Source organism: Oryx dammah, unplaced genomic scaffold (assembly GCF_014754425.2).
Source record: "Oryx dammah isolate SB20612 unplaced genomic scaffold, SCBI_Odam_1.1 HiC_scaffold_3, whole genome shotgun sequence".
NCBI lineage: Eukaryota > Metazoa > Chordata > Mammalia > Artiodactyla > Bovidae > Oryx > Oryx dammah.
In genome coordinates this window covers 90,681,540-90,969,897 of record NW_024070187.1, presented here as the reverse complement: position 1 = coordinate 90,969,897, position 288,358 = coordinate 90,681,540, and the positions used below count along the sequence as shown (strand labels likewise).

The following is a 288,358-nucleotide window of genomic DNA, read 5'->3' as shown; positions in this document are numbered from 1 at the left end:
TTTTGGCTCCATCCCTTCATTCTTTCTGGAGTTATTTCTCCACTGATCTCCAGTAGCATATTGGGTACCTACTGACCTGGGGAGTTCCTCTTTCAGTATCCATTCATTTTGCCTTTTCATACTGTTCATGGGGTTCTCAAGGCAAGAATACTGAAGTGGTTTGCCATTCCCTTCTCCAATGGACCACATTCTGTCAGCCCTCTCCACCATGACCGCCCGTCTTGGGTGGCCCCACAGGGCATGGCTTAGTTTCACTGAGTTAGACAAGGCTGTAGTCCTAGTGTGATTAGATTGACTAGTTTTCTGTGATTATGATTTCACTGTGTCTGCCTTCTGATGCCCTCTCGCAACACCTACCGACTTACTTGGATTTCTCTTACCTTGGACGTGGGGTATCTCTTCACAGCTGCTCCAGCAAAGTGCAGCCGCTGCTCCTTACCTTGGACGTGGAGTATCTCCTCACCACCTCCCCTCCTGACCTTGAACATGGAGTAGCTCCTATCGGCCCTCCTGTACTCGCGCAGGCTCTGGCTCATTGCACTGTTCTTTGTGCTTTCCCCACATCCTACCTTTACTTTTGAAATAACCCTTTTATTAAACCCTCTTTGAATTATTCTAATTGGAATGTGTCATCTGTTTCCCTGAGAACACTGACTGGTACCGATGAGAACATCAAAACAGTCTCTTTTTGCTCCTAAACAGCAACCTCAGATGTCTCAGGCATCCAAGGTCCTTATGCTAAGGCACTGATATCCAGAACACCTCCTGCTACAGCCCAGCAACATGGTGGTCTCCAAACCCTATTTCTGCTCCATGTTTTCTTCAACCATGGTGAAAACTTAACTATTCTGTATCCTTTTCCCAAGACCTTGTCTTCCAATGTAACAATTAATGAATTTGCTCATGGGTGCTGATACGTTGATGAAAGAAGGCTAACACAATGTTTGTCTTTCACACACACACACACATACAAATTACATTCACTACTCATCTTCCTAGACAGTGCCCATCAGCCTTCATAATGTGCATTCCATAGCATTCTATTATTGTCCCACATACTATAATTAATCAAACCTAAAGATGTGCCTTAAAAGTATAGTCTCTGCTTCATGTCTTCACTGCAGAAAAGCCTCAGTTCAGTTGAGTTCCATTCAGTTGCTCAGTTGTGTCCAACTCTTTGTGACCCCATAGACTGCAGCACGCCAGGACTCCCTGTCTATCACCAACTCCCGGAATTTACTCAAATTCATGTCCATTGAGTCAGTGATGCCATCCAACAATCTCATCCCCTGTCATCCCCTTCTCTCTTGCCTTCAATCTTTCCCAGCATCAAGGTCTTTTCAAATGAGTCAGCTCTTTGCATCAGGTAGCCAAAGTATTGGAGTTTCAGCTTCAACATCAGTCCTTCCAATGAACATTCAGGACTGATTTCCTTTAGGATGGACTGGTTGGATCTCCTTGCAGTTCAAGTGACTCTCAAGAGTCTTCTCCAACACCACAGTTCAAAAGCATCAATTCTTCAGTGCTCAGCTTTCTTTATAGTCCAACTCTCACATCCATACATGACTACTGGAAAAACCATAGCCTTGACTAGATGGACCTTTGTTGGCAAAGTAATGTCTCTGCTTTTTAATATGCTTTCTTTGGTTGGTCATAACTTTTCTTCCAAGGAGTAAGCAGCTTTTAATTTCATGGCTGCAGTCACCATCTGCAGTGATTTTGGAGCCCCCAAAAATAAAGTCTGCCACTGTTTCCACTGTTTCTCCATCTATTTGCCATGAAATGACAGGACCAGATGCCATGATCTTTGCTTTCTGAATGTTGAGCTTGAAGCCAACTTTTTCACTCTCCTCTTTCACTTTCATCAAGAGGCTCTTTAGTTCTTCTTCACTTTCTGCCATAAGGGTGGTGTCATCTGCATATCTGAGGTGATTGATATTGCTCCTGGCAATCTTGATTCCAGCTTGTGCTTCATCCAGCCCAGTGTTTCTCATGATGTACTCTGCATAGAAGTTAAATAAGCAGGCTGACAATATACAGCCTTGACGTACTCCTTTTCCTATTTGGAACCAGTCTGTTGTTCCATGTCCAGTTCTAACTGTTGCTTCTTGACCTGCAAACAGATTTCTCAAGAGGTAGGTCAGGTGGTCTGCTATTCCCATCTCTTTCAGAATTTTCCACAGTTTATTGTGATCCACACAGTCAAAGGCTTTGGCATAGTCAGTAAAGCAGAAATAGAGATATTTTTCTGGAACTCTCTTGCTTTTTCAATGATCCAGCAGATGTTGGCAATTTGATCTCTGGTTCCTCTGCCTTTTCTAAAACCAGCTTGACCATCTGGAAGTTCACGGTTCATGTATTGTTGAAGCCTGGCTTGGAGAATTTTGAGCATTACTTTACCAGCGTGTGAGATGAGTGCAGAAAAGCCTAGTTGATTGCAAATAGGTTACAGGTTTCAGGCTTTTAATGTTTTTAAAATTATAGCTGACTGGGACACAAAGCATTTGTTTACCCTGGGGCTTGAATAAATACATTTGCTAAGATTGGAAAGCACAAGCTCAGGAAAGACACTGAGTGAATACAGATTGTCACCCTGTCCCAGGTGCAGTCTTTAGCTTTTTCAGGCTTCAAAGCCATTTTCTCAGTGCACTCAGTGGATATTGATTTTTACAGACCAGCTCACTCTATGCAAGAGAATAAGAAATGGATATGTAAAGCAGAATGACAACTTGCTAATTTAAATGGGAATACATACATACATGCATGCTGTAAGTTACAGGAACCAGGCAAGAAGTATATCAGTCAGCTGCAAGTAACAGGAAAAATAAATGGATTAAACCATAAGTACATTATTGTTTAATCAACAAGAAGAGAGACCAGTCTCATCAACGTTGTTGAAGAGCTATACCCTTTAGCATGTTTATTTATGGCCTCATTGTTGTAAGATTGTTGCTACCCCATATATCAATACTGCATGTAAAATCAGAAAACAAATAGCTGGTTGAGGGAGAAGGGGAAATGCTTTCTTTTCATAAGGCTTTACCTTTTTGCCCAATTAACTTCCCTGAAGCCCCATTGGCCAATAGGGTTGCATGGTCACACCAAATGCCACGGAAGCTGGGAAAGCAAGCATATAATGCTCTAGCCACTGTTCTTTATATATATATATATATACATATATATATATACACATAATATTATTTATTTATGTTTGGCTGTGTTAGGTCTTCATTTGCTTTGCGTGGGCTTTTTCTAGTTGCAGCGATCGGGGACTACTCTTGGTTGCCATGAGTAGATTGCGGAGGCTTTTCTTGTTGCAGAGCACAAGCTCTAGACACGAAGGCTTCAGCAGTTGCAACACAGGGGCTCATTAGTTGGTCCACAGCTTGTGAAATCTTCCTGGACCAGAGATCGAACCCGTATCCCCTCATTGGCAGGTGGATTCTTATCCACTGAACCACCAGGGAAGTCCCTTTTTTCTTTTTTTAATTTTTATTTTGTATTGAATATAGTTGATTGACAATGCTGTGTTAGTTTCAGGTGTACAGCAAAATGACTGTTATATATATACATACACGTGTATCTCAAATTCTTTTCCCATTTAGGTTATTAGAGTATCAAGCAGAGTTCCTGTGCTATACAGTAGTACCTTGTTAGTTATCTACTTTAAATACAGTACAGTACTGTGTACCTGTCAATTCCAAACTCCCGATTTATTTGTCCACCCCATCCTTCCCCACTGGTAACCACAAATTCTTTCTCTAGGCCTGTGAGTCTATTTCTGTTTTGTAAATAAGCTCATTAGTATCTTTTTTAAGATTCTGTGTATAAGCAATATAATATGATATTTGTCTTTCTCCCTGTGACTTATCAGCTTCTCAGGTGGTGCCAGTAGTAAAGAAACTGCCTGACAATACAGGAAACGTAAGAGACACTGGTTTGATCCCTGGGTTGGGAAGATCCCCTGGAGAAGAACATGGAAACCCATTCCAGTATTTTTGCCTGGAGAATCCCATGGACAGAGGGGCCTGGTGGGCTACAGTCTATAGGGTTGCAAAGAGTCGGACACGACTGAAGCGACTTAGCACCCACTCCAACTTACTTCACTTAGTATTACAATCTCCAGGTCCATCCACCTTCTAGCAACTGTTCTTGAATGAGGGTTGGCATGGAGTAAGAGATTTGGACATGGCTTTGGAGAGTGTGGCAGCTGTGACAGTGTGCCACACCCATCTCCCTTCAAGGAAGTTTGCTATCCAGCTTCAAGGCAGGCAGTTGACTGGCAGCTTCGAGCTGCAGTGCCTTCCGAGTCTGTCACGTTTGAGCCGAGGCCAGGTTCTCTCCAGGTAGCCCCCAGCCAATACTGTACAAGCTGGGATTACCAGGGTCCATCCGGGTCTGCCCAACACAGGACTCCTCTGATCTCTGTTCCAGAGCTGCCTATTGAGTTGGTAGAGACTTGTTCAGACGTTAATCACAGTCTGAAGTTCTTCCTGCCCAATCCTGCTTCCCCCATACTCCTCCGTACCTTTCATGGCCATTACCGCCCAATCCACCTCTTATACCGCTAACTCCATCTCAGGAGCTGAACTGCCTAGAGGAGCTGAGCTGCCAGCAAAGGGCTGTGTCAGCATTTTTGTTCCCTGTAAGGACATCTCCATGGAAATCAAACAATATTTGTGCTAAGAGAATACAGGATCAGAACAAGGCTACTCTGACTAATCCATTTTCACTGTGAAGACATTCCTAATGTGAGTGCTCTTTCTTTTCTCAGAAAGGATATCCACGCCCCCAGCCTCCCCTGGTGAACACTGGCAACAGCTGGTCTCTGATTCTCTGACTCTCGCCTTCGGTTTCCACTCAGATCATTCCTGTTCGGTTGGCTCATACTTCCTTAGCCATGCTGATTCCAACACAGAATGCTGTAGCCAAGCCCTGTTTTCTCCACCTTGGCACCCAGAAGACCTTGTTTTCCTTGTTAATCCTTTATTAGCTTACTTTGTTCTGCTTTAAGGAGAATTCTCCCCTCCCAGTGTCAGCTCTCTTTCATTATGTGTGGATTTCACAGTTTCAATTTTCAGAGTTCTGAAGGTACATCCCTGCCCCTCCCTTTTGCTTCATATGTAGTCCTGCTGTAGACCTTTAAAATAGTATCAGTTCTAGAGTGTGGTTTCCTCTGAGAACCCTTTGAGTAGTTTCATCTGTTGATTTGTTCATTCGACTTTCATTTCTTAAGCAGCTACTATGTGACAAGCACTCTTGTAGGTGCTGGTCATATAACAATGCAGAAGACACAGGCACTCTCCCAAGAAGCTTCTGGAAACTGTTTCTAAGTTAAGCCAAGCTAGGAAAAAAAAAAAAAATCAGACGATATGAGGTTTAAGCCAAGGGAAGAGTGAATCGCTCATCAGAGCTTTTCTACAACATAAATATTTTAAGCTTTCCAGACTCCACGAGACATAACATCAGAGATTTTTCAGACCAGCCTAGCCTCTCCACACATGATGGATATTAAATATGGATGTGGTTTTATTTTCTGCTGGTCTATGCTGCTCGCCAATATCTGGCACCACCCTCATATCCTCTCTGCTCAGAGCTACCTGCCTGAGATGGCCTTTCTCTCACCAGGGCTTGAAAAATAATGCAGCTACCCAGATGGTGCCTACTTCTACACCAGGCCCACCTGCAGCACAGCCCCAAGGACATCTGTGTTAAGTCTTTATCAGGGTCTTGGTTTCAGATGGTATCTGTGCTGAACCCCATGTACAAATGCTTATCGTTCCATTTCCCACCAGAGATGTTTATGCGATCATGTATCAGTTCTGTCTTTCTAAGTGAAAGTTAACAGAGATCAAGATAAACTGCCCTGGGTGTGATCCAGAGCTTCAAACAGACTCAACTGGATCACAGACCAGAGGTGGCCTTTCAAAAAATGACAACCAGAAGTAATGATAATCCTCCAGCCTAGGATTTAAGAAACTCTTTCCCAGAAGATGAAAGTCTTGAGTTACTCTAGCATTTTCTTCTTGACTTTAGAATGAGGATGACAAAGCTCCACTGGACCTCAGAGAGTTACAGAGCCCCATCCCCTCATTTTATAATCAGGAAAGTCAACTCCAGAGCAATAGAGTAAATAGGTTAGGTCAGACAGCTGTCAACAATCTGGGGCTAAAACCCAAGATTCCTTATTCCCATTCAGGTTCTTTCCAACAGCTGGTCCCCGCTGAACCTGCCTGGGCTTGCTGGCTCTCACAGCAAATTCCTCTCCTTCCATATGTTAATCCTCTTTCTTTCATCTTTTTTAAAAGCCTTTGTTGAATTTGTTACAACATTTCTTCTGTTTTATGTTTTAGTTTTTTGGCTGGAGTATGTGAGATCTTAGCTCTCTGACCAAGGACTGAACCCACGCCCACCCCACCCCACCCCCCACCCCCCGCACTGGAAGGCAAATCGTAACCACTGGACTTCCAGGGAGATCCTTCTTTCTTTCAGTCCTTTGTCATCTGCAGCTTCCCTCTTCTTTCTCTCTCCACAAGAATTTTTACATTCTTTTTAGTCCTGTATTTTTCCCTCTTCCTAAATGCTTTGTTTTTTTTCTGCCTTTGCTATCAGTAAAAGAAGAAAGCCAATGTGCATGTCTATCTTTGTGCCTTCCACATTTAGCACTAAAGAAAAAAAAAAAAAGCTGGATGTATATGAAAATTCTGAACTACCTTTCAAATTATAATTCTATGAGTGTACTATAAAGTCAACTGGAAAAATAATACCAGAAAATTCCCGAGACTTAGTACTAAAGCTCTGCTGAGTGGCAGTATAGGTTTTGAAATGATTGCTTAGGGGTCCTCAAGACTTCAAGAAAAGAAATAAAGTCTTTATAGGGGAATTACAGTCTTCTGTAATATAGTCAGATCAAAATGTAATGCATGATAATAGCTCTCTAGAGTAGCAATAAAAATCAATGACTAAAGGGAATAAACAGAAACAAACCTACAACAAAAACAACTAAGTCCCATCAGGTTAACTGGAGAGGGCTGCTTAGGGACAGGCCAAAGGACCATATTTCATCAGCCCTGGATGAGAGTGATGCTCAGAACCTCCCCAGTGTTTGTTCTCAAATCATGCTCTCCAAGCATGGACTTTCTGATCATTGTCGGTTTCCTATGTATCCTGCTAGCGGGAAGGGCATGCTTTGGATGGCAGGCATTAACATCCTAGATCCAAGGGAAATCATCTAAGACTAATTAATTAGTTGGTACCCCCACTTGCTTTCACTAAAGGCTGTCCTACTCCATGCTTTAGACTCTAGCTCTGGGCCTGCAGAGCTGAGGTACTGACCTTGAACTCTGGTAACCCCATGAAAGTGTTGTCACCATGAGCCCTGCTATGAAGTCCAGCCAGCTTCCCTCTTTAGCATTTGGGGCCCTGTCTAGCTTTTACAGTTGATAAAATAACAAATAGCATAATTGCGTGGGTTTGACTATGGTTCGCTAGTCACCCTCCAAGAGTGGGCAATCTTGTTGATTTAAAGAAACCAGGATTTATGGGTACTAATGATCTGAAGAAGCAGATAATTAGTGCCACCTTCCCTTTGTGCCATCTTCTAATAGCATCAAGAAAGGAAAGGAAAGTAGTCCTAAAAACCTGCTGAGGCCAGCCCGGGGGGTAAGCAAACACACAGTCATTCCTCTCTGCTCCCAGACAAAGGAGAAGTGCTTTTCATAGGATCCTTTCACTTCTTGCTTGAGCAACTCTGACTGTTCCTGGATCTCAAGAGTCCTGGAAACTGCATTAAAGAACTATGTCAGGCCTTTCCTGGTGGTATAGTGAATACGAATCCACTTGCCAATGCAGAGGACTTGGGTTCGATCCCTGGTCTGGAAAGATTCCACATGCCATGGAGCAACAAAGCCCACGAGACACAGCTACTGAAGTCCGTGCACCCAGAGCCTGTGCTCCACAGCAAAAGAAGCTGCTGGAATAAGAGGCCCACACACTGAAACCAGAGAGTAGCCCCCACTCGCCGCAACTGGAGAAAGCCCACGCAGCAATGAAAATCCAGTGCAACCCAAAATTAAATAAATAAATAAGTGAGACACTTTTAAAAAATACTACAGCTCTGTAGTAAACCTTAGTAACTGACATGGGAAATCTCCACGCTATTCTTTAAAAGAAAAAAAAGAACCACGTCATGGAGTCTCAAACAGGGCTCCTGCCCTAAGTCCAGTCGACAGCTGTTAGGCAGCTGCACTATTATGTTCTAAAGCTGCTTGGTGTAAGATGCAAAGGGAAAAGGGGCTAGCTCTCTGATGCTATGTGGACAATACAAACCCCTGTGACAGTAGCTGGCAGGTAACATATATCATGAAGACATCTGTGGCATGAGAAAGGACTCATAATGGATAACCTCTAGAGTTGTGGGGGTTTTTTTCCCCATGAAAGTTATGCATTCATCCTCTCAGTTGTGTCCAACTCTTTGGGACCCCATGGGCTGTAGCCCACCAGGCTCCTCTGTCCATGGGATTCTCCAGGCAAGGATACTGGAGTGGGTAGCCATTCCCTTCTCTAGGGGATCTTCCCAACCCAGAAGTCAAACCCAAGACTCTTGCATTGGGAGCAGATTCTTTACCATCTGAGCCACCAGGGAAGCCCAATACTGTGTTCCCCCTTTGCCTGACAAAGAAATGAAGCCATTCTTTCCTTCTCTTCCATTAAAAAAATAGAAGGGAAAACAGAAAAAAAGGAAAGGGAAGAACCCTGGTAACCTGTACAACAGAGGCATGGAGCCAGGTAAAATGGGACTGCCTGTTATCCCTCACCTCCTTCCCTGCCCAGTTGTACCACCCCAAAGAAAAAAGCATGAATGTCTTCCCTGGAGCAACCAAGATAAATGTCTGATGCTGGAGACAGGCTCCAAGTTCAGGCACAGCACCCCTTCTGAGACTTGGCAGCATGTCTAGCCTTTGATCGCCTTTCCTCTGTGGGACACGTCAACCTTGCTCCTCTTTAATGTACAAGATGGGATGAGAGCTTGGGCCAGGCGAGTGTAGCTGCAGGCAGGTCTTTCTCCAGCAGTGCACAGGGGAGGTTTTTGCCTGCCCAGGCCCAGGGGGAGCAGCTGCAGCTGCTTGCCTGCCATATGCTATGGGAAGACCTTCAGTGTTCTAGTGGCTTAGCAAGCGTGATGCCCAATGGAGGGCAAGCTGGGACCTGGGACCCAGTGGAAGGCAGGCAGCAGGCTTCTTTCTGAGCCCAGATTTTGGTGTCTCTGCCCCTGCTATCCATTTTAGTGACACCTTTCTCTGGGTTGTTTAGGAATCTAATGATCCCATTCACTTTTTCTAAGTTAATCCTACCCCCACCCTCATCAAAATCCTCCAGCGCGAAAGTAAAGAAACTGTCACTCGTGAGCATTATGAGTGGAAGTGGAAACCCATATAACTTTTCAGGAGAGCAGGTCAACAACATATAAATTTTAAATATGTATTCCTTTGGAATAGACCCAGGAATTTCACTTCTAGAAAGGTATCCCAAAGAAATGACTAGATGGGTAAGCAGAAATGTATGTTCAAAAAAGTTTATTGCTGCTTTAATTAAAAATAATAAACGCGGGTCTTTCCTGGCGGTCCAGTGGCTAAGAGTCCATGCTCCCAGTACAGGGGGCCCTGGTTTGATCCCTAGTCAGTGAACTAGCTCCCACAAGCCCCAACTAAGAGTTTGCATACCAAAATGAAAGATCCTGCATGCCACAAGTAAGACCAGATGCAGCCAAACAAATAAATATTTTTTAAAACCACTGAAAACTTGGAAACAATGTAATTATTCACTAGAAGAGGACTTTAAGCAAATTACCACAGGAGCATAAAATGAAACACTCCATACTCATTAAAAATAAGTAGATCCTTATTAATTGACACTGGTATCTGCCTCAATATATTGTTAAGTGAGTAAAGTGGGTTGTAGAAGAGTATATAGAGTAAGAGCCCACCTATGGAAAAAAAAAAAGGTTATGTATTTATCCTTGCCTAAAAAGAACGAAATTATAAATGCCATTCTGTTGACAGCAGTATCTCTGAGGTGCAGCATTGTAGGCATTATCCACTTTCTCTATATCGTTTATATCTACACATGGTTTTACATTTTTAGGGAAGAGATATACAAACAGAAAGAATATTTTGATGTATTTTTCAAAACCTCTCAGGAAAATACATTCAATGCCTTCAAACTGGCAACTTGCACTTGTAAAGAGCTTTGCAGTTTGCAAATGCTTTTTTTCTCCTCCATTAACTTCTTCAGTTCTCACTGCCCTGGGAAGTAGGAAAGTCAAGTCTTCATGTTGTCGATGATAAGCAAAGCTGGACATAAGTGAAAGTGGTGAAAGCTGACTCTAGAAGGAGAAAGAGCTGGGTGCCATCCACTTGGGCCAGAGGTGGTGGGAGGTTTTAAAGGGAGAGAGAAGATGAAGGGAGGGGAAGAAAATTCAAAGTGTTGGTGAGTGTGGATTTGGGCAATGTGTCTATCTGGCCACTGTGGAAGTTAGGATTCTACCCCTGCACTCCTCCCTGGTGGCTCGGATGGTAAAGCGTCTGCCTGCAATGCGGGAGACCTGGGTTCGTTCCCTGGGTTGGGAAGATCTCCTGGAGAAGGAAATGGCAACCCACTCCAGTACTCTTGCCTGGAGAATCCCACAGACGGAGGAGCCTGGTAGGCTACAGTCCACGGGATCACAAAGAGTCGGACACGACTGAGTGACTTCACTTCACTCCAACAGAGACTGGGAGACAGAGGCCCAGTCCTTCCTAATGGCTATGCGTCAGTGTAACGGCTTTCAGATCCTTTAGAAAGACCCTCCTGAGCTGTGGGAGCTACACGTCTCAAACCGACAGAAATAGGATTCACAATTCTAAACCTTTTTAATAAAAAGAAGGAAAGGGAGGTCAGGTGGCAGCTAGAACAAAAAGAAGATTCTGTAGACAGCCCTGAGCTTTCTTTCCAGCATGCGGGGGTGCTACATCGCCTCAGTCGTGGGCAACTCTTTGTGACCCTATGGAGTTGTAGCCCGCGAGGCTCCTCGTCCACAGGATTCTCCAGGCAAGAATGCCGGAGAGGGTTTCCATTTCCTTCTCCAGGGGCTCTTCCTCAGAGGCACTCAAAAGGCAGCAGGGTTGTCCCAGGAACCTGGCCTCGGGCTGCAAGAAGCCAGCTAAACTTTGGCCAAGTCTCTTAGTGTGGGATTTGAATGGAGTGTTCTTGCCAAGAGTTCTTGCAGTTCTGAGTGTCTCTTCTTTGCAGATTAAAAAACTAGTTCTCAGAGAAGTTATGTGGTGAGGGCCTTGGAGACGCACCCCACAGATCTCCCTTCTAGAAAGAACCACACTTTCCGTAGCAAGGACAGCCTCCAGCTGCAGCCCTTTCAGGAAGACCCTCAGCATTCGAGCTGAAGCCACACTCTTCTTGAATAATCCTGTCAGTGACTGACCACTGAGGGTGCTAGACCTGGCCATTTCCACCCAACATGGGGCTCTTCTAATGGGCAACCTGTGTTCCCAAGGCCCAGGTTGGCCAAGTCTTGTCAGATTTGCCAGTTCTAGGCTCTCCCTGCCCAACCCTTCTTCCTCCCCATTTCTCATTCACATTCCCCAATGTATTTATTGCACTTTTTTATTTTTATTTTTTTATTGAAGGATAATTGCTTTGCAGAATTTTGTTGTTTTCTGTCAAACCTCAACATGAATCAGCCATAGGTATACATATATCCCTTCCCTCTTGAACCTCCCTCCCATCTCCCGCCCCATCCCACCCTTCTAGGTTGATACAGAGCCCCTATGTGAGTTTCCTGAGCCATACAGCAAATTCCCATTGGCTATCTATTTTATGTACGCTGCTGCTGCTGCTAAGTCGCTTTAGTCGTGTCCGACTCTGTGCGACCCCATGGACGGCAGCCCACCGGGTTCCCTCGTCCCTGGGATTCTCCAGGCAAGAAAACTGGAGTGGGTTGCCATCTCCTTCTCCAATGCAAGAAAGTGAAAAGTGAAAGTGAAGTCGCTCAGTCGTGTCCGACTCTTAGCGACCGCATGGACTGCAGCCTACCAGGCTCCTCCATCCATGGGATTTTCCAGGCAAGAGTACTGGAGTGGGGTGCCATTGCCTTCTCCATTTTATGTATAGTAATGTAAATTTCCATGTTACTCTTTCCATTCATCTTACCCTCTCCTCCCCTCTCCCTATGTCCATAAGTCTATTCTCTATGTCTGTTTCTCCATTGCTGCCCTGCAAATAAATTCTTCAGTACCATCCTTCTAGATTCCGTATATATGTGTTAGAATATGATATTTATCTTTCCCTTTCTGACTCACTTCACTCTGTATAATAGGTTCTAGGTTCATCCACCTCATCAGAAGTGACTCAGATGCATTCCTTTTTATGGCTGAGTAATATTCCATTGTGTATATGTACCCACATTCTTTATCCATTCATCTGTCGATGGACATCTAGGTTGCTTCCATGTTCTAGCTATTGCAAATAGTGCTGCAATGAACAATGGGATACACGTGTCTTTTTCAGTTTTGGTTTCCTCAAGGTATATGCATAGGAGTGAGATTGCTGGGTCATATGGTGGTTTTATTCCTAGTGTTTTAAGGACTCTCCATACCGTCTTCCATAGTGGCTGTACCAATTTACATTCCCACCAACAGTGCAAGAGGGTTCCCTTTTCTCCACACCCTCTCCAGCATTTATTATTTGTAGGCTTTTTATGATGGCCATTCTGACCCATGTGAGGTGATATCTCATTGCAGTTTTGATTTGCATTTCTCTAATAATGAGTAATATTGAGCACCTTTTCATGTGTTTGTTAGCCATCTGAATGTCTTCTTTGGAAAATGTCTGTTTAGGTCTTTTCTTCTGAACTTCTGACTTCATCTCAGTATCTACTTCCTGGGGTCCCAAAATAATCACACGTGGCTTGTCCAAAACTATACTCACAGCAAATAGGTGCTCAAATCCTGACTCACATCATAGTTTCAGAATCGTATTAAGGTGAAAACCCTGTTGGAGATACTTGCATTTTAACCACTCAAAATCTTTAGCTAAAGGAATGACTTTCTAAAAGTAGAAATGACAGAATGAGCTAGAAGAAAACAGGACTGTGAGGGGCACTGAAGAGAGGATGGATTATCAGGGACCTCCCTGGAATGACTGAAATCATGCCAAATGATCTTTTAGTTCCAACCAGAAGACTAGAGAACCCATGCAGAGGTGATGCCAGCATACTAACCCCATGCCTTGTGTTTCTCACATTGCCTGGTAACTGACATCTGCTTCTCCCATTAGAGGCTGAGCTTCTCAATGGTACGGACTGTGGTTTGATTCTCTGTTGCATCCTCAGTGCTTAGAACAAAACTTAGAACATCATAGTAGCTCAATAATAGTTGGATAAACAATTGAGTCTTATCTCAGCAGGGAAATAAGAGGATAGAGACAGTAGTGGGGTGATAATTTTATAATCAGTGTTCACATAGGTACGTATCAGGCACTGTTCCAAAATTTTTAACATATATCATCATGTCATTCAACCCACACAGGAACCCCACAAGGCAATATTGTAGGCAGTGATATCTGGGAAGCAGACTCTGAGAGAAAGTTTAGGGTGCAGGATATTCATTAGGAAACAGTGCTGTGATCAGCACCTATGGCAGAGAAGGGAAGGAAGAAGCAAGCTTGGGTGGAAGCAATTAAGCGGCAACACAATGGCTCAAACAGTAAAGAGTCTGCCTGCAGTGCCAGGGACCCAGGTTCAAACCCTGAGTTGGGAAAACCCCCTGGCAGAGAGCATGACATCCCACTCCAGTATTCTCGCCTGAAGAATCCCATGGACAGAGGAGCCTGGTGGGCTACAGTCCATACGGTCACAAAGAGTTGGACACGACTGAAGCGACTTAGCACCAGCACCAAACCAGCGGCCCAATAGCAGCCTCAGCTACCCTACATGCAGCTCTGGGACAAGAATGATCCAGCCGAGTTGTCCTGTGTTGAACCAAGGTAACCAAATCTTTATATTGGATTAGCCAAAAAGTTCATTTGGATTTTCCTATAACATTCTACAGAAAAACCCAAACAAACCTTTTGGCCAACTCAATAGGTCCTCCCACCTCAATCAGTCATCCTGCAGGTCGTCCTGGGAGGGTATGACTTTGGGTAAGGGTACTCTCTGGGTCAGTAGTCTCAGAGGAGCCATCAGTTGAAGGCTGTGTGCCAAAAGCCCTCGCAGCAGCTAGGGCATCAAGGCAGTACATTTTTGTGTCTGTCCATCCATTATCAACCCCTTTATCCAGCTGAAAAAGCAGGCACAAACACTTTAATAGGGGCTTCTCTGGTGACTCAGATAGTAAACCAACTGCCTACAATGCAGGAGACACAGTACATTTCTCTCTCTGTCCATCCATCATCAACCCATTTATCCAGATGGAGAAACTGAGGTGCAAACAATTTAGCTAACACTCCATCAGCTTAGACAGTGAGTGGTCAAACAAGGATCAAACCCTGATAGTCCGCTGGGAGCCCGTGTCCTGTTCAGTACTGCTTACTCTTGACTGAGGTATACTTAATGATAGCAGTGGAAGTAGCCCCCCACACGCCGTAATAATGATGTGAAATCCTAACCTGGGAGAGAATGTGACTTCGCTTTTGCCTGCGTGGAGGCTCACCTTTGTCAACTATGAATCGCTGTGATCAGGAATGGAAAGGACACTAGCAGGTGTGGTACATGCAGAAAAACGTTGATACACGCCCTTACCCAGCATTATGCTAGACACCTTGAAGGATATAAAGGTTTACGAGAAGCTTAGGATTTAGGCAAAAGGATAAACCAGACACATGAAGTAATTATTGGGAAAAATAATCCCAGAACAGTAGAAAGTAAGTAGCAGGTGACTGCTATGTTGGATAATGGTAAAACAGGCACAGGGCAAGCAAACCTTTAACAAGACAGTCCTCTACTGTTACAAAGTTCCACCCCCCTTAACACTGAATGACTATGGGCCCTGGAATGCAAGATCATGATAAAGTATAACCTAAGTGTAAGAGGAACTTGATGTACAAGGACTGGGAAGGGCCCATAAACCTGAGTTCAAGTAAGTTTCCAGATTTTGATGAGACTTCCTTTTTTCTGCCACTATACAGCCTTGAACTTTACATCACCCTGTATGATTAAAGACATTTTAACTACAGGGTGATTAAAGACATTTTAATTCTAAGTTTTTAGCCACTTTTCCTTCATATGGGTGAGAGCACTTAAAAACTGAACAACAGAATACTGTGGTTTACTTTACTGATATTATGAGTAGGATTTCCTCTATAAGAACTTTCACTTTTTCTTTCTTTCATTCCAGAACTGTTTATGAGTACCATCAACACTGAGGTAGTAGTTTAGCACACGGTTTGGCAGACAGACGTGGTTTGAATTACAGCCCTGCTACTCACCATACCTGTGTCAAAGTACTTCTTTAATTGTTAGTTTCTTCATATTAAAAAGTGGCACTAAAACAGTACTTGTCTAGTAGCATCGTGGGAAGGACTAAATAATTCACATAAGGTGCCTGGAACATATTAACTAAACAGTGAAATTATTTTTTACCAGTAACAGCAACAGTAGGAGGCATTTGGCCCAAATACTATACTGCGTGCTGGAGCTTCAACAATGACAAGAAAGACAAACATTCCCTGCCTTCCCAGGTCAGACAGGTAAGATAAGCAGACAAATAAGGTATTAACCACTAGGATAAGAAAAATAGAGAGTTTTATAGAACTATGTTGCACTGGCAAGGAGAGGGAAGTAAGTTCCAGAAAGATTCCTTGGAAGAAAACACATCATCAGATCCTTTAAAAATATTATTTGCTGTATATTATGTGGTTCTGGACTAGAAAGTAAGTTACATGAGGGTAGAGACTTTGCACATTGTGTTTGATTTTGTAATATCAAGCCCTTAATGTGATGCCTGACACATAAGAGGCATTCATATAGCTGGTGGTGAATGAGAGAACAAAGCAACTCCTAAGGTGATAAGTAGGAGTTTTCCAGATGAGGAAGACAGGAAAGGTATTCCAGACAGATGAAGGAATGTGCAAGAAGTCACAAGAGGGAGTGAAAGCACAGTGAATGAGAGGAACTGAAACACAACCAGGCTGAAATGTGTGTGGATATGGATGCCATAAGAGATGAGGCTGAGAAGAGACCAAATCAAGTAGGGTCTTGGAAGCTGTGTTAAGGAATCTACACTTGAAACTCAAGAGCAATGGGAAACCAACAAGGATTTTAGTCAAAGAAAGAGTATAATCAGTGTGTGTTTCTTAAGAGTTCCTTGTTTATTCTGTCAATACACTAATAACTCAAATTTGAAGGAAAAAATTAGACACCACACATAAGCATCAGTTCAGTTCAGTTGCTCAGTTGTGTCTGACTCTTTGTGACCCCATGGACTGCAGCACACTAGGCTTCCCTGTCCATTACCAACTCCCAGAGCTTGCTCAAACTCATGTCCATTGAGTCAGTGATGCCATCCAACCATCTCATCCACTGTCGTCCCTTTCTCTTCCTGCTTTCAATCTTTCCCAGCATCAGGGTCTTTTCCAATGAGTCAGTTTTTCACATCAGGTGGCCAAAGTACTGGAGTTTCAGCTTTAGCATCAGTCCTTCCAATGAATATTCAGGACTGATTTCCTTTAGGATTGGCTGGTTTGATCTCCTTGCAGTCCAAGGGACTCTCAAGAGTCTTCTCCAACATCACAGTTCAAAAGCATCAGTTCTTCAGCACTTACTTTTCTTCATGGTCTAACTTTCACATCCATACATGACTACACATAAGCATAAGTAGAGGGAAAAAAAGTCATCTGTAATCTTACCACTCAGAGATAACCACCGTTGGACTCTAAACAACAAGCAACCTGCCGCGGTTATCTACTGCTGTGTGAGAAACCACCACAAAACCTAGTGGCCTAGAATAATGAGTCTGTGGGTTAATTCAGATTAGCTGGGTGGTTCCTCCACTTCCTGTGACTTAGCTGAAGATGCTCACACAAGCTGCTGAGCTGAAACATTCTAAGATGGCCTCTCATTGCCAAGAGCCTCTCTCTGCATGAGCTCTGACATTCAGTAACCCAGTCTGCTTCTTTGCAGCTTGGTGGCTGGCTTCCAAGAGAGATAAAAGGGAATTCTTGAAGCCTAGGCTTGCACATGCATTGAACTTCTTCTACTGCACATTAATAAAGGCAAAGCCAGGCACAAGGCTGGCTGAAGTTCAAAGGGAATGGACTCCAGCATTGATGTGAAGAGAACCATGTCTGCACAGGGATGAGAGGACTCATTGGCTATTGGGAAGCTATCTACCCCACAACCAATTTGCTAATCACAAAGCCAGTAAATCTGTGGACTGTTTCTGGTACAAATTAGAAAAACCCAGTTCAAAAGGGGCAAATGCAAAACACATGGTTTGGCTATATAATAATCTGGTAAGTGGGTTGCTTAAATAAACTGACACTTGGTACGCATGCAAGGGAGAGTGGGAGGCAGGGGAGAACATCATATATTTAGAATCCAGTGTCCTGTACATGGTCAGTCAAGTCTGTCATGTCCAACTCTTTGCAACCCTATGAACTATAGCCCCCCCAAGCTCCTCTGTCTATGGGATTCTCCAAGCAAGAATATTGCAGTGGGTTGCCATGCCCTCCTCCAGGGAATCTTCCCGACCCAAGGATTGAACCTGGGTCTCTTGCATTACAGGCAGATTCTTTACTGGGGAAGCCCAGTGAAAGAAATTGAAGGAAAATGGCAGATCCTAGGCCAAGAAAATGGTTAAAATTGTTGTGAGAAGTATTCTGGAACCAATGCCTCTGTACTTACTGCTACTGCTACTGCTAAGTCACTTCAGTCGTGTCCGACTCTGTGAGACCCCATAGAAGGCAGCCCACCAGGCTCCCCGCTCCCTGGGATTCTCCAGGCAAGAACACTGGCGTGGGTTGCCATTTCCTTCTCCAATGCATGAAAGTGAATGAAAGTGAAGTTGCTCAGTTGTATCCGACTCTTTGTGATCCCATGGACTGCAGCCTACCAGGCTCCTCTGTCCATGGGATTTTCCAGGCAAGAGTACTGGAGTGGGGTGCCATTGCCTTCTCCGCCTCTGTACTTAACCTGAATATTAACTCTTGAGTCTAACAGGTGAATGAAACATGTTATTTGTCCAATCTCGCTTCCCAAGGGTCAGATGGGTGGCAACCACAGGATAAGGGAGAGCCACAGCTAAGCACAGTTCACTGACAGAAGCAGTGAAGTATGTGCACCACATCCTGGGAAATAGAATCAAAACCTGAAAGGCTAAATCTCTTGCCAAATCAAGGGGCAAGGAAGAGACCAAAATGGCAGCCTTTTCCTCACCTCTGCTGTGAATGGGTCAGGAGACTTGATTTTCAATTTTATTCCTATTATGGGAAGCCACCTTGTGAATGGCCCAAGAAGGGCTTAATCACGCTCTTGACCTTGTCTGTGAGTATACTTGATAATGCCTACAAAGGACAGTGCCTCTCAAGTCCCACCTTCATCCCATCACCTTCATCACTTCTTGGGTTTCTGCAGGACTCCTGAGTGGTCTCTTCCTGCTCTACTTCATCTCCCACACAGCTGCCAGTTACTTCTTTTTAATACATATTTTGTAGCTATAGGAAATGGCAAGGAAAAAAAAAAAAGACCAGAGAGAGATGCAATGTTCTGATTAGGAAGAGACTTGTATGTCACAACATGGACTTTACCCTAATTGAGAGGTAGCTTTTCAGGGCAAATTTGCATGTTTGCATAAGATTTGCATATTTTAACAGGCTATCTAGGCAGCGAGGGAATCAAAAGGAAGCCTTGAATCTGAGAGATCAATAAGGTACGGTAGTATTCCTGCTGATAAAGAATACAGGTCTGAACCAAGCTAGAGGAAGAAAAGTGGAAGCAGTAGATACACCGTAAAAATAAATGGTGGCCTCCATGCAGGAGGCAGGAGGCAGGAGGCAGGAGGCACGAGGCAAGAGGAAACAGGGATCAAAAAACCAAAACATCTTACAGAAGCAGCACTGTAACTCAATAAAGACTTAAAAAGAGCTTAAAGTAGAATACATTGTCTACTACTTGCCAAAATTACTTGGTAAGAGGTTGAGGGTTACAGAGATTCTCCACTGGGAGGGTAGGAAACCATTCCCGTCTCCAAGGGAGAAGAGGTTATTACAAGACCACCATATTCAGTATATCTCATTTTCTAACTAAAGAAAACAAAAGTCTACATACCAAACTAGCTGGAGACCCCATTCAGGAAAACAAAAAAAACCTACTACTTGCTTATCAAGCCTAAAGCTTGGAAAAAGAGATCAAAGAGCCAGAAGCTGCCTAGGTCCAATCAGAGTTGACACCCCTAGTGGGCATATTCACCAAGTGACATTCTGAAGACAATCTGGCTTGTCTGCAGAAAAGACTGTACTAACCCGCCAACCTGAGCATTCTGGTCTACTTGACATCTGTTGGCTTTCACTATAAACTAAAAGGCATTCAGGCTAATGTGTCGCTCTTTCATTTAATATGAGTTCACCCCAAAGAGGTCAACTCTCCACAGATTCACTTTCAGTATCTCCAAGGCTCAGGGCCAAACTGCAGTGAGGAAACACTACCTGAGGGACTTGTAGTAACCAAGGGAAAGGGCTCTTCCTGTAGGCACTCCAGGCTTACCTCAAGCCTAACTGAAATACAGCAAGCACTTTTTCACCAAAGTTAAAAATTAAAATGTGACTGCAAACAAGGAATAGCATTTGTTAATATTTTTATTTTCAGTTGTAATCTATTACTTCAAAAAGATTCACTTCAAAAGACATCCAATGGATGTTGACTTACCAGTAAAAAAGTAAGTCATCACTATATGAGTGATAATACAGGATACACAATAAATTATATTTACATGCAATGACTAGACTATCACACACACGGTAAAAAAATACAGTATTTTATGTACATTTTTAAAGATTTACACTTTCATATACAGTTTATAAAGTTTAAAAAAAGTTCTCTGTACAAAATCTCATGTGTACAGAGTTTATAAATCCCTTTTCTTATGGCTGTATCACCACACAAATATGCTTAAAACTATAATACTACAAACACTTAGGTTTCTTTTTTACAGTTCATATTCTTGGCACCCATATACAATACCATTATTTTTGAAATGTGAATTACAAAGGAAATAAAACATAATCATGCAGACTTCTCTAATAGAAGAAAATGAGATAAAATGTGCTACTAGATCAACATTTATCCATTCCACAGTTAACTAGTTCTGTTCAACCTGCTGCACTGCTTTCATACAAATACATGCAAAACTAGCAGATTATGGAGTGCTTTAAAAACATTAAAATAACACTATAGTCTGACAATACTTAAGCATTAGGAATGCAACTATCCAACTACTGTAGTCTGCTGCTTATTCTGCTTTGGCAGAAACCTCAAAGAAATGAAGATACTACACACTAAAATCACAGAAATGTCAATATTCTAACTCCTACTAAATTTCTAAAGTCTGCATCAGAGAGTACATTGATCATTTAAAAGACAAAAACAACCGAAAAGGTGTTTGACAATTAAGAGTATATTCTCTGCTCTGAGAATGGGGGGGAGGGAGAGACCTAAGATAAACCATTAAAGGATCAGCCGTCGTACCTGCTAAGTCAGCACTTTCACACTCCCAATCTGTTTCCATAAAGACACCTGAAAGCTTTATAAAAAGTGGACGCTACACTACTCATCTTTTAAAAATCATCTTGAAAAGTAGTAAATTGAAGGTATCAGCACCTTCCCTCCTCCCCCAAGTAGCTAAAGATCAATGAGAAAAATAAAGTGCCAATGTCTAAAGTATTGTTAATTGTTTAAGAGGCACTAACCCATTTGATGGCTTAGGATTAAATATGAAAATAGGCCAGATCTGATCTGAATAATAAACAGAAGGTAGGTATTCCAGAGTCGATGCAATTCCTGCCTGGATGGGGGTGGACCAGGAAGCTACCTACTCCATTTATTGCTTTGAAACCTGTACACACACTTAAAACCCGGGCCCAGGACAATGGATTTCTAAGACGGAAAGCACAGTGTCTGTGCCACTTTGAAGCTGAAGAAGAACGTGCACTCTTGATCCCTGTGAGGGGAGCTGCTGAGGCTCTCTTCTCCACAACTCATGTCTTCACAAGAGTCCTCGCTGAAAGGAAAAACAGAGAAGAGGATCCCATTATTTAAAACACACTCAAATGTCACACTGGCAAAATTAAACTGCTGAACAAGTAGTTCTAGTCTCAGGATTTTTACATTCAAAATTTAAGCTCTACAGAGACAAAATTTAACTTAGAAGGCCTTCCTAAAGGGAAGTCTATTGTAATCTCCTTAGAAAATACAGATTCGCTTAAGGGGTTTAAACTAATTACCTCTTGCCAAACTAATATTCTTATACCAAGTAATACTAACTAGAATTCTAAAGTATTTTAAGTATTTTAAATCCAATGAAAAGTGAAGTGAAAGTATTAGTGGCTCAGTTGTGTCTGACTCTTTGCGACCCCATGGATTGTAGCCTGCCAGGCTCCTCTGTCCATGGAATTCTCCAGGCAAGAATACTGGAGTGGGTAGCCATTCCCTTCTTCAGGGGATCTTCCCAACCCAGGGATCAAACCCAGGTCTCCTTTACTGCAGGCAGATTCTCTACCATCTGAGCCACCAGGGAAGCCCTTAAATCCAATAAACACAGACTAATGACAAAGTCCTATCACATGTCTTTCTCACATCAATAATTGCATCAATGATCTTCTCAAATATCAAACCAAGAGACCAACAAGCTATTAAAATGGTACTTCTGGTCTTTTCTCCCTACAGCATAAAACGGTCAAATTTAATAAAATTAAGTTCACTTACTAACAAAAATAAATTCTGAACAAGACAAAGGCATCTGACAAAACTAAAAATATCCCCAGAACTCGGCTGCATCAGTGATGGCAGTTCCCTTTAGTTTCCAGTCATTTAACCCACAGCCTCTTCCCACAGTACCATTTTAGGAATTCATACTAATGTTAAAAAGCCCAGAAAGCTATTTGCTTGTTTTCTAACTCAACTGAATTTCAAAGAGCAAGGGAGATGGGAAACAACCAGTTTTTAATAAGGGAGGAATGAAATAAGTCAGAGAACAACAAATACAGCATGATGTCACCTATATGTAGAATCTAAAAACAAAAAACAGAACTCACAGATGCAGAGAACAGATGGGTGGTTGCCGGGGGTGAGGGGAGAGGGTGGTAGGTGACAGTGGCCAAAAGGTACATGCTTTCAGTTATAAGCCCTGGGAGGTAATGGTGTATAGGATGCTGGTTTCTGTTGTTATTTTTTTTTTTTGGGGGGGGGGGGGTGTACACTTCCCACCTATTACCTATAAAAACTACTTCTGGTTAATTTTCTCACCCAAAGAAATGATGCCATTAGAGGTGCGGGCTCTGATATACAAAAATCAGTCTTAGTCTGGGGAAGTCTAATTAGTCAAGGAACCTGCTTACCTTTCACTTTCATCAAAACACCCCCCCTCTGGTATTGTTGGCAGCTCAGGAACACTGTAATAGCTGTTGTGGAGGTTCTGGGCTGTGCGCCTTGAAACGATCCAAACCAGCTTCTTAAGATCTGGTTTGCAACATTCAGGAGAAGAATATTCGGCTAGGCATTTAGAAACTAACTCCCTCCAGTAAACAAATTCGGAGTCATTCACCTGAAAAAAAAAAAAAAAATTTAACTGAAGTAGTTATGACAGTGGTTCCCAAACCTTGTTATACCTTGGACTTACTCCATGATTCTTAAAAAATACTGTGCCTGGCTCCCACCCCCGATACTTTTACTTAATTGGTATGGGGGGGCGGTCATCCAAGATTTTTTTAAAGCTCCTCAGATGATTCTTATATGCAGTCAAAATTTGGTAACCACTGCTTCAGGCGAGGAGCACCACAGGTATAAAATACTTCCAGAGGATTCTACCTATTTTAAGAAAACACACTGCCTATAAACAACAGGTCTGTTAATACACCAATTATCAAGTACATTCTTTGATAGTCACAATGCAAAGGAATTTAACAGAATTTAGGTTTCTGTAACATAGCTTTAATTGGACTGCTAAAATATGCATTTGTATTAAAACACCAGATATATGTGAAAGAAGAAGCTGGAAATAAAAGAGAAGAGGAATTTCCCCAGACGGGCACAGTTCCTCCGCCACTGGGGAGTGCCCCAATTTATTTCAAGGAATCAATTTTCACTGAAGATTGTTTCCAAATAACAATACTATAAAAGGTTTAGATCCAAATTAATAAATTCATCACTAAAACAATGACTGGAAGTCAGCTGTTAAAATGCTTCACGCTGCATGTACCTGACCACAAGCAGATGAGGATTTTGGGTCATCCTGGCTTCCATTTCCACCGAATCCAGCCACATCTTAATCCCCTTGCAACCTGGCTTCTACCTCTCATTCTCCTGACATCACCTCCTACATGCCAACTAAGCTCCTTCAATTCTCATTATACTGGAACTCTCACCAAAATTCAATACTCTTGACCACTTCCTTCTTGAAAACCTCTTTCCCACCTGAATGCTTGTATCTGTGTACTTCACATTCCTTCACTTGGATCCTAACAGGGAAACTGCCAATACCGAAAACCCAGAGTTTTAACTGACCCCTAAGCAAGGGACTCAGGTTTCAACTAATATTCCTCATAAGAAATTCCTAATCTCAAGCTCCAACTATAATTTAGACTGGCAAGAATCTGCTAGACACCTACCTATCAGGCAGGTATGAAAGAAAGTGAAGTCGCTCAGTCGTGTCCGACTCTTTGCGAGCCCATGGACTGTAGCCTACCAGGCTCCTCTGTCCATGGGATTTTCCAAGCAATAGTCCTGGAGTGGATTGCCATTTCCTTCTCCAAGTACCTAAAATCATACTTCTTTGACATTAACTTCTTTGAAATTTCCCTCAATGGGGCCAATATTCGCTACACCACTAGGCCCACATCTTGGTCATCCATGACTCCTTATTTCCATGCTTCTAAAAACTAGTTAGATGCCTTTATTCCTGCTTGTGACTAGCACCTAGACATTCTATCTACAAACCTACCCTGAACTGATTCCCAAACTTTCAGTGTCTAAGATGCTTTTTGGTACAGCCAGGGTCCCAGCCATCATGCCTCTCATGGTCTAGTCCACTTCTCTGCTAACCAAACTTTCAAGCACATCCTCTGTTTAGAGACACAGACCCTGCCTTGTGTTCAGTTCCATACTTCTCCAACCAGACTACCAGTTGAAGAAAAAGGACTGTGACTGTTTGGTTTACACCTCTTTATGATTGAAAAAACTTATTAGGCTGGCCTGACAAAGGAGTTTAAAAGCAAAAACACAGTTGATGTTATTTTGGTAATGCTACTATGGGGGGCAATGTCTCAGTCCTACAGATGTCCTAGGATGCTGTTGGTGTCTTTACTGAGTTGACTTCTTAGTACGCATTTTAGAACAACATGTGCAGGGCGACACAGACCACTGTACTACCAACTGGCAAGAAGACTAGGGAAGGGATGTCTGAATACAGAAAGAGGCTAGGCCAAGTGATCAGATTCCACTCCAGCTTAATACCGTCTGAGTTGAAGCTGCATTTGGAGAAGAACATCAACACTTAAGATACAAAGAAAAAAATGAATAAAAGTTAAGAGCCCCATAAAGTGTTAAAAATGATTAAGTCACCACAGAAAAAATAAAATACCAGTAAGAAATCTGCTATAAAGAACAAGTTCTGAAGATATTTAATTTACCTTGGAATGTTTTTTAACAAGCAGGAGAATTTCCAACAATTCAATGGATTTCAAAGTTTCTACTTCCAAATTGAGAAGGCACAAAGCTAGTATGGATGGCTACAAGAAAAAAAAGTAAGAAAAATAAATATTTTTAATTCAAAATAGAAACTGAGATATAAGTAAGAAATTAACTTACTTTTGCTTTTGAAAATGTAAGTCGGCAGCAGCAAGCTTTCAGCTGAGCTTCTAATTTATCAAGGCTCAGTATTTCTTTCCTATACAATCAAAAAGAAAGAATAAAATGTTTATTAAACTGGAAGGTATAAAAATATTCACTGGCATTCTAATTCTTTACTGTTAGTTACAGCAAAGCTAAAGTACAAAATTTTCATTTTTAATCCCACTGACCTTTCTGAAGTATGACAAAGTACGATAGTATGGTATAAGTGCAAAAAGTTTAAGGCAGTAGTAGCTTCGAATTCATAGTGCAATTTTTCTGAAATTATTTTTTCCATCCGCTTTATGTCAGAAGCAGTACATTTACATTGGCTAATCCGGATCACGTCATGAGTAGATGGAATATTGCATTCTTCTTCAACTATTCTAGCAGCCAGCAAAAAACAACAGACTCCAATGCAAGACAAATGCTTAGGTTTCACCTGAAAAACAAGGAACAAAAGGTTTCTTCCAACAACTGTCACTTTAACTTTGCAAAGTAGACACTTAAAATACTGCAGTGAGCCCCTTCTCTTAAGATAGAACATGATCAAACTGCTTCCTTGTATTTACCCTTACATACAATTATACTTAACCGTTTTTACATTTTAAGCTGTCTTAACCTCCCTTGAAAAAACAGAAAAAACATTTTGAGCATTTAATTTAAACGCAGCTAAAAAAAATATTAATGCAAATTTAAAAGCTAGGTTTCTAAATACACTGTATTTCTAACTTACGAAACTCATAATAGTACAATCTCCCTCAAAATAAATTAAGCCTAACACCAAGAAAATATACTTCTTTGAATATAAAGTAACATATTCATCTTTTGATCTTCTTATCTATTTAAGGACCATCCTATGCCTCAATGCAAATTTGCCCCAAGAGAGCTACTGCATCAGATGCGCAGAGGGGAGCAGATGGAAAAGCCGCCATGGACAGATGGTTGCCCTTTTCCTTTCAGTGCCCTGAAAACTGACCCAGCAGCTGACAAGAATCCTACTGGCAGAAGAAGAACATTTTTCTAACAGTTACTGATCAATGTTTTTTTAAATTTATTTTCAAGTGAAGTATAGTTGAATTACAATGTTATATATATTACCGCTATTCAGCAAAGTAACTCCGTCAATATATACACATATATACGAATATACATTCTTTTTCATATTATTTCCCATTCTGGTTCATCATAGGATAGAGAGTTCCCTGTGCTACACAGTAGGGCCCTGTCATTCATCCATTTTGTAGACACCAGTTCGCATCTGCGAATTCCAAACTCCCAATCCAACCCTCTCCCACCCCTCTGGCACCCCCCAGTCTATTCTCTTTGTCCTTAGTTCTGTTTCTGTTTCATAGACAGGTTCATTTGTGTCATATTTTAGACTCCACAAATAAGTGAAATTTTATGAGTCGCTGGTAACTGTTAATAAGACTGTGGCTCCCTGTTTTGAAAACGTTTCTCATAGGGAAGGCACTAGGTCACCTTTAACATACTGCTATATATATGGCACATTTCAGGTGTTTAAAAATACCTAGGCTTAACAGAAACACACTGGGAAATAAAAATATGAAAACCTTATTTTGAGAGCTGTGTAGATACAAAACACCCAAAAAAAAGTACTCTTCATTGCGTCACATCTTCAAAGAGAAGGTACGTAGGAGATACAGCAAAACCTAAGATACAACAATACACTGACTTTTGTAGTCTCTTAATCTGAACTAAACATCACAACTCCGATCACTAAAAATGCTTATATATAATAACAAATACATTCATTTACCAAATAGTTACTGAATCCTTTACGCTAGGTATTGTGCTGGGCACCGGGTATTAAAAAATGAAGTTGTGTTTACAAAAAGTGATTAAATACCTTCATAAGAGCCAAGAATCTGTCCAAAATATTGACAGCCAAAACAAAAGTTTCAGTGCAAGATCCAAAAAAGTTGGTTAAACTCCTCAAATCTTCGACTTTGGCATTTCTCAATCTTGGACACAAAGTGTTATCCGTCTGCAATAAAAACCAAGAGCCAAAGTTTATGCCTGTCTTAGAACTAAAATGGGTAATACACACAGATTCAAAGAAGGTAATTGTTTCACTTAATCTTCAAGAATATGGGGGGCAGAGTGCTATCACTGAATCAAAGTGCTGCAGTTATTCAGATAGAAAATGTGTATACATCACCAATTTTTAAAAATATACATCACATAATTGGGCAAATCACACAAAAAACATATATACATCATCAGACATTCAGCAACTCAATATAAAGCAAACTGATGCCACACTTTCAGAGGGTTACAGCAAATATAATCCATTTCCCTTGTAATGGACACATAGAAGGTTCCTTGTTTCCTTTTATTAAAAAAAGGAAAACCACTTAGGAGCCTACAATACCGAAGTATTGCATAGGCAAAGGGTATTTCCACAAATGACCTGCTCAATTTCCAGGGACTCTCCCACTCAGAAGATGCAGATTCGGGGTGTCACTTCTGAAGCCACACTTCCCTAGAGTTAGTATCGCTCTCGTTCTTGCTAAGAAACAAAACCAATGACGCGGTATTAAGATTTATCTTAATACTCTAAGAAGATCGATTTTGGTCTTAAGAAACTTTGCAGCCTTTAATCCAGACTCAACTAAAATAAAAATATAAATATGTGTCTATGTGTATGTGTGTATACACACACACACGTATTTTTAAAGTCACCTCCCCAAGCCCAGTCAGCGGCTGCCGCAAGCTATCTTTCCTGTGAACTTACCTCCAGGGTAGCCTCGATCAAGCTCAGCCCTTTTTCTCGAGGTTGGAATCTCTGTTCCTGCTCTAGGTAGAGGTTCAACAATCCGAAGAGCTGGACACCTTCGCGACCGGCCAAGTACTCTGCCCCCAAATCCTTCATCTGCAGCAAAGACACCACACACAATTCAGTGTATCCTGGGGGTGGCAGGGGTGAGCGAGGGAGAGCACAAAAGAGCACGGGTTAATACCTCCAGCGAGGGGCGCACCAGCACACCCCGGCGAGAAGCGGGTGAGGTGACCAGTCACGTCCAGCCGAGCCCGGCGGAATCCTCCCCCGCGGCCAGGGAGGTGTGCAAGGGGGAGGGGCCGTGGGCACGTCCGCCGGCCAGCGCTGGGTCAGGCCGGCCAGCCCGGGCCTCCCGGCCGTTTCACAAACAGGAAACTGTACCCGGGGCTGCGGTGTCCGAATGGCCCGCCCCACCTGAAGTCGTGGGGCCAGGGGGCTTCTGCCCAGTGGAACGCACCCCGGGTTCCGAGAGCAGCGGATCCCTGGAGTAGGGGCTTTGCACAATGCGGGGGGATGGGGGAAGAAAGTCTCGCGACTGAACAAAGAACCGGAGGGAGGAGACTCCCGAGCCCCGCCCCTCCCGCGGAGCCCGGCTCCAGAAGCCCCTCTCGCAGGAGTCCAGCCCCCAAGCCTTTCCCAGGCGCACAGACTGCGCCTCCTCAGAACAAAACCGGAGTGCCGGAGACCTCGGTTCCAGAAAGCGCTGGGGTGGCGCGGCTCAGTCGATCGGGGTCCGGGCAGGGGTGGGGGTCAGAAAATCCAGCCCGTTCAGTGCCCAGACAACACCTGTCCATGCCCGATTCCGCAACTGTGCGGAGACGAGGAGCTGTCAATCCAAAATCCACCCCAAAGAGCCCCCTGTGACAAAATGGGGTGGGGGGCCGCACCAAAGAACTGCCTCCAGCTTCCTTGACACTGCACGCATCCCATCAGCATCTCTCCGCTCCCGGGTGCCCACTGCCCTACGGTTGAGGGCAGGACCGGAACTGCTCCCCAGGCTGAGGGGTGGCCACTCTGACATCAGTCCCCGCAGCCCCGACCAAGAACAAAGAAACTCTGCAATCCCGGCTGAGCCCACTCACCGTGCTGGAACCGCGCCTCCACCGGCCCGCGGCGTCACGGTCGGAGGGGACTGGGTGCGGCGGGGGCGTCCGGACCAGTCTCCGAGGTCAGAGACCTGCCGCCTCAGCGGTGCCCCCGGACCGGCATCCAATCCTTCCCACCTCCGGCCACCGGCGCTTGTGGCCTCACAGCCCCGGCTTCATCCTGCTGCCCGCGCGCCCACCCTCCTGCTGGGGCGCTGCGCCGGCCCCTCTAGCCCAGGCCGACTGCGGGCTCCACCGCCGCCGCTGCGGATGCCGAAGCAAACCCCTTGTTTTTGTTTTGAGTTTCCGACGCCCCCAAGGGGGTGGGGCACGTGACTCCCCGCGGAGGGATCCGCCGCTGCCGCAGCAGTCTTGGAAAAAGAGTCCCGTCCCTAAGCGTCTGTCTCCAGTCAGCTTTGTGGCTTCCTCGACTCGCTATGGCTTTACCGAACCAATCCTCCCTCTCGGTTCCAGGGCGCAAGATGGAATCTGGGCACCGACTTTATTCGTCTATTGATCCCCAGGAGGAAAGAGAGGGAGTGTTAGAAGCGAGGGGCGGAAGGAGATAGGTTCGTGCCGCATCGCACCTTTTAAAGGTCCCCGATTTGTTTTGTTTTCGCTGTTTTGAAAAGTCCGCCCAAAGTAGCCAGTTTCCTGATTGGTTACTGGTGGGGCGAGCAGAATGCTGAAGCTCCGATTCAATCTCGAGTCTCGATTGGCTAACTGATTAGCCCTTGGGCCCTTTGATTGGTTGTTACCATATCTTGCGCCTCTCTCTGCCTTGGGGGCCTTAGCAACTCTGAGGTCTGGATTGCGCATGCCTGAGTGGACCACTTCGGGGGAATTACTGACCTCCCCGCGGGTCTACGCGTTCCTTCCCGCATTTCCGTCAAGCCCCTCGCCTGCACCGGTCTGCGGAGAATCTCACGTTGGGCTGTCACCTCCCCATAGAGATGAAACAGCTAGCCTTTGTGACAACCTCTTCCACCACAGGAGGATTTTTCTCCGTTCCTTCTTTGTTTTGTCCTTCAGGTCCATTTTGCATCAGTAAAATTATTGTAAAAATTTTCAGTATTTACTAGTAAAATGCTATCATCTTTGATTTAAAGTTATCCTACCAAAAGAAAAAAAGAAAAAGATGTGTAAAACACGATTGGCAAAAAGTTGTTGAAACTGGGTGATGGATACAAAAGGGTTTGTTATACTAGTCTTTCTACTTGTGTGTACCTTGAAATTTTCCTGTAATAAAAATAAATATTCAGTGAAAGGACTTAAAAAGTTACCTGTGTACATTGATGGTGGCAGGCAATTGTCTTAATAATAGCACACCTCCTGAGGTTGTACTGTTGTTTTAATGAAGACTCGGAGAGGCTTCTTGGTCCTTGATCACCTGTAAATTATCATTTATTGTCCATTATAATTAGAGTTGTTACTAAGAGGAGACACTTCTCTTAAGGTGGGGCAAAAAGCAAAGCAAAGAATGCCTTAGGCCGGAGAAACTTTCACACGGAGTATCTCTCAGATATGTTAAGATGTTCCCCTCCAACATTTATAGTTACTTTCTTTACCTTCTCTTGCTTCCTCCCTGGCCATCTGCTCAACAGGCAAATCAGTAAATAGCACGTTCTCTTGTTCTACTCTAAATAATAATTAGCCCCTAGGAAGTGATTTTTCTGCCCTTCTGTATGTTTTCTGTGAATTGTTTGGTTACTTGTAAAATATGGGAAGGCATGTGACAGATTTCACAACAGCTTGCTCTTTTTTTCCAGAGCAGCTAAGGAATTTTGGAAAGAGATCCCTTTGCATATAAACCAGGACTAGACATACGTGTCTGCAGCACAGAGCAGCTGCGGGGAGGCCAGCTCCGAGAACTAATCCTGCTATTTCAGAGTTGTGACTTTGTTCACGGTTTTGGAAAATTAATACAATTACATTAAGAGACATAATTTTATTCAATGTGTGTTTCATCTATGAGACTGAAAACTACTACTTTTGTCTGATATAAACTTGCTGGAAATCTATGCTGAAAAACATAAAAGAATGCATGTAACTAACATGGAAAATAGGACTAAGATTAGAATTACATATATATACATGATAGCTTGTTTTACACTGTACAAAGAGACTCAGCAAACAGTTCATAGAGAGACAGAAAAGAGCTGGATGGAAAACATGCACCATGAAAAAGGAGAGTATGATCTCCTTGAACATGATGGAGATCGTGGACTTTTCTTCAAGTAGAAGGGCAAAGATAGAAGAGGAACATAAAATATAGAATAAGTGATATGAAGCAGGAAATGTAAATCTTCTATGTGGTAGAATATTTTTTAAATAATAGAGAAGATATAAGACAAAAAGGAAGTGATGGAGATATTGACTTTTGCCTACATCACTGTTACAAAGGTCTACAAAATGTATAAAAATAGTATAGACAATGTATACTATTTATAATTGTGGTTTTATGTGTCTTCTAACAGGCAGCTTCTTGAATGATAAGCAATTCTCTCCAGAAAGCTTTGTAAATGGTGTTGAATTTCCTGCTCTTTAGAGGCCCTGTTCAGTATAGAAAAGACTGATCCAGTTGTCCGATATGGAGCCTCTTGTCCATTTTAGTCCACTGATCTTTTTAAGATAAAGGAAAGCAATCATTAAAAAACAATTGGTCCAGTATTAAATCTTCCTTTAAAAGAAAACCTTTTTAAAAAATTTTATTTTTAATTGAAGGATAATTGCTTTATAATATTTTGTTGGTTTCTGCAATACGTTAATATGAATCAGTCATAGGTATATATATGCCCCCCTCTTTCTTGAACCTCCCTCCCACCTCCCACCCCATCCTAGCCCTCTAGGTTGTCACAGAGTGCCAGTTGGATTTCCCTGAGTCATACAGCAAATTCCCACTGGCTATAATTTTACATATCGTAGTGTTTATGTTTCCATGTTACTCACTCCATTGGTGCCCCCTCTCCCCCCCCCCCCCCCCCCCCGCCCCACCACAAGTGTCCACAAGTCTGTTCTGTATGTCTGCATCTCCATTGCTGCCCTGCAAAGGGGTTCACCAGTACCATCTTTCTAGATTCCATATATATGTGTTAATATACAATATTTGGGGAAAAAAAAAACAGACTTCTTTTTAACAATGATTATCTTCTGGAATAGAAAATGATGCAAGTCTTCTTTTTTTAACTCTGCTGATTTTTTTAGGTGTTTGTGAATGTTTTTAAATTTTCTTAATGACAGCCTTTGTCCAGGCTCTATCTGGCCTTCCCACATCGACTTACTTTACTGCAGCTTTAAGTTAAGTCACTCAGTTGTGTCCAACTCTTTGTGACCCCATGGACTGTAGCCCACCTACAGTAGCCTCCGTCCATGGGATTCTCCAGGCAAGAATACTGGAGTGGGTTGCCATTTCCTTCTCCAGGGGATCTTCCTGACCCAGGGATCAAACCCAGGTCTCCCGCATTGCGGGCAGATGCTTTAACCTCTGAGCCACCAGGGAAGCCCTGCAGCTTAAGATCTTAGGTATTAAAGACATTCTCCTCTAGGCTAATCGACCTTTATCTATCAGCTGCCTTTCAGACTTTCTTAAGCTTTCTTGAGGGCAACTTTTCTACATTGTGTGCGAATGCAAAATAGGGAATCAGAAATCCAGCAGTCCTCAAGAAGGGTATTGAGGGGATGTATCCCATTACAGGATATGTGGTCTATAGCATAGTGATGGGGGTGCAGTTGGGTTGGGTGATACTCTACGCCCCATGAAGGCCTGACAGGGAATTAGCTGTCCTCAGTGACATCTGAAACTGTAAAAAGAGAAGATGGGCACAGAGCAGGAAGTAAACAGCAGCAACACCCATGTGGAAACAATGCCACCCTTCAGCGAATCCTTGACTCGTGAGGAGTGTCCTTCAAACCTACCTACATTAAAGCTTTCACCTTGAAAAGAAAATAGAACATTCCCAAGCAGCTGCTGCCCTGGCTTCCCCAAATGCCTTAAACGTGACTTCCCTGAGCTTTGTAAGACATCAAAATTCCCACAGAACTATCTAGATAGCATCTTTCTTCTCAGAAATGAGAAGTTTTAGATAATACATCCTACTTTTATAACAGACGTTGAATGACTACACAGTAGATGCCAGACAAGTTACTAGGGTACAAAAACAGATAAATAAAACACAGTCCCAGAATATGCCCTGGTGTATCTAAGATGTAGGGCAGATGCTCTAGCAAGTGATTGGAATGCCTGATTTGAGACCCAACTTTCCTATTCACTGGAGATGGTACCTCGAATGCTTTGAATAATTTGATTTGTCCAGAGTGTCAAAAGGGGGACTACCATCATACATGGGACTTTGCTAATGCTGTGACTTCAGGAAGAAAGCAAAGTGATCATTCCTAACCTCATCAAAGGCATCGGGTAGAAAGCAGCCCTACGAGGGAAAGAAACTCAGGATCAGGATGGGAATGCTGACAAAAGACCCCACTTCCTCTTCCCCTCCACTCACTATGTCTAACTCCCTGCCTAGGCTGTTTTCCGTCCTTGAGGGTGGTTTGCAGTTCCAAATTTCCAATGCTTAGATTAACCTTGCTAGCAGAACCTGTAAAGAAAACAGAAATGCTTGTCAGAGACAGAAGCATTTAGAAAAGCCTAACCTAACTCGGGGTGCCATCTTGAAGTAATTTAGATCTTTTAACCAAGACTTCATTTTTGAATCTGAATTGGAAAGAATGAGACAATGTATAGGCAGACAGGTTGGTTTTTTTTTTTTTTTTTTCCAAGTAATCAGAGACTGAATCAGTGAAGGGCTCATATATTCTGCTTTCTGACTTTCTCATGGACAAGACTTCAAATCTGAAATTAGCAAATCCAACATTCTATTTATCCCATAGTGTTTTGTTGCAGTTGTGTTTTAAAAATAGAAGTATGTTGCATCTTTCCGAGGGAGTGTCTGCTTATCTCTGTAAGGGTTAGGGATATTTATTCACACATGTTGATGTGCTCGGCCTTCCCAGATGGCACTGGTGGTAAAAAAACCTGCCTGCCAACGCAGGAGACATAAGAGACGTGGGTTCAATCCCTGGGTCATGAAGAGCTCCTGGAGGAGGGCATGGCAACCCACTCAAGTATTCTTTCCTGAAGAATACCGTCGACAGAGGAGCCTGGCGGGCCACAGTCCATAGGGTCACAAAGAGTCAGACACGACCAAAGCAACTTAGCACACACTCACGTTGATGTGCTAAGCTTTGGAACTGGGGGATTTATCGACACTGTAGGGGCTTCCCCAGTGTCTCTGTTGGTAAAGACTCTGCCTGCAGTGCAGGAGACCCTGGTTTGATCCCTGGGTCGGGAAGATCCCCTGGAGAAGGAAATGGCAAAGCACTCCAGTATTCTTGCTTGGCAAATCCCATGGACAGAGGAGCCTGGCAAGCTACCTTCAATAGGATCACAAGAGTTGGACACAACTTAGCAACTAAATCACTAAACCACCACCATTCCAGCCAACCAGGTTAGCCTCTGCCAGCCCTGCCAGCTTGCAACTGAGTGGTGCGAATTATCTCTGAAACCAGAGAACTCAAAGCTCACTTGCCGGTGTAGCTGACTCTTGTCTTTAGTATCCAGAGCACCTTTTGTTATGTTGAAAGTCAACTGGGATAAATGGGGTAGCCCTGATAAGCTGTGGAAAGACTAGCTCAGAGCAGGTGCCACTGAGAACACAGCAATTCCTGAAATCAGAGCTGATTATCTCAAAATGGTAGGTCTGTCCCAAAACAAATATATTTGAAGTAGCCCAGGCTACCCTCTGGGACATTGTACATTATTATTTACATAACACATTCCTCTTTTATGATTTGTCCCAAGAACTATAACCTAAATCAGATACTTCCTGTCTTTTCTCGACATCACAGAGCTATGGGAAGTTGACACAGCAAAGAATCATTTCAGAGACATCTGTTGAAAATATCATCTTATTTCTAAAGGAAATCTTTATTTTCTGTGAAAGTAATTATCCCTTATGTTGATCCCAAATGCAGAAGCAGTTGACATTTTAAGTGATATGAACAAGTAACATAAGCTTAAATTTTGCTTTTGTTAAAATTTTTTAAGTGTCTTCAAAATGAAGGTTTTTATTTAACTTCTAAAAAGGAAGATTGCTTTATTTCAAGATTCTCAGGTCTGTTTAATTGCATGTATTATTATGTTTTTTTCAACAGAATTCTAAACAAGAAGTTATGGCTGCATGCAGGAATGGAACTAGATTTTTTTTTTTTTTTTTTTGGTGATGATGGGGGAGGAGGATTGAAGCTTTACAATGTAGAAGGGGGGTCTCCGTAGGAAAAAGAGAAGAATTTAGAAATGCAAATTAGATATGAAAGTGAATATCTACTTTAAATGAGACAAATCCAGAAAAACTACATTTTCAAAATCTGACATAGACTCAGCTATCTGCTGTTGTGTGATGAATCACTCAACACTTAATGACTTAACCAACAATAGATGTACTATCACCTGAGATAGTTCTGGCATTGACTGAGCTCAGCTCCCAGTCCTTGTTCAGGGTCTTTCATGAAGTTACATTCAGATGGTAGCTGGGGTTAGAGTCTCCTTGTGGCTCACTAGTTCTGTGTCTCCAGTTGATACTAACTGTGGGCTGTGACCTCAGCTAAGGATGGTGGCTAAAACTCCTCCTTATATGGCTTCTTCACATAGCCTTGCTACTTCCTCATGCCATGGTGACAAAGCTCAGAGAAAACCAGGTGAACACTGTATCTCCTTTTATGAACCAGACCTGGCAGTCACATAGTTTCTACACTAGTTTTATATTGCTACTGTGACAAGCTACCACAGATATAGCAGCTTAAGACAACATATTTACTATTTTATAGCTCCAGAGCTCAGAAGTTTGAAACTGGTTTCACTGAGCTAAAATCAAGGTGTGGGCAGGACTGTATTCCTGTTAGAGGCTCCATGGAAAATATATTTCCCTGCCTTTTCCAGCTTCTAGAGACCACTGCATTCCTTGGCTTATGGCCCCATCCTTCATCTTCAAAGCCCACATTGTAGTCTCTTCAGATCTTTCTCAATTCTGACTTTCCTGCCTTACTTTTATACATATAAAGATCTTTTAATTACATTGGGCTCACTTGGATAAACTAGGATACTCTCTCCATCTCAAAGTCAGCTGATTGGCAACCTTAATTCCATCTGCAATTCCATCTTGGGCTTCCCTGGTGGCTCAGATGGTAAAGAATCTGCCTGTAATGCAGGAGACCTGGGTTCAGTCCCTGGGTCAGAAAGATCCCCTGGAGAAGGGAATGGCAACCCACTCCAGTGTTCTTGCCTGGAGAATTCCATGCACAGAAGAGCCTGGAGGGCCACAGTCTATGGGATTGCAAAGAGTTGGACATGACTGAGCAATTAACACACACACACCAAATTCCATCTTAATTCCATCCCCCTCCCACCTTGCCATGTAACATGACAAGTTCACATGTTCTGGGAAGAGGACATGGACATCTTGGGCAGGGGGCATTATTTTGCCTTAATCAGCATTCCTTCAGCCACAGCTACAAGTCTGCTCATGTTCAAGTTTCAGGGGGAAAGATATAGACTCCACATCTTAATGAGAGGCATGTTGATCACATGGTACGGAGAGCTTCTGAGACGGGAGATACTGTGGAGATAGTCAATGAAAAGTAAAATATTCCACACTCACAAACATCAAAGATTGAGGAAATTCCATGATAATTTGTATTAATAAATTTCCTGACCTATGGCTATAAAACTTTTGGTCAATATTTTTGACTGCAAATTTTCTGATCACATCTTCATAAGAATATTGTAATATAGTCTTCTATGGAGAAAACAAATTTTAGCATGATGTATCCATTTTTTTCAATCATTGATATATTAACATATTTCTTTCAGGTTTATAGCTCATTATTGATACCATCTTTCAGTGCCATATCTTTTTGCCTTTTCATACTGATATGACACTGAAAGATGATATCAATACTTTGGCCACCTGATGCAAAGAACTGACTCACTGGAAAAGACCCTGATGCTGGGAAAGATTGAAGGCAGGAGGAGAAGGAGACAACAGAGGATGAGATGGTTGGGTGACATCACTGACTCGATGGACATGAGTTTGAACAAGCTCCAGAAGTTGGTGTTGGACAGGGAAGCCTGGCGTGCTGCAGAACATGGGGTTGCAAAGAGTCAGACACAACTCAGCCACTGAACTGAACTGAACTGAATTGATATCATATGATATTTTAGAATTGATATCTGAGAAAAATTTTATCAAAATATTTTCATGTTTAAGCTGTAAAAGTTCAGGTCATCAGTGAAGGCTGGCCACACTCATGATTAGCTTATCTGTTTCCTTATTGAAGAAGCATATTTTGAGCTTTATGTTATCTTTGTCAACCTCAGTATATCAAATCAACAAGAGATTTCAGTATTCTTCAAAACATTATGATTCCTTCCCCTTCATTAATGAGACTATCAACCAATCCAAGAGATCATCTATTACTTTTATTAGAAAGTCCGCTCTTCTTTTTAGGGAAGGACCACCTTTAGAATGATCTGGAAAAAAAAAATTAGTGTCTTGATGTGCAAGCACATTCTGTTTTATCATGCATTTCTATCACTTGTATTTCATATCTCATTAATTTTTTAATCAGAATTTTATGTTAGATCTTAAATAAAAATACAGATGTCAAAAGAAGCATCTTTCTTTTACATTCAAATTAGAGGTTTGTAGTTTCTCAGTTCTTTTATTGGAATATTCCAAAATGTGTTTCCAAATTTCAGTTAAAGTGGTATGTCCCAAACTCAACATCCCTTTAGCCAAATTCCCAAAATACTGGTGGACCCCAAGCACTTCCAAACACAAGGGAAAATGGTACAGGGAAATTTGACATGGAGAGAAGCATCAGTCTTGACTGCAGTTAAAATGTCTTCCTTTTGGAAAACTAAAAAAATGCATATGTAAACACTCTGCTATGGCCCCTCCTGAGATCTCAAAAAGAATATGGGCAAGTGAGGAGCCCAAAACTACATGTCACTAGCTTCACAATAAATCTACACTTGGTAATCAATAATTAGCTACCTAGCACTGTACTGAGTGATTTACACAAAATGACGTAATTGTAATGCCCACAACACACAGAGATGCAGACATAGAAATCCAGAGAGTTTAAGTAGTTCGTCCCCACAGTCAGACAGCAGTGGAGTCAATAGTCAATAGCAGACAGTCTGACTCTAGGACCCACATTCTTAACCATTACTTTACATAGTGATTCTGGTATGCAGGAAGAAGGAGAATAAAACTGCAAATTGGACATAAGCTTGATCCATTTGCCTATACTTTCTATTAAATTGACACAAAATGGTTGTGTCAGTAGTTTACATTAACCTAAACCAAGGCAATTTGGATTTGGATTTTTTATTTATTTTGATTGTCGTGTGCACAGGCTTTCTCTAGTTGTGGTGGGTCAGGTTACTCTCTAGTTGTGGTGCATAGGTTCTCTTGTCGTGGAACATGGACTCTGGGGTGCACGGGCTTCAGTAGTAGGCAGTGCCTGGGCTCAGTAGTTGCCTCACTGGCTCCAGAGCACAGGTTTAGTAGTTGTGGCACATGGGCTTTGTTGCCCCTGGCAGGTAAGATCTTCCCAAACCAGGCATCAAACCAGTATCCCCTGCATTGCAAGGCATATTCTTAATCCTTGACCACCAGGGTAGCCCTGGATTTGGATGTTTTATTAGGATATTTAACCAGTGAACTATACACTTGCCTGCTTTTGTGTGTGTCTTTGCTCTTTTTTTCTTTTATAGCAAGTGAATGTATTTTTGAGAAATTTGATTTCTCTCTACCAAGCAAATCTGCCTATCCAGATAGAGACCAGACTTACCAAGATTAACTGCCCTTGCCCTGGAGTTTTGAATTAACATATTCCTAACAAATCAGGCCAAGTATTTCAGCATGGTTTTACCACTCAAATCCCAAAAAAGCTGGTAGGAGAAGACTAAAAAGAAGTTTTCTTTTCTGCCTTCCTTTAGATATTGCAGGAAGATGTCTAAAGACTTTTGAACGTCACACGAGTATGTCATATGAGTAGTTTGCAAATGTCTAGGCACCAGAGGGAAATTGCTGTTGTGTTCCTATGGGTCCTGCTAGGGGCTATTTTGTGGTTGTTTGAGCTGTTTTCCATCTTATGACATGGAAGGTTTTTTTGTTTTTGTTTTTGTTTTTTTTTTGGTCTTTTTATAACTGAAGATTATAACCAGCAAACATTTTGCCCTATCATGGCTGGTTCTTCTCTTATGTTCTCACCTGCAAACCATCCTTCTAGATGGAAGTCAAGCCCCTGTGATCACTCCCTGCTAAAAATAGGCTTGAGCTTTGCAGCCAGTGCTGGACAGGAGAGTGGAGATGGGAAGGGGTGGAACAAACACAATACCAAGAAGTTACCAGTTTACTTCTGTTTATAGTGCTGTGCAATGTATGTAAGTTTTTATGATGGACATAATAATATTATCTCTAGAGCGTCTATTTAAACATTTTAGAAATGTGTTGACTCTTTCTGCACAAAGATTAGCCTCCTAAATATTCGGATTTCCATAGCCATGTGTTTTATAAAGGCAGACCATGCTGCTTTTCAAAAGTTTTGTTGCTTCTTTTGTTTATTTTCATAAACATTATCTAGGCACCTACTCTGTTGAGGCACAGTGGTGGAAATTGGAGATGCAAAGTCAGTATGTCTGGAAGCTGCCCACAAGGTGCTCAGAGCCCTAGGCGGGGACAGCTGATTTGCAAATAACATTACGATGTGATCTGTGCAATCATATAAGTGTGCAGAAAGCATAGCAGCGAGATAGGGAGAGAATAGTTATCTCAGTCGGGGGAGGAGATTAGATAAGTTTGTTCAGAGGAGGAGATTCTTGGCTGCTTCTAGAAAAATCGTTTCTACTATGTGGCTGTGTCTTCTCCCTTCAAGTCAGAATGTTATATTCATTTTTTAAAAGTTCTGCTCTGAGAACAGATTAGCAGCATCTGAGCCACTCAAGACTACATGTTGTGAGAACTCGCCTCTTCAGAATGTACTTTTAACATGGGCATTTCTCAGCTATTTGTGAACTTCATTATCCTAACTAAAAGCACTTCATGTTATATTTTGTGACTTATTTTGGCTAAGTTGGAACATCGCCATTTCTCTATACGTGGATTATTTAATATATTTTATTAGATTTAATATATTTAAATTATGAAGCAATTAAAACATATTACAGAAAATGTGGAAAAGGGAAACAATTACATATAACCAAACAATCCAATACAACTAACATTATTATGGTGATGTAATATCTTCTGGTCTCTTTTCTGATAGATATTTTAATTATATCGTGAAATATATAAGACAGTGTGTATGTACAGTGTGTGCTTACTTAAAGGCCATTGATGAAACAAGGGATTGTGTATCCACCATCTAAGCTAATTAATAGAATAAAATCTGTACCTTGAACCCTCTGGATGCCTTGCTCAGACCACATCCCCACTCTCTCTCCCTAAAAGTAGCCCTAGGAATATTTCCAGTTAATCATTCCATTAGTTTTAAAAATAGATTACTGGGACATCCCTGGTGGTCCAGAAGTTAAAACTTCCCCTTCCAATGCAGAGGGTGCAGGTTTGATCTCTGGTCAGGGAACTGATCCCACAAGCTTCAGGGTGCAGCCAAAAAATAAATAAATAAAAATAGATTACTTTACATGGATCCCCCAATAATATATTGTTTAGTATTTGAACTTTATATAAGTGGAATCACAGGGAATATATTTTTCTGTGACTCTTTTTCCCCCTTAACATTAAGGTTTTTAATGTTGTTTGTTAGCTTGGGAGAGGACCTGAGTGGGAAACTGCCTGAGAATAACAGGTGCTGTGAGCTTTTGCCACCCTCTCCCACTCCACGTTATGTTTTTGACCTTCATCCATGTTTGCCTATAGCCATAGAAATTGTTCTTGTTATAAAATATTCCATCCTTTTATACCACACTCTATTTATCTGTTCCTACTGTGAGTGGACTTTAGAAATGTTTCCAGTATATCACTTTTATAAAAATTGCTGCCATTCATATTTCCCTTCCATCTCCTTATGCACACATCTAAGAGTTTGACCATAAAAGATAGCCAGAGATGAAAGTTCTGGGTCCCAAGATATGTGCATCTTCAACTGGACTGAGCTGAGTAGCATCAGTTTCCAGCTGTTCTTTGTCAGTTTCTGCTATAACACAGTTTCACCAACATGTGTTAATTATTTTCATAAAACTTAAAAACAAGGGTCAGAGTGACTTATACCTTTGTATCCTCCTCTTTACGTAAAGCCAAGTACGGAAAAGATGCTCAGTAAAAGTTCTTTGGTTTCTTGATTCTGGAAATACATTTTATCAAGTTAAAGACAACTATACTTAAACATAGGATTGCTATTTTCATATATAGGAGAAAGCTTTGCTTTTATTTTTAGATTAATATAGACATATGTAAGGAGTAGGAAATGACAACCCACTCCAGTATTCTTGCTTGGAAAAACTCCATGGACAAAGGAGCCTGGCGGGCTACTGTCCATGGAATTGCAGAGTCAGACACGACTGAGCATTTGTCAGCAGCAGTAGCATACATATATATAAACATATATTCAGACATATGCACATAGAGAAACACAAAAATACATAAACGCTTGTTTAGTAACACAAAACATGGGAGCAAGGAAATAGTATCTCTTCTAAAAAGAAAGAATTCTGAAATTTTTCTGCCTTGCACACACACACACACTTATGAGCCCTGTGTGCAGGCATGCGTTGGTGCACGTGTACATGAGTGTCTGCACCACCTTTGATATTTGCATCTGTGAATAACATGGGTTTTAAAACACTGTCATTTGAACACAGTAATCCATTTCAGAAGCTTATCATTTGGAACCACTGATTAGAGGTTCTTAACTGTCAATTTGTGTAGAAAACCAATTAAAAACACATACTTTAAAGTGAGCTTAAATATACACCTATCCAACAGAAATAAGGATTTGGTGAGTTACTTTAAACTCTAAATTTACTTCTTCCCTATCTATAACAGATTTTCATCCTCCTACCATCCCCAGAAAATGTTTTTTCAAATGTTGAGCTTTTATTTTTAAACCAGTTTTCTTTAGCTTTGGCCATGTTTTGTTTAGCATGGCCATGCCATGCAGCTTGCAGGACCTTAGGTCCCCTACCAGGGATTGAACCCTGGCCATGGCAGCAGAAGCACAGAGTCCTACCACAGAACCACCAGGGAAATCTCAAACCAGTTTTGCTTATATATATATATATATATATATATATACACACACACACATATATACTTTTATTCATTTGTCAAGGCAATCAATTTCAAGATAAACTGAGGTTTTAAAGGTAAAAATTGTGTACTAGTATAATTTCAACATATTTCAAAATCAAAATATAAAAATTAAAATATAAAATCAAAATATAAAAATTTAAATCATAGTTCTAGAAAAGGAATGAAATAAGATCTTTTTTTTTTTTTTTTTTTTTTGGCTGTACCAAGAGGCATGTGGGATCTTAGTTCCCCAAGGAGAAATTAAACCTGGAAGTGTGGAGTTTTAACCACTGGACCACCAGGGAAGTCCCAAGAAGTCATTTCTTACAGTTCAAGTACATAATTTTTATCTAAAGTATAAACAGTTGCTATATGATAATACCTTAAAAAGGGTAAGACAAACATTTATTATGTAATAATATTAAGAATTATTAGAAAAACAATTCTTTTCAGATAACTCAGTTGCATAGAAGTTGCATTCCATCAGTTAGGTCACATAATACAATCAGCAGTAGAGAATATAAGCTTTCTCATTTCACACCTGAGGTATTCTATTGGATCGAATGTTTATAGTATTGTATATGTTTATTTTCATAGGTAACACTTCATGTTTTTAATTTCATTAAGCAAAAATGAAGTGTCTGGACCCTATAGGGCCTGAATAATTTGGATAATTATGAAATCCACATTGCATTTTGTATTGTACAGACTTTAACTTCACTATAAATATACATATGCCTGACCTTAGCTGTCCAAGAGTAGAAAGACCCTGCAATGTGAAATCAGCAGGCTCAGTTTTGAATAGTGTTCCTGATACATACTCACTGAGTGACTTCTCAAAGTCTCCACTCCCACATTTGTAAAATAGGATAATGACACCTACCTATCTCACGGAACTGAGATAGTGACTGTTGTCGTTTAGTCATTAAGTCCTGTCTGACTCTGAGCCAGGCTACTCTGTCCATTGGATTTCCCAGGCAAGGTACTGGAGTGGGTTGCCATTTCCTACTCCAGGGGATCTTCCCGACCCAGGGATGGAACTTGCATTTCCTGCATTGTTGTAGTTCAGTGGCTCAGTCCAACTCTGCAACTCCATGGACTGCAGCATGCCAGGCCTCCCTGTGGCAGGCAGATTCTTTACCACTGAACCACCTGGGAAGCCCATAAATTGCCTTTCGTCATCATCATTCAGTCACTCAGTCATGTCTGACTCTTTGCAACCCCATGGCCTGCTGCATGCCAGGATTTCCTGTCCTTCATCATCTCCCAGACTTTCTCAAACTCATGTCCATTGAGTTGGTGATGCCATCCAACCCTCTCATCCTCTGCATCCCCTTCTCCTCCTGCCTTCAATTTTTCCCAGCATCAGGGTCTTTTCCAACAAGTCTACTGTTCTCATGAGGTGGTATTGGCAGCTTCAGCATCAGTCCTTCCAGTGAATATTCAGAGTTGATTTCCTTTAGCTTTGACTGGTTTGACTTCCTTGCTGTCCAAGGGCCTCTCAAGAGTCTTCTCCAGAACCATAGTTTGAAAGCATCAATTCTCTGCTGCTCAGCCTTTTTTATTGTCCAGCTTTCACATCCGTACATGACCACTGGAAAAACCATAGCTTTGACTATGAGGACCTTTGTAGGCAAAGTAATGTCTCTGCTTTTTAAAATGCTGTCTAGGTTTGTCATTACTTTTCTCCCAAGGAGCAAGTGTCTTTTAATTTCTTAGCTGTAGTCACCATCCACAGTGATTACGAAGCCCAAGAAAACCAGTCTGTCACTGTTTCCATTCTTTCCCCATCCATTTGCCATGAAGTGATGGGACCAGATGCCATGATCTTTGTTTTTTGAATGTTGAGTTTTAAGCCAGCTTTTTCACTCTCCTCTTTCACCTTCATCAAGAGGCTCTTTAGTTCTGCTTCACTTTCTGCCATAAGGGTGGTGTCATCTGCATATCTGAGGTTATTGATATTTTCCCTGGAAATCTTGATTCCAGCTTGTGCATCATCCAGCCCGGCATGTCGCATGATGTACATAAGTTAAATAAGCACAGTGACAATATACAACCTTGACGTACTTCTTTCCCAGTTTGGAACCAGTCCATTGTTCCATGTCCGATTCTAACTGTGGCTTCTTGACCTGCATATAGATTTCTCAGGAGGCAGGTATGGTGGTGCGGTGTTCCTATCTTTTTAAGAATTTTCCTGTTTGTTGTGATCTATACAATAATCTGTGGAAAATTCTGAAAGAGATGGGAATACTTGACTTGCCTCTTGAGAAACCTATATGCAGGTCAGGAAGCAACAGTTAGAATTGGACATGGAGCAACAGACTGGTTCCAAATAGGAAAAGGAGTATGTCAAGGCTGTATATTGTCACCCTGCTTATTTAACTTATATGCAGAGTACATCATGAGAAACGCTGGGCTGGAAGAAGCACAAGCTGGAATCAAGGTTGCCGGGAGAAATATCAATAACCTCAGATATGCAGATGACACCACCTTTATGGCAGAAAGTGAAGAGGAAATGAAAAGCCTCTTGATGAAAGTGAAAGAGGAGAGTAAAAACGTTGGCCTAAAGCTCAACATTCAGAAAACGAAGATCATGGCATCTGGTCCCATCACTTCATGGGAAATAGATGGGGAAACAGTGGAAACAGTGTCAGAGTTTATTTTGGGGGGCTCCAAAATCACTGCAGATGGTGACTGCAGCCATGAAATTAAAAGATGGTTACTCCTTGGAAGGTAAGTTATGATGAACCTAGAAAGCATATTGAAAAGCAGAGACGTTACTTTGCCAACAAAGGTCCATCTAGTCAAGGCTATGGTTTTTCCTGTGGTCATGTATGGATGTGAGAGTTGGACTGTGAAGAAAGCTGAGCGCCGAAGAATTGACAATTTTGAACTGTGGTGTTGGAGAAGACTCTTGAGAGTCCCTTGGACTGCAAGGAGATCCAGCCAGTCCATTCTAAAGGAGATCAGCCCTGGGTGTTCTTTGGAAGGACTGATGCTAAAGCTGAAACTCCAGTACTTTGGCCACCTCATGTGAAGAGTTGACTCACTGGAAAAGACTCTGATGCTGGGAGGGATTGGAGGCAGGAGGAAAAAGGGACGACAGAGGATGAGATGGCTGGATGGCATCACCAACTCAATGGACGTGAGTTTGAGTGAACTCTGGGAGATGGTGATGGACAGGGAGGCCTGGCATGCTGCGATTCATGGGGTTGCAAAGAGTCGGATACGACTGAGCAACTGAACTGAACTGACACAGTCAAAAGCTTTAGTGTAGTCAATGAGACAGAAGTCAATTTTTTTCTGGAATTCTCTTGGTTTTTCTATGATCCAGTGGATGTTGGCGATTTAACCTCTCATTCCTCTGCCTTTTATAAATCCAGCTTGTACATCTGGAAGCTCTTGGTTCACATACTATTGAAGCCTACATTGAAGGATTTTGAGAATTACTTTGCTAGCATGTGAAATGAGTACAATTGTATGGTAGTTTGAACATTCTTTGGCATTGCCTTTCTTTGAGATTGGAATGAAAACTGACCTTTTCCAGTCCTGTAGCCACTGCGGAGTTCTCCAAATTTGCTGGCATATTGAGTGCAGCACTTTAAAAGCATCATCTTTTAGGATTTGAAATAGCTCAGCTGGAATTCCATCACCTCCACTAGCCATTAGTAAACCAAAAAATGGACAGAGGATGAGACAGTTGGATGGCAGCACCAAGTCGATGGACATGAATTTGAGCAAACTCCAGGAGATAGTGAAGAACAGGAAAGCCTGGCATGCTGCAGTCCATGGGGTTGCAAAGAGTCAGACACGACTGAACAACAACAGTGAACCATAAAGTGCTAAACGAATATAAATTATTATTTTTGTGGAGGGGTTCAAATTCCAGCTTTATTGTTTAATATCTGAATGACTTATATGGAAAGCTACTTATCTTTTGTAAAGCCTGTTTCCTCACCTGAAAATGGCAGTTTGGTGAGAATTAAGTGAGACAATAGTTTAAGCACAAGTGTATGTGGTAAAGGGCTCAGTAAGGCTAACTATTATTTCTTATTGTTACTTATTTTGCTACCCATTTCAGGAGAAAAATTGCTTTGAGTTGTTCTCCCAATAATTATAACTAGCCATAAGATCAAAGACCTATGCTTGGGAGAAACCTGAATTTTTTTTTTAAAGAGACCTGAATTTGATAGCTCACAAGCTACTATAGAGAAAGATCATTTCTCTCTATAGAGCTAACTGGCCAATCTGAAAACTAACCTTTGTCTTTATGAGGCAGCTGGGTGAACCAACCTGGACATGAACTGTGTAAACAAATTTCACATGCTGAGAATATTGTCGCAAAGCCCAAGAATCAGCATCAGTATAATGTGACAAATATTACATTCATAAAATGTTTGGATAAGAATTAATTTTGCTTGTTTATTTCATAAAAGGATACTTCAATTATGACCTATTTCTTTCTCTTTGTTTTCATGTCACCTGTTCTTGCAAATCTGTACGCCATCTTTCTGTACCACTCATTTCTACAACCAAATGGCTTTGACTGCCTCCACCCAGTTGCCTTTTTTGCCATGTTTTTCTGAACAAAGATGAACAAAGTGGGTCACCATGGAAAAGAGCCATGTGCTGCTTCTCACAGGCTTAATTCAATTTACTCACTGCCCTAGAGGTCAGACATTTCTAAGATATTTATTTATGACCCCAATACAGAGGAGCAACATGCCAGGGAAACCAGACAGCTGTATGGGACAATTCTGGCTCCAAATGATCCTAGCCCTTTGTTTAATGGTTCCATTAAACAAAACAGAACAAAAAGCTAAAGTGACAGACAACTGAAAAGTATAAAATTTTTGGTGTGCTATAGCGTGTGATACGTGGAACAAGAGAAATGTAAACCAAGTAGTAATCATGTTCTTCCTCCCTAGGTATACAGTAGCACTGTGGGTTCCCAGAAGCCACTGAATCATGGTGACTTCTGATCTTATCCCAACCAGTTGCACAAGTACTAGGAATCAAACACCTGTTTATTTGTTAATGCGACCAAGGGAACTTGATCACTGGGTTCCAATGACTCTAAGCTATACACACGCATTGTATTTCAGACCAAACGTATTTCCTTTCATTTGTGGATTCTTGGTGATCATTTCTTACTTGGAAAAAATCAGCCAGATTCATATGCTGCCAATAATTGCTTTTTTGTTATTGTTCTCAGGAAACAATATAAATTCTGTACAAATGCTATCAGCCGATTTGTAACTTTTACGAATTGTATGCGGTTTCAATAAATGACTTAGCATTCCTTAGGGGTGCAAGATGATCAAATAAATGCATTTACATTACACCATATCCTAATAGAGGAAATACAATATCAGCATGCACATTACGGGCTTCCCAGGTGGCTCAGTGGTAAAGAGTCCTCCGGCCAATGCAGGAGACTCCGGAGACAAGAGCTCAAGTTCTGGGTTTGGAAGGTCCCCAGGAGTAGGAAATAGCAACCCTCTCCAGCAGGAAATGGCAACCCACTCCAGTGTTCTTGCCTGGAGAATCCCAGGGACAGGGGAGCCTGGTGGGCTGCCGCCTATGGAGTCGCACAGAGTCGGACACGACTGAAGCGACTTAGCAGCAGCAGCAGCAGCCAGCATTCTTGCCTGGAGAATTCCATGGACAGAGGAGCCTAGCAGGCTACAGACCGTGGGGTAGCAAAGAGCAGGACATGACTGAGAGGCTGAGTATGCATGGTGCACACTATAAATTACTTATAAATTCTGACCTGTCCAATATGAGGGGAAAGAAGGTTTTCTTTCCTGCCCACAGAGAACTTATTTAAGATCTGCTAGGCATGGGGCTGGAGAAGGCAATGGCACCCCACTCCAGTACTCTTGCCTGGAAAATCCCAGGGATGGAGGAGCCTGGTGGGCTGCAGTCCATGCGGGCTCTAAGAGTCAGACATGACTGAGTGACTTCCCTTTCACTTTTCACTTTCATGCATTGGAGAAGGAAATGGCAACCCACTCCAGTATTCTTGCCTGGAGAATCCCAGGGACAGGGGAGCCTGGTAGGCTGCCGTCTATGGGGTCGCACAGAGTCGGACACGACTGAAGCGACTTAGCAGCAGCAGCAGCAGGCATGGGGCCAGCATTGAAAATATAAGGGCTCCTCTCTGAGTTAGATGTCAGCTCTTACCAGGCCTGATAGCTTAAAAAAAAAAAAAAAAGCACAAAAACATTGGTAAGAAGAAAAACATTCACTTTGGCCCAATAAACACTTGATGAACAACTACTCTGTGCCAACCACAATGAACAATGAAGAAAAGAAAAAAAGACACAGACCTTTACAGGTTGGTCCAAAGCCAAGTACATAAATAGGTCACTCAAATGAAACATAGTAAATACTATGACAGAGGGAAGCACAGGGCCATAGGGGTATAGAGGAGGGGCTAGATCTTCTTTGCTGAATTTCAGACTCACTAATTCAACAGTCTGCTGAATGCCATTATCTTCTCGACACATTCAAAGCAGAACTCAGAAACTTCCATTCAAATTACTTTGTTGCAACACTGCTATATATAAAATAGATAACCAACAAGGACTTAGTGTATAACACTGGGAACTATACTTGATATTTTGTAATAACCTATAAGGGAAAAAAATCTGAAAAAGAATATACATGTGTATATGTATATGTTTATATATTGTTTTACATATATATATATAAAACTAAATCACTTTGCTATACACCTGAAACAAACACAACATTATAACTCAACTAAAATTTTTAGAAAGTAAATCAATTAAATCATTTAAAACAAACAAACAAATAAAATAACTTTGTAGCATACACTGCAGGTGCCCTGTTCATTTTCTCTGGCCTCTAAGGTCAACCCTGCCTGTATGTGAGAACAGCCCTCAACCAATTCCTAAGTGGGTAGATACATAACCCAGCTCTTTCCTAACTCATGTGAAATAACTGCTCTATACTCTACGGTAGTCTCACTGAATCTCTGCCCACTGAGGACTGTCATGGTAAAAACAGGTCAAGTGAAAAGTGTTAGTCGCTCAGAGTCTGACTCTACAGCCCCATGTACTGTATAGCCTGCCTGGTTCGTCTGCCCATGGGACTCTCCAGCCAAGAGTACTGGAGGGGTTTGCCATGCCTTTCTCCAGGGGATCATCCCAAGCCAGGAAACGAACCTGGGCCTCCTGCATGGTAGGCGGATTATTTACTGTCTAAGCCACCAGGGAAGCCCAGGTCAAGTGAAAGGCTCTGGAAATTCTTGTCTTTACCAGGATTGTAAACCAAAGCAATACTTCATATCTGATGGGACCTCAGAGCTGAGCACTACCAGCAACGATTTAACAAAAAACAGGAGTGTGAACCAGAGAATAGATAAAACCTCGGGAAAATTCAGGGACCTATGTCAGATTCCTATGGGTCAAATGGCATGTTGTGACTGTATGGATTGTAGCACACCAGGCTTCCCCGTCCTTCACCATTTCCCAGAGTTTGCTCAAACTCACGTCCATTGAGTCAGTGATGCCATTCAACCATCTCATCCTCTGTCATTCCCTTTTCCTCCTGCTTTCAATCTTTCCCAGCATCAGGGTCTTTATTAATGAGTCAACTCTTTGCATCAGGTGGCCAAAGTATTGGAGCTTCAGCTTCAGCATCAATCCTTCCAATGAATATTCAGGATTGATTTCCTTTAGGATTGACTGATTTAATCTCCTTGCAGTTCAAGGGACTCTCAAGAGCCTTGTCCAACACCACAGCTCAAAAGCATAAATTCTTTGGGACTCAGCTTTCTTTATGGTCCATCTCTCACATCCATGCATGACTCAAAGCTACGGAAAAACCACAGCTTTGACTATATGACCTTTGTCAGCAAAATAATGTTTATGCTTTTTAATATGCTGTCCAAGTTTGTCATAGCTTTTCTCCCAAGGAGCAAGTGTCTTTTAATTTCCTGGCTGCAGTCACTGTCCACAGTGATTTTGGAGCCCAAGAAAATAAAGTCTGTCACTGCTTCTACTGTTTTCCCATCTATTTGCCACACAAATATTATTCAGCCAGAAAAAGGAATGAAATTGGATCAGTTGTAATGAGGTAGATGAACTGAGAGTCTATGATACAGAATGAAGTAAGTCAGAAGGAGAAATACAAATATTGCATATTAACACACATGTAATCTACAAAAATGGTGCTGATGAACCTATTTGCAGGGCAGGAATAGAGGTGCAGACATAAAGAATGAACTTGTGGACACAGAGGGAGAAGAAAAGGGTGGTAAGAACTGAGAGTAGCATCAACATGTATATACTAGCATGTGTAAAATAGATAGCTAATGGGAAGCTGCTGTATAGTACAGGGAGCTCAGCTTGGTGCTCTGTGATGACTTAGAGGGGTAGGATGGGGGGATGAGAGGGAGACTCAAGAGGGAGGGAATATATGTATACATATAGCTGATTCATACTGTTGTAAAGCAGAAACTAACACTACATTGTAAAGCAATTATGTTGTCATTGTTTAGTCTCTAAGTCGTGTCTGACTCTTTGCGACCCCATGGACTGTAGCCCACCAGGCTCCTCTGCCCATGGGATTTCCCAGGCTAGAATATTGGAGTGGGTTTCCACGCCCTCCTCCAGGGTTCCTAATCTAGGGATCGAACCTGTGTCTCCTGCATTGCAGTCAGATTCTTTACCCACTGAGTTTCGAGGAAGGCCTAAGACCAACACTGAGTCCTCAATAAAGCTCCATACTCCAGGGGATGAGTCGGCGACCACACAGCATCACTCTCGTCAAAGTACTCATTTCACAGCCAAAGAGGTGCAGCAGGCAATTCACCTCTCATCATACAGGCCATCACCCAGAAGCGGTCAGCTGAACAGAAGAGTAGAGTAGCCTCCTGGACTCAAAATGCCAGGTGAAGGATGGGGTTCTAGCTTACAAGATGAAAATGCTCTTTGAATCCACAACCAGGTGCTACCCCCCTCTTCAGTAACCAAAATAATGGCTTCAGGAATCAAGGAGAAGTAAATGGATCCCTTCAATATTACACTTAATGACCACTTACAGAGGTTTTTGTCTCCATTCTTGCAATTTTCAGTTCTGTTGATTTGGAGGTTTTGATGCCAAAGGGCAGAATATTTTTGCCAGGACTTACAACATTGGCTCCATTGAATTAGAAGCTGAAACTGATATCTGACCCTTTGGGGCTTTTTGTACTACTGGCTGTGCAATTTATACTACTGAAATGACGGAGCCCGGTTACCGAGGAAAAATTGAGTTGCTGCCATACGCTGAGGGCTGGGAGGACTACATGTTGAACCCAAGGGGGTTCTCTGAGGAGCCTCTTAACGCTTCCATGTACAATAATGAAATACAATGGAAAACTACAGCTGTAAAATAAAGTCAGGACCGCTGAACAGTCAGATGCTTCAGTATTAAAAGTTTAGATTACACTCCCAAGCAAAGAATCCTTATCAGCTGAGGTCCCACCTGAGGACAAATGAAAACTAGAAAGGAACAGAGAAATAATAAATATCAATTATGGCCTTATGACCAGTTATAGAAACAAAAACTATGGCAGCTTTGTAGATTCTCTTCCTTGCTTATTGTGAATTGTGTTTGTGTATGTATACAGTTAAAGACAGGTGATTTTATTCTCTCTCCTTCTCCCCCTTATTATTTCACCTAAGTTTTGCTGGAGGTTAGCTTTACAATTTAGTCTTTAGTAGAAGAATATTCGGGCTTCCCTGGTAGTTCAGCGGTAAACAATCTACCTGCCAATGCAAGAGATGTGGGTTCAAATCTGGGTCGGGAAGATCCTTTGGAGAAGGAAATGACAACCCACCTCAGTACTCTTGCCTGGGAAATCGCATGGACAGAGGAGCCTGGGGGGCCTACAGTCCATGGAGTAGCAAGAGTCAGACATGACTTAGCAACACTAAACCACAACAAAAGACTATTCAGGCAAAGCAATGGCTGAGTTTGACACGGTCCCGAGGTGGGTGGTGTGACTGACTCCTAGAAGTTGTTTCAATGATTGTGAGTGAGAAGGAAAACATGTCTTCATTTATATATAGGAATTGAATCTTTTTGGTAGAAATATAGAATCTTGTTGGGCGGAAATATAGAAGATGTATATGTGTAGTTGGGTCATTATGGATGCCGACTGGCCGGGAAGCACAGTGTATCAGTTACTAAGCCATTATATCATAGCTGCAAGTGCACACTTCTATACTGTGCTTAATGATGCTGGAACAGGAACTCCCCGAATCACATTTGTGCTTTGCAGCTGGATTCCTGTTAGGCACCGCTCTTCGGGTGCTCTAGAAGGACACTGCAAGGCTGGAGGATAATGAACAGACTTTCTGCATGTGTTTTCTGTCTGCTTTCTGTGCCTGTGAACTGTGCCCTAGCATCATTTCTTTACCCTAGGAGCATAATTCTTTTTCCTCCATAGCAGCAACTTAACTCAGCTGGCTGTTTTTCCTGTACTGGTAAAACCATCCTCAGGTTGTTCCACTTTAGAGATAATGGCACTTGTTAGCAGGTACCTCCTTCTCAGAGATCTGGCTCCCAGCCTAAGAGGGCTCCTGTTCCAAACTCAGAGACCCTGGCACCAACTGAGCAGGCCCCAAGCTCTGAATATCTCGATTTCAGCTTCATGGGCCCCCACCCAATTTTCTAAGTTTTAACAGTTCCAACCTCTTCTCTTTATTTCACCAACGTAGTAGCTGTCTCCCATTGCGCTTCCCTAACAGTTTAGCAATTTCCTTTTGCCTTTTCTGTTACCTAGCTAGCAACTTTGTACCTGGTTAACAATTCCTTGGGTTAAATGTTGGTGCAATTTCTATCTCCTGACAGGATACTGACTGATATACACACCTTCCCAGGATTCCTTCACTTGCTCCCATCCTCCACTCCAGGTTGGAAATTTTTCTCCCATTTTACTGTTATTAACAACAAATCATCACAGAATTTTGTGATTGATTTCTAATATCCCAGCTAAATGGAGAACTGGCTACTCATCTTGACCTCTCTCTTTCTCAACATATTGTCTAGAAAATAGAGACAGTCTGTGATTATTTATTGAACAAGAGAAAGAATAATTCAAGAAGATTCCTGCGGAAAGATGACAGAGGAGAGAGAGGGAGGTAGCCACTGGACATGTGGCTCGCCCATTTTTTGATCTCAGGAGTTCTCTACAGAGTAGTGTACTGGTAAATGTTTAATAAACATTTTTTTAATCTCTATGTATTTCCTGATTTCTGTTTATAAATATGTTCCCCGTGTCCAATTTTAAGTCATCAATATGATGCTACTGAACACAGAGTTGAAAAGAGATGCTCACCTCGGCTGCTGGGAGCCAGTGCCAGCCAGCCTGCACACAACTGCTTCACACTCAAACCTCTCTGAGGACCTTGAAGAACTTTAGTTTATGAGGATTATATCGATAAATACTTACAGCGTTAGAAATTAGAACTGAAATAGTCTTTAAATTTTCACTTGTAAATTCTATCAAAAATAACAATAATAATCCTACTACTTTTTAGCCTAAATGCCATTTTTAGAAAGCATTTTTACAAAACAAAAACCAATTAGTGCAAAAAAGGAGGTGGTGTTTTACATTTTGGCAGTTTTCTTAATGTCTAGTTTCCTTGAAGACTTCTCATATCTCCTCAAATATTCATTCTATTATCATATATTATTTTAAGTATATGAAGAAAATCTGGCCCAACACAGATATGTTATTAGAAAAGAGAGGAATATACACATTTTAATAAACCTTTTCGATAGTTGTCAATATTTTTCATTGACGCTACACTAACACTCAATGAGTGGCCATCTCCTAAAGGTTAGTTATAATGTGGAATCTGAAACCACAAAATGAGCTTTTAAACTCAATTGCAATAAAATCCACTGGTCTAGCTTGCATCTTGAGTGGATCTTTTATTGAGCATGAGACATTGGTCATTTGGAAAGGATTGCTTCACTGAGTTAGGCAGATCTTCAAAATGTTAACATAGTTCATTATATAAAAACAAAACTTCTGTTCACTAACATCACCACCAATCTCATTAGTAAAGTCCTTCAGGGTTGGAAAACTATCAGGCTTCAAGTTTCCTCAAATTCTAATTTTCACTCCTATTTTTCTCATTGGCAATAAACACTGTCAATTGTTTTCCATGAAGTGACAGTTTCATTTCATGCATTTGTAATGAAATATCTGCCAAGTGCCCGAGTGTAAATAACCGTAGATTTTCTATCATTTTTTTCCAAGTGAAAATGATGTCCCATAAGAAAAGCAGCTAGTTCAGCTTCAGTCTCAAACAGCCACACAAGAGCTTTTACTCAAGACAACTACTCTATTCTTCTGTGTGCAACAGAAATGCTTCATGCATCTTGGCCATTTTTTAAACATGGAATAAATGTATAACCAAATGTCAAGATTTAATAATATACATTATTTTATTGCTCCATCAAGGACATTCTTAAAGGAAACTGGCTTTGTGTTGGGGTGGGGTGGGGGTAGGAGGTTTGGTTTTCACTGCCTGTGCATGACAATAAGAAAACAATGACTTCTAGTACAATTTGTGACTGCTGCCTTGAGTCACACTGAGATGCCAGCAATTTTAACCACCATTGCTTTCCACTACTGGTGCAAATGTCAACCATAAGACAATAAGATTGTACCATCTTAGCACTATAATAAAAGTAATTTTGACCCCACAGACTCCAGAGAGGATCTGGAGATCTTCCTATAGTCCACTGACCACACTTCAAGAAGTGTTGCACAAAACAATGAAAAAAACCACAAGTCATCTTGCATATATATAAGCCCCCATACCAATATTTCTAGAAAAAGTATCTCCCCAGGTCACTATGCTGAAAGAAAAGCAAAGAAAGAAAGAAAAGACTTATTGAGAGCTGTATTAATCAAGTGAATTCTGTCCACGGTCTCTCCTGAGGAGGTAGCTCTGGGCTGCCATGACCTACCATGAGCCCTTACAGCTCTTCCGTTAACACCCGTCATCCCTATTACCATCCAGCTTGGACTTTGGACTGAGGACACGTAACATAGAGACTCATAAAAAGCAAAGTGCTATGAGGACAGTAATATAAGAGCTCCTCTGAAACCAAGATTAACTAGCTAAATCAGATTCCTTTCTACAATGTAGAAGGGAAAAAAGGAAGAACAATCAGCCAGGTGTAGGTGGGGGGAAAAAAACACCCAGATAAGAAATGGTTCAGTTCAGTTCAGTCGCTCAGTCGTATCCAACTCTTTGCGATCCCATGGACTGCAGCATGCCAGGATTCCCTGCCCTTCACCAACTCCCAGAGTTTACTCAAACTCATGTCCATTAAGTCAGTGATGCCATCCAACCATCTCATCTTCTGTCATCCCCTTCTCCTCCCGCCTTCAATCTTTCCCAGCATCAGGGTCTTTGCAAATGAGTCAGTTCTTCAGATCAGGTGGCCAAAGTATTGGAGTTTCAGCTTCAGCATCAGTCCTTCCAATAAATCGTAGTCAGGGCTATAAAAGGGCGGTCCACCTGTAGTTATGACACCTGGCTTCCACTGCAGGGGGCACAGGGTTTGATTCCTGGTGAGGCAAGTAAGATCCTCAGAGGTGCACGGTGCAGCCAGAAACAAAAAAAAAAAAGGAAAGGCAAAACCAAAACGGAAAAATAAGCAAAAATCTGAAATTCAGGTCAAGTTGGAAAGACAAATAAAATTACCACTAAATTAAAAAAAAAAGGTCACAGACATTCAAAAGTTATAAGCTGAAGCTACAAGAAAGGAGACAAAATGAGTGAAGAGAAACAATGAAGGATGGAGAAGGGGGCTGACTAGACCATGAGCAAGTAGGTCAGCAAAAGCAGTAAATACAAAGAGGAACCAAGTCACCTAATAGTGTAAGGTCAACAAATTTCTGCTACTGAGTGGCTAACAAGAAAATCCAGTTCTTAGAGTTGCCAAGCCAGGCCTCAGCTCTTAGCTGAGATTCCTTCTATTAATATCCTTCCCAAACCCCACTGTTTAAAATAATAATAACTTGACTCTGTTCCTTGTATCCAGTGGAACCTAATTACCACCTAACTACTGGGAAGACATCATTCTAGATGCTTTCACATCATTATCTCAGTTTTAAACCATATTTCTTGACTTAAGCATAAGTACCAACAACACTCCCACACATCAGATGAGTTGGGAATTAGCAAAGTTGATGTGATTTTCATGTTCCATCAGCCATAAAATACAGAGGCCACAAGCCAGAAGAATTTGTTCCTTTTTTCTCCTGGTTCAAAATGAGAAAACAAACTACACAGCATTAAGATGATAAGAGAAAAGGGTGTATCTAGTTGAGATTCCTTTAATTATTTTTTAAATCCAGGTGAATCAAATTAAGCAAACAAGGAGACTATATTATAACACTGCAGAGGGACTCAGAAGCATAATGGGATGCTCAGTCTCAGAAGAGCCACACCTGGATTCTTCTGTGGCTCTCTGTTTCTCTCTGTGTAACCGTCGCATTGTTCTGTTCCTGCACCCTGGCTTTCTTTGTTGCCTGGTCTGTCTGGCAAGAAGTCTACCCACAGCTCCTGAGTTTGCAGGTCACCACTCTACCTCACAGGGAAACTGAATCAATCTTCTCCTCCCTCTCTTTTTTCTTCCCTTTACTCCTCACTCAATTCCATATTCATAGAGAAAGTGCTCTGATTGTTCCAGATTGGGTCAAATAATCATCATGGTACAGTGAACTGCAGCTTAGAGGCAGAGTGAAGGAAGCACCATATATGAAGTGAAAATGATGGTAGAATAGCAAGGGGGTTGGGAGTGCTTGGTCTGGTCTTAACACTGTGGATCCTCAGAATGGGGCAGTTGGGTGGAGGGTGGGTGCTTATTGTTAGTTGATTCCAAGGAATGACCACTACAAAGGCTTAACCATTTATCTCCACTACGTTAAAACAAAACAGCTCTTCAGTGATTCCAAATGGTTTCGGCTACCTCTCATGATGTCCTTGGAAAAGGACATTTGAGATCCACTACCATCAAAAAAAAAAAAAAAAGGCTGCTGATCTCCAGCAAAGTCAAAATGTGTTTTGAGAAATCTCCCCCTTTGCAGATTTCCTCCTACTATGTGCTTTATGATCTCAGCCACTTCATCACTCAACATGGGTACATCATCCCGTACACAATACTCTACATCCCAGACCTGTTCTCTATTTTTTCCTTTCACTCAAGCAAAATCTATCTGTTCCATATTATACAATCTTTTGCTCCATTATAGTAGCTGCAAAAGTTACCTGTGTTAGAGCTTTAATGGTCTAATACTGTTCAGTTCAGTTCAGTTCAGTCGCTCAGTCGTGTCTGACTCTTTGCGACCCCAGGAATCGCAGCACGCCAGGCCTCCTTGTCCATCACCATCTCCCAGAGTTCACTCACACTCACATCCATCGAATCGGTGATGCCATCCAGCTATCTCATCCTCTGTCGTCCCCTTCTCCTCCTGCCCCCAACCCCTCCCAGCATCAAAGTTTTTCCAGTGAGTCAACTCTTCGCATGAGGTGGCCAAAGTACTGGAGTTTCAGCTTTAGCATCATTCCTTCCAAAGAAATTCCAGGGCTGATCTCCTTCAGAATGGACTGGTTGGATCTCCTTGCAGTCCAGGGACTCTCAAGAGTCTTCTCCAACACCACAGTTCAAAAGCATCAATTCTTCAGTGCTCTGCCTTCTTCACAGTCCAACTGTCACATCCATACATGACCACAGGAAAAACCATAGCCTTGACTAGATGAAACTTTGTTGGCAAAGTAATGTCTCTGCTTTTGAATATGCTATCTAGGTTGGTTATAACTTTCCTTCCAAGGAGTAAGCGTCTTTTAATTTCATGGCTGCAGTCACCATCTGCAGTGATTTTGGAGCCCAAAAAATAAACTCTGACACTGTTTCCACTGTTTCGCCATCTATTTCCCATGAAGTGATGGGACCAGATGCCATGATCTTCTTTTTCTGGATGTTGAGCTTTAAGCCAACATTTTAACTCTCCTCTTTCACTTTCATCAAGAGGCTTTTTAGTTCTTCTTCCCTTTCTGCCATAAGGGTGGTGTCATCTGCATATCTGAGGTTATTGATATTTCTCCTGGCAATCTTGATTCCAGCTTGTGCTTCTTCCAGCCCAGCGTTTCTCATGAGGTACTCTGCATATAAGTTAAATAAGCAGGGTGACAATATACAGCCTTGACGTACTCCTTTTCCTATTTGGAACCAGACTGTTGTTCCATGTCCAGTTCTAACTGTTGCTTCCTGACCTGCATACAGATTCCTCAAGAGGCAGGTTAGGTGGTCTGGTATTCCCACCTCTTTCAGAATTCTCCACAGTTTATTCTAATATTGTTAACCATCTCAAATAAAAGAAATGTAATAAACACACAGATATAAATGTAAGAAACATAATTTCTTACTTTAGAGGAGTGGTTCTGATGGTAGCAATGACCTTGGACTAATTTAAGAAAAAAGATACATTGAGAAAGAAGATCCATCATGGGACATATTACTTCCAATACAACCCATTTCGCCTAAACTGTGGGGCTTGATACTGTGTTCTGTTTCCCTTCCAAACTGGTAATCTTATTTTCCAGACCTCCTTTGTAACTGCCATCTCTGTGCTTTCAGATTATAGCCATAATTCTGTGCTTTTTTTTATAATAAATGACATTGTAAACCAGAGACACTAAACACAAAATCCTAATGAGGCTGCATTTGTGCAACAGCTTCTAATGCCCTAAAGAATGAAAAAAAAAATCAGTTTTTAATGAGCCCTTAAGAGAGTCTTCAAAGATGAGCGGTTTCTAAAATTTGCAGTTCCTGTCCTCTTAAATGCAAATATACAAATGTCCAGTAAGAGCTGTTTTTTTAAAGGAAACATTAGTGTTCATCTGCATTTTAATAAGTATTACCCTACTGTTAAAATATTTTCAATTAAAAATTAAGTAGTACCCACCGCTTTCAACTCTTCATTTAAGGGGCTGCAGATCATCTTAGAAATTGACCTACTTAATCTAAAATTCTGCCTGTAATGATGGTACAGTAACCAGCAAGATGAGATGATAAATTATTCTACCAGACCTTCCAGATCACTCTGTCAGCTATAAAACCTACCTCCAGATCTTATGCTTTAATTCTTCTCTCATATACAAAAAGGCCGTGGGTCTCAACGGTTAAAAAATGGACTCAGTAACCAGACTTCCTACTTTCAAATCCTTCAGCCAACAGTTGGGAGATTTGGGAAATTTGCTTGAGTTCTCTGTGTCTCAGTTTCCTCGCCTGTAAAATGAAGGTAATAGTAATTTCTATGGATATATTATTGTGACAATTAAGGCCAGGCCTGGGGCTTCACTCTCTATCCTTGTAGAGGCCATCTGAGCAAGAATCTTGCTGAATCAGTTTAGTGAAAATTCCACACCCTTCAAATTTTATCACTCTGTCCTGCCTTTAGCAAGAATTCTGTCAACTCTTCTCACATGATTCTACTTAACTATGATGATTTCTCCTAGTAATTTTCCATCCACTAACCCCCATCCGCCTGCTTGGTTATAAATCCCCGGTTGTCCTTACTGGAGTGGGAGCTGGGTCAGAACCTCACTGAGTTAGCCTCCCTGGAATGAAATCTGCCTGCCTGTTGTGAATGATTTTTTCTTTAACACTGTCCTGTCTTTGTCTTTAAATAAGCAACCATCTCTTGGGCAGAGTGGGAGAAGAGGCACGTTTTGGAGCTGGCTCCAATATTTTAATCTTGTCTCTAATAACCTAACCTCATTTATTAATATTTAAGGTGTTGGTGGCAGAACATTCATGCCTTAGCTACATAGGAAACTGGAAAATGAGAATGTGTTTGTTTAGAGGAACCAGTCTGTGAGGAGGATTAGGAGAATGGACAGCAGGAGCTACCCTCACCATAAAAGCTGGTATTATAAGAAAAATATGTTTAATTTTAATAAGGGTGGCATTGATGTTGCTCCTTATCATGTCATCACAGTTCATTTGTTGAAATGCATGGATAAGGAATGCAATGGCTGAATCTCCTACCAAACATCTGATTGGAGGTTTGCTCAGGATGATTGCCTCAACAGTGAGATCAACAGTTTCCCCCTTGAGAGTTTTTATTCCACTATTCTATTCTATAATGAGCAAGGGAAACATTTTTTTTTTTTAATTTACAGAAATGGCTGTTAATGATCCCACAATTGTGCTGAAAATGCTAAAACTTACATCATTCATGTAGCTACATACATGTTTATGTTCTATTCTGTCAGTCCATTCCCCATAGAATATCTCTTAACTGCCAAAAAATAGTCACTGAAAGGTCACACTGAAAAACCAGATTGTTCAGTCTTTAGAAGAAAAATGGAGAGAAGGTGAGGTAGCATACTCAGTGTCCTATAGATAGTAGAAAATGCTGGGGTCTTTTGAGTTTGTGCAAACCTATCCAGGTTGTGCTGTGCACTATCACGTCCGGCTTTTTGCAACCCCGTGGACTGTAGCCCACCAGACTCCCCTGTCCATGCAACTTTCCAGGCAAGAATACTGGAGTGATTTGCCATTTCCTCCTCCGGAGGATCTTCCTGACCCAGAGATCAAGAGAGCATCTCTTACGACTCCTGCTTTGGCAGGATTCTTTACCACTGCACCACTGCAGACCTGCATAATATTACTAATCCTATGCGGGACAATGCATCTAGGAGGTTACTCTGTAACCTAAAGAAACACCCATGTTTAAGATTGGGTTTTATAGATGAAGAGCCTGAGAAAGGGGTTCTAGTACATGTACTTCATTGAGTGAATATGTTCTTTAGAAAAAGCTGGAGGGGGTAAGAAGCAGTATGGGGAAGAGCTGAGTGAGGATCTCTTCCTCGGTCGAGTCTGGGAAGGAAGATGAAAGAGAGGAAGTGAGTCAGTCCTGGTTATTCTTGGACTGGGATACTCCAGTGAAGTGGCTCCACTTGGCCAAGGTCAAGACTCTGGAGAAAGTCACAGGGATGAGCCCTCGAAGCTGTGAAGGGTGTCCGGGCTGGGCTGTCATGCATACCACATGGCTGTCCATTGTCCTGTGATGATTTTTACCACATGACGATAGGAAATTCACTTTGTGCATTCTTTGTATCCCTGGCACTTATCAGTGCCTAGCATATGGTAGGTTTTTAATAAGCTGTCTCTGTCACTTAAATCACATGGAGAGCCTGCTATTAAATTTCCACAGTGACTCCTCAAAAGAGCCATCTAAATTCGGGTTTGCTTTTGTACTCCTGCGGGGTACACTGGGTGTTCCCTCGTGCCCTTGTCACCACCCTGGCTGCTTACGTCGGCCAGTCTCCTCTGCAGATCAATGGGAGCGGAAGGAAGTATGGTCTTGTGGTCGAAAGAGTAGCTAGCTTGAGAACCCAGAGAGCTAGCCTCACCTCTTACTGGATGCTTTAGAAGTCACTGAACCTCTCAAATCTTCCCATGTGGGGAAAGGAGACCTACACGGTCTGTCTTACTTCCGTTTAGCTACTTCTGTCTGTTTTACTTCTCTGTTTAGGTTAAAACCTTTAATGTTACACATTGTGAATGAGAAATCACTAAAGCACCTTCCTGCTGGAGAGAGAAATCTGGAAGTTGTGATGTTTAGAGAACAGATTCCTGGAATCCTAGAATCCTGAGATGCTGGGCTTGCATGCTCTGCTGTGGGAAGAAAAGAGCTAAGATTCCCTGGTGGTTCAGCGGTAGAGAATCTGCCTGCCAATGCAGGAGACGTGGATTCGATCTCTGAGTTGGGAAGATCCCCTGGAGAAGGAAATAGCAACCCACTCTAGTATTCTTGCCTGGGAAATGCCATGGGCGGGAAGAGCCTGCTGGGCTACAGTCCATGGGGCCTCAAAAGATTCAGACACAACTTGGCGACTAAACAACAACTAGCTTGTCTTGGCTCATTCACCTTAATGCATCTGTGCTGCTGCTGCTGCTGCTAAGTCGCTTCAGTCACGTCCAACTCTGTGCGACCCCACAGACAGCAGCCCACCAGGCTCCCCCGTCCCTGGGATCCTCCAGGCAAGAACACTGGAGTGGGTTGCCATTTCCTTCTCCAATGCATGAAACTGAAAAGTGAAAGTGAAGTCACTCAGTCGTGTCCAACTCTTAGCGACCCCATGGACTGCAGCCCACCAGGCTCCTCCGCCCATGGGATTTTCCCGGCAAGAGTACTGGAGTGGGGTGCCATTGCCTTCTCCCTAAAGGACCTCATTTGGTAGCTACAGATGTATGAAAGTCATTCAGTTGTGTCTGACTCTGCAACCCCCATGGACTGTAGCCCATCAGGCTCTTCTGTCCATGGAATTTTCCAGGCAAGAATACTGGAGTGGGCTGCCATTTCCTCCTCCAGGGGATCTTCCCGACCCAGGGATTGAACCCATGTCTCCTGCATTGCAGGCAGATTCTTTGCCACTGAGCCACCTAGGAAGCCCAGATGTATAGAAGTGGGCAAAGAGGGACCTGAGGAGTGGAATCTGATGAGGTTACTACCAAAGGGACATCACTCCCTTAATAGAGAGGCTGTTGCACCTCTTCAAATTCCTCTTTAACTGTCCTTTAGATTTCAACCAACATTCTCGTAGATGTGGAGAAACTATCTGGTAACTATTTTCTCCCTGTCTGCACTCATCTAACAATGCACACCCACTGAATAGGGATCTGGCTCATGGTCAAGAAAGTCCAAACTATTCAAAGGACGGAAATAGGTTGCCAAAAATTATGGTATTGAAACTGTAACTGAGGGTATTAAATCATTGAAAACTAGGGAATAAGAACCAATGAGGAAAGTACAAAAATCTTATTGTGGAGGATATATAAATCCAAACACTCTAACGGAATTAATAGCCTAATTAAATTGTTTGCTCACAGATGACATCTAGATTAAATTATGAATTAATGAAGGCTTTTATAACCACAAATTATACCTGTCATTTACCTCATGGATAATCATCTGGCTCAACCAGAGCTGAGGAAAGTTGGACTTGGGGGGAAGAAAAGAGGAACTTTGGAAACTGATTTGGGGAGAGGATTTCTGAAGCTGACTCTGAGTGTGTGTGTACGTGTGTGTGTGTGTTCACTGTGAACACAGCTAACTGTGTGAAGCGGGAGGGAAAGCTGGGGTGGAGAGGCAAAATAAAAGAGGCATAGGATACTTTAGACATAAATAAACAAAGTTCACAGATCTCTACAGATAAATCTTCAGTATTTCAAAAATTCTCCTACATTATTATCTATTGTCTTCTCAAGGGCTAAATAGAAATCAAATACTTCTCTCTAGAAATTGATGCTTACAGGAGAAAACTGCACAACCCCCTTATTATACAGTGGGCGAATCGGATGGAGAACTCTATTAACCTGTCTACTGTACCATGGTAGGGCTGGATGGTAAATAGGTTTGGGGAGAGGAAAGTTGATTTCTGTTGGCTAGTCCCTTCTCATGGATGGTGATCTTACCACTCAAGAGATTTCATTCCTGCCTTATATCACATTCACTATCCAAAATCTTCTCCTTTCTTAGCCTCTAATTTGCCTCAGAGAGCTCACTGCTCAGGAAGGGGTAAAGAGACACCAACAAACAAGTAGGACATTTGAGATCATCATGGCTTAGTGTCAGGGCTCTAGGTTTGAAAAAACATCAAGGAGAGAGGGACTATATAGAAATTTAGCAGTGGCATCATAGTTACTTTTTCTTCTTGTTCCTGAGCACACAGGAAAACTTCCTAGCCTCCCTCAAAGTTCATTGTGGCCATGCACAGGGTCTGGCCAACAAACGGGAAATGGAAGTGATGTGCGTCATTTCCAGCTTTCAACACTTGAGAGCATGTGTGCATTCACTCATTCCTTGCTTTAGTGTCTGAAAGTCTTGTATTCCAGGTAGTGTAGCTGTAAGGTGAAAGCCGCCTGGATTTGCAAGTCATCACTTGGAAGGAAGCTGCCCGAAAAAGCTGCTGAAGCTGCAGTAGGTTCAGCACATGTGAGCTGGGTGAGGTTTGAGGAGCTGTTTATTGCTGCAACAGAACATAGCTTCTAAAAAGAAAAAAAAAGAAGAAGAACATAGCTTCTCCTGACTAATACCGGTAAGGATACAGAAAGAGGTGTGAGGAAGGGCCCAGAGCCATCCCTGCTCTCCTCACCACTTCCCAGAACCACAAAGAAAGGGCCTCTCTTCTGGAAAAGGAGGCATTAAAAAATATCCACAGAAGGTGAACTTGAATATACTTCTGTATTGTCTTTTAAAAAATATTTATTTATTTATCTGGCTGCACTAGGTCTTAATTGTGGCATGTGGGATCCAGTTCCCTGACCAGGGATCAAACCCAGGCCCCCTGCCCTGGGAGCACCAGGGAAGTCCCTCTACATTGCCTTTTACAATAAGAATATACTTCTCGTGTCATTTAAAAAAATTTAAAAAACTAGGAAAAAAAGGTGTGGGGTAGCTTTGAGAAGAAAGCTTTGTGATGAGAAATTTGGAAGACTGCCACCATCCCTCAAAAATGTCTCTCGCATTTATAGAAAGATTTATTTGGGTTACCAAGTGCCCGTTTAAAAAATGACTCAGTGAGGCAGCGTAAACAGTGAATTCCTGCAGTGGTATGATTAAAATCACAAATGCTGGTGGTTGCTGACTGAAGACACTCAGCCTGGGTCAGCTCCACTGGGCAGATTGATGGCATAGAACGCCAACTCACTCTGGGTGGAAAAACCTGACTTTTGTTCCCTTACAGTGATAAGCAACAAGACCCAAGACTCTTTCAGCAAAATGGAATGGTTGGTGTTATGAAGTGTATTTCTTGCAAGTGGCCTGAAGTGCTTCGTAGAAAGAGAATGTAAAATAAGATAGTACCTATTAACTAAGTGCTGCTGACAGAAAAAATGTGGGATGACTACTCTTCTGAATAAATCATAAGAAATCAGAAAAGCTGGTTTGCATGCATCCATTGAAACATCAGTTCCCTGTTCTCTAGGAAAATGAACTTTCTTTATTCATGCTGTTGGTGACACCAGGAACTGAATAAGACAATAATGAAATCAGTTTCATAAATTCTGCTTCATTACCTTGGTAGCACCATGGGGCTTAGGCACTCCCATCAAGTCTGCCACATAAAAATACCTTCACAGTTGAAACATATACACTACCACGTGTAAAATAGCTAGCTAGTGGGAAGTTGCTTATAACACAGGGACCTCACCTGGTGCTCTATGATGACCTAGAGGGGAGGGATGGGTGAGGAAGGGTCAAGAGGGAAATATATGGATGTGTGTATAGGTATAGATGTAGATATAGATATAGCTTCCCTGGTGGCTCAGAGGTTAAAGCATCTGCCTGCAATGTGGGAGACCTGGGTTCAATACCTGGGTCCGGAAGATCCCCTGGAGAAGGAAATGGCAACCCACTCCAGTATTCTTGCCTGGAGAATCCCATGGACGGAGGAGCTACAGTCCATGGGGTCGCAAAGAGTCAGACACGACTGAGCGACTTCACTTCACTTCCCTGGTGGCTCAGATGGTAAAGAATCTGCCTGCAGTGCAGGAGTCCCAGGTTCAATCCCTAGGTCGGGAAGATCCCCCAGAGAAGGGAATGGAAACCCACTTCAGTTTTCTTGCCTGGAGAATTCCATGGACAGAATAGCCTGGCTGGCTACAGTCCATAGAGTTGCAAAGAGTCAGACATGACTGAGCATCTTTCACTTCATAGCTGATTCATGTTGTTATACAGCAGAAACCAACACAACATTGTAAAGCAATTATCCTCCAATTAAAAATAAATTTTAAAAAATCACCATACAAAAGTACCTTCACAGAAACTTCTATTTGTCACCAAATACTCAAGAGAAAGAGGCCCAGATAGAAAAGAGAATCTTGAGTTCTCCTCTCACCCCACTCCTTGACTTCCTCTGGCACCTACACTTTCCTAAACCAGGAAAACCTGTTATCAGTCACCGATTTTCCTCAGTGATCAACTGTTCACACATGGGTAGGAACACGGTGAATTTTCCCTGTAAGCCTTTTATCTCTCATTGTGGGGCCATGGCCATTTGACCCTTTGAGGGGATTTCACACATCAATACTCAGAAAGAATGTTTGGGGGATTAAAGGCCTATGAAATAGCATGAGGATTATTAGCAGGTTGGTCTAGAAATGGAAACTAATCAAGATCATTTCATGCTGTTGGGGTGGGGTAAAACAATCGCAGCTCTGCCAGTTTCTCTTCTTCAAGTCATCTCACTCTCCTAAATGTAGACCTACAAGGCTTCCAGGAGGCCTGTCCCCATGAGACTCTTGGCAGTGGCCACACTTTTTCCCTTCCCTGGACTATGCCTTGCCCTTCATAGATTTCTCTAGAACACCCCTTCTTCTAACTCCAGGCCCTCCCTTTCCTTAGCCTCCTGAGCAGGAGTTTGGGCTCCCTTCCCTACTTCCAAATTTTAACATTTTCCCTTCCTATGCTTTTGGCTCAGACGGTAAAGAATCCTCCTGCAATGCAGAAGACCCGCGTTCAAGCCCTAGGTTGGGAATATCCCCTAGAGAAGGGAATCCCACCCTCTCCAGTATTCTTGCCTGGAGAATTCCATGGAGAGAGGATCCTGGCGGGCTACAGTCCATGGGGTCACAGAGTCAGACATGACTTGAGCAACTAACACATACCCTACTTCCAAATTTTAACATTTGGGGAAAAGTTCCTAGGCCTTTAAAACAGAGTTGGATACTTCACTTTTTCTAGGAAACTTGATTTTATTTTCATTATAGAAATATATTTTCATCCCACCTCTTTTCTGAAATTTTGTAAGGCTCTGATTTAATAAGGAAATGCCCTAGGTCACTCAGCATAAGAACTTGAGTTTGTTATTATTTTTTAATTTTAGGATTCACTCATTATTAAAGGGCCTCAGAGTTCCCAAACTCTCCAATCAAATGTGTACACATACCATCACACTCTTTTCACGTATTGTGAGGACACTTTCATTAAGCCTGAGTAATTATACTGAAGTTAAATTGGTCTGAAAGAACAGAAACTGTGACTCACTCAGTACTTAGACCCAATTCTGACTTACTTTGATAAAACAAGTTTTTGTTTTTGATTCCCCATCTGTTTCTGTGTGACATCTAATTGTCTCCAAAAATGATCTGAAAATTTTAGAAAATTTTTCCTAAGATTTCCATTGAGGAAAATTGATTCATTGCCTATGTTGTAAATTTTTACTAATTGGAGTAACAAATAGCAATTCCTTTAAGTTTTCTAAGTTTCTATTTTTGAAACTAAAATTCCTAAAATTAGATGGACTACTGCTGCTGCTAAGTTGCTTCAGTCATGTCTGACTCTTTGTGACCCCATAGGTGGCAGCCCACCAGGCTCCTCTGTCCCTGGGATTCTCTAGGCAAGAATACTGGAGTGGGTTGCCATTTCCTTCTCCAATGCATGCATGCATGCTAAGTAGCTTCAGTCGTATCCAACTCTGTGCGACCCCATGGTGAGCAGCCCACCAGGCTCCTCTGTCCACGGGATTCTCCAAGCAAGAATACTGGAGTGGGTTGCCATTTCCTTCTCCATTAGATGGACTAATGGGTGGTTTTTAAATTTAAAATATCTTAATGATATAACTATTGAATATAACCATTCCGATGGTTTCTCTGTTGCAATTTTATGTTGTTGATGCTATTTGAGTAGCTTGAAATCTTCATGGGTCTTGAGCAATGCACAATGTATTGTAGGTTGAACATTGATGAATGTAGTATCATTTATAACCAATAAAACAAGAGGCTGTATTATCAAAATATTTAGGGTCATACAGAATAATACATAGAGTTATGCAAAAACTGGACTTAGCCTAAAGTTTCCTCCCCTCCATTATCACTAATAACATGGGATGTTAACTAGGAGGCACAGCAGAAGAACTGGGGTTTTACTGCCTCTATGTTCCTCTCCTGTGAGTGCTGAAAAACCATGAAATGGTCAAACAGGAGACAGGAGGGACTTCCCTGGTGGTCCGATGGTTAAGAATCTGTATTTCCAATGCAGAGGATATAGATCCAATTCCCAGTGAGGGAACTAAGATCCCATATGCCATGTGGCAAGGCCAAAATAAAAAAGAATAAAGAGAAATTACATATTTTAAAAAGGGAGACAGCAAGAGAGGTTAGAAAAAACAGAAGTTGCAAGACATACAAATTGAATAGCGTATCCCTTAATTAACCAAATAAGTGAATGCAGTGGAAAGTGAAGTGAAAGTGTCTCAGTCGTGTAGACTCTTCATAACACCATGGGCTATACAGTCCACGGAATTCTCAGGCAAGGATACTAGAATGGGTACCCATTCCCTTCTCCAAGGGATCTTCTCCACCTAGGGATCGAACCCAGCTCTCCCGCACTGCAGGTGGATTCTTTACCAGCTGAGCCATCAGGGAAGCCCAAAAATACTGGAGTGGGTAACCTATCCCTTCTCCAGCAGATCTTCCCAACCTGGGAATCGAACCACAGTCTCCTACATTGCAGACGGATTCTTTACCAGCTGAGCTACTAGGGAACCACAAATGCTATGTGGGTTTTCTTTATTAGTTTGCTTGGGCTTCATACAGAGTACCTCAGATTGGGTGGCCTAATCAACAGAAAATTATTTTCTCACAGTTTCGGAGGCTAGAAGTCCAGGATCCAAGTGTGGACAGCGCTGGTTTCCCTTGAGGTCTCTCTCCTCGGCTTATAGTCTGCCTTCTTCTCTCTCTGTCTTCATATCATTTTGCCTCTGCACTTCTCTGTGTCCTAATTTCCTCTTCTTAAAAGAACATGTCATATTTGATTAAAGCCCACTCGAACATCCTCATTTTAACTTGATCATCTATCTTTAAATAGGTGACTTTACATCTTTTCTTTGAATATAGTCACATATGAGGTACTGGAGGATAGGACTTCAACACATACATTTTAGGAGGTACCAAAGTTCAGCCCATGACAGGGTCCTGTCCAAGCCATCTGTTGAAAACCACCAAAAATTCCATTTATCCTATGCAAATCATCTTTTTAAACGCATCAAAGAACTGAGAGCTTAAAAAATTATACATATACACACACGGGCCAAAACCCAAACTGAAATGAGAAACTAGGTAAATAAAGCAGTTGAACTGGTTTCACTTTGAGGGCACTTGTCAAAACCTGGTGACTTTAAGCATCTTAAGTTTTTATTTTTCCGTAATTTTCAGGGAGCAAAGAAGAGGAGAATAGAACCTACCCAAAGTGAGGAGTTTAATTAAAGTGCCCCTAAACCGAAGGGATAAACACCCAATGTAAGGTGAACTAGAAATAAGCCTGTCCCCTACTCATGCCACCAAATCATGGGATCACAGGGAGAATTGTCACACTTAAACCATGGCAATGAGTAGAGGGAAAATTATTCCTTCTAACCATACACAGTTACAAACCAGCCTCAAGTAGGTCTCTAACCTGTATTTATACTTCTTCTGTTGCCCTTAAACCCATGAACCCTAGAATTTAAACTAGTCTGAGCTTGGTTTCACCTCAAGGTGTCTGGCAGAAGTGTTCTGTTATTGACTGCTGGCTAAAATCCATGTTCCTCCCAATTTGGTATCACACACCAGCAGGATTATTGTACTCACAGAGTCTCCAGGTTAAGAATTTGGAAAAAGCACAACATAGACAATTTACTTCTGCCCTCAATGTATCTGGTGGCTATCAGAGAAGACTTGAAGACCAGGAGGTGACTCCAAGGCTAGAACTGTAATTACCTGTAAGCTAGTTTATTTGCAGTTCTGGTGGTTGATACAAGTTGTTGGCTAGGACTTCAGCTGAGAATTCTCTTGGTGAAAATACCTAGATATGATCTTTTCTTTGGCTACATGGGCTTTCTCATAGCAAGGTGGCTGCTTCAGAGTGCAACACATCTATAGACAAGTAGGGTTAAATTGTTCTGTCTTTTATTTCCCAGCCTTGGAAATCACATGGAATCACTTCCATGGACATTACAGATCTTCCCAGATTCAAGGAGAAAGAACAATGACTTCATTTCTCCATGGGAGGAATGTCAAAGTCACATTGTAAGAAGAGTATGTGGAATGGGAGATATTGTGACTGTTATCTTTGGAACCTAAAATTCACCATCCAGAAGGATATGAACCAATAAAAAAGACACCAACTGACACTTTTAGAATTATCCATGAATCCCAAGCCAGCAATATATGAAAGTCCTAAGGCAGTAGAATAATGTCTTCAAAGATGTCATCCTCAAATTATAAACCTGGCAAAAATATCATTAAATAATGATGATGAAACAAAGACATTTGCAAAAACAAGAATATGCAGAAAGAGTTTATCACCAATAAATCTCAACAGAGGATGTTCCAAAAGATTGAAAGAAGAAAAGTGAGTTAAAATGGAAAGACTAAAATGCAAGGATGAACGGTGAGCAAAGAAAGTAGATAACTCTAGATAAACATTGACTATATATTATAAACATATATTCATATCACAGATAAATATATTTACATATAAAACAAAAATACCCAACATAAATCAGGAGGGGGTAATCGAGCAAAACATTTCAAAGATCCTCCTCTTGTTTAGGAGGGAGTTAAACATTCAGAAAACTAAGATCATGGTATCCAGTCCTATCACTTCATGGGAAATAGATGGGGAAACAGTGGAAACAGTGGCTGATTTTATTTTGGGGTGCTCCAAAATCACTGCAGATGGTGATTGTAGCCATGAAATTAAAAGACGCTTACTCCTTCAAAGGAAAGTTATGACCAACCTAGATAGCATATTGAAAAGCAGAGACATTACTTTGCCAACAAAGGTCTGTCTAGTCAAGGCTATGGTTTTTCCAGTGGTCATGTATGGATGTGAAAGTTGGACTGTGAAGAAAGCTGAGTGCCGAAGAATTGATGCTTTTGAACTGTGGTGTTGGAGAAGACTCTTGAGAGTCCCTTCAACTGCAAGGAGATCCAACCAGTCCATCCTAAAGGAGATCAGTCCTGGGTGTTCAATGGAAGGACTGATGCTGAAGCTGAAACTCCAATACTTTGGCCACCTCATGTGAAGAGTTGAACTATTGGAAAAGACCCTGATGCTGGGAGGGATTGGGGGCAGGAGAAGGGGACGACAGAGGATGAGATGGCTGGATGGCATCACCGACTCGATGGACATGAGTTTGAGTGAACTCTGGGAGTTGGGGATGGACAGGTAGGCCTGGAGTGCTGTGATTCATGGGGTCACAAAGAATCGGACACGACTGAGGGACTGAACTGAAATGAACTGAACTGAAATATACTATTGCTGTTGTTGTTTAGTTGCTAAGTCATGTCCAACTCTTTGTAATCCCATGGACTGTAGTCCTCCCAGCTTCTCTGTCCACGGGATTTCCTACCACTGAGCCACCAGGGAAGCAAGATGTTATTGGGTTGGCCAATAAGTTCATTTGAGTTTTTATGTAATATCTTATGGGACAAGCCTGAACAAACTTTTTGTCCAATCCAATAACGATAACTTTCTAAAGTCACCACTAAAATAATAGAAACGGAATGAATCAGATAAGAAAAATCACTCAAGTGTTCAAAAAATAGTCAAGACAGGAGAAAAAAAAAACATAAATAGAACATCTTAGAACTAAATCACCCTGGTAATCTCAACAAATGTAAGTAAATGGGCTAAATGCTCCATTTAAAAGAAAAAAACCCACAACCCAGCAGACTATATAACGGCAACAAAATCCAGCTATGAGCTGCTTGCATGTTTGCTGGCTCTTCTCAACTCTACTCTGCCTGGCTCTGGGCTCAGCTCTATGCTCTGCATCCCTGGAAATCCTTTGCCATCTAACTTCTGGTTGGGTTTGGCCAGCAGCAGATAGTGGTAATAGATCACAGGTCAGAAGAAGAAAAAAGTAGGGTATCAGTTCCCCTAGTTCCCTCCCTGCCAGGCCAGTGTTTTTCAGTGGTTGTGTTATCTCTACTGAAGACCCCTGATCCTGCAGGTGCCCCCTCTCCCAGTAACAGTTTATACTGGGTTCCACTATTACTGTTCCCTTTCTTTGACCTTTTCGTGCTTAGGGTATAAATGCTTTTCCCTGTTTCTAGTGCCTGGGTATTTCACTGTCTTTTATTGGTTCCCTTAATGCTGTCCACACCTCTGTAAAGAATTTCTTCATTAAATTGTCTTCAATTAGCGGTTTGAGTGCACTGCCTATTTCCTGCCAGGATCCTGACTCACAGCAGGAGACACACCTAAAACATAAGGATTCTAAAAGATTGACAATAAGATGTTGAAAATGTTATAGCATGCAAATACCAACCCCCAAAACATTAGACTTTAAGATGAAAAACCAATATGAGATAAGAGATACATGATGAAAAATTCAGTTAGTCAGTAATAGAGATTACTATCATAACGTCAAACGATATGAAGTGAAAAAAAATGGAGAGAATTAGATAAATCTTTCAAACCTAGAGTAAAAAAGATAAAAATGATGTGCAAATAACAATTTGTTTTTTAAAAGTACACTATACATGGAGACTTCCTTGGAGGTCCAGTGGTTAAGACTCTGTGCTTCCACTGCAGGAGACATGGGTTCAATCCCTGATCAGGGAACTAAGATCCCCTATGCCTTTCAAAAGAAAGAAAAAAAAAAAAAAGTACACCATACTTTTGAATAGCTTTATAACAGGCATTTATTTTTCTAATTTTATGTTTTTGAGAGTAATATAATCCTTGGTTTGTATTTACCTGAGCAGAAATTGGTTGGCAGCAGAGATAGGAAAGCAAAACTGTGGAGGTGGTCAGAAGAAACCAGGTATACCAGAACACAAATGGACAAGAAAATGGTAATTTATGATAGAGAAGCTAAAAATGACTAAACAAACAAATGGAAACATGTTCAACCTCACTAGCAAAGAAAGAGAAAATAAAACCATACATTATTTTCATCTATAAAGTTAACAAAACATTCTTTTAAAATTAGATGTAATACCCAAAGCTATCTAGGATAAAAATAGACACTGCCATGTACTGCTGGCAGGAGTAAAACTTAAGACAAGTTATTTAGCTTATGACAGTTGACCCAATAATTCCATTTCTGGGAATCTATAAAATAGTTTGAATTAATGGTAAGAATTCATGTACAAAAAGGGAATGCTGTTGATAATACACACATTTTTAAAAATAGCAATGTTCTTCTCTTTCTTTTCCCCTTTCCATATCTTTCCCCCTCCCATTCAATTGTTCACTTCTTGAGCAATTCAACCCCAAACCGATTAGATTGAGGCTATACAAGGTAGGTGTCCCTGTGAGTGAGTGGGGGGAAAGCCATGGTAGCCCGTGTAGAATGGCAGACAACCACTGGAGAAAAGGGTCTCTGTAGGGCATTGACTCAGCTCAGACTGCAAGAGCCCCCACAGTGAGAGGAGAGCCTCTGTGGGAGGGAGAGAGAGAGCCTAGAGCAGGGTGTCATAGCCCAATCAAGGTGAGGAGGGCATTTACATGGGTGAGAGCGTGGTGGCTATTAGGGAAAACAGTTGCATATAGAGGATTGATCTAACAAGTAAATATACTGAGGATAAGGAAGCCAGGTTTCTCATTTCTAGAGAAACAAGTTACAATTATTACAATATATACAGAGAGAAATAAGAATGAGATATTGGCTTACAATTGGGTATATTGTTGTCAACTCCTGGCTCTTATAAAAATAGATACAAAACATAAAAATAAACACAGATATAAACACATGTATGTATACATACATATGTCTGTTATGAGGGTCTAGGAACAGTGTCACTCTTATAGCAAGGAGCTCACTAGTGCCTAGATGTTGGTTTCTAAATATTCTTTTCCAGTAAAAGGAACCAAGCCTCTTGAGAGAAATAGATGAGTCCAGTGCTGGGGCAGGGAATGTACAATAAGACTGGAATATCTCTGCCAGAAAAAGTAAGGGTGGGTTCAGAGAGTAATGGGAACATTTCTAAAGAACACATAAATCATTGACAAAGCTACGAGTCCATACTTATTCAAGTGATATAAACAACTGGATGAATTGACTCTTTGAAAAGGAATGACTCTTTAAATATTCTCTAAGTATCTCCGTACAAAATATTTATTATTTATAAGGGGGAAGAAAAGTACCTGTGCACTGGAAAAGCCTGGCAGACATCACCTTTATAAGATTTTCAAAGCTACTATCACCAGTGATGGGGCAAATTGAAATCAGGTATCTGATAGGGTGTAATGAGAGGAATAATACAGCATTGCTTCTGAAAAACACCTACCAAAGATGCATGATCGAATCCAATTGTGAGGAAACATCTAACACACTCACATGGAAAGGCATTTTATGAAATAACTAACTTGTAATCTTCAAAAGGATCAAGGAAATGAAAATCAAGGGAAAGGTGAGGAACTGTCCTGGATTGAAGGAAACTGAAGAGACTCGACAACTAAGCATAAAGATTTATTTTGAACAAAATCTTTTACTATTAAAAAAATATGGTTTTTCCAGTGGTCATGTATGGATGTGAGAGTTGGACTGTGAAGAAAGCTGAGTGCGAAAGAATTGATGCTTTTGAACTATGGTGTTGGAGAAGACTCTTGAGAGTCCCTTCGACTGCAAGGAGATCCAACCAGTCTATCCTAAAGGAGATCAGTCCTGGGTGTTCATTGGAAGGACTGATGCTGAAGCTGAAACTCCAATACTTTGGCCACCTCATGCGAAGAGTTGACTCATTGGAAAAGACCCTGATGCTGGGAGGGGCTGGGGGCAGGAGGAGAAGGGGACAACGGAGGATGAGATGGCTGGATGGCATCACCGACTCGATGGACATGAGTTTGGGTGAACTCTGGGAGTTGGTGATGGACAGGGAGGCCTGGTGTGCTGCAGTTCATGGGGTCGCAAAGAGTCAGACACAATTGAGCGACTGAACTAAACTGAACTGATAAAAAAAATTATTGGAAGAACTAGTGACACATGAATAAGGTCTGAGGATTAGATGGTAGTAATGGATCAACATTACTGTCTTAATTTTGGTGGTTGTATTAAGGAAAATGTCCTTGTTTGTGGATATTACACACACTAAGGCATTTGGAGAGACAAGATGATTAAGCATCATGTTGGCAACTTATTCTCAAATGATTCGGGCGGGGGGAAGTTATTTGCTCTGTTCTTTCAACTTTCTCTAAACTTGCGATTGTTTGCAAATAGTTTTTAAATGTAGAAACAATCTAAATATCAAATAGACCAGTACCATAATCTGGGTCCAACTTCTCTAACTTCATTTGTCATCGATCCACCAGGCACCCATGCCAATACTCAACCACTCCATCAACGTTCTCACATATGACACATGTAGTTCAATTTGGCTTGACCATATTTTGTCTCTTTACACAGGTGAATAGTTTTTATTTCCTTCAAAATTTGACTCAAAAGACTTCCCCTAGAATATAGTTCTCTTCCCCAGTGTGATTAGTTGTCCCTTCAGCTCTCACAGCATCTGGGGTCTCTCTTGATATTACAGGGTGCACTTCTCACTTCTTATCATCATGAATGCACTCAGTTCTATTCTTGCCTGAGCTTCTTGAAACAGAGGTTATGTCTTCCTTCCTTTTTTTTTGGCCACATGCAAACATTCCCTGATCCAGGGATGGAACCTGAGTCCCCTGCAATAGAAACACAGAGTCTTAACCACTGGGCCACCAGGGAAGTCCCAGGGACTATGTATTCTTTATCCAACAATCCTCATTGTCTGATATTGAGTAGGTTCTCATAAAACTTTGTGAAATCAAAGGAGAAACAAATAAACTGGTCTTCCTGCAAATACAGTCAGTCCTTCCTTCATAATCCATTCCCAATGGAATAGCCAGACTGACTCATGCCTCTTTCTCCTGAAATGTCTCTCTAGGACTCTCTACAAAGCCTAACATTATGCCAGCTGCAAAAGGAATCTATTTAAGAGATTCAGATTCACTTTCATTGAGCATGCTATGAAGGGTGAATTTGGAGCTAAGAGGCAATCAATAACTAACATAGAGTGTATAGTAATTCTTTTAGGATTTATTAATTAATAGAGTATAAAGTACCAAAGACTCTCTAACTTCAGAAATCCCTTAAAGTACGTTGATATTTTATTAATTAGAACCAGATCTATAAGAATCATAGCATGTATCTGAGTCACTGTGCTTTTTTAATAGACAGATATTACTTGATGAGCCTACGGATTTGGAAATCTCTGACACACCACCAGCAAGAAGATCACCATTGCTGAGTGTGGACAAATCGAATACTTTTGACTTGCAGGAAAAAAAAAAACTTACAATTGTATATTTACAGGACTCTCCTAAAAGTTAAAATACTTAACCCATGTAAAAAAGAACTCAGGGTAGCAGTCAACACAGAGTAAATACTCAGTACATATTAGTTGTTGATTTGTAGTTATTATTGATTGGAGCCACATTCTAAATAGTTATTTATTTGGCTGTGCCAGGTCTTAGCTGTGGCATGCAGGACCTTTATTTGCAGCATGTGGGATCTAGTTCCTTGGCCAGGGATTGAACCTGGGCCCTTTGCATTAGGGGCATGGAGTCTTAGTCACGGGAACACCAGGAACTCCCAGAGTCACATTTTAGAACCACATGATATTAGCAATATTCTAGAAATCTTAATCCCTCCATAGGAATGGGGGAACCTGGAATTTGAAGACAAGTTAGGTGACTGTTGAGATAATCTTGGCCTATAGTTAAATTGAGGGGAGGGGGGCTGGAGTACAACAATGAGAACGGAAAGAAAGAACTCTGAGAAGTGAGTTTAAGAAAAAATAATTGAATTCAGAAAGTAATTGCAGTTGAGGGGTCTAGAAAATTGAGGCATTAAAAAATAACTTCAATGATTTAGACTCTTGAGATCAAGAACTATAGATTCCATTGGAAAAAATACTGACAAATGGGAGGAAAAATCTACTTGAGGAGAATGAAATCATATTGGATTTGAGGGAGAGGAGATCATTGGAAATCCAAGTGAAATACTTAGTCTAATTGGAGAGATAAAGGACTGAACTTTGGTTAAATGAATAGGACAGCAAGTATATAAAAATTATCTGAATATAAGTAATAAACGAAGTAGTAACAATTGATAAGCTTTCTGCTTAAAAAAAAAATTGTTATGGGAAAAACCAAGGTTTGACACATCAGGAACATCCAGAGTTAAATTGTGGGAGAAGGGAGAAGAACCAATAAAGGAAAAATGTTCTCAGAAGCAAGAGGATGACAGGGTAGAGCCCTGCTATGAGCAAGATATACTATGTACTCTGAGAGGCAAGGTTAGACATGAGAGCAGGCCATTATATAGACTACTTTTAGTAACCTGATGATACATGGCCATCTGAGGAATGCAAAGAAAGCTGATACAAGACCTTCTCAGTAAAAGACAAAGAAAAGAATGAGGCAAGGTCATTTGCTGAGAGCGACGGATGAGGATGAGATTGAGTGCTTAGTTGTGACCTTGGAAGAAAAGATATGGAATTTTTGAGAAGAGTTAGTGGCCCAGCTGGTAAAGAATCCACCTGCAATGTGGCAGACCTGAGTTCGATCCCTGGGTTCGGAAGATCTCCTGGAGAAGGGAACGGTTACCCATTCCGGTATTCTGGCCTGGAGAATTCCATGTACTCTATTGTCCATGAAGTTGCAAAGAGTCAGACATGACTGAGCGACTTTCACTTTCTTTCTTTCTGTAGAGTTGTGAGAAAGGATGAGAAAAAACAAAGGATGGCACGTTCCCCCAAGACTAGTGGGCGGGAGAACTATTACCTTTCCCAGGCCTAGAGAAGAGGGAGGAGAGAGCACTTACCCAGAGAAAGCTTTTGGGAGAGGACCCCATGCAGGAGCTGTAGGCCTTTAGGTAAAGGGACATAGCCAACCGGCAGGACTGGTAAGGAGGAAGCTGGGGGTATAAATGATCTGACCTTATTTTCTCTTGCCCTGTAGACTTCAAGTAAAGTTTGAAACCTAACTGGTATCTAGAGGACCAGGGAGCCAGATTGTTGCAATCTCATGAGACAGCTTCTTATGGCACGTGCGTATGTACATGCTAAGTCACTTAGTCATGTCTGACTCTTTGCAGTTCTATGGACTGTAGCCTTACAGGCTCCTCTGTGCATTGGATTCTCCAGGCAAGAATACTGGAGTGGGTTGCCATGCCCTCCTCCAGGGGATCTTCCCAACCCAAGGATTGAACCCAAGTCTCTCATGTCTCCTGCATTGGCAGGTGGGTTCTTTACCACTAGCATTACCTAGGAAGCCATTCCTAAGGCACAGGGGAGGGTAAAGATGGTGGGAAATGGATCCAGTGAGACTTTAAAAAGAGTGGAGAAGGTTTGGCAATGCCACTGTTAGAATGGAGTCGCAAAGAGTCAGATACAACTGAGCGAAAAAAACACACACACCACTGTCAGAAAAGAGATGGGGAGCCAAGAGATGAAAAAAAAAACTGCCAAGCTTCTCTAGAAGATCAGTTTGATGCTAGTCAATACTTTAAAATAAAGGTACTTATAGCAGAAATCAACACAGCCTTGTAAATCAAATATACTTCAATAAAATAATTTTTAATTTAAAAACAAAATGAAATAAAGGTAGTTATTTTTATCTTATTACAAGTATCACATGTAGTCATTGTAGAAAATTTCAGAAGTATTAAAAAAAAAAGAAAATTAAAATTACCCCAAATCTCACTCTCCAATTGTAATCACTTCTAATATTTTTTGAACATACATCCGTTCTTTTTTATATGCACAAAAAATTTTTAAAACCAAATGAGATTACACTGTACGCCCCTGAAACCATCTAAAGTTCTTTGGAAATAATAATAAGCAGAAATCAAATCAGATCAACTTAAGTATTTATTAATTAAATGTTTATTGACTGCCTACAATGTATAGAGTTTCATAGCACTTAAAAAGATAGATTGTGATTTTATGGAATATACATTCTAATGGAGAAAGACATTAGTAAGCAAATAAATCATACATAATATTTTAGAGGGTCATGCTGCTGCTGCTGCTGCTGCTAAGCCATATCAGTTGTGTCTGACTCTGTGTGACCCCATAGACGGCAGCCCACCAGGCTCCTCCATCCCTGGGATTCTCCAGGCAAGAACACTGGAGTGGGTTGCCATGTCCTTCTCCAATGCATGAAAAGTGAAAAGTGAAAGTGAAGTCGCTCAGTCCTGTCCAACTCGTAGCCCACCAGGCTCCTCTGTCTATAGGATTCTCCAGGCAAGAGTACTGGAGTGGGTCGCCAGTGCCTTCTCCTTCAGTTCAGTCGCTCAGTCGTGTCCGACTCTTTGTGACTCCATGAATCGCAGCACGCCAGGCCTCCCTGTCCATCACCAACTCCTGGAGTTCACTCAGACTCATGTCCATCGAGTCAGTGATGCCATCTAGCCATCTCATCCTCGGTCGTCCCCTTCTTCTCCTGCCCCCAATCCCTCCCAGCATCAGAGTCTTTTCCAATGAGTCAACTCTTCACATGAGGTGGCCAAAGTACTGGAGTTTCAGCTTTAGCATCATTCCTTCCAAAGAAATCCCAGGGCTGATCTCCTTCAGAATGGACTGGTTGGATCTCCTTGCAGTCCAAGGGACTCTCAAGAGTCTTCTCCAACACCACAGTTCAAAAGCATCAATTCTTTGGCACTCAGCTTTCTTCACAGTCCAACACTCACATCCATACATGACCACTGAAAAAACCATAGCCTTGACTAGATGAACGTTTGTTGGCAAAGTAATGTCTCTGCTTTTCAATATGCTATCTAGGTTGGTCATAACTTTTCTTCCAAGGAGTGTCTTTTAATTTCATGGTTGCAGTCACCATCTGCAGTGATTTTGGAGCCCCCCAAAATAAAGTCTGACACTGTTTCCACTGGTTCCCCATCTATTTTCCCCTTCTCCTTAGGGGGTCATAAATGATGTAAAACAACAAAGCTGGGGCTGGGGCTTTTTTGGGGGTCCAGTGGCTAAGATTTTGCCTTCCAGTGCAGAGGGTGTGGGTTCAATCCCTGGTCAGGGAGTTAAGATTCCACATGAATTGTGCCCCCCAAAAAACAAAACATAAAATTGTGAGCCGTACTGTAATGAATTCAAGACAGTCTTTAAAAAAGAAATGGTCTGCATCACACACAAAAAAAAATCTTTAAAAAGTAAGTAAATAAAAAAATTAAGCTGGGGAAATGAATAGAAGCTAAATCAGTTGTCCAGGTGAGAAACAGTGGCTTGGATCAGGAAGGAATAAGGGAGGAACAGCGTGAGAGCTAGATTCTGGATGTATTTCCAGCAGAGCAGATGGACTCACTGATGAGGGCACACAGGGAGTTCGACTGTCCCTTCAGATCCACCTGCTCCTCCCTCCTGGGCACTGGTGCTCTGACCTCTGTGGACCACACACTTCGATTCTTCTATCCTCCTTTGGTTGGATTCAGACAATGAAGTGAACTGGAGGGCGGGAGAACAAGACAGAAATGTTTGTTCGCCTGACACCGGCCCTGCCAGGCTACAGTGTGGCAACACTGCCCTTCTCTCCTGTCAGGCAGCTGTCTGTGACACCAGAGCTCTTGCTGGTTCTGGTAAACCCTGCTCATCCCTGCTTTGTTCCAGGTTCAGGTAGCAGTGGCTTCCCACGCTGATCCCCTTTTGGGTGCTTCATCTTTCCTTATTACTTTCCCTGACCCCAAGGACTTTCCAGGTGGCTTAGCTGTAAAGAATCCACCTGCAGTGCTGGAGATGCAGGCGACATGGGTTTGATTCCTGGGTCAGGAAGATACCCTGGAGGAGGAAATAGCAACCCGCTCTGGTATTCTTCCCTGGAGAATCGTACAGACAGAGGAGCCTGGCGGTCTACAGTCCATGAGGTCACAAAGAGTTGGATGTGACTGAGCAACTGAACAACAACACCTTTGAGTGTGCTAATTGTATTCTGCCAGGACTCTGAGTGACACAGGATGTGAGAAAAAAAGAATCAGAGATGACACCCAAGTTATTGATCTGAGCAGCTGGAAGAAAGAGTTGTTATTTGCTGAACTGAAGGAAAAATTGATAGCGTAAAATGAATTCATGGGAAAGATAGGGGGAGTAGCTCACAGAACAGAATCAAAGGCAGAAATGCAAAGGAGTGGGTTGAAGCCCCCGGCCTGCTGAGAGCTCAGGATGGAAGCTGGCGACAATTGGTCAGAGCTTCTAGAGGGGAAATGGGTTCAAAGCCTTTCATTGAAGGGAAGAAGCCAGATGTAGGCTCTAACTGCTTGAAGGTGGGAACAAAACTATTGTTGACTGCTTGCCTGGGCTGCAGCATTTAGCATGCTTGAGGCATCAAGGAAACTAGATACTGCTAAACTTCCTTCAGTGCATGGGACAACTCTTTCACAAAGAATTATTCAGTCTATAGGTTATTACAGAGTCATGAAAAAGCTTAGCTATATGTATAACTGAATCACTTTGCTGTATACCTGAAACTAACACAATGTTGTAAATCAATTATACTACAATATAAAATAAAAATAAAAAAAGAAAGAAAACTTCAAAAATCAAAATAGATGACAATGAAAAATAGATAAATAGGGAATTCCCTGGCAGGTCAGTGGTCTGCACTTTCACTGCTGAGGGCATGGGTTCAACCACTGGTCAGGCCAAAAAATAAATAAAAAGAATTAGCCCAAAACATCCACAGGGTTCAGGCTGAGAACCCCTTCTCTGTGTGAAGGTTGCCAAGGACTGTTTCAGTTCCTTTTTTTTGGCCATGAGGCATGTCTTAGTTCCTCAACTAGGTATGGAACTCATGCCCCCTGAAGTGGAAGCAGAGTTTTAACCACTGGACCATCAGGAAAGTCCCTGTTCTTCAGTTTCCATGTCTTAGAAGACAGGTCAGATTATTCTAGATACAGGGCCTCAAACTATTGGAAACAAATTTTTAAAGTGACTGTGGCAAATACATGGGTACTGTCTGAACAGGCCCAGTAAACAGCTGGAAATTTTTGTCTGAGAGCCCGGAGCTGAACTTGACACTATGGCAAGGTGCAAGTGTGCAAACAGACACAAACCTCCTCAGTGTAGTGCTGGTTTATTCATCGCTTAAACAGAGAATTCTGTATGTGCTCAGTTTGCAACTGAAATTAATAAGGCTGTAAATCACATTACAGCTTTCAAACTCATGCAGGAATCTTTCCAGGGAGCAGAGAGCTATGGCATTGTCTAAAGACAGGTTCTAAAGCAAGCCTGCCACAAGGCTGCATTCATGGGGCACAATATGATTTCTGTGTCCCAAGGATTCTCCTGGGACAGCCTGACTTACCTGGAGGAGGTAGACAGACTCACTGGAGAAGGCAGGCTACGCTCCAGACGTGCCTTTGTTCTTAGCACAATGGTAGGTCTGAGAACCTGGGCCTGGCCCAGGGCCAGGGAGGCTCTGAGAGCAGATTAAGCAGGTGCACTCTGCCAACGAGCCTCAGGGCTTAGAAGGCTCAGTGGTTTCCTAACATTCTGGCAGAGAGAAATATTTTTTACAGTAAGATTTTTTTTTTCTTTTTTGCCATTTGGAGCTAGAAAGTTTTCTGTTGAAAATAAACAAGATTCATGTCCCAAGAAAGCTCCGTTCTAGAGAATGCTGCAAACTTCCTTGACTGACATATCTCCCCAAACACTTAGCATCTGATTTCTGATTCCCAACTCCGAGGTGATGGTTCTTCCCTTTATTTTCCTGGTCCAGGAAGACCTGAATCCTCAGGAGGAACCAGTCTTCGAGATAGAGTATATGCAGCTGTGTTCCAAGAATGTGAATTCCAATTATTAGAAAAATGTGATAATATGACGGCTTCCCCCGTCTCATTTTTGCTACCTCTGGAAGTCCCCTAAATTTACTCAAAAGTATTCCCCTGAAGCTATAAAGTCAGGCTTTCCCCCTGCCCCCCCTTAACACGAGAATGTTGTAACTGCAAATATGAATTCTACAGAGATTGTGCTTGAGGACTACAGTTAACCCTGTCAAATCAGTTCTGTAATTCAGTAAACTCCGTTAACGGATATTTTTCTATCACAAATAAATATGTAGGTGATTTCTTCAGATATGTATGTTTTGAACCTAATGCATATTAGGAATCAGTTAACGTGATAAGACCATTAATTCACTCACAAAACTGTTCTTAACTCATAAGACTAAGCAAAGTTTATTTATACTATTATTAAACTGCTGTGGGTGTGCATGTATTATACATATACATAAAAATTTGTGAATCACATGTGATAAAGTACAATCATCACCGTATTGGCGTTTTTTTTTAACTTAGTCTCACTTTTTAAAAGTTACCTTTAGTATTCATATGTTTACTTTTATTTTATGATATGGAAAAAATGACATCCTTGGGGCATTTTCTCCTTCAAATAATGTAAATATCCTGTGAAATATTATTATATTCATTATTATCTTTGTCAGCTTCTGGTTTTCCTTCTTTACATTGATTTATTCTTTCTGGTTACAAAACAGCTAAATTAAAATATAAGTTTATGACAAATTTCTATTAAACCTTATATATAAAATTTGTAGTCTTTCTTTCATACAGTAAGAATAACTGAAATTCCTAGTAAATGCACACACAAAAATATGTCATTAAAATCTTATTAATTCACTATAATAGTCACTTCGTTCATTTCAAAATGTGGCCTTCAGACTAACAGAGGATGCAGGTGCTAACATGTAGGTTTAGAAACTTACCCCAGAAATTTTGATTTAGTTGCTCAGGAATGGACCCAGGAATTTGCTTTCTTTTTTGTTTTTTTTCTCTCAGTGTGCTAAGTAGCACTCTTACAATATCTTTTTTGTGTGGGGGGTTTTTTTTCTAACTTAATTTAGGTATGATTGACAAATAAAACTGCAATATATTAAAGGTGCATAATGTGATTTGATTTCACTTTAATTGTGAAAAGATTCCTACACTCAAGTTAATTAACACATCTGTCACCTCACAGGGGCTTCCCAGGTGGCGCTTGTAGTAAAGAACCCACCTGCCACTGCAAGAGATGCAGGTTTGATCCCTGGATTGGGAAGATCCCCTGGAGGAGGAAATGGCAACCCCCTCCATATTCTTGCCTGGGAAGTTCCACGGACAGAGGAGCCTGGCAGGCTGCAGTCCATGGGGTCGCAGAGTCGGACACGACTGAACACGTAACACACACGGCTTATATCACTTAGCATAATTCCCTTCAGGTTTATTCACGCTGTCACAAAAGGAAGGACTTCCTTCTTCTTTAAAAAGGCTGAATAGTATTCCTGCGTGTGTGTATGTGTGAGTATCACATTGTCTTTATCCATTATCTGTTGTTTAGACTCTTAGCTTGTTTCCATACCTGGCTATTGTGAACACTGTTGCAACGAACATTGCTCTGGCTAGGATTTCCAGGACCGTGTTGAATGAAAGTCGTGAGAGTGGGCATCCTTGTCTAGAAATCTGTATTTTAAGAAAATGACTGCATTGTATGGCCAATGAAACTTAAGTACCATTTATTTAAAAGATTTCTGTTGTGTTCCTTTGGTCATTTGAAATGAATTAATTTCATACCTAATTTTGATAACTTAATAACTTTATATTCTTATTTTTCTTCAAAAGAGTTTCTAAAGCTGTATAGATTTCAAGCCCACAGAAACCTCAATCTACTCCTGCTGTAGGTAAATTTGTAATAAATACTTTTGTGTTTCTAAATGATATCCATGGGTAATTTAAGAGAACATGATAGATTTCAAAAGGAGATATGAAAAAGCAGTGTCCAAAATAAGAAATAAGCCAGGGTTTAAACGTACCACATGTCCAGAAGCTGATACCAATTTACAAGGACCTACTGCTGCCAATTCTTGAACATGAATGTATGAAAGCAATAGGCAGCAATTATCTGGTCAAGGGAGCAGCTGACCTAATTCCTCTGAAGGATCATCCCCTGGAACCAGTTATGGTAGTTGGTCAAATGATATTCTGCAACAGATGCTTAACTCTCATCATCCCAGGACTAACTCTGTTCAGCCCAAATTTGGACTTGAGTTAAAAACATAAAAAAGATGATGTCTTTTCTAGATCTATTGGTCACCTTTCCACTCACAATCCATTCTAAGAGACTGCCTTCTAGGCTTTGGTCATGATTATTTCAGATGAATTTACTTTCCTGTTTACAACTGCTTGAACCAGGTAAATATAGGATTCAGACTGAGCTGATTGGATGTTCTCAGTTCAGAAGCTGGACCAAAACACAGAGATTGAGGCTGTTCATATTGTGCAGAGGAGCTCTCAGCTGTGGGAAGATTGGTGCAAACATGATGCTGTGGCAAATAGAAGCCTCCTGTGAGAACCGGTGAGGGGGAGTGAACCTCAAAAAGCCTTAGAAAAATCAAAAATGCCTGGAGTAGAGGAGAAGGAACAAATGGATACACCCAGAGAAGCAGAGATGAGAGACCATCTGATCCCAGAAGTTATTGGATGACTTTCTCATTCCTGTGAAGCAGGACTCTGTATTCCTCAAAGTATAGATACCCTTCAATAAATACCCTTTCCACTTCTACTTAAAATGCTGAGTTGAGGGAATTTCTGTTCCCATCAGCAGAGATCCCTCATGGAGACAATGGTATACTTATCAGCCTCCGTTTTCAGAGTAGTTAAGGAAGGAAGCACACATCCTGTGGAATGTGCTAACGTCTGCAGGCTTCCTGTGCAATGCAAGTAGAGTGCTGGAGCTCGGCCTGATGAGCATCAAAGAAGCAGGAGGTTGAGGGTCAATAGGGCACGAAGCTAGAATAATGAGGACCCCGAACAGGAAGGCTCCCTACCTACAAAAAGTAAAGTGAAAGACATTCAAAAGTATGGAGATTTTAGTTACATTAGCAAAGGGACACATTCAGCTTCAGAGTCTTACTTGTATTGGTTCTCTCTTTAAAATGTTATAGTGTTAACGTACATTCAAGATATAGTGGCTAAAGAGTCATAATCTGGCTCTTTGTGACAGTACAGAGGTTATACTTTTTTGCAGGGAAGTCAGCATGGTTAAAACTCAGTATTAAAAAAACTAAGATCATGTCATCTGGTCCCATCATTTCATAGCAAATAGAAGGAGAAAAGGGGGGAGCAGTGACAGATTTCCTTTTCTTGGGCCCTAAAATCACTCCAGGGGGTAATGGCAGCCATGAAATTTGAAGACGATTGCTTCTAGGTAGGAAAGCTATGACAAACCTAGACAGTATGTTAAAAAGGTCCATATAGTTAAGGTTATGGTCTTTCCAGTAGTCATGTATGGATGTGAAAACTGGACCATAAAGAAGGCAGAGTGCCAAAGAACTAATGCTTTCGAATTCTGGTCCTGGACAAGACTCTTGAGAGTCCCTTGGACTGCAAGGAGATCAAACCAGTTAATCTTAAAGGAAATCAACCCTGAATACTCTGAGAGGACTGATGCTGAAGCTGAAGCTCCAATACTTTGGTCATCTGACACAAACAGCTGACTCAATGTAAAAGACCCTGATGCTGGGAAAGATGGAAGGCAGAAGGAGAAGAGGACAACAGAGGATGAGATGGTTGGATGGCATCATCGATTCAATGGACATGAAATTGGGCGAACTCTGGGAAATGGAAATGGACAAGGAAGCCTGGCTTGCTGCCGTCCACAGGGTTGCAAAGAGTCAGACACTGCTTGGCAACTGAACAACAGCAGCAGCAGCATAGTTATGACTACTGCACCTTGGACTGAGATCGGATCAAAAAGTTTTGCTTTACTTTTCTCTTCCTACCTGCACCCCCTGCTGCTGCTAAGTCGCTTCAGTCGTGTCCGACTCTGTGCAACCCCATAGACGGCAGCCCACCAGGTTCCCCCATTCCCGGGACTCTCCAGGCAAGAACACTGGAGTGGGTTGCCATTTCCTTCTCCAATGCATGAAAGTGAAAAGTGAAAGTGAAGTCTCTCAGTCGTGTCCGACCCTCAGCGACCCCTGGACTGCAGCGCACCAGGCTCCTCCGTCCATGGGATTCTCCAGGCAAGAGTTCTGGAGTGGGGTGCCACTGCCTTCTCTGACCACCCCACTCCAAATACTAGTAAGAATATCAGGGGAACTAGGATGGACATTATGCATCCACCAAAATGCCAACTGCTAGCTCTTTTATTTTTTGTTTATATTTTAAATTTTATTTTGGGCTGTGCTGGGTCTTCGTTGCTGCCCTCAGGCTTTCTCTAGTTGTGGCGAGCAGGGGCTACTCTCTAGTTTGGGTGTGTGGGCTTCTCATTGTGGGTGGCTTCTCTTGTTGCAGCTCTTGGGCTCTAGAGCACAGGCTCAATAGTCGTGGCAGCGAACGGGGACAGCTGCCCCGAGGTATGTGGGATCTTCTTGGACCAGGGGTCATACGTGTGTCCCCTGCATCGGTAGGTGGATTCTTAACCACTGGAACACCAGGGAAATCCAGCTGTTGCTTTTTAAAAACAATTTTTTAATAGATCTAGATCATATTAGTGTGGGGCAGAGTTTGCTAATCATCTTCTCAATATCGTTTATCTCCCATACTACTGATAACAGTTTAAGCCGGATGCAAACATACCGGAAGACTGCATAGGAAATAGAATATAAGCAGAAGTGATGTACGCAACTTCTGGGCTAGGTGCTTCTTCACTCTTTCCCCTCCAAATGGGATGGCTTCAGTGTGTGATTGTGAGCTAGCTAATTCTCAAGCACAAAAATGAAGCTAACTCCCTAACGATGGGAAAGCAACAAGATGGACAAGGCTCTGTATGATAGGGCCTCTGGTGTTTGTATTTTTGAGTATCTTGTTTCAACAGCCTAACCAGTGTCCTAAACAAGGCCATCACTATGCAGGCCTTCAGATGACTCTCTCCATGTATATTGGCACCTGGCATAAATCTAGGAGACAAGCACAGAATACTTCTAGAGAGATGACTGGCATCCCACTCTACAGTGAGCCTACATCTAGGGCAGTAGACCGAGGTCTGGGAGGTGAGACAGATGCACTAAGCCTTCCGTAGGATCTTAGAATAAAAGAGTATTTAAGAGTCCTTGGAGAAGGCAATGGCACCCCACTCCAGTACTCTTGCCTGGAGAATCCCATGGATGGAGGAGCCTGGTGGGCTGCAGTCCATGGGGTCGCTGAGGGTCGGACACGTTTGGGCGACTTCACTTTCACTTTTCACTTTCATGGAGAAGGAAATGGCAACCCACTCCAGTGTTCTTGTCTGGAGAATCCCAGGGACGGCAGAGCCTGGTGGGCTGCCGTCTATGGGGTCGCACAGAGTCGGACACGACTGAAGCGACTTAACAGCAGCAGCAGCAATAAGAGTCCTTAGGAAAGTGGGAACTCTAAGTATGTCCTAGGAATATTTCTGGGAGTGTGATAAGAGGTACAATTTTAAGTAAGCTCAATATGACTAAATAAGGGACTTCCTGGTGGTCGTGTTTAAGACTGAATTCCCAGTGCAGAAGGCAGTTCAACCCAGTTCAATCCCTTCTTGGGCAACTAAGATCCCACATGGAAAAATAAAACAAGAAGATTAAATAAGGAGAATAAGAAAATAAGGAGAATAAAAGCACAAAATAGTTGACAAGTTACATAGTTTCCTGATGATGATAATTTTTTTTATGATGTTTTGATTTTTCTCTTGGGGAAGAAATAATTTGGGATTGCCAAAAACATATAACCTAGTAAAGACTCGGAGAAGGCAATGGCACCCCACTCCAGTACTCTTACCTGGAAAATGCCATGGACGGAAGAGCCTGGTAGGCTGCACTCCAGGGGGTCACTAAGAGTCAGACACGACAGAGCGACTTCACTTTCACTTTTCACTGTCATGCATTGGAGAAGGACATGCAACCCACTCCAGTGTTCTTGCCTGGAGAGTCCCGGGGACGGAGGAGCCTGGTGGGCTGCCATCTATGGGGTCACACAGAGTTGGATATGACTGAAGTGACTTAGCAGCAGCAGCAGCAGTAAAGACTAAAGGCCAAGGTCCTATTAGAAAAGCAACAGGAAGCTTTTGCTTTACTTAGAAAGATTTTACACCAGGCCACTGGAAAATGGTAGACTTGCCTATGAGTTTGAGGCCATTTGCTTCCTTTCCATCTGGTCTACCTCCAATTCTGAAGAACAGTAAGTACAACAAGCCCAGTCCAACACTGGGCCAGATAAAAAACGCCTTCTGAATTAAGAGCTCTGTGACTTCCTGGATAATTTCATTCCAGAGGTATACAGAAATTTCTAGTTTTGTTGCACAAAATATTTGTATAGTTGTTCCCAACTTTCCCTTAAAATCATGATCACTGCATATATCCCAAAGGGCACATACTTGTTTCTGTAACATTATCTCCTGGCTTTGTGGTCAGGTTGATATGTAGTCCAAGGCCTTGTAGAAGGGCTTCTCTGGTGGCTCAATGATAAAGAATCTGCCTGCAATGCTGGAGATGTGGTTTCGATCCCTGGCTCAGGAAGATCCCCTGGAGAAGGAAATGGCAACCCTCTCCAGTATTGTTGCCTGGGAAATCCCATGGACAGAGGAGCCTGGTGGAATACAGTCCATGGGGTCACAAAGAGTTAGACACACCTTAGCCACTGAACAACAAGGGCTTGTAGACAGCTGATGCTCAGTAAATATTCAGCTATTTGTTTACTGAGTCAGAAACAGTCTCACGTAACTCCAGCTTTTATTAGTAAATGTGGCTGGCAAAATCAGCTGAAACCAGCAACAGTCTATACCATACCATGTTGTGTTTCAATTGTGCCTTTGAGAAATGATTGCATGCTGAGTCTCAAAGAATTTGAAAGGTACTTAAAATTCACTTTTTAAAATGTCTAGTCTCAGAAGAAGAAACAGAGACTACCAAAATGACATCGTTTCATCGACTTACCAGCAAATACAACATGGAGTGGTATTGCTCCGGCCAGGATACTTCATCCCAGGAAATAATTCTTCCCAGGAGCTTCTCTGAGGGTCTAATTTAGAAAAGAGACTTGACAAAAAAGCTACTTTGTTGCTGTTGTTGTTGTTGTTGTTGTTGTTGTTGAGTTGCTCAGTCATGTCTCACTCACCCCATGGACTACTGCACACCAGGCTTCCTTGTCCTTCACTATCTCCCAGAGCTTGCTCAAACTCATGTCCATTGAGTCAGTGATGCCATCCAACTATCTCATCCTCTGTCACCCCCTTCTCCTCCTGCCCTCAATCTTTCCCAGCATCAGGGTTTTTTCCAATGAGTCAGCTCTTCGCATCAGATGGCCAAAGTATTGAAAGGACTATAACACCAGCCAAGAGAGGGCCCCTTCTTCACTTCACACTGCCTTTACCTAGACCAACGTAGACGTTGACCACAGGGACCTGATCCAACATCAGTCAGCCACTGAGGAGGGACGATTGTAAGTCCAAACTCTCAGACAGTGACCCCCAAGTGTTGTGCTGAGGTCAGTACACATCTGAAGAGAGCCTGCAGGGCAGCTGAGCCAAAGAAACCAAGCAGATAACAAAGAGATGGAATTCTTCTAAAGACTGTTAAAGAGATCAAGTGAACTCCTCTAGGACCTGCCAAGAGAAAAGAAGAATTTGGAGTGCTGGAGGAATTGGGGTGCCTCCAATTACATAGGGGGAGCTCAAAGCCAGAAATTACTGTTGTCATTACATTTACCCTCCAAGCTGCTGTGGAAGATAAGGATACACACTAACTGCAGCGTACTTTATTGAATTTGTTTGTTTTTACTGAATTTTTAAATGTAAAACACAGACTTTTACATTACGTTTATAATAAATGTATACATTTACTCAATACAAAAAATAGACTATTGAGTAGACACTCTACCCCAAAAAATCTTTTAAGGACCTTTCCTATTGTTGGTTTTTATACTAATTTAAGGCTTCTCCGGTGGCTCAGTGGTAAGGAATGCAGCAGCAAAGCAGAGACGCAAGGAGAAGGATTCCACCCCTGAGCAGGGAAGATCCCCTGGAGGAGGGCATGGCAACCCACTCCAGTATTCTTGCCTGGAAAATCCCATTGACAGAAGAGCCTGGTAGACTACAGTCCATGGGACCACAAAGAGTCAGACACGACTGAAGCGAATGAGCATGTGTACACTATAACTCTTAATGTTAGGCATAATTTTAGTATTATGATAAAGGATCTTGGCATTGTTAGCATGGGAAACTACATTTTTGTCTCACCTCCTCTGTTTAATGTATACCTAACTTATTGTGGCTCAGCTGGTAAAGAATCTGCCTGCAATGGGGGAGATCTGGGTTTGATCCCTGGGTTGGGAAGATCCCCTGGAGAAGGGAAAGGCTACCCACTCCAGTATTCTGGCCTAGAGAATTCCATGGACTCTATAGTCCATGGGGTCACAAAGAGTCAGAAAAGATTGAGCAACTTTAACTTTCAACTTTCCTTTCAACTTATAAAAATCAGCATATACTCCCTAACATCATTTTATAAATTCAATTTTAATTTGGGGACTAATGAGAACTTGGTGAATAATCCCTTGGCTTTTGAACAGTTTTAAAACTAAAGCAGTAACATATTTTAAAATCAGGTAATGAGATAGTGATACATACAAGATGTATAAATATAAAAACAATGTTATTAGTAACATGGGCTTGTTTTTTTCATTTGGACAAGATTCCATTTCTATGACCTTAGCTGTAACTTTCTACAGTAGAGAATATGGTGCATATATTATAATGCACGTGGGAGTAGCTGTCAAAGGAAGCCTGTTCTATATTCAACAATTCTGAGTGGAAAAAAAAAAACTGACTTGGCATTCAAATCAATCTTTTAATATTCATTACCGATTTTCATGTGCACTGTAAATTCCTGATAGTGGTCAGGAGGCCAAGTTACAATGGACTTATAAAAATTGATCAGTGGGCCTCTCTGAAAGTCTTGATGGAAGCGTTCTGATGTAGTGGGAGGAAGGGAAAGTCCATAGAAAACTGCAGTTTCTTTAGCATAACGCTCGATTTCTCTCACAATATTTCTCCAGCATTATTTTTTTCTCCTTACTCAACACTATTCTTAAACATTCAGAAGACATTTTGGATTCAGGAATGGAAATTATCTTATAGAGTAGTGAATTTGGGGTATGAAATTTTTAACTCTAAAATGCAGGTGGTTATAAGTATATGATTTATGTCAAAATAAGCTGATCATTTTCTAAGATTTAAGTCAAAATTAGCTGGGTTGATGCAAAGAGTACCTTGTATGGTTAGATCTTTGCGAGACCTGGGTTGGGAAGATTCCCCTACAGAAGGAAATGGCAGTGCACTCCATTATCTTGCCTGGAGAACACCATGGGCAGAGGAGCCTAGCGGGCTACAGTCCATAGGGTCCAAAGAGTAGAACACAACTGAGTTACTAACACTTTCACTTTCATTTTGGATCTTAGTTTCCATTATCATGGTTCAAATGAGCAATATATTAAAAATAACTTTCTGAAATATGCAAAGGAACATAACTAAAAGGGGATCATTCCTTTGGAATGGAGTACTTAGAGAATTTATAAATATACCTCCACTGGCAATCTTTCAAGGCAAAGTAAGAAAACTATCAATATTTTTCCAAGACGGTTTAAGTATAACTTTATTAAAAATAGAACGATTACATAAACTATCAAAATCTCCTATCACTGACATATTTGTGTTGATATAAAAGAAAATAAAAGAAACTGATTTTGGTAAAACCTTTATTTGGTCTTCCAAGCTATTAATGAAGCCCTTCTCTGAAGATGGAATTCACACTTGACTGAGTTTGTAGGATGATCAGTAAAGCAACAGGAAATAGAGGAGAAAGAGAAGAACACAGAGAAGCACTGATGCATTGAATTTTCCCTTTTTTAGGAAACTAGCTTCTCCTCTGAATGGTGTTGATGTCTTCTTCACTCACACAAAATCTGCTCATCAGCAGCTGCTGCTGCTGCTAAGTCACTTCAGTCGTGTCCAACTCTGTGCGACCCCACAGACGGCAGCCTACCAGGCTCCCCCGTCCCTGGGATTCTCCAGGCAAGAACACTGGAGTAGGTTGCCATTGCCTTCTCCAATGTATGAAAGTGAAAAGTCAAAATGAAGTCGCTCAGTCATGTCCGACTCTTAGCGACCCCATGGACTGCAGCCCACCAGGCTCCTCCGTCCACGGGATCCTCCAGGCAAGAGTACTGGAGTGGGGTGCCACTGCCCTCTCCGGCTCATCAGCTAGAACTCACCAAACCACCTAGCGGTGTTATCCACCCACTGGGTGTTTTGAAGCTGACAAATTATATCCTGCTGTTCTTAAGAAGGAAAGCTGAAAATGGGCTATTATCTAGAGCCCGAACTTTAGCTCCCAAACTCTCTTACCTTGCTTTATGTTTTACCAGCAGGTCTCAGCTCCTATATATTTTGCAAATCTGGTTCTGCCTTCCTTGCCAACTTGTTGCACCCTTTGCCCTATGGGTGTTCTAGATTTTGCTCTTTCCCAGGTGGCGCTAGTGGTAAAGAACCCGCCTGCTAACGCAGGTGACGCTAGAGATGTGGGTTTAATCCCTGGGTCAGGAAGGTCCCCTGGCGGAGGGCATGGCTACCCACTCCAGTCTTCTTGCCTGGGGAATCCCATGGACAGGGCAGCCTGCCAGGCTACAGTCCATAGGGTCGCACAGAGTTAGATAGGACTGAAGCAAAGCATTCTTCTTCTCTCCTGGTAGGCTGTATCCATAGATTTACACTCCATATCACTTTCAGATGGCTTCATAACAGTCCCCAGCCCACTCCTTATCTGTGTCATGTCCTCAGTGGGGTCTCAGACTGGAGTAGGTCAAAAGGAAGAGTTAGGACCGTTGCACTTTTAAATTCTGAGGCTCCACAAAAAAAGTTTCCTGCTCTATGTTAGTTACAAAGAGAAATATCTCCAGCAGCAAGATTGAAACAGTTTTTCTTATGCATCATCAGCAAAGAAATGATACTTGAACAATATTTATACCTTTGGAATCACCAAGTCCAGCTGGTCTACAAACTGGTTTCTCACCCTCATTTTTGTCTTCTTTCCTGATGTCACACTTCACTGTGGTAGGAGGTATGACTAAAAGGAAACCTCGACGGCTTCCCTTGTGGCTCAGTTGTGGGGAATCTGCCCGCCCATGCCGGAGACGTGGGTTTGATCCCTGGTCTGGGAGGATTCCACATGCTGAGGAGCGGCTGAGTCCACGTGCCACAACTGTTGAGCATGCACTCTCATGCGTGAGAGTTCACATGCAGAGCCTGTGAACCACACTACTGAGTTCATGCATCACAACTACTGAAGCCCATACACTCTAGAGCCCGTGCTCCACAACAAGAGAAGCCCGTGCCCCGCAACCGGAGCGTGGCCCCTGCTTGCTGCAACCAGAGAAAAGCCTGTGCAGCAACAGAGACCTATCACAGCCAAAAATGAATAAATAAAATTTTAAAAAGGAAACCTTGAAATAAGGCATCAAAGGGAAGAAAAGAGAGAAAGGTCCAAACGGGAGAAAAATACTTCTCAAATGAAAGTCCTTTTGAAATATGTGAAAGGCAGATTGAGGGCAGGAGGAGAAGGGGATGACAGAGGATGAAATGATTGGATAGTATCACTGACGCGCTGGACATGAGTTTGACAGACTCCGGGAGTTGGTGATAGACAAGGAAGCCTGGAGTGCGGCAGTCCATGGGTCACAAAGGGTCAGACACAACTGAGCAACTGAACTGAATTACTGAAAACACATGGACTAAAAAAGGAAAACACTGAAAGGAAAAAATATAATGTTAATAAAAACCATATTTGTCAAAACACAATTGAAGATCAAGCATGATAGACAAATATTCCAACATACATTTCCTAAATGAATTACAGTATTTCACGGGAATACCCCATCCAGTATCACATGCTCAAAATTATACTGCTCACAGAGCGCTATCGGTTAATCCTCTTTTTTAACTTTTTAATTTTCTTTTTTACCTTTGTATTTTATATAGAAGTAAAGCCAATTAACAATGTTGTGATAGTTTCAGGTGGACAGCAAAGGGATTCAGCCATACATATACATGTATCCATTCTCTCCCAAACTTCCTTCCCATCTAGGATGCCATATAACATTAAGCCCAGTTCCCTGTGCTATACAGTAGGATCTTGTTCATTATTCTTTTTAAATACAGCAGTATGTACACATTGATCCCAAACTCCCTAACTACCTCTTCCTCCATCCTTTGCCCCTGGCAACCGTAAGTTCTTTTCTGTGTCTGTTTTGTAAATAAATTCATTGGTATTATTTCTTTTTAGATTCCAAATATAAGGGATGTCAAACAGTACTTCTCCTTCTCTGACTTACTTCACTAGAGTATGACAATCTCTGCTGCTCTCTAGATCCATCCATATTGCAACAAATGGCATTATTTCATTCCTTTTAATGGCTGAGTGATATTCCATTGTATATATGTACCATATCATCTTTATCCATTCCTCTGTCAACAGACATGTAGGTTTGGTTAATTTTCCTAAGTCCAACAAACTGCTTAGTATGACATTCAGGGCCATTGTGATCTGGTCCCCAAGTTGTCATCTTTGTAGAGGGTAGTATAATTTCATGTGTTGATTTCATGTGTCATCTTGGGTCAGCCATGGTACCCAGATACTTGGTCAACAATTATTTTGGAAGTTTCTATGAAGATTTTGTTTGTTTGGGGATGAGATTTAACAACCAAGTTGGTGGACTTTGGATAAAGCAGATTACCCTCCATAATGTGGGCAGGCCTTATCCAACCAGTTGAACATCTCAATATAACAAAGGTTGAGCAAGTAGGAATTCAGCCAGCAGACTACATTTGGACTTGAACTGCGGCTCTTCTAGAGAGCTGCAGTATTCCACTGCAAATTTTGGACTTACCAAGGCTCCATAGTCATAAGCCAATTTCTTAAAATAAATCTCTCTCTCAAAATCCCTCTATGTATATAGAAAAAGACACAGATACAGCCTCTTGGTTCTGTACCTCGGAAGAATCCTGCCCAATACAGGTAGTGATAAGACTGTAGACTCTATAACCGAAATTATATGGATTTAAGATCTGGCTCTGCCATTTACTAACTGCAGAATATAAACTGGAAAAGTTACTTTATTTCTCTAAGCCCATTTTCTAAACAGGAATAAAAACAGCCCCCTCAATTCTTTAGCCATGGGCCAGATTACATGTCATGAAACTTAGATCTCTCTACTCCTTTGTTTCTGCTGCTCCCTGGCCTTTATAAATGTGTTTCTGTGTAGGGAGCAAAATGGTTACTTTTCCTTCCATACCTGCAGTGGTTTTAAAACTATGTTCACAGATTCTTTGATACTCTTCCCTTCAAGTTTAACTCCCCTCCTCTTTACTACAGGTTGGATTTATTGAGTTGCTGCTGCTTCTTTTTTTCTTTCTAGTATTTATTTATTTAGCTGGCTGTGTTGGGTCTTGGTTGCATGTTGCATCATGTGAGATCTTTCCTTGTGGCACATGGATTCTCTAGCTGTGGTGCAAAGGTTCAGTAGCTGCGGTACAAGGACTTAGTTACTCCCGAGCACGTGGGAGTTGAGTTCTCCGGCCAGGGATCAAACCCACGTCTCCTGCATTGCGGCGCAGATTCCCAACCACTCGACCATCAGGGAGGCCCCTATTGATTTGCTTCTAGTGAACAGAACAGGGCAGAGGTGACAGTAGAACATGTCCCAGATGAAAAATGACTGCAGTTTCCAGCTGGGTCTCACACTCCGTCTCTCTCTCACCACCTGTGAGGGGGCAGTCATAAGTGACTGTGGTCACTTGAGCAGCCCTATGGAAAGGTCTAGTGGCAATGCCTGAAGCCTCCTGCCCACAGCCGACATTGAACTTGAAAGCAGATTATCCAGTCCCATGATGACATCAGCTCCTGTCAACAACTTCATTGCAGCCTTATGAGAGAGCCTAAACCATAACCACCCAGCTAAGGAACTCACAGTTCTTAAGCCTCAAAATTGGTGTGAGATACTACATACTTATTGTTTTACACAGCTAAGTTTCAAGGTAATTTGATCAATAGCAAGTAATTAATGCCACATTCAAGTCTATAAAAGCCTTTCCTGACCAACATAAAGAATTTCTCCTCTCTTGTTTCTTCCCTTGTACAAGGCAGGGAGCTCATGAAGGGTAAGCCATTTTTAACTCTATTAAGTGGGAAAAAATAACCAAACTCAATCCTGGCACATAAAGGGTTAGAAAAGTTAAGCTAACAATTAGTGTTTTCTATGTGTCCTATGCTGGTCTAAGCCTATGGTAAACATTATCCCATTTAGTCCTCATAAAAACCTAGGAGATATACTATTATTTTCCCGTTTTACAGTTGATGAAACTGAGGTGAAGTTATAGAAAAGCTGGTTAACTTGCTCATGATCACATAGCTAGTAAATACTGAATTAAGAAATGAATGAATACAAGTTTCTTACAAACGGGACCATATATGCATCTTTGAATCTCACACAGTTTCTAGCCCAATATTCAACTGGGTCTCAAATATTTACTCACTGTCTGCTAACAAAAGAAGCTGATGTATGTGAGAAAGAAGTCTTGGAAACCCTGATTGTGGATAATTTAAATTGGTTTCCCAAATATAATTATTTTCCTTCAGTGAGAAGAAATAAGGATTACAGTAAATAGATGTTGTGATGAAACTAAAAATACACTTTGGAAGATGTTTACCTGTCTCTCCACACCTCCCACATAAATGCTTCACAAGAAATAATCTGTATTGGTAGTTTGATTACATAAGATACACAAAAATACTTCTTGGTGGTTCAAGATTCAAAACAGTTTGTGAGAGTAAAATGGTGTTATTTTAATGGTCTATTTTCTTCCCAAAAAACAACAAGGAAAGAATGTTTCTACTGAAGTCTTTTTGATTTATAAGTTTCAAATAGTGGGTTCTGGGGCTCCTTTTAAGAAAGCATGCAACCAATGGTCCCTCCTGGTGAAGTCTTTCTCAATAAGCTACTTACCAAGAAACCTAAAGCAAATTTTTATTCAGAGTTGGTCAAACTCTGGAAAGCAGCTTGTAGCTTCCTATTTTAGAAATTTTGACTTGTTTCCTCTGAGCACTTCCTCTATATTCAATATCTTGTAATAACCTATAATGGAAAACAATTTGGAAAAGAATATATATATGTGTGTATATATAAAACCAAATCACTTTGCTGTGTACCCAAAACTAACACAACATTGTAAATTAACTACACTTCAATTAAATAATAGTGAGTAGGTGGTCTTTTATATTGGTGAATGTGGATTCCTTTTCTTTTAATGTCTATTTGACAGGTTTACTCCTCTTACATTTTCTCTGTAGAGATTAAAGAAAATAAGTAATTTGGAAGCTGTAAAAAGGATCTTGAAGCGCAACACTAAAGATAAGTGATTATAAGAACATTAAATCACTTCTTTTGTTCTTTTGGGGTTTCTCTTATAGGATAGTACCTTCATAAATTGTCTGCTGAAAACATTACCCTAAAATTTCATTTAAGACAAAGGAGACTAGAAATTTCTCTCTTTAAAGATTAAACAAAGCCTTATCTTCTATATTCACGAAAAGGCCTGTTTTTTATTAGCCTGTTTCTAATTATTTTTCTTGAAAGATTATAGATAGCAAACGACTTTACTCCTCAACTTGTCCTAGATTTCTGGAGGGGGGGTCTCACTTCACTATACTGCATTTCAGAACAGAGCTTTTATTTTGAGAGCACTCTGCTTCTCAGCTTCCTCCTTACTCTGTCACTCTACGTTGGAAGCAAGGCATGTTTCTATTTCAAGATCCCACATTTTAGTCATGAAATAAAACAAATGTAAGAAAATGTTAATAACCTGTTTTCAGGCAGAACTCAACTCTCTAGAAACACAAATATGAACTACTCACTAAAAACTTTTGTTTGAATATTTGTTCTAAGATTAAAGGCAAGGCAAAAATAACCAGAGGGTGAGTATTTTTGTTCAGACTTCCACACAAGCCAGAAATACCCGTAGGGGAGGCAGTAAAGACTGGTAACTAAAAACACTTCAGACTCGGGAGTAAGACAAGCTGGAATCCTGGCTGTGCCTCTCCAAGCTGTGTGACCCGTCTTGAGGATTTACTTTACCTCTTATTTTATTATTGCTGTTGTTTTTTACTTTTTATTTTACTTCTTTATCTTCTGAAAAATGGGGATGACAAAAATACCTATAGTAGAGAAGTGCTGTAGGAATAAACAGTAGAATGCAATAAAAGCGCTCAGTGCAATGCCTGGTACATAGTGAGTAATCAATATATTTTATTTATTAGTACTTAACATGCAGGAGCTTCCCAGGTGGCTCAATGGTAAAGAATCTGCCTGCTAATGCAGAAGACTTGAGTTTGATCCTGGGTGGGGAAGATCCCCTAGAGAAGGAAATGGAACCCACTCCAGTATTCTTGCCTGGGAAATCTCATGGACAGAGGAGCCTGGCGGGCTATAGTCCCTGGGGTCGCAAAGAGTCGGATGCAACTGAGCACACACACACACCATGTGCAGAAAGGTAGTTTATTATTTGGGACAAAATATTACTAAAATTTTTTAATTGAAAAAATATGAATTCCCTATCAATACAGTAGTATTAAAGTTTTCTTTATATGCCTTATTTTCTCACAGAATTTCAAAGACTTTTCATGTGTTATAACTGCAATTCATTTTTTAAAAAATGATATTAGTTATTAATAAAAAAGTAATGGTAATTAAATGTAAATTCTTGTGAATGCATAATGAAGAAAAAGAATGTCCATATTTTCTGTTAGGACAACTGGAACAAGCTCCTTACTTACCAATTAATTACTTATAACTATATTTATAGTATTCTAGATTAAACTGTCACTGGCAATCTCACAGACAGTAAGAGTGTTTTATTAAAACTAAGCTTCACAAAGGCTAAGTATGTAATGAAGTGAGAGCTCTTAAATACTCTGGGTTACATTTTAATTGAGTCAACTCTTCTGCCAAGCACTTCGGCAAATTGGTATTCATCAAAAGCCATAAAAATGCAAATAACCCAGAAAAAGGTTATACTTGAAGATGTTAATTGTTCTTTTTGTTTTTTCCCTTTGTTTTTTTGGTAACAGCTTTATTGATATATAATTCACATCTCAGATAATTCATCCATTTAATGTGTACCATTCAATAGCTTTTAGTAACTTACTTAGAGTTTGCAACCATCATCCCAATCAACTGTGAAATATTTTCATCAAAAAGAAACCCCAAAACTTTTACTCATCATTTCCCAATCACATCTCCATTCTTAGTCTTAAGCAACCACTAATCCACTTTCTGAAGTTTCCCATGTGGCACTAGCGGCAAAGAATCCACCTGCCAATGCAGGAGAGGTAAGAGGCAGGAGTTCGATCTCTGGGTCGGGAGGATCCCCTGGAGGAAGACATGGCAGCCCACTCCAGCATTTGCGCCTGGAGAATCCCATGGACAGAGGAGCCTGGTGAGCCATGGTCCAGAGCGTCACAATGAGTCGGACATGACTGAAGCCACTTAGCACCTGCACAATCTACTCTTGTCTATAGATTTGCCTATTCTGAACATTTCATACAAATAGAATCATTATGCTAAGTAAAAGCAGCCAGCCACAAACGACTGCACATTGTTTACAACAGTTATCCATGTTACACCATAGATCAGTACCGCCTTTGGCCAAATATCATTTCATTGTATAGACATTTGACCATGCATTCAGCAGTTGTGTGTGTTGTCTGTGTTGTCTTCCTTTTCGATCATTATAAATAATGCCCTTATGAACATTTACATACAAGTTTCTGCATGGACATGTTTACATTTCTTTTGACTACATACCTGGGAATGGAATTGGTATTATTCTTACAGTACTGAAAATCATAAGCAATTTCACTGTCCAACAAAGAATGGTATTATGCAAAATAAATGTTGCCTATGTAGAAGGAAGACCATGCAGCCATACAGACCATGCAAGAAAAAGGATGCATGTGTGCTAAGCCGCTTCAGTTGTGTCAGACTCTGTGCGACCCTACGGACTATAGCCAGCCAGGCTCCTCTGTCCATGAGGATTCTCCAGGCAAGAATATTGGAGTGGGTTGCCATGCCCTCCTCCAGGGGATCTTCCCAATCCAGGGATTGAACCCGGCTCTTCTGTCTCCTGCATTGGCAGGGGAGTTCTTTACCGCTAGCGCCACCTGGGAAGTCCGGGGTAAAAAAAAAAACAAATTACGACCTTCTTAAAATCCTTTCTGGGTTTCCCTTCCCTGTTCTGTCATAGGGACATGCCCTCTGCCTCTGACCTCAGAGCTCTCCCCCTCAATTCTCTGAAGACCAGCCACACTGCTTTTAGAGATTTTTAAAATACCTAAGATCCAGAGTCTTTGCATTTGTTTCCTCTGCTTGTATCACACTTTCCCTACTTTGATGACCAGTGGTTTCAAGTATCATCTTAAATGTCTTTTCCTCACAGAAACCTTCTCTGATATCCCTAACTAGTCTAGGATTACGTGTTTCCATAGCAGCCTGCAATTTTCCATCTTAATACTGCTAATTGTTTAGTCAGTGATCAAGTATTGAGAGCCTTTTACATGCAGGAATAGACAGTAAAGTAAAACATGCAAGACCCCAGCCATCCTAGACCTTATATTCTACAGAAGGAATGCAACGTACAAGTAAACAAATCACCCTTTTGGGTGATTTTAGTTAATGATAATTAGCTCCACGGTTTTCCTCTGTGTTTGGATAGTAAACTCCACGAAGGTAGAAGCTATTTGTCTTAGTTACTTCCAGTTTGCTAAAGCTTATTAGCACCTAGCTGGTTGAATAAGCTCAAAGCAAATTTAAGTTGACTGTTAAAAACAGGCATATAAAAAACAGAAATGGAAAACACAAATGCGACTACTTCTGTAAACAGTTCAGTTTGAGGGTTTTTTCTCTTTTTTCAAACTTTCTGTAATTCTTTTTATAACTACAACAATTTAAAAAGCAAAAAATCACCAAAATCCGTAAAGAAACCCCCAATAAAACATATTTATATGTTATTACACACTCATTAACAGACGTGGTAGTAACCCTACTCTGAAATACTCAGATGCGTTGGTTAACAGTATAGATTTTCCTTGGCGCCTTACCAAGTAGGTTCCCGGCTGCCAGCAATGTAATTTAGTTTTAAAAGAAAAGGTGCTTAAGAATATGCCACCCGCAATTTCTCCAATCTCTAATACACTTGAGAATCTCCCTCCACCCACGACGTGGCAGCAAAAAAAAAAAAAAACACTGCAATTCTATTTTTATGTCAACGATGAGAAGAGAACACAGAACTTTTTGCGAGGTCAACAAAGAATGCAAGACTTTTACGCAACAGATCACCGGCTTTTCACCCCAAAGATCCTTTTGCAAGCCCCAAAGACAAAGATGGGCTGGATAAAACCAGGTAGCCTTAGGTTCGGCCAGGAGAGCATCCAGATAAAACCCCACCCCCTAGCAGAGCGCTCAGCCTGGTCTTTCTTTCCCCCGGGCGCATGCGCAGCGCACTCTCCTGCCTCCGCACGCCTTTTCCAGCGAGTCGAGGAGGCGCTTACGTCACCGTGCCGTCGAAGAGAAAACCCTTCCGCTGCTTCATGGAAAACGAGTCCACGCACCTTTAGCTTTCCTTACCCCTCCTTCTACCCCAGTGCCAAAGACTTTCCCGACCCGTTGCCAACAGCCCAGCTTTTTGCCGAACTTCGGAGTACGTTCGTTGGACAGAAAAAGCGGCGGAGAGGGAAAAGTTGGAGGATGTGAGACCAAACCAGGGTTGTTTACGGGGAGTGAGCGAGTCTAGAAATCGGTCCGCGAGGGCGGAGCCGAGGAAGCCGGCACTTCTTTCTCTCTTCCCCTCCCTCCCCAGCCTTCCCCGCGAGCGGACGCGGCATCGCCTCTGTCTCGCTTTTTCTTATTTTTCTCCCCCCTTTCCCCTTCCTTTTTTTTTTTTTTTTTTTCATTTTTCCCCCTTCCCCCCCTTTCACCATTTCCCCTCGGAGGCGCTTCCCCTGGGCAGGGGCAGAGCCGGTCTCACCCCCCGCCTCTCCCCGGCCCCCGCCGCCCTATGGCGAGAGGGAACCCCCTCCCCACCCGGGCACAAGCGGCGGCGGTTGGAGGAGCGGGACCGGCGGCGGCGGCGGCGGCCTCAGGTCCGGGGGCGTCATGGAACTAATTCGCTGACCAGCCCACCGGCTGCAGCCGTGCGTCCCGCTCGAGCGCCAGCGCCCGCGCCCTCCGGCCCGCTTCCCCCTCTTCTCCCTCCTCAGTCGGCCCGGTCCTGGTCCCGCGCGTCTCGTCGCCGCGCGCAGAGGAAAATGAGGTGGTAACGGGCCCCCGGATGACCCCTCGTCACCACTTTGAGGTCTACAGTTCTGCCGGGGAGGAGGAGGAGGAGGAAGAAGAGGAGGAGAAGGTGAGGGGCGGGGATGGTCCTCGCGACCCGCGCGCGACCCCCTCCAGCGCCGCGCGCTCCGTCGGGGAAACCTGCCGGACATCCCCCACCCCACCCCTCTCACCAACAACTCGGCACCTGCCCAGTTTGGAAACAGCTCCGCTGGGTTCCCTTTCGGGCCAGTTTTTTCCGTCAGCGCGTAACTTTTTTTTGTAGCTGCAGCAAATCGCCTCCTAGTGTGGGTTCTAGGCTCCGCGAGCCCGGGGGATACACAAAGAAGGACACACCCCCAACCCTAGACCTCAACGCCCCCAAGGGACCCGGGGGAAAATCGTTCACTTTGCAAAGCAGGCGGTGCTGGGGACGGGACGGGGCGGGGTGGGGGGTGCAGATGATGGGGAAAACCTGCGGGAAGGACGGGGAGAGGAACGTTACTCGGGGTTTTGGGTGGGTGGGGAAGATCTGCCGAAGGAGCTGAGCTTAGAGTTTGCACCCTAAGGGCAGATAAGACCGAAAAGTTGAAGAGGGCGGAAGGCCCTCTGCGGAGCTAGTGATTCCACTGCGAATCGTTTGGGTAGGAGTTGCGAATTAGATAGCAAAGTAGTGGAAGGGTATCTTTCCGGAGGTAGGATGGCATCAGACTGGAGATCTTGGAACGTCAAAGTATTCAACTTTTATTCTGTCGGTGGGAGCCACTCAGCGTTTGAACAACAGCAGTGTGACATTATGATGTTAATAGTAACACTTGTTGAGGCTTACTATTGGATAGGCATGGTTCTAAGTGGTTTGCAACTTACTGAATCTTCACAGGGGTAGGTGGTTCAAAAACATTTTACAGATGAGAGAAACTGAGGCTCCATAAAATTGATTCTTCCTGCTAGATGACAGCCAGGACACGGTGGCCAGAATTCCATCCCAGGCAGTCTGACTGTGCTATACAGTCTGTATCTCGGAAAAAATTAAAGTAGTGTTATCTGCTTCTAGCTTTTCCAGGTCATTTGTGGCAGACAAAGTAGAAGGGAACAGACAAGGAAGAAAGAGTGGACAAGATTCAGATTTGCTAGTCTGGGACCAGACACATCAGAAATTCCGAGCTTCTGAACTAGAAGTTTCTAAATACTGATGAAGAGCAGACTAGTACAATCAGCGTGTTTTGGGAAGGTGCACTTGGATGGTTTGCAGTTAAACTGAGTTAAGTGAGTTTTCATGGCAGCGTGACATACTAGTTTAGAATGGAACTCTCAAATGTTTCTTGGTTAAGATTGGAAGCTTAACGGTGTGTACATGTTTTATTCTGATTGTTTGCCACAATCAAAGGTGAAAAGTATTCACCTTTCTGTGCATGTTTCTTCATCTTTAAAAGAGACTTAATAAAAATACAAACTTAATAATGTGCTTCCCTAGTAGCTCAGTATGTAAAGGATCTGCCTGCACTGCAGGAGACCTGGGTTTGATCCCTGGGTCCAGAACATCCCCTGGAGAAGGAAATGGCAAGCCTTTCCTGTATTCTTGCCCGGAAAATCCTATGGACAGAGGAGCTGGGCAGGCTACAGCCCATGGGGTTGAAAGAGTTGGACACGACTTGGTGACTAAACCCCACCACCAAACTTAATACCGTTCTTTGAGTTTGAGGAGTTAATATGGCAGTATTTTGAACAGTACCTGGCCAGGTGATAAGCACTTACTATTTTTTAGCTAAGCACTTAACAAGTATAAACTGTTATTATTATTTACTTAGCACAGTGCTGAACTCTGGAGAGAGTTTTCCATCAAGGTTAATAGGAGAGACCATCCTACAGACAATCAGTTATCACAGTAAAGTTATCCACTTTAGTAAAGTCAACATTGATACTTTTACTTTTGTCATATCTGTTGGAATTCTCATGATGTCAGTTGACCCAAAAGTGACCCTCTCTCTACAGGATCCAGATAATGAGTTTATATCTGATCTGCGGTAGCCAGATCAGATAGATACTGCAGTTTCACTTTCTGTAGCTTGGAAAATCTAGAACATCCCCACGGATGTCCTCCATGCTCGTATTATTTATATCCCTTTTTTTTTTTTTGAAGTTTAAGGAAATATGACATCTTTGTTATGTTTCCCTATTGTGTTTTGTTTGTTTGTTTTTTTCTGTTGATTTGGTGTAGGGCTTCCCTTGTGGCTCAGCTGGTAAAGAATCCACCTGCAATGCAGGAGACCTGGGTTCGATCCCTGGGTTGGGAATATCTCTTGGAGAAGGGAAAGGCAGCCCACTCCAGTGGCAGAATTCCATGGACTGTATAGTCCATGGGGTTGCAAAGAGTCGGACAGGACTCAGCGACTTTCACCTCACTTTGTGGCGTGTTACATTGATTTCTGAATGTTAAACCAACTTGGCATTCCTGGGCTAAATCCCGCTTGGTTATGGTGTATAATCCCCTTTTTATGTTTTCAGATTCAGATTGCTAGTATTTTGTTGATGAATTCTGCCTCTGTATTTAAAAGAGATACATATTGGTCTACAGTTTTCCTACTATAGTCTTTGATTTTGGTAGCAGGATTATAACTGGCCTCATAAAATGAGTTGAGAAGGACTCCTCCTCTTTATTTTTTGGAAGAGTTTATGAAGAATTTGTCTTAATGTTTCTTTAAATGTTTGGTAGAATTCACCAGTGAAGCCATTTGGGTATGGGGTTTTCTTTTAGTTTGTCTTACTAATTTTAGAAAGCCTGCAGATCCTGGTGAGCCACCCTGGTGAGAGTAGCTAAAGGAATGAAATAAGTTTTGACAAGAGTTAATCAATCACTGATTAAAATTAGGTTTAGAAGAAGTCTTAGAACCTAAGGAGTTCAGTCTGCATCCAGTATAGGTATTTCTTCTAAATACCTCTCGACAGGTGATTATCTAGTTTACACTCGTGTTTCTGAAGTTGATGTTTATGTTTACTTTAAATGAAATTATAGTGAGTCTGTTTATCTCAGATTGTGGAGAAAAGTACCAAGGCAACAAAATTGGAATCTCAGAACATCTCAGCAGAATATAACAGTAAATGGAATTTAACAAGATGACTTTGTTTAAAGAAAGAATGCATTTAAGGTCCTGAACAAAAATGTAATGTCCTCCCCCACCCCCAAAAAAAGCACCAAAAGCCCTCGCACAGTTTGCCTAACAGTGTACCTTAGAAAGTCTTAGAGTTTTAGCTGAGCATAAATTTTGTCTCGGTAATTCAGTAGCCTCTTTTTAAAAAAGTAGCTAATGGTCTTAGAGGGCATTAGTAATTGGTGCTAATTTTGAAGAGCTAAAATCATGTCACATGAGGAACTCTTGAATAGTTTTTCATTTCTGCAGACGATGAACTGATGAGCATGATAACAGCCTTCAAACATTTGAAGGCTTGATCTCTGAAAGAGATCAGACTTGGTTGGGTTTGTTTTGGTTATAGTTTTTTGGTTTTGGCCCCAAGGGTTGAAATGAGCCTTTGATTCTATCTCTGTTTCATCAGGACACTGCTGTGGGCCCTGTGGGTTATGAAAACATGATAGATATGAATGTAGAGGAATTTATAGGGAAGATAGTTCTTGGAAGAAATTACCTTTTAGATGGACCTTTCAGGATGGTTTCTATTTTCCACTCTCTAAGTTATTTAACTTGTTTCTTAATATAAATAGCACTTCATGCTTGGTATAAAAAATTTGCAAAAACCCAGAAGTTTAAAGAAGCAAAAAGAAAATCACTGTCCTATTAATCAGAGGTAGTTTGCAGTAGGTTAAGCAGTAAGTTGGTGAAATATGTGGGGTGATTCATAGGGAAGAGGATATTAGCTAGAGTTGGGGCAGAGGGAACACAGAAATTGAAGATGAGGCTTGTATATTTTGTTTTTTCAAATATTTTTATAAAAAATTAGGGACTTTGTGTGTTAAAACTAGACATTAAAACATTTTTTTAAAGAATCCCTGGAATCTGAAGCAGATAGGTAATACAGGTATGTAGTTGATAAAATGGAATAGTTATTTGAGGTCTTCAGTGAAAAACAGCATTCCCCTGCTACTTGACTTCCCCACTCTCTTCTCTTCTCATTCCTTAGAGATTAACCACTCTTAGCTCTTAGCTTTTTCTCTTGTTATTTAAAAATCATAATTTCAAATAACTACTGCTGTTTTTTGATGTTTGAGTTTTAGATATTATTTATGTTTTCTTCTGAAATATAAAGATGAGGCTCTCATTCTGCCTTCTAACTCCCCTCATCTTGCCAGTGTAGTTTTATCACAGTCTTTGTGTTGAAATCTCTATTCAGTATTTTCATTATTATTGCTTTGTAAATATTGTGGTATATTATTATATTTCAGTTCAGTTCAGTTGCTCAGTCGTGTCTGACTTTACGACCCCATGTACTGTAGGATGCCAGGCTTCCCTGTTGATCACCAATTTCTGGAGCTTGCTCAAACTCATGTCCATTGAGTCATTGATGCCATCCAACCATTTCATCCTCTTTCGTCCTCTTCTGCTCCTGCCTTTAATCTTTCCCAGCATCAGGGTCTTTTCTAATGAGTCAGCTCTTCACATCAGGTGGCCAAAGTATTGGAGTTTCAGCTTCAACATAATCCTTCCAGTGAGTATTCAGAACTGATTTCTTTTAGGATTGACTGGTTTGATCTTGCAGTCCATGAGACTCTCAAGAGTATTCTCCAGCGCCACAGTTCAAAAGCATCAATTCGATTTTCAGCTTTCTTTATGGTCCATCTCTCACATCCATATATAACTACTGGAAAAACCATAGCTTTGACTATATGACCTAAGTAATGTCTCTGCTTTTTAATATGCTGTCCAGGTTTTCATAGCTTTTCTTATATTATTTTATTTTCTTATATTTACTTTCTTGCATAATCTCTTTTTCTGAGTTTAATAACCTTTTTAGTTGCTTTGTTGTTCAGTCACTAAGTTGTGTCCGACTTTTTGCAGCCCCATGGACTGCAGCTTGCCAGTCTTCCCTGTCCTTCACTATCTGCTGGAGTTTGCTCAAAAAATCTTACTGCCAGTGCAGGAGACTCTAGAGATGCAGGTCTATCCCTGGGTCAGAAAGATCCCTTGGAATAGGAAATGGCAACCCACTCCAGAATTCTTGCCTGGAGAATCCCATGGTCAGGAACCTGGCTGGCTACAGTCCATCAGGTTGCGGAATCTGAGCATGCATGCACATACATGTCCATTGAGTAGCTGATGCCATCCAGCCATTTCACCCTTTGTTGCCCCCGCCCCCTTCTCCTCCTGGCCTCAGTCTTTCCCAGCATCAGGGTCTCTTTCAGTGAGTTGGCTCTTCACATCAGGTGGCCAAAGTATTGGAGCTTCAGTATCAGTCTTTCCAGTGAATGTTCAGGGTTGATTTCCTTTAGGATTGACTGGTTTGATCTCTTTGCTGTCCAGGGGACTCTCAAGAGTCTTCTCTGGCACCATAATTCGAAAGCATCAATTCTTTGGCAGTTAACTTTCATCAAATCTAATTATGTTTTTTTCACATCCTTCCACAGTGTCTCCAGTTTTCTACATACAGTTAAATCTCTGTGGTTTCCTTTTTTTTTTTTTTTTAAACTTTAATGTAGAAATATCCCTCAGACTCTCAGATGCTTTGTGCTGATCTAGACTTTGCATTTTAGACTTGCTCATTTTAGAGTGCCAGTTACCTTGCATGCTAAGTCACTTCAGCTGTGACCAACTCTTTTGCAACCCTGTGGATCGGGGCCTGGCAGGCCCCTCTGTCCATGGGATTACACAGGCAAGAATACTGGAGTAGATTGCCATTTCCTCCTCCAAGGGATCTTCCCAACCCACAGATCAAACCCACATCTCTGTGTCTCCTGCATTGGCAGGTGGGTTCTTTGCTACTGGTGCCAGTTACCTTACTGTTGGGCTTTCTAGATCAGCATTGTCAAGTAGAAGTTATTGCCTTGATAGAAATGGTCCTTTGCCATACTATCCAGTGCAGTATTTACTAGCCACATGTAGCTGTTCAGTACTTGAAATATGACTAGTGTGACTGAGGAATTTTAACTTTATTCAGTTCTAATTTTAATATTTACTTGTGTAGCTAGTGGATACTGTATTGGGAAACACAGTTCAGGATGGTTTCATACTTAAGGGGACAGTTTCATACTAAGTGGAAATGGTTTTTTTTTTTTTTTTTTAAATGAAGAGACTGCTTAGCCCTTATCCGATTAGATTTTAAACAGGAATATTTGGGACAACTAGTTCTAAAAATTTCTAGTTTAAAAAGCCTATGACTTAGTTTTGACACACTGATGTTTTGATCAAAGGTTCTGTCAGTTATATGGTCATGTTTTTGTCTCTTTATAACTGAATTTCAGATTTAAAGGGAGACTGTTTTAAGATAACTGATAATTGTTCTAAACATTTTAATATATGGTATTTTAAAGAGTTGTAAAATCCTATATTGCCTCATAACATTTTTATTTTATGAATTGCTTAATAAGTACCAACATATTTATACAATGCTACACTTACTATATATGTGTAATAAATATAGAACATTGTTTTATATTTGCTTTTATAGGTAGCTACATCAAGCTGGGTGGCAGGCAGATCCATAGGATATCATGAAGTTTCCAGGGCCTTTGGAAAACCAGAGATTGTCTTTCCTATTGGAAAAGGCAATCTCTAGGGAAGCCCAGATGTGGAAAGTGAATGTGCCGAAAATACCTACAAATCAGGTAAAGATTTCTCTCTTCACTCTAGAAAGGTGGCTTTTATTACCACTATCATATGTAACAGTATCTTGACACTGCATTGGAGAAATATGTATATAATATATAAAGATATTCTTTATATGAGAAAAAATGAACTGTTTGCTTTTTTGTTTTATCTGGGTTACACCTTTAGGAACATAGGTATGTCCCTTCCCTTTCCTTGTAGCACAATACTTAGAGTAGGAGGCCTTCTCTATTTCTAGATACATAGCTCACCTTAGAGGCTGAACATAATCACATCCTTATCTTTAGTGATCAAAAGCTTGTTCCTTCATAAATATTAGTAAAGAATTACATAACCTACTAGGGTCATGTCAGTGTTGAAAACTAGGGAGATAATCACCAGCTTACCCTCTTAATTACTGTTGGCTATATGCCTTTTGCTGAGCGCTGAAGAATTAATGCTTTTGAACTTTGGTGTTGGAGAAGACTCTTGAGAGTCCCTTGGACTGCCAGGAGATCCAACCAGTCCATTCTAAAGGAGATCAGTCCTGGGTGTTCATTGGAAGGACTGATGCTGAAGCTGAAGCTCCAATATTTTGACCACCTCATGCGAAGGGTTGACTCATTGGAAAAGACCCTGATTCTGGGAGGGATTGGGGGCAGGAGGAGAAGGGGACAACGGAGGATAAGATGGCTGGATGGCATCACCGACTGGATGGACATGAGTTTGGGTTAACTCTGGGAGCTGGTGATGGATAGGGAGGCCTGGTGTGCTGTGATTCATGGGGTTGCAAAGAGTCGGACATGACTGAGTGACTGAACTGAAGTGATATGCCTTTTCTCTTAGAAATTTCATATAATTAGAGTTTTTATTTTTTTAACAAATAGCTGTGAATATGTCTACTCCCCCAAATTTACTGATATAACATGTCTTTACACATCATTTATCCCTAGTACCTAGTACCTAGCTCTGTGCTTGGGATAAATAATAATGGCCAATAAATTTTCAGTATGTATAAGTAAATGACAGTATGTAAGCTTCTCTGGTAGCTTAATAGTGAAGAATCCCCGCTGCATGCAGGAGACTTGGGTTCGATCCCTGGGTTGGGAAGATCCCCTGCAATAGGAAATGGCAACCCACTCCAGTATTCTTGCCTGGAGAATTCTACAGACAGAGCAGCCTAGTGGGCTGCCGTTCAGGGGGTCATAAGAGTCGGACATGACTTGGCGCTGAACCACCACACCATAGGTTATTGATGTCTATGTGCTTTTTCTAATTCCAGCCTACTTTTATCTTTCCCACAAGCCGAAGAAATACATGTTTTGCTTTTAGTGTTACTTAATTGTCATTTAGGGAATTGGAAAATTAGTTAATTTGAATGAAAGCCTTTTATACTAGGAACATTTGCATATGTTATCAAATACATTTAATATCTCACTTGATCCTTTGAGGGCTTCCCTTATATAGTCCATAAGACCGCACGCACTTGATTCTTTGGAAAAGGCAATAGTCCCAAATTGCTCAGGATTTCAACTACTAAGTAGTAGAGTTATAATTTTGAACCTGAGGCAGTTTTCTTCCCATTATACTTTTTATTTTTGTATGCTTGTGTAATTCAGTAAATGTTTAAGTGTGATATTCTGAGCACTATTCTAGCATTGGGGATACAACTGTGAGAAAAATAGAAATTTCTGCTTTTTATGTTCTGACATTCTAATAAGCCTCAAAGCTTTATTATATCTGCTTTTAGGACCATTTTTTTCTCCTATTAAGTCAGCATGCAACCAACATGCGTGATCAACTTTTATAACATGGTCTTTGAAGGTGATTTCTATCAAGATTATAGTATGTTGCTATATTATCACTTATTCTGACCTATTTTTATAGATATTTTAACATATTATTGAGGTGTAATACCAGAGAACAGAACAGTATCAGAACTTCTAAGACGGATCTGTTTAAGGTTTTGTCTTTGTAATGCCAAGTAGACGCTCTACTTGGTGTTAGTCACTCAGTCGTGTCTGATTCTTTGTGACTCCATGGACTGTAGCCCGCCGGGCCCCTCAATCCACAGAATTCTCTAGGCAAGAATACTGGAGTGGGTGGCCATTCCCTTCTCCAGGGGATATTCCCAATGCAGAAATTGAACCTGGGTCTCCAGCCTTGCAGGCAAATTCTTCCCCAACTGAGCTACCCAGGAATCCTAGAAGCCCTACTTAGTTCTTGTAAAATGTGTGCGGGCTTGGTCTGATGGTGATAGGAAATAAGATAGAGATGGGAGTGAAGAGCTATAGGGGCTTGAGCCGCTTGACAGAAGAACCTCAGGGACACTTATCTGTTCTAATTGTTTTATTTTCTTCTGCAACTCTCAGGGACTGGTTTTTCTACTTCCCTTTTCACAATTTCTTCTAACCATGATTTCCCTCCTTTTTTTACTCTTCATAAGAGAAATAGTCTTGTCTCTAAACCAGCCTTTTTATTTTTGGGGCTTTTTTTTTTTTGTGCTGGTTAAAGCGGAAAAATAAAATATTTTTAAGCTTTTTCTCTTCTAGCTTTCTTCTCCCCACCTCTACTTTCACCTAAACACTACTACAAGGTCATTTTCTTACAATTTTCATCTCCTGTCTTGCAGTTTAGGACAGAGTGGTCATGCAAGAATATTAGACATCTATCACTTCCCTTCAGTTTGCTTCTACAACACTCTGTTCTTCACATATGATAGCACACACTATTATAATTTCCTGATGATTTGACTTTAGTTTCAGTTCAGTTCAGTTGCTCAGTCGTGTCCGACTCTTTGCGACCCCATGAATTGCAGCACACCAGGCCTCCCTGTCCATCACCAACTCCTGGAGTTCACTCAAACTCATGCCTATCGAGTCGGTGATGCCATCCAGCCATCTCATCCTCTATCGTCCCCTTCTCCTCCTGCCCCCAATCCTTCCCAGCATCAGGGTCTTTTCCAATGAGTCAACTCTTCGCATGAGGTGGCCAAAGTACTGGAGTTTCAGCTTTAGCATCAGTCCTTCCAAAGAACACCCAGGACTGATCTCCTTCAGAATGGACTGGTTGGATCTCCTGGCAGTCCAAGGGACTCTCAAGAGTCTTCTCTAACACCACAGTTCAAAAGCATCAATTCTTTGGTGCTCAGCTTTCTTCACAGTCCAACTCTCACATCCATACATGACCACAGGAAAAACCATAGCCTTGACTAGACGGACCTTTGTTGGCAAAGTAATGTCTCTGCTTTTGAATATGCTATCTAGGTTCATCATAACTTTCCTTCCAAGGAGTAAGCATCTTTTAATTTCATGGCTGCAATCACCATCTGCAGTGATTTTGGAGTCCCGAAAAATAAAGTCTGACACTGTTTCCACTGTTTCCCCATCTGTTTCCCATGGAGTGATGGGACCGAATGCCATGATCTTCATTTTCTGATTGTTGAGCTTTAAGCCAACTTTGTCACTCTCCTCTTTTACTTTCATCAAGAGGCTTTTTTAGTTCCTCTTCACTTTCTGCCATGAGGGTGGTGTCATCTGCATATCTGAGGTTACTGATATTTCTCCCGGCAATTTTGATTCCAGCTTGTGCTTCCTCCAGCCCAGCGTTTCTCATGATGTACTGTGCATATAAGTTAAATAAGCACAGCGACAATAAACAGCTTGGACATACTCCTTTTCCTATTTGGAACCAGTCTGTTGTTCCATGTCCAGTTCTAACTGTTGCTTCCTGACCTGCATACAGATTTCTCAAGAGGCAGGTCAGATGGTCTGGTAGTCCCATCTCTTTCGGAATTTTCCATAGTTTATTGTGATCCACAATAACAGGCAAAGGCTTTGGCATAGTCAATAAAGCAGAAATAGATGTTTTTCTGGAACTCTTGCTTTTTTGATGATCCAGCGGATGTTGGCAATTTGATATCTGGTTCCCCTGCCTTTTTCTAAAACCAGCTTGAATATCTGGAAGTTCATGGTTCACTTATTGTTGTATCCTGGCTTGAAGAATTTTGAGCATTACTTTGCTGGCATGTGAGATGAGTGCAATTGTGCAGTAGTTTAAGCATTCTTTAGCATTGCCTTTCTTAGGGATTGGAATGAAAACTGACCTTTTCCAGTCCTGTGGCCACTGCTGAGTTTTCCAAATTTGCTGGCATATTGAGTGCAGCACTTTCACAGCATCATCTTTCAGGATTTGAAACAGCTCAACTGGAATGCCATCACCTCCACTAGCTTTGTTCCTAGTGATGCTTTCTAAGGCCCACTTGACTTCACATTCCAGGATGTCTGGCTCTAATACATTAACTTTGTCATTTTTGTACCATCTGTAGATTTGGTAAATAAATACATCTGATTTGCCCCTAGGTTGTTTTTTTTTTCTTTTCCTTAAGTAAACAGTTTCTTAAAGTATATATAGATAATAGAGTGTACAGCTCATAAATTTTCACAAAATGACACTAACCACATTACCAGCACCTTCAGAAGCTCTTCTTATGTCTTATATTTACTATCATCTATCTTTTCCCCACAAAGAAACATTATCCTATTATCAGAGATTAGTTTTTCTTTGTTTTGAATTATATTTATATATGGAATAATAAAATATGTCCTGGGCTGCTTTGCTCAGCATTATTATTTATTATTTTTGGTTTAAGATCTCATCATAGGGATTCATTTATCCATTCTGCTATTGATGGTCATTAGGGTCGTTTTTGTGTATGTCTTTCAGTGAACATACTTGTACATTGCTGTTGAGTATATTATTAGAGGTGGAATTGCTAGAACCTAGAATATGTGTATTCTCAGGTTTAGCAGATACCACCAATTGTATTACTTAGCTGAGTTGTTATACCACTTTTACACCCCATTTTTTTCTTTTTACCCTTATAGCAGAGTATGAAAGTCCCAGGTTGCTCTGCATCCTTGGAACCTTGATATTGTCTGTCTTTTTCATTTTAGTTATTCTCGTGAGTGTGTTATAGTGTCACTTTGGGTTTTAATTTGCATTTCCTGGGTAGCTAATGAAATTCAGCTTTTCATGTGCTAATTGACCATTGACTATCTTTTTTGGTGAAATGTGTGTTCACATCTTTCACTTGGGTTCTGTTGATTTCCTTTTTAAATTGTTAGAAGTTTTTTGTTTTCCAGGCTCTGTGTATTATACATATCTTCAGCTCTGTATATGTTGACTTTTGATAAATAGAAGATCTTAATTTTTAATGACCAAATATCAGAAATTTTTTCCTTTTTGCTTAGTCCTTTTAAAGAAATGTTTGCCTCACCCGGAGTAATAATAGGAGTCAAAAATAATTTTTCTCCATTTAGAAAACCAGTACTATTGATTAGAAGTACTGTTTGTGCCACTGCCCCATAATGTATTTTTGTTATTAATGACTGACTGCTATATATGAGTAAACACATTTGTGGGTCAGTTTCTTGCCTCTCTTCATTGATCTGTTCAAGTCTCTTAAATACCACACTGCCTCAGTTATTGTAGCATAATAATGTCTTTGGTGGCATATACTTCGTTCTTTTTTTTTTTTTCTTAACAGTTGCCTTGGCTGTTTTGAGCCCTTTGCTCTTCTGTATGTATCAATACTTTTAATACACTTGACAGTTTTCAAAAAACAAAAAAATTGTGGGGTTTTGATCTTACTGAATCTGTAGATTGATTTGGGGAAGAATGAACATGTTTATAATGAGTTCTAATCCATGAACATAGAGTATTTATTTCTCCATTTTTCTTTAAAGATGGTCTTCAGTTTCTTTTAATAATATTTGATAATTTAGGTTTATTCCTGGGTATTTGAGACTTGTTGAGGCTATTACAAATGGTATCATTTTAAATTTTTTATGTGCTTGCTTCTATATGCTGGTAGATTTTTAATCTTTATCAGATTAAGAAATTCCTTTCTCTGCCTTAGTTTGCTTAGAGTTTTTTTTATGAATAAGTGTTGAATTTTTATACATCATTGGATTATATTAACATTTTGGCTAGGAGTCTTCCATCTAAGGTCATGGGTAAGATTGGTTTGTAATGCCTGTGTTAGATTTTCATGATAGAGTTATGCTGGCTTTGTAAAATGAGTAGGGAATTATTCCTGCTTTTTTTCCCCCAGTGCTCTCCATTTGTTTAAATTAATACTATTTCTTTCTTCAATGTTGGATGGTTTCACTTCAAAGCCCCTGAGCCTAGAGATTTATTTGTGGATAAGGTATTTATTTGTGGATAAGGTAATATCTTTGGTCAGTATGAGGCTAATCAGGTCTTCATTTAAATGTTATCACCGTTTTACACGACTGAAGTGACTTAGCAGCAGCAGCAGTTTTGGTCAGTTGTGTTTTTTAAGGAATTAATTTCATCTAAAGTTTCAAATTATTTGTATAAAATTACTCAAAGTATTCTCTCTTTAACATTCCCTTTTTTATTTCTTAGTTGGCATGTGGTTTTTCTTGATCAGTCTTTCTAGAGGTCTGTCTTTCAATTCTGTTGATTTTCCCCTATTGTACATTTTTTTTTAAAGTTTTGCTCTTTTTCCATTATTTCTGTCTACTTTCTTTGTATAGTTTTCTGTTCTTTATCTTCAGATATAGATGCTTTATCTCAAGAGAAATGTTTTCTTCTTTTTTGATTCATTTAGCACTATAAAGCATCGCTGTCTACTCTTGCTGAGTTTGTTGTTTAGATTTCATATTAGATTCTTAATTTGAGTTGTTACATGTCTCAGTTCTAAAATTTCCCTTTTGGATTTTTTTTATAGATTTCATTTCTTTAGTGAACATTTCCATTTTCTCATCTGTCTTCCTCTCTATTTGTATATCAAGTCCTTTTCTGATAATGCAAAGACCAAGATCTTTTTGTTGTCCCCCTTTTTTTTCCTCCCTTGTTTTTGATTACTTGGTTCTTTGTCTTGTCATGCCTGGTTATTTTTGACTGGTTGCTGAACATCTTGAGAAATTGTAGAGGCTCTAGATGTTTTTTTTCTGCAGGAGGGCTCAATCTTCCCAGTGGTGGGCAAACTGAAGAAGCAGCTTGAATCCGTTGAAGGACTGTGCTGATGGGAGGCTGGCTTGCTGTTGAGTATAGCTTCGTCTATTTCTGGTTGTCCCCAACTTTAGAGAGTAGCCCAGGATCCCAGCTGAAAGCTTAAGAGTGTTTACTAGTGCCCTCATTCCTGGAAGGGCGCTACACACTTCCCGGAGTTCATTCTTACTTTTCAGAGACTTTCTGCTTAGCCCCTTAGATCCTTGTCCTTCCCAACTTCAGAATTTCATTCAGAAAATTAATTAAGAGGAAAATCAGCTGAGTGTCACATTCAGATCTCTGACCCTCCCTCTTCCTGCTAGGTTCTTGGCTCTTCAAGTCACCAAATTTTAACTCTTGCCTTGTAAGGCTCCCCAAAACGCTGTTGGTTTTTTTGCTCATACTTTACACCTGTTGCCATACTCACAAGATGGGCAGATGCCTGAAAGGGGAAGCTATGCAGACTCATCTCTAATCATTGCCTCCTCTCTGGAGTCTCCGCTCCACAAGGCCTGGCTGTCCTAGCAGTTCTGATGCCTTTCCGTCACTGTTAGTGGCCTTTCTAGCTGTTGTCGGCTAGAGTGTAGGTTTGCTGCTCACTACTCAGTCATAGCCAAAAGCAGTAAGGTGATTTTTTAAAAAAAGTATTGAACAGTTGTGACAGGAGATGATGTGGGAGCACAGGAAAGTACTCAGTCCGATTTGAGTGATCAGGAAAAGTGTCTAGGAGGGAGTGATGGTTGAAAAAGCTCTTAATGGATAAATAAAAAAGCAAGTAAAGAGCAAGAAGTGTGTTTCAACCAGAGGGAAGCAGTGATATACAATAGCGAGACAGGAGCAAGGAAGAAACCGTAAATAGAAGTACTGCTCTTATGCATTTTTAAGGCAGAAAGGGGTGGAAGGTGAGTGAAACTGGAGAGGTAGGTCAGAGAGGGATTTGCATGCCCTGCCTGGGGGATTATACTTCATCTTTTAGGTAAAGACAATTTGTGTTTTAATAATCAGAATAGCAGAAAGCTCTATGTTTTACCATGTTGAATCAAACCATTATAAATTCTCTTTGGGATTAGTTGTTCAACCACTATACTGAATTCTCTTAACCCTATTTGAGCAATCCATATAAGAGAAAACAGATCTCTTGATCAGGAAATATGAGGGAGTCTTTGCAAACTTATCTTCTGTGGGGATTTTTTGCTTTCTGTTAGTTTTGGCTAGTAATGATAATACTAGCCATGCAAGAATGCTTTCTTGGCTCCATTCTCAGATTTTTTAATACAAAGTATGTTAAAGTCCAAAGAGTGTCATGTTTTCTTTCATAATTATTTGCATTATAATTGGTTTGAAAGAACTATTTATAAGTAACAGTTTGTAAATTTGTTTCTTCTGGCATCACAAAGCACTAGGTATTTGTAGAGGAAGGAAAAGGACAAAACTAACATTTAACTGCTGTTTGCATTCTATGTGTTTCACACAAGTTAAATCACTTAGTTGTAATATGTAAATCTCTAGCTGTGTTCCCGTGTGTTATACCTCTCCTTAAAGGGCATTATGTCCTTCTTTTGTGAGACTTCTTACAGTTACATGTTTGTGTTATTTGTTTAATGTCAAACACAGATAGTTACATTATATAATGTAATCTGTTATTTAGGGATTTTTCCCCCCCTATATCCAACTGAAGGTATTGAATTAATGCTGGTTTTGCTCCTTATTGCTCTTCTAGATCATTGTTCTTTCACTTCCCTAAAAGCCTACCCACTTTCATCAGATTGTATCACCATCTGCCTCTCCTTGTATCAGTTTATTTCATTGTCATTGAATTGTTCAGATGGCTTAATTAACATTGGTAATTTTTTTTGGGGGGGGGCATTTTTAGATAAAAGCTCCCCTTTGTAGAAATTTAATTTCTCCTGAATGTTTAATTATCTCCATCTAAAAGTTTTGTGGCTGCTTCAGTTGGTTCTCAGGGTCCTTTAGGGGCTCCTGGTCCGGCTCTGAAAAGTAACACCTCACGGCTCTGTGGAGAATGGAATATTTTAAAACCAGTGCCCAGGGGCTAGCTGTAGGGCTGTGTCTATTTCCTCCTACCTCTAGAGAAGCCATAGATCCAGATAGTATTTTGCTGACTCTTTCAGACTCCTGTGAGAGTGAGGATCCATCTGCTGGCTTTAATATCCTGGCTGTAATAACCTAACTCCAGGTTCCTCTGTCAAGTTGGAAAGTAGTCTCTTTAGGACATTATTTTCCTGTTACCCCGTATACCCCAAGCATTTCAAGCCCACAACTTCAGTCCCATGAGCAACTTTATGTTTTCTTTTCAATTCATTGAATTGTATCACTAGTTGTCAGAGTATCTGTTCTAGTGGTCTTTTCCATCCACCTTGATTTTTGTTTGCAAATCTGAGGAGCTTAATACTAGGTTATTGTGTTGACGTTAGTCCTGTTGACATTAGTTGACTCCAGGTTGACATCAGTCTTGTCCTTCAGAGTAAAGTTCACAGGTTTAAAATACTTAGTACTTTTCCTTGCCTTGCGAGGGATCACCCCCTGGCCTCACTCTTAAGATACAAGGTAGTTGCTGTCTTCTCTCAGAGCCTTTTGTCCTGCTCCCACACTGGGCCAGGCGCCCTTCCAGTGTTGCCCCTCACCCTGTGCGCACCTCTGCTCTCATCTTACTGTGTTTTATTAATGATTTCTGATTGTTTGCCTCATCATGAGGCTTTGCTTTAAAGTTTAAACAGGGAGATTGTCATTCTTCATCGTATTCCCATGGCCTGTTGTATGATCCACACTTTTTGTTCATTAATATGAACTAAGTTAAATGTCTTGAGTATCAGATGTTTTCAAATTATTGTTCATAGTCTTAACACCAGTTTGGTGGTGAGATATTAATATAAAAGGTTGTAAACCATCTTTGTCTCATTTTCTTGTCAGTATTTCTTGTGTAGTATTCTAGAGTCAGTTTTTATATAACAAAAGGAGTTGACCAGGAGGCAAATATATATGGCAGTTAACCATCATAAATACCAGTGATAACTGAGTTTAGAGCTAAATATAAAAAATATGTATGTGTGATTAGTTGGTTTGGCCACAAAGAAATACTTTACTTTTGGGGCCAAAGCTGAAAATTGACAGAAAGAGGAGTTGAAATAAAGGAAACTGGCCAGTGCAATATCAGAGGCTACAAGGAGCGCCTGGCACCGTTCCTTGCAACGCTAAAGAAAACCAAGAGGAAGGAGAGAAGAAATTCTAGCTGAAATGCCTATTTGAGGAGACCCACCGTCAAGATGTACAGCCTTTCATATTTTAATAACTCTTAATGCATCTCTCTGTGATAGAGGAATTAATTTCATAAAGTTGACTCTGAGTGATCAGGAAAAAGGTTTAAGCTGTGGTCTCTATACTTTCTGAGGAATGAGATAAACAATATATTTTTAAAGAGATTTCTATCCACAATGGTTATGATGGTGAATCCTGCAGTGCTCAGGTTAAACCTTTACTTGTCTGGAACCCTCACATATTGAAAATGGTCTTTTCCACTAATCACGGAGGCATTTCTTTACTTTCTTGTGTTTACCTGACAGCAGTGCTTACCCACCCCAGTGTTCCTGCCTGGAGAGTCCCAGGGACAGGGAGCCTGGTGGCTGCCGTCTATGGGGTTGCCCAGAGTTGGACACGACTGATGCGACTTAGCAGCAGCAGCAGTACTTACATATATCTGTTCTATTTATTAGTAGTGAACTAAGTATCACTAGGTGTGTTTTGTTTTTTTATGGTTCCTATAAAACTGAAGAGTAAATAAATATTGCTTTAAAGTATGTACCTTTTGAAAATTAAGCCTAAACCCAAAACTTAAAAATAATACGTAGGAAGATTAAAATGATAATAATCAGTGTTTGTGTAGTAATCTCTAATGATAAATTCAGATTAATTTCCCCTTCAGTATCCTTTCATCTTTAAATGTATATTCATCTTTTGTCCCTGGTATCTTTCATTTATTCCTGTTCAGTTTAGTTTTGTTTTTAATGGACTATCAATCTGTTACCATGGCCCATTTAAGATAGCTTAATGTCTGTTTGCTGCCTTAGAAAGAAATTCTCCTATTCTTACTAAATTTTCTTATTCTCAGGAATTGAGAAAACTTAATTCCAAAATTACTGTTAGTTTGTAACAGTGTTACCTGAACTTTAAAACCTTAATTTGATTATATAGATTTGTGGTGTGATGACATTGTGAAGATTTTATTTAATAAATAAGAGAATATTGGATATTGATGTTAAATGCTGTAACTGGTACACCACAGTTCAAAAGAATCAATTCTTAGGTGCTCAGCCTTCTTTATGGTCCTTCTCTTACATTCATATATGACCATTGGAAAAACCTTAGCTTTGACTACATGGACCTTTGTTGGCAAAGTAATGTCTCTGCTTTTGAATATGCTATCTAAGTTGGTCACAGCTTTTCTTCCAAGGAGCAAGCATCTTTTAATTTCATGGCTGCAGTCACCATCTGCAGTGATTTTGCAGCCCAAGAAAATAGTCTGTCACTGTTTTCATTGTTTCCCCATCTATTTGCCATGAAGTGATAAATCCGGATACCATAATCTTAGTTTGTTGAATGTTGAGTTTTAAGCCAACTTTTTCACTCTCTCACTTTCATCAAGAGGCTCTTCACTTGCTCTTTGCTTTCTGCCATTAGGGTGGTGTCTTCTGCGTATCTGAGGTCATTGATATTTCTCCCGGCAGTTTTGATTCTAGCTTGTGCTTTATCCAGCCTGACATTTCACATGATGTCCTCTGCATATAAGTTAAATAAACAGGGTGACAGTAGCCTTGACGTTCTCCTTTTCCAATTTGGAACTGTTGTTCCATATCCGGTTCTAACTGCTGCTTCTTGACCTGCATACAGTTTTCCCAGGAGGGGTATAAGGTGGTCTGGTATTCCCATCTCTTTAAGAATTTTCCACAATTTGTTGTGATCCACACAGTCAAAGACTTTGGCATAGTCAATGAAGCAAAAGTTAGGTGTTCTGGAATTCTCTTGCTTTTTCTATGATCCAGTGGATGTTGGCAATTTGATCTCTGGTTCCTCTGCCATTTTTAAATCCAGCTTGAACATCTGGAACTTCTCAGTTCACATACTGTTGAACCCTAGCTTGGAGAATTTTGAGCATTAATTTGATAGCATATGAAATGAGTTCAATTGTGCAGTAGTTTGAACATTCTTTGGCATTGCCTTTGGGATTGGAGTGAAAACTGACCTTTTCCAGTCCTGTGGCCACTGCTGAGTTTTCCAAATTTGCTGGCATATTGAGTGCAGCACTTTCACAGCATCATCTTTTAGGATTTGAAATGGCTCAGCTGGAATTCCATCACCTCCACTAGCTTTGTTCATAGTGATGCTTCCTAAGGCCCACTTAACTTTGTACTCCAAGATGTCTTGCTCTAGGTGAGATCACACCATTGTGATATCTGGGTCGTGAAGATCTTTTTTGTATAGTTCTTCTGTGTATTCCTGCCACCTCTTCTTAATATCTTCTGCTTCTGTTAGGTCCATACCATTTCTGCCCTTTATTTTGCTCATCTCTATAGACTTGTGTACTCTGGACATTACATATAAACATGATCATATAATACATGGTCTGTTGTGACTGTCTTCTTTCAGTTAACATATTGTTTTCAAGGGTCTTCCATGTTATGGCATGTCTGTACTTCATTCTGTTTTTTTAAAGAAGTATTTATTTATTTAATTTGACTGCTCCAGGTCTTAGTTGTAGCATGTGGGATCTAGTTCCCTGACCAGGAATTGAACTTGGGCTCTTGCATTGGGAGCTCGACGTCTTAGCCACTGGACTACCAGGAAAATCCCAGCACTTCATTCTTTTTCGTTGATAAATAACATTTCATTGTATGGATATATCACACTTTATTTATATCCATTCATCAGTTGATGGGCATTTGGGTTGTTTCTGCCTCTTAACTATTGTGAATAGTTACTGCTGTAAACATTAGTGTACAAATACTTGTTTGCATGCTTGTTTTAAAAACTTTTTGGTATATTCCTAGGAGTGGAATTGCTGGGTCATATGATAATTCTGTGTTTAAACTTCTGAGGAGCTGCTAGATTGTTTTCTGAAGTAACCATACCATCTTTCATTCTTACTAGGTGAATGAATGAGGGTTCTAATTTCTCTATATCCTTGCCAGAATTTGTTGTTATTAATTTTTTTATTGTAGTTATTTTTGTGGATGAGAGGAGATACTGCCTTTTGATTTTGATTTGCATTTCCCTGATATGTAATAATATTGAGCATCTTTTCAAGTGCTCATTGGCGAATTGTGTATTTTCTTTGAAGAAATATCTATTTAGACCCTTTGCTCATTTTGCAATTTGGTTTCTGTCTCTGTTAAACTCCCAGGAGTCTTTGCATATTCTAGATATAAGTACCTAATTAGATATATGATTTGCAGACATTTTCTTCATTTTGTGAGGAACCATTTCACTCTTCCCATCGTTTATATATTGTTTGCTTTTGAAATGCTGGAGCTCAATAAAGATGTTTGCTTAGTTATGACTCTGACAGTAACTAAGTCAACTTTGTACTCCATAGCCAAGTTATACGAGTTTTATATTTTCTATAGTTACACTGGAATGACTTAAATGATAGATTGAGAAAAGAAGTACTTGGGACATTTTTAATTCTCTGATTTCACATTTAAAAAGAGCAGTGCTTCATTTACTTTAAAAACTGTGTGAATGACTCAGTTATTTATTTACCAAAGTAGCAGAAAGGTATATTTGTAAAGTTATTTATTTATTTATTTATTTATTATTTTTTTTATTATTATTTTTTTTTGTAAAGTAATTTAAAGTGAGTTGTCTCAGGTATCAACTTTCGGGTGATACCCTCTTTTTTGCTGGTTGAGATATTTATTACTGTGTTATATCATCATGAGGTTCTTAACTGGGGCCAGTTTTGCTCACCAGGCAACATTTGGAAATGTCTGGAGATATTTAGGTTGTTCTACTGGAGAAGTATCTAGCGTCTGCTTAGCTTTGCTGGTGACTCAGAATCCACCTGCAGTGCAGGAGACCTGGGTTGGGAAGATCCCCTGGAGGAGGGCATGGCATCCCACTCCAGAATTCTTGCCTGGAGAATCCCATGGACAGAGGAGCCTGGCTGGATACGGTTCACAGAGTCACAGAGAGTCAGACATGACTGAGCGACTAAGCACAGCACAGCAACTAATACATAAGGTTTTATCTTCCTTTATCTCAAGTTTGTTAGATTTTGAATAAACTTAAAAACATTTTCTAACATGTAAACACATATTCCATAGCATTTGCTAACCTTTTATAAGTGAGAATTGCAAATATATCTTGATGATAACTTGAAACTTGTTCTCTTTTATTTTTTAATTGTTCCCTTATAGAATGTTTCTCCATCCCAGAGAGATGAAGTGATTCAGTGGCTGGCCAAACTCAAGTACCAATTCAACCTTTACCCAGAAACATTTGCTCTGGCTAGCAGTCTTTTGGACAGGTTCTTAGCTACTGTAAAGGTAAATATTCTGGAATATACTTACATACAACTTCTGTTTTAATGGTTTATATGCTGCACCAGGGGCAATTAGTAAAATATTCTACAAGGTGGAAAGGAATGGAAAACCTTCTTAAAGATAATATATATATCTGTAAGAAGACATGACGTCTTCTGTTATTGCTTTAAGTCTTCAGAAATGTTTCCAATTATATTCTGTAATTTTCTTTTGTAAGTATTCATAGCTTATACTTAACCAATGAAATTTTTTATCTCTTTCTTTTAGTGCAAACCATATAACATTGGTAGTAAGTTTAGTCATCTTTTTAACACATTGAATACTAGTTGTGAATAGTGAATCAGACTAGAAAAGTATAATAAGCCTATTGCATATTTTTTTGTCACTACTTATTTATTGAATCTCTTTTTTGTCGTTTTCTGAACAGCATATAAGTACTTTCTAGCAGCATACATTTGGAGTATAACAAGATGAATACTGAACTGTTATACATAACTTTGGTGTTTTTTTGTTCAATGGCAGCATTACAGATAAGTTTTATGTTATCCCTATTGGTATAATATATCATTGGTTATATGATGTGAAATCAGTCATGGGAGGCCCTTAGCAGATTTAAAGCAGAAAGTCAACATTTATTCAATAGCAAGACATGAAACAAAAAAGCAATTCAGTTATCGTTTGTATCCCTAGGAATATATATGTTGCAGGAACTATGAGTTCATTGCTGAGGGTACTGTATTTTTTGTTATTTGGTATAACAAATAGAAGCCAAAGAATTATGAAGTGGAAGAATTTGGATGGCCACTCAGTTACCTTTTTATGTTTCAGACTTCTACTTTTGAGAGACTTAAATTATGATGATCCTAATTGCCTGAAGTCTGGGTTAACTGAGATGCCAACAGTTATTTCAGCATCAAGCCCTCCTCCCCTCTCCCTATTCCCCTACTCTAGCTAAGCTCCCTTTCACAGAGAAAGATACCATGGGTCCTGATGTTACTAGCATCAGATGCTTACTTAGAGATGGCTAATCTATATTGAAACAGTTCATTTAAAATGTATTCATAGTTTAAAGGTGCTTAAAGCAGACCATAAAAGGGTTGCAACAAGAATGGAGCCTCAAGTCCATCTGTGCAGAAAAAGGTGCTATGAACTTTAAAAGTACAGACTTTGAGCCCTATCCCAGACCTACTAAATCTGAATCTCTAGTAGGTGAAATCTGGACATTTTTATTTAAATAAAGAAACTACATAGATGATTCTGATGTACATCCAGGATTGAAAATTACTGTTTATTTAAACAAACAAAAAAACCCACATATTTGCTGTTGCGGTTCTTATAGTACTAAGTTTATTATTGGTGCCCTTGATTTGGGGATTTCATTGCCTACCCAGAGTTGCTAACTGTTGGACTGTCTGTAATGAACTCTGATTTCCTCAAGGATATGGGCTTGATGTGTTGTTGTTACACATGGAGAAATAAGAGAACCTTAAAAACTGTCAGAGCCACAAGATCTGACTTCACTTTCTGGATCACTTGTGGTATCTCTGTTAACCTCTGAGACTATTTCCTCATCTGTAAAGCAAGGTATAACATTTATGGCAATGCTTTCTAAACCATAATATTCTGATTAATATTAATGATTACTTTAAAATATTGATAGAATTGAACTGGCTTTTATTTCTCATATGGGCTTCCTTGGTGGTTCAAATGGTGAAGAATCTGCTTGCAGGTCGGGAAGATGCCATAGAGAAGGGAATGGCAACCCACTCCAGTATTCTTCCCTGGAGAATTCCATGGACAGAGTATCCCAGTGGATTGTACAGTCCATGGGGTGCAAAGAGTCAGACATGACTGAGCAACTAACCCTTTATTTCTTATACAGGAAGAGGGATGGAAGATTCCTAGACTGTATGCCCCTTATACTGAGGCACTGGTTGTTGGCTGCCTATTTATTAAATAATTAATCAAGGCTAAACTATCATGATTATTCATTTGGCTACACCACACAGCTGTGGGATCTTAGTACCCCAACCAGGGATTGAACCCAGGACACGGCAGTGAAGGCTCCAAATCCTAATCACCGGACCTCCAGGGAAATCCCTGTCCTGATTATTTAAAACTGGATTGGCAAACTCTTACTCTACCAGTAGGGTAGAAAGTTACTATAGATAAGAAAAACAGGCAAACTCGAACCCTCCTAAGGGTGTCAAATCCAAGATTGATTTTCCCCACCTTGATTGATTCTGTATATATTTAGGAGCCTTTCATTCTTATCATGGATTTGATTTATAATTTTTTGGGTGAACGTTTAATTAGAAAATTTAATTTGCTAGCATGTTGTCACTTTGTAAAGTATGTAAAATATATTAATAGCCTTTATTTTATATTCCTTTCTTAATTCCCCTAACACCTCGTATGTTAATCTTAACTGATACAACAGATAAAGAGAATAAAACGAGCTTTAAAAATACACAAATATGTTTTTAATTGGGGGAATTTTATAAGTAAAAAAAGGTCTTCTAAAATCAAGCTCACCTCTGATGGATAGAAATTAGCTTTGGCTAACTAGCATTGGTTGAACTTGGAAGGGAATGATCTTAATATTTCCGTAGAGTGTGTAATATGGCTAGGGTTATAAGTTATCTCTGATCCTAGAAAGCAGTGAATGAGAGCCAGATTAATTTGAATTTCACAGGGTTGTGTGCATACTTGCCTCGTCTGCATATCTAGTTTCAAAAATAAACTCTTAACTTTTTGACAAATCACTGAAGTTGCTTTTTCTCTCTTCCTTGTTGTAGGCCCACCCAAAATACCTGAGTTGTATTGCAATCAGCTGTTTTTTCCTGGCTGCCAAGACTGTTGAGGAAGATGAGGTAACTATTTTCAAGATTAGTCATGTCTCTTTGTTGAAAGTTTTATACGTTGATTAGCTTGTTTAGTGTTTACCAAAACAAAAACTGAAAAAATGAGTTAATTTTTTTCTGTCCTGCCCTCCCTGCCTCCTCCCCTTTTGCTTTGTGTAGAGAATCCCAGTACTGAAGGTGTTGGCAAGAGACAGTTTCTGTGGCTGTTCTTCATCTGAAATTCTGCGGATGGAGAGAATTATTCTGGATAAGTTGAATTGGGATCTTCACACAGCCACACCATTGGATTTTCTTCACATTGTAAGTTCACCTGAAGTCTTTCAATTTCCTACTTGAGTATGCAGTCCTATTTTGGTAACTTGAAAAGTAGATTGCCTGCTCTTTTGGCGGGGACGGGAAGCTGCACTGAGTCTTTGTTGCTGCTCCAGCTTTTCTCTAGTTTTGGGGAGCAGGGGCTCTGGAGCGTGGGGGCTCAGTAGTTGTGGCTCCTGGGCTCTAGAGCTCAGGCTCAATAGTTCTGCTGCACGGGCTTAGTTGCTTTTACAGCATGTGGGATCTTCCCAGATCAGAGATCAAACCCATGTCTCCTGCATTGGCAGGCAGATTCTTCACCCCTGAGCCACCAGCGAAGTCCTTTTTTTTGTTGTTGTTCTGATTTTTAGGAAAAGGAAAATTACTGCAGTTAGCCAAGGAAAAATTAGAAATTAAAATATATGTCAAATCACTGAAGCTAAAATTGCCAACTTAGAAATTGAGTAATACCTGAGGAGGTTACATCAACTTCTATACATAGCTCATCTAGACATTTAAGTAACTAGAATGATGTTCTTGTGATTTAATTTTAATTTTTCATTTTTTTTTTTTAGTTCCATGCCATTGCAGTGTCAATTAGGCCTCAGTTACTTTTTAGTTTGCCCAGTCTGAGCCCATCTCAACATTTGGCATTCCTTACCAAGCAATTACTTCACTGTATGGCCTGTAGCCAACTTCTGCAGTTCAAAGGATCCATGCTTGCCCTGGCGATGGTTAGTCTGGAAATGGAGAAACTCATTCCTGATTGGCTTCCTCTTACAATTGAACTGCTTCAGAAAGCACAGGTAGGTGTCAGTCTAATTAAATGGCATTCATTTGTCTCTTACTGGGAAAATAGGGTTAGCAGATAGTTATAAAACTAAGAGATATTTTAATCTTGTAATGGCAGTTCATTTTTAAGGCCAGACAGAGTATTATTACACACTTTAAATGTATAGGTTAGATGTCTTTTTTTTTTTTCTTTTAAAGCCTAGACAGTATTTTCTCGATTGTTTTCATCCCTCCTTCTAGGTGGTGGTGGTGGTTGTTTAGTCAGTAAGTCGTGTCCAGCTTCTTTGCAACCCCATGGATTACAGCACCAGGCTTTCCTGTCCTTCACTATCTCCTGGAGTTTGCTCAGAATTCATGTCCACTGAGTCGGTGATGCTGTCTAGCCATCTAACCTAGGTTGCTGAAAATCTTAATCTTAAAAGGTTACTAAGATTCTTGCTAATATATTCTCCGTTGGTTTTGTATGAAGAACCTTCCTACCTATTAGGTTTCATTACAGTACTTCTGTAGTTAACTCATTTTTTTAAAAAGATAAGGCAAAAACATAAACTGTAAGAAGTTGCTTTTTAGACAAGCAGATAATTTATTGTTGGCTAGAGAAGGAAGTATTTGGCAAATAGAAAGTATATTCCTGAAGTTCCAGGACTTTCTGAAGTAGTTGCCTAAGATTGGGGATTAGCTTTATCTGCAAATTGATATAAAATGTTTGAGGTTGGTTAAATTTTTATCAACTATCTATATAAAAACTAAAAATTTAGTGGAGAAAATTCTCATTCAAATGAAAATTTGAAATTCAAATGAAAAGTTAGTAATGGTTACTCTGTTAGCAACTATTTGGAGAGGATGCTTACTGGTTCTGTTCATGGCACTAAATGGAACCTATGAGTTTAGATCTGCTGCAAACGATACCCCTTAACCAAATGAGTCCAAATAAGACTTACGAGCCTACTTTCCCTTTTATATGTCCCTGTTTATTCTCATTTGGCAGTGGTTATTCTGATTTGTTTTATTAAATTTTATTTAGAGAAGAGACTGCTAAATTCTGAGCTTAAAAACATTATGTAATATAAAAACCAACTTCAGCAAACAGCTGCAATCTTTGAGCTGATAAAACTTATTAAAGAATTCTATAAAAGAAAAATGAGAATAATACTTGAATTTGGTATTTTGTAGGACAGTTACAGTTGATAGATACAAGCCATAAAAGCTAACAGACCAAAAAAAAAAGTTAGCAGACATATAAAATATACTTCAGGGCAGCCTCTCAGCTCTGAGAATTTCATGCTTTAGTTTGTGAGCAGAGAAGGGCTGTCTTTTCATAAAAAGAACGATGATAATAGAGCAATATATCAACTAGAGCTATATTCCTCTTAGATGTGTTTTATTCTGTTTTAGCATAGCCCAGCTTCTTTTCCTTCCCTGGGACACATGATGTTAGTGTAATACAGGCTTTTTCTCCATACAAGGAGATACCTTCTTTTACTTGGCATTTGTTAGATTGAAATAATTGAGAAATGTTTTTTTTTTTTAATTGAAATAATGCTATAATGAAAATAAACCGTGGGAGATAGTTGCTATTTAGTGAGAATTTTTAGAAACTAACATCAAAAACTACCACTTAAGGGAATAGTGTGACACAGAGCACTTACTTTGCCTACCTTGAATGTTGGAAAAGGAAGTTGAATGTTAATCATTTACATTAGACTGTGGAAGTGGGGGAAGGGACATTAAGAGAACCTCCTACATTTTTCATCTTTATTGGAATGAAGGACATATCTCTAAATGCCTCCATGACTTTGTCTCTGTGCCTGTTTCCAAGTTAGTGCAGAGAAAATTTGCTATATGAAGAGTTACTAGCACTGAGAAAGGACAAGCTTTGAACCATAAATAAGAATATTGTAAATAGCATGTATATTCTGTAGCTTTGATGGCTTGTTCTTTATTGAAGAACACAAGAGAATCTGCTTATTCTCTATTGTAAGTCTTCTGGTGCTAAAGAAAGTGTTCACCAAAACCGTTCTCCCCAGGTATTATTATAAGCTTGGAATTTGAAGGAACCTTCTTAAAAATCAGATCATTCAACTCTTTATTTTATAGCTGCAGCCTAGAGAACTTGGGACTTTCTCAGACACACACAAAACTTAGTAGTAAAGAAAACTGGAAAAAACCCAGTGCTTTATCCATACCGTAAAAATTTTGAAGATTGTAGTCCAGTGGTTTTCAGAGTTTTCTTTAGAAATAGAACTCTTCCTCAACCCACCTCCCCCCAAATCTTATACACGCACAATCCCCAAATCCTAAGTAATAAAGTATTACTTTGTAATATGTGTTTGGGGCAGAAGCCTATCAGATGCAGTCCTATTCAATATGGCCTCTCTCTTTCATAAGCTGTTTGGACATGGTCTGAAAACCACTGTTCCATTTTCTTATATATGTATATTGTTATGTTACATTTATTGAGAAATCTATGGTCAAGGCATTGGGGATACAGTGATTCCAAAAAAAGTCTGCTCCATGTAGTAGTCAAGTTATAATGAGGAAGACAGTTAAAAACACTAAGATCACAAAACTTCAGAGAGTTTGAGACTCGGTCTTTGCAATTCTCTGAAATCCTAGTGGCCCAAATCTGTGCTTAGTTGCTCAGTTGTCTCCAACTCTTGGCAGCCACATGGACTGTAGCCCGCCAGGCTCCTCTGTCCCTGGGATTCTCCAGGCAACACTACTGGAGTGGGTAGTCATTGCCTTCTCCAGGCCCAAATATGAGTGGCTCCTTGTTCTTTAAGACTCAGTTATCTTTGCTAAGTTCACCTCTGTTCACATAGGAACACCAGGTCTAGTATCTTTGTAATTAGACCTGTGACAAAGCCATAGCAATATCAGACACTCCTCCTGGATTTCTGGTTGTTGAATAGGAAGTTCTTACATCAGATTGGTAAGATGGTGCCGGAACTACTACTGATGTGTTTCCCAGTGTTGTGGTTTAAGAGGACTGCTGTTGATCCATCACAGGCATCCATGCTGTGAGGGGCCCCATTGTCACCAGCTCTGCCTGTGTTCCCTCTGGACTTCAGACAAAGTACAGGGAGTGTTTCCTGGTTTGAAAGGCAAGCTTTCTCTTGTCTCTTCTGGTCCCCTCACCCCCACTCTACTGCCTCATCACCACCCCTCTTACCTCTTGTGCTGCCTTTTGGTCATCATTCTGAGCTGGCTAACCCTCTTTCTTCTTACTCCTCTCATTGCTCTGTTTCTGTGCCTGTACTCATGTTCTCCTCTTTCTGATTGATGCAGTCTGCCTTGATTATCTCAGGATGTTAAATCTTCCCCAGATTAGCGTGGTGGTCTTCCTGTCCGTAAAGCGATAAAGGATCTGCCTGCAATGCAGGAGACCTGGGTTCGATCCTTGGGTTGGGAAGATCCCTTGGAGAAGGAAATGGCAACCCACTCCAGTATTCTTGCCTGGAGAATCCCATGGACAGAGGAGCCTGGCGGGCTACAGTCCATGGGATCGCAAAGAGTCGGATGCGACTGAGCGACTTTAACTTCCTGTCCCTAACCAAGGTCCCTAGTCAAAGTATAAGTTTACCTCTGTGGTGGTGTGTAAGAGTATGGAGTTCAAGAAGCAGACCTTCACCACCAGGGTCTTCTAATCCTTGAAGGTGCCTTGAGTCTGACTCCTTATGGCACTAGGTGTTTTCAGGGCTTTATGCTATCCACTGAACCTAATGGGTCCATCTGAATCAGTTACATCGTGCTATTCCAATCCCCCTTTTCCCATCAGTAACCTGTTCAGATGTCTGCTCTGTAAATGTTCAAGGCTATTTGCCTCACCTCCTTGGTAAGCTGAATTACAGTTCTGTTTGTTTTTCTAGCAAGGGGTACTTTAAAATAGTTACCGTATTTGAATTGAGGGAGATGGTCATCTTGAAAAATAACAATAAATGTTCTCTTGACACTGTGCAACTAGAACATGTTCATTTTAAATCAGTCTGTGCGTTTCATTAGAGAACTTGTCTGGTGTCTAAAGTTGCAGTAATACCAGTATATATGCTTGTTTTGTTTCCTCCACTGTATCTCAGCAAGGGCCATATTATTTTCTTAGAACAAACTCAGGTTGCAATAGAAGGAATTTATGTTGATGAATTATTTTGGACAGAGGATTTAGCTTGGGTAGACCATCATTAGATGGTCTGTGTGTGCTTTCGTGTTCAGTCGTGTCCAGCGCTTTCTGACCCCCTGGATATAGCCTGCCAAGCTCCTCTGTCCATGGAACTTTCGAGGCAGTACTGAAGTACTGAAGTTGCCATTTCCTACTCCAAGGGATCTTCCCCACCCAGGGATCAAACCTGCCTCTTGTGTTTCCTGCATGGGCAGGCAGATTCTTTACCACTGCACCACCTTGCGAAGATTCATTAGGTGGTATTAGTTTGCAAAACCTTCAGTGTCTTTCTAGCCCTGTTTTCTGCCAGTCCTCACTAAATATAACTCCCTATTTACTTACTTCTTCCACAGAGAAAGATTTTAGTGACAGTCTTTTTACTTGAAAAACATGTTTTTCTTCCGGCTTCTTCTGTGATACTATGCCCAGTGACTAAGGCATTAGCATATTTGTGATATTTCTACTTTTCTAGGCCATTAAGTGTCATTCATTTGTTGAAGAACAACATAATAAACCGGGTACTTACTTTTTAGAAATAATTTTTTTTACACTGTAGTCTTCTTTCCATGTCCCAGTTCCTTTTTCTCTGCTACCTCTCTTTTGGAGGCTATTTGAAGAAGTGGGGTCCTGGCCTAGAGAACCAGGTGCCTTCAAGAACCCTGAAGCCCCGTCCCTCTCCTGTGTGATTTGTTTCACTGTCTTTGTTTTTTAATCTGGCCGCAGTAGGTCTTATTTGCAGCACGTGGGATCTACTTCCTTCACCAAGGGTCGAACCCAGGCTTTTCCTGCATTGGGAGCAGAGTCTTTTTAGCCACTGGACCACCAGGAAAGTCCCATTCCACTGTTTTTAGCATGGCTTAGCTTGTTTCACATCCCTGGGACATCATAAGCCTTAGCCTACAGTTATAATCTTGAAAGTTATTATGTAACTTTTTTTGTTTTAAGAGAGGAAAACAAATTCTAATACTAGTTAATAATATCTTGCCTGTTAGGGTGTTAGCTAGAGCCTTTCAAACTAGGGGGAAAATTGGTGAACAAAATAGATGAAAAATGGTCATTTTCATATATAGTTTCTGATAATTTCAGACACTGTTACATTTGTACATGATGACTAACACTAGCCTTTCATCTTTGTATACTTTGCTTGGTAACAGGTAATGAGTTTATTTTAATGCATTTTATGATTATTTAAAAAATTTTTGGCCACACCACCCTGTGGCATGTGGGACCTTAGTTCCGCACCCAGGGACTGAACTGTCACCCCCTGCATTGGAAGGTGGAGTCTTAACACTAGACTGCAGGGGAAGTTCCAGCAAGGAGTATATTTAGAGATAAAAAATTTTGTCACCAAATATGTTCTTGCAGAGCATGTTATTTTCCTTTCTCTGTGGTGTTGCAAAGTCATACTGTGTGCTACAGGGGTTTTTAGGTATGAATAAGAATTGGTTGAGAAATGTCCAAAGATACCTATATATAGAATACATAAGCCTGGAAAGTGATTGCTGGTAGTTAGTCAAGATAGACTTCCTGGAGGTGGTGGCAGTTAGCCAGACCTGGAAGGAATATATAATACAGTTTCAATATGAGGATGAGCAAGGGTAAAGTAAGAAAGGGCAAGATTTGTGCAGAGTAGAGAGCATGTTTGTTTGACAGAGCACAAATTGGGATATTTTAGGAGGAAATATGGAGAAGGCAATGGTAACCCACTCCAGTACTCTTGCCTGGAAAATCCCATGGACGGAGGAGCCTGGTGGGCTGCAGTCCAGGGGGTCGCTAGGAGTCGGACACGACTGAGCGACTTCACTTTCACGCATTGGAGAAGGAGATGGCAACCCACTCCAGTGTTCTTGCCTGGAGAATCCCAGGGACGGGGGAGCCTGGTGGGCTGCCGTCTAAGGGGTCGCACAGTCAGACAGGACTGAAGCGACTTAGCAGCACAGCAAGAGGAAATAAGACTGGAAAGCCTTCCCAGGTAAAGAATATGCCTGCCAGTGCGGGAGACTCAGGTTCAATCCTTGAGTCAGGAAGATACCCTGGAAAAGAAAATGGCAGCCCACTCCAGTATTCTTGCCTGAAAAGTTCCATAGACAGAGGCCTGGGGGCTACAGCCCATGGAGTTGCAAAGAGTCGGGACATGACTGAGCACACAGCTCACACAAGACAGGAAATGAAGGTTGGGTCAGATTGTGGAGAGCCTTCTTAATACCAAACTAAAGAAGTTAGATTATTTCTGGTAGGCACTTGGGGTGCTGAGGAATTAAATAGAGGAATTAATTTAAATTTGTGTTGTATAGGGATTTCGACTAAAGGTATAATTGTAGGGAAAGTAAGGCAGAAAGAGACTATAATTAGACTCTCACAAGATTTTGAAGGCCTTCCATGTAGTCATTGGTGCTAGAAACTTAAGAAATAAAAATGAATATGATACAGTGGCTACCTCTTGGGATCTTATAGTCTGTAGTAGAAAAGCATAAATGGTTAAATAGATTATTCTAATGGGCTTCCCTGGTGGCAGGTTGATACAAAAACAGATGATCCTGGGATGTGGGGTTTGGGAGGAAAAAGGGAAGTCAGGGGTGGCTTCAAAAAGGACTGATACCTGAATTATCCTGAAGGATAAGGAGTAAGTGAAACTTCCTAATTAAACAAAAATCTTAGCAAAAATGTTTTTTGCTAGTGCTCTCAAGCCTGCTATTTGCTACAGAAATACAACTTGTCAAAGGTTCTCATTTACTGTTTTAAAAAAAACAAGTTGTTCAAAAATTCTTAGCCAGACAGCCTTCCCCGTCCCTTATTTAAATTTTTTCTTGCCTCTGGCTGCTTCTCTAAATTCTTAATGGATTTTGTTTATCTATACATTGAATGTGTTAGTCACTTAATTGTGACTGACTCTTTGTGACCCCATGAACTGTAGCCCACCTGGCTCCTCTGTCCATGGGATTCTCCAGGCAAGAATACTGGAGTGGGTTGCCATTTCCTTCTCCAGGGGATCTTCTTGGCCCAGAGATTGAACCTGAGTCTTCCGCACTGCAGGCAGATTGTTTACTATTAAAGCCAAAAGCAAGTGTATGTATATGTGTGTCTGTCTGTGTATATAGACACACATATATAATATGTATCTTTATAATATATATATAAGGGAGTATATATATTAATATAATTGTCTGTATGTTGGTCTTCACTAAAGAGGTTGGAGGAGGCAAAGAGGGTGAGGTGAAAGGCCTTCTGGACAGGGGCGATAGCCTGAACAAAAAGCAGATGTTGGATATGTATCAGTGAAAAAAAGAATAATTTCTATTTTCATGAAGATGTCCAGCATATAATTGCAAATACAGAATTCAAGTTCCAAAGTGGTTTATATTATAAATACAGATCTGGACACACATTCTAAAAATGATGGGTTAGGCTGGAGGAATTAGGTGAATTGGAAGTCAAAGATGTGAGGAGAGAAGCCTTGGGGGCCAGGGGGCATGAGGAGAAAAAGTGGCTAGCAGAAATGACAGAGCCACCTCCACTGATTCTTTCTTTTTTCTCGCCTGGCTCAGATGGATAGCTCCCAGCTGATCCACTGTCGGGAGCTTGTGGCACATCACCTTTCTACTCTGCAGTCTTCCCTGCCTCTAAATTCCGTTTATGTCTACCGTCCCGTCAAGCACACCCTGGTGACCTGTGACAGAGGAGTGTTCAGATTACACCCCTCCTCTGTCCCAGGCCCAGACTTCTCCAAGGACAACAGCAAACCAGAAGTGCCAGTCAGAGGTCCAGCAGCCTTCTGCCACCATCTCCCAGCTGCCAATGGGTGCAAGTATACCTCTGCCAAACGCAAAGTGGAGGAAATGGAAGTGGACGACTTCTACGATGGGATCAAACGGCTCTATAATGAAGATAACGCTTCAGAAAGTGTGGGTTCTGTGTGTGGCACTGATTTATCACGGCAAGAGGGACAGGCTTCTCCTTGTCCACCTCTGCAGCCTGTTTCTGTCATGTAGCTGCAACAGTATCCTTCAAGTGCAAACTAAGGTAGACAACTCTGGGGTTGGGAGCATGGAAAACCAGGATAGGCTATGTAAGGTATATATCTTTTCAGGCTGATTTGAAATGAGCCAGAGGAAAAAACCCAGTTGATTTGTATGACTAATTATATATAATTCAACAATATTTAAGCACTTAAAGACCAAAAAAAAAAGTCTAAAATTAAGGTCAAAAAAATTCTTTTGTAGTATTTGTCAGTTCTACCCTTTTCTCTGCTAAAATGTAATGTGTAGATTGCCTTGTGTCAGAAACTCATTGTGTTTTTTTTAATTCCAAAATTCCTAGCTAGCAAACCTTTTCCCAGAATCCTGATTTTAATTTTCCTCTTGCTTTTGCTTGCTTCTTTGAATACTAAATGAATTTTATGCATGTTGATCTATGGCCTGACTTCCGCTGATGAGGAAAACCCTCAAAGTTTATTTTTAGCAATTTAGTGAACAGATTATTTCAGTGTGACAGCCATGTTTAATCCATGATTCAAATTCAAATTAATCTGGAAAAGGTACTTCAAAATTGCCCCATATGAATCAGGTGGTAAAAAGGACTCCTGTTACCATTGTTGATTTTTGTCTCCTTTCAATTTCTAGAGTTTGGAAATAAAATTATTTTCAGTTTTTCTTTATCTTAAATTGAAGCTTAAAAGTGGCATGTGATTAAGACACTCTTAGGTTTGTTGAAAGGATTTTTGACATTTGTATAAAAATTTGTGATAAAGACTATATCCAGGTGCTCACTAAAGAAACATGTAACAGCTAAAGTTAGGTATTTTAAACTGCTCAGTTCACTCATTTATAATCAGCAAGAGAGACTCTAGATGTTGGGGCAGCTCTGTGATTGGGATCTGTAACATGTATTAATATTAACTGAATTCAGTACCCTAGTTTTATGTTAAGCCATTAGGATTTTTCTTGATCAGTTAACCCCCTGCCTCCCCAACCTACCTGTATTTCTTGATCAGTTAATCCCCCTGCCTCCCCAGCCTACTTGTATTTTTTGATCAGTTAACCCCCTGCCTCCCCAGCCTACCTGTATTTCTCTTAATGACTTCTGGATTCTGAGCTCCCTGTGCAGTCTGAAGAAGGTATTGCAGTCAGAACCATGTACTGATGATAAAAGCCACTGGTAGCAATAAATGTTGTCCTTAACCTTTTTATCTTTTTTTTCTGCTTGTGAAGAGGTACAAATTCTTGATTGGTTAAGCACTGCTATTTCAACTATAGAAGATAAAAATACTAATATGCTTGCAGAAAATAAAACATAAATGGGGGATTAAATGTGACTGAGTTTAGGGTTTGACATAATTTTTCCTTTCTAATATTTTCTAACTGGTGGACTGTGACCTTCCAAACAGTAAATTCTTAGTTTAAGGAACTGGGAGGGCAGGCATTTCCCATGTCTTGATAACCCATCATTTTTAACCCACTGATTTTGCTCTGGTTTAGCAGAGCACAAGTATTCTCCAGTCTGCATTTGACTTTTAAATTCTTGTGGTAGGGTTGGCTACCTGCTAGAGTCCAATCAAGGGGGAAATGTCTCCTGACATCAAAGTACAGGGAGTGAAGATAGCATGAGGCTGACTTTGCAAATACACATTAAAAAAAAAAAAAAAATCCCACCTATCCTAGCAGTCATCTGGTTCTGTTTCTGAATTCACCTCAGTTTTGGGAGCTTCAAGAAGTCTATAACTACACATGTTCATCATTTTAAAAATGGCATTTAATCCCTCCATCTCTTCCTCCACTTAACAAGAGTATTTTTGTTACGTAGAAATCTACAGATAGAATATTTCCTTAATTGATGGTAAATCAGTTTGGGGGAAAAGGTATTGTTTTCATGGGAAATTGGATTGCAATGGTTGGGCTGCCAGGGCTCATGCCTCAAAGCTTATTTAACCCATATATCAATTAAATGATAGTCCTTGGGAGACCAGACCCTCCTGAGCATGCACCCTTTCAGTTTTATGTCCCTGCCACCATCCCGGAGACCTGAGCTACCACGAGCTCTTCCAGAACTTTGGTTTTCTGGGACCTGAACTTGTGGATTAAGGCAGAAAAAAAGCAAAACATGCTTGAACAGTGAGGAACTTCTCATTAGGAATGTTCCTACTGTTAGATCCTGTTTTACTGGAAACTATTCTCATTAGCCTATGCTGCTGCTAAGTCGCTTCAGTTGTGTCTGACTCTGTGCGGCCCCATAGACGGCAGCCCACCAGGCTCCATAGATGAGGCTGCTGCTGCTGCTAAGTCGCGTCAGTCGTGTCCGACTCTGTGTGACCCCATAGACAGCAGGCCACCAGGCTCTGCTGTCCCTGGGATTCTCCAGGCAAGAACACTGGAGTGGGTTGCCATTTCCTTCTCCAATGCATGAAAGTGAAAAGTGAAAGTGAAGTCGCTCAGTCGTGTCTGACTCTTCGCGACCCCATGGATGGCAGCCCTCTAGGCTCCTCCATCCATGGGATTTTCCAGGCAAGAGTACTGGAGTGGGGTGCCATTGCCTTATCCACAGTACTTAAATTTTAGCATCACACAATTCTCTTCCAATATCTGGAAACTTGAGCTTTGGGGAATCACAATTGCCTGGTACCTCTTGGTGGTTAGAAAACTTGTTATTCCATGAAGGATCTGCAAAAGCAAAGGAATAAACGTGATGGGATAAATTACTTTAATTCTAGTAAGTTACTCTCTAATCCTCCAACAGAAGTGAATGTGCATGCTCTAGCTCTTGAAGCTCATACTGGGAAAAGCCAGGTGATTTACTTCATTGTCTTTTGCAGGATTGGTGTTAAGTTGCTTATCTGAAGAACTGAATTTCTTTTTCCCCTATAGATGTCTTAGTGTGGAGGGGAGGGCTGGGAAAGGAAGAGTACTCTCAAATGCCAGTTAAAAAGACTAATTCTAATTCTGATTTGTCAAAAATGTCCCTGACCCTGTACCTTTGGCTCTGAAAGCAGCTGTAATATAGCTCCTCGCTTGGCGAAGCTGATGAGAATCTGAGCCTACATTCCTACTGTCGAGAGCTAAGACATTGGTATCTGCCCCCGAAGTATTCTTTATTTTCTCCTATGTTGTTAGAACATAGGAGAAACATGTATAGCATATATATATATATGCTCCCTATTTTCTACCTACCTGGGTTTTACTCATTTGAAATTCTTGAAACAAGAAAGTAAGTTGCTCTTGAGCATTACTGCCCAGAACAGCACAATGTGACTAAAGCCACTGATGCTCGGCCATCATCCTGGGGAGCCTTAAGGTAGGTTGTAGTTTTCAACTGGAAAGGGAGATAACTGGCCAGTGCCTTCACAACTATCCTAGGACACAGCAGGTTGAGGATTAGAGAACCGTCCAAGGCCACATGGCCAGGAATTTTTAACAAGGTTCAGCTTCTGACATATCAAATATAAAGCTTTGCGATATGAAGTTTCATCTAACATGTAACTAAGTTTTAAAGACTCAAATTATTGAAATTAGTCTATAAGCTTTTAACAGGAGAATGTCTCCTAAGCCTATTAGTATTTTGAGCTTTGGCCACTAGATGGTGCTTTTAGAAAAAACCATCTTTTTAAGTTTCAGGAGAAACTGGGCTTACTGAGGGAATGAGCAGTTTAAGCCCTCACCTCTTGTTGCTAAACATCAGCCTCATGTGCAGCTATAAGTTCACATCACAAGCCATGGGAGGCCTGTACACGTGGGACTGATGGGAAATTACCAAGATCTGCCATGTTGGGACTTATGTGGCTAAGTATGTCTCAACAACAACCAAAACATTCTAAAAATTAAAGATCCTAATATTCGGTTAAGTTGTTTGGTCCTGCACCCTAGAAATATGTTTGGGAATACTTGAAAATAAAGTCCCAAAAGCTTGATGCTTTCATTTTCAGTTGGATTTGACTGATCATAGGACAGAAGATGGAAGTATAGGCTTAAACGTGGTAAAGCTAGGAACAAGGAGTTAAAATGACAGCTTCCCCTCACCGTATTAGTAAGTTTACAGACCTTCCTCTATAAGAGTTACATCTTGATAAACTCATAAGTTGAAAATATCCTTAAATCAAAATCCATTTAGTGCACCTAATCTGCTAAACACCATAGCTTATGAACATAGTCCGCCTCAAGTACTCAATACACTTAACATTAACCTCCAGTTGGGCTGAATCCATTTAACACAAAGCCTGTTCTACAACACAGGAATCAGATATCCTATGGAATTTCTTGAATCCTGTGCTTAAGTGGAAAACAATGGTTATAAGTCTATCAGCTGTTTCCTTTCATGAGTAGCATGGCTAACTAGGAGCTGCAGCTTGCTACTGCTGCTGCTAAGTCGCTTCAGTCATGTCTGACTCTGTGCGAGCCCATAGATGGCAGCCCAACAGACTCCTCCATTCCTGGGATTCTCCAGGCAAGGGTACTGGAGTGGGTTGCCATTTCCTTCTCCAATGTGAAAATGAAAAGTGAAAGTGAAGTCGCTCAGTCGTGTCCGACTCTTAGTGACCCCATGGACTGCAGCCCACCAGGCTCCTCCATCCATGGGGTTTTTCAGGCAAGAGTACTGGAGTGGGGTGCCATCGCCTGCTGCTACTGCCCAGCAAAATGAGTATCCGTACTGCATATGGCTAGCCCAAGACAAGATCCAAATCCAGAACTACAGTTTCTTCTTAATGTATATCACTCAGAGCATCACGAAGTCAAATCATATTAAGTCAGGGACCTTCTGCAGTGGTTTGCATGATGTAATTCCCATGTGTAGTACAGAGACATACCTCTCTCTCTGCTACCTATGGATCATCGAACAGCTGTCGTAAGAGGTAAAGAACATCTTACCAGATAAGTTTAAAGACAGCACACAACTCTAGGTTTTCCAGGTTCTAGGAGGCTGAACCTCTCCCATTTCTCTCAACTCAAAGTATGAGTTTCATGGCAGACCAGTGTCAAAACTTTTGACCTTACTATGTTACACAACAGTAGGCCAGTGAACTTAAAACTACTGAAAAGCAATCAGGAGTGTGTTTTCCTTTTCAGAATACTATCTCTTGCAGTTAAGCCCAGAAAGGGCTTACCTCTTACTCCCAGAGTTTGCTGTATGAGGTATACAGAGACATGCAATTCACAGTGTGTGGCTACATCCCCAGTGCCTAATGTTGGCCTAGTGTAGTATAAAAGTATTTGAGGAGAGGAAAGAATGGGAAGACGGATGGATATAAAGAAAGAGCAAGGAGAGCTAGAGCTACACCTCTTCAACGTTCTAAAAGCCCTGTGCAGGGCATGGTTAAGCAGTTTGTAGAACACTATTCTGTATCCTCCCCCCTTCATACACACACACAAAATTTTTTTTTGACAGGAACCAACCTTAAAGTAATAGCTTCATGCCTCTTGGTCCCATAATTTGCCAAGAAAAAAGCTTTTCTTTGGTGCCAAGAAAGTTTCCGTAGTGGACTGACAGGCCACTTCAGCTCACAGTACTGCAAATAACTGATCTGAGGAAGACATGAAATCTTCATCTGTACCTCCTACAATGTTCCACTAATAACCAAAAGATCTCATTCATTTACAGCTACCTGTCAGAATAGGAAGATTGGAAAAGGAGGTGAGCAGATGCCCAGGCTTGCAATTAGTCTTTTCATATGAACACATTCAGCCCTGAGGGTGCTGCGTGTTGGCTAGAGACTGGTCTAGTCAGTCACAAGGACTAAACACCATAGTCTTAAGGATTCAAATGCAAGGATCTTCAAAGTGAGCCATATTGCCAACAGTCTCCACGGTGGAAAGATGGCAGTCATCTGCAAAGCAAAAGGTTTTGCATAGAACTGTCATTTAAGTACAGTGAAAATTATTTCCTTAGTTTTTCAGATATCCAGAACTGTTTACCCTTATGGGACAATGATAAGCAGAAAAGTCAGAATGACTAAGAAGGAAGTTTAGGTACAGTTGATGGGAAAAAGTACAATCGAGCATACCGGTATGATGACCTAATTTTGTCACTCAGCTCAGTGCATACTAATTCAGAAGATCAGGTTTCTCCCTTATACATGTTCTGTGCCAATCTCAAAGAGATCATCTAGGATACACTTTCAGCAATAAGGCAGAGTCTGTAGCTGAAGCAAGGTTTGTTTTTTGTTTTTTTTTTTAAAGACTATGAAAAAAAAGCCTGTTATCAATCAAAATAGGTTCAGCTGGTTCAGTTCTCTCTGCTTTTCAACAGTCTCTAGCTTGGGACAAGCGAGTAATGTTTATTTTTCATCTCTCTTAGTTAGTCAGCCAAGAGAACTTGAGAACCTACCAGTTTTATCAACACTTGAGAAAAAGAACCACCTGAAGTAAAATGGAGGTTAGCTGTGTGCTTGACCTGTGCTGTCCATTACCCACTCTGTCTAGATAACTGAACAGAAACCAGCCTGGATGGAACAGCCAGTTCCCTCACCCCTCCCACGAAGATGTCACCATTACACTTCTCTAGCCTGAGGCCTAAAAGGGGAACAGCAGTAATAGATTACACATTTCTCTACTTAAGGACAAAAATACTGCCTAATTTGAGTTTTAAATATTGCTCAAAAAATGTCTTTGCAATCTGACACAAACTTTGTTTTCAAAATGAGCGACAGGGTAAAGTTGATATTAAAATATTAAAAGGAGCTTAAAAATAAATCCAATTATTGTGCTTAGTAATCACAGTGGTTTCACACAATAGGATGTCTGTGTTCAACTTACAAGACTGATAGTATGTCATGCTGTAGCATCAGTTAATGAGTTGATACCCACCCATCCATCCGTCAAACCACTGATCACATCTTAGCAGATTTCTATCCTTGCAGATTATAGTGTAATATGGAGGGGATGGCTCTCAACTCATATTTTAACTATTTAATGGCTCAGATGAACTTGATTTTAATAACATTTAATAACAGTGTCTAAGTAAAGGAAGCCTCTTGCCAGTATGCTTATCCAATTAGACTAAATAACCTCTTTCCAGGAATCAAATGATTCAAGAGGCAGGCACTGTTGCTTCATCATTTCACCTTTCAACCAAAGCATATGTTTACCATTCTTAAATAAAGCGGGGGGGGGGGGGGGGCCACTCGTGCCACCAATATCCATCTGCTGCTGCTGCTGCTAAGTCACTTCAGTCGTGTCCGACTGTGTGTGACCCCATAGACGGCAGCCCACCAGGCTCTGCCATCCCTGGGATTCTCCAGGCAAGAACACTGGAGTGGGTTGCCATCTCCTTCTCCAACTGCTATGGGGCTAAAAAATGATGGAAATAAGCAGAAACTATTGATAAGAAATGAAAAGTTAGCAAATTGCATGTTCATGCGTAAAATAGAAATGAATTTGGAAATTGCACCTTGACTCCAAAAATTGTCCCTAAGAGGTGACTGCTAACAAAATAACCTACCCCTGAATCCAGCCCATCACAAATGAGTCAGCATTAGAAATCACTGACTCAACAGCCAGAAGTGTGTGTTTGCATGTGGGTGTACTTTAAGTGATTTTCAGCATTTTTTTTCCCTCCTTTGGCAAACAGAGTGGAGAAAGCCACCTGGCTGACTGGCAAACGTGGATGAGAACCATTGTTAACAACGCTCCTGTTGTCTGGGACAGGATATGTACTTGGGGGTTTGTTTCCATGGTCCAGGACACAAAAACTCTGGACATGTGGTAAAGAAGAGCTTCACAATAAATAAAAAGGCAAGGATGGGCCAGAAAGTTATTTTAACGTACCTTTAAATATAAATTGAGTCCCAGAGGCAGAAAAATCACCTACCCAACACTGGCACATTTTAAACATGATTAAGACTTGCAGGTCAAAATCCCAGTGACAGCACCAGGATTTGTTGCTGTATTTGAGATGAGAGCATCTTAAACACAATTCTGTGGCTTAAATGTCACTTTCTCCTTGAGCTTAAAATTGGCATAATTTTGATACCAAAACTAAGTCTGAATAACCTTTACATAAAAACAAACTGGCTAAGTAGAAAAAAAAATTTTTTTTCCAAAACAGAATCCCAAACCCCAAAAACTTATATATAGGATGCAGGTAACAGAAAGAGTCAAATAAAACAACAGTGGTTCCTGAATTTAAAGGAAGGATGCCCACTTCTCTCTCTCAAGAGGCAGTCGATCAGCTGAAAAATAAAAATATTGTATCAATAGAACACTCCAGATTTAAAACTTGCAGCCATCTTTGTTCATGCAATATCAAATGTTTAGAAAAATACCCCAAACTTCAGAACAACCCATCAAGCTACCAAGAGGAAGGAAAACTTGCCCCAATCTTAGACCTGATGGATGCTTGAGGGTCCTGATGGGACTGTTCAGAAGCTTGCTCATGGGACAGAGGTCTGGAGTTTACATGAGATCGAGTTTGTGGACCCTCAGACTAGGGTCCATGCTGTCTTCAGTCAGTGAGTTCTTGGGTCAGCAGCTTCAAGAACGTGACAGCTAAGCAAGATCCCAACACATGGCTACTTTGGGTTTTGGCCCAAGTTCTCTGTTTCACTCAATTTCCTTTTAAGGAGTCTTATTAAGTATTACTGTTTTTGGTGACGATAAGTCATTTTAGTAACCACTACGGGCAGTGGTTTGTAAACAGACATTGACAAATACAAACAGCAGTGCAATATTTGACCCAGACTTTAAAAAAACAGGAGGCGATGGTGGAAATGAGGTAACTCTTCCCCAACACGTGTGAACAGACAGCTCCTGCTCTTCTAATGCTCTATGTCCATTAGGAGAGAGTGGGGCTTGTCAACAGGATGGTTACATAAAGAAGAAGCTACAGAAGAGAAAAAAGAAAGGTTCAGATTCAAAGTTGATTCTTAAAAGGCTTTAAAAAAAAAAAAAGGAGCTTCTCTACAACAAACTGAAAGAACAGTGGTGTGTCAGTAAAGGGATGATCAGTCGAGGTGGGAGCAACAGCAGTAGAGCTAGCACCAGAGGCCGAGGAAGAAGAGGCTGCCTCGGCTGGGGCAGTGGGGTGCTCATCAGGGTAGAAGGGGACAGAAATGGGGGACAAAGGGTGGCAGAGACGGTGTATGAAGTACAGAACACCACGTGGCAAGCGTCTTGGAGGAGCTGGTGCTGCCCAGATGGTAGCATTTGAAGTCCAGACAAAGCAGGAAAGCATGAGACACTTCCATCCCTATTTCTTTTATCCAGTGTTATAAACGTGTACATTTGTATATCAAACAGTGACTAAAAAGAACTCACAAAAGGGCACACAATGTTTGGGTAAAAATATATTTTCCCCCACTTTATGTTCTTGGCACTAGTGATATGCATAGATTACCTGTCCACCACGCTCCTACCTCCACAGACACCAAATGACTAAGCAAGTTTGCTACGGGATTACTTTCATACTTGAAAAAAATGATATTCTTCACACCAATACAATTGTTTTAGTTTTTTAAAAAAGACAAGTGTCTAACATGCAGTGTACATATATGACAATTCTGCATTAACACTGAAAGGAGATTACACAACAGTTTTTAAAACACATTGGTTATTTTCCAACAGCAAAATGACAATGATCTACAACTACAGTTTAAGGCATATCAGCATATTTTAAAATTAAGGAATAGACAAAGTTCTAATGCTGTTCACAGCTTAATCTTCCATTTATTTAAAAAATTCCCTTCATACCTACATACAATCTAGACTTTGTACGTCATCAATTCCCCCTAAAGAGTCATCACATATGTATCCTGTCAATGGAACCAAGACTTCTGGAAGTTGAGACTTGACAACTTCAGACACTTGTGAATGGCAAAGCAAAGAGATCTCAATGCACAGTTTTGGTCGGACCACACAGAGACAGTATGAAATGAGTTGGTAACAGCCGAAAACCTGATTCAACAGTCTGTATTATGAAACACTGATGGATATGTCAAGAAAGTGAGGAAACCAAGTCTGTTTGAGGTGCACAAGATATGAGGTGTTATTGCTGGTGAGATCACAAAGCAGAGAAGGAAGATGAGTAACCTGTGCCCAGCATTATGTTAAATGTTCCCCTGGTTGAGGTGTCCTTTCTGGACAAAACCTTCACCAATTAATAAAGAGCCTAAGCTGGGAAAAGCTAGTCTCTCAACTGCCCATAAATTCTCATAAGTGCTTTTCCATCACATCCTTCTTGAAACCGTTATAGGTATCTAAAGTCCAGAAGAAGCAAAAGCATGGTCATAATGGTTGAACAAAAGATCTGGGGAAGGGCCAGCAAGAGCTGTCTTGGTGGAGGGAAAAAAAAAAAAAAAGTGATCCCTGGTAGTAGTTAGCACAAGGGAAAGATCAGTAAACCAGGATCACCAAAACACTAAGCAGTCATAAAGGCAGTGTAACATGAAAAAAACTTTCTCGTTTTTCTCTAGTGGAAAGTAATAGTTTCTCATTCTAGCTTTACTTACACAGTCAGAACCAAGGACCCTCTGGGACTTCCCTGGGGGTCCAGTGGTTAAGACTTCACACTCTCATTGCTGAGGACTCAGATTCAGTCCCTGGTCAGGGAACTGAAGTCCTGCAGATCACATGGCACAACCAAAAATAACAACAAAAAAAGAACCAAGGACCTTCTATAATATCCAACGAACCCACAATGCTATGTAGAACACAGACTGGGACTGATAATTTCTGACTTCCACACTGACACCAAGGAAAAGTCAAATCTCTGTGTTTCTTGTGAAAAAGAGATAAATGTGAGCCATTTAAAATATAGGTTTCTTTCTTTAAAAAAAAAAGAAAGGCTACTCAAACCAATACCTCCCTACCCCCATCCAGGGAAAAAAAAAAGAAATAATTCCACCTATCCCATTTGTTTCTTTAAAAAGCCAAAAAGATCTCAAAGGTTTCTTACTACTGTACTTACATGCAAAGGCGAAAGCACATCCAATTAGATTTGAGGGTATCATTTACTCCGTGCAGAGCCAAGGACTACTGTGAAAAAAGGCACAGATACAGAAAGAAGAGAGGGCAGCAATAACAAACCAAACAGGGCCGGGGAGCAGGGGCAGAAAAAAGTTGAGAAGCAACGCAGTTTAAAAAAAAAAAAAAAGCTTTTATATGTTTCTTTTGACTTTTTATTCCCTGACTCTCCATGATTTGTTTTTCTGTGAAAAATTTAATGGGGGAAAAAAAATCAATCAACAATCTTGGAATCAAAAAGTCAGCTGGATGCCTTTCGCGGTTGGGCTCACTTTAAAAAGGCTTTAGCGATGCATGTAAAATGGTCATTTTCAAGGGATGCATTCTTAGGATTTAGAAGTGTATTTCCTGTTACAAGGCACAAAAATGCGCACACAAGCAATGGTTGGAACAAGCACACAGCACTAGTATTCAAGCTTCTGTCTGGTGCACAGCGTCTGAGCAAGTTCAGCCCATGGTTAGAATCAGCATGCCACCTGATGTTTGGCTGCTGCACAGCTAGCTTCAGACTAGAATCATTCAAAAACAAAAGCAGAAACACTGATCCAGGAGCTTCTAAAGCCTGTCTTTATACCTCTATTGCTGCTTCTGGTTTGCAGTTTCTATCCCAGCTTAGTTTGAGCTTCCATGAAAACGGACTCCTTGCTTTGCCTAATTAAGCGTAATCAGTTCATGGAAGCCCATTCCTTCTTTCCCTAAGAGTGTCGTTGAGGATAAAGAGAAGGTTGAAAAATTTACTGAAATCAACTAGAGACTTACTATTTAAATTAAAAAAAAAAGTGTGTATCTGTGTTCTATTTACTTAATGTATGACTTAATGAAGACGCTTCTCCAGGCGATCTTCCCAACCCAGGGATTGAACTTGGGTCTCCTGCATTACAGGTCATTTACCATCTGAGCCACTAGGGAAGTCCATCTAATGGATGACTAGGGAGGGCCAAAAGGAAAATGCAGGGGTGAAGGGTCAGATTCATAAGAAATGTTATTCTTTCAAGTAAGAAGTTGGAGACTATGGAGTCAGAGAGAAGCTGGGAGTGTTTTGTTTTTATTGGGGGGAGGGGGGATAACTAAGAAACTGAAAGGATAAGCCTCAAGAAGGAAAAGTATAGAAAAGAAATTAGGTATGCTCCTTTCCATACAAATCTGGCATATGTAGTCTATGTCCTGAAATGTGACTAATTCCTAATTCTTGTTGATGGGGCAATGGGTCTTAAACATAGACGGCATGTTGAGTGAGTCTTGGTGAGGCCATTCCTTCAAGACAACTGGATTTGAAAGACTAGATGTTCTATTCCTTCATCCCTCTTTTGGCCAAATATCAAAATATGCAAGGAAATTGGGATGTGAAGTTGGATTTCTGCTTTCTTAACTCATGGGTTTGTGTTATGTCCCTTCTCATTTCTATCTTAAAATGACAAAGTCTCCTCAAACTTGTGCTGCATGATGATACAGTTTATAACAAATTTTCTATTTTAAATATTTATGGAAAATTTCTCCTTGGAATTATTGAAAAATGTTACTCAAAGCACTGATACCCTGGAGTCAGTCATTAGGCCCTCACCCTACTGAGAGCAGATTTAGGTGCGTTTATGAAAAGATGGGGTATTGTCAGTAGCAAACAGGTTGCAAAAAGCCCATTAATCTTAGCAGAAGACCCTTCTACTAAGAACGTTGTATGATCAGCCTTGGAAAGGGCTATCAGTGAGAGGGCCAAGGCTGCCCCGACACAAGTAAATATAATCACTGTTTTCTTATCACAGTCCAACTTGGCTAGGACTTAAGACAGGGGTTCAGACATGTTTTTAAAGCTATAAGAGGAGACAAACCAGTCTGAACAGATCCACGATCCAGGCCAAATAATGTTATTAAAGTAATAATAAAAAAAAATCCATGCAAGGGTAAAAGGTAAAGCTTACCCACTGTTCTGCCTACATACAAAGCTACCTTGGTTTGGGGCAGGTGAGGAGAAGAATCAGAAGGTGTTCAGAGCCTTTCCATCATGGAGATGAATAATCAAGAAAAGCAAGTTGTCAGGGTTATTCAGGTTTACAGTTCAGCTGCTGAGGTGGTGAGAAGTTTTCCTGTCAGACATACATGGAGGAATTTAGCCTCCTTCCCTTGGTCCCAAGCAACACACAAGTCACAGGACAGGCATGCTTGCCGCCACCACTCTGAACAGGCATAAACGGCAAGTCATTTGCGTTTCCAGAAACAAAGTCCCACTGCACATAGCTTTTGCTGTGACTCCCTTGTTCTATCATTTTCCACCACCCAACAACATTCAGCAAAATGAGTTAATAGTTATATGGTGTCTGGGGAAGGGAAAAAAATAAAAATAAAACAAAATAAAAGGACACAGATGGCAGAGATACAATATTACTGCAAAAGCAGGTGAATGCGGACCATCCTTGGCTTGCCAGGCTTTATGTGAAGCTTGCACTGCAAGTTAAAAAACAAAACAAAAAAGTTAGAAATAATAATAAATTAAAAGAAGGAAAATTAGGAGCGCCAGCACCAGCATTCGGTGATGGTGAATGCTCATGCAATGATTATGGAATCGACAGAAATTAAAACCAAAAATTTGAGTAAGCTATATACTACATGACAAGCAAAAGCAAAATTTTAATACTGAATTAAAGAACACATGGTTAGTTTCCATTTGCAGGTCATTCGGAATTCACGAGTGACTTCTTGAAACCATTACATGTTCTACTGGAAAGATTTGTGGTTTGATTTTTCATTTTCTCAAATAACACAAAACCAGGATCTGTTAGATTTGGGCATCACAGCATTACTGAATAGGAGCTGAAAATTTCATTTCTGAGCTGCTAGAGTCAGAGAATAAATAAATATTCAATAAATGTCTTCGAACAAATAATCTGGCGGTTGGAATATAGTGGATGGAGGACATGCTACTGATCTATTTGGGAGGGGAAAGAAAAGGACAATCATTATATGGTTATAGCTATAGCAATGCCAGGAGCCTTCCCCCTCTTAGGTATAAAGCAACGCCAAGTTCAAGATCCACACGTCTAATTTTAGGCAAATCCAAAACATGCAACTTCATTCCTTAGCAAGAATCAAAATATGTTTTAAAAAAGAAAAAAAAATGAGTGGATGATTCTGTAAACTGTCATTATCAGATGCCAGGTATAGTTTTAAAATGAGATTTTAAAACTTTCTTTTTGGAATGGATGCGTCTTTAAACCCCCAAACTGCCAGCTGGCAAAGTTTTCAGAAAAGATGAACACTATCTACTGAACAACTTACCCTTGGGCACTCCCACCACTGAGGTGTAGCCGCAAGCAAGGAAAGTGACTTGGTGGCAGGAGGTGGGGTCCAGTTAAAGGCAGTACCAGGGTTAGTTCTACCTTGTCTGTAATCTTAGGACATGTTATACGCTCTCATGCCACTACAGGTCAAGGAGAAAGTACAAAGCCTTACCTATGTTAAAGAGGGAGCGTGTCATTAGAATAGAAAAAAAACAAAGAATTTCAAACTATTAGAAAAACTTGGTTAAGCTCTGAGGTGGAAGCATAGCAGGTGAATGAACACGCATCTCTTTAAATTTTCTCCCTTGAACAGCTCCCATGCTCCTCCTCCAGCTACACAAGGAGAAAAGAGCCTCCCATGTATTTTCAAAGTACTGTTCTCGTTACCCTGGTCACTGTCTGTCTGTGGTCCTCTCTAACCAAAACTCTCCACTGGCAGTAAGAGAAGTGATGTTTTTTTTTTCCCACTTTTCCACTTCTGGCCTCCAACTGGCAATTGCTTTCACTGTTCAAATGGGAAAGTGAGCTTAAGTGCCTAGACGAAGTTACCAAAAAGTTCGTGCTGTTGTCAAGCACAAAATCTGGTGACTCTTGTGCACCAAATTAAGTCTACCTCCATTAATAATAACTGAGAATGTATAAATAAGGCTGAAATAGAATTCACACACACTTCACATAAACTTGATTAAGCATTATACATCGCTAAGGCCCAAGGCTGGGAAGAAAATAACCTAAAACGTTCTAAAGGATAAGAAAAACCTCCTTACATGGAGAAGTTTGTTATTAGAGAGACTGTTGAAAATGGAGGCACGATGCTGATCAGCTCTTAGAATATTTATTGCTTAAAGGCACATCCAGTATAAATGAGATATCCTCGGAACATTGCTGGTCTTTTATAAACATGTTTAGTCCTAAAACGTGTACCTTTATGCACTTTGTGCTTCAGGGTAAGAAAACTTGACTTTGGGTTTCCTAAACCATGACTCAGCAGCTTTTTTCTATTTCATTCATGCCTATAGATGTGTACACACACACACACCCACACAAAACCTATTTTTATCCTGGGTTGGTTTGGATCAACAAGGGTATGATGCCAAATGGCTTTCGTTGTGTCTTCCCTAAAGGAATCACTAATCTCTGACTCTGCATGGGGATCGTCACCATTAGTGACCGACACTGCCCCCAACGTATAGAGCTACTACAAAGCACGTTCTTCAACTGGATTATAATCTAGGCAGTTGTCACTCAGAATTAATCCAGCATGACTCAATTTTCAGCCCCTGGAGTCCTTCGATCGCTTGGGTCTGTACCAACCCCATTTAACACCACAGCTCACCTACACTGACTACCTTCTATTGCTTAGAAAATCTGCTTGCTCCCCTACTCCCTTCACACATTGCTTGCTGGCTCAGAGCTTGGAAAGTCAAGGTCTGCAGAGGAGAATTGCAAACTCTCTCTGCACATCACTGGAGCAGCGCATGTTGGTTTCTACCAGACAACATAACACTATTCCTTGCGGGGGCAGGTCTGCACATTGACGGAGATGAAGTGAACACCTCACTACTGTGCTCACTGTCCACGGATCAGACTTGATGACCACGCAGGCTCCCGCGTGTCTGCTGTATTACATCTAAGAACGTAATTTTCTGCCTGCTCCGGTACCAACATTTTTAGTGTTTACTTAGTTGTCAGCCTCTCCCCTGGCACCTTAGCATCTGAGGGTGGAGAGCAAGAATCCTGAAACATGCTCTGACTTGTCTCCTCGCTGCCCTCAGAGGGTCATGTATTAAACAAAGAGGGTGGCACCCATGGGCTCACCACCTGGCTGCCACTAAGGTTTTCTTCTCAGGTAACTTACTGACCTCTGTGCTTACTGTCAGACCAACAGTAATTGTCGTAAAATGGCACCCTCGAGCCTTTCAGGTGATTTGCCATAAAGCGTCAAATTACAGGAGAATTTCAAGGCAGGCCCAAATCTCCCACTGGCTTCAGGCCACTGCTCTTGGAATGTCATAGGGAGTGACAACTTGAGCAGAGTATGACCCCCTGGCCCATTAAATCAAGGCTATATTTAAGAAAAACATTTCTTTGTGTGTGTGGATACAGGTATGTCTTGAGAGCTGGTGGAAGTGTCTTAATAGGATGGGCATTTTGATTTCATTTTCACAATAAAACAATTCATCATCTTGTTCAGAGGAAAACTAGTGGCCACTGGCAGTTCTTCTGAATCTTTCATCTGGGGAACAAGATGGTCAATGACTGGCTTCTCAAGCCTTACAAGAGAGAATAGAAAAATAATTCTAACAATCATAATTTTAGGATGCTCTTTCATCAAGAGCCAGGAGGATTGTCTCCAGAGAGTAGTGAAGAGAAATACACTGTCTTCTCGAGAGTCCTAGTGTTGGTGCAGAAGATGCTACTGGAGACGACAGCTGGCTCCAGTTCTGCTTGCTTGATCGTGTGGTCAAGTTTTAGACATGAGTGTTTGTGTACCCTTTAGAAATACTTTAAAAACCTTTATCGTCTCCCCTGCACTGTAGAGAAAATACTCGCTTTTATCTTTCTGGTAACAGACCAGTTTCCAGTCTGCAAATGGGAAAAGTAGAGACATGCAAGAGGAATAAACTGTTAGAGACCCCGCTGTGTGGGGGTGACACCCGCTTACTTTTTCTTATCCTTGTCTTTCTTGGTTTGCTGGGCCCCAGACTGTTGGGCCTGGGATTGGAGCAACTGGGCGGCTGCCTTCTTCTTCTGGAAATTGTTCACCTCCTCCTCCAGCTCCTTCTTCTTGTCTTCCACCTTCTTCTTCTCTTCTTGGTGTGTCCGCTTGAGGAGGTCGAATTTCTCGTGGAGCTGAAAAGGAGAGGAGGAGAACAAGCTTGAGGGAGGGATGCTGGCTGGTCTAAGGCTGCTTGTGTCTGTTCAGAAACACACACGTGGTGCTGCCTACGGTCCAGTTCCCAGGGGGGATCTGGATCCAGGGCTGAGCCAGGCAGAGGTGTGAAGAGCACGCTGTGCAGCCCTGTGCTCTACTGAGACTTGGATCCCTTAGGACTAAGAGAAATCTCCGTGCAGGTTTTCGGAGAATAAAATCCATATTCATTGTAAGAAGCATAAAGAAGAAAATTAAAATCATCCATGCTCGTAGTAAGAAACTCACCTAACGGTAAGAGTAGTTCTTTGCAAAATAGATAATACATGTTTACTTGGAGACTTACATAATGACTACAGAGAGACGAATACATACTATTCAAATAAAAAGAGCATGTAGAGAAATTTCTGAACCTTGACAAACTAAATTTAGAAAAATATCACAATGCAGAAACAAAAATGGGGGGACAGGGAAGAAGCACGGGTGGGGAGGCAGGAAGAGAAAGGGAAGGAGCAACGGAGGGAAACGTCCTTACTGAATGATTCTAGATTTTTTACCCAGCATTCACTTGATACTTAAAGCCAACAGCAAATACGACTCAACTTTCCTTTCTCTGCAGCAAAACTATGTTGAGGACTTAGCTATTTAAGTAAACTCTAGGTTTTTCATTATCTACTATCAAGGCAAGCCTATGTCTTTCTCTCAGTGGGATAAGTGTTACTCAGAAATCCACGGGGCCCGATTCCAATTGATGTCCATGCAAAAAGACTCTTATAAATTTTAATGTATCTCAGTTTATCTTGTAACAGGAGAAAATGAGTAATATTCATTAAGCTATATCAGCTAAAGAATTGGCTCTGAGAAGAATTGATTCCTTCATTGTGAACTCTGTGAAAACTCTTACTGTAATGAAAATATTACTTAAGATGAAAACAAATTACTACTCATCACCATGTGAAATAATTCGTATATCTGAAAATGTTCACTGTTATTTATTTTACAATATACTATCCAGCAGTCATGTATGGATGTGAGAGTTGGACTGTGAAGAGGGCTGAGCGCCGAAGAATTGATGCTTTTGAACTGTGGTGTTGGAGAAGACTCGAGAGTCCCTTGGACTGCCAGGAGATCCAACCAGTCCATTCTAAAGGAGATCAGCCCTGGGACTTCTTTGGAAGGAATGATGCTAAAGCTGAAACTCCAGTACTTTGGCCACCTCATGTGAAGAGTTGACTCATTGGAAAAGACTCTGATGCTGGGAGGGATTAGGGGCAGGAGGAGAAGCGGATGACAGAGGATGAGATGGCTGAATGGCATCACTGACTCGATAGGTGTGAGTCTGAGTGAACTCCAGGAGTTGGTGATGGACAGGGAGGCCTGGCATGCTGTGATTCATGGGGTCGCAAAGAGTCGGACACGACTGAGTGACTGAACTGAACTGAAGCACACATTTAGCAGTATATTTAGGGTATTATGTACAAGAAACAAGTGCAAATAAAAAGGATACATTTACATTTAATTAAGTGATCTTAAAAGCTTCCACACTACATTAATCTAATGGCAACTAAATTAAGTTCTTGGTTTAATTTAAATAATAGGGGCATATATGTTTATATAATCAAATATACGTTTATCTGTGCAGTTTTAGGCATATTTTGTGTGCTTAAACTATTTTAAAGTAGTAATGATTTAGTGTGTGTGCTTAATTATTAGAAAGAACTTCCATATCAAAAGTGATATAAGTGATAAGACCAAAAGCTCTAATTTGTGTTTTAAGAAACTTCTCAAAATAAAAGTAATATAAGCAATAAATACTGCTTAAAAAATTTTTTTTAAAGAAATCCAGGAAGCAGTTACCCTGGCCTGGAACTACAGGGCTTTGGGATCAGGCCTAGAGATCTAAGATTTAACTTTCGTCTTGGCTTTGCTACTAAGTTGGTATGTCACTGCATAAACCCCTTAATCTTTAGGACACTCAGTGTTCCCATCTGTGAAACAGGAATGAGACTGGCCGTCCTACTCTTCACGGCAGGTTGGTAGGCCACTCCTCTGATAGAATACACGTAGCAAGCGTTTACCTCCTCTGTGCCTCCCCTGGACGCAGGACAGATGGCTCACCTCTTTCTCCGCCTCTTTAAGTTCAGCTTCTTTCTCCTTCACTCTCATGACAAACATCTGTCTCATCTCTTCTTCTTTCTTCTGAAGTTCTCCCAGAAATTCATTCCTTTTTGCTTCATATGTCTCTTGAAGACTACTCAAAAGCCAGAAACCAAGGACAGTGTTGTGAAGTTGCATGATAAGAAATTTCAGTTCAGCCAATTTCTACCCAACTGCTTCCTCAAAATAGATAAGGCTGCCACTTACCAGGTTCAGGGACACATAAAATGGCACCACCTTTTTAAAATTATGTAAGGATCAGAAAGACAAGCATATAGGAGCCAGAGATGTAGCAGCAAGCACAGTATAGCGCTAACGTTGATGTTGTTTAGTTGCTACTCTTTTGTGACCCCATGGACTGTGACCCCATAGCCCGCCAGGCTCCTCTTTCCATGGGATTTCCCAGGTAAGAATACTGGAGCGGGTTGCCATCTCTTTCTCCAGGGGATCTTCCCCACTCAGGGATCAAACCTGAGTCTCTTACACTGGAAGGTGGATTCTTTACCACTGAGCCACCAGGGAAGCCCCTAGCACTAATGGGATGTCTCTTACTGCCCAAGCTGTCTGCTGTGTATATTCACCCAGGGCCAGCCTGGGCGGGCCAGTGTCTCGCAGATCAGAACCAGGTGGACACTGAAGACATGATTAGAATTTTAGGTTAGAGGGGGTGTGGGGAGAGACATGCATTGGCACTGGAGCCAGACAGAGCCATCAGGGCTGGTTTGGGGTTCCCAGCAGTTTCCTGACTAATCTAAGGAAGGGCACAGCCTCTCAGCTCAATGTTCTCTATATGAATGTGGACACAATGCCTTCCAGGGATATGATTATGGGAGGTGAATGTGGGCAGACCGAGGAAAGCATCTGACATGACATTAGTGCTGGATAAATGTCATCTCCCCCACTCAGCTCCCTCCAACCCCCAGTTCAGAAAACAGACTCAGTGAACCATTTAAAGAGACAAGAGTATATCTAAAGATATTATAGAAAATTACTACTCTTCAAGTGATATTATGAATTGTAAATAGAGCAGGGAGGAGTTTTACTTTTATTTTCAACCTCATCCACCTCCTGACTGTCTATAGAACTTAGGGCCCGATATTTTAAAGCAAATGCCATGGACTCAGTTTCACCTCCAAATTAGAACAAATATATTTACAGAAAAAGCACGGTTGGTGACACAACTTAGAAAAACAGACACCCACACCCACTCACACAGAGAAACATTTGTGGGTAAATTATCATTTCTAGCTCTCCCTTGAACTATCCCTAGAACAAGAGTTGTTACAGTAACACAAGTCTGCAGAACTGTCCGCCTTTATCCAGGGACCAATTTCATCCATAGAGCTGGTTCCCAAATGAAGAGCACCTGTGGGTGACCCCAGGCTCCAAGCAGAGCCAACCCCAGCATTCACACTTGTCCATGCAGAGGGAGGAAAAGGCCATGCAAGTGGGGGGTGGCTGGGAGGGGAAAAATAGCAACATACTTACAAATATCTTAATTAGGATTGTTTCTATTCCCATGATCAGTGCTCTTACTGGCTGCTGAAAAAATAAGTTCTCCCGCCCTCAAGTGTACCAACACTACCTACCCAGTAATGGACAATTAGGAGTCTCAAGTTTCTGGAGGTATATTTGGCTTTCACATTATCTTAGAACACAAAAGCAAGTGTAGCCAACATTAGTGCTGGCTAACAATAGCAATATTTGGACTTGGCATTTAAACTCTACAGTCACCGATACAGAGAAATGCACGGGATAATAAAGGTACAAAATAATTTACAAATTTGATTTTGTTTGCTAGCTTCCAGTAAACTCTTCAGCAGCATTACTTGGGTCAGAATTGCCAAAGGCAGAGGATGACCTGTCCCTGTTATTAAATTCTGGGAGGGAACCCAGTTTTTGTTGATTTTAAGATAATGAATATGTCTCCCTTTCCTAACAAGCAGTGGAACACCCACTGGGTTTGCCAAAAAGTTTCATTTGGGTTTTTCCATTAAGATGTTAGGAACGAATCCAAATGAACCTGTTGGCCAAGCCAATATTATAAAACACTACCAAGAAACATGACCCCAAATGTGTTCCAATGACCACTAATTTCAAGAAATCTTCAAAAGAAGGGATCCCAGGCTGAAAGAACAAAAGGAAGGTGCAATGTGTGACCTTGACCGCTCTTTAGGAGAGCCCCAGAGTGCAGGGGCTCCCCAGACCTGCAGCATGTCAGCACTGCCTGGGCAGGTTTTATTGGACTTTTCTAAACTCCACTCCTGGAGATGCTGGCTCAGGATGTCCAACAAAAGCAAAGCAATCTCTTTACTTCTTAAATGTTTCCAGGTGACTGGACAGTAACTAGTGTGCCAACCAAGGCTTGTCTTAAGTGCTCTGAAAAGGCCTGTAATTTAAAAACAAAACAAAAACCTGTTTATACTGATTAACTTAGAGCTCCCCAAATCTGTTTAATCATGGAAAGTTTTGTTAAGTGACCCACAGAAAGAATCTCCTTTGGGTAACACTACTTGGAATTCTGAGAACTCTCAGAATGACTCTGCCTTCGCCAGTCCCAGACACAGCCTAGCCTAGGCTCCCGTTTGGGGAAATCCATTTCCAAATTGAGTCATGACCCAGTCAAGGGTCCTAATCTATCTGTTAAAAACAAAAAGTTTAGAGACTAGGACAGGAAAAAAAAAAAAAAAAGTGCAAACACGAACAGCAGCTATTGTTTCATGCAATGTATATACTGGATCATGATGTAGGATGTATTTCATAGGGAAGTTTGCAGCCCCAAGTTGGAAAGCGCATATCCCAGAGAAAGGATAGAGTGATACTGCTGCAGCCAGATGACCTGAACACCAGCTGCTGATGAGATGGCTGCAGCCGGGGACAGGAAGTGGCTCTGGAGCTCTGACACTGGAGATGACAAGCAACATGCTGGAAAGAGAAACCCCACTCCAAGGAGTCCAGTGCAGTCAAGTTTCTTAGATATGCATTCATAGATGACACTCCCCAGGCACCTGCAGAAATCCACGTGTGAACGAGAGACTAGACACCCTCCCCAAATGCCTCCAGCCAGTGAACCCCAGTCTAGAAGGAACTGGCCCTACAGTATCCACTCAGACACCTAAGGGGATGACACTTTCTGCAATTTTTAGCTCTTCCAACTTCATTTGTAACTGTACTTACTAATACCCTCTTCCAAGGGAGAAGTGAACAATATTTTCATGAGGCTTTAAGCCAGCTTGAAACACAGGCTTTTCTCTTCTCATTTTCTCTCAACAGCTCTGGGTAGCAGATGGCTCTGCCCATGGGGGTCAAGGCAAAGGAGAACAAGCGCTGACACTCCAGCCCATCCTTCACTCAGGTAAGTCACGCAGCACGGCTCTCTCCCTGTCACGTCTCGTGGACCACCAGGGGAGGGCAGGCTGGAGTCCCACACGTCACCCGGGTTAGTGGAGGAATTTACACACGAAAATGCGTCATCCTTACAACCACACAGTGAAGTGGGTATTATTACCACCACACATGTCATGGACAGAGAAACTCAGACACAGTAATCTGTGTCTGTGTGGGTCACACGATGAAGAAATGACAGAGCTGGGACGTGCACCTCGGCCACCTAGCTCAGGTGGGAGCTCGCCTCCCATGGCCGGAGAAGCAAGGCTTTGGTGCTCCTAAAAACAAAGAAGTCTCAGGGGACTGCAAACTGTGTGACCTCGAGAGAAGGGCAGTAAAGGAGCACTATATATGACCGGACAGGCAGAGCGAAGGAGAAGGCGGTGTTTGGAGGTGTGCAAGGAGTCCTGGGAAGAGGGCAGTGGCGTCCCAGGAGACAAGCAGCAGAGACAAGACCCATCCCCTCTTCTGTGCAACATCCCGCCCCGCTTCTTCCCCAAATGCCAGCCAGAAAGGGGCCCGGGTATGGGGTCCTGAGTCCTAGGAAGGCACGGGTGCTCTGGCTGGAGTGAAGCCGTGAGCTCCAAGGCTGCAGGGCAGCAGGTGTAAAAGATGCATACCAGAACAAGCAGGAAGGGACTTTCTGGGTGGTCTCCAAGCTCCCAATGCAGGTTCGATCCCTGGTCAGGGAACTAGATCCCACAAGCTGCAACTAAGACCTGGTGCAGCCAAAATAAACATTTAAAAAACAGAAAAAGCAGGCTGACACTTGGAGATGTGTATACATAGTGACAGAGAGAAAGAGTCTGCCACAAGGCAAAAGAGACAATACTCTGAATGCGGGCAGGTTGAAGGACAATACCAGACACAGACTTAGCTTCTGTGCCTGGGACTCACTTCCAAGGCTCAAATGTGGCCTGTCCCTGAGCTCGCCTGGCTCCTGGTTTGGTGTAATACTCAGGGGAGCCGCCACTCATGAGCCTCGGCTTTACAGACTTCTGTTTTATGAACGTGTGGTATAAACACATGTGGCGCCCAGAGGGGAGGATGGCCTTCACTGTACACCTGAGAAGGAATCCTCTACTTTGAGAACATAAAAGCCTGGAGTCCTTCACTGATACTCCTCCAACCTCACCCTAAATGCACAGGGAAAAAACGTCTTCTATGAGCATCCAGGCGTGATGACTTCGATGGTGAAATTCCAGGAAATCCCTCAAATTATCTGTGGCTTTTGCTTTTCCTTAACTGTGTCATCGTTCACGCAGTGAACCCTCAGGGTCAGGCCCACAGGAAGTGCCCAGAAGGCTGGAAACTCCTCCAGGAGAGAGGCTGGGCTCTTTGTAAAGTGATGGTTTGCAAGGAGAGGAAAACCAAGTTCATTTCACCTTACAACCTGTCAAGACTTGTGATTCAGAGTTGACTTTTACATTCCAAGGATCTTGCCTGCACCAAGAGGGCCACCTGAGGTTGAGTGAATGGGTCTCTAAGAGGAGAAACTGCTTCCAGGGTTCCCAGGAACTGAGGTGGTAGGAAGTATTTATTTTTAGAAGGTCTACTTCTATTTCTTATTTTCTTATACAGGGAAAAGAGTAAAGGCTCTGATGATACGGATATATTGGGTTGGCCAAAAAGTTCATTACAGTTTCCATACCATCTTACATAAAAACTCAAATGTTTTGGCCACCCAGTATTCTATTATTTCCTGCTTTTTTGTCCTCAGAAAGGAACCCTAAGGCCAGTAGAAATGGAACCAAATGAGGAAGGGGAGATGTGTGAATAAAGCATGTTCTCTTCAAGTCTCAAGGACCTCCACCGCCAGACTGGGAGGCCGAAGCAGTGGGCTGGACCCCGCTCTGCCAGGAACAGCCTGCTGGACCCACCCAGCAATGCTCCTTGTGGCAGGCACTACCCTGGCCTTGCAGGAGAAACTGTTGTTCAAATGCAGAGATGGTGAGGAAATCCTCACCATCCAGGGGCCTGCATTATAGTCTTCAAATTCCAGAGTTGAAAAGAACACAGCTATGCCGAACGCTTAATATCTGGGGACGTAAACTACCTCTAACAGACTTCAGAAATAGTCACATGCAGTCTAACTTCTGCAGGCAGCTCACTGGCTCCGGGTGATGATCTAGAAGTCTAGAGGCTGCCAAATTAGAGCCTGAGGGGGAAATCTCGCCCCTCCTGTTTTTCTAACTACAGTTTTATTGGAACACAGCTGAGAAATGGAATATTTCCTGCCATATCAGAAAACACGGACGTCACAGTCATCAGTGATTACAGTCCTTTAAGGTGAGCTGGTGAGGCCTGAGGGAACTCAGGAAGGAGAATACCTGGGATCTAGCAGCCATCAGACTGCAGCCACTCACCACTGTGAGCCCTAAGGGAGCTCCGGATGTGAAAAACACAGGATACTGCCCTGGGACAGCCAAAATGCAAATGAGCGGGACGACTTTAGTGAGTCCAGACTCTTGCATCTTCCCATACACAGAGAAGCACTAAATTCCTTCACTTGGGTTATCTGGTTTTCTTTAATTAACAATGGTCAGTTCAGACTAGCTGCCCTTTGTGGCAAAACTTCTATATAACCTGATGGATCCTCCCCTCGTCTCCTCAGAGCAGTTCTCTCAGGGTTACTTGAGATGCTGTCTTCTGGGCTTGAAGTCTTAAAAAGTCCCACCAAACATTAAAACATAACCCTCTAGTTTTAGGATCTGAATATCTTTTTTACAGCCATGCAGTCACACTTGTTCTTTTAGTTAGGGTTGCTGGCTGCTTTCATCCTCTAAGGGTGGAACTGCATGACTGGGACAGAGACTGCATGGTTCATAGAACCCACCGCATTTATTTCCTCAGGGACACATTCTGGAAAAAGTACTCCTACTAGATCTTACTATCCCCGGATCCAGCCCAGTTCCTCATTTTACAGATAAAGAACCTGAGGCCCAGACAAGTTAAGAAGTCCAGTGGTAGCAGGACCAAGACTGGAACCCAGACTGATGCCCCCTCACCCTTCAACGCTATCTGGGTTTGAATGAGGGTGGAGGCACATGGGTCCCATTGTTTTGCCGTTCCTTCTGTTCCATGTCTATGGGAATTGGGGGTGAGGGAGGGATGAGGAGAGAAAACCTCTATGAAAAAATAAAGATGGCCTCTGCCACTATCAACTACCGTTTTCCTCCAACTTAATAAGCAAAGTAGGCTTGACTGTGTTGAGGCTATTTTGGGGTCAAGTTTCTATCAGCCGAACCTGTATACATAAACCTGTGGTTGAAGACAGTCAGTTTCACAAGCCCCCAGGGCAGGACTAAATGGTGCAAACCCGGCTAAAAGTGAATGTCTCAGTTAGAAGCCCTTTGTCTGGGGTCTCCACTCATTCTCAGGATACACAGGAGTACTGTACCAGGAAACCAGCCCAGATCTCACAAAACTATCTCTAAAGCGATTCCAAGAAAATAACCTCCTCCCATCCTAAAGGCAGCTCAGATCCCAGGGACAGTCTGCCCACACTGCACGCAGGCTGCCTCGGGCACATTTTAGGAGGTAAATGTGTGAGCTGGCTCCTAGACATCCAAGTGTGAGTTACAGGTCAGCCACAAAAGCAAAGGAAAACAGTCTTTTCCAAGGAACTGTAGCCCCCAATTGGTACACCTCGTATCACCTCAACTCAGATCCCCATTAAGAAACTACAAGAGGGCCTTCCCTGGTGGTCCAGTGGCTGAGAGTCCGCCTGCCAGTGCAGGGAACACAGGTTCAATCCCTGGTCTGGGACGATCCCACACGTCTCAGGGCAACAGGTCCTCAACCTGTTGAGGCAACTACTGAACCGGAGCGCCCCAACTGCTGAAGCCGGTGCGCCTAAAGCCCGTGCTCCAAAATGAGAGAAGCCACTGAAATCAGAAGCCTGTGAACGGCAACTCGAGGGCAGACCTCGCTCAACGCAACTAGAGAAAGCCTGTGTGCAGGAACAAGCAACGCAACTAGAGAAAGCCGGTGTGCGGGAACAAAGACCCAGCACAGTCATAAGTAAGTAAATACGTATTTAAAAAGGAAAAGAAACTGTATGAGTTTCGTATGGAAAAGTGATTCTCTCCTGTACCAGGAGGTGGCAATTCTAGCCCAGCAGCCCACCCTCCTCTGCCTGGCTGACCCTTCCCCACCACTGGGTTCTGACTGGGCCTGGCCTTTGTTGGGCCACTAACTCTCTGGCACACCAAGCCTGGGATGCAGAAGTCCATGGGGTTGCAAAGAGGCAGACACAACTTAGCGACTGAACAACAACAACAAAACTCTACATTGATCTCCACACTCTCCCCTTCACATCTTTCCTCTTCATCTCCATCCATTAACGGTGTGGGGAAATATACATGACAGAGGTTCTGTAAGTTATTCCCTTTCCTACTCACTCCTGTTCAGAACTGTATGGATTCACTGAAATCCAGTAAAAGCACTTCCAAAATAAGACTGCTGGCAAGGTTCAACCTTAAATCTGTCTGGCAAAAACGAACAGGGCCAACTGTAATGAGTAGCAACACCTTTATAAATGCCTGAACCAGGTCCTATGCTTCTGTGAGTGTAACAGGGTTCAAAACTCACTCCCATCACTTCCAACTGGGGCAGGTTGTAGTGCCTTTGCTTCCTCGACTGTAAAATGAGGATGCAGTAATGACCTCAGGAACATCAGTTACTCGAGGTGATGCAGAAAAAGTGGTACGGCAATGCCTGGCAATACGTGCTATTAATCTGCCCTCGCCTGACCCCCTCCCCCTTGGATATCTCAGTCCAGTGAGTGTTTCTGTGGCGCACCAGCACATCTCGGAGACTGCTGCCTGGGGGAGCTGACTGCTGGGTGCCCGCATACCTGAAGGGCTTGCTGTCAGGATCCGTGTCCTTGAAGCCCATCTCCTCGAGCTTACAGCGCCGATACAGTTCATAGTGGCGGGTGTGAGTCTGTTCTCGTAAATCTTCCATGTTCACACGGATCAGCATCTCTCGGAGTTTCACAAAGTCACAGTGGTTTTCGTTCTCCACTGTGAGAGATGGGGAAGAAGGCAGGGAGGGTTCTCAGCAGCCATGTCATTAAGATCTGAAGTGATGCTTCTAAGATGTTGTTACCATGGCTACTGAAACCTCTGAGGTCTCAAGGTCACCCAAGGATCCTCTACTGGATCCTCCTTCCACCCCTAACATAGACAGGATTTCTGACATTGGTGATGACTGATGACAAGGGTGACTGTTGAGTGCATACTGACTGCTGAGTGCAAGGCACCCTGGGAGGAGCTCTGCAAATACTGTCTCGACTCTGTAACAATTCTGCCAAGCAGGCTATGTGACTCCTGCCACCCAGAGGCAGAGCATGGTTCTGATGAGCAGGCTGATCTCCCAGACAGATGGAGCAGAGTCTACATCCAGACCTTGTCACATCTGGTGATTTCTACCCCTCCATGCTGTCGGGTAATCACGATGGTGTGATCACTCACCTAGAGCCAGACATCCTGGAATGTGAAGTCAAGTGGGCCTTAGAAAGCATCACTATGAACAAAGCTAGTAGAGGTGATGGAATTCCAGTGGAGCTCTTTCAAATCCTGAAAGATGATGCTGTGAAACTGCTGCACTCAATATGCCAGCAAATTTGGAAAACTCAGCAGTGGCCACAGGACTGGAAAAGGTCAGTTTTCATTCCAATCCCAAAGAAAGGCAATGCCAAAGGATGCTCAAACTACCGCACAATTGCACTCATCTCACATGCTAGTAAAGTAATGCTCAAAATTCTCCAAGCCAGGCTTCAGCAATATGTGAACCGTGAACTTTGAGATGTTCAAGCTGGTTTTAGAAATGGCAGGGGAACCAGAGATCAAATTGCCAACATCCACTGGATCATGGAAAAAGCAAGAGAGTTCCAGAAAAACATCTATTTCTGCTTTATTGACTATGCCAAAGCCTTTGACTGTGTGGATCACAATAAACTGTGGAGAATTCTGAAAGAGATGGGAATACCAGACCACCTGACCTGCCTCTTGAGAAACCTATATTCAGGTCAGGAAGCAACAGTTAGAACTGGACATGGAACAACAGACTGGTTCCAAATAGGAAAAGGAGCACGTCAAGGCTGTATATTGTCACCCTGCTTATTTAACTTCTATGCAGAGTACATCATGAGAAACGCTGGGCTGGAAGAAGCACAAGCTGGAATCAAGATTGCCGGGAGAAATATCAATCACCTTAGATATGCAGATGACACCACCCTCATGGCAGAAAGTGAAGAGGAACTAAAAAGCCTCTTGGTGAAAGTAAAAGAGGAAAATGAAAAAGTTGGCTTAAAGCTCAACATTCAGAAGACGAATATCATGGCATCTGGTCCCATCACTTCATGGGAAATAGATGGGGCAACAATGGAAACAGTGTCAGAGTTTATTTTTCTGGGCTCCAAAATCACTACAGATGGTGACTGCAGCAATGAAATTAAAAGACGTTTACTCCTTGGAAGAAAAGTTATGACCAACTTAGATAGCATATTCAAAAGCAGAGACATTACTTTGCCAACAAAGGTCCGTCTAGTCAAGGCTATGGTTTTCCCAGTGGTCATGTATGGATGTGAGAGCTGGACTGTGAAGAAAGCTGAGCGCCGAAGAATTGATGCTTTTGAACTGTGGTGTTGGAGAGGACTCTTGAGAGTCCCTTGGACTGCAAGGAGATCCAACCAGTCTATTCTAAAGGAAATCAGTCCTGGGTGTTCTTTGGAAGGAATGATGCTAAAGCTGAAACTCTAGTACTTTGGCCACCTCATGCAAAGAGTTGACTCATTGGAAAAGACTCTGATGCTGGGAGGGATTGGGGGCAGGAGGAGAAGGGGACGACAGAGGATGAGATGGCTGGATGGCATCACTGACTCAACGGACATGAGTCTGAGTGAACTCTGGGAGTTGGTGATGGACAAGGAGGCCTGGTGTGCTGTGATTCATGGGGTCGCAAAGAGTCGGACACGACTGAGCGACTGAACTGAACTGATGCTATCGGGACCTGAACAAGGCAGCTTTTATGTACCACCTCCTTTAATTTTACCAACAACTGGTTGCTGTTGTTGTTCAGTCACTAAGTTGTATCCAACTCTTTGCAACCCCATGGACTATAGTACACCAGGCTCTCCTGTCCTTCACCATCTCCTGGATTTTGCTCAGATTCACGTCAACTAAGTCAGTGATGCCATCTAACCATCTCATCCTCTGCCACCCCCTTCTCCTTTCACATCAACAATATGAAGAACATATTATTGCAGAGAATTTAGAAAGATTCATAAACACTAGAATTTTCCTATACATCTCAAAGGCATTGTGCTTTCTTAGTTCTCATAGATTTGCTGCCCTTATTCAGAACAAGAGGACTGATATATCTTAAACTGATGAAGGAACTTTCTTTCTGCAGCACCCTACTTAATCCATAGCATTGGATAACCTCCTTCACAACATACAAGGGCAGGCAACAGAATCAGAGACCTTGCCCAACAAAGTGACACAGGAAAAAACGTCTTCAGGTTAGAGACTGTGGTCATGTCCCCAAGTGCCAATTACAGGTCACTTAGTCTCGCAATTCTCAGATGCTGACTGAGAAAACATTTCATTAGAAGACAATTTTTCAGGAGATAATGGAGAAACAAGTATCATCTTGTTTGCAAGAAACTTTTTGCAGCTTTCTGATACTTGGCTGATGAAACTGGTTCAAACTCCCAGGGAAGAACTCTCTTTGCTCAGGAATTTATAGTAAATTCCGCACACCACCCAGCATTCCTGACGGGCTGCCTCATGGGCACAAAGGCTCTGCAGACACTTCTCTCTGTTGTGGGCCAGCCTCCCCATTTCTTTCCTTCCTCCACGACTGCCAGCAGCCCCCTTCCATCCGCCCATGTCGAGTTTCCACATGGTCACTCTGGGGGTGACAGCTGAGGAGCACCTTTGCTGTGATGCTCATGTACATACCCTGCACCACACCCCAGGGGTACTGCCTGGCCTTCGCCATCTTGTTGCCGATCTTCACCTCTTCGGTGCTGCCGACCACCGCGAAAGGGAGGTGGACCTGCCAGCAATAGAGGACACAGAGTGGTTGGTTACCCTCGCCAAGCGGCAAAGATGGGCCCCCACTGCCTCTACACACCCTTGCCTCCCGCAGGCGTCTCCTTGGGGCGAGAGGAAAGGCCGAATGAGGGCAGACAAGGGAGGGGGCTCGAGAGCCCAGTGGGGGTTGGTGTCATGGATCCGACCCCCCTGCAACCAGCTACCGAGGCTCTGACATGGGCTAGACTTCAGGGGAAACTGGAGTCTTTGCAATTATATGTATGGCAAGTGAGGGGCCTCCAGTGTCTGACAGTAGCCACTGATCTATGCTCATCTATGTGATTAAGAGCACTTGACGTGAGGCTGGTTAAGAAGAAATTTTTAATTTTATTTACTTTTAATTCAATTACACTTAGAAGGAAGCAGTGTGAAACAGTTTTCCCTTAAATTACAACTTTATGGTTTTGATAGGACTGCACTTCACTTGGCATCAAATTCAAATCTTCTAAAAAAAAAAAAAAAAAGAGGAAGAAGCAGTTATGTCAATGTGGACGTAAACATGAAGGAAAATTATCTTTTTGGTACTTATTTCATACTGAAAAACTTTGAAGTATGAGAGGAGTAAGTTAGGTAGGTGTCCAAGTTGGGATGTATGTAACTGTAAAATGTACATTGGGGAATTTCCTGGTGGTCCAGTGGTTAGGACTCTGAGCTTTCATTGCCATGGCCTGGGTTCAATCCCTGGTCAGGAAACTAAGATCCTGCAAGACTTGCAGTGCAGGCAAAAAAGACAAAAGAAAGAAAAAGAAAAAGAAATATACACAGAGAAATGATATTTTTGATATATTAAGTTAAATAAGTTCTTAAGTTTATCTACTTTTTAAAATGTGGCTACTGGAAAATTTTAAATTCCTTGTATGGCTCATATTTTATTTCTATTGAACAGCATTGCTTTTGACAGGTGATCACTGCACAAAATTCAACTGAGAAAATTACTGGCTCAGGCCTTGCACCCAGACTGACCTTGAGCAGAGCTGCTATATAAGATACCGGGCTGTGCCATGCTCTGTGCTGCATTGGTTTATTTGGTAACTATGGCTACATTCTGGGGAGAAAACAGTGATTCCATATTTTTCCTATTGGCAGGTAAGAATAACATTTGAAATGGCTGCTCTGGGATTTATTGCCGATAAATAATAAATCAGTAATTATTTACTGATTTACTGCTCCCTGATGCAGGGTCCTTCTGCTACAGATAAACTGAGAAAGATGATGCTTTTAAAGCCGAATCCTCTCCCACAGAGAGCTTGGCAGAACCCTTGGCCCAGGCTGCCCAAGTGCTATTCTGTCTGGTGCTCACGGTACTTATATTTTCCAGTTGATTTCTCACTGTGGATGAAGGGAAGAAAGCACATCTTCTTCCCCAGCATCTGGAACTGCAGAGTGTTCCCTAGAGTTGGGGCAGCAGGACCCTTGCAGCCCTCACTATGATGTCACGACCTAGGAAACCACCTGCTCCGTCGGCGCTGATGGACAGAAGCCGCCACTGGCCCCTAGGATAACCTTCTTTCACACGCTCTCGTGGCCGTTTCCCAGGAAACATCTCTCTTTGGTTTCTTCCAAGGACTCCAGACCCTTTACTATCCTGGCCACAGCAGCACGACAGCCAGAGGGGCTCACACAACTCAGGGTGAGCAGACCCGGGTGGAGCAGAGCTGGACTGCCTCTGCAGGAATGAGATCCTTCAGTGTTAAAGGCAATGCTTTCCCAGAGAAGGAAAACATCCTATTCCCTTCCAAAGTCCTGATCATGGTGGGGATGACTAGAGGGAAACGTTCCTCCCTAAATGATAACAGCCCTGTCTAGAGAAGTCCATATGCTGAACAGAAGGAAGAAGCAGCAGTTCTGAGGAATTACTCTCGTCTCCTAATTACGACAGCAAACAGCAAATCTGGTTGAAATTTTGGGTAGGTTGAAATCTCAGTGTTACTATTCACTAGGTGGCTTTCACCAAATCCTTTAATTCTCTAGCTAAGCTTCAGTATGACTTTCTTTATACAAAATGCCCAGAATAGGCAAGTCTACAGAGACAGGAATGCACAGACTGGTAGTTGTCAATGTCTGTATATGCATATGTGCTAAGTCACTTCAGTCTTGTCCAATTCTTTGCAACACTATGGACTGTAGCCCACCAGGCTCCTCCGTCCATGGCATCCTCCAGGCAAGAATACTGGAGTGGGTTGCCATGCCCTCCTCTAGGGGATCTTCCCGACCCAGGGCCCGAACCCGAGTCTCTTATGTCTCCTGCACTGGCAGACAGGTTCTTTACCACTAGTGCCACCTGAAAAGCGCCCACCAATGGCTGGAATGGTTAGAAGGCTGACATCTAAAAGGTACACGGTTTCTGTCTGGGGTGATGGAAATGTTCTAAAATTGATTGTGGCAATGGTCACACAATTCTGTGAATACTAAAAACCACTGCACCATCATCACCTCCTTACGTGAGGACTTACACTCATCGTTGCGTTAATCTCTGCCACCGTTTCTTCATCTGTAGGGAACTGATAGATCTGGACTCCATTGCTGACTAGTTCACTCATGATCTTACTCTTGAATTTGTGCAATTCGTTCTTGGCAATGGTGTCCGCTTTTGCAATTATTGGAATGATGTTCACCTGTAAACCAAACACAGCCATTTTTATTTAATTCCAACAGAAGAAAAACAGACAAATGAGTAAAATATAGAAACCACAGAACTGGAAATTGTACAACTTCACTTAGAAAATAGAGATGATATTAAAAATTTCACTTTCTACCTAGATGCAAAATTCAGAAGATATTCGATAATCTTTTAATTCCATCTCTGAACACTTTACTTCCTCCCATCTGGCACTGAAAGCAAGCATCCTTGTGATTTCCTCTTGTGTGCCACCTCATTCTTCCTTACGGTGTAAAAGGAAATGTTACTCTATGACAAAGAACGGTAACAAAGAAGCCTATTCTTTGAGTAACCAGCCACTCCTCTGTGACTCCTCCCAGCTACTTTAGGAGCTTGATTTTTGTGTTTCTAACAGTCTAATACCAAGGTTTTAGGTAGTTAGAATAGTGGAACATTCAGCTCTATGAGGATAGCATCCTTTCTTTCTTCTGATGACCTGAAAACTGCTAGAAGCAGGGAACCTAAGTATTAACCAAAACAAAAATGGTTTCACCTACTTTTAAGTTTTTCAAAATCACATCAACTAATTCTCTTGAGAACCAGCTTCTCTCAGATTACTTTGTGCCAGAATGAGATCTAGTGCCAAAGACAAAACTCGCTTTCAGAGCATCAGATACAGAGAGCTCAGGATTTGACAGCAATGGCAGAAAGCCCGGGACAAGGCCTGAGGACCCTCCAGCTCAAGCCCTAAAGCCCAGGGTGGGCCACTCTTCCCCCAGCTTGCCCTGGCGCTATCCACAAGGCACATTTTTTGAAATTCACTTTTAAAGAATAACTTCCTTCTACTCCCTGCTTGGTACAAAGGTTTCACTAAGATGCTATTGACATCTGATACCGAAGACCATGTGCTTCACCCAGGTCAGTTGAAAAGGGAACAGAAGGTGGTCCCAGCCAGAGAAAAGAGAGACTTCTGGGAGGTTTTCCGGGTCATGTCCGCATTCCTTTGCTTCTCCTTTCATCCCAAGAGCCAAACCAAAAATCCCTGATAAACCAGAATGAGATGATCCACTGATGGAAAAAAAACCTATTCTTCCCTATTCCTTTACCTACTCCTAACTTGATCACACGTGGGCTTCCTCCAGCAAGTTGCGGGCTGAGGCAGACATCAGTGAGGGTTGGTGAATGTCTGAATCAGGACCTGGGCAACAAACTCCTCCCTGTTTTTCATACTGGCTAACTTTTGTGCACATTTGGTATTCGGTTAACATCAACATGCACAAAATGCCAGACGGTCATACTTTCCTGGCCAATTTGATGAGAGTAGACAGAAGAACCAAGCAAATTTAGATTTAAAATCTCTTCTTCTTCAGAGGCAGGTGCTTGGAAATCTTTTCTTTCATTATCATATGTTTGCCCTAATTCTTCACTTGACTTGTACCAACAAACCTTTGACAACATCATTTTCAAATTCTCTCCAGCATTCCATCTCTACAATAATATTAATCCTTTGAAAGCGGTTCAGCTTGCTTTATAGTGATTGTTTTGCTTTTATTAGCTGCATTTGCCTTTTCCTTCCCCTTTGAAATCAACTCTACGAAGCATAATCCTACTGCTGGATATCACCCTGACATGGTCTACAAGCTCTGCCTCAGTGAGGAAGCCACCTCCCTCTGCCTGCCTCCCAGCCCTGCTTCCAAGGGCCTGAGAGTGCTGGGAGCAGGTCCTCCTGCTCAGGACTCCTCACCCTCAATGGCTCACTGCAGCTGAATCAAATGAGATGAGGGAAGGTTTCTATTTATTCTCCCAAGAATACTCTAGCTGCAGGAGTCCTTTCTGGCTGGTAGAATATGTTTGTGTAAAGCAGTGTGCCTGTGCAGGCTGGGGCCTGGGGAGCCTGGCTTGGTATCAGCATGAAGACCTCCTGTGGGCTGGTTCAGGCAGAGGCCTTGGGGACAGGCAGATCTTCTCGGCGGTCTCTATTATGTCCCTCCAGGGAGAAAGCACCCTTTAAACAGAGTTGTTGGGACAGAAAATAACACCCAACAAAGCCCCGTAAAGATACTAAGACTTGTTACTGATCTCAAAAGCAGGTTAGAATCTAAGAGGAAACACGAGAGCGGGATTCTGTGGTTGTTCTTGTTGCCATTTGCTGCTTCTTTATTTCACAATGTATTGTCTTCCTACTTATTTCAAAATGGAAAATCAAATTAGTCATCAAGTACATCATCAAATGTGGTCAAACTTAGCAGCCCCTCTCTCAAATGTTGTGAAGGAGAGAGGTTACACATGTGCAAAGATCAGGGGTCAAATGCATTCTGAGACTATTTCCTTTGAACACATGGTACAGATCTGTTTTAAAATCTGAGAAGTTAGACCAACCTTATGACATAAAGAATTGACACTTTAAAAAAAATTTTTAAACTTTAAGTTAAAGCCAAACCTATACAAACCCTTCAAAGAGAGGTTCAAAGCAAGTTTCTTTAAAAAAATAAATCATGAATTATTGTTCAATCTCCCTAAATTTAACCCTTCCTACGACCCTTTAAGGAGAAGGCAATGGCACCCCACTCGGTACTCTTGCCTGGAGAATCCCATGGACAGAGGAGCCTGGTGGGCTGCAGTCCAGGGGGTCGGGACACGATTGAGTGACTTCACTTTGACTTTTCACTTTCATGCATTGGAGAAGGAAATGGCAACTCACTCCAGTGTTCTTGCCTGGAGAATCCCAAGGACGGGGGAGCCTCATGGGCTGCCGTCTATGGGGTCGCACAGAGTCGGACACGACTGAAGCGACTTAGCAGCAGCAGCAGCATGACCCTTTAGGTGTCTCCACTATCCAATTCCCCAGCCCTCAACAGAGCACACATTAGTGCCAATTTAAGAACTGAAGCTCTCTTTTCCTCCCTGGCTGCTTGAAGATCAGCCGCCACCATGAACGACACAGCAACTATCCGGACCAGTAAGTTCATGACCAAACAACTACTTCAGCAGAAACAACGTCCTTCACCCTGGAAAGGCAATAGTCTCTAAGACAGAAATTTGGGAAAAACTGGCCAAAATGTCCAAGACCAAATGTCATCTTTGTATTTGGATTCAGAACACATTTTGGTGGTGATAAGACAACTGGCTTTGGCTTTACCATTCCTTGGATTATGCGAAGATGAATGAGTCCAAACACAGGCTTGCAAGACATGGCCTGTATGAGAAGAACAAGACCTCAAGAAAATAGAGCAAGGAACACAAGAACGGAGTGAAGAAAGTCAGGGGGACTTTTTGAAAAGGCGAGTTTTGCTGCTGGCAAAAAGTCAGCTGGAGCTTGGACGACAGAAGGACTAAAGATTCTGCACGGACTCTATCTGTGGTGATTGTACAGATTTTTCATGAAAGACAAAATAAATGAAGACCTCTTACCTGAAAAAAAAAAGAACTAAAGATACTTTGCAATAAGCTACATCATTTTGCTTTGTCCTAATATCCAGAGGTTTTGAAACATTTTTTTTTCATATTGTTAAACCTTATGGTTCTGTAAGCCAGTGAAAATATAAATACAGGGTTAGGAAGCAGAGGTGGGGATAAACAGGTGGAGATTTCTAGGGTAGTGAAACTACTCTATTTGATACTCTAGCGATAATTACATGTCATTATAAATGTGTCCAAGCCCACAGAATGTACAATATAAAGAGTGAACCCTCATGTAAACTATCGACTTGGGGTGACAGGGATGTGTCAATGTAGATTTTTTTGACTGTATTAATAACAAATGCACTGTCTTGGGGGGATATTGGTAATGGGGGGCTATGCATGTGGAGAGAAGGGAATCTATGGAAAATATCTGTCCCTTGCTCTGAATTTTGCTGTGAACCTAAAACAGCTTCCGGGGTGGCTCAGATGGTAAAGAATCTGCCTGCAGTGTGGGAGACCTGGTTTGATCCTTGGGTTGGAAAGATCCCCTGGAAGGGGGCATGGCAACTCACTCCACTACTCCTGCCTGGAGAATCCTTATGGACAGAGAAGCCTGGTGGGCCACAGTCCATGGGGTCGCAAAGAGTTGGACACGACTGAGCGACTGAGCACACACAAAACTACTGTAAAAAACAGTCTTTAAAATGAAACACCAAATTACACTGAAAGCAGAGGTCCCCTGGGCCTCTGGATAAAGGTGATCTTAGGGGAGAGTGGACGGCACCCAGAGCAGCAGTGAGTACCTTACTATCCAGCTTCTTCATGGTGACCAGGTCCAGGGACTTGAGCGAGTGGCCGGTGGGAGCGATGAAGTAGAGACATGCGTGGATCCTGGTGTCATGGTAGTTGAAGAGAGAACGTTTGATCTTCAGTTCCTCTTGCAAGTAGGCCTCAAACTGGGCATCGATGTATTCCACGATCGGCTTATAGCTAGAATGCAGAAGAAAGTTATTAAAACATATTTTTAAATCAGCATGTCGTTAGTCTCAAACCTCTTTGTACAATCCTCCAGGAAAGTCCTTAGTGGTTCCCTGTTCTCTAAGAGCTAAAGTCCAAGCTCCTTACCTTGGCAGCCCAGGCCTTTGGCCATATGGCCCCTAAACATCACCCCAGGCTCCCCTATCCTTCACCTTCCTAGTTCATGCTCTCTGCCACGCATGGCAAGCTCCCGCCTGCCTCCAGGCCTTTCCTCATGCTAGATCCCCACTTGGAATGGTCTTCTTCCTGTTAATCTCCTGGCTAACATCCATCCTTTAAAACAGCGATTAGAAATATGTAGGACACACTGTCACTGCCCCCATGGCACCCATGAAAGTATTGCTAAGAGACTGTGGTATTCTTCCTTGCTGGGCCAAAACTGAGCCTCAAAATCTGTCCCAATAAAGTGACTTTGACAGGCTCTCCCAACTGACTGGCATTGGTGCCCAGAGTGAAACTCCTCTGTGGTTTTAGGATGTGGCACCATCTCCGGCTGGCAGCCTCTCCCCACTCCTCTGGCCAGTCCTTCAGGGAGGAGGGCTAGCTACTCTGTGCTCTCAAAAATCCCTGTGCTTGCCATGACCTCATCTATAAACGGAAGTACGTGGTCAATTAGGATCAAGGTTCCTTCCAACTCTCAATTTTATGATTTGAAGGTAAACTATCTTCTCACCAAATCATAATTCAAATCTGTTTTGAATAATTACGCATGACTCTATGAACTGACCACAAACACTATCATTAATAACATATGCGGGATATATATTCAATAAACCACATGTTCTCCAGGGACAAAGTAGTTCATTAGGTCACTATGGAAAAGCCACGAATTCTTCCAGGTCTCCACAGGGACTGCTCAGAAGCTAGTGTCAGCAGCAAAGAGACAGGAAGATTAGGAATAAAATGGGTTAATCCTTTCCCAGACTTACTACCTTGCTGAGGAATGATTTAAGCTTTAAGAAAAATAAAAACCTCTCAACACTCAACTCACAAACCCATAAATTAAACTGAAATCCCTGAAAGGGAACTATAAATCTTTTATAATGAGGATGACAGCAGATGTCCTAAAAGAAAAAAAAAAAAATTTATGACCAAAACTGAAAACAGAAAAAAGTTTTATTCTATTTTCCTTTGGTTATTTACTACAATCCATTGATTCAATTTGAGCAAAGCCTCTAGAGGTTTAAAGAAAAAGTAGACTGTGCCTGAATAAAATCCTTAACATAATAGAAATCCTAATGAATTGCAATGGAAAGGAGGAACAAGTAATACGATTCTTCTACATGTTCCAATTTTAAAATATAGGCAGGTAGGGCTTCTCTGGTGGTTCAGTGGTTAAGAACCAGTAAAATGCAAGGGACACTGGTTCGATCTCAGATCCGGGAAGATCCCACATGCCATGGACCAACTAAGCCCCCGCCATAGCTACTGAAACCTGCATGCCCTAGAGCCCGTGCTCCGCAACAAGAGACGCCACTCATGAGAACCCCACATACCACAACTAGAGGGGTCCCCACTTGCAAAGACCCATTGTAGCCAAAAAAATTAACAAATACATAAATTAAATTTTTTAAATATAAGCAGGTATTATATAACAATATTAATAATCATTATTATGATAGGATAACTATGTAAAATGGTGGTTAGAAGCACAGACTCAAGTCAGACCAACTAAGATCAAACTCCAAATCCACAACTTTCTAACTTGCTTTGGACAAGTTACTAAACCTGTGTTTCAATTTCCTCACAGGTAACATAAAGGACAAAAATATCACCAATATCAGAGCTAATGTGACAAATACGTGAGCTAATATATGCAAAAAACTAGCACATAAAACTGTGAGATATAACTATTTCACAGTAATTTAATAAACCACAAATACGAGAAAAGCAAGCCTGTTTTCAAAAAAGACAGGGAAAAAAAAGAAAAAGGAACTTTGTACTGACCTAGATCCATGGTACCTCTTCTGCCACTACTCATGCCCTGTAGGGCAGTGGCCCAGGCCACTTCAACCAGGCCCACTCATGCCCTGTGAACAAGTGTTTGGGGAAGCAGGGACCTCCCCAGCACCCTCTGAGACCGGAAGGGAGGAAAGCAGCTCACGGTAGTTGCTCCTTCCTGTCCCACCAGTTCCTGATTTGCAGCTTCCTGGCACCTCCCCCCACAGTGGTCCAAGAATGTTTCTTCTTTCTAGTAATTTCCTTTTTGCCTTTGGTTTTGATTCTGTTCCTCCAAGATTATGGGAGGCATAGCACCTCTCCTATTCCAGTGAGGAGCACTTTCTGCCCTGGATTCAGCATCTCCAAAGCCATCTCTTGTTCTCCTCTTACGTTTCAGGCTTCCTGCCACCTTCCCCCGTTTAGGAGTTTGGGCCAATCTTTTCAATCTCCTTCTTTTCCCTGTATGCAGTTTCCTTGGAAAAATCACATTTCCTCTTGTGTTTCACTTAACCAATTCTCCTACCTAAGTTTCAGGCCACTGCATCCAACTGCTTACCAGATATTTCCACTTGCTCTTTTAGCTAATGTGCCCCAAATCACACTTCGTCTTGTCCCCAAACCCTACTAGCCCGTATTCCTTAGCTCAGCAGATGGCATCTCCATTCACACCACTGGCCAAATCAGAATCCTAGGTTCAATCCAGAGCCTACCTCCCACACATAGCCAAGTACAAGATCCCATCTGTTCTAGCCTCTATAGCCTTATAAACAAATAAATGTATTTCAGGAAAACTATTGACCAAAATCACTATTTCCTCTGTTCCAGATTTCATTGTGTTGATGAAATAGCCTCTCTTGATGCATATAGTAAGTCAGCCTAGTGGCTTTGTTCTCTCTTCACATCCTTCAAATAAACTCTACCCTCTCTCCATCTCCTGTCCACGTGTTATCTACACTCAAAGTCATAAAAAAAAGGAAATTTCATCCTTATTTTTGCCTTTTGCTAGTTTCCATTCTTATAGTGAGGATACCTATTTATATTCTGGTTTTGCCAATTCAAACTTCTCTGGATTGCACCCATATCAAGCAGAGGAAAGGGGGCAGGTAAACCAAATCAAGTTGTACGTTTTCACATAATTTCCTTTTAAGGCATGGGGATATCCCTTTTTATCCTCAACTCTTTTTTTCCCCCATAAATATCCAGCCAATAAAAAAAACAAAAAAAAATCTGGCAATGGTTAATCCTAAAAGTGATGGGAAAAAATATTTTATACAAAGTTTTCTAGCCACCCAAGGTACCCATTTGATCATGCTTACAAAATAGCCCATGCCATTGTTCAGGGACTGACTCTCCACTTTGTATGTGAACAAATAAACAGATACTTGCCATATATTTTTCTCTCTCTTGCTATCTATTAGCCAAAGCTAATTTTCCTTATCCTTCAACTACCTCTACCAGAAAGTGTGACTAAGACAGAATTTAAAGATCGAACAGACTACTCCATTACCACTTTATAACTCTGATAAAGATTTGGTGAGTCTGAGGAGTCTCTCAGTGAACTTCAATTAGCCATGCTTTTTTGTGCTATCATCATAGTTTGTAAGATGCTACTGACATTCTATCTCCCACCTCCTAAATATGCAGCAAACGAACTCTTCTACTTCCAGCAGAAGTAGAATAATTCTTCCAGTAGAAGAATCTACTATAGCAGATTGCAATTTCCCTTTTCCTGTAGACCTCTTTCCTTCTTCACTGAATAGTAGAGACAGCAGAACAAGAATGTCCTTAGACCATGAAGAGTTAATCATGCTATTAAACAAAACAGGAAACCTTACCAGACCTCTCTTCCTGCCTCCTTCTAGCTAGCCTGGTCCAAAGCAGATAGTGATGCAGGAATGCTGACATGTCCAAAGCCTACATAAACAAACTGGGACATTCTTGAAGTCTTGCATCGATGGCAGAAAATCTTGCCTAATCCTCAAAGTAGTAAAAATAATCATGGGTTTGGAGAAACAACACATCCCTTCACATATGTTTACATACTGATACAAAAATGCATACCCCACTTCCAATTTTTTGATGGAAGCAGACCCTATCTGAATGAGTTTATTTTTTTTTAACAACAGGCATTTGGGTTTATAGTCAACAATGTCAACAATCCTTCTGGAGCACAGAGTTCTAAATGCCACTCAAAGAGGTTATGCAATAGCTGTCAAGAAATTTCAGAAGGGAAAAAAAAAACATTTGGTATCTAGGTTAGGTTAATATCACACTTCCTCTCTTCTAAGTCTCCTTGGAAACTATTATTTGACCCAAATGAGTCAGGACTTTTCTTAAAGAGGCCTCCAGCTGCAAATGTGTGGATCAGCCTTGTACTGGCCACCTGCTGCTCAGGGCTGGCGAGTGAAAACCCACCAGAAGGGTAGGAAGTCGCCATTTAAAGGAGAAGTGAAAAATGTAGTGGCAGTGCTGGGGCGATGATGGAGCAGGAATAGCTCAAGGAATCTTAGCAGCAAAATGCGGGAGGATGGTTCTCATTCCCGCCAGAAAGCATCCCGAAAAAGTCCGGCTGCTGCCTGCCCGCCAGGCAGTGCACACACCTGGCATTCCGCAAGCCCAGGGAGAAACCTGCACAGGTCAGAGACGGAGATGGGTCCTCCTGACCACACGAGGACCAGGAGCCCCCTGGCTTGCTTCCCAGCTCCCACAATGCACTGTGCTCTTCTGCTTGTCATCAGGGTTTCTCTTCATCTGTTTCACTGAGCATCACACACAGCATTCAGACAAGAACCTCTCCATCATTCCTTGGAATTGAAGTCATAAATCAAGAGCAACTGCTCAGCTGCAGGAGCTGTGCTTAGCTGTTCCTCACTCAACACAATGTACAGATAGTCCGTTTTGACAGATGCAAAATAAAATCTTTCTTACTGGGTCTAACAATTGCTCCTGTTATTCCAGGCCAATGTTTACTGAAGAGCATATAAACTGCTCTATAGATAAACTAGAGCTCAGTGCTCAGCTAGAGCATGCATTAAATATTTCTCTGTCATTACTATGGGTCCATCTTTATATCAGAGACAGTTAAAATGTATCTAGACAATACATAGCTCTAGATTTTTAAAAAATGGTTAAAATTCCTCTTTAGAAAACACACACATATACCATACACAGTTCAGAGGAAAATGAAGCAAACAAATAAACAAAACCTGGTATGATACAAATGAAGTGTCTGAGCCCTAAGCAAACAGACTGTAACTTAAAAGTTCTGGTTGTCTTATTCCCATTAAGTTGTCACTGCACAAAAATGTCTCTGGAAGCCTCCTTCTAGAATTATCTTTGAGCCTGGGACAGTTTAACTTTCTCAAACCTTTTTTGGAGAATGAACATAAATATTTAAAATAACCATAAGGGATTCAAAGATTAGTGAAGGATGAGTGATCTTGAGATGAATGCACGGGTGCACACCAGGAAGGTTTAAAAACTTAAACGCTTCCCTCAAATAAGGACTACAGAAACTCAAAGAGTTGAACTTGCTTGGCTTTATCAATTGAGAAGGTTTGTTTTATAAAAATAAAACTTCACAGTATTACTTTATACTTAGGTGAAGTTTATGTCAACCAGTTTTAGTGAATACATAAGATGGACGTATGGGCTTTCCTGGTGGTTCAGCTGGTAAACAATCTGCCTGCAATTCAGGAGACCCCAGCTTGATTCTCCATGGAAGATCCCATGGAGAAGCGATAGGCTACCCACTCCAGTATTCTTGGGCTTCCCTGGTGGCTCAGCTGGTAAGGTTCAATCCCTGGGTTGGGAAGATCCCCTGGAGGAGGGTATGGCAACCCACTCCAGTATTCTTGCCTGCAGGATCCCTATGGACAGAGGAGCCTGGTGGGCTGCATGCAGTCCATGGAGTCACAAAGAGTCGGACACGACTGAGTGACTAAGCCCAGCAAGACTGACTTATAGCTAATAGTTTCTGTCTACATATAAACTATAGGATCAAAATTTTGAAGAAGAAAAAAAAAAAGACATTTTATTTCTTACGCAGGTTAAACATGTCTGTTTTCTACACTGACAAAGAAGTTTCTTATAAATACATTATCTGGTTAGCTTAACATACCCTTGCTGGATAGAGAATGATCTGAATTCCTCACTAGGCTCCACTGAAACCACACTCATTATTCAGACTCAATGTGGCCATTCTGCACCCAGCAGGCCACCCAACTGTGAGCAGCCTACAGGAAGACCCGGACAATGCACAAAGGCGCCACAGTGCTCACACCACAGCTCTAGCATCAATATTAAGATCCTGTGCCGGCTGGAAATCAGCTACGATATTTCCCATTGAGCTTTCACAAACATGCCTTCTTCACTTTGGGTTTTAGGAGCAGATACCCCTGGTTGCCAAAGCCATCAAAATACAGGATTACTCCCTATGATTACCACACCCCTCCTCCAGGCTCAGCCATTCACAGTGCCCTTCCTTAGACCCCACCTGAAAAGAGACTGTATGCAGATCCCACTGGAAGAGGCCTGAGAGTATCCAGTGTCATTCTCTTAGAGTGAGATAAACTGCCAAGGACCCATAGCTGGTTATTGGCAGAATTCAGACCACAAACCGGGTCTACTAAATCCTGGGCTCTAGTTTCTTGGGCAAAATCATTACTGACTCCAAGTTTTCACTCAGAGCTGTAGGAATTTGGGGATTAAGTCAAATATCCCAATCTGTCTCAGTGACAAGGAGAGCATGAGTGCCTGCATGCATGCTAAGTCATTTCAGTTGTGTCCGACTCTTTGAAACCCTATGGATTACAGCCCGCCAGGCTCCTCTGTCCATGGGACTCTCTGGGCAAGAATACTGGAGTGGGTTGCCATTTCCTCCTCTAGGGGATCATCCCAACCCAGGGACCGAAACCGTGTCTTATACCTCCTGCACTGGCAGGCGGGGTCTTTACCACTGTTGCCACCTGGGAGGCCCTAGGAGAGAAGGGCAGTGCTCATTCCAAACTCCTCTTACTTTTTAATGCCTGGTTTTTGTTTTGTTTTCTTGGCAGAGTTAAAGTGACAACATCAACAACAAAAAACAAACCAGAAACCACATTCCCCAGACCTTCTTGCAGCTAGTGTTCAGATGTGGCCTACTTTGTGCCAAGCAGCTGCAGGCATACAAGATCTGGAGGCAGGGGGCATGTCACCCAAGGCAGAGGCCACACACAGGGAAAGGGGTTCTTCTTGCAAGTGGTGATGAAGGCATTCAGTTAACAGGGACAGATTCAATGGAGGTTCTAGAGACCTGTCCCCAGCATCACAGGTACCAAATATATACAGTAATTTGTGGCAGGAGTTCCATTAACCCTAGATGTTTCTCTAGACTGCTTTTCTAGATGAGAAAGCCCCCACACCTGGTTCCATGACTTTTCCAGGAAAATATCATAAGCTAGCTTATTCCTTCTAACAAATCCCTTTTCTGCTCATACTAGCTGGAATCAATTACATCGGCTGATTCTGACCTTAAGAACATTCTAAGACAATTTCTCAGAGGACAAGAATGTCTTATCTTTTAGGTGACAGGAGACCAAGCCCTACAACGAGCGAACATTTGGTCTTTGCATTCACCCAGGATGAGTCTTGTTACCTCCTCATTCATTTACATCCCCACAAAATCCCAAGATGTACCTGTCATCTTTATTGATCTGATCTCCAAATCCCACAGTGTCAACGATGGTTAACTTCAGCCGCACATTGCTTTCCTGAAGCTCATAACTTCTGGCTTTTAACCGGACACCTGGTTCATTGTGAGTCGCTGGGTCACTTTCAAATTTGGTGTTGAATAGTGTGTCCATTAACGTGGATTTGCCGATGCCCGTCTCGCCTGCATGACCACAAGAGAGAAATCAAAGAAAGAGTCAATGCCTCTGAGACATCAGTTCACATCATCAGGAGTGTTTTTTTCTTTTTTTTTTAATCATCATGTTAGAAAAAATTTTTGAAAAGTCAGTCTCACCAGATATCCCACCACAAAAAAAAATAGCTCTTTCCATGTGTGATCTATGGACTACCTCCCTAGAAATGCCTTAATGGATCTCAAAAACCATTCGGCAGAGAAGATCTTGAACTTATAGATCAAGATGCTCTTTTTTACCTCTGAATAGAGAAACAACATAAAAGCTTGCCTGTGGTCAGTTTGTGGTCATTTCAAAGACATAAACTGTAGTTCTTCCTTCCCTAAATGTTGGCATGTAAAACTATCAATACAGTACTTAAAAAAAAAAAAATCTATATTGCTGAGTTTCTGTTACTAGGAAAATGTAAGAGACTGATTGCATTTATATTGAAGTATCTGATACCATCTAATGTTGTGGGAAAGAATTACATTTTTTCAAAACAACACTCAACAAATAACAACAAAAATAACAAACCCAGCTACAATTATTGAACACTTACTTTGTACCAGGTCCTGTGACAAGAGCTTCCGATGTACTATCTCATTAAACTCTAGTACTAATTCCTATGGAATAAGTACTACTGTTTCCTCCCTTTTACAGATGAGGCATTAAAGCTTAGATAAGGTTTAAGTAACTTGTCTAAAGTCATATTGTTAAATGGCAAAGCCAGGTTTCTAACTGGGGTTTGTGTGGTTCTAACACCTACATTCATTCAACCAATTCTGACACTGTTACAGAGAAAACGGACTGCCTAATATTTTCAGGTATGGTTATGAATCTGTGAGAATCCTTTGTATTATCTCCGTTTGCATTTCCCTATTCAGTAGACGGCAAGCATTTGTTAGATGTCCTGGTATTCAGGCTGATGTTTGTGACAATGAAATTGAATGATGTTAAATGACCTGCAATGATGGCCTTATTGGTTCACATTATAGTTCAAGTCATCAGGTTTCACTGAGCCTCTAATATATGCAAATCAGAGTGGCAGGTATTATACTAAACCAGTCAAATGGTAAGACCCAAATGTGGAGCCATGGAGAACTTTAACCTCATCTTTAAAATAAAGCCAAGAAAAAATTTCTCTTGATACTAATTCTTGAGTCAAAAATAGTTGGCAATGAGAAAGAACCCATCCACTTCTGTGGCCGTGGTTGAGTGTGTGGGGGTAGAAATCAAGAAACATTATCTACAGGAATGCATTTTTAAAAACAACATTTGGAAAATTTCCCCAATTAGATTTTCAGCTCAATTTAAACCTACCAGTATACTGTAGCCCTTTCAACAAATCTCAATCCCATGATGTTCCTAGGGACAATGTCTCTCTTCTGAAGGGTTGCTGTAATGCCTTTTAGGATGGTGACAATTCTATCTGAGAAAAAAAGAGCTCTGGGATTGGCAGCCTTAGGGCAACTTTCCCATTGAAAAGACAAAATCCACTTACTAATTAGAAGTTCTGTATTATTCATTGCTTTCCAACATAGTACAAAAATGAAGTAGATCAGAATCTCTCTGTAACTGAGCTTTCTCTAATTAGAAGAGTCTGTGGTTTGCCACTGACTACCATGATTCATTTGTAGGATAAAAGTTGGTCAAGAACTTTTGCCCACTCTTCAGCTTTACCCATTGGACCTGATATACCTAAGATCAAAGAACTTCCTCTTTCATCAGTCTTCATTCAGCCAGTATCTTTTCCAGCTTTGTGCCAAGTGTTGGGAATACAACAGTCAACTGGATGGATATGGTACGCACCCATAGCTTAGAATCTGATCTGGAACATGACTGAATACCAACCAGACTCTGATTTACTATAATGGGAATGGTATTTACATGTCTGCCATAACCACCTTCCTCTTACAAGCAAGACCATAGTTCATCCCTTGGACCTTGCTAATGACCACAGGTAACTGGACCAGTGCTTACCCCCTGCTGCCCCCTGGGGTAACCCCAGGGCTGCACCCATGCAAGTGCAATTATGATGCTGTGAGAACGCTCCACATTGAACAGTGATCTGTGTATCTAATCATACTTCTCTCTTTGGGGCTTTGAATGCACACAGCATGATGGCACAAGAAAGAAAAGATATACTAAGAGAAGTGAATAAGCAGATGTCATGAGGCTATAAATAAACAGAAGACATGTTGTTGACAGACCATTAGCCAGGCATATAGGAGAAAGAGAGCAGACAGATACAGTAGACATTAGTATCTGAAACTCATTCATTTATAATACTTCAGTATTTACTATGTAACAAGCACAGATGCTGGGGGTAAAATGGTAAATAACGATAGCAACTGAAACGTCTTGAATTTCTGTAATATCCTGAATGTTGTTCGGAATCTCCATGAAGTCTGGCTGTGTAGCAGTTGAGACTGCTTCCTATCTTCCTTACTTTCTTTAATATTCTAACCAAAAAGATCCATCAATAAACATAATCAAAAGTAGGCTCTGTTTCCTAATGCTCAACAAGCTCATACCCATCATTGGTAACTTAACAAAATAACTCTTGAGCAAAATAAAGTTACTAAGTAATGGATACAGAAACAAAACAGGGTTTTCACTCGTAAGATATAGAGAATCTGGACAGCAATTCTGTATTGAAGGTACTCCAGTCATTTTTAAGTACATGAGTATCTTTCCCGATACAGCAAACTTCTTTTCAGAATTTACTGGAGTGGGTAGCCTTTCCCTTCTCCAGGGGATCTCTCCCACCCAGGGATTGAATCCAGGTCTCCCGCATTGTGAATTCTTAACCAGCTGAACTACAAGGGAAGCCCAGAGTAAAGACAAAGGAAGAACAGAAGAGCTACCTTATAAAATTTCCTCTATAAGGTCAAGGTTCTGACAGTGGAAAAGTGACCCATCTTACTTCCATCTCTTTCCCTCAGAACAGCCATAGACTACAATTTACATGGCAAGAATTCTAGGTTACCTGGACAGCACTGAAATTACCATGTACTAAGTTGAGAATTAGTTAAGCATATGTGAATCAAGAATATGATGCTTTTTTTTAAGGCAACATAATTTTAATTATTATTTGCATTAAGGTGGACTTTATGAACAATTAGCATTCCAGGCCCTACTTATAGCACAGGGTTAATCAACGGGTTGGAAAAACCACTGTTCCTCTAAATTTCAGAGTGCTTAACTTTCCATTTCTACGCTCTGTGCTTTTAAGAGCCCTAATTAGATACCGCTACCCTAGCAGCAGTGCAATTCACCAAAAGTATTTCACGAAGAAATGACAGTTTGGGGAATAAAAGGAATTCTAGAGAACTAGGAGAGCTTTTCAATGCGTTCGTTGTTGAGGTCAATCTCTAGCCTCAGAAAAGAAGGCATTTGCTATACTTTTAAGGAAATGCAAGAGCAAAAAGGCTTCCTTTGAACTGAGTAACTGAAAGCCTACCTGGCGTAAGTTACAACTCAAACCCAACAACCACAACAATATTTCGAGACAATTAAGACTAACAGCAACTCTAAAACATCTCAGAACCCCTGGCTCCAAGGAAGCCTTCCATAAAAAGTAACTGGAAAGTGGTCACAGTGATCACTTATACTGAGATTTGCCACTTTGGTAGATTTTTCTGAGTCTGTTGTTTATTCTGTGATAAATTCATCTGCCTGAACAGTTGTTAGAGTAATTAGAGATTTCCTCTTGAAGTGCTATCTGGGGCTTCTGCTCCTGCAAGTGCTGGTAAGCTGGACACCCACAGCACAGTGGAAAGCAGGTTCTTCCATTCTGTTCTCAGGCTTACATAAATCTCAAGCTCTAAGCTGGACACTGTTTAAAAAGAAAAAGGAAAACAAAAAGAGCACAGAGGAATGTATTCTTAATTAGAAGGTAATTAATTGTAAACTGAGCAAATAGTTGATCGGTGATTCAGCATTTTCACTCTGATTGCCAAAACTGGCTACTTGGATAATTATTATTATACCTACTCAAATAGCTGTGAATGAAGGTCTGTCTGTCTCCTCTAAACAGCTGAGGTTTTATTCTTGGACGGAGCCAGATAATCAGAGAGTTATGTTGTGTTATTTTAACTTCTCATAGAATCCCGTTGGATGAAGCACGCTTTGGCTAATCCCACCAGGCACTTGGAAGACCTGCATGTGACCCTCAGCACTGCAGAGCTCAATGACCCCCAAGTGGGGGAAGCTCAGAAACCCAAGTTTAAATGGAGCGACAGCCACATATGTCTTTTCTGAAAATTTACAAGAGAGATTTTTCCAGGTAAACTGTATTTTATCTGCAGCAACCCTTTTGTTTTTAGTTTATAATTCCTATAAGTCTGTCCTCATTAAACATTTAACCTGTGTTTGGCACATACGTGTTTAACAAATATCCATAGACTGATTGGGACCCCCATGCTCTGGCCACACTAGCTAAGAGATAAATGTGTTCCTGAGAGAATCAACTGCTATAGGCAGATCTCTGCTCTGACTCCAATCTTCAGTTTGTTTTCTGGGGTTAATTTTATCTTTATTCATTCATTTATTCATTCTACCCTTAAACCACTTATGGCCTTTCCTGGAAAAGCAAGCTGGGATAAAAATGTTTAAGATCTGATTGAAAAATTCCACAGCTAATGATGACACTATTGCCTTAGCTAAAATGATCTTAAACTCGTCTGCTTTCTATTTCTCTTCTGCCATTCTCTCAAAACAATCAGTGAAATTATTTTTTAAAATTCTACTCTCAAAATGTGTTATTAATTTACTTTGACCCTACTATTGAACTGGTTGCTCTTCAAACGCCGGGATGTCGCAGTATTTTATCCCTCTGTGTAGGCGCACAAAGAACCACATACAGCAGGATCAGTGGTGTAGTTTCTCACAGAGCTGGTGTCATTTTGGAAAGAGAATGACAACGATCAATAAATTCTGAATTGTGAAAAAAGGCTGGGTACTAACTTAGAAATACAGTGTGGATAAGAAAGAAAAGTTTATTAAAAAGAACGAAATAACACCATTTGCAGCAACATGGATGGACATAGAGAGTGTCCTACTGAGTAAAGCAAGTCAGACAGAGAAGGAGAAATATTGTATGGCATCCTTATATGTGGAAGCTAAAAAGAAATGATACAAATGAACCTACAAATCAGAAAGACACTCACAGTCTTAGAAAACCAACTTACGGTTGCAGGAGAAGGGATAGTTAGGAAGTTTGGGAAGGCCATGTACATACTGCTATATTCAAAATAGGTGACCAGCAAGGTTGTATCCATTGTCTAGCACATGGAGCTCTACTCAATGTTACCTGCCAGCCTAGATGGGAGGGGTGCTGGGGGAGAATGGATACAAGTACATGTGCCGCTGAGTCCCTTTGCTGTTCACCTACCACAACTGTGACAACATTGTTAACTGGCGTTCAGTTCAGTTCAGTCGCTCAGTCATGTCCGACTTTTTACGACCCCATGAATTGCAGCACGCCAGGCCTCCCTGTCCATCACCAACTCCCGGAGTTCACTCAGACTCACGTCCATCGAGGCAGTGACGCCATCCAGCCATCTCATCCTCTGTTGTCCCCTTCTCCTCCTGCCCCCAATCCCTCCCAGCATCAGAGTCTTTTCCAATGAGTCAACTCTTCGCATGAGGTGGCCAAAGTACTGGAGTTTCAGCTTTAACATCATTCCTTCCGAAGAACACCCAGGACTGATCTCATTTAGAATGGACTGGTTGGATCTCCTTGCAGTCCAAGGGACTCTCAAGAGTCTTCTCCAACACCACAGTTCAAAAGCATCAAATCTTCGGCGCTCAGCCTTCTTCACAGTCCAACTCTCACATCCATACATGACCACAGGAAAAACCATAGCCTTGACTAGACGGACCTTTGTTGGCAAAGCAATGTCTCTGCTTTTGAATATGCTGTCTAGGTTGATCATAACTTTCCTTCCAAGGATTAAGTGTCTTTTAATTTCTATACCTCAATACAAAATAAAAAGTTTAAAGTTTAAGAAAGAAACACTTTATTTAAACTGAAGTACAGTTTTGGGGATGAACTAGCATGTTACAGGCAAGATGGCGGGTAAAAGAACTATGAACCCTTGGCTGTCTGATACCCGACTTAGCATCAAGAATTCTCTTCCAGACTTCAGTGGTTAAGAATCTGCCTGCCAATGCAGGGGACATGGGTTTGATCCTTGGTTGGGAAGATTCCACATGCTGCGGAGCAACTAAGTGCATTCGCAGCAGCTACTGAGCCTGCACACCCTAGAGGCCATGCTCCACAACTGAAGAAGCCACCGCAATGAGAAGCACACGCACCACAACTGGAGAGTAGCCCCCACTCGCCGCAACTAGAGAAAGCCACGAAGAGCTAGTGCAGCCAAAAAAAGAAAAGAATTCTCTTCCCAACTAAGTGAACACTACTCTCCTGCTCCCTATTACATTCTCTCCAGGACTGAGAGAGATAGGCTCTAACAATATGTAACATTTCAGTGCCTCTAAAACTAAACGAATCGCACACCAGGATTAATTTCTGCCCTGGTTTGTTTCCTCTCTCTTTGCAACCTGTGGGCTCTTCCCACAAAACAAACTTACCATTCTAAGACCTTTTAGAAAAACATCAGCTTCCTTACTAGGATCATAACGTTTTTTTCAGTCTTTAATTTCCTCCCCTATCTTTCACCCAAAATAATGATGCTATAAACACCATGGGCGCGCATACTGTGTGAAACACATAAATGCACAGTAGGATGACAAGGAGAAGAGAAAGTAGCATGGATACTCAAGTTAAATATGACACCCACTTCTCTAAGTGGCTGTCAAAACATTTGGATCAACTAGAATGCTTTTCGTAGACTCTTACTTTAAAAATAGAGCATTAATTGACACTGAGAACTGTCTTCTACGGATATTTTGCTGTAAAGTATTTGTGAAGGGATTTGATGTGTTTTATACTCTGACGATAAGTACATTTAACTTAATGCTGACACCCCCTGTTTCTCAAAGAACTAAAGCTGGTTCCAACCAAAGGGCTCCAAAGTGAAAGTGAAAGTGAAGTCACTTAGTCGTGTCCGACTCTTTGCAACCCCATGGGCAGTAGCCTGCACCAGGCTCCTCTGTCCATGGGATTTTCTAGGCAAGAGTACTGGAGTGGGTTGCCATTTCCTTCTCCAAAGTGCTGTGCAAAAGAACCCGGATTGCTAGATATACGGGCAGAGAAGGAGGGGGAAGGACTTACTATGAAGTAAAAAAGGAAAATGTGAAAAGCAGAACGGTATGATCTCATTTGTATAAAACCAAAACAGAACAGCGCTTATCCAGTCACGAGAGCCCTGTTTATATCTGCCCAGTGTGTGGCTCCCCCGTGCTCCGCCAGCCTTCTGCCCATGTCTCCTCTCCTCAGGGACCCTCGTGTGTTTCAGGGTAGATAAACCCCATCTCCCACCCCAGGTGGGTGGACGACTCAGGCCCGGTGGATCAGACAATCCCGTGACGATTGAAGAAGCCGTGTCAGGAATGGCTTCTTCTTCCCCGAGGTTGCTGAGCTGGAGACACTGCCGGCGGCCATACCACCTCAGGGAAGAAAAAGCCCAAACATAGCAAAAGCCGCGCAGAAGCCAGCAGGATCGGAAACTGGAGAAGGAGCCCTGGAAATGGTCTTTGAATTCCTAGACCAGGCTGTTCTTAATTACACAACTCGGTATAGGATCTTTGCAGTGTGTTTTGGGGTTGAGGAAGAGCCTTAACTCAGTTTAAACTAGATTTCTGCGATTCTCTGTGGAAATTTCCCTAATCCAAGACCAGTCAGAGAAAGGTGCAACACTGCTGGCTTTGAGGATGGAGGAAAGGGTCCAAGCATCAGGGAATGAAAGCCTCTAGCAGAGGGGAAAAAAGGAAGTGTCTTCTCCCCTTGAATTCCAGAAAGGAGCACAGCCTTGCAGAGGCCTTGATTTCAGCCCTGCGAGACCCATGTTGGACTTCAACAAAACTGACATGCTCAACGCTCTGTGGTGACCTAAAGGGAAGGAACTCCAAGAAAAAGTGGATACGTGTAAACCTGGGGCTGCTTCACTCTGGGGTACAGTAGAAACTGATAACACTGTAAAGTACCTATACTCCAATAAAAATTAATTTTTAAAAATTAATTAATGAAAAAGCTGTAAAATAATAACCGGTGTTGTTTTCAGTCTCTGAAAATAACTTCCAAGTGTAGGAAGTTTGTAGAGGATTCCACAGTTTTATCTCTGTGGAATGAAAATGAGGGTGGGAGGGGAAAAAGAGGGATAGTTTATAATTTTTTAACTAGAAATACGCATTATATTAGGGCATCCCTGGTGGCTCAGATGGTAAAGAGTCCGTCTGCAATGCAGAAGACCTGGGTTCAATCCCTGGTGGGGAAGATCCCGTGGAGGAGGGCGTGGCAATCCACTCCAGTATTCTTGCCTGGAGAATCCCATGGACAGAGCAGGCTGGTGGGCTACAGTCCACGGAGTCACACAGAGTTGGACACAACTGAGTGACTAACACACACACATGCCATATAATGGACTTCCAAGACGGCGCTAGTGGTAAAGACCCCGCCTGCCAATGCAGGAGACATAGAAGATGTGGGTTCGATTCCTGGATCGGGAAGATCCCCTGGAGGAGGGCATGGCAACCCACTCCAGTATTCTTGCCTGGAGAATCCCACTGACAGAGGAGCCTGGCGGGCTACAGTCCATGGGGTCTCAAAGAGTCAGACACGACTGAAGCAACTTAGCACTCATAATATTAAGTAAGTGAAAAACTAATTTAAAACGTGGTTACGAATGGAGTCCAGGGGGTCTCAAAAACAGTCTGACACAACTTAGTGACTAAACAACAACCAAGAATGGCACCAGAGTAAAAACCTAAGAATCTCAGGAATCAGCACCCACCCAGGGGAATCGGAATACCAGCTGCTTTCCAAATGCAACAGCACAGCATGGATGTGTCCTGTGAGGAATTCCAACTAGTATCACTAATTGCACTAGTAACACAATGGTCGGCCAACGAGCCAACACTTGCATACCACACACCAGGTCAAACCAGATCCTTCCAGTCTGGTTCCACTGGACGAGACAGCGGGGGCTGGATCATAACTCTCAAATGCATTCTAGAAGCTGATTTTGAAGGCAGGGCTCGGGGAGACAGACAAGAGAAGCTAGAATAGTAATTGGCCTACAATTTAGCATACTTTTCAATAGAAAAATCAACAAATTGCTAACAAATCACTATGCTAATGAAGAATCACTCTGCTCTGCAATGAGCATTTAGCAGAAGAGAAAAAACAACTCATTTATGCCACTCTGTAGAGCAAGCTGCCATTCCAGGGCGTCCCCTGCTGAATTTTAATGTGGGGAGAACAGAAAAAAGGAGAGCTGGCGGCTCTGCTCATGTTCCTCTCTGGTGCTCGAGACAGAACGCCCGAACAGTGAGCTGGCTGGGGGGCAGGTTGGCGGTGGCTTTCAACGCCCATGCAGATGCTACATTCAACATACTCCTCTCAAAGATTTTCAGAAAGGAAGATATCTACCCCTCCCTCTCAACAACTGACTTCCACTGAACACACACCTTTCTCTGCTAAATTCACTTCATTTTACTTAGACAAGAGAAGTAAGTCAGGTACATTCTGCTAAGCTTGTAGGGAGGAGACATACAGAATACATATTGGCTACAGCTAGAATTCCTTTTGGTTTGTCTTGAAGTCTATGCCCAGAAGACAATGGCCATGAAACAGTGTAGCCCGAGCCACCTCTCTGCTGGGCAGCCTGGTCCTCCATCAAGAGTGACAGGGAAGCTGAAGGAAAGGCCATGATCTATTTCAAGGACACGTCTGCTTCCATTCAACAGGAGAGCCCTCTTTCTACTTTCCTCTTTTTCTCCACCTTCTTTCCTACCTTCCTCCTCTTGGTTTAAAAAAGATATGGCTAAAGAAGAAAAGTACCAAGACAAGAAGCATAGGCCAATACATCACATTTAAAGGCTATGAATAAAACATAGTGGAGATGCAAACACATAAGTCAGATCTCTTTGGCCTTTTCCCATTTATCTACCAGGAATAAACGGAGATCAATTTCAGACTCCAGTTGAAAGACTAAAGGTTAATTCAATAATTCAGGTGGAAATTTTATTTCATGTATAAAATAGGATTTAAGATTGTCTTTTACTCTAAAAGCAAAATTTTCAAGTATTCTCAGTTTATCAAAGTGGTTAAAGTAATTGCAGATTTTACCTGCAGTAGGCAGAAGCATATCTGTAAAAAGATTTCAATGGAGATTACTGCTAAGTCACTTCAGTCACGTCCGATTCTGTGCAACTGCATAGAGGGCAGCCCACCAGGCTCCCTCATCCCTAAGATTCTCCAGGCAAGAACACTGGAGTGGGTTGCCATTTCCTTCTCCAATGCATGAAAGTGAAAAGTGAAAGTGAAGTCGCTCAGTCATGTCCGACTCTTAGCGACCCCATGGACTGCAGCCCACCAGGCTCCTCCATCTATAGGATTTTCCAGGCAAAAGTACTGGAGTGGGGTGCCGTTGCCTTCTCTGAATGGAGAGTACTACTGCACCCTATTCAGAAACCCTGGAAACAAATTTTTAAATGCTTTTGAATGATCTTCCTGTGTATGTGTACGTCTGTTCCTTCCCTCAACTTCCTACAGTCTAGTTATGGGCTTCCCAGCAGGCTCAGTGGTAAAGAATCCGCCTGCCAATGCAGGAGACACAAGAGATGTGGGTTCAGTCCCTGGGTCGGGAAGATGCCCTGGAGAAGGAAATGAAAACCCACTCCAGTATTCTTGCCTGGAAAAGTCCATGGACAGAGGAGCCTGGTGGGCTACCGTCCATGTGGGTGTAAAAAGTCAGACATGACAGAGTATTCATAGTCTGCTGCTGCTGCTGAGTCGCTTCAGTCGTGTCCGACTCTGTGCGACCCCGTAGACGGCAGCCCACCAGGCTCCCCCATCCCTGGGATTCTCCAGGCAAGAACACTGGAGGGGGTTGCCATTTCCTTCTCCAGTGCATGAAAGTGAAAAGTGAAAGTGAAGTCGCTCAGTTTCGTCCAACTCCTAGCCACCCCATGGACTGCAGCCCACCAGGCTCCTCCATCCATGAGATTTCCCAGGCGAGAGTACTGGAGTGGGGTGCCATTGCCTTCTCCATTCATAGTCTAGTTAGGGTCTAAGTCCCTCCCCTGTGAAAAATTAAAATAAGTGATTCAACAGCAATATTAAACTGATCACTGCTTGACTATGTGACATAAATAAAAGTAACAATCTGAGTAACACCACGAAACTGACAAAGCACTTATGTCTCTATCTTTGAGTTGGCCAAAAAGTTGGTTCAGGATGAACTTCTTGGCCAAGCTAAGAACTATGTGGCATATGTGGGGTAGAGATATTATTGTCTTGCTTTACAGATACTAAAAGAGTGAAAATGTCATTCCCTTATTTCCCGAAACATGCCCCTCTGACAGTCACCTGCCGACACCTAAGAATCAGACTCGTTGCTCAGCGGCAAGTGATGAGCTACTTACCAACACACAGGATGTTGAAACAGAATCCTTGAGAAGTCGACTTGTTGACCAGCTGGTCGGGGAGACTGTCAAATCCAACATGGCCAGAAAGGGATAAGTTTCGAAGCTCTTCATTCTGGAATGTCAGAGGGAAAACATTTGAGAGCCCATGACGACACTCCCTGGGCACCCCTCCCTCTCCCGTCCTCTCTTCTTGGCACATGGGGAAAAAGGCGACCCCTCTGTGCCCACCCCCTCCCTGGCTTCTACACAACCGAAGCTACCAACTCTAGAACCATACTCTTTATACAAAATCACACCGACTCCCAAAGCACACCATCTCCCTCCCAGGCAGCTCAGGAATGCTTACAGGTGCGCCAGTTCAGGGGAAATAGGCTTTCCAGAGGAGCTGATACTGACATGCTCTAAGTGACACTAAAACTCCAACCCTTTGGACAGCCTCAAGCGCTCAAGAAAACTTTTCAACCCAGAGGGAAAAAATAAAGGACTCTCTTCCAGACACAGGAAGGAGCTTTCAGAAGCTCACAGTGGAGGATGCATTCCCGTTCCTATGCAGAAATTCTGCAACCACCATATTGAACATATTGAAAATGGCACAACACAGGGCTTGGTTCCTTCTCTAGCATGAACTGGACAGGCTTTGTGGGGCCTCCTTGCTCTCCCCCACAGGCTCTGCACTCCCCACGCCTGCTCAAGAGTCTACTGAAGGAGAATGGGGCTAAGGTAGTTATCATATTTCAAAAGCTGGATGACTTAGGCGGTCTTATATGGTGCTAACTTCCTCCACTCCACTATCAACTACTGCAGACAGGAATCCCTCAGAAGAAATGGAGTAGCCATCATGGTCAACAAAAGAGTCTGAAATGCAGTACTTGGGTGCAACCTCAAAAATGACAGAATGATCTCCTTTCATTTCCAAGGCAAACCATTCAATATCACAGTAATCCAAGTCTGTGCCCCCGACCAGTAACGCTGAAGAAGCTGAAGTTGAATGGTTCTATGAAGACATACAAGACCTTTTAGAACTAACATCCAAGAAAAATGTCCTTTTCATTATAGGGGACTGGAATGTAAAAGTAGGAAGTCAAGAAAAACCTGGAGTAACAGGCAAATTTGGCCTTGGAATATGGAATGAATCAGGGCAAAGGCTAATAGAGTTTTGCAAAGAGAACACACTGGTCATAGCAAACACCCTCTTCCAACAAGAGAAGACTCTACACATGGACATCACCAGATGGTCAACACTGAAATCAGACTGATTATATTCTTTGCAGCCAAAGATGGAGAAGCTCTATACAGTCAGCAAAAACAAGACCAGGAGCTGACTGTGACTCAGATAACAAACTCCTTATTGCCAAATTCAGACTTAAACTGAAGAAAGTAGGGGAAACCACTAGACCATTCAGGTATGATCTAAATCAAATCCCTTATGATTATACAGTGGAAGTGAGAAATAGATTTAAGGGACTAGATCTGATAGATAGAATGCTTGATGAACTATGGATAGAGGTTCATAACATTGTAAAGAGACAGGGATCAAGACCATCCCCATGGAAAAGAAATGCAAAAAAGCAAAATGGCTGTTTGAGGAGGCCTTACAAATAGCTGTGAAAAGAAGAGAAGCGAAAAGCAAAGGAGAAAAGGAAAGATATAAGCATCTGAATGCAGAGTTCCATCCAAAGAAGAGCAAGGAGAGATAAGAAAGCCTTTCTCAGCGATCAATGCGAAGAAATAGAGGAAAACAACAGAATGGGAAAGACTAGAGATCTCTTCAAGAAAATTAGAGATACCAAGGGAACTTTTCACACAAAGATGGGCTCGATAAAGGACAGAAATGGTATGAACCTAACAGAAGCAGAAGATATTAAGAAGAGGTGGCAAGAATACACAGAAGGACTGTACAAAAAAGATCTTCACAACCCAGATAATCATGATGGTGTGATCACTCATGTAGAGCCAGACATCCTGGAATGTGAAGTCAAGTGGGCCTTAGAAAGCATCACTATGAACAAAGCTAGTGGAGGTGATGGAATTCCAGTGGAGCTCTTCCAAATCCTGAAAGATGATGCTGTGAAAATGCTGCACTCAATATGCCAGCAAATTTGGAAAACTCAGCAGTGGCCACAGGACTGGAAAAGGTCACTTTTCATTCCAATCCCAAAGAAAGGCAATGCCAAAGAATGCTCAAACTCCCGCACAATTGCACTTATCTCACACGCTAGTAAAGTAATGCTCAAAATTCTCCAAGTCAGGCTTCAGCAATATGTGAACTGTGAACTTCCAGATGTTCAAGCTGGTTTTAGAAAAGGCAGAGGAACCAGAGATCAAATTGCCAACATCCGCTGGATCATGGAAAAAGCAAGAGAGTTCCAGAAAAACATCTATTTCTGCTTTATTGACTATGCCAAAGCCTTTGACTGTGTGGATCACAATAAACTGTGGAAAATTCTGAAAGAGATGGGAATACCAGACCACCTGACCTACCTCTTGAGAAATCTGTATGCAGGTCAGGAAGCAACAGTTAGAACTGGACATGGAACAACAGACTGGTTCCGAAGAAGAAAAGGAGTATGTCAAGGCTGTATATTGTCACCCTGCTTATTTAACTTCTATGCAGAGTACATCATGAGAAAGGCTGGACTGGAAGAAGCACAAGTTGGAATCAAGATTGCCAGGAGAAACATCAATAACCTCAGATATGCAGATGACACCACCCTTATGGCAGAAAGTGAAGAGGAACTAAAAAGCCTCTTGATGAAAGCCAAAGAGGAGAGTGAAAAAGTTGGCTTAAAGCTCAACATTCAGAAGATGAAGATCATGGCATCCGGTCCTATCACTTCATGGCAAATAGATGGGGAAACAGTGGAAACAGTGTCAGACTTTATTTTTGGGGGTTCCAAAATCACTGCAGATGGCGATTGCAGCCATGAAATTAAAAGATGCTTACTCCTTGGAAGGAAAGTTATGACCAACCTAGACAGTATATTACAAAGCAGAGATATTACTTTGTCTACAAAGTTCCATCTAGTCAAGGCTATGGTTTTTCCTGTGGTCATGTATGGATGTGAGAGTTGAATTGTGAAGAAAGCTGAGCGCCAAAGAATTGATGCTTTTGAACTGTGGTGTTCAAAAGCCCCTTGGACTGCAGGGAGATCCAACCAGTCAATCCTAAAGGAGACCAGTCCTGGGTGTTCATTGGAAGGACTGATGCTGGGGCTGAAACTCCAATACTTTGGCCACCTCATGCGAAGAGTTGACTCATTGGAAAAGACCCTGGTACTGGGGAGGGATTGGGGGCAGGAGGAGAAGGGGACGACAGAGGATGAGATGGCTGGATGGCATCACCAACTTGAAGAACATGAGTTTGGGTAAACTCCGGGAGTTGGTGATGGACAGGGAGGATGGCCTGCTGCGATTCATGGGGTTGCAGAGTTGGACATGACTGAGCGACTGAACTGAACTGAACTTCCTCCACAATGCTGAGTGCATTCTGTGGGTATTGGAGATCATCTGTAAAACCCTTCCTTCCCAGGGAAACAGAGGCTACCTATGCTCCTTCAATTAAGAACCACAGTTACAGTATGGGATTCCAGAAACTAGTTATTGAAAGTCTTCCTGGTTTCTGGATATGTTGCCAATGAGCTTTATACTCAAGATACTGAATTTGGGGTAAGAAAACGAGCCTCAGAGTTCCCTTCTTTTAAATAAAGAAGGGAAAACCTTGCAAGAATCAGTTGGTCAATAGTTTTTAAATGACGGTTCTTCGTTATCCTCCTATGTGTATTACACAGTAACGAGAGTGATGTCTTTGAATACTCAAAGGCTGAAACTCCATTTCCAAATCATTTCAATCACTAAAGAGAAGGAGAAATGTGATTCCCTAAATGTTGGGATTTTAGTGCAACGTTTTATGGACAAAATGACATCTAAGACCCTTGCAAGCACTAAAATTCTGATTCTGTGAAGTAAGGTTGGAAACCACCACCACTCCCCCTGAATACCATGGTGGCAGCTGCAGGTTTGAGGTCACTGGTACAGAGAACAGATGCCGAGGCTATGAATAGCCTCCTTGAAACCTGCCAGCAGTGAATATGAGACTCGAGAGTGGGCTCTTATCCTTGAGCAGGATGGCCTGGCCGACAGCGCCCCCAACAGCTTGGGGAGCGGCCCCCGGGGGCAGCAGCTCTGGTAGCTGGCCAGGCCTCCCAGCACCACCAGGAGGCCCCAAGGCTACCACCTGCCCTTTTCTCTCCAGATAACTCAAAGGTTCAGGCAGCAGGTATTTTTAGGGTGTTTACCACATCCACCAAGACTGAAGGAGAAGATCTGAAAGGAGTCTGGGTTATATTTAGAACTCTTTCCATCACAGCTGTGCAGTGGCTGCTGTGAAGCCCGCAAGGAGACACCATCACACCAGCCTCTTTCCTGACGTACCACAGCCTTGAGCAGGCAACAAGCAGCAGGAAAGGAGGCCAGGCAAGGAAGAACTATCACCCTACACCCCCTCTCCTTTTTTGCCACAATAATTCTTTTAATTTCTGGGGCGGGGGAGGAAAGAGTGGTTTATTGCTCTGGATTCTGGACAGTTGTTGGGTTTTTAGATTCAGATATTCACTCAGGCCAATCCGAGGAAAGAATCAGAGTTAGTAATTATAGCTCTCATCCCAGAACCCAATGCTCAGCATCTCATATTCTCACCATTTCCAAAACACGAGAAACCACCCACACACCCACTGAGTATTTTTATACCCACTGAAAACCACATACAAAATGAAAGGTTATAAAACAGTTTGGTCTTAAATTTTTTTTTTTACTTTGAATTTATGTCTTCAACGTCTCTGTCTTCTTTGTCATATAAAATATGTAAATTTTATAATGCCACTTCAAAAGTCCATTAAAGGACTGCCCAGCATTAAAGGAATCTTGAGGGCTGTTGCCCAGCAGTGGGTGATGGGGCAGTCGGAAATGGGAGGCTCCTCCTTTGGTTCACGAACAGGCTTAAACACTAAAATCACTGCAGGATATGTGAGGGGGGTCTATTTAACTCACACACAGCAGCTGAAATGAATTCCTGCACTCTGCATCTCATAGTACCACGCCTGTGGCTCTATGCCTTAGCTGCCTCGACCCAAAGAATGTGTGTGGGGCTCGAGTCTAGATATGATCACGGGGAATCTCAGATATTCTAATGTCTTTACTGCTATCATATATTAGCAACGACTCTCAGAATTTTCTGTCTAGTACTGAGCTCTGTCTGCATTCCAGTTCTGAATTTCTACCGCAGAGGCAGTTCTCCTAGGTTGTCCTACTTGTACCTTAAATCGTTGTTCACCAAACTTGAAATCATCTTCCTTGATTGCAAACCCACCCCTACTCCAGGGTTTCCTACTTCTCTTAACGGCACTAATCTGTGCCTGAGTCCCACCGTCTCATTCATTTCAAAGTGTTATTAATGCTGCGCCCTCCTCCTCTTTATTCTCACTAATTCAACAGCCTTCCAACTGGTCTCCTTGCTTGGATCCCACTCCCTCTAATTCTCCCTCAATCTACTCGGCTGCCAAAGGGATCTTGGTACTCAGTGGCCCTCAATCCAAACTTCTTACTCTGCCTTCTCAGGAGCTTCTGTAGGCTGATATCAAATCTCCCATTCCTCCCAGAGGAGGTCTTTCCACTGCAGTTAAATGGAATTACTTACAGTTCCTGGGAGACCCCCTGGTTTCTCCTCATCAGACTTTATTCATATTATGATATTTCCTCTATCTGGGAAGATCTTATGGCCTCCAACACATCCAAACCTTCCAGATCCCATAGAAATTTTATCTCCAGTCTTGTCTTTACTGGGCTTCCCTGGTGGCTCAATCAGTAAAGAATCTGCCTGCAATGCAGGAGACCTGGGTTCGATCCCTGGGTCAGGAAGATCCCTTGGGGAAGGGAATGGCTACCCACTCTAGTAGTCTTGCCTGGAAAATTCCATGGATACAGGAGCCTGGTGGGCTACAGTCCATGGGATCGAAAAGAGTCAGACATGACTGAGTGACTAACACACACCTTTGTCTTAACTATGAAATCTCAGGGTGAATTTCAGTAAACATTCCCTTTACCAATAAAAGGAAAAATGATGACTGGATAAAGCTATCTGGCATTCCACCACCATATGACGGCTAACGTTTATTAATCAAGGTTCTAGGAAAGGCCTAAACATGAATGAACTAGAGAATTTAACAGTTCTATGAGGTAGTTAATTTCTGTTACCCACTCTCCACTGCCGGATGAGAAAACAGAGGCCCACAAAGTTCAGTAACTTTCCCAAGGTCATACAGCCAATAAGGTGAAAAGCTGAAACGTGGACCCAGGAGGTCAGATTCCAGAATCACTGTTAACCACATGATGATCTAAGTTCCTAGGTAGTTCCTCGGTAGACAATACAATGACTTTAGCCACTATTGAAAGCCAATATATTAAACGAGAAAGAAAAAAAAAGGTTCTCTAAAATAATTCTCTGGCAACCATAAGAGGTGGAAGTTGAAAATTAGAATTGGCAAAGGAGCTCTTAAGTATATTTTCACAGGTCCTGGCAATGCTGAGACTTTGATTTTTTTTCATCTACGGCACATGAAGCCAATAATAAAAGGCTTAGTTTGGACCATTTCTGAGACGCAAGTGCCAACTTGGAGCCACCAAGCAAGTAACTGTAAGACCTTAATTGATTCAGCCCTCCATTTGCTAATCTACCCAGGGAGGGCTGTACTTGGATGATTTCTAGGCCCAATCCATCCTGAAATGAGTTATGACTAAATTCTATAGTATAAAATAACCAGTCTTTAACATGACAACCTCGTTTTTCTCTTCCCAGATCATCGTGACATGAACACCATTATTTATTTATTCATTCCAAAAAACACTGCTCAAAGCACTAAGGGAACAAAAATACATTACTTTTGTTATTCATTGATAAATGCTTTTCCTGCCCTTCAGAGGCTTACTGTGTAGTAGTAGAGATAGGACACAAGTAGTATTAAGGATAAGAGAGATAAATACTATGGGATGACTAAGGGGAAACAGGAGCCTTTGGCTAGGGAAATTCAGGGAACATCTTTCAGGAAGGCTGGAGTTCTCCAAACCTACCAGGAAAATAAAAGTCCAGCTTGCAGAAGCCTGCCAGATAAACACTATCTTCTGCCCAAAGGGTTACTTTATTAGGAATGTGGGTACTCTGAAGATTACAGTCAACAAGTTTTGCAGAAGATGTCTAGCTGACTTCATTATGGAAATAATTATAAAACAAATTACATAAGAATGTGCACCAACACCTACATTCTGAATGCTGCTTTAAAATATGTTCCACATTTCCATATCTTGCTTAGCCAAAAGTAGGATGGCACAAAGTTTGGAGTCAGATAGCCATGGGTCTGAATCCCTACCTGTTTTAGTCTCTGTTCCTCCATCAGTAAAAATGGTCCACTTGGCAAGGTGGCTGGGAGGAACTAAGGAAATGGTACATATGCGAGAGCCAGCATTTAATAGGTCATCAGGAAACCTGTGTTTCCTTTCCCTGAATTAGGTGGGAGGAAGAGAGGAGCTCTCTTAAATTGCTGCTGGGCCTGCAAAGAGAGACACTTCATACTTCATGCTTGGAGACTCTGCAGATGGGCAAAGCCCTCAGACTACCGGGGGAGGAAGAATCACTAAGGATGAACCAAGAGGAAAAACAGAACATTGAAGAATGGGACTCTAGCATGAAGAAAACCCACCCTAAATAGGATGCTCATTTACAAAGCTGCAGGAAAAGCCACAGAATTCCATTCCTGTTTGCAGGCATCAACATCCTCCAGGGCTGGAAATCATTAAGGATTCCTCAGCTTCACTCTTCTATTTTAGCCCAGCCCACAGCCTCTTGAAATTAATAAACTGGCTGTGCCCAGATGGATTCTATTCACCATATTCAAACTGAAGGGGTAACCCAAAGTTACTGGGTTCCTTTTAAAACCAAAGCCTTCAGTAGATGTGGTTAGTAGGTAGTGTACATCTGCTGATCTTAATCAGCCAGTGGGAGTGGGGGAGCATGTTACCAAGGTGATATGTTGTATCTGTTTTCACATGTATTGAAAACAATTAGACTTCATTTTCTGGGTTTTTTGTTTTGTTTTGTTTTGTTTTTGCCTTTAAAGACAGATCCTACAATTGAAGTTTAGAAAGATTCTGCCTCTTTATTTTTTTTAAGAGATAAAATTTTATTACGTATTAGACAGCTGGAAATTATATTTTTCTCAAAGCCTTATTTTATGGAGAATGAATTATATTGATCCAAGTCAATCTCCAGGTTTACGTTTCCTCATCTGTAAAATGAGATTTAATCAAATGACTTCTAACAATGTCTTTGTTTGCTAATTCTAAGATTTCTTGAGTTTGGAAATAAATCTAACTCTCATTTTGCTTGAGGAAAGGCCAGCACAAGGCGAAAACTTCTTGTAGTTTATCTTCCCTTGTCAGATCTAACATGTCTCAAGTTTTACATGACCCTTAAAAGGGAGTTTCTGTCAGTTACCCTGGTTAACTCCAAACATAACAGAAATCTGTGTATGTATCCCCGTGTTTTCCACATATATTTTTCATTTTCGCTTGCTTAACTATGGACCCATTCCCTATAACTGTCCTGCTTAAAAACTACCTTTTTCTTCAGCTGTATCTGCAGTCTCCCAGAAATTTTTCAAAAAGTAGATTTATAGCCTTAAGACAAAACACAGAAAATTCGTCTTTGTCAGTTAATCATGTCTTCATGAAAAGAAGCAAATCTTTTTTTCATGCTTTCATTCATTCAACAAATATTTATTGAATACTGGCACGTGCTGGATACTGCAGTAAATACTAAGGTGATGATGGTGAGAAAACAAAGCATTGGTAATTCATGGAACACATGGGGCAGACAGCAGTGTTAATCAAACAGTCACAGGGACATCCCTGGCGGTCCAGTGGTTCAGATCGTGCACTTCCAATGCTGGGGGCACAGGTTCGACCCCTGGTTGGGGAAATAAGATCCCGAGCTTTGCAGCTCAGCTATTAAAAATCAAAAACAGTCACAAATGTATAATCATAAGCTACTGAAACTACAGGATGCAATGCAACCTTCCAACTCATGTGATTAACTAGTTATCCATCCAGTGAATCCACCAGCTTCTAGGATATAAAAACATGTATTTAGTCTGCAGTAGTTTTCAATATTTATTTAGTAGACAACTCTAAGTACAGCTGACTTGCAAGTCTTATATATTCAGATGAATACAAACAGTCATTTTGCCCAGCACTGCCTGACGGGAGGAGGTAGAAACAATGAAGACTCGAGTCTTAAGAAAATGAATGTCCAATTTTAAATAGAGCTGGGATGGAACCATGGGGCATACTCCCTTTACTCTGTCTGTTCCCATAAAGAAGATGCTCAATCAGAGGAGAGGTACATATCCCTTCATTAATCTTTTTTTTTTTTTTTTTTTCCGAGCTCTGTTTCAGTAGGACAGATGCCACCCAGCTGGAGACAAAGAGAAGAACCTGTCTTTCCTCACACAAAACCTTTGAGCACCAGCCACTTCCCAGTATTTGGAGAAATCCTGGCCTCACAAACTGCCCAAGAAGTAGGTTCTACCCAAGTGCCTGACTGTTTATTTTTGTAAATACATACATTTATCTAAATACATTCTAGAGAGCATTCAACTGGTTTCATATTCTCTTGTAAAGAAAGGAAAGCTAGTGGGAAGATGGGAAACGCCCTTGGTTCTCATGCAAAAAAGGAAAACACTGGAATGCGAAGTATCAACCCAAACCACAACTATGAAGCCTGCTTTGGGCTGTTTTGAAGGCTAGGCATGGCTAGGGTCACTTCCATAATATGAAATACTATAAAACATCTGAAGCATCTCATTACCAACGGGGATCACGTTCTTTAAGGATAACTTGGACAATATTTGCTCCTCTGCTTATCATCTATACTATAAAATCCCAAAATCAGAGCCAAGAAACCCCCCAAGGAAATTGTCTCACACTAGCAGCAGAAGAGACAGCCAGGAAGAGGAGACTGTCCAAAGGAAAACCATAGGAGGAAAGAACTTGAGTGCATTCAGCAAGAAGTAGAGACTGAGAAAAGAGGCGCCCAGGGGCCAGTCCCCAAGTCACAGAGCCAGGGACGTCAGCTCCGCTAACAACCCAGGAGCCTCCCTTGAATCAACACCAAGGAACCAGAAAAGGTCTTGATTAATATTGAGTAACTGCCCCAATATCAAGTACAGTCTCTAAGCAACTGTCTCCAAAAGACTCCTAGCAGAAGGACAAATTTTGCTTTTCCAAATCCTAACAAAACTAATACAGTGGAAGGGTTTTCTCTGGGGATTGCAGGATTACAGGGAAATTTTACTGCTATTTTTCTGTAATATTAGAATTATTATTTTTAGAATATCACATTTTTATAGCAGAAAATAAATATTAATAAGATTTTAAAAATCAGGAAATGTGAGTAACAATAATAAAAATCTTTTCAAAGGGACTAAGACTACAATTTTATTGCAGCTAATAGATGGGCCTGGTGTGCTGTGCTTCATGGGGTCGCAAAGAGTCAGACACGACTGAGCGACTGAACTGAACTGAAGATAAAATAGGAGTATTTATTTTTTCGAATAACAGAACTAAGTCACATAGAAAGCAATGAAGAGTAAGCAAAAAAAATCAGAGTAAGACAGTAAAGGTACTTGACACGTGAAGTCAGGAGACTTGGGGCAACTCTGCCATTGTTTATCTGGGTGACCTGGGGTAAGTCATTTATGTTCTCAGCTTCAATTTTGCCAACTTTTTAAAAAACTGAAATATAGTTAATTCACAATGTTGTCTGAGTATACAGCACAGTCATTCCAATTATACACACACACACACACACACAGACATATTCTTTCTCGGATTCTTTTCCATAATAGATTACTATAAGATATTGAGTGTAATGAAGGAAATGGCTTCAACTCTCTACAGTATTTCTTGCCAGGGAAGTCCCATGGACAGAGGAGCCTGGCCGGCTACAGTCCATGGAAGCACAAAAGAGTTGGACGCAGCTTAGAGACCAAACCACCACCCTGTGCTATACAATAGGTCCTTGTTGTCGGTCTATTTTATATGCAGTAGTGTGTATCTTTTAATCCCAAACTTCTAATTTATCCCTCCTGCCCCTTTGGTAACCATAAGTTTGTTTTCTATGTCCTGAGTCTATTTCTGTTTTGTAAATAAGCTCCTTTGTATCACTTAGATTCCACACACGTGACATTATGTCTTTCTCTGTCATATATCTTCACTTACTTCACTCAGTATGACACTCACTGGGTCCACCCATGTTGTTGCAAATGGCATTACTTCCTTCCTTTTTTATGGCTGAATAATATTCTATTGCATATATATGCCACATCTTCTTTATCCATTCCTCTGTTGACGGACACTTAGGTTGCTTCCATGTCCTGGCTATTGTAAATAGTGCTGCCAGGAACACTGTGGAGCATGTATCTTTTTGAACTATGATTTTATCCAGATATACGCGCCGCAGGAGTGGGATTGCAGGATCATATGAAAGGTCTATTTTTAGCTTCTTAAGGAACCTCCACACTGTTCTCCATAGTGGCTACGCCAATGTTGTCAAGTGGAAAATAAACTAGCTCACCAAGCTGTTGCAAGAATTAATTAACATAATTCTCTATCCTCAGCTCTTTTGACACACTTTTCCTGGATGACCTCATCCCTGCCCACGATGTTAGTGACCAATCACAGGCTAACAACTCCCTAGCCACAACTTGCAGCCCTGCCTCCTTCCTGGGCATCCATAGTGCAGGTACCTTAAAGCCAACATCAAAAGTGGAATGCACCCTACCCCAATTCTCAATTCACATTTGTCCTTCCTCTTATTTTCTTGGCAACCTCATCTACTCCAAGGTAATTAGAGGTCTCCAGAATAACATCAATTAGTGTGCATACTGTCAAAAACCTACATATAGGCCTCCAACCCCTTGCAGAAAATAAAAGTCTACTTTTAATCATCTTAAACCCTCCACTGTCCTCCAAATTAGACGGTGAAGACTTCGGGAAGCTGTCAGTCTCAGGTTAGATTTTCTCCTCTCCGCCTAGATGTAATAACCACCCATCGCCCTTTTTTGGCTGAACCTCGCCCACCCAGCATTCTTTACTGACAAGAGTGCATCCATTCTACCAGCTGATTTCTATTTCCGAGCCTGGAAATCCATGACTCGGATGGCCGTTTTTTCCTAACATTACCCCCGTTAAACCTCACCCACATTTGTATCCAGTATGATGTCTCGTGGAAACTGTATTTTCCAACCTCCTCTTTCTTAGATAAGGAGGTCCAGCGAGACCACGGGGCCGGGTGGAGGGGCAGAGGGGCACGGAACACCCACGGCTTTGGCGCCTGGCCCACCCCACCCCCCTCCATGAGGGTTAGAATGCACACTGCTGCGGAGTAAAGCCCGACAACACAGGCCTGAGGACACGCAGCCCTTGCCTTCCTCCACCCAGGCCTCCTGTTCCTGTCTTTTCTACATCCTCCTCTCGAAGAAAACAGTCCTTGCCCACACTTCCTCCAACATCTTGCTGCTTTCTCTGTGATGAACGGTCTCACTTTCGTCCCATTAGATATCAGATCTCTCACCTTAACAACTGGGAAACATCCTGCTTGAAAGCAGACCCCAGAAATGGGTATCTGAAGTCAACAAAACCCCCAGCAGCTGCCCACAGCCCTGGGTCCTGGGGAGGTGGGGGAAAGGCAGTGGGAGGGGGGGTGGGGTACTGGCTTTTTAGTAAAACAGCCTTGCAGCCAGGAACTACCAAGTGTGACATCCCCAAATTGCAAAAAGGGGCAGTACTTTTTCTTACAATGTTTCTTTTCTAGAAGCCCGTGTAAATTCTGAAAGGCTAAACCTAACTGGATGCCAAGAATTAATGACAACAGCAAAAGAGGTTTTCTGAAGTTTCCAAAGAGGGGTCTTTCTATTTGAGTCCAAGTGACTAATGCCTGTAAGAGCCTAATGTTACAAAGTGCTGATCAGCAGAAAGTCTCCTGTTTGGGAATGAAGGGGCCCACATGTGCATTCCAGGGACTCTCACAAATTCAGCAGTGCTGGGGGGGGGGGGGGGGGGGGGGGGGGGGGGAGAGCAATGTGACAAGAAGGCCAGAATACTCAGAAAGGCACGATCTGATTAGAAACACATGCTAGAGCTGCTCCCTTACACCACTCTCTCCACTCTCACCCCAAGATAAAGAGAAGCCCTTTGCTCAGCCAACACCAAGGAAAGTTCAAGAAAAAACCCTGAAGGAGAGTCGCTAACCATCTCCAAACCCTCAGCTTTCCAGGGGGATCCTGAAGAGCCCAGCACCTTCTCCCAACACGTCACCTACCTCGAAGGGGAGAAAACCATGTAAATTTACACAGCTGTGTGGTACTTTTGGGGGCCTTTGGCCCTGCCTTTTTCACTTCCCAGGTGGCGCTAGGGCTAAAGAACCCACCTCCCAATGCAGGAGATGTAAGAGACAGGGGTTCAATCCCTGGGTTGGGAAGATCCCCTGGAGGAGGGCACAGTAACCCACTCCAGTATTCTTGCCTGGAGAATCCCATGGACAGAGGAGCCCGGTGGGCTACGGTCTATAGGGTTGCAAAGAGTCAGATACAACAGAAGCGACTGAATACACACACACGCCCTGCCTTTACAATATGCTAGATTTCCAGACAAGCTTTCTCAAAACAGTGATGCATGGGAGGTCTAAGATAATCAAGGGCCCAGCTCACTTGGCAGTTTCGTTCTCAACTCCGTATGTACAGTTCTCCTCCTCGTATTCATACACCGATTCCTCTGTTCTTCCTGTCTGAGAAACAGTGTGGCATGGTTCACATACTTCTATTCACTGAACATATTCATCAGCAAAAAATGAAACATGGATGGGACACTTCCTTCCCTTTGCCACCATTTCTATCACCGGATATAAATTAGCCACTTCCTTTTTGAAAGACATCATTTATTTCTGTCCCTTTCTGATAAATGGAAGGGGCTTTCAGTGACTGTAAGGACCAGGTAATGGCAGATTCTGAGAAAGAAGAAACTGCCACCCAAGCCGGTTGTACAGCAGTCATAAAAGCACCAAGGATCTCCTCCCAAAGCATCTTCAGTCACTCAGCCAGGCTGATCTGGAACATCTTTGCATGCCTGCTAAGTCACTTCAGTTGTGTCTGACTCTTTGAAACCCTATAGACCCTGTAGCCTACTAGGCTCTTCTGTCCATGGGATTCTCCAGGGAAGAATACTGGAGTGGGTTGCCATGCCCTCCTCCAGGGGATCTTCCTGACTCAGGGATCAAATCCGCATCTCCTCCACTGCGTGCAGACTCTTTACCGTTGAGCCACTGGGGAAATCTGGAACATTCTTGAGGGAAAGGATTCATTTCTAGGCCCTGAAAATTTAGAGACTGTACCAAAAATGACCCAAGAGCCAGTAAAGATGTTCTTAGGAAATAAACATACAAATTAACATCTGATATCACTCTGCAAATATTACTAAAAAATCCCAGCCAAAAGCCATCAAGCCTTCCTAAGATAAATGTAGCATCTTAATCTCAGCCCTGGCTGAAATGTGATCAGGATGCAAGAGAGGCTGTCTGCATACACCTGGGGTGTATCTTAGTTTCTTATTGCCATGCAACAAATGACCACAAACCTGGTGGCTGGAAACAGCACCTATTCATCAGCTCTTGGTTCTGTAAATCAGAAGTCTGGGTATGGCATGGCTGGATTCCCTGCCAGGGGAATCACTGAAATCAATGCACTGGCCAGGCTGAGAAGCTTGGCTGGGGGTGGGGGGTGGCAGGACGGGGCTGGGGAGGTATAGAATTCCACTTCCAATCTCATTCAGGTTGGGAGAATTCAACTCCTTCCAGCTGTAGGAGTGAGGGCTGCCTCTCCTTGCTGAATGCCAGCTGGGGTTGTACTCAGCTCTTAAAACGTCACCCACAGTCACTAGCCATATGGCCACCTATCTTCCAAGGCAGCAACAGAAAACCCCTCAAGTCCCTCTCAAATTTCAAATCTCCTTTTTCAGAAAGAGTCCAGTCCCTTTTAAGGGACTGATTGAGTCAGATCCCCCCAGGAAAACCGTATCTTAGAGTCAACTGTGCCATAACATAAGCTCATCAAAGGAGTGACTACCCCCTAATACCCCCAAGTTCTGGGGGTATACAGGGCATGGAAACTGAGGGCTCGGATCATGGGGCCACCTTAAGATTCTGCCAACCCTCTGTGCACTAAAATGTTCCTATGTTCTCCTGTGTCATTTTAAAATAGAATAAAATAATATTAGCACTTCCCTAACTCAAAACACAACTAAGTCTCCAGGGAGGAAAAACACAGAAATTAGTAAAAAAAAAAAAAAGTCATAGTAAACTAGATCTCTATCAGGTTACCAAGGCATTTCCACCCTCATTTACAGCAAAAGTGATAAGGCAGCTAACAAGGAACTAGCGGGAGAGTCACTTTGCCTTTGGAGGAAGTCTTCCCCAACAACAAAAGCAAACTCTGCAAACATTTAGGGGGGCTGCAACATCACAAGAATTCTAGGAAATGCAAAAGTTTTTTAAGGAACTTAAGCGTTATTCAGGAGAAAAGTCATTTAGACAAAACAGAAGATGACTGTGACTTGTTTGATGATGAAATACAGTACAAAGGTTATCAGGGTAAGACAATGGAGAGCAACATGGACCACAGCAAGAAAGTAAGGCTTATCTTAGAGGGGTCAGACCTCATCTAGCTCATGATAAGATGAAATAGATTTGGTGAGTTGCAGAGATGGTCAAAGCTATGGTTTTTCCAGTAGTCATGTATGGATGTGAGAGATGGACCATAAAGAAAGCTGAGTGCTGAAGAATTAATGCTTTTGAACTGTGGTGTTGGAAAAGACTCTTGAGAGTCCCCTGGGCTGCAAGAAGATCCAACCAGTTCATCCTAAAGGAAATCGATCCTGAATATTCACTGGAAGGACTGATGCTGAAGCTGAAACTCCAATACTCTGGGCCACCTGATGCAAAGAACTGACTCACTGGAAAAGACTCTGATGCTGGGAGTCTGAGCAAGCTCTGGGAGTTGGTGATGGACAGGGAAGCCTGGCGTGGTATAGTCCATGGGGTCGCAAAGAGTCAGACATGACTGAGCAAATGAACTGAACTGAACTGAGCTGAGCTGCAGAGAAGGAATGGAGATGGGAGAAAAGAAAGAAGTGGAGTCGGTCAGGGGAGGCAGCAGGAATAGAAAGAGGTCCCATGGGCATAGAAATCAATGAATTGGAAAAAGCAAAGAATAATTCAGTGTAGAGGATATAAGACTTTAAATAAATCTGGCTCACATTTTAGTCTATTGGAAATAACCCTTAAAGTGAAGCATTACAAACACACATCTAAGCACATAAGTAAACACATGTCCAGGCTCTGTCACTGGGTGTCCCAGTGCTTAGGGAGGACGAACAAACACCAGATGATCATGTCATGAGAGCAAGAAAGATTTTTCTGTTTCCTACCCCCCACTGCACTTTGAATAGATCTTCCCACCAGAGCAGCGGCCCAAGGGATCCTGGATACAGTACTGCCTGCTAGCCAAGGTTTTAACCCAGATTACCAGCCTGGGCGATCATCCAGCGGTAAGCTATTTGATGCAAATGTCCTTCAGAACATTAAAAAAAAAAAAGGTGTATCTTGCAGAAAACCTAACAGACTGGCTCCTTTAACTATGGCTACAATTTCTGCCATCCTAATCAAACTAAAGCTTTCTTATTTCTTCCTACTCTGTTCTCCTTCTCAAAAAATAGAACCAATTAATCCCTAAAATAAATAAATACTCCCACCAGCAGAACAGACAATTTTCTGCCTTCTAGAAGACATACATCATAGAAGAGTCTGCTTAGCTCTAAGAGAAAGTTGGTGCAGGTTTTTTTTTTTCCCCATACCTATTGCTTAGGAAAGCAGACCCAAGAGGCTATATTACAATTATCCTCTACTCTCAAAAGTTTCCTCTTGTTGGATGGCTTTAGAGGCTGGCTTTCTTGTCTTGATCAGCGAATGCAAAACAAACCTTCTTTTCACAGGCTGTCACAGAAGAATGTTCCCACAGTCCCCTCCGCCCCTCCAATGCCTCTTAAAGAGCCATTTTCATTATCATCATCATCATGTTATTTCTGAAGAATCAACAAGAACCCAAGTCAGATACTGGGAAACCTCTGCTACATCCAACAATCTGTTACAAAATCCCATCAGCTTTCAAAACTAGATGATAAAATACACGCAACAGCGAAGGTTATGTTTTCTCGATGTTGTTCCCACAAAGCCCAAAGGGGTTGGGTCAGCAACCCAGATTCATCACTAAGATGGGGTCCAGTACCAGTTCAATGCTCCTGGGTTAACAGATGAAGAGTCGTGGGATCTGTGAATGGGAACGTGTTTCTGACAGTCTTTGATAGCATGATTATAGGGAAGCATTAAGCTGAAATCGAAACTTGAAAGACTGTAGCTTGGCAAGAGATCCATGTTGTAATTCATACATTCTGTAGGAAGAAAAAACTGAGAAAGTTCAATGAGACCCGGGGTGAAAGAACAGAATTAGCAAATCCTTGGCACTGATCCAAGTCGCTGCCATTAACCTCTTCCAGAGCCTTCGTGGTTCATTAGAATAATTATTATTCACATAGTGAAAATGAAAGGCAGGCAGGGAAAAAAGTGATAATTACACTGGCAAAAACAAGAAGAGCAGCTTTGGCCCTCTGGAGTTGAGAAAGAGCCAAGCCTCAAATCCCTCCCACATAGAGAGGGTCAGACCATACATCTTACTGTAATCATGGCTACACAGAGTTAAACCCCTCTGGCCACAATCGCACCAACTGCACATACTTAGGTTGGTTATTACCAGGAGTGGGTTTTGTGTAGTGTGGCAGCTGCAACCACGAATGTAAGGAAATAAGGCCTGAGAGCTCTACCCCAGGATTCCTTCTCAGTCCAACTTCCTACCTACTCTTTAGCCCAGATATTAATAATTCAGAAGGCAGTGTGACAGCCCCAAGTCATCTGGCTGCTCGCATGCCCAAATACTCAAGAAATAAACACGGAAAACCCAGCTCTATCTGGAGAGTGGCGTGAACGAAGGTTTAATCCTCAAGAAGACTGCACCTCCTCTTTCATTTCCTATTCTGGGATCAACATGGAAAAGGTGATTGATATCTTTTTAAAAGTATGAATTCAAAGCTGCCTGGAATACCTGAATCATTGTTGTTTAGTTGCCGAGTTGTGTCTGACTCTTTTGCGACCTCATAGACTGTAGCCCACCAGGCTCCCCTGTCCATGGAATTCTCCAGGCAAGAATACTGGAGTGGGTTGCCATTCCCTTCTCCGAGGGATCTTCCTGACCCAGGGTTTGAACCTGAGTCTCCTGCATTGGCAGGTGGATTCTTGACCTGCCACTGAGCCACCAGGGAAGCCCAGAATAGTGAAGGTTAAAAATTCAGAGTAGGAAAAGCGGAAACAGGCTTTACCACTCTTTTAGCCAGAGAACTACAAGAAAGTTCTAACATTTCCTTTGATCAATCAACCAAAAATCAATCACCAAACACATCCACAAAGACAACAATGCTAAGTACAGTTTAGCAGAAATGAATGAGATACACCAAGGCTGCCTTACTTGGACTGCCCTTCAAGCTTTTCAGTATCATCCTCCTTCCACTACAGCGTGGTGGTTTGAACACTAAAGAATCTGCTTGCAATTCAGGAGACCCAGGTTCAATCCCTGGGTTGGGAAGACTGCCTGGAGAAGGAATTGGCAACCCACTCCAGTACTCTTGCCTGGAGAATTCCATGGACAGAGGAACCTGTCCTCTAACTAACTTTTCACTTCTCTTTCCCACTGCAACCGTCACTTAAGTAATAATTTCCTAAGCAGTTCTGTGCCATACACCATACCTAGACCTTTAAAACATCTTCCCATTTATTTAATCCTCATAACTCTGTGAAGTAGATACTTTGGGCTCTGTTTTATAGATGAGGAAACCACAGCTCAGCTGAAAAGCAGAGGCAGCATTCAGACCAGTTTTTCCAGATTCCAAGACACTACCTACCTAGACTTTAAACTGGACAGCTGACTCTTTTCAAAGTACACCCAGCTCTGCACAGAGAATGTCTCATCCTCAGTCCCACCTGTCAAATCCTACTCATCCTTAAAGCCCCAGGCAAAATGCCACCTACTTCATTAAGCGTTCCCTGTTCCTTGAATTAGACACCATTGCTCTCTATTCTACAAGCAGTCACTGTATCTGGGTCACACTGTACCTAGCACAGTTCAGTTCATTTCAGTTCAGTCGCTCAGTTGTGTCCGACTATTTGCAACCCCATGAGTCGCAGCATGCCAGGCTTCCCTGTTCATCACCATCTCCCGGAGTTCACTCAAACTCACGTCCATCGAGTCAGTGATGCCATCCAGCCATCTCATCCTCGGTCATCCCCTTCTCCTCCTGCCCCCAATACCTCCCAGCATCAGAGTCTTTTCCAATGAGTCAACTCTTCCCACGAGGTGGCCAAAGTACTGGAGTTTCAGCTTCAGCATCATTCCTTCCAAAGAAATCCCAGGGCTGATCTCCTTCAGAATGGACTGGTTGGATCTCCTTGCAGTCCAAGGGACTCTCAAGAGTCTTCTCCAACACCACAGTTCAAAAGCATCAATTCTTCGGCACTCTGCCTTCTTCACAGTCCAACTCTCACATCCATACATGACCACTGGAAAAACCATAGCCTTGACTAGACGGACCTTAGTCGGCAAAGTAATATCTCTGCTTTTGAATATACTATCTAGGTTGGCCATAACTTTTCTTCCAAGGAGTAAGCGTCTTTTAATTTCATGGCTGCAATCACCATCTGCAATGATTCCGGAGCCCCAAAAAATAAAGTCTGACACTGTTTCCACTGTTTCGCCATCTATTTCCCATGAAGTGACAGGACCGGATGCCATGATCTTTGTTTTCTGGATGTTGAGCTTTACGCCAACTTTTTCACTCTCCTCTTTCACTTTCACCAAGAGGCTTTTTAGTTCCTCTTCACTTTCTGCCATAAGGGTGGTGTCATCTGCACATCTGAGGTTATTGATATTTCTCCCAGCAATCTTGATTCCAACTTGTGCTTCTTCCAGTCCAGCCTTTCTCATGATGTACTCTGCATAGAAGTTAAATAAGCAAGGTGACAATATACAGCCTTGAAACACTCCTTTTCCTATTTGGAACCAGTCTTTTGTTCCATGTCCAGTTCTAACTGTTGCTTCCTGACCTGCATACAGATTTCTCAAGAGGCAGGTCAGGTGGTCTAGTACTCCCATCTCTTTCAGAATTTTCCACAGTTTCCTGTGATCCACACAGTCAAAGGCTTTGGCACAGTCAATAAAGCAGAAATATATGTTTTTCTGGAACTCTCTTGCTTTTTCCATGATCCAGCAGATGTTGGCAATTTGATCTCTGGTTCCTCTGCCTTTTCTAAAACCAGCTTGAACACCAGGGAGTTCACGGTTCACGTGTTGCTGAAGTGGTCCACTGGAGAAGGGAATGGCAAGCCACTTCAGTATTCTTGCCTTGAGAACCCCATGAACAGTATGAAAAGGCAAAATGATAGGATACCAAAAGAGGAACTCCCCAGGTTGGTAGATGCCCAATATGCTACTGGAGATCAGTGGAGAAATGACTCCAGAAAGAATGAAGGGATGGAGCCAAAGCAAAACCAATACCCAGTGGTATGTGGATGTGACTGGTGATAGAACGAGATCCGATGCTGTAAAGAGCAATATTGCATAGGAACCTGGAATGTCAGGTCCATGAATCAAGGCAAATTGGAAGTGGTCAAACAAGAGATGGCAAGGGTGAACGTCAACATTCTAGGAATCAGCGAACTAAAATGGACTAGAATAGGTACCTCACACATTACTTAGTTTTCCACTGGTCCAGGCCCCTGGAAGAATGCAAATTTCCTGAGGACAGGAACCCCATCTTATGCGTCTTACTTTGAACTTCACTTACCATAATGTCACCCTTAGCCTGGTCTGTGTTTTAGGATGAACAAATGCAGAGAATCGGATCTCACAGAGTTAACAGTCTTCCCCTGTCTTTCCCAAGCAAAACAACTGCCTTGCAAGAAGGAGCATCATTTCAAGATGGGGGATGTGTGACGGAGGGAGTGAGGTTGAAGACGGCCCTTGCAAATTAGCAAACATAGACTTAACACTCTGGCCACATGGGTCAGTTTGATCCCTTCCCAGCACTTTGAAGGCTTCCCTGATAACTCAGTTGGTAAAGAATCTGCCTGCAATGCAGGAGACTCTGGTTCGATTCCTGGGTCAAGAGGATTCCACTAGAGAAGGAATAGGCTACCCACTCCAGTATTTCCTTGTGGCTCAGCTGGTAAAGAATCCGCCTGCAATGCGGGAAGACATGGGTTTGATCCCTGGGTTGGGAAGATGCCCTGGAGAAGGGAAAGGCTACCCACTCCAGTATCATGGCCTGGAGAATTCCATGAACTGTATAGTTCATGGGTCGCAACGGGTCAGACATGACTGAGTGACTTTCACTTTTAGCATTAGGAAGCAACTCATTGTGCATGAAGCTAAACAGTATAGGGCACTTGGTCTCAGGAACTATATTTATTTATTTATAGAAATATATGTGGGCTTCCCTGGTAGCTCAGCAGTAAAGAACCATCCTGCCAGTGCAGGAGATGTCGGTTGGATCCCTGGGTCAGGAAGATCCCCTGGAGGAGGGAATGTCAACCTGCTCCAGTATTCTTGCTTGGAGAATCCCATGGACATTGGAGCCTGGCAGGCTACAGTCCGTGGGGTCACAAAAGAGTCAGACACAACTGAGCAATTAAACAAACCACAACATATAGACACATATACACACAGATAAATATATATGTGTGTGCCAGGCACCATCCTGAGCACTTTACATTGATCTCACTCATCTCTCATCATCTCCTCTGATATTATTCCCATCTTATAGTTGAGGCAACTGATGCTCAGAGATGTAGCTGCTCAGGGACACACAGTAAGTAAGTGATGGTTTAAAGCCAGGCAGGCTGCTTCCAAAGCCCTCACCACTGCATTAGCAAGGCCTGAGAGCCGAGAAAAGCAACTTCTGGTCAACCTTTTATAAACCACAGAATGGTACAAGTGTGTTGGCCACTGTGGGACAGCCACAGCCTCACATGAGCACATTATACTACCATCTCCTGAGATCACTAAGAGCCGGGAAGGCAGGCCTACCACAACACTTGTGCCTGAACCCACCCCGTGGAGCAGAGAGAGAAAGTAATGGGGAGACTCGAGGAGGGGGCGGAGGTGGGGAGGAGGGAAAGCAGGCAGCAAGGGGAGAAAGCATCTGAGAAGAAATGCCTTTCCATCCCTGGCTGTTGAGCACGTTCTTGTATTTCTCACACAGAAGGAACACATCCAATGGGAAGATTATAGGTTAAAGTTATGCAGCCTACAGCCATCACTCTCTTGCTCACCTGAAAAGCAGCAAAGATTATCCAGCCTCCCTTCTTTGTTTTCTCTGGAGATGCTACAAAAACAAGCTGCAGAGAAAAAGCAACCGAAGCTTACACAGAAGATGCAAAGAAGATGCATCAGAGGCGGAGAAGAAAGACAGGATGCAGTCAGCAGTCCTGATGGATTAAAACCACATGGCTCGCATGCCGGATAAACTCCCATCACTTCCTCCTTAGCCTCTCCGAGAGTGCTGAGGAGTGCACACACGCATGGCTGGCCTGCCACAACGCTTTCAGGAAAAGGGCACAGCGAGCATTTTCTGGACCCCTGCTACCATGTGCAAGGAACTGGCGAGACACCAACCTCACTATCCTAAAAAGAGATGCCCCTTTGGGGATGAGAGAACATTTCCAGATTCATCCCCTCATCCTATCCAGAGGGGAAGGCTCATTGCCCAGGGATCTCAGATTAGACGAGAGCTGCTAAGTGCTTCAGTCGTGTCTGACTCTGTGCGATCCCATAGACGGCAGCCCATGAGGCTCCCCCATCCCTGGGATTCTCCAGGCAAGAACACTGGAGTGGGTTGCCATTTCCTTCTCCAATGCATGAAAGTGAAAAGTGAAAGAGAAGTCGCTCAGTCATGCCCGAGTCTTCGCAACCCCATGGACTGCAGCCCACCAGGCTCCTCCGTCCATGGGACTTTCCAGGCAAGAGTACTGGAGTCTACATATTGTAATATTTTCCCAGGATTATCTCCTGATTTATTGATGGAATGCCATTATCCACTTCATCTGAGCTTATACTAAAAAATAAAACTTTTAAAACTAGTGATAATTTTACCCTCAGGGAAACTAACATGATTCTAAAGCCTACCCTGAGCTAGGCATTCGTTGGCAATTCCATTTAAGATTTACTTCGACTCCCCAATCTGAAGACATTTTAACTGCACCCACATTCCTTTACACCCACTTGTCTATGGCTCACAATTTGGAACACATGTTCAAACCACCAGCCATGGTGGTATCAACACAAGACACCTGCTTTTTGATTTCCTAACAATCCATGAGGTTATTACTAATATAGTATTAGTTAATAGTAATAACAGACCCAAGGAGACCATACTCAGATATCATATATTTAGGCAATAATATTTCTGAAAGTGCAACAAATGGCAAAGCATTCTAAAATCAAATGTTAATAAATTCAAAGGCACATATTATTTAATACCATTTTCTCCCCCTCCAATAAAAGTTGTTGGTTGCTTCCTCTTAAGCTTTTTCTTATGGTCTAAATTTCTGTCCCACCAAATATGCTTTCTTTACTTACAATACTGTACTCTTCTTTCTATCTCATCTCACATTATATCATGAAGCTGGACTTACCCAACCTTAAAACAAGTAAGCACCCACAAAGAAAAAGCTACTTTAGCCATTACACCAAAAATCCTCCAGGGCTTGCAACCATACATGACCTAGGAGCCACTTTAAATGACAGCAAGTACCATTTCTCTCTGCTTTGGTTTCATCTTCTGTAACACAGATGAGGGCACAGGGCTTTTGGGGAAGGGTGCATGAACACTCTCTAATTCTTAACACTAGTTCTTATCACTCACAATGGGGAAAGAGAAGAAAAGGATGCCAGCACCCACAGACAGTAGATATCAGGCTCCAAACTAGAAGTGATCAGTCATCAAAACAGAAGTAAACAATATGAACCCAAAGGAGAAGACACAACAGAGAGAGGAATGGATCCAAGTCCAAGTCAAACAGAGTGTTCGCCTGTCCAAGAAGCAGGACTTTAGTTTCTGAGACCACAAAACCAGTCTATTATCTAGCAAAAAGCAAAACAATCCTCCAGCCCTTGTGGTCAATATCAACATGACAGAGAAGGCCGTGGGGGCCACTGCCACCAGACCATTCCCACACCAAGAGCTCTCACAACCCTGGCCCCACATTTAAGCTGGAGAGTTTCGGATTTTCCTGATTCTTACAACAGTAAGGGAATCATAAGCCTTAGACCTTAAGTGAACACAAGCATAGGAGGTGAAAAGTAACTCTGATGGATAGAGTCACAAGTCATGTATCCAAACAGGTGTTTTTTAAGACCAGAAGGATTCAAGCACTTCAAGCCAAAAAAGCAGAAGAGAATGAATGAGGGAAAAAACAGTTTCGTTGTTTCCCCAACTGCTAGAAACCGGAGCTCTCTTTAAATTATGTCTATAAAGTATCCTTATCATGTAAAGATAATAGAACACACACCAACATATCTAACACTCAGCCCAAGAGACAGAACACCATGGAAAGCTTTGAAGCCCCAGAGTCTCCCACATGGAACAGTATTCCTCTCCCTAATGCCTACCACTACAGGCAGACACTTTGGCATTGAATCATTTTCTTCTAGTTGCTGTTGTTTTAATAGAGTTACTTTATACACCACTATCAGCACACAGGAAGAGTCCTAACTTTACTATAAGAAAAGTGCCCACTTTCTTCTCCAAACCATCTATCAGGAAATTCAACACTCCTCCCTAGAGGGAAATGAATGAGGATACAGAGCAGGGAGAGTTACTCTAAAGTAGGGTGGGAGGAATTGGGAGGTTGAGATTGACCCACATACACTTACTGACACTATGTATAAAATAGACACCTAAAGAGACAGCAAACTTTATCTAACACTAGGGGGTGACCTGAATATGAAGAAAGTCCAAAAGGAAGCGGATGTATGTATATGTAGGGCTGATTCACTTTGCTGTACAGTGGAAACTAACACAGCAGTGTAAAGCAACTATATTCCAATAAAAATTAATTTAAAAAAGTAGTTCTCCAAGTGTGGTCAGAGACTTTCTGGCAGCTTTCCAGGAAACTTTTAAGGGTATACAAGTTCCTTCTTTTCAACCACATTCTCTATGAAGCTGGAACTTCTTCATGTACTTCAACCAAAACAATATATTGCATCAGAGTAAATGAAAAGCAGACCTGAAAACCCAGCTGTCTTCTATTAAGTCAATATTAAAAAGAATTACAAAAGTGTAAAACAATGCATCTCATCTCACTGACTGGCTTGAAAATTTTACATTTCATAAAACCATTATTTACGTCAACAGGCAATACAATTATTGTCACATAAAATGAATTAATAAGTAATTTTTTAACACGTAAAAAATTAATATATAAGTAGACTGAAGTTGCAACAAAGCCCCATGGTAATGGCTACGGGAAGCACTTGGTTTTGACATAAAGTATGCAACTAATAAAAAAAAAGAGGCCCCAAACTGCCACTGTCACAGAATGCACTTCGGATGGCGGAGAGCTTTCAGACGGTGTCCTGGGTCGTCTGTAAGGCATTAGTTCATTCTCCAGTCCACAGGCTGGAGGTGTGCACGTGTGCAGCACCAACAGTAACTCGAGCTGTGTTATGTAAGTCTTTCACAAGGACTTTTTTTTTTTTCCTACAAAGGGTGACTCACCATAAATATTCAACTGCATTGAAGACCCAAGTTAAACTGGACTCATTGCATCTGTAGCTCCAAAACTGTTAAGGTTTTTTCCACCATAGTCAGTGACCAGGGTCCCAAACATGAGATCAGCAATTGGAAAGGGATTTGGGCTTTCCTCTGCTGGGTCATGGGAAACCAAAGAATTTGCCTACAAACTAGAACACCTCTGTTCTGCTGTCCTTAGGTTTGCAGTATGAACAGAAGTCAGAGGGTTTGGCTCCTGTTCTGAGTCTCTGGGCCGTAAGCAGGTCACTGACTCTCCTGGGTCTTGGCTCCCTTCTCTGTACACTGAAAGGGCTAGATGAGATGGTTTCTTTCAAAGTCATTCCTGCTTGAACACTCTCTGAAAACCCAAGCCGCAAAAACCTGCAGTGGTGTCCAGTTTGCCCTCCACAGCATCTAGACAGGGCTTGGCGGAGAGTCAGTGCTCAACATGGGTCACTGAACTGTCAACAGCCTGCAACTACCAGAGCTAAAGGGGCAGGTTCAATAAGGAGGAAGAGGGAGGGAGAGTCCACACGGACAGCCAGGATGTTTTAATCCTGATTTCAGCTGCTAGGGTAAAAACTCATGGACACACTGCCAATTCTATATGGAGGAGAACTTATTCTTGAGGCTTAATGGGGGGGCTACACCTAGGTGATCAAAGGGACATGGCCATTGTAAGAAAACATGACCGAAAGCCAGCAGCAGTCTTCCTGGGGCTCAAATAAACTTTTCTATTTTTCTAGAGACCGCAGAGATGTCTTCATATACAAGGGGAGGTAAAAGTGATATCAATTCACCAAAATTCTCAGAGATAAGAATGTAAGATTTCCCTGAGGCACAATGAAATAGTAACAGGACCACCACCCTGGAAATAGTGACTTATTGCTTGAAATCTATAAAATAGCGAACATTCAGACGGTACCATCTATCCACCAGGCACTATTCTCAATGCTTTCCACGCATTAAAGTTGACATCCTCATTTTACAGAGGTGGACATTAAGTCATAAGGATACAAAGAAAGCTGGCCAAGGTCTCATAGGAAATAAGCAACAAAACCTGGATTTTTAACCTGTGGTGTTGGAGAACTTGTGAGAGTCCCTTGGACTGCAAGGAGATCCAACCAATCCATTCTAAAGGAGATCAGTCCTGGGATTTCTTTGGAAGGAATGATGCTAAAGCTGAAACTCCAGTACTTTGGCCACCTCATGCAAAGAGTTGACTCATTGGAAAAGACTCTGATGCTGGGAGGGATTTTGGGCAGGAGGAGAAGGGGACGACAGAGGATGCAATGGCTGGATGGCATCACCAACTCAATGGACGTGAGTTTGAGTGAACTCCGGGAGATGGTGATGGACAGGGAGGCCTGGCATGCTGCGATTCATGGGGTCACAAAGAGTCGGACACGACTGAGCTACTGAACTGAACTGAACAGTAGGGAATTACATCAGTGACTCACCTCAGCACTAGTTCCATATAAACAGACTGCAGTTTCCTGTTTGCTTGCTATGTGTCACGTTTTCACTAAAGTAGAAGGCTATAGGACTCCCCTGGTGGTTCAATGGTTAAGACTCCATGCTTCCACTGCAGGGGGCTCAGGTTCAACCCCTGGTCGGGCAACTAGGACCCGCATGCTGTGTGGTGTGGACAAAAAAAAAATTGTTTTTAATTAAAATATAGACAAAGTAAAACAGTATGTTTGGGTCGGCCTGATGAAATACGTGCTGAGGTGGGGAGTGGACTGTTGATGAGGAGCCCTGGGGAGATGGCCATGCTCTGAGTGTCCCCTCAAGTGTGTGTGGACACACACAGGGCTTCCCTGGTGGTCTAGTGGTTAAGAATCCTCCTGCCAGTGCAGGGGACCCAGGTTCAATCCCTGGCCAGGGAAGATCCCACAGGCTGTGGAGCACCTGAGCCCTTGAGCCAGTTCTGAGCCCTCGCTCTAGAACCCAGGCACCTAGAGCCCGTGCTCCGCAACAAGAGACTCCACCATGCTGAAAAGCCCATGCACCACAACTAGAGAAAACCCACACGCAGCAATGAAGACCCAGCACAGCCAAAAAAGAATACATAAATCTTAAAAAATAAAAAAATAAAACACACGCAGACAAGGTTCATCCAGTCCCCTCGCACCACAGCAGCATGGAGTTGACCTGTGGCCTGAGTAAAGGGCTGCTGGAGAGCCAAGCCAGGGCCTGGAAGGAGAGAATAACCCATTCGTCACCTTGCAGACCCTTCATTGACGTCAGTGGCACTAGTGGTACAGAACCTGCCTGCCTATACAGGGAGACGTAAGAGATGCGGGTTTGACCCATGAGTCAGGAAAGAACCCTGGTAAAGGAAATGGCAACCCACTCCTTGGGTTTCTTGCCTGGAGAATCCCATGGACAGAGGAGCCTGGTGGGCTGCAGTCCATGGGGTCGCAAAGAGACACAACTGAAGTGCCTTAGCACATAGACACACACAGACACACCCTTTGCAGAAGGTACCAAAGCCTGCATAGAAAAGCAGGGCCCCCAGAAGGGAAGTAGCTTTTTTTTTTTTTTTTAAGGGTTTCCAGTGAAAAAGCCCTTCAGAAACTTCTCACTCCCACTGAGAGCAACGAACTCCAGCCCTGCCAGCAGATTGCTTGATAGAGCCCAATTTCACGGCAGAACAGCCACGGTCATCAACGACAAGGACTCATGCATCATCTTCACAAGTACTTTATTATTAAAAATGTGTAACAATCACATCTAATTGGTCCTGAGGTCAGAAAACACTGAATTCAAATCCTGGTCCCATTTACTTACTTACTTTGGGAAGGTTATTTATCCTTCTTGAGCCTGTTTCCTCATTCGGAAAATAATACACCACCTGCTCAGGAGTTTTATCGACGAAATGAGATAATGCATATAAAGTGCTTAGGCACAGCCCCTGCTGTACAGTGAGTGTTCAACATTTTTACTCAGTATTTTCAATAAAATACTTAGATCAATAAAGCTGGAAATAACCCAAGTGAAATGAACATTAAAATGGGATCTCTTCCCCCTCAAACAACACGTTCTTAACTCAGAGACCCCATCACTAACTCAAGGCCTCCCTTGCTTGTCCTCCATCTAGTCCAGTGTGTACTGAACTGCTAATGACAAGTTAGGTGTTAACTGTCTCATAAAAGTTTCTTCAAATCACAGAGCATTAAAGGCCTGTGCCCCTCTAAAAGGCCTGGATCTTGAGTTCCTTGTCACATCTTAGGTTCCAAGCTCTTCCCTTTCTGTCTCCTCTTTGAGTTGTTTCTAATTTATTAGTTCAGGACATCTCCCACTGGATGAATGGACTCTGTTTCTCAACAGCTGCTGCATTCTTGTCCCCTTTAAATTACTGAGCAAAAGACAAAACAGTTGTTAAACATAATTGAATGAACTTCAGTGAAAAGGGAGCTCAAGATTTCCCAAACAAGACACTCAAATACAAACCAAAAAGAAGATGGTGCAATTGAAGCTTCTATATAACAAGACACCAGAAAGAAAAGTAAAGATTCAAGGCAGACTGAGAGAAGATTATTTCCACATATAGAAAGGATGAATGTCAACAGGACAGAGAGAAATAGCCCAAGTTGGGGCAGAGGAGGGGAAGGCAAGGAGGTCATTCACAGAGAAATGAAAACAAATGCCCAATGGCCACACAAAAAGAGGTTCAACCTCACTACAACCATGGTAGTTAAATATTATAACCACCTAGAGGTTGCTGTTTTATCTTGTGAAGCCATTGGCCATCTTTATTAAGAATTACTTTAGAAAAGTAATTATGTCCCCATATTTTAAAAGGCCCATTTTTTACAGGGCTGCATGAAGCTGGACAGAAAAAAGACACTGTGACAGCCACTTGGCATTTCACACCCAGACCCGCACTGGCTCATTCTCATTTTTTTTTTTTTTTAATGTGTACCATTTTTAAAGTCTTTATTGACTTTGTTACAATTTTGCTTCTGTTTTTTATGTTTTGGTTTTTTTTTTTTGGCCACAAGGCATGTGGGATTTTAGCTCCCTGACCAGGGATCAAACTTGCATCCTGTGCATTGGAAGAAGTCTTAATCACTGGACTATCAGGGAAGTCCCCCAATCTTCCTTTAAGATAAACAGTATACTACTGAATAGCCCTGAAGTTGTCCATTTTCAGATGTTTTCCTTTTTCCCAAGTGAATACTACCCCTCTAAAAATGTCATCAAATCTTGGCATATTCTTAAGTGTTGCACTGCACCCAGCCAACATTTAAAAATCATAACTAACGAGTATTTAGGGGAAACAAGTGCTTCAATATTTTGTTCCAGACCAATGCATAAAGTGATTTAAATTGTGAAAGTAATTAGTGTTACCTTTCACCCACATATATCTTGGGCAGGTCTACATGAAGTAGGCGGTGCCATTTTTAATGGGCTTCCCAGGGGGTGCGTGTAGTAAAGAACCCATCTGCCAGTGCAAGAAACGTAAGAGATGTGGGTTCAATCCCTGGGTGAGAAAGATCCCCTGAAGGAGGGCATGGCAATCCACTCCAGTATCCTTACTTGGAGAATCCCATAGACAGAGGAGCCTGGTGGGTTACTGTCCATGGGGTCACATAGAGTAAGACCTAACTGAAACGACTTAGCAAGCAGGTACACACTTATCTTAAATGTGTCAACTACAAACTGGCACTTGCCAAGAGCATTTGCCAGCGATTGAACAAGGGCATCTGCCATCTGCCTCTGCGGGAATTGAACCCTATGCTGCTGCAGCTGGCAACTCATCAACACCCTCTGAGAGGAACTCAGGGTAGAGAGTGAGATACTCTGTGCTCCACAGAAACTGGTGGAACGGGTCTGTAGACAGATATTTTCAGGAACTGATTTCATGATCCAAATCCTTGCTTCTCTTCCAAATCTAGAAAAGCATTAAATCCCTTCATGGTGACATCAGCTCCTTGTGGCTAGCAGGAAACCTTTTGTAAAGTAAGTGCTTGATTACACTGAACTCCCCACCTCACCAAAAATCTTATATATTGACCTTTCCCCAGTACTTCTTTGGGGCTTCTCTGGTGGGTCAGTGGTAAAAAAAAAAAAAAATCCGCCTGCCAGTGCAGGAGATGTGAGTTCAATCCCTGGGTCAGGAAGATTTCCTGGAGAAGGAAATGGCAACCCACTCCAGTATTCCTGCTATGATAATCCCATGGAAAGAGGAGCCTGGCCTACAGTCTATGGGGTTGCAAAGAGTCAGACACAATTTAGCAACTGAACAACAATGCTACCTCTTTGGAGCAGTCTCTCAGAGCTATCTGAGGTGCTATCTCCCAGGCTACAGCCCTCATTTTCCCACAAATAAAACTTAACTCACAACTCTCACGTTGTGCATCTTTTTAGTTGACAAATGATAGACTTGGGTAAAAACTCTCTGTAATTGATACAAAAAGTAAAAGAGCATGGAAGAGAATCATAAGCACAGGCTGCAAGTCAGTCAGGAATAAAAATCCCAGCTCTGCCACTTCTGAGCTGAATGACTTTGGGACAGATGACTTCTAGGTTTCTTTGCCTTTCATTGAAAAGTACGGATAGTGTGTACATCACAGGCTTGTGTGGAGACGGCAATGGCAACCCACTCCAGTGTTCTTGCCTGGAGAATCCCAGGGACGGGGGAGCCTGGTGGGCTGCTGTCTATAGCGTCACACAGAGCTGGACACGACTGTAGCGACTTAGCAGCAGCAGCAGCAGCAGCAGCATAGGTTTGTGATGTAGGAGCATGGCTTCTACAGTGAACCACCAGAGAAGCCCCAAAGAAGTTAGTGGGAAAAGGTCAATATGTAAGATTTTGGTGAGGAGGGAGTTCAATGCAATCAATAGGAAGCGTCTGGCACAGTCTTGCCTACTGTAAGCAATTCCATTGTAAACAATATTTAAAATGTTTTTCCCTATCAATTCAATGTCAACTCCACTAGACATTTAAGGATGCCTATATAAGAAACACATATAGATTTCATACACAAACTTTAAAAACATAGGTACTTATTGTCCCAATGAATCCTGTAGTCTCATTTCTACAGGATAAAGACAAGCATGAATAACCACTTCACACTATTATTGCTAGAACTTTCACCAACCACACTGGCAGCTCTCTGGAAAGTAATATGTAATGCACATGAAAAGACTGAAAGCAGCCCACCAATTTTCACACAGAAGCGCCTGGGTTGATCCCCTCAAGGGATCACTGTATACATATAATTTCAATAATTAGGAAAAACAGGCCCAGAAGAAGGCCCTGAATGCAATACCGAAGAGAACCAGCTATACCATTTACAGAGGCCACCTCACCCAGTCACTCTGCAGTATCTTCTGATGGGCAGGAATAAATTATATTACGCTCTGTCAACCCGAACTGGTATGGCCTGAGCAACCCAGGGCTGTGAAAAATTGAGTGCAGACAAGAAACAGGTGAAGTGAAAATTAAAATCTTTAGCCCACTGCATCTGTGGTTCACTTCCCAGCCCTCTACAGCTCCCTATGGTCAGGAGCTCAACCGTTAAATAATGGTGACTGAGAATTCCTGAGAAAAATTGAGTGTATCGTTAAATTCTTTGTTCTGTCACCTCCTTCTAGGATGTTCTGCCACAGTAATTTTTACTGGTTAAGTCCTTCTACGCTAGGCAGAAACCTAGGCCTGTTATGGCTGAATTTATTATAGGCCTGTTATGGCAGAATTATTGTAAAATGTTTACTGAGGATCTCTTTTGTGCCGGGTACTATTCTCTACTGTATTTAAGATACAAAAATGAAAAGGACATGAAACTTGTCATGGTACAACAAGGTATCCACTTATTATGGGACCCAAAGATAAATGAGAAATGAGTCCTCCCAACTCTACCTGGACGAGGGGAAAGTTAAGAGGCCTGGAGAGTCTTGCAGGATGAGAAGGTGTAGAGGGTGAAAGAGCCAGGGAAAGGCATTCCTGTGATGTGCAAAGCCAAAGTTGGCATGGAGATGCAGCCTCGTAGGGATTAGGGGAGGAAGGCCTGCACCCCAAAAAGAACAGAGTGGCGAAGGGCAGTTATGCAGAGATAAAGTAAGAGATTCGGCCTCTCTCATACCCTTTTCCTTTGGAAAACCTTTTATACCAACAAAAGGGGAAAAAAAAAGAAGTTAGTCGCTCAGTTTTGTCTGACTCTTGCAACACCATGGACTGTAGCCCGCCAAGCTCTCTGTCCATAGAATTCTTTGGGGGCAGGGGAGTCATTCCCTTCTCCAGGGAATCTTCCAGACCCAGGGATCGAACCCGGGTCTTCTGCATTGTGGACAGATTCCGTACCATCTGAGCACTAGGGAAGCCCTACACCGGTAAAAGGACTCCTTAGTTCTACAGCTCATATACAAGTACTATGAAATGAGTTAAGAACTGAGTAAAAGCGTGGACTTGAAGAGTCAAAACGAGCTGAGATGTAAGAAGTGAATTTCTAACTGATCCTCTGATTCAGAGGAGTACAGAAAAATCCTATTTCCAAGTTGCTCTTTGTGGTGGCTCTCTCATATTTATGCAGCTGCAGTGCACGCTGACCTTTACGAGCCATGAATTTGGTAGAGATTGGCTTTCTCCTATTGCCTCGATCTGGGGTGGATTTCTTTTTTAAAATTTCCTAAGAAAAATGAGTATACATTTTTAATTCCCTTGATGCCTGAAGTCAAAAGATTTATTCTACGTTGTCAGAGGTCTGAAATATTATTGAGATCACAACATCTCTCAAGTAAAAATTTCAGATCATCTCTGAAAAATTTCAAAATTGCTCTGAAAAATTTCAGAGTTAAGCTCTCATTTTATACTTATTTTCAGAATCTGCAAAATGCCAAGATGCCACTTCCTTTACAGAAGTTGGTTTGACAAAGGCAATCAGTGGATTCGATTTAGAAACCTAGCAGAAGAAAAAGTCTAAAGTTTAGAACACTGCTTTCTGTGGGCCCACTCACCAGCCCCCATTACCACTACCACGGCCAAATCCAGTTAGGATTAAATTACAGCAACAGGGCAATGTTTCCAAAAGTTTCGAACCCTCAATACAAACTGTAACATTACTATGACTGCCTATCAAACTATACTGCTGTGGACCAAGACTTCCAACTGGCTTCTATTGGCCTGAAAACTTAAGACAAATCTAGCATCTGACTTCAGCTGCACAGTCTTTTCTTCAAGGCAAGGGAGGCTTTTCAAGCCAAATACAACATGTGGAAAGAAGACTGTTCCACGTGTGCACAGGGAGCTTTCAACCCACATCTCTCAGTAAAAGTGTCCCAGCAGAACAGTGCTTGAGCTGGATAAACCGAGAAGGGCTGAATGGTCAGTGACCATGGAAAATGCTAAGGATAGTTTTAGAAGACTGGGAAGATGGCCCAGTATAAGATGGCCCTTGAATAACCCAGGGGTTAATCCTCATATAATTTATAGCCAGCCCTCCATACCAGTGGTTTCTCTGCATCCTTGGATTCAACCAACTACAGATGTATAGTGCTGCAATATTTACTACTGAAAAATATCCACTTCTGAGTGGAACTGTGCAGTTCAAACCCTTGTTGCTCAAGGGTCAACTGTACTTAATTACCCTTTTGTCAAGTTACTATCCTGACTCACAGGAAACTAGCATTTTCATAGTTTAGAAACAGCTGAAATCAACTAGTTCATGTGGATGAACCCACCAGCAGGAAATAGGACACAATTAAAGGTAATTAATTGCCACATTTTTCTTTAATTTTCTTTATTTTTGGCTGCATTGGATCTTTGTTGCTTTGTGTGGGCTTTCTCTAGTTGCAGCAAAGGGTGGCTTCTCTTGTTGCGGGGCATGGTCTCCAGGGCGCACAGGATTCAGTAGTCGTGTCACACAGGCTTGAGAGCACAGGCTCAGGAGTTGTGGCGCACAGGCTTTCACTGCTTCTCGGCACGTGGGATCTTTCCAGACCAGGGATGGAACCTGTCTGTCCCCTGCACTGCCAGGCAGATTCTTAGCCACTGCACCGCCAGGGAAGTCCTGCCACATTTTTCTGTTGATGATCTAACTAGATTTTTGCTTCTTATAATCACTGGGCTTCCCACGAGGTGCAGTGGTAAAGAATCAGCCTGAAGACGCAAGAGACTCAGCTTCAGTCCCTGGATCAGGAAGATCCCTTGGAGCAGGAAATGGCAACCCATGCCAGTATTCTTGCCTGGAAAATTCCATGGACAGAGACGCCTGGTGGGCTGCAGTTCATGAGGTCGCAAAGAGTCAGACACAACTGAGTAACTCAATATACACAACCATTACGGAAAAGTAGTCTTTTGGAAAGAAGGGAACCAAGACTCAAAAAAACCGTCACAGAAATTTTTATCATAAAAGCCTTCTGATGATCAGAAGCCTCAGAAGTTGTTTTCTAAGTATTCTGTTCACCAAACATCTGCTTTTGTTCGCTTGTTTTCCAAGACTCTGTCACAAATAAGTCCTAGAAGAAACATTTTCCTCCAGGCAGGAAGAAGAGAGGAGAAGGGGGAGTGCTGGCTTCCTGCTGGGCGGAGAAGGGTAAATGAGAAACTTCAGTCTCAGCAGAACTCCCCAGAACTCGACTTCCCATCTCAAAGGCAGGCCCTGATGAGGTGACCTCTAAAGTCCCTCCTGGCTCCAGCACTAACAATTTCTTGGAATCTGGTAACAGACCTTATTCTACCTGTATCCACTTGCGTTTTACATCATCCTACTGCCAAGCTCATAAATTATTTCACAGCCTGTAAGGAACAGCCATTAACTGTCACTGGACCTCAACCAAAATGAAAAAAAGAAAAAAAAAATCCAACCCCACTCACTATGTATAGCAAATATTTTCGCAGAGGAGTATTTGCATCAGACACCACACTCTCAAGAAGGCCTCCCCCACTCCCTCCGCCATGGATCCTGGTCACACCACACAACTCTGGTTGTATTTCTCCCAAACGGATCAAACCTGTCTGGACAGATCCTGTGAAGGACACAATCTACAAATTTTGCTGCTGCCTTCAAACTATGCAGACATTTTCATATCAGAATCCAAGGAAGTGCTTCTGTTTTAAAAACCAGCATATTTCCCACACAAAGTGCTTTAATTGCTCAAATGTTAAAGCATTCTAAAAGACATACCAAAACAAAATTTAAAAGCTTGAATGATTTCTTTATTCAAATACAAGAAAAATAAATGAATTATTTCCAATGGAAATCAGACTGCAAACTGGCAGGCACAGCCCATGAACATGTGTATGTGGCCCACACAGTATTTTAAAATATTTGATTCAGTTGCCAGCATTTTCAGATGGGAAGATTTCACTTCAAATTCTTAAATGTCCATCTTCTCTTGAAAAATTGAAAACTATGATACCTCTAACACCCTCATTTCAACAGCTAAAATCAAGAGGTGGCACATGCTTGGGCATTTATAGTAATTTAAATGAAGAATCGGAGCGTTGTCCCTTTTGGTACTTTTTTATCTCCAATAAATGAACCAAACAATGAAGCCCCCCATGGTCAAAGATGGTTTGATGCATCAGTATCTCTCCCTTACTGTTTCACCATGTCTCCCTTACTATCTCTCCATGCCATAAATAATTCACTCCGGGACAAAACTGAGGCCTGGTGGCTTGGATGGCAAAGAATCTGCCTGCAATGCAGGAGACTCGGGTTCGAACTCTGGGTCAGGAAGATCCCCTGCAGAAGGGAATGGCTACCCACTCCAATATTCTTGCCTGGGAAATCCCATGGACAGAGGAGCCTAGTGGGCTACAGTCTATGGGGTCACAAAGAGCCGGACACAACTGAGTGACTAACACTTTAAAGACTGCTAGATTGCTAGTAAACCACAGTAAACCATGGCTCGTAACTATTTTAAAGAGAACATGTAAGGTAAACTTCTATTTCTTATTAGTGTTATGGTTACATTAACTTTGACATTTTTCTAATGGTAGTTAAGTATAAGAATGCTTGAGACCGAGATTATATGAATTTATTTTCTTTTTCAAGGCATGTTATTGCTAGATACATTTATGTATTATATATACATAATACATGAAAAAAAAATAAAAGAACCTGCTACTCTTGCTAATCTTATGTCCTCTTTACTGAAAACAGTTGCTATATTCTCCTAATCAGGTCACAGTCATTTTAAAAGCCTTAATAGTTTGTCTCTATCCTGTATGAAAAGGACAGAGCAACTGATTTGACAAATCATTTCCCTAAATCTTGCCCTACCATGGATTCAAGTATCTCTTGTCAAGTGGAGATAAGGAGGCTCATTTCATGCGAGTATTCTGTGCAAAATGGCATAAATCTTGACTCCTGGCAACATTTATATGTAGGGTATTAACCAGCTATTCACTATCTCCACAAACCATGAGATAAAAACTAACTGGACTAAGCTGAGATGTAGATGATGAGATCAGACAAAGCTCTTCCCTCCCTCCCAGGAATGTGGTTAACAAAAGACCAAGGGAACACAAAGGGCAAACTCAGAGACACAGAAAAGGGACAGCATCCTGTTGCAACTTGGGGCTTGCAGTTGTTCAAAATGTTGCTAACATCTTTAATAGCTTTTCTTCTAAAGCATATTATCTTTCTCCACCAAAGGACAGCTGAGCCAAGGCCTGGGCGCATGATGATATGAGATCCTTTTACCATCACAAATTCATTCCCCTTGAATCCTGAGATCATAAGTATAGGGTTCCAAATTTAGAATATACATATGCTGCACTCTATCCTAAGGAAGAAAATCATTATTAGCCCCTAAATTGAACTACAAAAGCACAGCAACAATTCTTGCTTTATGTTGTGAAGGAAAAAGGCACTTTTAAGTATCATTGATGCCAGCACTATTTCCTCCAGTGTGTCCATATGACCAAAATGTGCTTTCTTTTATAAACAGAAATATAAAAAACAAACAGGCATTTCTATAATAATCTGCACCAGTAACAGGCATCAATTTTCAGCCCCAAAGATAAAATTTTCATAGATGACTTCTTCATACTCTTATAGAAACATTTCCCTCCAATGAGAATATCTGCAAAGCTACAAGCAAACTTATAACTAACGTATCTGCTCTAACAGAGATCATAAGAATCTGGCATTCTGAAAAGTAGGTAGGCACGACAGAGGTCTGTTTAGTGAAAGCTATAGTCTTTCCAGTAGCTATGTAAGGATGTGAGAGTTGGAGCATAAAGAAGGCTAAGGGCCAAAGAATTGATGCTTTTGAACTGTGGAGCAGAAGAAGATGCTTGAGAGTCCCTTGGACAAGGAGATCAAACCAGTCAATCCTAAAAGAAACCAACCCTGAATATTCATTGGAAGGACTGATGCTGAAGCTCCAATACTTTGGCCACCTGAGGGGGAGAGCTGACTCACTGGAAAAGACCATGATGCTGGGAAAGATTGAAGGCAAAAGGAGAAGAGGGCAGTAGAGGATGAGACGGTTAGACAGCATCACTGACTCAACAGACATGAATTTGAACAAATTCCAGGGGATAGTCAGTGAAGGACAGGGAAGCCTCATGGCTGCAGCCCATGAGGTCCAGAAGGATCTGACATGACTTAGCAGCTGAACAACAACACCACAAGGAGTGACTTGGTGCTGCAAGCTTTAACTTAGCAAATCGGTCCATCTGGCAAGGGACAGAGAGCTCTGGACTCCATGTGAGCTCTCATCAAGCTACCACTCTCTGGAACCAAGTGATGGGAGGAGACTGGGCTAAAGAAAAAGATCCTCACCTTCCTTTCCACCTTTTTACAGATCCTATGACTCTATAGCACTGCTGGCATTCAATTAAGCTCAGTGATAAATATTGTATGTGAATCATGTTTGAACGTTTAAATTACCCATGAACTCAAAGTTCACAGTAAGCACAGGCAAACAAGGCCTGGTACAATGACTGTTCAATCTCTGGGCTCAAGCTTGGCTTTTTTCTGATTATGATAGAGATGAAATGTTTCAAGCATACAAAACATAACACATCTGTATACTCATTACCTAGCTTCATCAAACCATAGCTTTTCCCATCCATATATTTCAAGTCTTTTTTTTTTTTAATCATAGATACATTTGAAGATCCTGCAGTACCTCTCTGGTACCATTCCCCTACTTCCCCAGATCACCTTCTTAGTTTTTAAAACAAAATGAGATTGGACTGTGCCTGGAATTTACTTCAAACTAGTTTGGGGGACTGATGGGTGGGGAAGAGAAGAGAAAAGGGGAACTACATGAACTAAGACTGGTCTGGGTGATGAGAGAACATTACAATGAATACTTCCATCCCTACTCTGTGTATGATATTTTCCTCAACAAAAAAGTTTTCTAAAATTGGAGAGACGTCAGGTTGTAAATATCTCTAGACTATACTCCTAAAGGTTCACGATTCAGTGCAATAGCCACTAGCCACATGTAGCTATTTAAAGCAAATAAATTAAACCAGACAAAAAATTTAATTCTGTAGTTGCACCAGCTATATTTCAAATGTTAAACAGCAACCTGTGGCTAGCAGCTACCATACTGATCAATGCAGTAGGAGAACATTTCCATTGTCATAGAAAGTTCTACCTGACTGCACTGGTCTGCAGCCTAGGGTGGTATCTGAATCTCTATTTGGGTAAGAAGAGGTATAACCAATAGTCAGAAGACTTGGCCTTAAGATCATCAAGTCTGAGTCCTGATCCATCAAAATAGGGGCTGAAGGGCTTGGACCAAGAATAATATCTAATCCAACTACCTTACAATGTTATTTCGAAAATCAACTTTTACCCATTGAAATCTTATCACAGGAGAAATGTATGCAATTGCACAACTTCAACTAGGGCATCACTGCTATCTGTGCAATTGAGTTTAATGGCAAAGCCAATGTGCAAATTAGCAACATTTCAAATGTATATTTTGAAATATACATATATTTTGAAAAGACCAAAAAAAAAAACAAAAAAACTGAAAAATGATTCCGGTTTTAGATTGAATAAAGGAGAAATCACACATTTCAGCTTCCAATTTATTAAGTTTCTCCTCCCACTTAAGAACAGAAAAACAACTTTCTACTTTTTTTAAAAAGCACTTAATTTTTATTTTAGAATAGAAAAACTGTCTACTTTTTTAAAAAAGCACCTAATTTTCTCGTGGTTGGGATTAAAAATTAAATCAAATTGCTGATGGAAGATTCCCTAAGGTCAGTGGGAAGAATGAACGCAAAAATCCGGGCTGACGACTGACTATGGGCCAAGCTCTCATCTATATCTAATGAGGTAATTTCTTCTTCCCAGACAGACTGAGTACATCTTTATTTTTATTTATTTACTTTTTAATTTTGGGCTATGCCATGTGGCAGGTGGAATCTTCGTTTCCCCAACCAGGGACTGAACCCAGAGCCCCGGCATCGAGAGCACCCAAGTTCTAACCAACCACTGGGCAACCAGGGAATTCCCTTCAAGATTTTGAAGATCAGTGACAGGGAGCTCCATTTGCCAAAAAAGCTTTTTGGTTCTGGCTTGGTTTAGTGGGAAAATTAGAAGGAACAAGGTTTTGACATCTTCACTCATGCATGGTGCTGGCCCAGGCTCATTGTCTGTTGACTTAATGAAACAGGGAAACAGGAAAGACCTTTGAGGAATAAGAAAACAAAATCTTTAAGAAAGAAGAAGTAACATTTAGCAGCATCCCTAACTCCGCAATATGCCTACACAAATGTCTGTTATAGAAAGTCCCTGAGAATTTTCATCTCTCTCGGCTCTGACCGGGTTATAAAATCCAATTTTGACTAAGGTCTCTTCAGCTTTAAAAGCCAGCTTTGGAACGGCAGCTAGTGACAACAAATTAATTATCAGTCATTTCAATGGCTGATCTTAATTTCATATTCTGCCTTAAGTTCATAAAATACCTTAGCATTCTATTTTTTGAATCAGGAAAACTTGATTACCAACAACTAAAAGACTTCTTCAGAGGGCCAAGAAATAAAACCGTGCTTCAGGACCAACCAATGTCCCCCAGGGGAGAAGTGATTCAAAGGTTGACTAAGGATTGGAAGAGTCTTTGAAAACAAAGAAGTACCTAATAGGTAAATAATCAAACCATTCCAGCATAGTCTCTGATTGCCCACCTACACAGAAAGTCAAACCAAATCTCAGGGTAAGAGCAAAGGTGACAAGTTAGGTGAGATTTGGAGAATGAATCAGCTTCTATGTTTCCAAATATCTCTTCCACATCAGAAACCACCTCTAAGCTAGGCTTCTACAAAGAGCCAGGATGATTTGAACAAGTATCCTCAGAACTCTCGGGTAAATTAATCTGGGCCCTTAAAATCGCCCAACATTAGTTAATAAAAAACTTTCAAGAACTGTTACCTCATTTTTCCAATCTTTGTGGACAGTGTAAGCTCCCAAATTTCTCTTTTTCAAAAAGTTTTAAGCTTTGGCCCAAGTTCACAGCCCAGGCATATAGCAAAAACACTTTTCGTAGCTGAGTAATATTTTAAGTGGGAATTTGCTATGTGACTCGAGGCGTTCAACCCAGAGCTCTCTGACAGCCTAGAGGGGTGGGATGGAGTGGAGGATGGGACGGAGAATCACATAGGGAGGGGTCATATTCACAAGGGAGGGGACATATTAGGTATACCTGTGGCCCATTCATGTTGATGGATGGCAGAAATCAACACAATATTGTAAAGCAGTTATCCTCCAATTAAAAAAAATTTTTTTTTAACTTTCTAAACATATTTAAATAAAAAGGGACATCACAAGGAAAAACAACACACACACACATCCTCCCTCATACATTCTGTATCTAGTTTCTAGGTAACAAAATATATGTCACTGACTTGAAATCAGTATGATAAAGAAGTTACAGCACAAACTAGGCTCCACACCCTCAGAAAAAGCACCTGCAAACTGGGGAGTGTGAGAATTCCATTCCAAGGATCTAGGGAGGAAAAGCATAGAAAAGTTTAGGTGATGGAGAGGCCTTTTTTCCTAAGACCAGTTTTTACAGCAGTTTGAAGTCTGACCTCTAGTAAATAGTAAAAATCTGATAAAAGATCAGTTTGTTGTGAACCTTTTTTTTTTTTTTTTTTATGTCCAGAGTGCTTTGTTATGTTACGGAAGTAACATGCAAGCTCCCTCATCTGCATAAGGCAAAAAAAAGAGACCCAAACCAGGAAACAAGGTGTTTTCGCCCAGTTTTCCCCAAAATGCAAAAACCTGAGACAAGAGCGTGTGTGCACGCAGCTATTTTGAAAAGTGATCCCACGGAACAGGAGTGGGGACCTGGAGTAATTTAACAGGGAAAGAGGAACACCATCTTAAAAGGATGGAGCCAGTCATTCCTGTCGGCTGCAGCCCACGTGGACCCTCTGAGGAGCCCTATCTATTAGAGGACTCCTCCAGCAGTGCTTCAGAATTGTCCAACTTAGTAACAAAAGAGAACTATTTCTCTACCAGCTTGCATCCCCAGCAGTCAAAGGTGGGCCCACGGAATGGTAACAACCTTAGATATCCAGATTTGTACATAGGTCAGAATAGCTAAGCAGAACCCACGTGGCTATAGCAGAAAAGCTTAGGGAAGAAAGCTGTAGAGATGAGGTCTATGCCTGCCAGAGATCAGCACAGCACAGCTGGAATTAAAATGGACTGCATCACTGAAAGCACCTGGTATACTAACTCATTTAATCCTGTAAACCTTTGAGCAAGGTACTGTAATTACTTGGGGCTTCCCAGGCAGATCAGTAGTAAAGAATCTGCCTGCAATGCAGGAGATGCAGGAAACGCTGGTTTGGTCCCTGGGTCAGGAAGAGCCCCTGGAGAAGGAAATGGCAACACACGCCAGTATTCTTGCCTGGAGAATCCCATGAACAGAGGAGCCTGGTGGACTACATACATGGGGTCACAAAGAGTGAGACACAAGTGAGCACGCACTGTAATTATTTTACAGATGAGGACTGAGAGGTAACCTTAGGCCATAAAGGAGGTCAAACGGCAGAGCTGATACCCAAGGACTCCTCCAGCAGTCTGGCTCTAGAGCCCACATTCTTAACCCAAATGCTGCATACAGTCCTCCATCCAAGTGGTCTGGAGGGACCACATCAGTGGCTGGGTGAATCTAGATATGTAGCGCAGACTGCCCTCGGCCATTCTATATAAGGGGCTTGAGCATCCGCATATCTGGGGGTCCACAGGGATCCTGGAACCAGTCCCCACAGACACCAAGGGACAACTGTACTAGTATCTCTCAGTGGAGAGAAAACAACACAAAGAAGAAGGGGGTCATAGATGTATCTGCATTTAGAAACAGACCGGCCTGGGAAAAAAAGACTGATTTGGAAGCATCCTAAGGGAAATCAGCCTATCAAGCAGCTGGAAGTCCTAATGGCCTCAAAACCAGTTCCCAGAGAGTACAGTCCCAGGGCTGGGGCCACCAGAAAGCAGCACAGAAGGTCTTTGAGAAGGCCACCGCCCCTCCCTCATCTGGTGATGAGGCTACTTGGAAGTTCACTGTGAAAGAGCAGGAACAGTCACACTCTCAGCCTTCAGTTCATCCTGGCTGAACACTTTCTCCCTCTCTCTTCAGTTTACAAAATCCTACAGGAATCACAGAAATGAAACAGACCGAGAGAAATCACTACCAACAGGGAAACAATTTTACAAAATAAGGACACTTGGCTCTCCAGAAGACGCTCTGACTAAGAAGGGGAACGTATTACTCAGTTGGGTCCAACTCTTTGCAACCCCATGCATGGACTGTAGCCCACCAGGCTCCTCCATCCATGGAATTCTCCAGGCAAGAATACTGGAGTGGGTTGCCATTTCCTTCTCCAGGGGATCTTCCCAACCCAAGGATCAAACCCAGTTTCCTGCACTGCAGGTAGATTCTTTACTGTCTGAGCCACCAGGTATGGTGAAATCTCGCTACTGAACACCACCACTGGCCCTCCCTAGGGGAGGGTTGACTTCCCCCATCCCATCCAGCTTGGCCATGTGACCAGCAGAGCCCCTCTCTGCAGAAGACTATCCACTTCCATCCTGCTGAATTTAGAAATGACCAGTTATTTCGCCAGTACGGTTCACATTGGAAGTGCCTCATCCAAGAGCCTGGAAAGTCAGTTCAGGGTTCAGCCTGCCTCTTTCTCCTCTGCTGCCAGACTGGCAACGTCCAGAGAAGAGGACAGGACACTCCCTCAGCTGGGTCCAAGGGTCAGTTCAGCATGGAGCAGATCTCAGAGGAAGGAACAGACAGGGGCTCTGCGTGAGAAACAAACCTCTGCTGGGTAAGCCACCAGATCTTGGGAGCAGTTTGTTACCTCAACAGAATTGAGCCTCCCTGACCAACACGAACCGTAGATCTGTATGCACATTGGTTAACAGCCATGGGTTCCAAAGCCAGGTTCTCCCACTAACTGGTTATACCAGATCAGGTGAATGACGACTTCTTTGTGCCTCAGTTTCCTTGCCTACATTATTTCCTAGGAATTGTGAGGATTGAGAGAGAACTGTCTTGACAGTAATTTAAACAGAAAACACTTTAAAAAGTCAAGATGCTGCACAGGTTTCCTGTACAGAGAAGTTATGAGTCAAGCCTTTTCCTTGCAACAGCAGGTCTGAGTAAATTTAATGGGCACCCTTAATGAGAGTCATGAAGTTTATACTGGCATGAAAATGGTACACAAAGGGAGATGAATGATAAAGGATTAAGTCTTAGGAGGACCCTGACTTTTAAGATGTGGGTCAGGAAGATCTCCTGGAGAAGGAAATGGTAACCCACTCCAGTACTCTTGCCTGGAAAATCCCATGGATGGAGAAGCCTGGTAGGCTACAGTCCATGGGGTCGCAAAGAGTCAGACACGACTGAGCGACTTCACTTTCTTTCTTTCCTGTCTTCATAGGATCCAATGGGTTTTTAGTTTTCTTTATGGACAACACACAATCTGAGGCAGGAGGAGTCCCAGCATTCTCCCCACCCCACCCTTTAGGACACAGCTGCTTCACTGTCTAATAGGACTTTAGTTCTGCCTTTTGAGGAAGAGCTCAGTACAGATAACTAGACAGAGGAAGGCCTGGTGATATGGGACCCCTCCTCCTCTCCCTGCCCTTCCTCAGGCTTTCTCTGTTCTTTAAGGGCTAGATTTGGCCGTGAAAGGAATCAACTCCCCTGCACCTTCCCTGAAACCTGAAGAATTAGTGAGCTGAAGAGTTTCAGTGTCTTCTATCAACCAAGTGCAAGAATCTGGGACATTCTAAGTTGTGGGGCGGCTGGACAGCATCGAAAATGCTGAAAATGCTGTGCAGTCAATACCCATGTCCCGAAAAGTGTACCACGAAAGTGATGTGGTCTTTCCATCACCTCCCCAGCCTCCTATCTGTCTACCAATCTCCCATCTTGAATGCTGATGTCCCTGCTACACTGGAATTCCTTAAGGGGCTCTGCCTCACCTCAGAGCTATGCACACGCTCTTTTCCCCACCTCGCCTTCCTTGCTAAATCCTAACGCTTATTCATCCATTAGAGAAATTTAACGAGAGCAGCAGGAACAGCATCTCAAGTACTCACATCCTAACCTCAGCACCTGCACAAAGAAAGTGCACATGAAATATCTGAAGCACATGGATTAGCCAAGATGAAGCCAGATAAAGCCAAGAATGACTACTGATGCGTTAGTGTTGTCGAGAGTGGTTTTGTTTTGCCACTCTCAACCTATCTGTATTACAGTGATTCTACCTCTACGAGAAAAAAAAAAAAAATTTAGAAAGTAAAAAAATTCATAAATTCTTTCTAAAGGAATCTTAGTCATCAAAAGTAGACACATTTTATGTCTATTTTCACAACAATTTTAACATAATAATTTTTTTAAAAAAGGCAGGAACGAAGCTGCCGCTTGTCAGATACCAAAGATGCCCTTTTGGAGCGTGAAGTCATTGCTACTTCTCCAGCGCAGCCTGGCCCCTCCATCAATACATCTCACTCTGTCCTGTGCCATCCTAGCCCAGCAGATAGACAAAGTACATCCACACAACTCAACCTCCTGCATCCTTTGACCTGAGTGACATGTTCAGGTCACTCTCACTGGCATGGATCCGGAAGAGGTGGCTCTGATGCCTGGTCATATCAGGCAACAGACCTGATTTCTACCTCAGGCCAAGCCCGAGACAATGCAAACTTGTTTCTTAGAGCACTAGCATTCTTTTCAGAAACCTGTTTCACCTTAGCGCCAGTTCTGTCTCTCTGTTCAACAGCAGCTGCACTGATGGGCTGCCAACAGGCCTGAGTGGGTAGAAAAGGTATTATTTAGCTGGAAGGGAGTTTTCTGTCAATCTGGATTAAAACAAACTAACAAACCCAAAACAGAGGGGGTATCAATTATATTGCAAAGTAGTTCTCCTTGGGAAAAAGGATAGAAGCTTTAGATCTACTGGGTCTTTGTTTCAATAATGTTCAGCTTGGCTGACCCAGGGTGAGACAGTCTAACTAAGGCTATGAAAGACAGTTCCCCAAAAATGATAAAATCCAAGAGAAATCTCTACCCTGCCCCTCCCCCAACCAAGTGTAGGCCCTGTAAAGAGAAAGAGAGGCACAGAAAACTCTGTAGCTGGCTCCACAGGGAGTCAAAACCCAAGCATCATTATCAGTTGTGGCATCATCAATGAGTGGTAATAGAACTGAGTCTTCTGGTAATTAATCAAAGCAGGCCATCCAAATCATTCATTCTTTTGTCTGGACACAGACATAGGGTGGCCCCTGTGAAAGCACCAAGCATCTGTTTCCTTCACTATATGAATGTCCAATTAGTCACACAGGGTCTTCCCAGGCACACAGTTTGGTTTATTTATTTTTTACATATATCCCCTCTGTTTTGAATTTCCTTTCCTTTTATGTCGCCACAGAGCGCTGAGTAGAATGCTATACAGTAGGTTCACATTAGTTATCTATTTTATCGTTGGTGTGGTTTAGTTGCTCAGTCACGTCTGACTCTTTTGTGACCCCATGGACTATAGCCCGCCAGGCTCCTCTGTCCATGGGATTTCCCAGGCAAGAATACTGGAGTGGGTTGCCATTTCTTTCTCCAAGGGATCTTCCCAACCCAGGGAAAACACGTCTCCTGCACTGCAGGTTAGATTCTTTACCACAGTGTACATATGTCAATCCCAATCTCCCAATTCAACAGTTTGGTTTCTTGGTAACAGTTTATATGGTACGAGTTATGCTTGCTGGTATAAACCTCAAAAAGTGGATGAAAATAACACTCTAAGTACTGTTATATCAGGACAATGGGATTATGAGTAGCTTTGGTCTTTTAATCAATTACTTGGGTAGATTTTTCATTGTGATATAGAGACATCATTTCTAAAGATATTTTAAAAGATAAAAAATAATCCACAGCTTTCAAAAGATTTATTCTTTCTGCAACAACCAGAGACTTCCATGTAGGGGCCACATCCTCAAGTCATAAAAATGGCAATTTTACAACAAGGGAAAATAACTTTTCACTGCCAGTCCTCACCCTCCGGCTGAAGACAGACCATATCTTAGGAACTGCCTATAATAACCCTCAAACAGATAATAACACTCAAACAGATAAGATCCTTCACCTGCATCATAGCTATTCACTCAGCAATAGGCACGTAAATTCCTTTCTCCCTAAATGGCTTACATACTCTGTTGAAGTTTGTTTCTGTAATACACACAGACACTAAATCTTTCAGAAAATAAAAGCTCCAGGTAAAAAGGAATTTCTCAGTTGTCCACTACTGTATCCCAAGCACCTAGAAAAGTACTGGCACAGAGGAGGTGTTCGATAAATAGTGTTAAATGAGCTAATGAACAAACATGATTTTCTATTCCTTTGGGTACAGTGAATAAAACAATTAAACTTGTTTCTTGAAAAAGTTTCTTGATATCATAGAGGACTCTCCACCACTGGAAAAGTTTAAACACTTCTATTAGGGATAACACAGAAAATATTTCTGTATTGCAGAGGAGGCTGAACCAAATGACCTTTAAAACCTCTCTAAACCCCCAGACCCTAGAATTTGATGAACACCACTGGGTAAGAGAGAGGATCAGCTACTTAAAGCCTCTTCCCAGGTAGAGTGAATTACCATGCTCTGATTAAAATAAAGATAATAGCAGCCCTGGGATTTGGATGCCAAAATACTAACTCATCCAAAATGTGGACACATCCCTAGGGAAGAAATGCTCTTGCTAATCACCAGTCACACTCTGGAAACAGCAGATGTGCCTCAGGGGCCTCTGAGAGCCTAATACAAAAACCATTCTTGGGAAAATGGGAAGCTAGGGGTCAGATCAAAATGGAAATAAACAGAATCGCACCAGACTGAAGCTCCTGTTGCCCAGCCAACAACAAATCCACTTGAGACGTCTCAATTTAGCCTTGAAATTAAAATGGTTATACTGAATATAATATAACCACTTCAGAAGACAGAAGATACTACCTCTGATATGTAAAGATTTTTGCTCAGTAAAATGTCATATTTACTTGGGATATCAGATTAAGATATTCAAGTCCAAGAATCTCAGTCTCAAGTTGAGAGCAACTTATTTTGACTGAATTTTTCTTCACTCTGAACGAGAGAGGCAGTTTGTAGAGAAAGGAGATTTGTTAATGGTTTCCTAAACAAGTTAAAAAAAAAAAAAAACTGATTCTAAAGGAGTAACTGGGGATATTCCATTCACAATCGATTTTGGAGTAATTCTTTTCTCTCAACGCACCCTTCCCTCCTTTTGTTCAAATCACAGACTAGATAAGGGAAAATGAGGGGGCAGCGAATTCTACCATCAAGGACTCTATATAGAGATCTTGGGGCTGGGTTTGGAGAATCTTTTGCGTTCATTGGGGTTGTTTTGAAGACCTAAGTGCAAATACTACACTAAGACAGTAGTACCTGAATGAACAAAGTGAAACTGTTCAACAATTCCTTGCAAGTTGCATGAAAAGACTTTGTAACTTTGTAGTCAACTCCTGAACACCCCTACCACAAGTTGATCCAGAAAAAGTCCTCTGTTTTCAAACTCTAAGTAATTTAATCTTAATTCTAGTGACAACAGGGAATGTACAGAGAAAGCAGGCACCTCCTCTGTGCACATATACTTTGTAAAGTCACCTCTGTTTTTGAATGAGCAAGGTCTTACACAAGAATTCTAAGGGATTAAGTTCACATCTGGTTGGCAGACCTGGTGTTGGATATGATTACGGCCACACAACTGAGTCTTAAATCCACATACTGTTCCTATTTAGCTGACATATATGAACTAACTAATTTATAGAAAATGTGCAACAAATTATTTTTTCCACCTCCCCCTGGCCCCAAGAATGCACCAGCAATAGGTGTCACTGAAAGACATCCTCCCCCTACACACACAGAATATTTGCATTCCTAGCCACTGTGCAATTATCTTGTTATTTTAGTTATCTGAATCACTGCTCTGGAAATGAGAGAGAGAGAGACTCGTGTGTGTGTGTGTGTGTGTGTGTGTGTGTGTGTGTTGGGGAAGGGGGTGGGGTAGGGGGATGGGGGTGGTAATTTAACCAGATGAACTTGACCTCTCTGGACCTCAATTTTCTCACCAGAAAAATAAAGGGATCAGCCCAGAGACTTTGCAAATTCCCTCAGTAGCAACAATCTATGACCACTAATTATCAAGAGGAGACCTGAATTCTTAAGAGTATGTCATTAAATATTAGAGTTTAAAATGCCTATAAGACCCACAGTTACGCTTCAATATGACCACTGCACAGGTTCCGACGGTGGAGAATGCCTTTGAAAACATCTCTCGCAACTGAACCACAAAACCAGGTTAGAATCCGGGGAGGGACTCCGCTAAATGGTGAGGAAGGGGTGCAAAAAGAAAAGGTATCTGGGGGAGAAGCTGCAAGAAGAGCCGGGGTGGGGGCGGGTGGGAAATCCGAGAGCAGTCTTGCATTCTGCATTTCTGGGCTTTCAGAGCTTCCAGGATCTCCCGGAGACTCGGGTCTATACCTACAAACCCTCTGCAGCCACCACCTGCAGCTACACAGCGGTGAGCAGGCGAAGAAGAGGAAAGGAACCGGCGGAGACAGAGCGGGAAGAGCCTCTCTCAGAGCCCACAAAGCCCGTGGGACGAAAATGGACTTTTGAACAGCGACAAAGAAAGGGGGAAAGAGAAAGAAAACGGACTCCGCCCTCCCCACCGGGCTCTGCTCCTTTCAGAAAAAAAAAAAAGGAAAAGGCCGCCGCCGCCCCTACCCTTCGCCCTTCACCCGGGATGAGGAGCCCGGCTGAAGCCGCGCCCTTGAAGTCCCGCTGCCGTCCGGGCCGGGTCCGGAGTCGCCCACTGAGCCCTGCACCCGCCGCCCCGCCCGCAAACTCGCGGCCTGAGCATCCCCTTCCCTCCCTCCCTCCCCGGCTCCCTCGCCCCAGTCCCGGGGCACCCGATTCTCCGCGCACCCGCCGTCCCTTCCTCTTCCAGCGCCCCCGCCTCCGGCCTTCCAACCGCAGAGCGTTTTAAGACTTTCACCCACCCGGACAAGGGGGCCCTTTGAAAACTTTGTCTGTGTATCTAAGGCTTTTGTCCACATCCTGGGCAGGGCCCGGTTACCGGCGTGGGTGCCGGAGGGTGTCCGGAATCTCTCAAGGCACTGGGGAAGCCACCAGGGAAATCCCTCTCCTTTATTTTTGAGCCGTTTTCTGCCACCCTAAGGCACGGCGCTTGAACTAGCAATTCCCACGCCCTGGTCGCCCCTCGGCGCGGGGGAGCCGGGAGGAAAGCCCCGCAACCCGGTGCCTTTCTCCACCGCCACCGGAGAAAAGGTGTACGCGAGGAGAGGGAGCCAGCCGAGAAACACCGTGGCCAAAACGCCCTTTTCAAAAAAAAAAAAAAAAAAAGGAAAGGGGTCCTTTTTCTCCCACATCCCCAGAACCGGGGCGATCGACTGTTGCATCACGTAGTAGCCGAGCCTCCTGGCTCCTCGCCCTCCCCTTCGCCCCAGACGCGCGCCCAAATTCATGCACACACCCAGAGCCACCGCCGCAGCCGTCCCGCGCCCCCGCCCTGGCCCCCGGAGTCCCCGCCGATACCCTCCCGCCAGCGGGAACCCCCCACCCCGACCAGCGCCGGAGGAGAGACGGACGAGGAAAGCGAGGCCCCAGCACTCACAGATGGTCTCCCCACGGCCACGGCCATCGCGGCGGCGGCAGCGGCTCTGGCTGCGCCCGGGTGCTCTCCGCCAACACTAGCGGCTTGCTGCTCGGGCTCCGGCTCCGGCTCGCCACCCCCGCGCCTCCCTGACGGCTGCGCTCTGCTTGCGCCCGGCTCCCGCGCGCCACCAGCAGCATCTGCTGCCCCCACGCCGCCGCCCCTCCCGCTTTATTAGAGCAACATGGCCACCCGCCTGGAAGGGACCATTTGCTTCCCCAGGAAGGGGTGTGAGCCGGCGCGCCCTGGAGGAGGCGGTAGGAGGGAGGAGGATGGGCGGGTCTCCAACCCCGGCCCCGGCCGCCGGGCTCGCCCTCCCCGAATGGAGCGATCGGCTCCGACAGGACCCGCTCCTGTGCCACCGGGAGCGGCCCCCAAGCCTGTGCGCGGCCCGCCACCCCCCCGTTCCACCACGTGCTGGAGTCCGAGTAAAAGCCTGGGCGCAGAGGTCCCAGCCCTGGGTCCTGCCACGCGCTTCCCCAAGCTGGTAGTTGGAGCGGCTGCGGAGAGGGAGACGGGGCCCTGGGGCGAGACAGGTCCACGCGGACAGCATCTCGCCGAGAGTTAGCCCCGGGCAAGCACGCCCCCCTCGGAGGAACGGGCTTGAAAGGGGAGAGGGTCACTAGGGAGAGCGGCGGGCGACCGAGGTGGGGCTGGGCAGACCCCCGAGAGAGGAGAGTTGCCCCTCCACAATTCTTCTCTCCTAAGGGAGAGACTCAAATGCTGGCAGCTGAAAGCTGTCACTGTCGCGTGCGGCGGGGTAGGCGACCCCACCGCAGAGGAAGAGGCCGGAGTAGGTGCAGCCCTGCACCGCTAACCACCGCCTGCCAGAGAGGAAGAAAAGGACGCCCCAGCCGGAGAACGAAAGCAGCTGCTGACTGCCCTAGAGCTTTGGGGCCGAGGCCTCCCCCGGGTGTAACCGGAGAGCTGGGCGCCAGTGAGAGGGCCTTTTTTGATCGCTGGAGACCCGACCCCACGACCCGGAGGCGGGCGCGCGGGGCGGCGGCGGCGCCAGGCGGGTGACCCTGGAGCGGGTGCGAGTCCGAGCGCGTGGGACTGGAGACTGCTTTGCGGTGGGGAAGGGTTTTTCCGGGTGGTGTTGGGACATTGCTGCGTGTCTGTGCTGCGGGAAGAACGGCAGAGTCCCGCTGCACGCGGGGTGGCGCGGCGCCTCGGCCAGGGCTGGGGTGGCGAGGTGTGTTTGGAGTGCTGTAGAGTACCGCGGCCCCTCGTGGAGTCACGGTGGCGGGGGGAGGTGGGGTGCCTGACGACACGGTGATCGAGGATAGCGACAGGTCGGGGAGAGGGAAGCCGTTGGATCCCAGCGCAGGGAAGGTGTGGTAAGGCGATGAAGGGCTGTCTGTGATCAGCCCACGGGATTGAGCACTTGGGGAAATCCTGGGCCTATTAGTTGAAAAGACAAACCGCCTCTTCAGACTGGGGCGCCTCAGAGTCTGAGCTGAGACTTCAACTAGCCGGGTTTCTCGGGGCCTTGGGCTTGCCGCTCCAGCTGTCTCTGCCCTCAAGGGTGCAGGATTGAAACTCGCTGCGCCATCTATGCCTAAGTGTTGAGTGGGCTCCGGGTGCCCTTCCCGCTGCTGCGAGACAGACACTAGGTTGCCCTAGGAGGGGTCGAGGGGCTAGAGGCAACCCAGGCTGAAGTCCAACCGCAGCGTGCCAATGGGACCGCCGGGAATGAGAATAGAATGAAAGAGCTCTCAGTGAAAGGGCTTCCTAGCTGGTTCAAGTGATGAAGACCCCGCCTGCCAATTCAGGAGCCACTGTTCCATCCCAGGGTGGAGAAGATCCTCTGGAGGGAGAAATGGCAATCCACTCCAGTATTCTTGCCGGAAAAATCCCATGGACACAGGAGCCTGGCTGGCGAGCGAAGGTGAGGTTGCAGAGAGTTGGACACGACTGAACACACACACACTGGATGAAAGAAAAGATGAACAGCTCCCGTCTGTAGCCCAGACCCTCAGAGCACTAACCTCTTCAGTTCTGACCAGTGTCTTCCCCTAGGCTTCAGATCTTTGTAAGACAAGACCACCAATTTATGTCAAGCAGACATGAGGCACCCTACCTAGGTACTGAGTTAGGATTATCAGGTGCATGGGTGCTGTGCAAAGGGAGGGGCAAGAAATACTTGATCCGCAGCTCTCTGTGGTATATGGACATTCGGTTCCTTCTCGTGGAGGGAGGATTTAACAGCAACACTGCCCTGGACCAGAGGGCAGGTCCCTCCACAAGCTGCCAACCCCATAAGGGCAGCCGCAAACCAGCTCTCCATTTTGTGTTATATTGACCAAACCAGACTGCAGGGTCTTATTAATTGTTTTTAATTTTATTGACTTATTTTGTTTGCAAATGCTTATATTGAAAGGGGCCAAAGGTAGCTCAGATGGTAAGGCGTCTGCCTACAATTTGGGAGACCTGGGTTCGATCCCTGGGTTGGGAAGATCCCCTGGAGAAGGAAATAGCAACCCACGCCAGCATTCTTGCTTGGAAAATCCCATGGACCGAGGGGCCTGGTAGGCTACAGTCCATGGGGTCACAAAGGGTAGGACACGACTGAGGGACTTCACCTTCTTTCACCTATATTGAAAACAACTGATTATGTGAACTCCCTGCCTTTGTTGGTAGATTATTTTATGCTCCTCACAAAAGCTCAAAGTCATTTATTCCAAAGTTTCATCTATTTGAGGAAACTTTCAGGATAAAATCATCAGTTAACCCAATTTCTGCCTGAATTTTTTCACTGATGAGGGGCAGTGCCTTAAATCCACCCCCCTCCTTGTTTTTTTGGCAGGTAGGCATAAATATATTTAATAAATACACAACTTAAGTCCTTTCAACCAAGGAAGGCTGTTTTAGAATTTCAGTTCTTACTATGAAATTATTTATGTACCATTCTACAATCAGAGTGGGCTTCCCTGGTGGCTCAGATGGTAAAGAATCTGCCTGCAGTGCAGGAGACCAGGTTTGATCCCTGGGTCGAGAAGATCTTCTGGAGAAGGGAATGGCAACCCACTCCAGTATTCTTCCCTGGAGAATTCCATGGACAGAGGAGCCTGGTGGGCTATAGTCTCTGAGGTTGCAAAGAGTCAGACATGATCGGGCAACTAAGCATAACAACTGCAACCTGACTACCTAGATTCAAAATCCTGGCTTTACTGCTTGACAGCTGTGTGACCTTGGGCAAATTACTTAACATTTCAGTGCTTCAATTTTCTCATCTTTAAAACCTGTTTAGTGATCGGTCCTCCCTAACAGAGTTGTTAAGGGCTTAGATTACCTTTTTAATTCTGCCCAGCACTGTGCTAGCAACTAAAAAACTATTTTTTAATGAGGATGCCTCTCTGACTCTTAACCAGTCTGCTGAGAGACAGATGTTGAAGAACTCTAATGAATAGGCCAAATCTTAGAAAAGACATACGAATTATGAGATTTCAAAGCACAGGAGAAGGAGCCATTCACTCTGCCTGTCAGAACAGGAAAGGCCTCACCAAAGAGGTAGAGGGGAGAAGGCAAGGAAGACATTCCAAACAAGGGATGCGAACGAGCAAAGAGTCAGTGGCTTCAGGGGCAATGATGCTGTGGTGAGGACAGGTGTTTTGGCATTTGCTAGTACGTAGGAGCTGCAGAGGGAGCCTGGTGGAGTGGGGAGCACACAGCACTCCGTGTTATCACATACCATCTTTGTGACATTGAGCACATCAGCCTTTCTTCATCTCATTTTTTTCCTATTGCAAAACAGGGTAGTAACAGTGAGTCCTAATGCAGGATATCCATGTTCCTGCCCCCAAGACAGCCTAAACGTAAAGGGCTTTCTTTCCCTTAGGTTCAGTTAGCTGAGTTCGGGCAATGGGGAGCAACAGCAATACAGCAGAGGAGTCTGGTTACTTATTCCCCTAGGCTCCCTTGCTATGGTATGACTGCAAGCTGGCTATTTCTGAAGCTCACAGTGACTAGGTTTTTCTAGGGTAACCCAGGGTACCCTAGGAGGAATGGCAGTCCACTCCAGTATTCGTGCTATTGTTCAAACTTTCTAGAAACTTTTGAGACTGAAAAACAACATCGGTACCATTAGTAACTACACTAGGACAATAGGCAAAAACCAGGACGTAGGGTCACCCTAGCTATTATTATAAGATGTTATTAATTGAAAGGTGATCCTACTAATACACATCTTTTACTGGACCATGAGTGTCTCAAGGCAAGAGTGCTTATTTGTGTTACATGAAGTCTGATATATTCAGTAAACATTGAGCTGTATTAGAATAGAGATGAGACTATTCCTTCTCCAGAGGATCTTCCTGACCCAGGGATCAAACCGCATCTCTTACATCTGAATTGGCAGCCAGATTCTTTACTGCTAGCGCTACCTGGGAAGTCCACACACACAAAGTCTGATACATTCAATAAATGTTGAATTACATTGGAATAGAGATGAGGCTGCTGCTGCTGCTGCTGCTAAGTCGCATCAGTTGTGTCCGACTCTGTGCGACCCCATAGACAGCAGGCCACCAGGCTCTGCTGTCCCTGGGATTCTCCAGGCAAGAACACTGGAGTGGGTTGCCATTTCCATCTCCAATGCGTGAAAGTGAAAATTGAAAGTGAAGTCGCTCAGTCGTGTCTGACTCTTCGAGACCCCATGGATTGAAGCCTACCAGGCTCCTCCGTCCATGGGATTTTCCAGGCAAGAGGACTGGAGTGGGTTGCTAGGGGTTACAAAAAACTGTTATTGCCATACTAAGGATTTAGAAAAGATTTCCTGATGCTGGGAAAGACAGAGGGCAGGAGGAGAAGGGGCGACAGAGGATGGTTGGATGGCATCATCAACTCAGTGGACATGAGTGTGAGCAAACTTCAGGAGATAGTGAAGGACAGGGAAGCCTGGTGTGCTGTAGTCCTTGGGGTCACAATAAGTCGGACACGACTGAGGGATTGAACAACACAAATACAGACAGAACGTAAATTAACAGTTACTGAGGACTAAAGTGGTAGAGAACTAATAACTAAGTAATAACTAAGGGGTATGGGATTTCTTTTTGAAATGATAAAAATGTTCTAAAATGTATCATGGTGACACATAAGGTTCCAGTTGTTCGGTTCTGTATCAGCAGTAAGTATATTCAGTTTTTAAATTTTTAGTCATTCTAGTCCTTTCTCAGTGGTACCTCAATGATCTTTTAATTTGCATTTCTCCAGTGACTAATGGTGTTGACAGTCTTTCCATTTGCTCATTTTCCATGCATATGCATTCTTTGGGCTTCCCCAGTGGCTCAGACAGTAAAGAAACTGCTGACAATGTGGAAGACTGTGGTTTAATCCCTGAGTTGGGAAGATCCCCTGGAGAAGGGCAGGGCAACGCACTCCAGTATTCTTGCCTGGAGAATTCCATGGATAGAGGAGCCTGGTGGGCTCCAGTCCATGGGGTCCCAAAGAGTCAGACAAGTACTGAGTGACTAACACTTTCACTTTCATACCTTCTTTGGTTATGTGGGGGGTTTTTTTTGCTGTTTTTTTATTAAACTGAGTTATTTTATTATTTATTCTTATGCTTGATGTATGTTTCACACATATTTCTAAGGTTTGTCATTTCATTTTCTTCAGTTCAGTTCAGTTCACTTCAGTCACTCAGTCGTGTCTGACTCTTTGCGACCCCATGAATCCCACCACTCCAGGCCTCCCTGTCCATCACCAACTCCCAGAGTTCACCCAAACTCATGTCCTTCGAGTTGGTGATGCCATCCAACCATCTCATCTTCTGTCGTCCCGTTCTCCTCCTGTCCCCAATCCCTCCCAGCATCAGAGTCTTTTCCAGTGAGTCAACTCTTCGCATGAGGTGGCCAAAATATTGGAGTTTCATCCTCAGCATCAGTCCTTCCAATGAACACCCAGGACTGGTCTCCTTTAGGATAGACTGGTTGGATTTCCTTGCAGTCCAAGGGACTCTCAAGAGTCTTCTCCAACACCACAGTTCAAAAGCATCAATTCTTCAGTGCTCAGCTTTCTTCACAGTCCAACTCTCACATCCATACATGACCACTGGAAAAACCATAGCCTTGATAGCCTTGACTAGACAGACCTTTGTTGGCAAAGTAATATCTCTGCTTTTTAATATGTTATCTAGGTTAGTCATAACTTTCCTTCTAAGGAGTAAGTGTCTTTTAATTTCATGGCTGCAATCACCATCTGCAGTGATTTTGGAACCCCCCAAAATAAAGTCTGACACTGTTTCCACTGTTTCCCCATCTATTTCCCATGAAGTGATGGGACCAGATGCCATGATCTTTGTCTTCTGAATGTTTAGCTTTAAGCCAACTTTTTCACTCTCCTCTTTCACTTTCATCAAGAGGCTTTGTAGTTCCTCTTCACTTTCTGCCATGAGGGTGGTGTCATCTGCATATCTGAGGTGATTGATATTTCTCCCAGCAATCTTCATTCCAGCCTGTGCTTCTTCCAGTCCAGCGTTTCTCATGATGTACTCTGCATAGAAGTTAAATAAGCAGGGTGAAAATATATAGCCTTGATGTACTCCTTTTCCTCTTTGGAACCAGTCTGTAGTTCCATGTCAAGTAATAACTGTTGCTTCCTGACCAGCATATAAGTTTCTCAAGAGGCAGGTCAGGTGGTCTGGTATTCGAATCTCTTTCAGAATTTTCCACAGTTTATTGTGATCCACACACTCAAAGGCTTTGGCATAGTCAATAAAGCATAAGTAGATGTTTTTCTGGCACTCTCTTGATTTTTCCATGATCCAGCGGATGTTGGCAATTTGATCTCTGGTTCCTCTGCCTTTTCTAAAACCAGCTTAAACATCTGGAAGTTCACGGTTCATGTATTGCTGAAGCCTGACTTGGAGAATTTTGAGCATTACTTTACTAGCATGTGAGATGAGTGCAGCTGTGCGGTAGTGTGAGCCTTCTTTGACATTGCCTTTCTTTGGGATTGAAATGAAAACTGACCTTTTCCAGTCCTGTGGCCACTACTGAGTTTTCCAAATGTGCTGGCATATTGAGTGCAGCACTTTCACAGCATCATCTTTCAGGATTTGAAATAGCTCAACTGGAATGCCATCACCTCCACTAGCTTTGTTCGTAGTGATGCTTTCTAAGGCCCAGTTGACTTCACATTCCAGGATGTCTGGCTCTAGGTGAGTGATCACACCGTCGTGATTATCTGGGTCGTGAAGATCTTTTTTGTACGGTTCTTCTGTGTGTTCTTGCCACCTCTTCTTAATATCTTCTGCTTCTTGCTACATCTCCTGCTTCTGTTAGGTCCATACCATTTCTGTCCTTTATCAAGCCCATCTTTGCATGAAATGTTCCCTTCCTGTCTCTAATTTTCTTGAAGAGATCTCTAGTCTTTCCCATTGTGTTGTTTTCCTCTATTTATTTGCATTGATTGCTGAGGAAGGCTTTTTTATCTCTCCTTGCCATTTTTTGGAACTCTGCATTCAAATGGGAATATGCTGAGGAAGGCTTTTTTATCTCTCCTTGCCATTCTTTGGAACTCTGCATTCAAATGGGAATATCTTTCCTTTTCTCCTTTGCTTTTCACTTCTGTTCTTTTCACAGCTATTTGTAAGGCCTCCTCAGGCAGCCATTTTGCTTTTTTTTGCATTTCTTTTCCATGGTGATGGTCTTGATCCCTGTCTCCTGTACAATGTCATGAACCTCCATCCATAGTTCATTTTCTTTATAGAGCAGAAAATTTTATTTGATGGAGTATAACTGATTTTTTTTCTTTTATGGATTGAGTTCTTGGTGTCTAAGAAATCTGTCAAATCTTTGTTTTTTTCCTACAAATCTGTAGTTTTTGTCTTTATCTTTAAGTCTGTGCACTGTTTTGAGTTAATTTTTGTATATGGTGTGAGATATGGATGAAAGTATTTTCTCACATATGTAATTTTTCCAGCTTCACATATTGGAAAGATTATCCTTTCTCCACTGAATTGCCTTTCTACCTTTCTCAAAAATTGACCAAGCATATATATGCTTGTCTATACTAATTTCTAAAATCACTGCAGATGGTGACTGCAGCAATGAAATTAAAAGACGCTTACTCCTTGGAAGAAAAGTTATGACCAACCTAGATAGCATATTCAAGAGCAGAGACATTACTTTGCCAACCAAGTTCTGTCTAGTCAAGGCTATGGTTTTTCCAGTGGTCATGTATGGATGTGAGAGTTGGACTGTGAAGAAAGCTGAGCACCAAAGAATTGATACTTTTGAGCTGTGGTGTTGGAGAAGACTCTTGAGAGTCCCTTGGACTACAAGGAGATCCAACCAGTCCATTCTAAAGGAGATCAACCCTGGGTGTTCATTGGAAGGAATGAAGCTAAAGCTGAAACTCCAGTACTTTGGCCACCTCATGCAAAGAGTTGACTCACTGGAAAAGACTCTGATGCTGGGAGGGATTGGGGGCAGGAGGAGAAGGGGACGACAGAGGATGAGATGGCTGGATGGCATCACAGACTCGATGGACGTGAGTTTGAGTGAACTCTGGGAGTTGGTGATGGACAGGGAGGCCTGGCATGCTTTGACTCATGGGGTTGCAAAGAGTCGGACACGACTGAGCGACTGAACTAAACTGAACTAAGATTAATTTCTATTCTGTGTATTGGTCAATGTGTCTATCTTTTTGCCAACACCACACTGCCTTGGTTTCTGTAACTTTCTAATAAGTCTTGAAATAAGGAAATATGAACTCTCCAACTTTATTCTCTTTCAGAATTATTTTGGCTAATCTAAATTGTTTGCCTCTGTATACATTTTATAATAAGCTTGTAAAATCATACCAAAAATCATGATGGGATTTATTTTGGATTGCATTAAATCTATAGAATCACTTGGGAGCATTAACATCTTAACGCTATCGAATCTTCCAATCCATGAACATGATATTTATTCCCCCTGCTTGCTTTTTTTAATGTTTTAATTTCAGAATACAGATTTTACATGTATTTTTTTGTTTTATTCCCAATGGTTTTATCAAAATGCAATTCACATGCCATCTTATTGTTCAGTTGCTCAGTCGTGTCTGCCTCTTTGTGACCACATGGATTGCAGGACACCAGGCTCCTCTGTCTTCCACTATCTCCCAGAGTTTGCTCAAACTCCTGTCCATTGAGTTGGTGATGCCATCCAGCCATCTCACCCTCTGTTGTCCCCTCCTCCTCTTGCCTTCAATCTTTCCCAGCATCAGGGTCTTTTCCAATGAGTTGGCTTTTCATACCAGGTGGCCAAAGTATTGGAGTTTCAGCTTCAGCATCAGTCCTTCCATTGAATATCCAGGGTCGATTTCCTTTAGGATTGACTGATTTGATCTCCTTGCAGTCCATGGGACTCTCATGAGTCTTCTCCAGCACCACAACGCTCATGTTTTTTTATGGTCCAGCTCTCACATCCATACATGCACGTATCATACAATTTACTCATTTAAAGTATACAATCCAACTTTTTAAAAATAGATTCACCAGTTCCAGTCTCACAATTTCCTCCCTTTGTTTTCCTTCAGTCCTAAGGATGATAATGATTCCTAATTTTATTAGTCTTTGGGTGCCTTGCCATCCCGTATTTGTTTGACTTCAGTGCTTCTCAAGTTTTAGTACATATGAGTCACTTGGAGATCCTGTTAAAATGCAGATTCTAAACTCAGTAGGTCTGCTGTTGGAGCTGGTGCTCCTTGGTTCCATCAGTCTCCCATATGATGCTGACACTGCTAATTTGGTGATTATACTAGACTAGGAAGTGTTTACAGTTCTACCCTTTATTTAAGAGGGTTTTTGTTTATTAATTTTTTTTATTTGAAACATCTGCTATAATTTTTTTTCCCCATGGAGACTCTGGTCGCTATATAAGGAAACAAGAAAAAAGTTGATATTGTCATTCATAAGCTCAATTTCTTTCCCTGTTGTTGAAACAATTGGTTAAAAATTCATTCTAGGCAATGTTAAATTTACCAGTAACTCAAACTCTGCCCTGTTCCTGTTGCTTTTTTACTGTTTGAAAGACATTATTTCAGTCCCTGGCATTTCTTATTTTTCTCTGGTTTTCCAAAGCTGACTGACACTAATCTACAATCACTCATGCAAAGTCTTTCATGGATAATTCATTGAGGCCTGCAAAGTTTAACTCACTTAAAGAAAGCAATTGGTTGCTCACTTACCACATTGGATTTCAGTAACCTTTTAATCACGTTAATACTATGTTTTTCATTTAAAAATTATTCTGAGAGAGGAAGCGAAATTAAAGTTGGGTAGCTTTTACTTTTCTCTGTCATCTGATAGCATTATATCATGCATCAACAGGTGACTTTATTCTTCCTTTTCACCCTCTTATGACAAGTATTACTTAAAAAGCAAGAAACAATTTTTGAAAAATTCTTGATTTTCTTTCTAAAAGCAAAATTAAGTCTGTAAGTGTCAATCCTTGTAGGCTTGTGCTACTTCTTAATACATGCTCCTTTTTAAAATCTGATCTTATTAAGGAGCATGGTGTTAAATGATATGCTCCCTGGAGTATGATGACTTGGCCTGGTGGTCACTTTCTTTGGCAGCCAGCCCCAGAGCTGGGTCGGTTCCCATAGTTCTGGCATCTCTAGTTCTCAGATAATTCCTTCCTCCCTGTAACCATTTATTGTAATATCAGTTATTACTCCTTTTTTGTGAGCCTAAAACTTTACATAGTTGAAGTCCCTTCAACCGTAAGATATTGACACTGGATTGGAACAGATTCATACATACATACCTGTATATTCGAGCAGCAATATCACTTCTACATATTCACCTTTTGTCTCAACCTGTTTGCGATCCATCATTCTACCATCATCAATTTCTACCAGCTGAATAACTCTCTGGCCCATGAGATTCCTCTGCACTACCATGTCTCTTCTTGTCAACTCCTTTCTTTTGAATGAGGTAAAATGTTCCCTCCCTATTTCAATCATCTATCAATATCTTGATTCCTCATCTATCAATATCTATTGGGTTGCTTTCATTTCCTTTTGTTAATTTATCTGGCTACAGGGCATGGCTCAACCAGTCCATCCTAAAGGAGATCAGTCCTGGGTGTTCATTGGAAGGACTGCTGTTGAAGCTGAGACTCCAATACTTTGGCCACCTATGCAAAGAGCTGACTCATTGGAAAAGATCCTGATGCTGGGAAAGATTGAGGGCAGGAGGAGAAGGGGACGACAGAGGATGAAATGGTTGGATGGCATCACTGACTCAAAGGACATGGGTTTGGGTGGACTGTGGGGGTTGGTGATGGACAGGGAGGCCTGGCGTGCTGCAGTTCATGTGGTTGCAAAGAGTCGGACACGACTGAGCGACTGAACTGAACTGAAAGTTCAGTCATGTGGGAAGGGGAGAGGGTAGGACTGTACTCCTAAGATGCAGTTGACTGCAGTTTACAGAGTGGAGTCAGTGTAGTTCAGCCACATGACACCATAAAATATGTTTGGCCAAATGCACATGAAATGCTATTCAACATCACTAGTCTTTAGGGAAATCCAAATTAAACCACAATTATTTACCACCTCCTAGAATGGTGAAAGTTAGAAAAAATTGGCAATACCAATTGTTAGGGAGGATGTGGAGTAACAAATTCTGATGTATTGTTAATGAGAATGTAAAATATACAACTACTTTGGGAAACAACTTGGCAATTTCTTACAAACATTAAATAATAAGTCATATGATTCAATAATTCCATTCAGAGGTACTTACAAGAGAGATAGGAACTAGGACCCACAAAAAGAATATTCATAGCAGCTTTATTCATAGTAGCCCTGAAATGGAAACAATCCAAGAGTCCCTCAACAGTTTAATCGTTAACTATATTGTGGGCTATCTATACAATTGGATACTACTCAACAATAAAATAGGGGCTTCTCCAGTGGCTCAGTGGTAAAGAATTCACCTATAATGTGGGAGCCGCAGGAGACGTGGGTTTGATCCCTGGGTTGGAAGATCCCCCAGAAGAGGACACGGCAACCTGCTCCAGTATTTTTGCCTGGAGAATCCCACGGACAGAGGAGCCTGGCAGGCTACAGTCCATAGGGTCCCAAGGAGTCGGACACGACTGAAGCGACTTAGCATAGTCACAATAAAATAAAATAATCCACAGATAATGCAAAATGTGGATAGGTCTCAAAAGCATTATACTAAATGAAACAAGCTAGACACAGAAAAGTGCATACAATATGATTCCATTTAAATAAAATTCCAAAAACCCAAAACGTACTTATAGAAAGCAAAATAGTAGTGGCCTGGGGTCTCACGTAGGGTGGGTTTACTTGAAAGGGCACAAAAGGAATTTTTGAAGTGATAAAATATGTTTTCAATTCTTTTATTTTCTTTTTTTTTTTTTCAATTCTTTTCTTATGGCCAAACTGATGGATCTTTTTTTTTAAAATTAATTAATCTGCTTTTGGCTGCGCTGGGTCTTCATTGCAAAAGTTGCAGCTAGAAGGGGCTACTCTTCGCTGCAGCGCGCAGACTTCTCATTGCAGCTTCTCTCGTTCTAGAGCACGGGCTCAATAGCTGTAGCCCACGGGCTTAGTTGCTCCATGGCACGTGGGATCTTCCCTAGCCAAGGATCAAACCCATGTCCCCTGCGTTGGCAGGTGGATTCTTAACCACTAAACCACCAGGGACATCCCCAAAGTGTTTTTTATTATGATTGTGGTGGTGATTACATGAGTGAATTAATTTGTCACAGTTCACTGATCTCTATACTTAAAATGACATGTATTATTGTCTATCAATTATACATAATAAAATTTATTTTTAAAATTACTGTACCAAGGTAGCTATTGTTATATCAAAAACTATAAGAGTAGGTCTCTTTTGTCTACTTAGGGTTATTGAATATCTACTCTGTTAGACATCAGGCAAGGTATTTTGCAGGCACATTTCATTTAGTCATCACAACGCGCTTAGTCACTCAGTCATGTCTGGCTCATTGTGACACTTTGCCCTGTAGCCTGCCAGGGTTCTCTGTCCATGGAGTTTTTCGGGCAAGAACACTTGAGATGTTTGCCATTTTCCTTCTCCAGGGGGTCTTCCCGACCCAGGGATTGAACCTGTGCCCCCTGTGTCTCCTGCATTGCAGACACATTCTTTTCCCGCTGAGCCATCGGAGAAGCCCAAGTTATCTGATAACTGCTCTATTTTACAGATGACGATAATGAAGCACAGAGACTTTAAGAAAATTGCCTAATGTCCAGTTATCATTGTGACATTAGGAAGTGGCAGAAACTCCATCCCCACCTTAACACTCACATCATTCTTCATGCAGCTCTTTGAAATTTTACTTACCAAGTGTAAGAGAATCACCAGCATTACCGAAACACTAAGAAACATAAGGTTTCGCATTTGAAGGAGAATCCTCAGATGTGAGGAGACAGTTAGGCAAACCTAATTATGTTGTTATTGAGGGTATGTTTATCACAACTTGGAACACCTCCATATATGCACTCAACATGCCTCACTATTGTGGTTTTGTTAGGTTATTTCACCTGACCCTTGAGACTCCCTTCCTTCCTGCTGCCGCTATCATATCACACCCAGGGTCTGCTGATCCCTTTTAATACTCTGATCCCAATCTAGACAAAGCCCCACCTTAGTACCCCTTTGCGTGCTTTTTTGTTTGTTTTTTTCCGTGTGGGCTTAGTCACTCAGCCATGTCCAGCTCTTTCCAACCCCTTGGACTGTAGCCTGCCAGGCTCCTCTGTCCTTGGGATTTTTCAAGCAAGAACATTAGAGTGGGTTGCTATTTCCTTCTCCAGGGAATCTTCCTGACCCAGGGATCAAACCTGCGTCTCCTGTGTTTCCTGCATTGCAGGCAGATTCTTTACCCACTGAGCCATATTGTTCCCCTTTAGCCTAGCAGAATTGAACAAAACTTAAAACAAACAAACAAAAAAGACTTTAATGGTGCTGCTGCTACTGCTAAGTTGCTTCAGTCGTGTCGGACTCTGTGCGACCCCATAGACGGCAGCCCACCAGGCTCCACCGTCCCTGGGATTCTCCAGGCAAGAACACTGGAGTGGATTGCCCTTTCCTTCTCCAAGGCATGAAAGTGAAAAGTGAAAGTGAAGTCACTCAGTCGTGTCCGACTTTTAGCGACCCCATGGACTGCAGCCCACCAGGCTCCTCTGCCCGTGGGATTTTCCAGGCAAGAGTAGTGGAGTGGGGTGCCATTGCCTTCTCCACTTTAATGCTAGTGGAGTACAAAAGGCAAATAAGCAAAGTGGATAATTACGATTAAAACCATCTGACTTATAAAATATTCTTACCATCTGTTAATTAAATGTTTATCAGTCATATATTATGGGAAGAAGAAATTATTCACTATAAGACATGTGTATAGTATATCATTTCTGTTAAAAGGAGGATAGGAAAAGAAAGGCTCCTAAAGCAAATGTGCATAGAATGTCTTCAGAAGGAAGGATGCACAGGAAATTGCTAATAGTGTTTGCTTCTGTGAGAGGGCATATGGGGCAGGTGTGGACCAAGTTAATAAACACTGTGGGCACCTCAACCATATCCATTTTACCCAAATGTATTTGGAAAACTGACTTTTTCTCCAGGGATGTCTCTGACTGATATAAATATGGTTCCATGTTCTTGACCTGTTACATGTGACCCAATTTTGTCTGGTGAAATGAGAGGATAGTATTGCTGCAAGCTTCTGGAATTATGCTTTTTCACTCTTAGGAGAGATTAACACAATGCTTGCCTGGTGGTTCAGACAGCAAAGGATCTGCCTGCTGATTCATGAGACCCGGGTTCGATTCCTGGGTCAGGAAGATCCCCTGGAGAAGGGAATGGCAACCTAATCCAGTATTCTTACCTGGAAAATTCCACAGACAGAGGAGCCTGGCAGGCTACAGTCCATGGGTTGCAAAGAATTGGACATGACTGAGCGATAATCACTTTCGCTTTTCATCAGCTTTTCTCTTCTGCTGGACACAAACAAGGGAGAATTAAGTCAACTGTTTCCATTTTACAACTATGCAGAAATCAGCCTCAGGCTGAAGCCCATGAACTAGAGAGCAAAGTAGAAAGACAGGAAAAATCTGGTCCTTGATGATACTGTTAAGCTGCTAACTCAACTAACTCTTGAACCCTATCTTGCATTTCTTTGATAAATGAACTAATACATTTCCCTATCATTTAAGCCAGTTTTGGTCAAGTGTCCAGTTTCTGCTACTTGTAGCTGAAAACAATGAATGAGATGGAGACTGTTTCCCTTCTATATACGTTTTATCTTTTCTTTTTTAAACTTCATGTGCATGTACATCTATTTTAAAAGATTGTAAGAATTTACTGTGTTCCAGACATTGAGAAATAGAGAGTATTCAAGTGCCCTTTAATCTTAAAATCTCTCTAAGAGATTTGCTTCTTTCTCCTCAATGAGGTCAACCATCCCAACTCCTCTACAAGGAAAATATGGATTTACACTTCACAGAGTTAATACAGGTTGGACTATATGAAACTGACATTTTTGTCAGATGGTCAAGATGGTCAAATATTGGCAATTTTTCAGTATAAATCACTAAACACAGTGTTCACGTAGAAGAAATTACACATAAGTTACACACATTACTAGGCTCATCAGACTCCCATGCCAATGCTCTGAATAAGCTAGGCCATTAATCAGCTTTCCCTTAGGCTTTTCCCAGTTGCTGGCTATTTTCATTTCTACCCCTAGATCACAGAGAATTGATGGCAAAAGACCAGATCAATACATATTCATGCTGTCTACTCCTATTTTTTTTATTTTTTATTTTCTAGTGCCTGTCATTCCCTCTGGCTGCTATTCCATGCTTTCTACTGACAGGGGAAACCAAATCTTCCCAGCAGGAGTGCCCTGAAAAAGTGAAAGTTGCTCAGTTTTGTCTGACTCTTCGACCCTATAGACCATTCAGTCCATGGAATTCTCCAGGCCAGAATACTAGAGTGGGTAGCCGTTCCCTTCTCCAGAGGATCTTCCCAACCTGAATCCAGGTCTCCCGCATTGCAGGCAGATTCTTTAAAAGCTGAGCTACAAGGGAAGCCCAGGAGTGTCCTATCCCCTCTAAAATACAAATTGGCACATGTGTCTATAGCTCACATCATCCCTTTTCCTTTCCAAAGATGCTGGTCCCCAGACCCTGCCCTATCAATTGTCTTGTGGTGAAGCACAAAGTAAAAGAAACAAAAAGACACTAATATATCATGACATAGAGTATTGGTTAGCTGCTGCTGCTGCTGTTGCTAAGTCGCTTCAGTCATGTCTGACTCTGTGCAATCTCATAGATGGAAGACAACCAGGCTCCCCCATGTATTGCTGCATAAAAACTTACCCAAAATATAGTGACTTTAAACAATAAACACTGATTATCTCACAGTCTCTGCAGGTCAGGAAGTCAGAAGCAGCATATCTGGTGGTTCTGCCTCAGGATCTCTTATGACAATAAAGTCATGGTGTTGTTGGTTGCAGCTGCAGTCATCTGAAGCCTTGGCAAGGGCAGATGGGGCTGCTCCCAAGGCAGCTCACTCAGATGTCTGGCAAGTTGGCACTGGTTGTTGGTGAAATGATGCAGTTCTTTCCCATGTAGATGTCACCATAGGGCTGATTGAATATCCTTGTAACATGGTAGCTGACTTTCCCCAAATAAGTAATCCACAACAGAGAAATGAGCGAAGTGGAAGCTGTGAGATAGACAGTTAGGAAAGTCACACACACACTCTGCAACATCCCATTTGTTATCAAGTTATCTCTGTTCAATATAGGAGGTGACCACACAGGGGTTACCAAGAGGCAAGAATTGTAGGGACTATCTTGGTGGCTGATGTAGCTGTAACGGTCTCCATTTCACAGATGAGAAATCTGATCTTGTAGGGTCTATAGATGTGTTAAAGTCACACATTTTATAAGAATTTGGTAGATGCTGATGGGAAGCCAATGCAGGCTGACTTTCACTGGTTTCTATGTCATCCTGCCCCTGACATCAGTTCAGTTCAGTTCAGTTCAGTCATTCAGTCGTGTCCGACTCTTTGCGACCCCATGAATCGGAGCATGCCAGGCCTCCCTGTCCATCACCATCTCCCGGAGTTCACTCAAACTCATGTCCATCAAGTCGGTGATGCCATCCAGCCATCTCATCCTCTGTCGTCCCCTTCTCCTCCTGCCCCCAATCCCTCCCAGCATCAGAGTCTTTTCCAATGAGTCAACTCTTCGCATGAGGTGGCCAAAGTACTAGAGTTTCAGCTTTAGCATCATTGCTTCCAAAGAAATCCCAGGGTTGATCTCCTTCAGAATGGACTGGTTGGATCTCCTTGCAGTCCAAGGGACTCTCAAGAGTCTTCTCCAACACCACAGTTCAAAATCATCAATTCTTCGGCGCTCAGCCTTCTTCACAGTCCAACTCTCACATCCATACATGACCACAGGAAAAACCATAGCCTTGACTAGATGGACCTTAGTTGGCAAAGTAATGTCTCTGCTTTTGAATATACCATACCCCAGAATGACTTCACATTGCTTTGTCACCATTAAATTAGTGTTTAATTATTTTGTAATTTTTCAGTTTTTTTATAAGGCTACACATATGATAGACCTTAAGTGAATAGTTACTTACATATACATCCAATAGAGTAACTTTTAAAAGTAAAAGAATTAACACCCTTATGACAAAGTTTCAGCATGGCTATTATGCATGCCCAATTGATATTCTAGTTTCAGTAGCAAATTATATTAATAATTGTTATCATTATTAAGGGAACTGGAAGAGTGATTGGACAAGAATTAGACTGACCCACACGGGGAGGATTGAGAAGGAAAAAGAAGCTAAGTCCATCAATTCTTTTTAGGGTTAATCCAAAACTGAAGCTAATCACCTATTTTTCTCCAATCCTTATTATCATCAACCTTCCCTATCAGATAAAACAGATTAACCAGAATGTGACTGAATTTAAATGTGTAATCAGTTCTCTGGTTCTATGCAATGACAAAGTTTATATTTGTGTTTCGATTGAAAACATTTTTTTTACTTTTAATTTTTGTTTAGGTAAATTACATATGTGTATACATAAAATTTATTTATAAGAATCTTTAATAATCTAACCTCTCAGAGAAAAGCACATTAATACGCTATGTTTTCTCCTAAAACAGTGAATTTTTTAAAAAATTGAAGTATAGTTGATTTACAACATTATGCCAGTCTTTGTGTACAGCAGAGCAACTCATTGCTTTGCCAACAAAGGTCCATCTAGTCAAAGCTATGGTTTTTCCAGTAGTCATGTATGGATGTGAGAGCTGGACTCTAAAGAAAGCTGAGCACTGAAGAATTGATGCTTTTGAATTGTGTTGTTGAAGACCCTTGAGAGTCCGATCCAACCAGTCCATCCTAAAGGAAATCAGTCCTGAATATTCATTGGAAGGACTGATACTGAAGCTGAAACTCCAATACTTTGGCCACCTGATGCGGAGAACTGATGCAAAGAACTGACTCATTGGAAAAGACCCTTATGCTGGGAAAGATTGAAGGCGGGAGGAGAAAGGGACAACAGACAATGAGAGGGTTGGATGGCATCACCCATTCAATGTACATGAGTTTGAGTAAGCTCTGGGAGTTGGTGATGGACAGGGAAGCCTGGAGTGCTGCAGTCCATGGGGTTGCAAAGAGTCAGACACGACTGAGCGACTGAACTGACTGACTGAAAGCGACTCAGTTATACACATACAGACAAACTTTTTTTGTACTCTTTTCCATCATGATTTATCACAGGATATGGAATATAGTTCCTTATGCTATACACTAGGACACTGTTGTTTATCCTTCTATGGTGACATCTACATCCCCTTGGCAACAGCAAGTCTATTCTCTATGTCTAAGAGTCTGTTTCTGTTTTGCAAATAGGTTCACTGTGCCATATTTTAGATTCCACATATAAGTGATATCATGCATTTGTCTTTCTCTTTCTGACTTACTTCACTTAGTATGATAATCTCTAGTTACATTAAAACAGTGAATATCTTTGTATAAATAAGGTGATGCTAAAAATAGTACTTTATCTTTGTTTTCTACTTAACATTTTTACGTTGTTGAAGATTCAAGAACACTGCTTTTTTAATAGTCCCTTGATTATTTCTGATTGCAGAGGTTCTATGACCTGTGCAAAAAATTTGGAAATTTCTGAAAAATACAAAAACAAGGATCACTCACAATCCTACCATTCAGATACCCATTGTCAGTATTTCTATATATTCACTTCTAGATTTTTCTCTAAACATATTTACATATATAGATAAATACAGTGTAAGCCATGTCCGACTCTTGTGATCCCATGAACTGTAGCCTGCCAGACTCCTCTGTCCATGGAATTCTCCAGGTGAGAATACTGGAGTGGGTTGCCATTTTATATAGATAAATATATATTTGTATAAACACAAGGGGTATTTTGTTTTATAGTCACCTTTTCACTTAAAAGTATATCAGAACATCTTTCCATATTAATGCATACACGCCTTCATTACATTTTTGACGAGCACAACTACCCACTGATATCTAGATTATACCTATATTTCATTTTTATAAATAAGCCTGTGGTCAATAATCTAGCACATAGATCTTTCACTACTCATTTAGTTATTTCCTTAGAATATATTCCAAGTAGTGATGTTGATGAATATTGTAGGGACTTGAGAAAACCCCTCATCTTTAGCCACCTCTCTCTGCCTCCAGGGCTTTGTAATAACTCCCTCTATATTTCAGAAGTGTTGTAGAAATATCCCTGGTGCTTGTGTGCTTTGCAAGTCCCTATGCTCCAGAGGAAGCCCAGGGGCAGGGAAGGAAATAAAGGCAGGCAGAAGTGGGCAGCTGACTGGGTGTGAGCATTGCCCCTCTAGCTGCACTGAGCTGAGGGGCTCTGGAGGATGGCATCAACAGTGTCTGCTGTAGTATTGCTAACCTGGTTTTATGTTATGTTTTTGTTTTTAAGTTTTTGGCTACTTCCCTTGGCATGTGAGACCTTAGTTCCCAGACCAAGGATCGCACTCTTATCCCCTGCATTGAAAAGTGGAGTCTTAACCACTGGACTGAGAAGGAAGTCCCTAACCTGTTTTTAAAGTTAAGTAAACTGGAATTCAGGAAGGTTACCTGCCCAAAGTTACACTGTAAGTGAGCAGCAGAACTGGAGACCCATTTAGTGTGACTACAATCCCATACTTGTTGCTCTTTCTAAATCACGTTAACGTTGTAGGTACACTCTGGACATTTTGGAGTTAATCCCAGAAATTTGGAGCTAAGAAATACATTAGACATTTTTGAGTCCGTTCCTTAGGACGAGAACTCAGGAGTCAGGAAGGCTTATTAGCCTCTAAGTCTGAGATTGTAGAAGTGGATGGTTTCAGAGTAGGATCATCCCTGCAGACAGCCATACACTGCTCCTTCCACAACGATGCACAGTCCCGCTCTGTAAATATATTTAACTCATTAAGAAAATTAAAAGATACAGATCTACTTTTATTTCAAATCTAACATACATTTGAAAGTTAAAATTACAGAATGGCCTCATTTCTTCTAAGTAGTATCAAGAGCCCTGTGTCTAATGGAATCTTAAAGATTTTTCCACATTTGATTATTCCTCTTCTTGCTGCCTCATACTTTCTCCTAGGAAGTCATTTCCCAAATAAAAGTGTTATAGCTGAAATTAAATTAGCAATTAAAAATAAATGAACTACTTGCTATAGTCTTTAGGAGCCACTTTGTATGAACTAAAGTGTTATTCATTTAGCAAACTAAAAATCACCTGTATAATTTTATTCATATTCATCATTTCCTCAGGTGCTATGAACAGGGACTTCTGTAGTTTTATAATATGAGGAAAGTAATCTAAGATATTTTCTCTAGTGCAAAAGCAAATTATAAAGACCCATCATAAGACTGTCAGTTCAGCTCAGTTCAGTTCAGTCGCTCAGTCGTGTCCAACTCTTTGCGACCCCATGAATCACAACACGCCAGGCCTCCCTGTCCATCACCAACTCCCAGAGTTCACTCTGACTCACGTCCATTGAGTCAGTGATGCCATCCAGCCATCTCATCCTCTATAGTCCTCTTCTCCTCCTGCCCCTAATCCCTTCCAGCATCAGAGTCTTTTCCAATGAGTCAACTCTTCTCATGAGGTGGCCAAAGTACTGGAGTTTCCACTTTAGCATCATTCCCTCCAAAGAAATCCCAGGGCTGATCTCCTTTAGAATGGACTGGTTGGATCTCCTTGCAGTCCAAGGGACTCTCAAGAGTCTTCTCCAACACCACAGTTCAAAAGCAACAATTCTTCGGCGTTCAGCCTTCTTCACAGTCCAACTCTCACATTCATACATGACCACTGGAAAAACCATAGCCTTGACTAGATGCACCTTAGTCAGCAAAGTAATGTCTCTGCTTTTGAATATGCTATCTAGGTTGATCATAACTTTTCTTTCAAGGAGTAAGCGTCTTTTAATTTCATGGCTGCAGTCACCATCTGCAGTGATTTTGGAACCCCAAAAAATAAAGTCTGACACTGTTTCCACTGTTTCCCCATCTATTTCCCATGGAGTGATGGGGCCAGATGACATGATCTTCATTTTCTAAATGAGCTTTACGCCAACTTTTTCACTCTCCACTTTCACTTTCATCAAGAGGCTTTGTAGTTCCTCTTCACTTTCTGCCATGAAGGTGGTGTCATCTGCATATCTGAGGTTATTGATATTTCTCCCGGCAATCTTGATTCCAGCTGGTGCTTCTTAATGGCAACCATTTAAAATGGGGGGTGGGGGGGAATGTCATTACGCCATTTTTATCATTTGATGAACTAATTGAAAGAAGCACAGTGGGATTTCCCTGGTGGGCCAGTGGTTAAGAATCCACCTGCCAACGCAGGGGAGATGAGTTCAGTCCCTGGTCTGGGAAGATTGTATGCCACGGAGCAACGAAGCCCGTGTGCCACAGCTACGGAGCCCGTGTGCCCTAGAGCTCATGCTGCACAACAAAAGAAGCCATCACATTGAGAAACCTGCACACTGCAATCCGAGAGTCGCCCCTGCTCACCACAACTCGAGAAAGCCTGCAGGCAGCAATGAAGACCCAGTGCAGCCAAAAGTTAATTATTTTTTTACAAAAAAGGAAGCACAGTAATTCTTATCTAAAATTACACTAAAATTAAAATAAATAAATAAAATTACACTAAAATTAGACACATTGCTTGTATCTAGGGGAAAACAAATTTTTATCAAAATTTTAGCTTGAAAATTAATGCCATATGTGGGGATTCTGATTTAATGCAAAGTCACACTAACAATACAATTCCCCATAAGGAATCCACAGACACTGACTAGTTATTTTCTTTATTATTTTTGCAGTTTTTTGAAATCTTCATATTATTTTTACTCATCTTATAAGCATTTAATTTATACTATGCAACATGAATTGCTTTGAAGCTTCCTCCTTCTTTCCCCTGACCCATTGCCACAAAGAGCAGGATGTAATACTCTTCATTCTTATCTCATCGGAGTGATGTAATTTTTTCATAGTGGGCTTTTTCTTGTTCCTGTATGCATGTGCGCTCAGTCACTTCAGTCATGTCCGACTCTTTGCGACCCTATGGAATGTAACCTGCCAGGCTCCCCTGTCCATGGGATTCTCCAGGCAAGAACACTGGAGTGGGTTGCCATTTCCTCCTCCAGGGGATCTTCCCAACCCAGGAATCGAACCCATGTCTCTTATGTCTCCTGCATTGGCGGTGGGTTCTTTACCACTAGCACCACCTGGAATGTCCCTGTATAGTCTTGAGTATTTCTGCCATCTTATATTTGAATTTCCAGGAATGTTCTTCTTCCTATGTAGGAGAAGAGGGGACAAAAAAAGAAGACCAAAGAGGAGAGGATGGTGCAAAGCGTTTTCAAAAGAATCAATGTAGTAAAAATATTTACTTAAAGAAATAGAATATGTTCCATTCTTACATATTTGGATAGCAGCAGCTTCTTTGTTTCAAGATTCAGGGATGAGTTTTCCCCTGGTGGAAATATGTAATACATAATCATAGGGCTAAAAGAGAGCTTCTAATTTCATCTTTTCATCTTCAGGCAGACCTATCCCTAAGTCATTTTGGGTAGATAGACTTCATTGTTTGTGAAAAGGTTGGTAAGAAGAGAAAGTGTCTTTTGAAAAGTACCCTTAGTAAACATTTGTATTATAAAGTACAATTCAACTCTAAAAATGTTACATTTTATCTCTCACTTTGAGAAGTCCCTCAAAGTAACACAGTTGCTACTTTCTATCTGTAGTCAAGATTCTGTACTAAGTACCTTTCTGCAGTGTTCTCAGACTTCTTAGATAATGTCCCATTCAACAAATGCTACCTTCCCCAGAGCTCTCCAGCAAATCTTCAACACCAAATGCATGTCCAACAATTCCATTCAAATCTGACGCTACACAGACACCACAGATTAAGGATTCAGCCCCCAAAGACTGCCCCCACTTCAGACTCCAGCTACAAATGCAGGGGGTCATCTGCACTTCTTATGGGCCAGCCTGACTACTAACGTGGGGGTTTCTACGACCCCTCTGCAAGTTTGACAACTGGATCAAATGACTCATAGCACTTAGGAAAGCACTATACTTAGAATTATTATTTTATTATAAAGGATACAACTCAGAAATAGCCAAATGGGAGAGACACATAAGGCAATGTCTGGAATGAGGGAAGCCTGGGGAGCTTGTGCCAGCCTCCTGGTACATTGATATACTCACCAATCGGGAAACTCTCTGAACCTCCTTAGAATTTCTATCAAGGATTTATTACAGAGGCATTATTGATTAAATCATTGGTCATGTGGTTGGACTCAGTCTCCCCAAACCATTACCACTCCTCATTCTCCGCTCCCCCAACCACCAGTAATCTACTTTCTATCTCTATGGATTTGCCCATACTGCCCATGACATATAAATGGAACCATACAGTATGTGGCTGTGACTGGCTTCTTTCACCTAACACAATACTCTCAAGTTTCATCCACATTGTAGCACATTATCAGTAACCCATTCCTTTTTATTGCCAAGTAATACTCCATTGTATAGATATACCACATTTTATTTATCCATGGATCAGTTAATGGACATGGGCTGTTTCTACTTTTTGGCTAGTGAATAATGCTGCTATGAACTTTCACATACAAGCTTTTATGTGACATGTGTTTTCATTTCTGTTGGATATATACCCAGGAATAAAGAAGCTGTGTCATCTAGTATTTCTATATTCAATCTTTTGAAGAGTTTCAAGATTGTAACAGGAGCACCATTTTACATTCCCACCAGTGGTGTATGAAGAACACTAAATCTTGTATCTCCCTCTACCCATGAAGAAATTAAAACTCTTGCCCTAGGTCCAATTTTTTAAAACCTGGGAAGAGATTTTATTTGGCCTGGCCTGGGTCAGATGCTGACCTGTTTTCTTATCTCTGTTGTTAGAAAAGGGTCATGTAAAAATATGGTTATCCAGCTTATGGCCATGGGAAGGAGTGTTTCCCTGGAAAGGGGTGTACTGCTATACAGAAGGCCTGCACAGGGAATTCCCTGGTGGTCCAAGGACTAAGACTCTCTGCTCCCAATGCAGGGGCCCCACATTCAATCCCTGGTCAGGGAACTAGATCCCACATGCTGCAATTGAGACCCAGCACAGACAAATAAATAAATACATATCTTTTTTTAAAATGCCTGCACAGAAACCTAAGATATAAAAACAGTGCTACCCCCTAAGGGGAACTGTCACTGTGTGGGAGCATTGGGTTGATACAATGACTGGGAGGATGCCTCTGAGGTTTAGGTGCCATCTGGGGCCTGGAAGCATAAATCCCCTGAAACAAAACAGCCTCACTTAACAAAGAGTTGTCCTGCCCGAAGGCCAATAATGTTCCAGGTGATCAACTCAGTTCTGTATTAACAAACTTGTCATTTTCTTAGTTGAAAACATGCCTACTCAAAATTTTATTTGCCAGCCTGCCTTTGTAACTAAATGTAGCTACATGATCAAGTTCTGGTCAATGATATGGAAATGGAAGTGATGTGTGTGGCAGCCGAGAAGAGTCCTTACAAAAAAGTGTGCCCTCTCTTTGCCATTCTTCCTTCCTGCAAGTTGGGATGCAGATATGATGGCTGGTACTGGAACAGCCATCAGACTATGGAATGGAAATCCCATTTTAAGAAACAGTGGAACAAGATGAGAAGAAAGGGATGTTCAGAGATTTTCATACACACTCTGGGCTGAGTGTGGTTATACAGGAAGAAATATACTTCTATCTTAATAAGTCACTGTTTTCTGTCATTCTTAGCTGAACCAAAGCTAATCTAATATAACTGTGTTCTACATGCCAGCACTTTCTCTGTGTACCAAGTACCATTCTGTGAAAACACTTTACATGCATTAACTCAATGTCTTCTAGTGTCAAACCAATGAGATAAGTACTTCAACCTACAAGCCACATTTTGAGATGGAAAAACTGAGGCTCAGAAAAATTAAAAACTTGCCCAAGTTCATCACAGATTTTACATGCAAGACACAACCTCCAGAGCCCATGTCTGAAACTATCACACTGAGAAACCAACAAATGAATGACTCCCAGAATACACTGATGATGAGAAAATGCAAATAACAGCAACACATAATTAATAAGCAGGAGAAACTATAATCAGAACCTCAGCTATCTCAATATAACAGTGACCATGCTGCTGCCGCTGCTGCTGCCGCTATGTTGCTTCAGCCATGTCCGCCTCTGTGCGACTCCATAGACGGCAGCCCACCAGGCTCCCTCATCCCTGGGATTCTCCAGGCAAGAACACTGGAGTGGGTTGCCACTTCCTTCTCCAATGCATGACAGTGAAAAGTGAAAGTGAAGTCGCTCAGTTGTGTCCAACTCTTTGCGACCCCATGGACTGCAGCCCACCAGGCTCCTCTGTCCATGAGATTTTCCAGGCAAGAGAACTGGAGTGGGGTGCCATTGCCTTCTGGGAACAGTGACCAGGCATGATAAGAAATGGGCCTTTTGAATTTAGGGGGAAATCCAACTATCTGCAAGTGTGCATTTGCCAAGCATTTTTGTGACTGCCAGACTTTTGAGTAGAATGCTAAATTAGAATCTTTAGCACTGTGACAATTACAGTTTATAAATGTAAAATTTTAATAAGTCATTTAGTAGATTACTAAGCAGTCCTTGGTTGTACGCAAAAACAAAAATCTGTAGAATTACACATCCTTCACGTATAATGAATGAGGATTGTTGCATTTGTTAAATTTACAGTCTATCAAGAGGACCTACATACCATACCTTGAGAATCATTCTTATAAAATGCTGTATGTGAAATTAAGCCTCTTGCTTGAAATTTGTAGCCCTCTGTTTCTTTATATCTCATAATTGTCTCATATATTTCTATATCTCTCAGATTAGTTTGAAATTTAGGACACGGAATTTTGTGAGAGGATTAAATTCAGTTAACACTTGCAACACCCTCTACTTGCAGCTGTGGGACACTGGGGATAAAATGATGAGTGCGAATGATTCTTATCATCTAGAAACTCACAATCCACTAGGGGAGACACTAACAAGACAAGTGGAACCAAGTGAGCTGGACCTTGAAGGTATGTTCTAAAAGGAGAGAGGGAAAAGTGATTATTTGTGCATTTGATATTGGGGAAGGCTTGAATAATCCTTAGAATTCTGCCAAATGGAGAAGAGAGAAAACACACTGAGAAAAAAAGTTTAAAAACAAAAAAAGCACAAAGCTGTAGGAAAAATGGAACAGTATTCGGTAGTGACAAGTAACTCAGGGCAATTTATTTCTTTAAAGTTACATGCATGTACTACCATACTAATGACATTGTAAAGAAAAGAAAGAAAGTGAAGTCACTCAGTCATGTACAACTCTTGGAGACCCCATGGACTATAGTCTACCAGGCTCCTCCATCCATGGGATTTTCCAGGCAAGAATAGTGGGTTGCCATTTCCCTCTTCTGGGGATCTTCCCAACCCAGGGATTGAACCCAAGTCTCCTGCATTGCAGGCAGACTCTTTACCATCTGAGCCAAGCAGGGAACATGTGAAAACAAACACAAATATAACTTCTAAGGAAAAAATAAGCAAGTATAAAGATACTGCTAGTTATGAACATGGGCTTCTCAGGTGGCTCAGTGGTAAAGAATCCGCCTGCCAATGGAGGAGACGCAAGAGACAAGCATTTGATCCCTGGGTCAGGAAGATCCCCTGGAATAGACGCTGGCAACTCACTCCAATATTCTTGCCAGGAAAATTCCATGGACAGAGGAGCCTGGCGAGCTACAGTCCATGGAGTTGCAAACTCCCACGCAATCATGAACCATGAAGATGGTAAAATTAAGTAGTTTAAAAAGAGTGAGAACTAAAAGCTCATTAATTTGTTTTCTAACTTTGCAATGTTTAACAATAAGAAACTGAGCAATTTATTTGTACTCATCTGGGTGCTTTATTTTTTTCCAGGAGAGAGAGATACTAGGAAAGGTTGTGAGAACTAATAAAAGCATGATACTCTACTCGGGAATTTTTATGAGCCATCCCCTCCATAAACACAAAAATCAGAGTCACATCAGATTCTATTTATACTTTGCACACCCACACACACACAAAGATATGGCTAATCATAATGGCATTATCAACTAAAACTTCAAACCCCAATATATGCTTAAGCAGGAGCCTGTCATTAAAGATGGAGACTGTAAATCTCTATTTCAAAGGTTCTTTACCATACTTTAAATTTTGAGGGCCAATTTTTGTCATATGTGGTTAGGAGTTTATTGTCTTAAGTCTAACATTGCTGAAGGCTCACATTAGATGTAGCCCCAGTCCCTTGGGCTGACTGTATTATTTTCTTGGCTTAATGTTTAGTATTGTCTTTAATTCATAGTTTCTTTGTGAGAATCACTATTATTTTTATTTATTTGGCTGCACTGGATCTTAGTTGCAGCTTGCAGGATCTTTAGTTGTGGTAAGCAGGATCTAGTTTCCCGACCAGAGATCAAATCCAGCCCCCCTGCATTGGGATTGTAGTGTCTTAGCCACTGGACCACCAGAGAAGGCCCAGTGAGAATTAAAATTATTTTCCCTCTTGGTTAAGATTAATTTGAAACTAGATAAATATCATCTGTAAAGCTACTCCACAGGCATGTAAATAGCAATAAAGTGACAATATAACCTGAAAGCAAACAGCAAGGATGCCTCTCTCAGCCTCTTCCAGTTGCAGGCTATTCCTTAGGGTACTTCCCTTACTGCCCGTGACATGAGGTCACCCAAGTGAAAACAGCTGTGTCCGTCTGTAGCTTGTGGGCATCTCCCTTCACCGGTACATGAATGCAGTGAGCACAGCACCAGAAACACAGTAGACACTCAAAACACATGTGTTGAGTGAAAACAAAAGGGAAAAAAAAGTAGATCTTTGTAGTCAGGTCTCGAAGATCTTGATCTTATAAGCAATTAAGAACCACTGCAGAGTTGTTTTGGAGCTTTGTTTATTTATTTATCATTTTAGCAAGAAAGTGAATTATCAGATCTGGTTTTTAGGCTTATAAAGTGAGCAGCAGAGTGGAGAATGGGCCGGAGTTGGAGAGGGAAGAGTAGAGGCCAGGAGACTGGTGAGGAGGCTAATGCAATGGGCCAGGTGAAAGATACAAGAACCTGAACTATGGCAGAGGCCAGGGGAGCGGATATGAGATAAAGTTCAGGGGATGGGGTTGACAGCACTTGAGGACTAATTGGAGTAGAGTCAGGGGGTGAGGAAAGTGTTTGGGATTAATTCAAATTGTCTTGTTTGGATGCTTGTGAGCTCAGTAACACAGGAGGGGTGAGTTTGGGGGAAGGATGATGAAGGCTGGTCTGGACATGCTGAATTTGAGCCTGGAGAGACCCAGCAAGAAGCAGGCGGTGTGAGACTAGAGTTCAGGAGGAAAGCCCGGGGGGGTTGGTGATTTGGAGGTGATAATTAAAATAATATTTGATAAGATTTCTCCCAAGAGGAGGATATATTTGAAAGAGGGATCCATCCTATCACTTCTTAGCTTTAAAATTATTGGCCACCTGTGACCTAAAAGATGAAATCCAAATTCCTTTTTTTTTTGGCCCTGCTGCATGGCTTGTGGGGTCTTTAATTGCCTGACCAGGGACTGAACCCAGGCTACATCAGTGAAAGTGTCGAGTCCTAACCACTGAAGGGCCAGGGAATTTCCCAAATCCAAATGTCTCAATCTGATAGTCAAAACCCTGCCCAGTCTAGTACCAGCGTATCTCTTGCTCAGTCATTTATTCAACCCACCAGTCTCATAAAGAGCGTGGCTATACCATGGTATATGCTAGGGACAGAGGGATAATAAGTCTTGGTTGTTGCCTTGGCAGGAGGCAGGGGTCTACTGGGGAAGAGAGACACTAAAATGTAGGCACATAGGCACGTAGTTGCTCAGCTGTGTCCAACTCTTTATAACCCCATGGACGGTAGCCTGCCAGGCTCCGCTGTGCATGGAATTCTCTAGGCAAGAATACTGGAGTGGGTTACTATTCCCTTCTCCAGAGGATCTTCCCAATCCAGGGACTGAACCCAGGACCCCCACACTGCAGGCAGATTCTTTACTGTCTGAGCCTGACCAGGGAAGCCCAAAACAGACCATTAGCTTTCAGTAAAATCAGGATAGGAACAGGGATGACCTCATAGGGTTGTGGCAAGAGTTAAGTGAGTTTATACACATAAAGCCCTTAAAATGGTGCTGAATATGCAATAACTATTATTATTATAGGAGAGGCATATACTAGGGCTGGTGGTGTGGCTCCCTTGACTGGGCAACCACTGAGCCGAATCTTGAGGGGAATTTAAGCTAGCCAGCATAAGCAAAGACCTGCCTGAACATCTTCCTGTTTCCTTGTGTAGTGGGTTGAATAGTGGCTGCCCAAAATTTATGTCCAAATCTCTGGAGCCTGTGAATGTCACTTTATTTGTAAAAAGGTAAGGATTTGCAAACGCAAGTACATTCAGGTTCTTATGATCAGATCATCCTGGATTATCTGAGTGGGCCCTAAATCCTAGATCCAAATCTTGTAAGAGGTGGAAGAGGAGAGGCACAGAGAAGAAAGACCAGGTGAAGATGGAGGCAGAGATGGGAGTGAGGTGGCCGCAGGCCGAGGAATGCAGGCAGTTACCAACTGTGGTGCTGCAGAAGACTCTTGAGAGTCCCTTGGACTGCAAGGAGATCAAACCGGTCAATCCTAAAGGAAATCAACCCTGAATATTCATTGGAAGGACCAATGCTGAAGATGAAGCTCCAATACTTTGGCCACCTAATATGAAGAGCTGACTCATTAGAAAAGACTCTGATGCTGGTTAAGATTGAAGGCAGGGGGAGAAAGGAGTGACAGAAGATGAGATGATTGAGTGGTATCATCAATCCAATGGACATGAATTTGAGCAAACTTTTGGAGATGGTGAAGGACAGGGAAGCCTGGCATGCTGGAGTACCAGCATGTATGGGGTCTCAGAGTCCGACACAACTGAGCGACTGAACAGCAACAACCAGGAGCTGGAAGAGGGAAAGGAGGATTCTCTCCTAGAGTCTCCAGAGGGAGAGTGGCCCTGCCAACACCTCGATTTCCAATGTCTCACCCCCTGAGCTGTGACAGAATAAATCTGTTATTTCATGACACCCACACCCCAGTTTGTGATAAAGCATTCTAGCAGCCCCAGGAAATGAACAGATCTTGCTATTCTGAGTCCTCTCTACTACTAATTCTTTGTCAGTGGTGAACACAGTCCTACCTCTCACAGAACCCGTGTTCTTGTTGAGGGGACCACATGGAAATGAACAAATACAGAAGTTATTGTTAATAGCAGAGTGTTAGGTGCTGTGCAAGTTAAGTGCCAGAACTGTGTATCCAATTGCCCACTTGCCATCTCTACTTAAATGTCTAATGGGCATCTCAAACCTCACTTTCCTCAGACAGAAGTGCCTGGAAGTGGAAGCTGATTTATCCACATGGTCATGAAAGCCCTCTGGGAGGAGGTGACATCTGTAGGGAGGAGGTGACATCTGTAGAAATGATGAGGGTGAGCTAAGACGGTGACCAGAGGCAAGCGGTTCAGAGCAAGGTGCTCGGGTCTTGCTTTGTTTTAGGAAGGAAAGCAGCCCTTGGGGATGAAGAGAGGAAGAGGATGAAGACACAAGGGAGAGGGGCAACAGAAGCAGTAAAGGTCCCGCGGAGGCAGTGGGGATGTGGGGCTCAGGTGAGAGAGCAGATCAGGGGTCAGGTTCTTTGAAGGGAAATAGTAAGAAGAGAGCAGGGGCTAAATGATGCTGGCTCTACTCAAATTTTCAGGGTCTGAAGCCTGGCTTTGCCACTTACTGGTGATGAAATAGTAGGAAATTACATTATTTGGATCTTGAAGCCCTCCACTAGAAAATAAGGATACTACTAGCTCCTACCTCATAGAAATCTGTTGGGAGAAATAAATATATTCAGCGGTGTGAAGTATTTGGCTCCATGTCTGGCACAGAGCATGCAATCAATGTCATTATTACTACTGAGATCATGAGAAGAAACACCAATTTAGAGTCAGAATGTGAGCACTGGAAAGAACTTCAGGATTATCTGTTCTAATTTCCCCATGAAAAAATGGAGGCCTAAAAAGTTTGCACATTGGCCAGTTTAGAGATAGTTACATGGGACTTCCCTGGTGATCTGGTGGTTAAGACTCTGCTTCCAATGTAGAGGCTACGGGTTTGATCCCTGGTTGGGGATCTAAGATCCCATTTGCTGCGTGTGGCCATACATAAATAAATAAAATTTAAAAATTAAGACAGAGTCAAGACTACAGTAGCTGAGCGTCACAGACAGATTTGGGAATCTTAAGAATGTAGGTGGTAACTGAGTCTGGGAAAATAGACAACATCCTTCAGGTAGAACCCAGAAAACAAGCAAAGAACATGGAAAGAAGAGTTAACAAGGGAGAGTCAGAGGTGGGTCTGGGAGGTAAGAGAAGAACCAGGAAAGAGTAAAGATTGTAGAAGCCGAGACAGAGATTTCAAAGGGAGGAAATAGTCAACTGGGTCAAGCACTCCGGAGAGTTGAGGAAAGATTATGACTCTGGTACAAAATGCTAGATTTGATGTCAACTTGATGTGAGCACCAATTCCACAAGACACTGAGCTCTGAAACTTGATTTTCCTATACACAGAAAATCAGAATATACATGGAAAATCTGTTGACTCCTTTAACAAACTTTTAGCCTGTATCTTGTAAAGTTGGCAACGGAGGGAGACTTTCCAATCAGGGAGGGTTCAGTGGAGCTTCCTCCAGACCCTGAAATTAACCTCATTCTTGGGGTGTCTCACCCTAAGGTAAATTACAGCCACAACCGCAGACTGGCCTTAGCAGGACAAACCAGGATTTTACAGTTCCTCTCATCGCCATAGTATGGCTGAGATGGGTCAAATATTTAAGCAAGATCTCTAATGCTGGGGCTAGTTATAGATCTCTTTTCTTCTCTTTCTAGGCTTCCTCTGTGTGTGTGTTTGTTTGTGTGTTAGTCGTTCCATCGTGTCCAACTCTTTGTGACCCTCATGGACTGTAGTCCACCAGGCTCCTCTGTCCATTGGATTCTCCAGGCAAAAATACTGGAGTGGGTTGCCATTCCTTTCTGGGATCTTCCCAGTTCAGGGACTGAACCCAGGTCGCCTGCTTTGCAGATAGGTTCATTACCATCTGAGGAACCGGGGAAGCCCAGGCTTCCTCCACAGAAAATTTCAAATAATCCCATAACTTTCAAACGCCATTTCAATGCCCAAGACTCTTAAATTTATGTCTCCAGCTCTGACCCCATCCTTGAATAACTGCCTATTCTAGATCATTTCTTAGGTGGCTAATGTTCATCCCAAATTTAACCTTTCCAAAAGGGAATGCTTGACTTCCTGTCCCCAAATCAGATCTTACCCTGATAGTTCCAATCTTGGTGAATTTATATTCAACCCACTAGTGCATTCTCCAGATCTCAGTCTTTCTCTACATCCAATACCTTGCCATTCCAAGCTACCACCATCTCTTGCCTGGCCCTCTGCAACTGTCTCCTAATTTTGTTTCTACTTTGCATCCCGGATAATCCACCCTTAACACAGCAGCCAGATGTTTTGTTATACATAAATCACATGCAGCTCTCTTGATTATAAACCCCCAATAGTCTCCCATCACACTTAAACTAAAACCCAACACCCACTAAGCCTTGCAAGACTCAGATCCTGCTCATGGCTAAGACTTCTCATCTCACACTTTCCTCTCTCATTGTGCTCTAGCTTAGCCTCTGGTTTTCTCTCTGTTCCTCAAATACACCATTTGTTGTTGTTCAGTCGCTCAGTCATGTCCAGCTCTTTGAGACCCCATGGACTGAAGCACACCAGGCTTTCCTGTCCTTTACCTTCTCTTGGAACTTGCTCAAACCCAAGTCCATCGAGTCAGTGATGCCATCCAACCCTCTCATCCACTGTTGTCCCCTTCTCCTGCCCCAATCCCTCCCAGCATCAGGGTCTTTTCCATTGAGTCAACTCTTTGCATGAGGTGGCCAAAGTATTGGAGTTTCAGCTTTAGCATCAGTCCTTCCAATGAACACCCGGGACTGATCTCCTTTAGGATGGACTGGTTGGATCTCCTTGCAGTCCAAGGGACTCTCAAGAGTCTTCTCCAACACCACAGTTCGAAAGCATCAATTCTTTGGTGCTCAGCCTTCTTTATGGTCCAACTCTCACATTCATACATGACTACTAGAAAAACCATAGCTTTGACTATACAGACCTTTGTTGGCAAAGTAACATCTCTACTTTTTAATATGCTGTCTAGGTTTGTCATCGGAGAAGGCAATGGCACCCTACTCCAGTACTCTTGCCTGGAAAATCCCATGGACGGAGGAGCCTGGTAGGCTGCAGCCCATGGAGTCACTAAGAGTTGGACACGACTGAGCGACTTCACTTTCACTTTTCACTTTGATGCACTGGAGAAGGAAATGGCAACCCACTCCAGGGTTCCTGCCTGGAGAATCCCAGCGACGGGGGAGCCTGGTGGGCTGCCGTCTCTAGGGTCGCACAGAGTCGGACACAACCAAAGCGACTTAGCAGCAGCAGCAGCAGCAGCAGGTTTGTCATAGCTTTTCTTCCAAGGAGCAAGCGTCTTTTAATTTAAAACATATATGTAATTTTTAATTTGTCAGTTATACCTCAATAAAGCTGGGGGAATATAATGAATGCTTGATGGGACTTTCTGTTGGTCCAGTGGTTAAGAATCTGCCTTCAGTGCAGGGGATGTGGGTTTGATCCCTGGTCTGGAAACTAAGATCCCACATGCCACAGAACAACTGAGCCTGAGCACTCTGGAGCCTGTACACCGCAACTAAGGAATCTGTATGCTGCAACAAAAGATCCCGCATAATGCAACAAAGATCCCAACACAGCCAAATAGATAAATAGTTTTAAAAATAGTGTATGCTTGGGCAACTCTCCCCAATTAAAAAAAAAAAAGTTTCTTTCCTTGTTAGGAATATACTTGATAATAAAGCATAAACAATTATAAACACTTTTTTTTTATTTTTTGATAAGAATTTTGTGAAATAAGACAGAGAACAGACTTGCGGTTGCTAGGGGGACAGTGGGGAAGGAATGGATGGGGAATTTGGGATTAGCAGATGCAAACTATTATATATAGACTGGATAAACAACAAGGTCCTATTTTGCAGCACAGGAAACTATATATTCAATATCCTGTGATAAACCATAATGGAAAAGAATATGAAAAAGAATATATATATGTATATAACTGAGTCACTTGCCTGTAAAGCAGAAATTAACACATTATAAATCAACTATACTTCAATAAAATAAATTTGAAAGAAGAGCTTTGTGAGATAAATGTATCAGAATTCTTGTGCTCATATGACAAAAATTTGTAGCAGTTCTACAAACAACCAGCATTTTTGTGTATGAAGTGATATGCTTTAAGCACCAGAACTATCAATCATAAAGAGTAAATAAGAAAAGAAAATGAATTATCTTTTCATTCTGAAAATTCTGATTAAATGATCAAGTGAAGTGAAGTGAAGTGAAGTCACTCAGTCGTGTCCGACTCTTTGCGTCCGCATGGGCTGTAGCCTACCAGGCTCCTCTGTCCATTGGATTTTCCAGGCAATAGTCCTGGAGTGGATTGCCATTTCCTTCTCCAGGGGATCTTCCCCACCCAGGGATCGAACCCGGGTCTCCTGCATTGTAGACAGACGCTTTACCATCTGCGCCACCAGGGAAGTCCAAATGATCAAGAGTGTATACTAAACAGAAAAAGTTGTCATAGAAGTTTATTGGGCAATTAATTTATAAACACATCATGCTAATTTATATGGAATTCATGGCATTTTGCTAGCTTTCTATAATATCACATCCAGTTCTTGTTTGATTCTTAAAATCTTTTGGTCACACCCAGCAGCATGTGGGATCTTAGGCCTCTGATTAGAGATCGAACACACACCCCCTGCTTTGGAAGCAAACTCTTAACCACTGGGCCATTTGGGAAGTCCCACATCACACTCCTTTCTGACATAATATTAGTTAGTCCTTCTGTCTGAAATGCTTTCCCATCCTGCTCTCCCCCACTCCTCCACCTTCACCTGACTGTCTCCTCATCACTGAGATCTCCATTGATTGATATCTTCAAAGAGAGACCTTCCTCATCCATCCTGGCCAGAATAGCTCTCCAGTCAATATCTTATCACTCGGCTCTTGTACCTGATCACTGACATTTTCTTATTTATTTTTATGTTTATTTTCTGTGTTTTCCCTACTGGATCTAGGTTTCCTAAAAGAGAATCTGTCTGTTTGGTTTATCATTGCATTCCAGCTCCAGAAAAGTGCATACATGGTAGGCCCTTGATAAATATTGATGAATAAATTAATGACTAAAGGCTCAGAACGGGAGAAGGGAAATAAATGCAGTGAGCCCCTTATCATTAGATCATCTGACTTGTAAATCAGTGCCCTTGACCTCAGCTTGCAGTCCAGCATAAAAATGCTTTCCCCTGGCTATTTCAGAGCACCCTGGGGAAGTACCCAGGCTTCTGGAAGTCCAAATCTGAGAGAGACAGAGGAGAAGGAGGAGAAAGGGTGGGGGCGGTGGGGAGGAGAAGAGAGAGGAGAAGCAGAAGGGGAGGGGGAGAAGGAGGAGAGAGAGAAAGAGGGAGGGTGGGCTAGCACCCTGGGTGTCTCTCCTGCCTTTTGTGGTGCACCTTAGCTCCAGCTTTACCTGGGCAGCTGTCCGCCTACCTGGAGGGTTGACACTGGGCAGCTCCACCCTCTTGGGTGGAGATTTCCACTCTACAGCCACAGTAGAAGTTTGGACAGAAGGCAAAGAACAAGCCTATCAGTATACATCCTACAAAACATACATATATATTAATAGCAAGGAGAGCTACTTCCTGCAAGACAATGATCTGTGTCCTACACACTTCCCATACTTGTTCTGAGGATCAAATAAAGGAGAATAAGCTGGAATGTGACACGTATTCATGAGTCACTATACTACACTGTTAGCTGAGCGATTGCTCCTGGCAAAATGCCATTTGTGTTACTCATACCGTAGTACTAAAGATTTACGTAAGTGATTGCATGGTATCCTCTCACTCCTAGATGACTTCACTATCCTCATTCAACACCCCAAGTCACAGTTCTGTGATGGATCTCCTCCAAAGCCTCTCACTTCCACTACATATGGTCAGGCTCTTAATCTTGTCATCACGTCTAAATGATTTTATTTTTGAAAGCCTTAAACCTCAAGACCTAAGAATATTTGATGTCCTACTTACAGTAACCTAAACTTCTAGCTCTATATACGCTTACTGCCTTGTACCTAATTTTCATCCCCGCCAAGATGTCCTCAAATACCTCCTCCTCCTCTCTTAGCCCCCTAATTAATGCAATAGCCATTTTTCTTCTTTCTGTTCTCAGTGGAGGAGTGGCTCTCTATCCTCTCCCAGGGAATCTCTCCATCTGAACTCTGGACTCCATCTCCACCCCCACACCCTGTTTCATCAATTATTTACCCTCTCCTCTAGGTCTTTCAACTTATCCTTTCTTGGCTTTTTTCCCTCAGCACATAGACACGATCATATCTCTTCTAACAACTACCAAAAACAGATCTTAGTTTACGTGATCTGATAGTCTCCATATCTAGAATTCTCTTTCTCCTCCTTTTTTTCAGGGTCAAATCTTTCTCCCCTCTAATCACTCCACACCCCTCCATAACCTAAGGTTTGTCCTCGCCATTCTCCTGAAACTGCTCCAGACCTGGCCCCAGTGACCTAACATGATATGGTCACATTTCACCTCTTATCTAACTTGGCATCAACTCTAGAAGGCTGCTCCCCCTTCTAGCTCTGTGCTTCCTTGATACCACTCAGTGGTGTTCCCCTGCCCCCTCTAACTGCTCCTTCTAAGTCTCCTAACAGGTTTATTTCCCTTTTTCACCCTCTATCCCCTTCCCTTCCCACTGCTGGCATATCTCTTTCTAAGCAATTTTGTCATCACCTGTGGCTTAAATGACTGCTTATATACAATAATGGCATACATTCTTGGAGCCTCCAATCTATATGGCCAACTGCCTTTTAGACATTCCTGTTTTTAAGTCCTGCAGCCATTTCAAACTTGGTGTGACCCAAGCTGAATCAATCATCTTTCTTGTTTCCAAAACTGACTTTTCATTCTACATTTACTGTTTGAGTATATGGTTAACACATCCATCTATCGAGTCGGCCAGATACGTGAAAGGAGCCAGCTTGTTCCTCAGCTCCAACTCCTCTGGCTCCGGATGCTATTGACAGGGCCCCATCTCTCCAATCCATCCATTCATCTCTTTCTCTGACACTGTTGAACACAGACCTTTTGGCCCCCTTTTCTGGATTATCTCAGTCATTTCCAGACTGTTCTTCCTGCTGGCCTCCATCTCCCTCCTCCAGCCTAAAGATTTGATATTGCTTTTTTTCCCCTTTGTCGTTGTTATTCAGTTATGTCTTTTTTCCTTCAGTGTCTTTTTCAAACTAAAAAGGAGTATACTCTTACTGTAAAATAGCCAATCGCTTATAAGGCTGTAAAGAAAAAGTTAAAGTTACCCTGATCCAGTCCTCAAATCTTACTCCCAAATACACTTGCATTTCTTCTACTTCAACTTTTTCCTTTTTTTTCTAAAGCTTTTATAGCTCTTTCTTTCTTGTTTTGGCATACTGTGCAGCATGTGGGATCTTAGTTCCCCAAGCAGGGATCGAATCCATGTCCCCTGCAGTGGATTCTTAACCACTGGACCACCAAGGAAGTCCCTCTTCTACTATAAGAGGCACTTTTTTCCCCCTCATATTTTAATATCTCTGAAATCAAACTGTAACATACAGTCAGTGTTGTCTGAGATTTGGTTAAATACATTATTGCTCTGCAATGTGCTATTTTTACTTATTAATATGGGTCAAGATTCCAAACCAGCACTTATCTCCAGGATGATCTTTCTAAACATCAAATCTGGTTGGGTCACTACCCTCCCCCAAATTCTTCAAAGCTTCCCCTCCTTATCCCACCTCCACTTCCTAGGCCCCTCATCATCTGACTCTCTCCTACTTTTGCAAGTTTTGTTTCCAGCAAATCTTTACACATCCTCTTCCTCAAAGTCAAGTATATGTATTTGCAGTTAGTTCTCCAAATAGACTCTGCTGAGCCAGATCTTGGTGCTTTTGCGCCTTTGTTTCCTCTGCCTCTTCCTCACCTCTTCTACTCCAGGTTGCCTCTTATTGGAAAACTGTCCCCAATCCTCTGCAAGCTAAGCCTGAGTTCTTCCTTTACGCACTGTCTCTCAGTTTCTCCAGCATCAGAGGCATGTCTTTGTTAAGTTACTTAACACACAGGTTTAAGCCTCTTTTACTTGTTCCTTCCAATAAATCATTAGCTCTCAAGTACGTGTTCTTCTTTATATTCATTTCCAGCAGTGCCAGGGAAACATAAAGTGTTAGTTGCTCAGTTGTGTCCAGTCTGTGTGACCCCATGGACTGACCATGCCAGGCTCCTCTGTCTAAGGGATTCTCCAGGCAAGAATACTGGAGTGGGTTGCCATGCCCTTCTCCAGGGGATCTTCCTGACCCAGAGATCGAATTTGGTTTTTCTGCTTTGCAGGCAGATTCTTTACAGTTTGAGCCACCAGAGAAGCCCTCTGAGCTACTAGGAAAGCCCAATATAGTGTCCCATAAATATTTCTGGAAATAATGAACTGTATATGAGGGAAGCATAAAAATGTTCCCTGAGATATGGTGAAGAGCATTCTTATAGACCATCACCTTAACCTGGGACAAGAGAGAAGAAGGAGGAGAGAAGGGGGACTTCCCTGGTGGTCCAGTGGCTAGGACTCCATACTCCCAATGCAGAGGGCCTGAGTTCCATCCCTGGTAAGGGGACTAGATCCCACATGCCTCAACTAAGGGTTTGCATGCCATGACCAGGACCTGGCACAGCCAGATAAATACGTAAATATTTAAAAAAAAAAAAGAAAGAAAGAAAGAGCAAGGAGAGAAAGTCTGGACACTAAACCACCTGGGCACCCAGAAAGCTAAATAATGGGGTTTTTCTTCCTTTTCCCCATTTTCTACTCCTCTAGACCTAGTTCCACCCTCAACCAAAGATTATCTGATTTCAACAACCATGACTTGATGACCCCTTCCTTTTTTTCTAGTCTAAGTGCTTCAAGTTCAAACCTCTATGTCATCACCCTCACTTGCCACAAGTACCCTATCCAGTTTCAAAAAGTACTAAAGGGGGATTCTTTTCACTTGCCACTCTTCAGTGCCCATCTGAGTTTTCTGTTTGGCTTCCTTCCTGTCCCAGGTGTGGATACACCTGGCAGGTCCATCAAGACTTCATCAGGGGAAAAAAAAAAAAAAATGAAAAGAAACTAAAGTGTAATATAAAACCTTTATTTTAATAACTGTTCTAAAGGCTTGAATATCTGGGCTTCTCTGATAGCTCAATTGGTAAAGAATCCGCCTGCCATGCAGGAGACCCCAGTTCAATTCCTGGGTAGGGAATATCCACTGGAGAGGATAGGCTACCCCTTCCAGTATTCTGGCCTGGATAATCCCCATGGACAGAGGAGCCTGGCAGGCTGCAGTCCATGGGGTCGCAAAGAGTCGGACACAACTGAGTAACTTTCGCTTTCAAAAGCTTGATGTTAATGTAGAGACCTCAGTGGAAAACGCTTACCCCCTCTTAACCCTGTTTTGGGTTCAGATTCAAGAAAATGCCAAAAATAGACAAAAATGTTTTCCAGTTCTTTCTGACCTAAATAATTTAAAGCCAAGGGTTCCAATTCATTCATGGAAAAGTACCAGGGTATGTTGGAGACTTAAACCAAGCTCAGCTAATGTGACCTTTGTGTCAGTCAGTAAAACTGGTTGACAATTGTGAGGCCAAGATACTTTCAGCATCTTCCCTTAGCAAAAAGGACAGGGGCTCATGAAACAATTAAAAATAGTAGGGCAAAAGAAGAAAAGGTGGAAAGACAAAGGGAATACAAGAAGGAAGACTGGCACTGACGTGGAGGAGAAAATAGGAAATACGGCTAGCAGAGGATATAAAAAATAAGCATATTTGGGGTGAGGATAAACAGTCACAACAGAAGGAAATAAGAAGGCAGCTAAAGTAAAGAAAAGAATGGGAGAGGGCGGGGTATCAGATAGGTAAGTAGATAAAACAAGAAAAGTATTTGGGCCTGTGTATAGACTAATAAAGAAACAGAAGAGGACCAGAAGGATTATTTCAGGATGAACAGGTGGACAGGTAAAATGTAGAAGAAGCAACTATTAGGAAACGTGCTGTAATTCTATTGTCTTGAAGAGGCCAAGATTTTCAAATTAGAGTTTGTCAAGCTCTAGGCTACAAATGGGACTTCCCTGGAGGCTCACTGGTAAAGAATCTGCCAATGCAGGAAACGCAGATTCTACCCCTGGATCAGGAAGAGCCCTTGAAGGAGGAAATGGCAACCCGCTCCAATATTCTTGCCTGGAGAATCCCCATGAACAGAGGAGCCTTGTGGGCTATACAGTCCATGGGTCGCAAGGAGTTGGACACGATTTAACAACCACAAAGGCACACAGGCAGTCCACAAGTGCACGTGGAATTAGGAAGTTTACAGACCCTAAGTGGAGAATGAGAGTCAAGCTGAATGCTGGGAACAACCTGGTCAAATCCAACTGCAAGACGCTGGTTCCAGCCATTTGAAAGCCACTGCTTTCACATTCTGAATGCCTGGAGGAAATGTGACATTTGGAGGGAACCAACTTCACCACTTAAGCCAACACAAAAGAGACTGTACAAATCTCTTCTGTTCATAAATTTTGTAGTAAATAAGAGCAAGGGCACCAGATAACTCAACTGTCCATTTCAGCTACTAGGGAATTCACACATCAAATTTGATTTTTTCAGCAGCTTAGAGTGAGACTCAGTTCAGTTCAGTTCATTTCAGTCGCTCAGTCGTGTCAGACTCTTTGCGACCCCATGAATCACAGCACGCCAGGCCTCCCTGTCCATCACCAAACTCATGTCCATCGAGTCGATGATGCCATCCAGCTATCTCATCCTCGGTCGTCCCCTTCCCCTCCTGCCCCCAATCCCTCCCAGCATCAGGGTCTTTTCCAATGAGTCAAGTCTTCGCATGAGGTGGCCAAAGTATTGGGAGTTTCAGCTTCAGCATCAGTCCTTCCAAAGACTACTAGGAGGAAAAAGGCCTTCTTCCTGTAACCAACCTGTAACCTTAAGAGTGATTTCTCTTTTCAGTGAAGACTTGGGCTTATTCGGACCCCTAGGAGCAAGCGTCCGGAGGAGTCGCCCCAGGGTTTATCCCGAGATCCAGATGGGCTTGCTTTGGATGGGAAATTTGTCCTCCACCCCACCCCCCGCACCTCGATGCTGCCTCCGGGTATCTGAAATTATTAGCCTACAGCGTTAAAGTAAGGTGTGTTTGGAGAGATCGCAAGACGCTGGTTAATTTCCACCTTTTTCTCTACCCAGCGACTTCAGCCCGGACTTACGCTAAGAAAGGAGCGGGCGAGAACAGCTCTCCCATTGTTTTCGTTTCCTACGTGGCCGAAACCCAGAGAGCGGCAGGTCGCCTACCTGCCTTCCCTGCCCGGGCCGGGAGCGGCTGCACGACCGGCCCCGCGGTTCGTGGCCTGCGCTGGGTCGCCGGCCACCTCACCTATGGCGCTTTCTTCCCGGTTCGGACCCGCCTGACTCATCTGGGATGGGTGGCAGGGGTGGGGGAGACCTCACAGGGCGGAGGGACAGGAGGAGGCGGGCCAGGCCCTTCCCCCGAGCCGGGGAGGAGGCGTTGCCAGGGCGCAGGTGAAGCCGGCTCCGGCCGATCCCGGGAACTTTCGCCGCGGGGACTCGCGGCGCGCGGCGCGCAGGGCCGGCCCAGGGAGCCGCCCTCTCCCACCTGGGCGGCGCGCGGGGCCTGTGGCCGGGGGGAGCCCGCCACCCTCTCGGCACGTTCTGGGTCTGCCCGCAGGCCGCGGCTGATGGAGGCGGGTGGCGCCACTCTGGGCGCAGGTGACACACTCCAGGCCAGGGTTTCCGCCGGCGCGGGAG

The 288,358-nt window shown here is 42.3% G+C and overlaps 3 protein-coding genes and 1 pseudogene across 18 annotated transcripts; 2 read left to right on the top strand and 2 right to left on the bottom strand.

Moving 5' to 3' along the window:
• Nucleotides 1-19,824: 19,824 nt before the first annotated feature.
• On the bottom strand, nucleotides 19,825-29,338 carry CCNG2 (cyclin G2). 3 transcript variants are annotated; one of them, XM_040237159.1, is made up of 8 exons: nucleotides 28,973-29,338; nucleotides 27,846-27,983; nucleotides 26,958-27,095; nucleotides 25,279-25,529; nucleotides 25,067-25,145; nucleotides 24,889-24,987; nucleotides 22,600-22,805; nucleotides 19,825-21,263 (listed from the first exon to the last, which is right to left on the bottom strand). In XM_040237159.1, exons 2-8 carry the CDS (start codon nucleotides 27,981-27,983, stop codon nucleotides 21,140-21,142), a joined length of 1,035 nt encoding a protein of 344 aa, XP_040093093.1. In that variant the 5' UTR covers nucleotides 28,973-29,338; the 3' UTR covers nucleotides 19,825-21,139. The 3 variants fall into 3 exon arrangements, with proteins under 3 accessions (XP_040093093.1, XP_040093094.1, XP_040093095.1); XM_040237160.1 differs by having other exon boundaries at nucleotides 27,846-28,018; nucleotides 28,973-29,021; XM_040237161.1 differs by lacking the exon at nucleotides 28,973-29,338 and adding an exon at nucleotides 28,072-28,403.
• A 73,978-nt stretch (nucleotides 29,339-103,316) lies between these two features.
• CCNI (cyclin I) lies at nucleotides 103,317-138,410 on the top strand. 2 transcript variants are annotated; one of them, XM_040237157.1, is made up of 7 exons: nucleotides 103,317-103,887; nucleotides 110,412-110,568; nucleotides 124,999-125,127; nucleotides 127,923-127,997; nucleotides 128,148-128,288; nucleotides 128,855-129,085; nucleotides 136,773-138,410. In XM_040237157.1, the coding sequence occupies exons 2-7, from the start codon at nucleotides 110,455-110,457 to the stop codon at nucleotides 137,214-137,216; spliced, it is 1,134 nt and encodes a 377-aa protein (XP_040093091.1). In that variant the 5' UTR covers nucleotides 103,317-103,887; nucleotides 110,412-110,454; the 3' UTR covers nucleotides 137,217-138,410. The 2 variants fall into 2 exon arrangements, with proteins under 2 accessions (XP_040093091.1, XP_040093092.1); XM_040237158.1 differs by lacking the exon at nucleotides 110,412-110,568 and having other exon boundaries at nucleotides 103,332-103,887.
• A 1,142-nt stretch (nucleotides 138,411-139,552) lies between these two features.
• SEPTIN11 (septin 11) lies at nucleotides 139,553-245,774 on the bottom strand. 13 transcript variants are annotated; one of them, XR_005720545.1, is made up of 12 exons: nucleotides 245,578-245,774; nucleotides 194,378-194,492; nucleotides 182,616-182,811; nucleotides 174,764-174,950; nucleotides 170,413-170,574; nucleotides 167,825-167,921; nucleotides 164,713-164,881; nucleotides 156,429-156,561; nucleotides 154,104-154,291; nucleotides 142,814-143,035; nucleotides 142,605-142,732; nucleotides 139,684-139,880 (listed from the first exon to the last, which is right to left on the bottom strand). XR_005720545.1 is itself a non-coding variant. In XM_040237147.1 (11 exons), exons 1-10 carry the CDS (start codon nucleotides 245,602-245,604, stop codon nucleotides 148,154-148,156), a joined length of 1,299 nt encoding a protein of 432 aa, XP_040093081.1. In that variant the 5' UTR covers nucleotides 245,605-245,774; the 3' UTR covers nucleotides 144,961-146,028; nucleotides 148,111-148,153. The 13 variants fall into 13 exon arrangements, 11 of the variants coding, with proteins under 11 accessions (XP_040093089.1, XP_040093081.1, XP_040093082.1 ...); XR_005720544.1 differs by having other exon boundaries at nucleotides 139,553-139,880; nucleotides 142,605-143,035; XM_040237147.1 differs by lacking the exons at nucleotides 139,684-139,880; nucleotides 142,605-142,732; nucleotides 142,814-143,035 and adding exons at nucleotides 144,961-146,028; nucleotides 148,111-148,178.
• On the top strand, nucleotides 173,490-174,404 carry LOC120861476 (annotated as a pseudogene).
• Nucleotides 245,775-288,358: the final 42,584 nt, after the last annotated feature.

Excerpts from the sequence above, each read along its gene's own strand:
- CCNG2 (XM_040237159.1), bottom strand. The coding sequence starts at position 27,983 with ATGAAGGATTTGGGGGCAGAGTACTTGGCCGGTCGCGAAGGTGTCCAG. Across the intron at positions 27,096-27,845 it reads TGATCGAGGCTACCCTGGAG|ACGGATAACACTTTGTGTCC; the intron begins GTAAGTTCACAG and ends TTTTTATTGCAG. Across the intron at positions 22,806-24,888 it reads TTGTTAAAAAACATTCCAAG|GTGAATGACTCCGAATTTGT; the intron begins GTAAATTAAATA and ends TTTTTTTTTCAG.
- SEPTIN11 (XM_040237145.1), bottom strand. The coding sequence starts at position 245,604 with ATGGCCGTGGCCGTGGGGAGACCATCT. Across the intron at positions 194,493-245,577 it reads TGGCCGTGGGGAGACCATCT|AATGAAGAGCTTCGAAACTT; the intron begins GTGAGTGCTGGG and ends CTGACATTCCAG. Across the intron at positions 174,951-182,615 it reads CAGATCAATAAAGATGACAG|CTATAAGCCGATCGTGGAAT; the intron begins GTACATCTTGGG and ends TCTGCATTCTAG.
- CCNI (XM_040237157.1), top strand. The coding sequence starts at position 110,455 with ATGAAGTTTCCAGGGCCTTTGGAAAACCAGAGATTGTCTTTCCTATTG. Across the intron at positions 125,128-127,922 it reads GGTTCTTAGCTACTGTAAAG|GCCCACCCAAAATACCTGAG; the intron begins GTAAATATTCTG and ends TCCTTGTTGTAG. Across the intron at positions 128,289-128,854 it reads CATTGGATTTTCTTCACATT|TTCCATGCCATTGCAGTGTC; the intron begins GTAAGTTCACCT and ends TTTTTTTTTTAG.